Here is a 288358-nt window from a genome sequence, read left to right on the forward strand (position 1 = left end):
GAGGGGAGGGAGCAGCACAGCTGAGAAACTCAGGGCCGGTTGTTACTGGCCGGTGTGGGTTTCAGGTTCCTCCCTGCGGGTGTTTGTCTTAACGGGGTGTGAACACCACAACCGACATCAGGCGGACGCCTTCAACCTCATCTCGAGTTCAGCGTGTGCTACCCACTACTTGTTGGGTCCAGAACCCTCACCCAGTTTTCCTGGATTAAGACTGAGCTGTGCATTTTCAAAATGTGATGTAGCTTAAAGCCAAAGGTGGGAGGGAGGCAAGTGAATAGGATTTGCCAGAACTAAGCCTCCAACTCGTTGGTATCTGACCTTAATATTCTATATCCCGTCGCTGCATCTTATTTTCTTCTAAAAATACGTGAGGGAGGCCCTACCGTTTTCCAGGTGCTACCCCAGGAACCAGCGCACGAGTGAGGAGGATGTGGCCTCCGCCCCATTCTCTTATGGGAACATGTCCCTCTTCCTGTGTCACGGAAAAGCCACTCAGCTCTACCGGATGATGAAAAAAATAGTGTGTTTTAAGGAGCAAAGGAGAGCGACTTTAAAATGGTCTCTCCTCTTTATCAGAAATGCTTTCCTAAAAATTTTTAGCAGTCCCTCAGTGGGAAGTGTTTAAAAAATTATTCTTTCATTGCTCTTTATTCCCTTTTGTAATGATCCGTATCAAGGTTTGTGAGTACATGACGCCCTCCCTCCCCAAGCCGGGGCAGACGTCACGGCCTGGTCACAGACCCCTTCCCAAGCGACCCCTAGCACCGTCTCAGAAACACGTTCAGTGAGAGGGAGCAAGATAGCAAGGCAAACATAAGCAGGCACTGCAGAATTTGGTAAATTCTCCGACATTTCTCCTCATGTAATTTGTGTGTGTGTAAACCTGTCAATTCTGTGCGCTAGGTTTATAACCATAAAATTAAAAGCTGTTAAAAAGACAGCACCTGTGAGGCGATCTGTCCAAGTCCATTTTGGCTTCTTCATTCTTTGCTGACGACTGATACAGAGCAGGGTGTGTGATCCCGCTCCTGACTGAGGTTACATGGTCGGGGCTGCTGCACTCAGGGAACGAATGGTGTTTTCTGCTAAGAGAGACGCAGTGGGAAAGGTGGAGTTTTCTGTGTTTACAACCATTTCTGGACGGCAGCAGCAAACATGAGATGAACTGGTGAAAACCGAAACTCACAAGCTCCATCGTCATTTGACTGTGATAGATAAACTTGTGACTACTCAAGGTTTCGGCATCACGTAATCTGTACGACGGAGCAGAATATACAGAATTCCAGTAATGAGCCATCACGAAAGAAAAGAAAAATGGAGCCACCTCCGTCCACGACGACACGACTGATCTGCTGACGTTGCCACACCTGAAGCTGCACTTCTCCGGAGCTGTGATGATAAGTGGACTCATTCTAAACCAGTTTTTCCCTGGAGTTACACAAGGAAACGTGGAAACATCGTAAGCACTGAAAGGGACAGGTCCCCTCTCTTTCAGACGACCCCAGGTACCTGGTTGAGGACCCGAACGTGACAGATGCCTAACAAGCATTCATGGAGCTTACACTTTGGGTTTTCATGTCTTCAAAGCTGTCTGTGCTGCAGCAGCCAGTGTGTCTACACCCTTTTCCACCGCGAAGGCCCTGCCCTAACCTCAGGAGAAAATTACACTACGTTTAAATTTATTTAAAGTGGATTGATTGGATTACTTTCATTAGTTTAGACTTACACTAATTTCTACCTGAGGAGAGGTTCCAGTAGGAGGGCAGCAGCGCGTCCGTCTCCATTAAGAGGACACGTGCGGGACCTCATGCTCATTATTCACAGTCGCCAAGACATGGACGCAACTCAAGTCCCTCAACGATGAACGGATGACGTACGTGTACACTGAAATGTTATCAGCCATAGAAAGAAGTGAATCCTGCCATTTGCGACAACATGGATGGACCCTGAGGGCAGCATTATGCTACGTGACATGAGCCAGACAGAGAAAGACAAATATGGCAAGATGTATTTGGAATCTAAAATCACCAAATTCATAGAAACAGAGAGCAGGGAGCGGGATGGTGGCCAGAGGCTGGGGGATGGACACGTGGGCAGCGGGCGGTCGGAGCACCAACTTCCCGCTCCAAGATGAACAGGTTCTGGCGTCCGACGCACAGTGTGGTGACGACAGTGAGCCATACTGCGCGACGACGGGCTGGGAAGTTGCCAAGGGTGGAGATCGTAAATGTGATGACTACCCCAAAACGGTAAGAATGGCAGTGCCGACGGTGCCGCCCGGGCTTATTGGGGGATCATTTTGCAACATCTCTGCTTGTCAAGCTGTCACAGCGTCCACCTGAAACTTACATGTCACACGTCGAGTGCATCTCAATTAAGCTGGAAAAAACAAATGAAAAAAAAAAGTATGTGCAAGAGGATACCTAATTATGGCTGAATTTTTACCCAGCACTGTGAGCGGGGCGGTAGGGTTGGTGGGGGCGTGGAGACCTCATCAATTGCTACGTAGCTTCCTGACACAAAGTGACATAACCGGCTCATCCTTCTAACTACATACAGTACTTCAATACACAGTTAGTGGAAGAGATGAATATAAATATTTGCAAGTTTACGCTATCATATACAAATAAATAGTAAGCTTAGATTACATGCTGTTTTTTAAAAACTATTTTATTTACGTGTTTAAAAGAACACAGGTTTGTAGCTTTTCTTCCTTGGGTGTAGTCATATTTTCTGAAAGTTGGTGGGAACATTTTAATAAGATGCATAATACAACCTATCAGCAACTAATGAAGGAGAAATAATGATGAGTGCACTAAAATGGATTAGAACACCAATTAGAGTATGGCAGAAATGCTTGCTGATGGCATTTACACACCTGCTTGCTAATTTCTAAGCCTGGGTGTTATGTCCTTTAACCACACATGCTTGATCAGGACATCAAGGTCACATAATAACCCCAGGAAGGCCCGGCCTGCTTTATACTTTCTCTTCCCCCTGCGTCCACAAGACTGAAGGAAAGGTAATTCCATTCAGAGGGAGGGACAGAGTAGATACGTCGGTCCCCAAGGTCCCGTTCTGGGCACTGTCGTGAAGTTGGCTTCAGAGAACCGCCGAGCAGACTCAGGAGGAGGGGTGTTGGGGACCCAGAAACGTTGTTGGATGGAGGTGGGGGGAAGACGACTGTTTCCGGGTGTGATTTCTCCTGAGGCCCTGCAGCCTCTCTCTGTGCTCAACAGAAACTCCACCTCTCTAGCGCTTCCCTGTTGGGTGTCCCGCAGTGGGCGCCTGCCACCCTGTGTGCATGCACCTTCTTCCCCTACTCGCTGAGCCCTGGATACAGGGGAAGCAGCCACAGCAGGAAACACGGCGACGCTGGTGAGCGACCTCTTCTTATGCAGGGTGCCCCACGCACCTGCAGCGTCCACTTCACCTGTCATTGTCACTGGGCTACCCTGACCTACTCAAACAGAACCTGAATTTCCGTAAAACCCTTGGACGACTCCATGTGCCACCACTGGTGACGCGTGGCCCTGGAGCTCTCTGCCACTCTGCACTCTGCGTCAAAGCTGTGAACTCCTCGCAACACTTGTGGGTCAGGTAACAAACACCCTCTGACCCATCGCTGCCCTCATGGACCTGCTACCTGCTGTTAGAAGCCTCTGCCTCGCCCCACATTACCATTCACACTTGGTTCTTAAAGTGACTTTAGATTTAATTTCCAAACAATTTCCTGCCCCCAAGGAGCGCTGGCATACGCGAGGACTGAGAAACATTCCCACTGGGGACCTGAAATGATGTCACGTGTGGTGGTGTACAGGGTGACTTAGGAGTCTGAAAACAGAATAATTAGCCTGTGCAACAGCTGAATGTAGCTACAAGCAAAGCCTGTCACCAGCAAACATAATGAATAATATTGTGCTGATAAATTGTAATTAACAAGAAAATGGATGGAGAGAGAACCCGTAGAGTAAGAGAATCTTAAAAGATGTATCAGGTTTAAATAGAATCTGTCAGACTGAAGTCTCTAAGGATGTGTATTTGGGTGGCCAAAAACCTTTCAACAGCGATTGCTCTGAAGCCGGGATAAGGCCACTTGTGGGACAGAGAAGGGTGACGACGCTGGGGAAAGGGCCCAGGGCTGGCGAGCGGCTGGTGACAAAATCTCCACCACAAAGACCAACCAGCGGTGGTCACCAAATGGTCGCTGTGAAATAGTTAAGGCAGGCTTTGGTTCTATGTGGGTCCTTCGTGGGTGTGATTTATTTTATTATAAAAATATATAAACAACAAGGGAGTCTGGTCGGAGAGCCCAGTTCTACCCAAAAGCTGAAGTACCTTTGCTACATGTCAGGCTTGTTGCAAATGTGTCTAGAGCATTTGCTTCACTGGGAAAATATTAAAATCAGATTAAAAAGAGAAACGAATACCTTTATTAAAAAAACAAGACAGAACAAAATAAATACCGGGTCTGGTTTCGGGACTCATCATTCTGCATCCGTCTGTTATGGGCTCCTTTTTCTGGCTTTGGCATCAGTCATCGGTTGGTCCAGTGCTTGGACGTGGCAGCCCCGGGTCCCGACGCCAGCGAGACCTGGACGTGTGAGCACCAGCCATGTCCTCCTCCTCACGTGAGAAACGGGCGACCACAGCCCGATCCCAGAGCTTCATGCGTCTTGTGAAGTCTCTCGGGGCTGCGCCTGACCCGTCTGTGAGCACGCGTAAGACCCGATGCTCCCAGAAGTGGTGAAAAGGGCAGGGCTTTGGAAGTCTGAATTTAAGCAGAGTAACTGTTTTCTGCTGATTTCATAAATCACGTAAGTGTTCATTTAGGAAAAATAAATCTGGGAGGTTTTCTCTATTGTTCTCAACAAATCTGGAAAACAAATCACCCCTCAAATCCTCACCACCGTCTTAGAATAACACTCCACAGGGGAAGTGCAGAGTCAGATCCTTTACAAGTCATCAGCCTCGTGACAGGTAACTTGTCCTTGCGTCACACTCGTGTTCAAGATTAGGTCCTAAAGCCGAAACAATGGCTTTGATCCAAATGGCCTTCGAGTATTGGCAATGCTGAGCCTTCAAAACGTTGCACCCAGTCGAGGTGAAGGCACGTGGGGGTTTATGGTATTTTTCTCTATATTTTCATGCTTGGAAACTTCCATTCAAAGTACCTCCAAACTCAGCAAGCTACATACATTAATACGTACAGCTTTTTGTACGACAATTATACCGCAGTAGTTTAAAATGTACAGGGTGAAAACAGGAATACAGTCTTTTAAAAAATAGATAAAGCTGCCCTTAATATCTCTTCTGGAAGGAACTCTATTGTTGAAAGTTCAACAGACTCTCTTTCTAGATGTCCAAGACAGCCCGTTCTCCTCCTGGGTTCAAACAGATCACCTTTTTATGTGGTTAAGTACCAGATGAAAGAAAAGGCTTGTCAATTTGATAGGTAAAAAAAAAAAAAAAAAAATTGCATTTTCTCTTTTAATTTGTATCTCCCTGAATACTACAGAAGTTGGCCTTGTTGCTTTTTACAGGCTTTGGCCCTCTGAATGTCTTCTATTCATATCTTTGGCTCGTTTTTCAATAGAGTCATTCATCCTTTTATTACTAGTCTCTAAGGATTCTTTATATATTACAGATATTAACTTTATTGTGTAATACATGTGCCAAAGTTTTCCGGTTTTTGTCTAATTTTTATCACACACAATGTTAACCTTTATTCAGATATACTCATACATATCTATATATCTATAGAGACATATAGAAATATATTTTTTTCCTTTATGATTTTTTTCTTTGCCTTTCTATTTAGAGAGGCAAAAATACTATTTCCATGTATCTGTTACCTGTTTACATATATTTTCTCCTTATTCATTTATGATTAAATATTACACATAATATTTACCATAGCATATATTTTATGACTTTTGGTTTTATTTGGATGCATTTTGTGAAGCAGGGATCTAACTTGGTTTTTCCTCTTGAATAGTCAGGTGTATTTATCCTAAAAATAATGCATCTGTCTGAACGTACGTGAATTGTCTCCTTCATCTTCTAAAAATTACTGAAACAGTTTTCTTCCTGCACATGGAATGTCCTTGTTATAACCCTACAAAAGTTTAGAACAGGCAGCTTTCAGTCTTGATAGCTGGAAATGTTATTCGTTTTTCACAAACAAATGTGCTTTGAGAAAAACCAAAGAAAGATCCTTTACTAGCCCACCTTTGCCACAGGACAGATAGGAAGGAAGGAGCATCTCGACAGTTTGGCAAGCCGGTCTGTTGTCCCCCTCTTGTGCCCAAAACAAGCGTTTATGACACCACCACGAAGTCCAAATTACGGTGCACATAATCTTGAAATAATCTTGACATTCCCAGGTGAGGGGTAAACTCTGTCTTCACTTTGGAGATAAGGCTGAAAGATGTACATGAGCCTCAGAGGAGTTTGCATCTTGACCTCAAAGAACATTAGGTATGAGGGTGACAGGAGCCAGCCGTGAGGACAGGTGCTGACAGGTGACTGGGGACTGTGTGGTGCCCGATAGAGCACGCTGGAGAGGGGATAACAGTTAGAGAGAGACTGTGGAAAACGAAGGCTTTCTATCACCAGTCTTGCTGTGTCGTCTGTTTCTAGAAAGGTAGTCCTCCTTTGGAAGGTGGCACGTGAGTCCATCTAGAGAAGCACAAGGAATCTCTAGGTTGTGCATTTTATTTGACTCTTCTGAAGCAAACCCTAAATTACAGGTTGATGAAAACGACAAGATAAACAAGAGTTACCAACCCAAGAAACACCATAAATCACACCTGTGCTATGTGGGGAGCAACCCAAATACCAAGGAGAGAAAAATAGAACGAGAGTTATTGTTCTCAGAATAGGGTGAGTAAAGCTTAAAATATCAGTGAGTGTGTGTGTGTGTGTGTGTGTGAGAGAGATAACATGAGATGAATGTGACAAGTTCTCTTGACCTCAAGGGACACCATCACCTGGACTGGTAAACTGAATCTATCAGGAGCTCACATGCAGCTAAAAGGTTGGAACACCTTCAATGCAACAAACTTGCATTTTATTGGCTGAAACATGGAGCCGTGTGTTTCTTCTTCAGCAACAGAATGGCCGAGGGAAGATGCTTTCTTTTACAAACAGAGCCTTTCTTTTCAACTCCGTTTTTGCTCTTAAACCAATGAACGCTGAGGATGCTCCATTGCCAAACCTTCTCTTTCACATGAAAATGAAACACGTCAGGCCTGCACCCCTTACCTGGTTGGGATTATTTCCAAACAAGGCACTGTCTTTCCTCATTTATACCATCCTTCCCCGGAAACTCTTCTTTACTGTGTAATAGAAGCCAAGTTTCCTCGTGGCTGGAAGCCCAAAGCACAAGCCTATTTCGGGGCTCTATCCAGGTGAACTGCTTTGTGGATTAATACGTGTGGAGTCCTTAGGAAATAGCACCTCTGCAACCTTCTCCAATAGTAGGTGACGTGTTCTTTCCCCTTTTACCTTGGGCTGTGCATTTCCCTCAGTGATTTTATCTGCCTTGTTTGCTTGTTTTGTGGTGGTGGCTGTTCTGTTGTGTGTTTGCCGATTTAAAGATCAATCGTTATTTGGATGACTGTTCAAAATCAACATCTCTGCACCTGTGCCTTCCTCCACTTTACCGCGCTGCCTACTGGGTGTTTCCACGGCTTGTCACTTTTGCCTAAAACCCATGTACTGAACGAGTCTCACAACTGTATCTCCAGCCCTCAGGTGACAGGAGCTGGGAGGAAGCCAGCTCAGCAGCAGTCAGCTCCTGGTGACAGTCCCATGTGCTTCTTCAGGGCTGCTCGCAGATGGTCCCCTCCGGGTACCAGGCTGGGGCACGGCCAGCGCACTGCAGGGTCTGAAGGGGGTGCCACCCGGGACACGGGCTGCTGTCACATTTGTCACACAGCGACTTCCTGGCCCAGAGCCTCTATTGCAGGTCTGTGCCAGGCCCTGAGCAGGGGCTCCTCGGGGCGTGGGGTGGGCCGGGGAGCCTCCAGGACGCTCCTCTACACCGACGGGGATCCCGGCACTCTCCCCTCCTAGCCGCCCCAGAGCCCCGATTGCAGGGGCCAGGGCACCTCCAGCGCCCTCAGCCGTGAGACGACCCATGGTCTGCGCTGAGCCCTGAGCCTCTGCGGCGTGTGGGGGGTGGAGGGGGAGCAGGCGCCTCTCTGGTTCCCGACTCCTGACACTTCACAGACACCTCCTTCCGTCGGCTCATTGCTTTGATCAGGAGCAAGACCCCCAAGCTCCTTTGTGTAAATGGTGAAATGGCCTCTTTCCGGGGCAGGAAATGAAAAGGATGCACCTGCAGCTCCCTCCAGGCCCCCACTGCCACCCATCCTTGTGCCATCCTTGTGGCACCTGCACAAACACAGGGCAGGCCAGGCCCTCAAGTGGGGGCCCCACTGAACCCCATGGGAGGTGGGAGGGGCAGAGGACCTCTTGGGGCCACTGATGCCACCGGTGAGTCAGGGGCTGCTGCAGGCGGAACTGGGGCTGGGCCTTCAGAGTTAGGAGCAAGGACGCAGGGGAGGGAAAGGCGGAGAACGGAGAACGGAGTGCCCTCTGCCCCGCCCGAGGCCCGGCGGGGAGGGACACACAGGAAGGGAAGCCCGCTGCCCGGCACAGTGCTGGGGAGTGGCTGCAATTAGGGGCCAGGTGAAGGAGCAAAGCTCCTTAAGTAAACGCCCCTCCGGCCGCCCTGCAGCTGGCACTGTGACCGACACCCCTAGATGAGGGTGCTTCCCCTGGACGCGGCCAGTGTCTGTGGTCAGTGCACTGGGACACGCTCGGGTCTCCAGCATCCCAGTTGCTATTTCTACCGCTGAACAATCATTGCTGTCCACAAACTGAGATATAATTTGAATACACCTTTCAAGAAGAGAAATGAAGATTAATAAGATCATTTCAAAACAAAATCTGAGCCTGGGCCAGGATCAGACCCATGTGAACCCTACTTGGCCACAGTGGACCTGCCTGAGTGGGGGGCCCTTACTGGAGACAGAGAAGGCGGAGGTCACTGACTTCCAGTGACCCCAAAACACTGTACAGTGGTACCTCAGTTTTCAAACATAATCGGTTCCAGAAGACCATTCGAGTTCTGAAACATTCGAAAACCGAGGCATGGTGTCCCCACAGAAGGTAATGCCAAATGGATGAATCCATTCCAGACTTTTAAAATCAACCCCTAAAACTACAAACTTAGCATGAATTTTACTATCTAATGGTACCATAGATCCATAACATTTACAGCGTTCATAAACCGAAATGTTTGTCAATAGACACGTTCAAAAACCAAGGTACCACTATATTTCTCTTTTCTTTGAAAAGGACTTGGAATCTAATCTTTACCATCTGAGTCTAGTTTTTCAAGGATGCACTTTTTACAGACAATGTCATGACCCTGATCATTTTTTTTTAACAGATATGTCCTTCTTAGGTACAATAATAATCTAATTTCTAAAGCACCTTTTTCTATAGCAGCACGACATCGCCTACTTAAAACAATGGATATGAATGTAATCACAGACCCTATAAATTACTGTACCTTTGAAATCTATTTTCACTTCCCTAAATCTAACACTTTTATAATGAACACAGTAGATCTCTGACGTTCACAGGCTCATATGCGATGATTTAGACAATTAGCAGTGGCTGTAAAAGCCGAGGACATTTGTCATTGTCTGGAGACCTGCCGGTGAATTGCCCTCTGGGAGGCAGGCAGCCAGCCACTCAGGACTGAGTCGCGAGCTAAGGCAGGCTCCCCACCCAGCAGCCCCGCGGCACAGACACCTGACTACATTGTCACAGGCCCCAAACCACGCTGCCTAGAGCCGGCACAGGTGACTCCAAGCTGACACGTGCGGAGCAGGTGGGGGACCACACACAGGGACCCTCGGGCCGAGGGGGCGTCAGAGTCATCCAGAAGGCTTTGTCAAACACAAATTGCTGCTCCCCCCACCCACACATGTCTGCATTGCAAATTGAAAATGTGCATTTCCAACAAGTTCAGAGAACCGTGGATCTAAAGGATGGCATCCATTTCATCATTAGAAAAAGGATTTTCAAAGCTAAACTCCCTAACTAAACAGCAGCAGCTTCAAGGCAATCAGTGGGGGTCGGCGAGGTGAGAACACCGCATACAGTTGTCAGATGTAAAGCACGTCTGTGCAGGAGCCCATGCCACCTTCCCGGGACAGGCGAGCCTCCTGCCCGTGCCGGCCACTGCCTCCACCCTCCTGTGACCTCAGCGATCCGACGTGAGCCCCTGGCACACGGGCCTCCAGAATGTGCCCAGGGGGTCCCTGCCCTCGGCTTCAGGAAGCAAAGCATAATGGGGACCGCGGCCTCTCCTTCCTGCAAGCCCAGTCAGGCCTCCCTCGCCAGGAGGCAGGCGGGGTGATGGGAGACACAGGAAGGGTTCTGTCTGGTTCAGGAAGAGCAGGCAAGCACGGTCACACCTGGGCCGGCAACGGCGGCTTCTACTGCGGAGTCACGGCTGGTTGCTCCACATCACCCAGACTCGCTCGTGTGGGGCAAAGATCAGGAAGGAAGTGAGCGGGAGCCTGCACCATGACAGGAGTGCACCTGGTCCCCAGGTGCCCTGTGCACCTTGCACAGCAGCAGAGGGGACAGAGGCCAGGGAGCAAGGAGGTGGGAGCAGCCATCTCAGACTCAGGTAATGACGTGTCAGCCACGTTTGAAAGTTGTCCCATAATCAGCATAGGACACAACAATGAATGCACACGCCTTTATCTTCCCGTATGTTTTCACATCGAGATGCTTGCCCTGTCGAGTTGTTCTGTATCCAGAGGAGACTCTAGTCACGTCCTCCCAGCCCCCTCCTGTCCTGCTGGCTAAGCTCTTCACGTGTAACTACTCTCCCTTTTCTCCGTTTGACCTTACAGAAACACCGTGTACCTCACAAAAAGCTCCCTAATTTGAAGGTAATGATCTAAAAGTCTCCGTCACCTTCTCTCTCCTTTCCCTCTCATTTACCCCAATCATTAAGCCCCGACCGCAGGTAGTAGGCTAGAGATGAACCTGGTGTAATTCTTGTCCTCGGGACACAAATGATATCAGGGGAAACTACCGGTTTCCAGGAGGGGACATAAGAAGGGATCAGCTTTTATTTGGAGGGTAATCTAGGTGGAGAAACGCACGAGGAGGCCCTGAGATGGGGAGGAAGAGGGGCCGACGGGTGGCTGGGCCCAGGGGGCGGGCAGTGAGGCCACCACATTCCCGACCTTGGTGAAGACGGACTTTGTCTTCAGAACAGCAGAGAAGGTTTGAGGACACACCGTTACGTGTGGTATGAGATGACTGGATTTTTAGTGAGATCTCTTTGGCTGCAGTGTGGGGACTGGATTGGAGAGAAGGGACGTGGGGTGGCGGCTCCTATTTTAGCATTCATGCCAGACACCACGGTGGCCCGAACTAACATGGTAGAGAGTGTGGAAAACTGGGGCAGCGGCCACATACATCCAGAAGGTAAAATCACCAGGTAACTCGCTAGAGAAGGGAGACGAGGGCTGAGGAGCAGGGCGTTCGCCAGCGGGTGGATGGTGGTGTCACTGCCCGCAGTTCAGGGCCCGGGGAGGCCAAGAGCTCGTTTTCAGTGTGAGATACATATGAGCATTCGTGAGCCCACGTCCCTGGGATGCAGGTCTCTCGGTAAGTCTGGGGTTCACCAAACATGACTTCTGAATGCCGTGGGTCACGAACACCGCTGGGAGCCATTAGACAGTGGCTGCTTTAGGCTTTGCACTCAAAGGCCTGGGGTAGGACCCGAGAGATAACAATTCCCAGAGAAAGGCTTTCGCTAACTAGGAGCTGCCTTTTTTTTTCTTTTTTTTAATTGTCTGATTCCAATCCATGTGTATCCACGGAGCAAACCTGACCCTGTGGAAGACTTGGTCTACATCTTGAAGCAAAAAGAAATAAGCACAGCGGGTTTCCGTGTGGCTCTGCCTGGTGGCTGGGTGAGGAGTCCAGACGCGAAGGGCTCAGCCATGAGAAGCAGCGCAGCTGCCTCCTCCCTGGGGACGCCGTCCACGCCTGGCTTTACTCTCACTGCTCGGCGTCCTCGGCAAAGATGTCTACGGATTCAACCCCGGGACGAGAGTTCTGATTCCGGCAAGGAGCAGCCCTGTCACAAGGCACACACTGCCGGCTCGCCCCAGGTCACCGGCCCAGCCACTGTCCCCCACCTACGAAATGAGTTTCATCACACTTTGAAGCAAGAAGCAAAATTCTCAGGACACTAGCTCAGCATCCAAAAGACTCCATTTCATGCAAAGCTACTCGTTACCTCCCCACATCGGTACAGAGCCCTTGCTTGGCTCTGTGGTGGCCTGACACACAATGTGTCCCTCAGCTGAAGGAGGGAGCAGTCCCACCGGGAAAAGAGTCACTTCATACAAATGCTAAACTGCCATGATGAATAAAACATGTTTCTCTGGCGTGGAGATCATTTTCCTTCTATTTTAAGCCCTGATTGGAAGAACTCATCTGCCTTCTGTCTCGTTCCTCAGGCGACCTGCCCTGTTCTGAGATCCTTACTCCCATCATGGTCAGTTCTTTGCGGTGCTTAGAACTTAATCCTCAGCGACTTCAAGAGGAAAGGTGTACACGTGTCCATATCTCACATCCTTGCATTTTATAAACATGTAAATATGCATTTTATGCTGTAACTACCGGGGGTGCCAAAAACACGTATACACATGACTTGTGATGAATATCTTTTGTTATCAGTATATATTGAGTATTACAGTTTCAATACAGTTTTTTCCTTTCTTAAAATGTGTCTACACTTTTTGGTCCCCTCTGCATGTATATACATATGTACACATATATATATTTTAACAGTCAAATACGTTGCAGGTTTGTTTGTGCTAAGGGGAGACGCCCAAGGTCGCCCAGCTGGCAAGGGCACGTCTGAGCCTTGCAACCTTAGAGGGTGCGATCCCCAACCTGAGCGTTTGACCACAGAAATCATGACATTTCTGGAACATTCTTATCTTTGTGAGATTTCACAGCCTCTGGCATCAGTGGAAGATTCAAATTAAGTACCCAAATCTGAAAGGCCACCTCAGAATAAATGCAAATCCTGCGTTACAGTAACTTGCTCAGCAGCACCCACTGCAGGAAGATGCTCGTCTTGAGAAAGACGGGTGGTCCCTGACAGTCACTTCATTTTCCAGCTGTAAATTATTTAGGAAACAAATCACCTGTGCAGGTCTCGTAACTCCTACGGCCCATTTCTCATGATATCATATTTATACGAGGACGTTGAAACCGCCACCTTCTCCCTCATTGGAGCCAAAATAAAATACAGCAAAGCTGCTGAAAACTTCTATTAAATCACTGAAATTACGTTTCCAAAAATAATCAGGGAAAAGTTAAAATAGAGTCCCTTCGTGTGTGAGTGAAGCTGCTAGGAGTCCAACACAATGCTGAGCTGTAGGGGAGCCACGCCTGCGGCCGCGGCTGAAGACTCACAGCAGACGTCTACCTGCTCTCACGTGAAAACCCACTATGTGTGCACTGTCCCAACGTGCATCTCCCCTAACGTGCGTCTCTAACAAAAACAGAATTACACTCGAAATGAATGCATGAGCAGGGTTTGCATACGCTTTCTCTTCCAGCCAGGGGATGAAGTGTATAATTCACCAAAACTCTGGACATTAACAGCTTCTATATCTAGACTGAACTCCCTTCACTATAAGTGAAAATGTCACAAAAACATAGTCTAGTTTGAGACTTGTTCTCAGAAGGAGCTGGGAAAGGGAGAAAATAAATAGTTTTACTTAGATTTGTGCCTGGCCACGTGTGGACATGCCAAGGACGCTGGCCCTTTTCTTTTCTGTATAAAACACTGGCAGTATTCCCTCCAGGGCATCATGCCTTTCGTGACACACAGTGACCCAGCCTCCCCTGGGGCGTCACCTCCCCCTCTAAGCAACGCTGATCCTCGTCCCAGAGCAGCCTGCTGAGAGGTCCTGGACGGCCGTCCTTGCACCACCTGAGGGCACAGCTCCACGTCAACTCTTCTGAGGCCTTAGTCTAGCAGAGTCTTCCGGACACAATCCTTCCATTTTGGGGAGCTGACAGGTGAGGGGTGCTAGCAGTGAACCACTTCTCAGCACCCACAACTCGCAGGTCCTGCTAAGTGAACGCTGGCATCCTGTCTTGCAGTTCTTTCTAACAGAAATCTTATGCACCAAAGAAATGAAAGTTAATTCCAAGATTTGGGATTCTCTGAGAGTGGTGTGTGTGTATCTTTGTGGAAACGAATGTAGTTTTTCCTCGGTTCTGTCCTATTCTGACATTGCAGAGACAAAGGAGAGCCCAACGCTCAGACAACACCTGGGAGTCGAAACCAGTGGCAAATAGTATGGTCTAGATTTGAAATTATAAGGGTCCTCCCAGTGCACTTCCAAGGTCCACTGGTCAACTCGCTTTGCTCGTGACTGATTAAGCAGGGCGTCCCTTCTGAAACAACTCAGGCCTGACGCTGGCAGGTGGAGGTGAGCAAGGCAGGTGCCCAGGTGGGGCCAGGGGGTTGGGAGGCATAGTGGTGACCTGAGGTCAGATGCCCTGAGGTGAGGAGGGGTCTTCCTGAGTGAGACGGGGGAGGAGGTAGCCGTTCCGTCACAGGGCAGAGGGAGGTGTCACCCCTGGGGAGAGCCTGGCTCAGGATGTTGGGGCCTCGGGGGGCGAGGTTGGAGCAGTGCCGGGTGGGGGTGGGGGTGGGGCAGTGCTCGGGACAAGGTGCTGGGACTGGACAGGTGTTGGCAGGTGATGGTGGCAATTCTCTCTTGGTCACACACAGGGAACTGACCAGTGAGCCAGCACCATGAGGGGCCTGGGCACCGGCTTCTCATTGTCAGAGAAAATGCCACCAACTCCCTGCGACGGGGGCAAGATGCAGAGCGTGGGGAGCCCTGGTATTTGGTTCCTGCTGAAGCTGCACTGAAGCTGCACCACAGGTGACAGAGGGTCCTGAACTGACAGGGAGGGCGCAGTTTCCTGAGAGAAAAGTGCATCACAGACTCAGGGGCGGATTGAGGGCCCAGCGTGACCTCTGAGGGGTGAACGCAGGGGTAAATCGGACCCTCTGCTGGTGCTGGGGACAGCGACCCTTCTCCAGAAGGCGGAGGAGCGAGTTGCTGTGTCACACGGGACTCACACAGGACAAGGAGAAATGGGTGACAGCTACATGGGGCTCACGACGGTCACACGGTGACCCGTGACACACGCGTCCACGTTCTGTCTCACTTTCACAGCAGCCCATCATGGCTGTTAGAGCGTGGGTGGTACTGTTAGCATGTGAGTGTTACCGTTAGAACGTGTGCGTTATGAGAGCACTTTGCAAATGAACAGCATGAACTCGGAACTTCAATACACGGCTACTTGGGACCTTGGGCAAGTACATCAGAGGTTAAGGGTCCTGGCCTGATTCCACGCCACACCTGCAGCCTTTCCCGTCTGTCCCTGAAATGAAATGCAGGCCGTCTCCTGCACAAGTGGGCTGTCAGGTGCTGCGCCCTTCTGCGTCTCCCAGCACGTCACAGCACCCATCATCTTAGTCACACACATCAGCGCTGTCCTTCTCAGGAAAATCAGAGGGGTGTGCGTGGCTCTGAGACAATCCAGTGTTTTCTAAGGTAGTGAGATTTCCCGTTTATCCCAAGGACAGCAGTTCACAGACTGACGCGCCAGGTAAGTGACGGGTCCTCGCCTGTTCCTGGTGGCTGTCACTCATGGAACCTTGCTTCCTTCCCTGTTTGCTGACCCGTATGTGCCTGCTGCCCACTGTACCTGTCAACTTACACGCGCACCTCCTCTGAGGCAGGCATGGAGGGACCCCGGATGGGCACCGGTTCCGGCCCAGGTCTTGGCTGGGCTGCTACATTGGAAAGGTTCACCCTAAACACCTGGCTTCCGGTGTTTGGGGAAAGACTATGAGCAGGAATTTATGTTGTAAACTTATGCAAATATCAGCTTCTGCTTATATGTTTCCAGGAGACACTGGACTCCTCAGTCAGCACACCCTGGAGATAATTTCCCTGCCTGCACCAGGGACACCATCCTAGATGGAGTGTCACTTCTTGCTCCCACCTCAAGGACTGGGACCTCTGCTTTGACGGCGACCCTTGGCTCAGCTGTAGAAGTTCTTCTCCCATGCCAGCACCCACCCCGTCCTGTGAAATATCAAAAATGATCCTCGGTAAAGCTGTGACTTGCACGTGCCCTCCGGTGACAGAGTTCTGTGCAGACTCGGGTTCTTGCCCTCACTCAGCTGTCACTCTAAGCTCTTTATTTTCTTGCTAAAGTATGCGTGCATTTCTCTTCCATTTTGTTTATTATTTCCAGAGAAAAGGTTCCAACTGCCACATTACTAGAAACGGAACCCGAAAAGGTAAGGTTTTTATTATTTATTCAGTTATTTAACCTCTAAAGTCCGGTGACAGTCATTTGAGAGAAAAGCTACTACTGATGATGTGGATTATTTTATAACTTTAAATTTAAAGGGGAAATTTAACATGGTTTAACCTTCCCCCCGTTAATGTATTTTTTCTTTTTATTGAAGATCGATAATTTTCTTTCAGTATTTTAAGGGATAATGATTTATTGACAGGCCCACAGGGAGACTTACATCTGCCCTAGTTTTGATGCTAGAAAGGCTGTGTCACTTGCTGAGTGACAATCTCTCTGGATACAGCTCCGAGAGGTCAGTCACATCAGAAGGAAAGCGTGGGGGTTCTGACCACTTAATCAGGGACGAGAACCTCACGTGGGTGCAGAGATTAAGTCACACGGAGGCTTCTCTGGGACTGAAGTCTCGTTTGTAACCATGACATCTCTGAGTGTGTTGATTTTAATCAGTGCATCATTTCACAGCAGACACTCGCTACTTGAAATTCTGGTGTCATTTGGTCTCCAAAGACCTGATCAAAAGTTGGTGATGCTATCAGTTTAAAACGTGCCCAGAACCCTTGGACAGATTAGACTCTGCTGGTTAATTAAAATGGCGCGTGTGTGGTGCTCTGGGCTCTTACAGGTACTGCCAGGGGTCCAGCTGCTGGACGGCCTGCCTTCCGGGGCTCAGTGAGTGGGTCCGCTCGCTCAGCCTCGTGTGTAACCTTGCATTTCTCCAAGGAAATACTCTGGAGTGTAACCTGAGGGACGCCACAGTTTACTTTTACATCTACTTAGCTTTTATGAAATATAGGTCTTTAATAATGACATAGTCAGTCATCTGTTTTCAGTTCCGATAAAAGCAAGAATCAAACTTCCTCTTGTTTAGCTGAGTCCTAATAAAACCAGAAAGGGTGACGCTTCACAAAATGCATAAACATTTGCTTGTAAATTTTACACAGACACTGAACTTGGCTCGGTCAAGGTGCTTCATTGTCGGCGTTGCGGGGAAGCTCACATACTAAGCCGTCGTGACAAATGTGCTTTGGGAATAAATAACACGCTGCCCGGCTCATGTCTGCACATAGAGCGCTAGCATTCAGCCAGGTAGACGGGGCGAAATGCGTCACAGAGTGAGTAACCTGTGTGAATGACTCATACATGTAAAATGGCCCAGGAATGATCTAACAGGACATTATCCTTACTCCTATTAGCTCATCCAGTAGCTGGTTTAGGTCACTGCTTTTAGCTTTCTAGGTGGACTCGAGGGGGTCCTCGTGCTCTTGGAAATCACGGGCAAACGCTGAGTCGAATGCCTACATGTGCTTTTTCCTCTTGGGAAAAGGACCGTTGCTTCCAGAAGAGTCTCGAAGTGTACGAGATGAGTAAAAAAAGTTAAATGTCACCGTCTCAAACAAAGGTGGACCTATTATTTGGGATGAAGGTATTTCTCTAATGAACGTGCTGACTGATGTAGCCGAGTGTGGGGATTTCAAAAGAACAAGGTGTCATCAGGCCCAATCCCTGCCCTTCCTAACACAGGGAACCCCCCACGAGTGTGAACCCCTCAAGACCAGGAGGGCGTCCCCTATTCACTGGCCATCTCTCCCAGCACCGGGGGCGGCCGCTGGCTTATGAAAGGTGTCGGTCTTAGCTGAGTAGGTACAACTCCAATGAACATCGCTCAAAAACATAAAAGAAGAAGGAGGGATAGATAGACCTCTGGTTTTGTTTCAACAATTCAGTGATCTGTCATTATAAGTACTTACAAACTCAAAGTAGAGGCTTTAAACTTCAGTATCCTTCACAACACCAAGCAGGACAAATTTTAAAATTTATGTGCGACTTGTTTCATGTGCTCGGATTGTGGACAGGCCCTGAAGAGCGAACTCCAGAAATGCCGGCAGCTGTGTTGTAAGTGGCCTCTCAGAATTTGTGAGCATGCCCCTGGAGTGTGGTGAAAACCAAGCGGACTTCCGTCAGGTAAATCCCTGCTTGGAACACCCGGGAAGTTATTCTCAAGGTTTGAAATTCAAACTCAAATAATCCCCTGCACTATTTGCACTATTGATGGTTTCACAGGTTGGAGCCAAACTACAAGAATCACACGACCTACTTTCTTCATCAGAAACCTAGTGTGCGCTGGAGCCGACGGCATTAGTGAGCGAGACAGATGCCATCAAGCTTACACTCCACCCGGGGAAAACGGAGAGATCCAGGCCTTTGGATCAAATCCAAAGATGATGAAATAGAAGGAAACAAAGAACAAAAGACCCCACAGCAGGTGACATGAGATTCATCGCATCCACATGTAACGGGCAGAGACCTAGGAGGGCGCTGAGCAGTGTCGTCAGCCCACATTCGTTTGGCAGATGGGGAGCCCGGGACCAAAGAGGTGAGACGGCCTGTCGGGGGTAAAGCAGGTGAGGCCAGACGGCAGAAGCGAGGCTGGCACTCCTGTTTCCCGGCAGCCCTCAGAGAATGAGACCCCACTTGTCCCCCAGTATTGTCACTGGATGGCTGCTTGGTGAATCCACGAATCAGCCACCTTTCATTTCCCACGTGAGGAACGGGACAGGTGACGCTGTCTGCGAACCTCAGTGCGGCTGAGCAGTGGGACGTGGGTGTCGTGTGTACTGATGGGGGACTAGTAGCTGGAACGCCCGCAGCTCGAACTAAGGAACTCGGTTAGCAAAAATTAAACCGTGGGTCATGGCCCTCCTGGTGAAATGCTGACGGGATCGTTTTGGAGGCTCGTTCGGTGACGTCTCTCCGCATTAAGTATGTGCATCATTCGACTTCACAATCTCACGTCTAGAACACAAGCACCCACAGACACCCACAAATTGGCCAGGGACCTATAAAAATTACACTTATCATAGGAAGGAAATGGCTAGGATGGCCTTATTCAGTTTTTAGGATTACGGAGCAGTGACCATTTTAAAAGTTTCTGTGAAAATTTTAGTCCCAGTATCTCGGTTGGGTTTGATATATATAATAGGAGCATAATCAAATTCAGTTTCATTCTTCAGAAACACCTACCCCGACACAACAGCTGTACCCAGAACTTCAATACGTGACCTTAATCGATCGACTCTACCCTAAATGGACCCCCTCAACCTCCTGGGAGGCCCCACGATGTCACGGCTGAGCTGGCACTGGTGACGGGTGTCAGATATTTACATCCCCATCTAGGCCCTAACGATTGAGCACCCAAGAACGGCTTTGCTTCGGTTCCTTTTTGTAAAGCAGGGATAACACCGTCCACCCAACCACACCAGACAGTTCTGAGCGGTTATCCCGAAAGCAGGCGTGGTAAACGCCTCCGCCATTGCCATCTGTGTGCACGTGGGCATACTCCTCCAAGTATCACGTCCGTTGTCCAGGATGTGGTTAGAATACTGGCTCCATCTTCCTGAGTTGCCATGGAGCTCACGGGAAATGGTGATACAATAGCCCTGTGAGTTCCACATACTTGAAAGTTAATATAACCCAATAACTGTACTTCTCAGAAATCCTGAAAGTTCCTCACTGAAGTGTATGCCCAATATGATAATTATAACAAATTATTGCAGAGCTATTGAAGGAGGCAGTCTTTAGTAATAACTAATCTACTTAAAAGAAAAATATGCACGTGCCTACGATAGAGAAATTCTGCAATCGCAATAATATATATTGCAAAAAGTCAAAATCCCCTCCTGCCTTCCCCACGCAGAACCACGTAGTCTGTCTGGTGTATCTGTAACGCATATGCACCCACTGACTAGTACTGGGCTTTATATTTTTAAAAGGGACAAGAGTTCATGTTTTGCTCTGCAAGTTGTACCATCTATAGCCTCTCAAATTATATGACAGACATCCAAAATTTGACAATCTATACCATGTCAACTAGTGTATACTCTTGTGATTGTATAGCTTAAACAAGAAACAGGCTTAATTTCACTTAGATTGGGAGTCGGCAATATTGTTTCTGTAAAGGGCCAGCTAATTAATATTTTAAACGCTGGGGGCCACTACAGCTGTACCCCTTCAGCCCTGCTACTGAAGCTCAGAAGCCAAAGACAAGAAGTAAAGGAGCAGGAAAGGACATGTTCCAATAAAACTTTATTTACAAAATCAAGCTGTGGGTCAGTTTTCCCCGAAGGGCGGTGCTTGCTGGGCCATGCTTCAATCACTTTGTAACCCCCAGTGCTAGCCCCTGGTGCCCTAAGCCAAATGGCATTTACATTAGTTTTATAACCATTTGCAAATCCATGCAATGGAAGACTGCTACCACTTTTACAGGCACGTGATTGTCGGACGGTGAGTTCACATTGTCGTGGGGCCAGTGAAAGGCATGTTGACTACAACCGGTCCCCACGGATAGAATCCTACCAGAGAGAGGGTGACTTTACAAAGAGAAAATAGCACATTAGTTACTGCTCATTAAATGAGGAAACAAGAGATACTCGGGAATATGAGAAGCAAGTGGAGGCTGAGTGAAAAGAGAAACAGATGAGCTACGGCAGCAAAAAGAACCATTTCAGTGTGTTTTATTGATCATTAACCTTTTGCTTGAGGAGGCATTTGAAAATAACAGAGGAGCGTGCTGTTGGTTTGGCAGGAAGCCTCCAACAATGCGCGAGAGCGTTTGCTCAAAAATGCCAAAGGTCACCAGAGAATCACATATTGGCAGTTAAAATGCTTTTGATATTGTGTTATACACAAGTAAAAGGGCAATAAGCCTCTCCTCTTGTGATGTGGGCTCAGAGATCGAGTGTGATATTTATTCAGGTCAAAACCGAACAGACGAGGTTCAACATAATTGTAGGTTTCTCCTTTCTCGACACCATCAGATAAAACGGACTGACAAAATATCGATGTCACGGACATATTTCTTAGCCAGTATTTATTGAAGAATGCCAAGCTTTCTTAAATAGTCATTCATATTGATGGTGGTTCAACAATTTATCATATAGACTGTTTGTCAAAAATTGGAGGACCTACTTACCCACTTACAGACACAGACAATCTTAGATGTGCAAAGCAGTCCCCCATTTTACTCATTCTTTGAAAACAAATGTCTAAGATTTGGCAGAGTGGTATCTTACATTAGTTATTAGAAATATTAGGACAAATTTGAGCCTTTTTTCCCTAGAACAAAAGCCTACTAATAAACTTGGGAGGAATTTGAAATATCTGCAGTTTTGTAGGATTATATACTTTCTCTACATCACCAAATAAACATTGTTATGTTCAAAAAAATCTACTGCACTTAGAGATTTATGCGTTTAGCAAAGCATCTGAATGTCTCTGGTTGCTTTATATGGAAAATAATTCAGCATTGCCTTCTAAAATAAACTCAATTTGCAAAATGAAGCTTTGCAGGTGTATTAATTTGATGAACATAAAAATGAACTTTAGACCAAAAATATTAACTTGCTTTAAGGGTAGGATGGATTTCCTGGTTTTTGTCGACAATGATATAAATCTAATTGAAGAGACGACAACATTTATAATGTGTGATAGAAATAAAAAACACCAAGTACATAATGAAGGAGAAAATCTTCACAGGTTATCCAGAGGGGTTTTTTTTTTTTTTTTTTTTTTTTTGAATGATTTGGCCTGTGACTTTTACTTTGGGTGATCAAGGAAAAACGAAGCAAAAACAAAGGAAGAAGTCATCCTTTCTTCCTGGTCACCCCCGACCCCCACCCCATGGACTTCAAACTCTAATCATAGGTTAGTCGACTAGTCCTTCAACCCAAAATAATGGGGGGTCGGCTCTTTTCTGCAGGACCAGAGTGGAAGGAAGGGGGGGGTGTCTCAGGTCACAGCCAGTGGGAGACTGAGTAGCCCCTTGCTTCCTGCACCGGGGCCACAAGACTCTACTGGTCTCAGCCAGTCTGCCCAGGCTGCGCAGAAGAAAAATATTGCCCTATAGATGACCTTCTGACCTCACGAGGCTAAACCACACGTTAAACACCCCAGATTCAAACATGTGACGCATGAACACTCGTGACCCCCTAGCACCTGTGCACGAGGGTGTCCTTATGCTGAAATGTCAAAACTCTGCAGACTGTGCATCAGTCACCCGCTTCTACCTTTAACGTGACCCAGCACCCTGGGTGAGAGACGCAGATTCGAGTTTCGTCTCCTGTCTGCTCACTGGTCCATCTCCTCCGGTCTGGCCCACCCCCAGAGACCTCGCTGGGACAGTCACGCTGACCGCCCCGCCTCCATGAATGGACACACCTGGTCAGCAGGATTTTTAAAAAGGATTTAAATGATGCTACCCTTCTGCCTCAACATTAAATTGCTTCCTGATTTACTGTGTATCAAACCCAACGTCTCGTCACGACCATGACCTACAAGCCAACAGGACGTAGTCTGCTTCAGCTGACGACATCTTAGCTCGTCCAAGATCTCCTCTTGGCTCAGGGCGTGACTTGATGATTACTGAGTTGGGGAAGCCAGCACCCCAACTCCTCTAGGGTTAGAAACCTCGTCCTCGGGCTCCTGGCTGAGGTCTGCGACCTGCCCGGACGCCCCAGCCTGCAAGTCCCCTTTCCTCCCATCACCATTTTCTGCTTCCTTCACCTAGCGAGCGCTACTCAGCGCCGTTTTGGACACTTAACCGCTGCCCGGTCCTTCCTTTAGGCTGGAAGCCCCACGAGACCACACGTGTCGTTCAGTGTGCTAACTATGCTTCCTGGGTCAGTGGGGAGACGCACATGGAGGATGAACGTGCTGCAGGTCTAAGGGCAAATGACCACAGCACACCACTCTCTCACTCACAACGCGATGCTTTAGAATCAGAGCCTCATGTCCTGATGAGGCTTTTCTTGAAAATATCATGATTACAACAGGCAATTCAGAGAGACGAGTAGGGCAAGTTGTGCAATAACAAAGATGAAAAAAGCCCTTTGTTTATACTGAAGAAACACAACAAAGTTCAGGAACAGAATGATTTTGTTTATGTCACGGATTTCCTGTCCCCGAAGTCGACAGGAGCCTGACGGAAGCATTATTTATCAGCATGTCAAGTCATGGTTAATGACAACTGCTGATGGAGCTTCTGTCCACACCGGGAATTGCACCCAGGCTTTCAGGCCCCGTGTTAATCCTTACGACAACCTCCCTGTGTCGCTGTCACTATTACCCTCATTTTGTAAATTAGGGAATCTGGACCCTCTATCTCAACAGGCCACGGAAACAAGAATATTTCAGCAAATCATCTGCGAGGCTAGCAGAGGAAAAGGCACTGCCGCTGTCACTGCTGCGCTTGGACAGTGTGACGCTGCCTCTGGCTGGAGAGACGGGGGTGTTGGGTTAATTAAGAGGAAAGACACTGCATGGCTTTCCGTGTCACTCACTGCGCAATGCCAGGTACTGGAGACTTGAAGCAACAGGAAGGAGACGAGAACACCTAACAGACACGGGACAGAAAGATCCGGAACGCCCATTCATTCATTCACTCACTCATTCATTCATGTTATGAACCCTCTATGTCCTGGCTGCCCACAGTGACCAAGCAGGATGCTACATGCTGGAGACACAGAGGTGCCCACAAAGCACCCTGCCTACACATGGTCACTGTCACTCCATTAGATGAGACGAGTAAACGAACAGCAAAATTGTGCTGGATGACTCGCAGGATGGATGCAGTTTAGGGACTATTTTACAAGAGTTACATGCAGACCTAACTTCTGAGGAAATAAGGCAGAGCAAAATAAACTGCCGCCAATGGTTTTATGAGGCAGTAGAAATTTTAAAAGCACAATTCTATACATAAATAAGGACGGTACTTCTTGTCATACAGATACATAACACAACAAACTTTTCAGATGAAAATAGCAAAGTCCATATGACCGTGAAACGAGAAAATATGTTTCTCAAAGGTTGGCTGTTTACAAACCTATTCTGCTTTCCCAAATCGTATCATATGGTTCTTTATTTCAGACATGAAACTGTCAGATTAATTCAGGTTCTCACCAGACTTCATTCCCGATTGTGTCAAATCCAGTCCTACGTGCCACCGCCTGACAGATGGGTTCCACTTTCACACTCTCACAATAAAGAGACAATTCTACCCTTTTCAGGCAAACTGCCTAAATTGATGTCCCATAATCCTTAAGGATAAAATTAGTGTGTAGACTAGAGAGCTGTAAACTGTCCAGCATATCTATGCAATATATTTGACAGTCAATTGTCTTGCAAACCAAGTGATATTTATACACTTGGCAAGTTAAACTTAAAGCATCTTTTAAAATTAACCGCTGGAAATAGCAGCACCTGGTCATAAACACAAATACTTGACAAAAGCATTTCCATTCCTGAAATACTTTTGTTTTTATTTAAGACTCTTACAGTCCATCGTGTTTCTATTATTATTACCCTTCACTCAAACAGATGTCTCTCCTCTGACGTCCGTATAGCTTCAAGTGTTATATATTCCCATACTTAGACTGTATTTAAATGTCAGTATAATCTCTGTATTCCGTTTTCAGTGTTCTTTCCTTTTTTGCATGTGTCTGCTTTATGTTACTCCAGATTTTCAGAGATTAAATAAAGGTCCTTTAGGGAAAAGGAAGGGGAAGTAAACCAGAAGCGTGCACGCGGCTCAGGTCCTCCGAGCGTGTGCCCCTGAGGTGGGCCCCAGGGCCCCGTCCTGGCACCACTTCAGGACCCGCCTGCCCATTTCCGAGTGACGCCCACCTCTCCAGAAGGACCTCCTCCGCTGGCCCTCTCCCCAGAGACGCAAATGTGGCTCGTGTCTTACTGCCGGTTTCCAGCTCCGTCACTGTCCCATTTCATTTGGATCCAACAATGACTCAAGGTCAGAGAAGGCAAACTTGCTGCTACATCATCAAGCGTGTGTGTGTGTGTGAGAGAGAAAATCAGGGAGAAACACCTGCCTTTCCTACCTCAGCTTGATCCGGGGGGTGGCGGGTGGGGGGACAATGAGCCTCCTGCCTGGGTCATGTCTAGAGCCGAGGATGGGAAGCAGACTCACGTCCTCCCGAGGACACAATACCATGGTGACAGAACGCGAACCACAGGTCTGAGATGACGCCCGAGGACAACAGATTCCACGTTCTGAGTGGGGAGCTCGGCACCAGGCGAGAGTGCAAAACACAGTAGGCTGAGCAAGTTCTGTCACTCGGAGTCCTGACTCATGCTCGCCACACACGGAACTCAGGGTGACAAGTACAGGGCGCCTCTGGGGACGGCTTGGGGTCTTTCCATCACTGTCACGCTTTCCCCTGAACTGGGAAGAAAATGGTTTTCCTCTGTACCTCAGAGTAAGGAAGGGGCTTCAAGGAGACCACTTGCTCTGTCACCTGCATTTTGAGGACCCAGTGGGTTGGCATGTGTTTCTCCCATGGGACTGACTGTCTGAAGGACCAGCCATTCCCCCACCCGTCCTGACGTAGAATTAAATACACGACTTTGTTGCGGCACTGTGTGGACTTAATCTCCAGGCTCTCTCTTCCCTCCCAGGGACAATTTGTTCTCAATAGTTTTCCTCTATTAAGACAACAGCGGAGAATGTCCTCAGACTACATAGAAAGCATTTTGATGTACATCTCACGGTTCTAAAATCCTTCAGCCTGACAGGCAGTGTTTTAATCAGATTCATTCTTTCATAGGCCTTAATCACAATGTCTGATTTTACTTTACACATTTTTTTTGTTGTTGTTTTAAGAAAAAATGTTTTGTCCTGACTCAGTTTTTTTTACTCACTTTTTATTGTAGAACATGGGACACCAAATCTGACTTCCTTTTAATCAGCTTGTTAGAGAAGAAGTGTAGCTTCCTGGTCTCGGCCTGCGGCTGATTCCAGAAGGCCGGGGGTGGGGGTGGGGGCTCTGCCAGTCTCACACACAGAAAAGATCCAGAAACAACTCCCCCTTCTCTTAACCTTTCGTAGAGAAATCCTCAGTGGTCAGGCATCTACCCCGTCCATGAAGTGGCCTAGTACATTGTTTTGTCCTGAAACTCATGAAAAAAGAAAAGCCCACCTCAGGACAGGCCCTGTCCATGTCCTCCGTGATCTCAGCGGGGCCTGGGTAACCACTGACGTCCTAACACAGAGCTGGGGGACTGCGGATATTCCCAAACAACCTGCGACAACCTGGTGGCCCACACATCACACAGCCGTGCACAGGGTCGCTCTGGGCCCAGGAAATACGGGACTTTCAAGAAACAACCACAGAATCAGTAGAAGACGCTGCTGGAAAGGCCTTCGAAGCCAGTCTTGCCCACCTTTCTCAGCTGAAACGCCCCCACGGCGTTTTCTGCTTGTGGGAAAGTGACTAAGCTTTTAGGAAGTGACAAGTGATCGGAGTTTGTCCATGAAAAAGAAAATATCCAGATCAATATGTTTAAGGAACTTTTTAAAATCACTACGTCAAGGCCAAACTGTTTTCACGTTAGGTAGAGTCTAACTCAAACTGTCCGCCCACAAACACGAAGGAGCCAGGAGCCCTTCCAAGATTCCACGCATATTTCACTCATAAAAGTGGGACGGCACCTGAGAGCCAAAAGCATCCCTTTTCCAGACACAAAGGCTTCAAAGCAACTCAAACGCTGAGGTCTTAAAATGTTACTGGAGACAAGGTGGAGAAACCTTCACGTTTTTCGAAGCAAGTTTTTCCCTTAAAATGCCACTTAGTCCCCAGGAAGGAGAATTCAAAGGGAACGCTTAAGCCCTGGGGCCCCCAGTGAGTCACAGGTGACCATTGGGGACCTGCTCGAGGCCAGGGAAGGACAGCCCGGCTCCCCTCTCGCGGCTCCTCAGACCAACAAGCAGCGTTGTCTCCGCTCCCTGTGGCCGCTGCTGCGTGTCCACCTCGTCAGCAGAAGGACACTAAGCAGGAAGGAGACGCACCGGGGGTTCGGGTAAGGACTGAGCACTGACCTTCGTCCTGTGGGTTCTGCGGGGAGAAGCAGCGCGGGCTCCGAGCGGAAGCGTGGGGCTCCTTCCTCAGCGAGAGAAGCCAGGCTGGGCCTGTGACCGCGGCAGGCGTCACGTGGCCGGGCAGGTGGGCAAGGGGCGCAGTGAGCGGGGGCTCTGCGCAGGCTCCGGCAGGCAGGTGAGTGGGGTCCGGACGGAGGGCCCGGGGGTCCCGGGACAGACGCTAATGTCCACACAGCCTCCCCCACCGTCCTCCAAACCCCACGTAGGTGCCCCAGCGAGGCAGCACCGCTCAGCTCAGCTCAGCTCAGCTCAGCGGGCAGAACCCCCTCCCGCCACGTGTCCCTCACATCTGGAAACCCCCCCAGGCGCTGTCTTCCAGCAGCTTCCGTGGGCTCCTTAAGCCCACGTGCGCTGGCGGCTGGGGCTCGCCCCGCCCCCCAGGCTGCCCCTTCGCAGAGCCGGCTGTGACCACGCCCTGCAGGGGACGGAGCCCCGCTCTGCCCAGACTCAGGTGTGCGTCCTTCCACACACGCTCCTGGACAGTGTGAAGGAGTTTTCCATCGAGGTGAATGAATCCGTGAAACGAGTGCATGTTTCCTCTCTCCTGGCCTTGCAAACACACCTAGGGCTGCTCTCCCCTTGCTTTGTCTGGATTGCATCCTCACTGGCCTCTGCTGTTCTCGCTGCACGAGTGTGTCATTACTGTGACGGTCCCCTGAGCTACAGGCAGGCCCCTAGATTCCGTTCCTGCCTTCTGCGTTCCTGAGCTTCTCCTCCTGAAACGTGGGCCAACAGGACAGGATGGCGGCTTCCTGCAGGACGGGCCTTGTCAGGGCTGCTCAGACACAGACGTGCACTGAGGGGAGGACGCTCTTCTTCATGGTCACAGGAGCCAGACATCTCCTCGGGTCCCGACGGGACTCCCCGTCGCTTGTGGGTAGTGGCCCTGACCCCTGGAAGTAACCGGCTTCAGGTAACGACCCAGAATGGCTCTGCTCCCACCTGGGCCCCTCCTGGCCACGCTGCCGTGACTTCCTTTCACTCAACACATGCCTCCCAGCCAAGACTCTAGGCTCCCAGACGCACATCCAGAACCTTCTCTGCAGCCTGGACCAGTCCTAGTGGTGACTCTGGTTTCAGTTTAATTGCTGTCGTTCACGAGGTGCCTCCAGGAAGTCGTAGCAGGTCCTAGTGACTTAACAGTGAAGGTCTGAGGTGACTTCCTTCTGAGCAGCGCCCTCCGAGGCAGGTGTCTGGCCTTGATTGGCGGCCGCTGCCCGAGCCGTTTGCACCTGGGCCCTCTTTGCAGCGAAGAGGCCCGGCTCCCCATGCGCCCGGGCTGGGTGTCCGCGTCAGCTCAGCCCCACCACGACCTGAGCATGTGCCCCCATCTCGCCCGTCCCCTGCTGTCCCCTGTAGCTGAGTGCCCTGGGGAGGAGTCTTGCCTTACAGGGCTCGTCCCAAGACCATGTCTGAGTGCGGGAGGTAGACGAACTGCCTTTGAGGTAGACGCTGTTCCTGTTTGTTTGACAGGCAACCCTGAGGCGAGATCAGCATCCAGAACCCAATGACCGTAGGAAGTCTGCAGACCCTGCTATCTAGTATCGAGTCCCCAGAGCCACATTTTCTGTGACGAACGCTTTCTGTGATGAGGCCCCGTCACCCACGACCCTCCTGCATGGCAGGGCTTCCTTGGGGCCAACTTAGAGACTCGCATGTGTCCTTGCGGATTCACCTGCGTGTCCGAGGTCACAGGATTCAGTGGCATGGCTGGGGACCCGCTCAGATCTGTGCTGAGGACCAATGCCCTAACCATTGGTTTGTGCTACCTTCTCCCCAACGGGCGCAGCGTTCTCAGTACAGGTACCGACTGCTCATAGCTGTTTCTAATAAAGTGTTATAATACCGCATGTTCTCCTAGTCGTCACATCTTAGTATCTACAGCACAGGCTGGGGGGAATTAAGTGCGCAAAACAGGAAACGGTAAGAGGAATCAGTGAAAAATTCACTAATTCAATTCAATAAACAAGTACTGAGCACATAAAGATGAGACAGGCGTACTTATTCTGCCAGATTCATGGTCCCAGCGAGCATGTCGATGTGTGATGGGGACATTTAGCCTCGGAAGGGCCGCCACTGTTGTCTGGATGCTTTGGGAAGGCCAGAGGACAGCCAGACTGACGAGTCCTTCACCTCCTCACTGGCCAGTCTAGGAGCACATTTCACCGGAGCTCTGTGTCTGTCACACTCTCCTGTCTGATGACAAAATAAACCTGCTAATTTGCCATTATCATCTGTCTGTTTTAGTCTGAGTTTTCCCGGGGAACATCCAGTCATACAGGATCTGATTCTTTGTTTCCCACAGTATCAGGGACCCACGTAGAATCATCAGGTTCTAGGACAATTTCAAAGGGCAGAGTAAGGACTGAGAGTGAATCTGTCAAATAACAGAACGAACGTCCTTTCTTACAGATTTAAGTTTGTATCAGTGCATTTATTCCGTGTCCAAGTTCAAGAGAGAATTATCACCTACATGGAAACAGGTAATGTTACATTAGGGGTACAGGGTTATAAAAACGACTACAGGAAAACCTAACAATTTCAAGGAACCATATTCCAATCTGCTTACATATTTTCTTTGAAGAGAATGTTACAGTTGACTACTTGCTAATTTTGTAATTGCTGCTGTGGTTGATTTTACCTCCGATGTTTACTGAAGTGGATCCAAATTATAATGAATATCAGTACAATTTTCATTTTCAAAAAGGGTAAAATACTTCAGAAAATCATGAACCCAATTAAGACTAATTTTAAATTAAAAAAAAAAAAAGATGGCATTATAAGAATATGAAATGGAAGGGAGGTTTTAACTGGGAAAAAAACCGACTTGTAACACCCTAATCATTAGGCATTTCTTTATTTCATTGAATTATACCATTAGGATTTCATTGAAAATGGTAAACTTATTGAAACTCAACACAAACCATCTTCAAAAATTTAAATAAAATATGAGATTCAAATTAAACATACAGCCTAGAAAATATTTTCACAACAGACAAGTATTTTTCTAATTTTTACTTAAAAAGATTTCAGAAGCTGGGTTCATTGTAGCTTGGAGAGCTTTCCATGTGAGGAAAAGAGCATATGAGCATGTGTAACAGCCAAAGGAAGGCTCTCAGGTTTTCGTCTCCCCACCATGAGTGATGGGCAACAGCGGAGGCAGAACGCACACCACCAGTAACTGGCACTGGACGTGGACACTCAGCCTCTCGAAATCACCTGGACCTGAGCTTGAGAGGATCGAGGACCCACTCCTGCCTCAGGGGTCACCGCCAGGCTGCCTGGGCTGGCCCCCCGTTTTACTTCACTCAGCCTTCCTGAGCCTTGGCTTTCTCATCTGTAAAATTGGCTTCATCACAGTACCTAAGATTTCCGTGAAGATTAATGTAGCCAAGGAAAAGTGCTGCACTCCGAGTCTGGCACAGAGAGTGAAGCTATGTTATCTGTCACTTTCAACATTAAATCTGTATGACAAAATCATCTGATACCAGAATCACTTTTCCCTCTGTTCGAGGGAATCATCTCTCTTCCTGGAATCATCTGTCTTTCTTCTCAGTCAAATGAGATTGAAGAAGTAAACTAATTACACAAAGCCACCTTTCAACGTTGTCTTGTCTCCCAGTGTCACATATTTACCTCCCGATGGAGAGAATAACGGCTCCAAACACACACACCTTTCTTTGACTAACTCCCTGTGTCTCAAGGTCACTGGGGACACCCAGAACCTCATGCACAAAGGAGGGCAGAGCAGCGGCCAGTGTAGCTTCACTGAAGATTCTGGCAACTCTGTGAGAATGGTCCCATTCTGCAGGTAGGGAAAATGAGGCTTGGAGAATCTATGGACCGTCAGCAAGACCTATGTGGCCACTGACTGATGAAAGTGTCACTCAGACCCAGGCCGTATGAGTCAGCGCAGACCCGGTTCTGCCGTGTCACACAGCACTGGCTTCGTGGAGGACACAGGGACAGGCTTCAGGTTTAATCTGCTTCTGTGTCTCCCCAGGCCTTTGGCCTTCACCAGGTGCAGTGACACACCCAGTGCAACTGCACCTTAATTTGAAACCACAGCCCCCACGCACACGTGCGTACCGGGCACAACCCCACACAGGCTTCTCCCTCGTAACTCTCCTGCCCATAAATGCATCTTCAAAGTTTTCCTCATGTAAGAAAATGACTGAATAATTACTTTGGCTCTAATCGTGCTGACATCACAATGACAATGAAAACTCTCTAGTAATTAGAAACAAGCCTTTTTCTAGTAAACTTTTTCAAATATTTAGAATTACACCATGAGGGTTGTTCAAAAACAAGTCCCTAATACTGATACCAAAAGAAAGTCTATGATGGACTTGAGAAATTGATATTAATCTTAAGAAAATATTTCCCACAAATGTGGGAATGGCCTATCAACCAAATGAGGCAGAAGAAACCAGAGACCACCATTCTGCAGGGAATTTTCTGTTTCCCCTTTCCTTCCTCTCTCCCCACAGCTGAGATACATTTAATATTGAGGGATTGTCTCAAAATGATGATTTCACTCAGTAGGGTATAAAAATAATTTTTAAAATATCCTGTTAAAGAGGGACATACTAAAATGTTGACTGAAAATATAACTATTTTTGACCATATCACAGTTAATTATGCACAGGCATTTAACTGTTATAAATTTTATTAGAATAATAGAAAATCATACATACAGATAACCATAGGATACACACACAGAAATTTAAAGATAATTTTTATGCTTTTCAATATGAAACAAAGTACAAATCTCATGGAGATATATTGCTAGAAACACCATGAAGTGAGAGAGTAATTACCTTGAAAAAGAAAAGCATAGGAACATATAGGAATTACTAAATAATAAATAATAAAAAGGGACTACTCCGTTATGTGTAGCATAAAACACAGGTATTGGAGAATGGGCTTCCCCACTTTCTGACTGGAAGTAACAATGGCCATATGAAATCTACTGGTCACTCAGATATTTTGCTAGATATATACAGTATATACAGACCTTGCAGAGAAACTGTAAATATTTTTCTCCTTTGTGTATAACAACTTTATCTTAAATGCAATATCTAAATGTAAAGTAACGTTTTATGGTAATATCAGAATTTTGTGAATTTTTATTCTTTTTTGACATCTGAACTGGTGTTGGTTTCACATTCTGATATCTTTGCGAAGAAGTTCCCGCAAAATATGAAATAGGTAAGAAAGAGGTAAAAAATGGATTTTGCAGTGTCTAACACTCAATCTGCCGGTTTTCATGTACTCTTTACATATTGCTGTCAAGTCACATCTTCAACAATCCGTTGAAAAACCACGTATGGGAAAACTAAGTCTACATATCAGAATCAGCAGCATAACCGTGGTTCTATTACAAAATTAACTCGGGAATGAAAAAGCCTGCCAGACTCCCTCAGAGAGATGGTTGGATTTCGTTAAAAAACCACCTATGTCGTCTAAAACAGAGAGGGTCTCTTAATGGAATCAGAAATTAGAAATGAATCGTGTGAATTTTGTTCCTTATTTTCTCTACCATGAAAGCTTGTTCATAGATAAGTGTGATGGAAACCATTCCTTTTTAATCTTTTTTTTTATTTTGGGAAAGGATAAAATATGATCATTTCCAATTTATAATATCATTAAGTGAAAAAGAAAGCATTATCTAGGATGGAACGTGGGCTTTAAAAACGTGTCTGGACCTCACCCCGACCCCGGGCAGGGCACTCACACTGACGTCTGCACGGACCCAGCACTGGGGCAACCAGGCCCGCCCACCTGTCCTTCTTCATCTGTTACAGGTAAGTCACAGGCAGAGGCAGGGAGGATGGGATTACTGTCTGCACGTTTTGGAGAAGTAGGGAGAGCAAAGCGATCTGGGAAGAACCCCATTCGTTGAGTAGGACGCTGGAAACAAACAGCAGCCTGCCCACCTCTGAGGTGGCATTTCCCGACCCTTCTTGAATCACATGTTCCCTCTTCCAAACAGGGTTATTTTTAAGATGGGTTTTTCACCATTTCAAATAATACTGATTAAGTCTCCCAAACAAAGCTGTTATGATAGGAAAATAGGATTGGGATGAAATGGGCTTTTCTACACTAAATACACCACACCAAACACACGTGTGTGTACCCACAGGAGCACGTCAGTCCTTAGGCAGTGCTTAAATCATAGCTCGTGACATCGGTCCAAAGTCTAAAGTACGTAATATGGAAATATCTTTGGTTTATCAAGTATTAAGGCATTTCAGATTCCCCTAAAAGGATTCTAAACTGTTTTTTAAATTATATTCATATTTTACATACCAGAAAGTTAAAAATACAGAGTTGGAAAAAAAACATGCATTATCACTGCATTTCATGAAAGCACTTTTTTGTAACCGATTAACTTTCCAGTAAACAGTAAAAAAAGTGTTTGTATCACCACAGGGCATTTACAGTGAAGACCAGGACGATGGGTATATAACCCGACACCGGGAGGACATTCGAGATGGCCGACGTGGAGCCTCTTGCATCGGTATCTGTCAAAGATGACACACAGCCAGTTAATAAGGAATCAGGACCAAAGCAGCACTTCTCCAAAACCCACATCAGAGTGAGCACCTCAGCAGCCGGCCCTCAGTCCTCCTGTCAGTGGAGCCACGGGTACCTATGAAAACTGATGCATTTCAGCTTTCTCAAACAAGTCTAGGCTTTGTTCACTAGTATTATTTACTTTAACGGAAACTAAAAAACAACCTAATCATTCTGAAAACAATTATACTCCACGACAGACAACTCTGAGATAATTCCACAGTTTAATTAAAGAAAGCTCCATTGGATAAGAATTTAAAATATCTGTGTTTGTTTCTATTTTATACACTTTTAGATACACGATCGTGCATAATATAAAACATCATCTTTAAACAAAGGAATCAACGAAAGCCCCGCTTTCTCAGAGATGACTTCAGAGCCTGCCTGCGCTGGCCTGTGCAGCTCGGCGAGAGGGCAGATGTCACAGGCCAGGCCTGTTCTGGCCGCTGCAGCCCGAGAACGCTGACAGTGTCTGCCTGGGAGCTTCTCCGCTGACTGACCGCACCCTGCCACACCGAATGTCAACTCCCCCCCTGTGCTGTTCTGGGAGCCAGAGCACGTCTCGGCCCTTGTAAAGCCATCACCACCGGCGTCAGCACCGCAAGTTAACGCCTGGCTTTGCTCTATTTAAGTGCACACACTTTTAGAAGTGCCTGTATTCGGATACGGTTTTTACAGGTTTGCAGTTCTGAGCTACACACTTAGCATTTGCTTCGAATACTTTAGTCATGTGTTTGTTTTCGTGCAAGGGCTGCAGTCTTTATGGTTTCATGAAAAGATAAAATGCCTCCAAGTTTCCACGTCTCCCTTTCCCGTCACAAACAAAACGACGTCAGGCATTTTGCTTTCCAAGGTCAAAGGCCTGAAACCCGAATGCCGGTACCGTAGTCTAGGCCGAGCTCAATGAAAGCAGCAACGTGATCTACGTCGCTAAGAACTACAGGATGGGAAGACGGGATGGCTTCTGCCGTACAGGTGACCCCCAAACAATGCCGGCTTAGGGGCGCCCAGCCCGTGCATCAAAATCCAAGTATAACTTATCAGCCGTCCACTCCTACGGCTTCCCGAGCTCACATGGAAAGGGGGCTTCAATCCATGGTTGGCTGCATCCACAGATGCAAAATCCGGGATACAGAGGGCCAAATGGACATTTATTTAAAAAAAAAGTCTGCGTATGAGTAGACTCATGCAGTTCAAATGCGTATTGGTCAAGGGTCAACTGAACTTAAATGGAGGCCTGAAAACTCCAGATTTGAGATTTGCCGTGTTTCCCCGAAAATAAGAGCTGGCCGGACCATCAGCTCTAGTGCGTCCTTTGGGGCAAAAATTAATATAAGACTCGGTCTTATTTTAATATAACATTATTTAATATAATATTATTTAATATATTTTATATAATATTATTTTATATTAAAATAAGACCAGGTCTTATTTTAATATAATATTATTTAATATAATATTATTTAATATATTTTATATAATATTATTTTATATTAAAATAAGACCGGGTCTTATATTAATTTTTGCCCCAAAAGACGCACTAGAGCTGACGGTCCGGCCAGATCTTATTTTCGGGGAAACACGGTAAAAGATAAAATATCTTCTACCATTGTCACTGATAAAATGAGAATATAAGTCTTTCTCCCTTACTTCTAAAAGTTTAATTTGTGTAACAAAACAGGCTCATTTGGATTTTTAAAGGAAAAGGTGTAAACCTTCTTTGAAATCAGAAAATGAGAATTTTGTTTAAAGCTGTCTTTTGGACTGGCCAGTAATATTAAGGATTTTTCTGCTTTGTAAAGAATTGATAAGATTCATCTATAATTTCTAGAAGCCAAACGACTGGTATATTAAAAATCTTAAAAACAGTTTGTGGGTTCAACACTGCCCTTGAAAAATGCTTAAGGAATTCTGTTTCCATAGGCAATCCAAAGGCAAATTGTAGGCACAGAATGAGGGAAAAAAATAATAAAGTTCTGCTAAATATTTCTCGACGTCTTTTCTGTCTTCTGCTCTCATGTCTCCCCTTATTTTGCAGCACTGGTGAGGGACTCCTCCCGCATTCATCTCTTATTCCAAAACCTTCTCAGCACTCAGATAAGAAACATGGTGGGAAGAAAGGGGACAGACAGGCACCGAATGAGTCCCTCTTGGGGGTCAGGACACGACGCTGTAAGTACAGGAAGCAGGAAGAGTCCCCTCGCCCCACTTACTGGTTACTCTTGGAATTCTGATCTGTTCGCTGCTGGTGCCGTCCCCTCCGTCAGTCGCGGCCTTTACTTCGATGATGTAATCCTCCCTGACTGGCAGCAGCAGCTCCGCTGATGTCTTGTTTGTGTTCAGCACCTGCATGTTCCTCTGACTGCTGGTCCTGTAGAAAACCTAAAACGCATGGACACATCCTGTAGGTTGTGCGCTGCCCGCTTGGAGTTTTGCTCACAGCACTTACTCTTCGGACGTCACCTTACCGCTTCTTTCTACACCCACTGGAAGGCCAGCTGCCTTCACAGCTCTCCCACAGGCCTCAGACTCGGCCTCAATGAGCACACGGTACAGCCATCACTCCTCAAAGCCAAGGAGGCTGGGAAGGGCTGGCTGGGCTGTGCTTTAGGCTGCAGACGCGGGCAAGGACCCCGCATCTGACCTTGAACCCAGACCACGGAATCAGAGCCAATACTGAGTATGTGTGAGCATCAGAGGTAGCAAACGAAGTAACACCACAAACAATTCACAGTTTGTCCAAAATTCCCCCGTGAATAGAATTCTCTCATTTTGATTTCTGTTTAAGAAATCAGACATTTTGGGGAAATGCCCTGGTCACACAAAGCTTGCTACCTGCATGTGAAAAGCAGGTTGTAGAAAGAAACCATGTCATCGCAGAGGAAGGTCCCCGAAGCCAGCCTCCCTTGGAAAGCACACACCGTAGTGACAACTCACTTTGTACCCAGTCACTTCCGACTCGTTCTCCATGGCTCTGACTTGTTCCCAATTCAGTAGCACTTTTGTATCTGTAGCATTCCAGACCACGTTTCCGGGGGGCTGGCTGGGAGCTGGAAATGTAAAAGGAGAGATTCAAACCGATGTGAGCATGAGGGGCCTTTCCCACAGCACAGAGAAAGGCCACCCGGAGGCCACAGGCACGCAGAACCCCACGGGGACGCAGGGCCCAGGTGGACTCGGGGACACGACCAAGCCACATTTCCCTCCACAAGACATTTCAGTCCCAGTGCAGACAACTCACTGGATCATATTCATCACACACTTTAGGTTTGTTTGCAAAGGTCCCTGGAAACGTGCTGACGGTGGGGACACACCACTGCCCCCCCGTCACACCACGGCCGGGTTGCCAGGGACGGGCCAGCAGGGCAGGCTGGGACCGTTCTGACACAGGCTGAGGAACTGCCAGTCGAGGAGGTTACAGTGAAGTGTGGACCGTGTTTACGCCAGCTGGGCACGAAGGGCTGGGGGGTGGGGAGACTTAGAAGTAAGAACGTCCAGGAAGTCACGGCCGCAGACAGGAAAAACTGCAGCTGACTCTGTGCTGTCGTCTTCATTGAACACGTTTAAAGCAGTTTTTGAGAAAAATAAGGTAAAACACTGAAACGTTAATGAGAATCCCATTAGATAATTAACGACACTCTGCGGTTTAAAAATGCGGTTCCTAGTTTAGTTTCCATCATGAACAGGAGTCAGTGGCCTCGTGCTGGGGGCCGGGGGGGCTCAGAAGCAGCACTGACGGGACACGGAAATGACAGGACAAAACACGGCAATACCACCCACGTGGTACCGGCGTTGCAAGTGCCCCTGACAGTGCTGACATGTGTCATTCTTGGGGCTTCGCCACCGGCTGTGACGTCGTTACCTGAGTTGGTCACAGGGAAATGACATGAGTGACCGTGCTGGGCCACTCGTGTCACCACTGACCGAAGCCGTGAGATACGCCAATGGGACCGAGGACAGCAGCCGGGCGGTGTGCCCTACGCTGGTGTCTTTGGCTAGAATCTGCTCCTTGACCCCACTCTAAAATCTGGTGACCTGGTGTTTGCAGGGAGCTGAGGCCAGCTCACAGCCTTCAAGCTGCCATGCTGAGCTCAGGAGAATATCAAACGGCGCTGCCTAGGGCTGAGATACCCATGGGGAGGGCAGACTGGGGGTTCAAAGGTCTATTTGTAATTTAATGGGGACAGAATCTCAGTTTTGTAAAGAGTTCTGGACACTGGCTGCACAGTAACCAACCTTAACACCACTGAACCGCACATTTAAAAATGGGTGAGGGCCGGCCCGGTGGCTCAGGCGGTTAGAGCTCCGTGCTCCTAACTCCGAAGGCTGCCGGTTCGATTCCCACATGGGCCAGTGGGCTCTCAACCACAAGGTTGCCGGTTCAATTCCTCAAGTCCCGCAAGGGATGGTGGGCAGCGCCCCCTGCAACTAAGATTGAACACGGCACCTTGAGCTGAGCTGCCGCTGAGCTCCCGGATGGTTCAGTTGGTTGTAGCAGGTCCTCTCAACCACAAGGTTGCCGGTTCAACTCCCACAAAGGATGGTGGGCTGTGCCCCCTGCAACTAGCAACGGCAACTGGGCCTGGAGCTGAGCTGCGCCCTCCACAACTAAGACTGAAAGGACAACAACTTGAAGTTGAACGGCACCCTCCACAACTGGGATTGAAAGGACAACAACTTGACTTTGAAAAAAGGCCTGGAAGTACACACTGTTCCCCAATAAAGTCCTGTTCCCCTTCCCCAATAAAATCTGTAAAAAAAAAAAAATGGGTGAGATGGAAACTTTATGTATTTTTACCACAATTAGAAATTAAACAAAACACATGACGGGTAGGAGATGTCATGCTTCCCAAGGTATATGGTGGTGACAGCCTGTGACTTTACTTAACTCTTCAATGATTAATGTCAGATTTGTGAAGGATGTAAAACGAAATAGTAAACATTTATGTCTCTGAACAGAATCAACTTTCACAGGGACACGTTTCCTGATTTCTCAGCGTGAAGTCGGGCTCGTTGCACATAGCAGGTCCCCTTTCTCTATAATTCTCATCAAAGGTATTTTTCTAATTGGTGACTTTGTTTTTACTAATATCCAGTTTCCTACCATCCCATACGTGGTTCCTTGGGAGCAGAGACAACGTCCCGCGTGGTCTCTGACACAGGGAGCCCGTATCAGGGTCTGGAAACTGTAAGCAGAACAGGTACGATTGTCTGTAGGATCCCCAGGCAAGTGGACAGCTCTCGGGAAGAGCTGTGCCCCCACCAAGCACAGAGCGTAAGAGTCACACGTGTGGCTGGAGGGAGGACAGTTCCACGAGCGCCAAGGCCCTGCCTGAACCCTGCTCGCGTTCAGTGCCTTCCCGTGACCCTGCTTCCGCGTTTCCTAACCCAGGAAAGCCTTTGCTGGAGGAAGCCCACAGGCCGGCAGGGGCGGTGGTACATTCAGGCGTGTGCTCACAAATCGGGGTGCCGCCACGGTGTGCGGGCCGCGGTGCGTCGGGCACGCGTGCCGAGGTGACATGCGTCCCGGGGCCGTCCACAGCCCTTCAGTCCCGGGGAGGACATTGCCTTCCGCGTGCAGACAAGGCCGACTGGGGCCCACTGGGTCTTCCTTTCCCTTCGAAAGAACATCCGAGACAAAGCGGCTCAGAGGCCTGGACAGGCAGCGACACGGTGCGAGAGTGTCTCACAAGGCGGCTTATTTGTTCACGGCTGTCGTCCTTACCGCTGTCACTACTACTTAACTCACTATTCTCTTAATGTCTCCTTATCGCCTTGATACTGGTTTCCACACTCAGAAACTTAGGTTCCCTTTCCTTTTTAAGTTTATTAAAGCAAAAACAGTAAGTTGATTTTTAAGAAATAAACGTCAGGTACCTCTGAGAGGAGGCCCAGAGAAATGGCAAAACTTGAGAAGGACGAGGGCAGATAAAGCTTGGGCCAGCTCGCACGGAGGCACATCCAGAGTCACAGCTTGGAGCAGACGAGTGCACATTTTACTAAGTATTACTGAGGCTTCTGAAAACCCTAGAGCTTCCAAGTTAAGCTCTCGCGGCAGGAATCCGCGTCAGAACTCCCACCATATTCTGACTCGTGTTCTCTGAGTGTTTCCCACTTACATACCTTTACTTCCTGAGCACAGACACTTAATTGGGCGCCTTAAGTTTGGCGGCTGACGTTGTCTCAGCTCACATGCCGGGCCCGCCATCGTCCGGAAGAGCAAGACTGCCATTTATGAGTTTGCTCACGTGGACGCACACGCACCATCCCCGGCGAGGGCATGAACACGCAGGGCGCCTCGCTCCAGGTGCGGCCAGGCCAGGCCAGGCCGTGTTCCGCCAGCGGGCCGCTGCGATCGGTCCTGGGAGGAGCAGAAGGCCACGCCGGCTGTGAGAGCAGGGACCTGGAAGGAGGTACCCACTGCCCATCGTGTCTCCCTCTCAGAAGTCACCCTGAGCTGCTGCCCCTGGAGGGGACCCCGGGCAGGGCAGTGCACCATGGGAGAGCCCAAGCCAAGACGCAGGATGGACGGAGTCTTATCACCAGTGTGACTGTGTAGACGCCAACACGCACTGGGGACAGAGTGGTGACCATGCCCAGTCTCTGCCCCAAGGGCCTGTGCTCCGGCCACCGCAGGCGGCAGAGGACAGAGGAGCTACCGTCACAGGCTGTGGGCTCCAAGGGCTGTGTGCGGAACAAAGCAGGCGGGAGGGGGTGTCGGGGGGGGCTGCACCTTTAAACACGGCAGTGAGGTGGCGCCGAGGCTCCATGTGACGTGGCCCCTGGACGGGCATCCTGGGCAGAGAGCAGCCCGGGGAGAGCGTGAGGCAGGAGGGAGAGAAAGTGCAGGAAGGAGTCCCAGTGGGACGCAGAGGAGCAGTGGGAGGTCTGGCTGGACACCTAAGGACTAGGATGTATAGCAGGGTGATGACAAGTGACATAATGAGGGTGGTCCTGGCCCTAGGGAGGCAGGTTGGGGTGGGGTGGGGTGGGGCAGGCTGAGCAGCACAGTGGCTGCCTGGCGGGAGGCCGCCCAGGTGACGGCGTGTGATGTCACTGAGCGGTGAGCCCTCTAGACTCAGAGCCCCGTTAGCTGTGGGAGACCCATCGGGGGAGTCCAGGATTCGGGGCGTGGATACTGAAGTGCTGGGCTGAATTTACTGCAGGAGGGCCTGTCTGAAATGGGGCAGGTGGGTGACCAAAAACCGAGTTTTAGAAATGTCCCGCGTGAGGTCGTGCGAGAAGATTCTCGTACACCGAAAGTCAGAATCACCACTTGACTTTTCGTTACACAAAGCAGAATATTTGCCCTACAAATCCATTCCTGCAATCTCCAAGCATAAAATTGTCAACATGTTTCCTTTTAGAAGCCGACAGATTTTGTCACTGATGTGCCATCTGCAATTTTTCCTCATCAGCGTCTTCAGACAGAAGATGTTCTCAAGAGTTAGCTCTCTGGTTGCAAGTTACAGAAACTCCTTTTAGATTAAAGAGGCTAATTAGTGTTTCACTCAGAAAAGGTTTCAAAAAGCACAAGTATGTGGATGTCAGAACTGGGTGCCGCAGCACTCGACTTGGAGCGCTTCATTCTGCCACATCAGTCAGGACAACGTCAGCTCGGCCTCGTGAGCTGTGCACCCAATGCCACGGCGACCAGCATACGACGTGTGCACCTTTAGAGCCAGTGGGAAAGGACCACAGTGAGTGTTTGAATACACAATTTTCAGTCCAAAGGAAGTGCTTCACGCTGACCTGCTCTGGAGATTGGATTCACCCAGTGTGTCACCCATCAACATTTCATCAGTGGCCCCCAGTGTGGGCCTTGGGGCTGGGTCAACAAGACACAGAGGATTCTGTCCCCTGCAGGTGACAAACCGAGGGGAGGACACACAGCAAGCCAATCGAAGACGGTGCTTAAGAGCTTTACGCCCAGGGCGTGACAATAACTGTCTTCATAATCACAAAAGCCTCACCAGAATGTGCGAGCAGGATTTGCAGCCAAAACCACCTCGATGGCTACGATGCCTTCAGAGCTGCCGGTAACAGTATGAGAAATCGCCTCAGAAGATTCTGTTTCACCGGTATTTTGGCATGTTTTGAAAATTACCGACATAAAATTTAACAATCAACCTCAGACTGTTCCTCAGGTACAGCCTTAGGAGGACTGCAGTTTTCACTCTGGGGCATTTCCCCTCCACGTAGGGAGCTTTTCCTTACTGTCACTTACGGACCCACAGGTGGAGGCCCTCTGAATTGTGGGCACAGGACTGTACCGTTCTCTGAGACTTCACTCCACTGTCGGGGTCCCCGTCACGCGACAGCTCTGTGTGGAGGAGCCCTGGCTGTCTCTGAGCACCTCACCAGGTCCTAAGCGCAGAGTAAAATCCCAGCGAAGCTGACGTGAAACGAGACGCAGAAATGCTGACCGTGGTTAAGGCTGCGTCCTCCTCCTGCCTCTGTGACTCAGCAAAGTCACCTGACCTGTGCACCTGAGCGTCCTCCCCTCAGAAGTGCCATTAGGAATCATTACATGAAACGTACTTAGAACAGTGATGGGAAACTGCGCAGTGAGAACCAGCCATGCGAGTCGTGCTCGTCGTGTGAGTTCCGCTTTCCACTGGGTGTTTGCACACTACCTCCAAATTACAGGGGCTTTGCTTCTTCTCACAGCTTTGTTTCACTCATTGCACCTGACCATGACGTCCCTATTGATTCGTAACCAGCCCCTTCCTCCTGCCTGACCAACCCCCAGGCTCTTCACTGGGCCGTGACGTCACGCTGTCATTTGCGTCCTAATTTCCTAGCAGGTGTTCACGTTGGGACGACGTCGTCAGAGCACAGAGCCAGACAAACTTCTCTGCACATATTTTTGCAATCAGAATTTTTGATTGATGCTTTGACTATGTAAATGAAGATATATATTTAAATCTTACTAATTCGGAATTGATAATGGGAGCACCAAACATATTTAGTGAGGAGTTCTATACACAGAATATGTTCAGTTCATTGCCAAACCCACCTTCTCAGTGGTCGAACCCCAACTGCTGCGTGTCGGGGAGAAGAGACCGGGTCAGGCTTCCCGGAATTACTAGTGAAGGATACAACTGAATGATCACAGTAGCTGGCTGCTTGTACATGTATGCTGCGAAAGGGACGAAAGGCTTGGTTTCCAAACGTCTGCTCTGCAATCTAGGACCCTAGCAATTAGGTAGCCAAACTTTCCTTTCTACAGAAAATCACCGGTAAACATGTGAACTTCCCTGGGAGGATTCGCGCTGGTTGGTTGAAATCCAAAGCAGCACAATCCCGATTTACACGTATCTGAACTTATACGCAACACGAGCCATGATGTTCACGTTTACATTACCGGGGTCTGAGCCATCTTTGCCAACAAATGCATGTTGTCATACAAATTTGGGAATTATATGTGAAAACAAAGATGCACTAATGAAACCAGCAATCAAGCAAACCTTGATTGTCTCCTTCTCATAGAAAGCCAGGTAAGCAAACAATTTTCCTGAATTAATAAATTTTGAAAATAAATTAAGAACGTCTCTAGTCAGAGTTTTTAAAGTATCAGTACATTCACGTAGACCAACATTGTCTGACGGCAAACTTTTACTGTACATTGCCGTCTTCTGAATAATGTAGAAAGAAAAGAAAAATCACTTCTGATTCTTTGATGTTGGTAATATTTTAAGAGAAACGTGGACAGACGTGCCTAAGAGCTCACGTTGAGATTTTCCAAAGGGTCACCCGCGGGTTGGCGTGGGTGTCGCCCCGTGTGGAGACACACGTGTGGCTCTGCGTGTGCAGGCGTGGGGCGGGGCTCGCGGGCGCGCTGTCCCTTTCAGGCCACGCAGAAGGAACGCACACTGCTCCTCACACCGAGAACCCCGGTCATACGTACGGGTTTTCCTGGTGGTCGCCGTCACCGTGGCACTGAAGGGCCCGGCGCCGGCGCTGTTGTAAGCCCGGACGGCGCCGTGATAGGCCAGGTTGCTCCGCAGGCCGCGGAGAGTAGCCGACGTCCGGCTGGCGGCCACCGTCACTCTGCTGGCCGAGTCCTCCTCTCCACTGGTCCAGATCCGCACCTGTGGTCAGAAAGCATGAGTGGTGCCCGGGGCTCGCAAGGCACCTTCCCATTCTACGCGTGGCAAGAACGTGGGCTTGGGGATGGACTTACTTCACCAGTTATTCAGCAAATATTTAAGGACCTACTGTGTGCTAGGTTGCCGCCTTCAGCTCCGTGCCACAGAGCTTAGAGAACAGGGACTCGAGGGGACAGATGTCAACATGTACACAAGTAAGCCAGGTTAATTCAGAGTCAGGGCTGAATACTACGGGAGTCTAGTCGTCAACGTGGGAAGTGAAAGGAAAACCTGCATTTTAGACGAGTGAGCAGCTCCCCGACTGAGACCCTGATCACCCAGGCCCAGCTCCTCTCCGGAAGGCTGCAGCTCTCAGACTCCATGGGACGGTGGGGAGCCTGAGCTATTGGAAAAAGCCTGTCAAAGCCAGCTGGCCACGGGGCCGTCCCACGGTGATGGCTGATGCCACCTGCCCACCTGTGTCTGCAGAGCTGCAGGGAGCAGCAGGTAGGAGTGAAGTATCAGTACGCGTGAAAATGTCTCGTGTGGACTTCCTGTTTCGGAAACGTGCAGAACGACCTGGGACTGTGTGAAGGTGTACGTGTACATTGTACAAAAATCAGTTAATGGTAACATCTGATAAAACCAGAAAACGTGCGGGGAAACCCCACGCCCCGTAATTGTCTCCAGTGTGAGCTGGAGAGTTCTGCAAGGCTCTGCTGGGAAGCTCGTGTTGCTCTCGAAGTGAAAACAGGAATGAAACCAACAACAGCAACAAAACCACCCAACAAAAGTCTTGTGAAACGTTGAGCTCAGATAGGAGCACTGACTGTGCCCGCGGGGGCAGCACAAACATGGCCCCAGGCTGTTTCTCTTGTCTTTCTTGGGATTGCACCCTTTTGTCTTTCATTTTTCTATTCTTGATGCAAAACATAAAAACAGGAAGCCACTCTGATATGTAAATAAACAACTGCTTTACAGTGAGTGTGCTGATGCATCCCGTGGGGCCTGTGGCAAGCCAGCAACCACGTCCCTGTTAGTGAGGGAACCCCCACTCAGCCCTGGCTCGCTGCTGGGGATTGGCCAGCGTGCACAGGGCTGGTTTGTGTTTTTTAAAGAAAGCAGAAATCCTGCTTTGAATGTGAATGCCCCCAGTTTAGAGTGGGCTCCGTGTTTTAGACAATGCGTGGCCCAGACAACACGTGCTGACGGGCTGCACAGCGTAATTGGTTTCAGGCCTCTGAGAAAGTACACTAAGTTACTGTTTTCTTAAATGAGCAACTATAAATTCTTTCTTTAAAGAATTAGTATCACAATGTAAATCAGTGATGGTCCTAAACGAGCACACTAACAGTACAGCTGATGCATGTAAGTAGTACGTCCCTATGTGTGTACACGTACGTGTGTGTGAGTGTGTGTGTGAGAGTGTGTGTATGTTGTATGTGTGTGTTGTGTGTGTATTACATTCCACAAGGAGGATGTGAACCCAGATGATTGGGACTAAATTGAATGCAGAGTTTCTACAGCTTTAAAGCATCAAATTAATACTAAAACGGAATGACATTTTAGCCAACAACATGCACATATCTGACAGACCCCACTCACTGTTATAAAACCCCACAGGAGTTATTCACTAATTCAGGTAAGAAGAACAAACTGTTTTGGACGGCCACATGACTACCCATGGGCACTGGGAGCTCGTACACATTAGGGGTCACTGGCCGCACACACTGTAGCTGCTGTGAGGTTTGCACGGCTCCAGAATGATGAGACACAGGTCCCCGCCCTTGAAGCACCCTAGTTATTACAAGCGAGATGCCTAATCAATCACTATAATGGGATGCTACCTGAAGACTTGTGGCCAGAGAGGCAGCAGTGAGTGGGAGACACATCACAGAATTATTAGAATAACCCTCACTGAACGGCCGGGACAGCAGCGGCAGGGGCAGTGACGTGGCCCCGCCACGCTGGTCACTGTACGGTTCTGACCCACGGCCTTTCCATTTGTGGTAAATCACCTCAGCGGCAGCTGCTGCGAAATTGTTCCCAGGGAGGCGATTTAACGAAGAACACAGATAATTTTCCCTGGCACTGGAGTCGCTTTTCTACGTGAATTTACGGGGAGTGTGTGAAAGTACATGCTGGCAGCACGTGTGTGAAGTGCTTTCAGCGCCTTCAGGGACCAGAATGAGGTGTAATCGCAGGTGGCCATGCTGACAGGCAGGAGGAATAGTTACACGTGGAGAAAACGTGCACCAATGAATGTGATGTGACGTGAATGTCATCGTGTCATCTCACTCCACTTAAACATGGAAGAAATGTGCATGTAACGAAAACAAAGAAAGCGGTGACATTAATGTTTCCCATTTCTTTAAGTACTTAATCAATTATGCTCTATAAAATCTGGCTCAAAAATATCTGCGTGAGGTTAGACAATTTTTTTAAAAACAGAAGGAAAAGTGAAGGAGGAAGTAGAGACAAAGGCTTTGCTTCTCCTCTCAGCTGTCCTGAGAGGGCAGAACAAACGTCCCTAAGTGGGATTCCGGGGCACAAGCACCACATTGGGTAAGAACCAGGGAAAAAGGGGGCAGCTCCAGAGCGATGCTTGTGCAAACAGGTGAGTGCAGCACTGGGACGCGATGACGGCAGCACGCCTGAGAGAGAGAAGAGGGGCCAGTGTGACACAGCACAGGGACCCGCTGACAAGACCTCGGCGACCGGCTCAGGTGCAGGGACTTGAGGGGGTGGGACGTGTGAGGCCGGAGGAGGCGACAAAGGGGACAGACTGGGCGGGTCCAGTATTAAGAGAGTCCACACCCGAGAAACACAACACTGAAAAATAACTTCAGTGACAGAATTAAGCTGAAGACTAGACGGCGGACGGGAGAGTCAACAAATCCAGAACACGAAGGACGGAAGTGAGGAAAGCAATGGCAGACAATGAGGATAACGTGAAAGGTTCTAACCAGAGTTCCAGGAGGAGGGATTAAGGAAAAGGCAAAAATTAAGAGAAAATCTCTGGTAATTTTCTGGAACTGAACACCACGGGCATTTTCATGCTATAAATAAATACACACTGCGTTTAGTGGGGAAAACAAAACGAGTGTCCGCCGCCAAGGGGAGGGGTGCTGGGCTGCACGGGGGCGCTCCCACTTTCCCTGACTCCACACCGAGGCCAAGGTCACCCCTGAACAGAGGACACCTGCGCCTGTTTGCCCGAGAAACGGGTAACAGGCCTTTCCTGGCACGGCAGGCAGCAGGGGGCGACACCAAGCCGGAACCACACAGGTGAGGCCGGTCCGCCCACAGGCCACGCCTGCGCACATCACAGCTCAGTGATGTGCGTGAACCAATGCAGGTTAAAACGCCCCCATCCCGCCCGCCACAGATAGTCCCTGGGACATGGCAGGAAACGCACACCTGGTCACTGGAGGGTGTCCCCGACCACAGCTCCCCCAAACCCCTGGGTTCTCCGAAGAGCTCGGTGTCCTCTGTACACTAATGAGACACCTGAGCTGGGCCCCCGCACAGCCTCAGGACGGGGCTACGGGCGGGGGGGGGCACGGTGCACAAGGGTTACCACTCAGCCCCCTCCTGACAAGGGGCTGCAGGCTGGTCAGTGAGAGGCACCCATGGCCAACGCTGACAGACCCTCCGATGCGATGGAGCCGCCGTGAAACCCCACCTGGGGGTTCTGAGAGCTTCGGGTCTTGAGCTCAGGAGGTGTGGGAGGGGCCTGGAGAGCAGGGAACGTCTGGCCCCGCCCCTGTACCTGTGCACGCTTCCCTTCCTCTGCCTGTCCCTGAACTGTGCGCTTTATAATAAACAGGTGAGAGCAGGAGCAGTGCCTTCCTGGATTCTCTGAGCTGCTCCGGTAAGTTGTCAAACCTGAGGACGGGGTGGGAGGACCCGGGGGTTACAGCCCGTGGATGGGAAGTACAGGAGGCCTGGACTTGTGACTGGCACCTGGCGTGTGTGTGTGGGGGACAGGCTGAGCCCTGAACTTGGGGGGTCGGCCTCCAGCTCCACGTCCACAGCCTCGGAATTCACGTGAATTACAGAGGATTCCCAGCTGGTATCGCAAAGTTGGGCGGAGTGGAGAAAACCCCACACAGTCGGTGGCAGAAATGTTCTGTTCCTAGAGTAAAAACAGTTCCCTTCATTCACCGAGGGAGGTGCAGTCCTCCCCTTATCCACGTGGACACGTTCCGACACCCCCAGGGGGTGCCCGAGACCACGGATAGTACGGACAAGTCAGACACAGTAAGAGATTAACAAGTAAGGATAAAACAGGACAATTATAACAACGGACTGTAATGAAAGCTCTGCGAAGGTGCCAGTAACATAAGGGTGGTCTGCACACAGCACGGCGACAACCCAGCACATGACCTGATAAGCGAGAGGGGTGCTGAGTGCCTGACGTTTGGGGTGCGTCCAGCAGGAGAAGCTGGACAGAGGCACGTGTCAGGCCCGGAGGGGTCAGAGCGGGCTCCAGGCTGCATCACGTTATGCAGATGGCTCGCAATGTAAAACTTGTGAACTGTTTATTTCTAGACTTTTCCGTGTATATTTTTGGACCACAGTTGCACACGGGTAACTGGACCGTGGATGGGGGTGGGGGCGGGGACTGAGCTCACGCCCTGAGGCGTCATGCGTGTCGTGCATCCACCGCACACACGACTGCAGCGCCAGCGTCCTGATGACATACGGGGTTTTCTCTCCAGAACCATGAAGCAGTCCCCATGCCAGAGTGTGTGTCTGCGGGTGAGTAAACAGAAACCAGCTTGAGGGATGTCAGGAATTAAAACGCCATCTCTATTCTGCCCGTGATTTGGTTTTTCCACAAACTAATGGGCCCGTGCTGCGCAATCCTTAATATCAGTGCGTCTGAGACTCCACTTAATTTAAACTTAAAATGAAATGCAGTCTGGAAAAAAATCATGCTTGAAAATGGCACTTTTTAGCCATTATAGTAGAGGTATTAAGTCAGAAACGCTATTTTAATCAACTAAAATCATTTTGTTTATACTTAGATTTTCAGAGACACAAATATTTCAACTTATCTGCTTGACCGAATGCATTTAAATCAGTACCAGCAGAATCGCATGCTGTGGCGTGTAGAGGGACACATGCAGACCTGCGTTCCAGGCTTCTCCCTCTGTCCTGGGGGGCTGGCCGCCAGCACATGCCGGCCCCCTCGCCCTCGGCCTCTCACCGGAATCAGGAGGCGGGCGGGAGGGGCCTTTTCCCCTGGGTCCCCCCAGGCTGAGCCACACTTTGGAAGGGGCCGTCTTGCCTGATAAAAGACACAGCTCCATTCAGACAATCCTCGCTCACCCACTGCCCGCTCTCTCCAGTATAACAAATCCTGCCACCAAAGCTGAATGTCCTCATTGTATTCATCCTAATTCATTTCTGCCTGCTTTCCACTTATTTAAACGTGCCTGGATTTTCTCTCTCCCATTTTCCTCTGTACATGCGCCTCCTTCTAGAGTGAAGTGAATTCTTTGCCTGAGAGTAGGGATTAGACTCAATGTATATGTCTTTTTTCCAAGAGACTTTTCATATTCTCAAAAACTACTCAAATATTTGACATCTTTTTCCATTCTACTGAAAATGTCAGGATCTAAACACATTCTGTTCAGTGGTTTAGAACCGGAGGCTGGATGAAGACACTAGTACTTAGTTTGGTAATCGGCACACGTTTCTGGCTACATTCCCTGCCAAACACCTAAAACTCCACTAGGTGCCTGGGAATCTATGTTACTACACAAGCAGACTTGTGTTTCCATCACTTATCCAGGTCAATGTTCCAAGTGCTGTTCTTTCCATACACTAACTGCCTTTTCAGTGGGCTGTGGACACCCTGCCAGGCCCTTGGTGCCCGAGGCCCCCACACGTGAACTTCCCTGCCCTGCGTCCCCGTTGCCATGCCGCCGGCATCTCTTTTCCACACACCGGGCACAAGAAAAGATCCTGATCTGGTGCTACAGCTCAGGGACGGAAGGAGCCCATGGAAATCAGCACGTCAGTGACTCCACGCTCGGGTCAGAAGGGACACGAGCCTGGATGCCAACAACGACGAGTGCTGAGCCACATGACACAGGACCCACCGTCTCTGGGACAAGGGACAGGAGGAGCTGTGAGCAGATAGAAAGCCACCCTGGAGAAACCGCCACCCAGAGACGGAGCCACGAGCCTGGTAATTCAATCCAATGCTCAGCCATTCGTTTCCCAGCGTGGGGTTTAAATCATTGCTGAAACTATGAAAATGCATTTTGTATCCTGGAATAATTTAAATCAGCTCCTAGGACTTCCCCGCTACCACCTGTTTCTCTTAGCTCGTCTTCTTTCTCCTCACATCTCCCGAGCACCCAGGAATCAGTCACCACTGGTGTCCCTCCAGGGCTGTACTCGTGTGCCACTTGGATGTTGGGCTGGTACACAGACGTGCCAGGGCCAGTGCAGTGCCTTCCAACCCACAGCTAATCTCAGGAGGGGACCCGCTGGCTCAGCACCCCCACATCTATCTGCCTCCCGCTGGCTCAGCACCCCCACATCTATCTGCCTCCCGCTCAGGGCGGCATCCGCGGCCTGAGTCACAGCCCAGGCTCTGCTAAGCGTCCCTGGGCACCTCACCGATTCTCAGGTTTCCTTCCAGTGACATCTCCTCCGAAAACAGAGAGAAGTGGAGGCCCCGAGCTGTCCTGGGCCCTTGGACTATGACACTTCTGTCTCATTTAATTCTCCAGCCAGGCTGAGTTTTGATAGTTACCATTATTCGCATCTTTGTTTGGATGGAGCCTCACAATTTTCATAGCTCGCTCAAGACCACACAGCAATAAGATAACTGAACCAAAACCACATTTATTCAATCAACATGTATGTTTTTGCCCCAAGGCACTTAGCATCTGTGGGTCAGGCCGGTCCAGTCCTGAGAGCATATGCCCCATCCTGGTGGGTCCCAATGCAGGTCTAGCCAACGCTAACACAGTACACATAAGCTGGCACTGCCTGGACGGCTGCTTTTCCCTCTTGTTCCCTGGACCCGGCGTTCCTGACGTGGCTGACAGTGGTGAATTCTACTTCCTTACAGACCATCTTTATCTGCATGGCTCCCTGTCCGCTTAATTTATGTATTCTGAAGTCAGCGTCTCCCTGACCCATGCTGTCTCCCGCGGCTACTCCCATCCCTGTGGGGCGCACACGCCACAAAGCCGGCCCACTGTATCCTCCTGTTTATTTCTCTTAATTGTGTCACAAGCTACGGTGGGTCCAGGAATTAGGTGTTGTCCTACGGTCCGTAAAGGGCAGAGTCATAAATGGGGGGAGTCTGCCAAAGGAGTGCAACATGTGTTCATTTATTTTCTTTATATAAATTTGCTTTAACTCTGAATTCCATAACCCGCTCAGTTAATGGGAAATTCAACCGCAGTCACTCCTGGGGCTCCCTTCCCAGGGCCTTGCCACCAAAACCTGTTATTACAGTGATCTGATCCCACGGTACATGGTTTCCTTTTCTATGATTACTTTTTTTTTCCTATCCCAACTAAAGTGATTTTCATTCCGCTTGTTGAGTTACATTCAACAAGCACTGATAGTCACATGGGACAATGAGCTGGGAAAATTTCAACAGAAGTCAGACTTTTGCTAAGATGTCATTGTTACAAAAACTTTTGCACGAATGGAGACAAGGTCGCATGGCAACATCCACACGCGAGCTGATGAAAGAGTTACCTCATAGCCAAGCAAGTGCCCATTGGTCAACTTCCAGGGAATGGCGTTCCAGGAAAGTTGAATTTCTGAGGAAGACAGGCTCTGTGCAGAGACATGAGACGGAGCTACTGTGGGTTCTGTTTGGGAACAGAAAGGGGAAACCAATTACAATTTTGGTAGTTAATTAAAACATGGACTGAAGTTCTTATCTCAAAAAAGCATTTTAACATATTTGAAAAATTATAGAACATTCTGTAAACATACTAGAAAACATGAATCATGTCATGAAGATAGAGGCACTGATCAATTTCTATTTCTTAGGGACAGATGGCATCAGAGCCGCAGGCTTTTCCTTACTTGACAGTCTCCTCTCCCGCACGTCCATCTCATGTCTCATTTTGTTCCCTTCTTTCCCTTTGTTCTCTCCACACAACCATCCACTACTTCTTTCCGCTACTTCCCACAGCTCCTGCTTGAGAACACCTACGCCCACAAATGCTGCTGCTTCTTCATCACCATCACCACCATCACCATCATCATCACCATCATCACCAGTATTTTGTCAAACAAAGGTCACTCGTTCAACAAGCATTTAGTGAGTCACTTCTTTAGCCCAGGCTCCTCTTTGGAAGGTGCAGACAGACATGCACAGAGTGCATCACACAGTAAAAGATCCCCTTGGAAACAGACAACTCTGGGGGCTTCATGGGCTCCCCTCTCAGAGCACAGCTCAGAGTGAGACTCTTCCTCCTCCAGATTAAATGTCGCCCCAATACATTTAATCTATTTCTTAGTTAAACGGGCCATGGTACCAAGATAGATTTGTAGCCCAAACATGGACCTCTCAGATATTTTCTCCTGAGAATTCAGAAGTTGGTTTGGGAAGGCAAGGAGCCCACAGGGCTGATCGATCCAGTGCTGTGCTCCAGACGTCACAGTGTCTCCGACCAGGCTCCTCCTGCACTGGGTGTGCGGCTTTATTCTTCCTTCGATTCAATGGGAGGCCCAGCATATTCCCAGTAAATCCCTCCCTTTTTTCATAGAGAGTAGAGTCTCTTTCTGACATTGGGAACAGAAAGGCATGACCAACCCGTCAGTGGTAGCGAGTGTGGCAACAGGAGGAGGTGCAGGAGGGCAAAGGCCGTGGCTGAGAACCCACACCGCACTAGCCAGTGACATACCCTGGGTCTCCGTCGCCCGCCTGCTAATATCCTTCCTCAGGCATAGGAACCACTATCAAACTTGAGACTAGGGCACTTCCAGGAGAAGATCTCAGTCTGACCCCAGAAAAGAAAGCTGTGGAGGGTGTGCTGTTCCTGGTTCACGAGTGGAACTCAGGGTGGAGTCTTCATAAACGGGTCCTAACCAATAGGGGAGCCCTCTGGCCAGCCGCTGAGTCTCAGATCCCAGGGCACGTTCGCTCTTTCCGCCTGCACGGGGCATCTAAGCGCGACTTCAACCACTGCTCACTGGGAGAAATGAGTGTGAAGTCACAGGGATATTAGTCGCAGCTGACCTGTGAGCACAACACTCCCCGTACCTTCTTCTGCAGAGAAGACTGTTGTCACTGGGCTAAATGGCCCTTCACCTTTGTTGTTATAAACCCCCACTTTAACTTCATACAGTGAAAATGGCACGATGCTGTCATTCCTGAAGACGTATCTTGGGGTGTCAGGAGACGTGACCACTGTCTGGATCCAGTTGGTGACTCCAAGAGGGCGGAATGCAACGACATACCCGAAACCCTCGCCGTTCTGCAGCTCCTCAGGGACTGGCTGTGAAGGAGAGACGAGAAAACCCCCATACATGACGGCAGGCCAAGGGACAGGGAGCTGCTACCCCCCGTCTTTCGTGAAAGCCATCAGATAATAACCAACATCCTATGAAAAGCAAACGTTCAGTGGGACAGTCAGCTGCTTTTAGACAGACATACAGCACTCTTTCATAGCCATCCAGGCGACTGACTCAGGTCTTCTACAATTATTCAGATTTTGAGCATCATATAGAATAAGAGGATGTATAGTCCCAGTCTGAATTCTGAATAATAATAATAATTACGATGCTGCTGCTGATTATATCTCATCTCTTAAGCCCAGTAAAAATTGTCTAACCCCTAATGCCGAGCTTATGGAAAGAAACTGTACGTTGATGTGATAATTAACTAAAAGAAGTAAAACTAGAAAAAAAGAATTAAAACAACATATTAGACTCAAAGCTGCATTTGGATCATGTCAAAAATTCCGACTGACATTCCATCCTGATCCCTGGATTTTTATTTTTTCATTAATACCTTCAAAGAATACAGATAATCCCAGTGCCTTCTGACTTTAAATGTGCTAATTAAAACTTTTCCTAATTATGACATAAAGCCCTGACTAGAGGATAGCCAGGAAGCCAGCACCCACCGGTATCCGTGGGTGCGTGTTGCTAGTGTGTCGTGCAGCTAAGTTGCTCTGTGAGGGCAGAGCAAGAGTAAAAGCCAGGACCTCTCATCCCTATGTTTACCAGCCAGATGACTGGGCAAATTATTTAATAACTCTCTGCCTCAGTGTTTTCATCTATTATAAAATGTTGCAAGGATGCAATTTAAAAACTATGCAAAATGCTAGGAACAGGGATTAGCACAGAGTGAGCACTGAAACACATTAGCTGCTAGTACTTCCCGAGAACCAGCACCACCAGCGCCACCCGAGGGGAGGCTGCCCAGGCACTTACATCCCAGGTTATCACCAGCTCAGACCGGCTCCCACCTCCTCCACTGACTTCTGAAGGAGGCGCTTCTGGGACTGTGTAGGTTAGAGAGACAGAGATGAAACCCGATTTGTATTTGGTCATATGCCTCTGAAAGAAGTTTCGATGTTGCTCATTTTTAACATCTGAAATAACTTGATCACTGTCACATTTAAAACATACATGCATGCATGTATATACAATATATATACTGTACGTATATAACCAGTTGACCCTTGAACATAGGTTGGACCTGTGTGGATCCACTTGTACATGGAGTTTCTTTGGACAAATACCTGTACAGTTTCTGATCTGCAGTTTGGCATCCACGGATACAGAGGGCCAACTATATACACTGTCCTACACCCGGGTATACAGGGGACTCGAGTGTCCTCATATTCTGATGCTATCTGCCAGGTCCTGGAACCAATCCCCTGTGGATACTGAGATACACCTTACGTTTTTGGTGAATCAAAAGTTATACACGGACCATCAATTGCTCCATCTCCCATGTTGTTCAAGGGTCAACTGTACAGATCTTTGGGAAGATCATTAAATAATTTATATTTGCATGAAATTATCATAGATTCAAATAGTAGCAAAAAGGGCTCAGGATGAAGGTTAATAAAACAGGAAAAGCGCCTCAGCAGGGATGATGGGGAATAACGCAGCGTGAACATTTCACTTGGGACTGTTCCAGCAGAGACAGAATTCTCCAGTCAGCACTGGCTTTGCAGGAAAATGCCCAGGCTCAACTCCTCAGCCCTGTGATGAGACATCCTTCTTAACCCCACACCGGCGTCGGCTGTCTCACGTAAACGTACACGGAGAGTTCTGCTGAGGCATCCCCAGGACGCGGAGAAGACCTTTGCAGGCGGCTCTTTGTCCGTTCACAGCGCACCCCCCGTATGGAGAAAGTTCTCAGGAGAGTGGGTACCCCTCAACTACGCCATGTGAATAAATGAATGGCTCCTCTAGTCCTCATCAGACCTGCACTAGGATTACCTGCATCACGGAAATGACTGGAACACAGTCCTTGCCTCCTATCTCGGCTTAATCCCTAAAGTGACAGGCAGGCTGTGTTTAACACGTCATTTTAGTTAATATCAATTAAAATTACAGATTCAGGAAGGAAAGCCTCCAGAGCCTCTCAGATGCCTCAATAATGTGGTATTACGTACACTTTGTGACTTTCAGTTGTAATGTTAGGATATTTTGAGAATTAGAAAATAGTCTGATGGTTCACATTCACAGCGACCCCAGCTGGCAAATGTTAACAACGATTCTCTCTTAATTTTATACTTGAGGGGCCCCATGCACCTACTCATGAACTGCTTGGCTCACTCAGGGGGCTGGTGGCACACCGAGGTCCCCTGGCAGCCGACTCCCAAATGTCATGATCCCACCGTGTGTCGGTGCCATTATAAACAAAACCAGCACTCCCCCCGTCAACAGGGTGGCCGTGTCAGGGAGGAATAACCGTAAGTGACAAAACCATCTTCCCTGCACAGGCACTCATAATGCACGCCAACGACGGACTGGACTCTCGAAAATGTCACACTACGTTAGAATCACTTCCACGTGAGTCTCTGACAAACGCCACGTGGCCAGGTCTGCGTTCGACAGGTCAGACCATTGGGACACTGGGTTACTGAGGCTGGCCCCTGCGGGCCTGGAGACCGAGGAAGGGAACGGGAAATCCACGCCCCGGGGACCGTGCCGACCCGTTACTCAGGAAACGGAACACTAACCTGCCTCTTCGGTTCTTACTTTTTCTGAGGGTACACTGGGCTCTCCCCCGCCGATTTTGTTGTTGGCTATGACACGAAATTCGTACTCCACCCATGGGTTTAAGTCGACCACGGTAGCCGAGTGTGCTTTGCCATCAGTGACCTCAGGCACTGCCAAGGAGGAAGTCACTGGTGAGCGTCCGCAGGCCCCTGCACTGACCTCAACTCCACCGACGGGCGCTGCGGCATTTGTCTGCCCCCTTTACCTGTCGTGACAGTTTGCCAACCCACAGAGAAAGGCGTCCTCGCCTGGATGGAGTAGGATGTCACTGGGCTATGGTTGTCTGTACCTTCTTTCCAAGAGAGCTGGGCTGTTGTGTCTGTAATTTCATCCACCTTCACGTTTTCTGGTGGTCCTGGTGACCCTAAGGATGGCAAGAATGCAAACAGTGGGACGCTCTTCCATACATGTCATCCCTTCTACCAAAGGGAAGCACATGTCACATGACCACTTTAACACCTCCAACTGGTCCCAATTTCAAAAGCACTTGGGGCAAAGGCCATTAACCCAGCAATAAAACTACTACTGTCCCCACATTTCTGTTGTTAGATCTTAAATCTGGATGTGGGGCAGTAATTGCAAAATTGCAACACTCCCCGACTGCGGGGAACCGTGCTTTCTGGCCTCTGTGCAGCAGGATTCCTGCACTTTCCAAACTCAGCGTGCTTTACTCTGTGCATGGTGCCTGCCCTGGAACCGACTGGCACGGCTCTGTCCTTCCCAGTGTGTTATCTGGGGCTGCTTTATTGTATCACGCACTCTGGTCAGTCTTCAGTCTGGTATCAAATCAGTACATTGGACAGCAGCTCAGAGTGGCCGATTTCCTCAGGCTTTCTGGGTGGTTCTGGTTCTTCTGGAAGGAGTCACGCTTGCGTGCACAAACAGTTGCTATTCCCTTCCATATTAAACACAATCGCTGAGTTAATGACTTGCTGAAAACACATCACCTTGGCAGCAGTGTTGCAGTGCTTAGTATAGTGAGAGCGATTTGAAGGGCAGAGTTGAGATTTTTACTACTTTGAATTAGTACCCATCCTTCTTGTCACATTCTCAAGGGGGATTAAAACCATGGGAAACCCTCCCCTTCGTGCTCATATGCTATCTCATCATGGTTTTTCCTGCAGGAAGAAATGCTCAGGTAAGACCTGAAATTAAAAACCCATCGCGGCACCATGTTTACCTCTCACTATGAGGTCGGCGGCCGATGAAACGCTGTCCACCCCTGTGTGCACCATGCAAATGTATCGCCCACTGTGCTTCAGCTGGATGTTTCTGATCATCACGTCGCCTGATGAGCTCTGTTGGAGGAAACATAGTGAGCACACGTTCATTCTGAAAACACGAAGTACCTCGGAGGCTATGGCCACCGACACTGTCACTGAAGGTCACCGGTATTCAGAGGCGAGACCGAGGTGCGGGGAGACTGAGGACGGAGGGAAATAGCAGCGGGTTAACCCACACAGGAATGCGGACACAGGTTTCTGGAGCTAAACAAACAAGCTCCCCCTGGGCAGTTACGGCTTCAAACACAAATAAGGGCAGAGATTACAGTCTCAGTCTATTCACTTCCACCAGGGTGACACTTGTTCTTATATCCACTGCTCAGCGCACGTTCGCTCGTGTCCCAGTTCCAATCTGCCGGCAATTATCCCCGAAGAAGAAGAGGGAGACATCTGGGCATCAGGAAGTGCAACAGGACAAGGGGTACCATGGTGGACACACACTGGTACTCAGGAAGCACAAAGCCCTTTAACTCTTCCCCACAGAATGTAGGGAAGTCGATACGAACCCCTCGGTGAGGAAAAACCAAAACATTGTAAACCCTAAAATACCAGCTGTCTGTATAGACATCTGCTGGTGCCCCAGGCACCAATTAACAGAGAAAAAATGTATTTTTAAAAGTTCAAGTATTTGGTGATAGAGGAGAACTGACTCTGGTGGTGATGTACAGATGATGTGTTACAGAATTGCACACTTGAAACCTAATAATTGTACTAACCAATGTCACCCCAGTACATTGAATAAAACAAACAAACAAACAAAAAAACCAGAAGCTCAACTTCCAATGGTCCTCGTTTTAAAAGAATGTAACATCACGTTCATAAAATGACTAGCTGCAGGCCAACTTCAGGCATTCATAAATATATGGGTTGAAATAAAATGATTTGGCAACCAAAGCCCTTGGACAATGGTCATGCACTGAGAAATCTCCCAGCTGGTGTGGGAGACGGTGCCACAGCTTTCATCTCATTTATTAAAAGGAGAGTTTGACTCAAGGTTTCTAGTAGTCGTCAAAAGAGGGATTCTAGGGTCCCGCTTTCAGGTGATCTCCTCAGACGTCCGATGGGTAATTTCTAGCGATTCCTTCTCATTCTGAGGACCCTCCACGCGCTGTCTGCTCTCTGTTGGGCGGACTCTGTGGCCGTAGCCTGAATTTCTTGAGTCCTGGGAGAAGGCAGACGTGAGGAGACTGAGGACTGCAAGTAAATGATAACCCAGAAACTGGTAAGTTTGCAGAGTTTCCTTTTCATCACGTTGAACATTTTCCTTTCTCTTCCAGTCTCTCTTCTTCTCAGAGTTTCTTAGAAACGTATCCCCAGGATGAAACCTTACATGCCTGCCGACCTTTAGAAAGAAAGGCTTAGGTTTCATGAGCTCCATCCACTTGCAGGAAAGGGCTGTCATTTCTACAGAAATCTCTTCTTTTTGGTGAGGTCGGGACCGTTGCTAGTAAGTCCCATCAAGGCGCTGGGGTGCACCACGATTCTTCCCTACATTTATTTGCTTATTTTGAAAGCATCTGGGTTACAGATGGAACAGGACCCCGCTGTGGCCTGAGACACAGGACATGTCTTAGGCTCACTGGCTGGTTCTGCTTCGTGAAGGACGAAGGAGGAGCTTCCTTTTGGGCTTGTCATTTCCCTTCACTTTGGTATTAATCAGTGAAGAGACAAAAGAACTCAGGTAGTTCACATAAAAACCAAACCACCTTCCTAAAGAAACGTAGTGAGGCTCACCATCAGGGGAAATATAATTTTTAATTATCTTTTTACACTGTGCAGTGGAAAAAGGAAGCAATTAACAAAGATACGGTGACAGGTGGACAACTGATTTTTTTTTCAAGCACCAACATGAAATGGAGTGGATGATACATAAATGAAAAATAAAATTGAGCAAAAGTTCAGAGGAAATAAAATTTCCTCTATTTGCACCTCTCCTAATAGGATATGTCTGTATTGCTCTTCTTCCACTATCCTCCTCTCTCTCTCTCTCTCTCTCTCTCTCTGTCTCTCTTTCATCCTTCAGTGAAGCAGAACATTGAGTCAAGACCCATCTTCACAAAAGCTCCCTGAGAACTTGCCACATTAGAGTCACTCGAGGGCTGAGAGCGTCTAACACATGGTGTCTGCTCTAGGATGTAAACCCACGTCAGGTAACGGATATATACATGTGAACAAGTTATTTTTACAAATCCAGAAGGTTTATTCAACAAAGGTTAAATGAAATCGCATGGTACATGCCATGTGCAGGTGACTCCAGACCGAAAGGGACAGGGATGGCATGTCCTGTGGTGGACATGGAGCTGCCGGGACTGTGGACTGGGACAGCCCTCAGGAAACCGCCCACTACCCATGAAGGCAGGACACACACACAGCTATGACCCAGCAGTCCCCTTCACACGCGTGTCCCGTGGAGATGAGCACACGTGTTCATGGAAGACGTCTGCAAGGACCTCAGCGGCAGCACTGCCGTGACAACTGAGAAACAAAATGTCCCTGTGTCCATCACAGCCGGCAGGTACACGAGCAGCAGGGTGCTCCTTCCGGAAACAGTCTCCGGCCACGGAAGTGAATTGACTCTAAGGACGTATATCAACACGGCTGAGGCGGAACATAAAGACGCAGATCAGCAGAAAAGAGGACAGGGCGCCGATCTTCACTGTCAGGGAATCTCGGCTGCGGTTACCCTTGGAGGGCGGTTGGCATGGCAACGCGGCACCATGGGGACGCCCGCAATGTGGGTCACCTCCTGCTTTCTGTGCTGGTGACCGGGTTGCTCATTCTGCGCAGTCACTGCGCGATCCGCGTGCGTTTTGGTAGAACACAGTGGCTCTGTCATCCAGTTCTTACTACAAATGCACCTCTACATTCTCCATTCTCAGTAGGGTCAGAAACACAACGGGAATTCTAGCTCCAATTCTCTCACAAGAATGAAACGTCTAATAATAACTTTTTTAGAATATCCTATGGTTTCTAATCAAGATGCAATTGAGTATTCCCAGACACTAAAAAACAAGATAAAGAAGGAAAAGGAAACCCCCAGGGGACGTCTCCCTCACAGCACACCCATCCCTGCTGCATCCAGTTTCACTGTTAAGGGTTCGGATATAATTAATTACCAGCTGACTGTGCGCTCAGCCATACCTGAGGTCCCCGAGGGAGCCCTCTGCAGCGTGCTCGCGCTTTCTCCTGTGATGGTGGCTGCATTCCAAGAGGAATCGAGCGGATGGAACAAGCTGGAAGTGCCTACGTTTGTGAGGGGGCTGCAGCCGGGTGGGCGTGGACAAGTCACGGGGCCCACAGGGGGCAAAGGGAGCGGCATGGGTGTCACCGCTCAGCAGGGCTGTGGAAGCCATGGGACACAGGAAGCTGGACGAGGAAGTTGCTGCTGCCATGTTGGGCAGACCAAGCTGCCACGCCCTCCAGATCCCTCGGAACCGGCCATACGGCCTCTCTGGGGGCAGCTGACAAGTGGGACTCCATATGAAATGGGGTCTCACCCTCTGCCTTTTCCTTGGTTCCACCCAGCAGGTCCAAGTTAGGATGGACAGTGAGTTGGGCTATTTGTTCACCAAGGTTTTTCTTTGCACAGTTGTTTCCAGTGACTGTGCCGAGAACCCAAAACAGATAAAAGTCCCCAACTGGTCTGGGCACCCTTCCTTTCACATCAGCAGCCTGTGTGTGAGCCAGAGGGAGGGGACACTAGCCGATGACAAAGGCAGATACGTCCCAACGGTTTGCCTGATACTTCGAAGTGCAGGTTTTTCACCTCAAAGTCTTATTGAAGAAAATCAAGGAAGATGAGGTTTGATATTAAATATGACTGTCCTCATATCATTAGCCTATTTTTTCTGGGAAAGAGCACGATCTGAAAATTTTAAAGTCAGTATAAGGAAAACAGTTACACAAATCAGAGTTTTTACTGTAATGAAAAAAATACCTAATGTTTTTGATTTTTGATTCTAAAATTTTAAATTGCCCCAAATGTACCATTTATTCTTTACTTTCTTATTCATGTTCAGCTTAATTAAATGGTATACTAACAAATTATATCTTGCAAAGTAGAATGAATTTCTTTCTAAAATTGGAACACAAAATCTCAACCAGCATGAAAAACTACAACTCAACAAAAGGCAAGTAACCCAATTAAAAAATGTGTCAGTCACCTTGACCCCTGGGTCAGGGGTCACCACTCCATCCTAAGGGTCAGTAAACAGCTGAACAAACTGAAAAATCAACAATTCTTCTTAGATCTGGTGCAGAGGTGAGGTCACAAGAAGACCACTGCCTCCCCAATTGGGGACCAGCAGGTGACTGCAGAGGGTCCCCGGTGTGTGGGGCTGTGGAGCGCCTGCCCTCCCCACACCTTCCATCAGCAAAGGCCTGTTCACTGCAGTTCCTTTCACCTGATGCTCCACGTCTGCCTTTCAACAAATATTCACAAGGCGTACTGACAAGCACAGGTACCAGGTGTCACAGGATTCCATTTATACGAAATGTCCAGAAGGCGTTTACAGATAGAAAGCAGAACAGTGTTTCCTCCATCTGAGAGAGGGGAAGCGGAGTCGGGGAAGGTTACAATCCAGGGGTGTGAGGTCTCTTTTTGAAGAAATTACAATAGTCTGCAAATGATTTTGGTGATGTGTGCAAAATTCCGTGAATATACTAAAAACCATTCACTTGAATACTTCAAGTGGTCGAACGGTATGGTATGTGAGTTATTTCTCAACACAGCTGTTAAAAACAATGTTTTAGCCATAAGGAGTAAGAAATTATGCCACGGTCAGCAGACACCATTTTCCTCCTCATTTGCTTTGATGTAGTAATTGTTCATTTACTGGTTTTATGAGATTTACTCCTGTTTTTGAGGAGTCCTCGGTTTCTGGATGTACCCATTGGCTTAGCCCCACCTCCTTTTGCAAACCAAACCAAACCAAACCAAACCAGACCAGAATTGTCAACTGCTAGCTCTTTCCACAATCAGCATTGGCTCCAGCCTCCAGAGATGAGCTGTTTTATGCCCAAAAATCACTGATGCAGGTAACATCTGGTTCTGGGTATTTACAATTTGCTGGGTCTGGAGCACTTACACACAGCTGTGTTCGGATTCACAGGTGCCAGTGTATACCCGGTCACACACACACACACACCTCTTCAGTGGTCATTTACGGTTTCAATCGGTTACCAGTAGGACGGGTCCCACTGAGGCTCCTAGTGTGTCATGAGACCAACAACAAATCACAGACGGCTCTCCCCAGGGAAAACAAACAACTCGTAAGAACCAGAGTGATGCCATTCTATGAAAGTTGAAATTCACAGCAAAATCTCCCTGAAGTTTCTTTAAATATCTGAGTCTCTGCGAAGCTCTCCCAGTGGCAGCAGGCCCCCCAACACCCCCATGTCAGATTGCAGCCCTCTTGGAGCAGCGGTTCTAAGATCTGTTCACACCTCAGTCCCACGGCTGGGGTAGGGCGTCGAACCTGAAAAAAGTCATGTGAACACTTAGGGAAAGGAGATGTTTTGACAACGTGAAAATGAAAACTTTCATGCAAATGACATAATAAACAATGTTAACAGAAAAGTGACAGACTGCAAGAAGGTATTTCCAGTGACTTGAACTGCGCATAACCAGCAGCTTGAATACAGAAGGACCGACCGCAGATCCCTAAAAGGAAGGCTGTGAATTCCAACAGAAGGAGCGAGAGTGCAATTTGTGGTGCACGGAAGGGGAGGCCGCAGCATGAGACAGCAGTGGGCCAGTTCACACTGAATTTGTGTCTAAGTGAACGGCTTCCTGTTGTGGCCTCAGGAGGACACGTCTCCTGAACACGTGAAACAGATGAGACGAAAATCTGCTAAATGCCAACATCGATTTCATGTTTGTGTCTCTGGAAGGAATCAAGCAGGTCTTACACTCTGACACTGGTCTTGAAGCAGTTTGTCTTTTGTGTAGCTTTGGAAAGTCACTGTCAACACTGCCGGATTAAAAACAAAAATCTGTTTTGAACATTCTTCTATATAATAATCCAGGTAGCCGAGCTCCTGTGAATTTTTCTGGCTAGAAATAAAAACGTAATTTGTCACTCTTCTCTGCAGAAGTAATCTTGCATTTCACAAGAATCAGTATTAAGCCCCAAATTTTCTTGATTTGGAAGAGTCAGTTACAATTCTAAATCTGTCTTTAGTATCCAAATTCCTAACAAGCAAATGGAGACATTTCCAATTTCATTATTAATCTGAGAAATGAGAGGGTGGTGATAATGAGATGTCACTTCTCAGCAAAAATTGAAAAAAAAAAAATCACAGGAGAAAACGTGTGTGGGAAAGGATTTGGGAAACAGGCGTCCTGGTGTCCTGCTGATGGGGACGGATGATGCTGCACCTTCTGGGAGAACAACGTGAAAGCAGCGCCGTCACGGGTGCTGGACGAACTAACAGTAAGGCCGCCACCGCCACGAGCTGGTTCGCCCCTTCTTCCTCGGAGGAGGGGCTCTTCCCACCTCGCTTTTACAGGGGAGGAAATGGAGGGAGAGACACAAAGATCAACGGTTTGTGAGAGACTGGAACGGGTGGCAAAGCTGCAGTTCTGAGTTCCGATTCTGTCACGAGGAAACTGTATAACGCCAATCAGATGTGGCAATTCCTCACCCCCGGAGACGCCCTGGGAGCTGTGAGGAAGATGCTCTGACTGGGGGTCTTATGCTTCTTTCAAAATACTATTAGCTGTTCTTTTCCTCACTGGGTTTCTTACTCTAAACACTCTCAGAATGATTTAAACTGGATGTGACTGTTAATTACTTTAAAACCATGGAAAAATTAAAAGCCTTACAATACATAGCTGTTTTATTTCATCTAAGAACACTGAATTTTTTATTCTTTTCCTGTCTCTCCATCCATCCATCTCCTTCCTCCCTCCCTCCCTCCCTGCCTTCCTCACATGTTAAGAAAGTATTGTACTTTTCTGTATTTAGGCCTCGGTGGTTGTGCAAAGTATTGACGTGTATTTTATCTCTTGAGGGAGCTTTGTGTCCCATTATCCTTTTCTATCATTATTGATACATAAGGGGGTTGATATTGTTGGTAAATTTATCTTGTATCCAAGTAGTTGACTGAACTGACTAACTTTACAAATGTATCTAATGTTTGGCAATCTGATCCACTAGTGGTTGAAAACGGAGCTGGAAGAGCAGACTTGAGTGGAACCTTCTGCTGATCTGTTTCTAGGACCTTGATCTGCCCCAGGACACAGGCTGCAGCTTGTCTCTGGACCCTCGTCCTCTTGTGCGATGTGCCAATTTGCTTCAGACACTGGAGTAAGTTACCCTTTGTTTAACATCTGGCTCGGCGCCGAAACCCACGGCTGGTGTCCTCCATGCCTTTGATGTGACGTTCAAACGGACACGATAAATCTGATCTCAATGGCGGGAGCTTTTTGAGCTCACAGATTTTTTTCCCCCAAAAGGTATGTTTTGTTTTGTTTGTTTGTTTTTGTTTTTGAATGACTATTGAACACCCACCATAGTCCCAAAGACAAATGGCTGAATCAGTGAAGCGATGAGTTGGGCTTTCCATTTTCTAAGCTACGTTTTCTCCCTTCTAAACATGGCTCTTCCCGTGCAGCCTTCCAGCCTCCTCTCTCACATGTGCTGCTTCTGAAAATGGGGCGTATCTGTGAACAGGCTGGGATGACAGACCTGCAGACCTGGGGGAATGCTGCAAGGAACCCACATCCAGAGGAAGGGCTGTGATGAGACTCCTTCTCATGCGGCAGAAAAACACCTGACTCGATGGCCTGTGCTTCCGGGTGACGTCACTGTGGATTGTCACGGTTCTGTGCCGATGGGAGGCTGTCAAGTCACTCACGGAAAAGTCAATAAAGAAATTCCCAGGCCATGGACTGGCATGTTAGAGAAAGACCCGAACTCCAAGTGATAGGATTAATTTATGAAATTTCGTGGTTCAGGTACCTGACTCTTGTAAGATGATTTGTACCTTCTGTGGAACCTACGTAAAGCAGGAGTCGTTCAGCTACACGGAAATCTCGACGACTCTTAACGCCCAGCTCCTCCCACTTTCTGCAGCAGTCACCAAACTCTGTCCCAGTGTTTCTTTGAGGATGTCGGCTGCATTTTAAAATCCAACTACTCTGGGCATTGAGTCGTTCATCACAACGTCTTTAGCAGGAGCTAAGATGGACGGCGTTGCATTTGATGCAATATTACTGACCGTTTAAAATCGCGTCACACAGCAAAGGAAACCAGTGCTTCAAATCACATTCTTTGTCTAAGAATTACAGTCGGGACCAGAGGTGTCTCAGGGTAGCAGCCTCTTCAGACAGGATAAGGGGTCTTTACTAAAGTGACGTCCCACCCTTCGCTCCAAGGACAGGCAAGTGATACCCCAAGTTGGCGTCAGGCGCTGGCTGAGAAGACTGGAGCACGCCTTTGTCTATTGGGACAGAGGAACGGAAGACGTGAGAAAGGGCTTTCAATGCAGCAGCGAAGGGCATGCGAACTAACAGGCTGTAAGTGGTGGAGTTCTTCAAAGCCTTGGGTTAGTCAGAATAATTTGGAAAACTAGAACTTCTAAACAAATAAGCCAGATACAGAACATAGAAACGGTGGTGAAACTACGTAACTGGCTGGCATCTAAGTGTCTCCACATTTTCCCTTTTAAAGGAACCCTGGATTAGCTGCTGTAACCAGTGGTGCACACGGGTGGCCTGACACAACAGGACTCCCCTCTGCTGCGGCCCCAGCACGAGCACCCAGGTCTCCGTCCCTGGGCCTGGACTGGCCCCTGCGTTGCTCCTTCAGCTCTGGACACCCCGCCTTCCTGGCTGTGGACGCGTGGCTTCACCTTCTGCTGCGTCTGCATGTGGCTTCACCTGCTGCCCATGTGGTCTGCCCACCGCACGGCCCTCTGCCCTGAGTCGGCGTCTTCCGTGGGTGTCCTCCCATCCCTGTGTCTGTGTCCAAACTTCCCTCTTTGTATGAGGAAACTGGTCACGTCGGACGAGGCCCCCCCCCACACCAGGAGGCCTGTCACTGACTGGATCCACGCAGCCCTGCTCGCACCTGAGGTCACACTGTGTCGCGTCAGCACCACACTCAGAACCACGCGTCTGACACCAGGGGTGCGTGTCCCACCCAAGCCGTCCTCTGACACAGCTGGGTGGCCTGGAACTCAGTTCAGTTCTGCCCCTTCTCTTGGAAGCAGCACCACAACCTACAGTTTAAAGGCTCAGCCCCCCATGACACCCCGCTTCAGGCACCAGTCACAAGTCTCACATTGTCGCCTGTCCTGACAGACCGGCTATAAGTCGGGGTTCCTGTGACCCTTCCTGGGGTTCAACCATTTGCTAGGACAGCTCACAGAACTCAGGGAATAATTTATTCACATTTACCAGTTTACTATAAAGGACGTTTGAGGACACAGACAAGCAGCCAGATGAAGAGGTGCGTGGAGTGAGGCCTGGGGTTCCCGAGGGCAGGAGTGTCTGTCCCCGTGGAGCTGGGGTGTCACCCTCCCAGCACGTGGATGGTTCACCAAACCAGAAGCTCTCCACACCCCACGCTTTGGGGATTTTTACGGAGGCTTCATCAGGTACGCCTGGCCCGTCGTCATCTCCATCGCCAGCCCGTGTCCCCTCCCTGGAGGGTGGGTGACAGGGCTGAGAGCTCTGAGCTCCTAACCTGGCTCGGTCTTTCTGGTGGCCATCCTGGCACTGGTGAGCAGCCGCCAGCAGTCCCCTCGTTCGAACAGACACAGCTATCACCCGGGAAATCCCAAGGGTTGTAGGAGCTCTGTCCCAGGAACCGAGGCAGAGAACAGTGTGTTCCATTATCTCACAATTAGGCACTTGAACAAATCTTTTTTTTTGGGGGGAGGGGGCACAACTCACATGAAAGCATCATCCTTTCATTCGCACACGATCCTAATGTGTTCATATACCTGTGAAACACACGTGTGCGGTTAATAAGAAATCCTGCTCAAATATGTACAACTGAGTCGCCCATCACGTTGTTTGGCCCAAAGGATGAGACCCCGACCCACTATGCACCATGGGGATCCCAGGCAAACAGGGAAGCCACCCGAGTTGGGGCCAACAGGCCACCAAGGGCAAGTGGCCGGTGACTGAGGAGGCCCGCTGCTGGTGACCCACACTGCTCACTCCCAGAGTCCCCCTCCAAGAGTCGCTTTCTCCTTGAAGTCGGTCACTCTCAGTCACATAGAGCCTTCACCAAGGAGACAGATGGGGTAGGAGACAGCGTCTGTTTTGGGGACACACAGATCTAGGCCCGGGTCTCAGTTCCACCAGTGACCGTGGCAAGTTCATAAACACTTCAAGTCCTTAGTTTGTGCACCTATAAGACAGAAAACCTACCGCTGATTCAGGGCAGTTTCGAGGATTAACTGCTCTGAGCTCCCGGCTGGACACAGAGGAGGCACCCAGCAGATGGGACTCGTTCAGCTTCGTAATGAATGTGTCGTGTCGGAAATAAACTCTTGTGTTGGAAAGCGTGCCTTTCCACGGGCTACAGAGGACGGAGTCATCACAGATAATAACATTTCATAGACAGGCAACAAACATCAGTTTTAATGGAACGATCAGTCATAGGGTAAAGCAAACGCGCTCACTGCCTGGTAATTGTGGTGATAAACTCAGAGCACGACAGAACTGAGAACCCAGATTCCCTCACAAAATGCATTTCTGGAGCGTCACGCATGTGCCAGATGCTTGGTTAGGGACACTGTGTCACAGCCACATGTCGTGTAAAGGGCAGGAGGGAAGTGCACAACTTACCCCACCGACTTTCTCGAAGTGAGATCCATCTTTCTGGAAGTCCGTGAGGACCCCGTTGAAGTACCAGGTGAAGGTGATGTCTAACAGGGGGTCGTGCTGCGCCTGGCAGGGCAAAACGACGCTTTCGCCCACGGACACATCCATGTTGGACGGCGCCACAGTTATCCTCGTGGGGTCTGTGGGGAAGGAACAAAGTTTTAAGTATAACGTCAGCATTTTTACTTTGAGGAGCGCGTCTTCCAAGCAGATGAGATGGTGAGTGTAGCTCAGTGTGTACGTTTGTACACACACATCTGCACACACAGGCATCTCTATAATCAAGTCTGCGAGGTGACAGTCGGCCTTTTTATGCATTTTTTAACACATTTCCTCGGATCCACAATTCTTGATAAAAGAATCATGATATCCGAATTTATCGGGTACGTACGTTTAATATCGCGCCCCCTATAAAGCAGTTATAATGCTGCCACAGCCATCTCAGCTGACACACAGCAGTACAGAGGCAGAGACAGAAACCTGCAGGCTCCCCTAATGTTGAATGACTGGAGAATGTATTACTATCAAAATTTAAGCGGACTCAAGACTATACGAAAGGTTTAGAATCGATACAAAAGAGGACTCCTCGGTTAAAATGTCCATGAAGGTGTTTTCCTTCCCCTTTGCAAATGTCCGCAAGGACGTTTCTTTCTCCGTCGTCCCCACTGCCCTTGCATCTGTTTGCCCCCACTTTCCTACGGCTTCTCCCCACTTCTGTGCTCCATGTGGCAGCAACAGTGTTCAACAGAGTTGCTTAAACACGCTGCCTGCACTTCTCTGCCAAACCCCTCTTCGAGGTGTCCTACTCCGGCCGTGGCCCCAGGACCCCAACTTCAGCAGCGGCCGCCACGTGCGTCTGACGTCTTCTCCCTGCACTCTCTGTGCTTGGTTTCTCCCACATGCTGGTCATGTGTTTTCTGGTCCTTCTTATTCCCCTACATCCCTTCATGTCGACTGTGCCAAGCGCACTGCTGTTATTCTGTCGCCACTCACTGTCTTGGTGATTTTATCCAGTCCATCCTTTGTCAAGGACCCAGCTGTGTGCTAACACTCCCCAGTGTGCACGGCCCTCCTCCACGGGTCTCCCCAAATCCCGAGTCACGTACCCAACGACCTACGCACCACACTGGGCGTACCACAGACATGACTGCTCACCACTATCCCCGTCCGCGAACATAGTAGGAGTACATTCTTAACACGTTGGAATGCAGGCACGGCCCAGTGCTGATACGCTGGCCAACGGAATGGAAGGAGGATTTATCCATGAAATCGCGGTCAGATCTCCTCCCCGTGGGGCTGATGCTGTGCCCGTTTCTGCGGCAGCCCACATCCCACACTCTGCATGTTCTACTTGTTTGCAACCTTTGTGCTCTTTGCTCCTACTGCTGATTTCCTTGGACATTTGGCAGGAGGTAAGCTCACGAGAGCAGCGGGTCACTTGGTTACTGACATAACCCAAGCGTCCGTACAAACTGTGTCCTCAGACTTTTTTCTTGAATGAATCAATGAACAAAATACATCTACAACTCTAAGTGATTCTTACTGCTATCAAAGGTGATTCCAGGGACTTCAGCTTCTCCAGAAAGTATCAAAGATGTTGGAAAAGTCAGTGTACCCGAAAGACCTGACATCACAGAATGCACGAGACAAAGGCCAGGCCGCAGCACGAGCTGCCTGTGACCCCCCCGCCCGCCATGCCGGCGTGGGGACCGTGCGGAGCACACGGCCACGTGCCAAGAACACTCAGCGCAGACCTCTCGACTTTCTCCCGTTAACGATAACACAAGCGCATACACGACACCGTCACAGAGCCCGCCCTGCAGACTGTGGAAACATTTTTCCTTTCACAGTGAGTCCACACCACACAGCTCGTCCCCTCGGGAGGTGACCCGGGAGACGCGTACCCACCTGTCACTACCACGTGTGTGGTGTCGTTGGCTTTCCCAAATGGGTTCTCGGCGACACAGGTGTAAGTCCCAGCGTCTGCTTTCGTCACGTTGGCTATTTTGAGTCCTCCGTCCTTTAAAAATGAAATTCTAAACGAAACACAAATTACACAATCAATTTACTATCGTCATTTTTTCCCCAAGTAAATAGAAATTTTTAATGAAAGTGTGGACTTAAGCTCGTACTTTTAGGGTAAGATAAAGCATCCCTTAGCATTCTTGGAAGTAAACGTAAAAGAACATTTACACACAGGTATTTTACAAAACTGAGTGAGAACAGCTGCTCTTCCCGATATTTCTATGCAGCAAGACTTAACATTACACCTAATTTGGGGGGGCCTTTATCAAATAAAGGTGGAATATTCTCCAAAAATATACGGTGTGGCAGATTAATCTTGGGTTAGCAGTAGGAGTTTGGAGAAAATAAAAAGCAGCCAGGAGAGTATTTCCGTTAAATTTGAAACAGTGCGCAAGAAATAAGAAACCTTGTTGCCTGTCTTTATGAAGTCTGCAGGGTCACATTCCACGCAGGACAAATCCAGAGTTTGGGAGCTGGGCGTGGTCCCCCGTGAGCGGGTGCACGGGGTCGGGCAGCGGGGGCGCACGCGTTAGGGTTTCCGACAGGAACGGACTCGGGGCTTTAGCGTCTGCCTGACTCGTCAGGAGGCGCCTCGTCAGGAGGCGCCTCGTCAGGAGGCGCCTCGTCAGGAGGCGCCTCGTCAGGAGGCGCCTCGTCAGGAGGCGCCTCGTCAGGAGGCGCCTCGTCAGGAGGCGCCTCGTCAGGAGGCGCCTCGTCAGGAGGCGCCTCGTCAGGAGGCGCCTCGTCAGGAGGCGCCTCGTCAGGAGGCGCCTCGTCAGGAGGCGCCTCGTCAGGAGGCGCCTCGTCAGGAGGCGCCTCGTCAGGAGGCGCCTCGTCAGGAGGCGCCTCGTCAGGAGGCGCCTCGTCAGGAGGCGCCTCGTCAGGAGGCGCCTCGTCAGGAGGCGCCTCGTCAGGAGGCGCCTCGTCAGGAGGCGGGAAGGAGCGTTACCGGGTTTTACCGCGGTGGGGCCCTCCAGGGTCTCCGGGTTACTCGGAGCACGACGGTGCTGCCTGCATGGAAATACGCCCAGCACGTGGCTCCGAGAAACAATGAGCGAGTGCGTGAACGCAGGAAGCTCAGGGCCTGAGACCTGGTACTTGTCACTGCTCTCCAGACAGCTGCCATGACCGGCTGCTCGGAAGATTGGCGGACAGGCGGGCGCTGGAGGACCAATGAGAACGGGCTCACTGGCAGTGGTCCCGCCCACGAACCCTCACTGGCCATCCTGGCTGTCCATCACAACTCTCCCTTCCTTAAAGTTCCTAAAAACCTTTACTATCCATAGCGCGCGTCTGATGTTTGCAATGCCTTTCATCTCTTAGGGTTCACGTGTTTGCTACGTGAATGTCACATTTTCCCAAAGCAACGCTAAACTTCTTAGAAAGATTCACAACCCCAGAGTCAGCCTGACATGGCATGACACGTGCAAACCAGGCTCACTGATGGCTCCCAACACTGCGGCCGCACAGGATGCAGGAAAGGAGCTGAGGCCTCAGCTCGGCCTCTCTGTGCTGTCCTGTGTGTGGCCAGACTTTCCGTGCGTGTCAGAAATGTGATGGGTCTGAGTGTATGTATCAAAAATATCCAAGACACGTCTTACCTTTGTATGTGTGTGTACGTACACATATGTTCTTTCAAAGGTCTGCTACTCATCTTCACTTGCATCCTGGTTACATCTGCGTGAGAAAGTCGTGCTGGGACCAGTGTCTGTTCGGGGACCTGTGTGTGACCCTGGGTACAGCCGCCCACGTAAGTTCACTGCTCGTGTTGAAGTTTTAAGTATATCAGAGTATCTTTAATACAAAAGGGGTTGAGGACGGGGGCCCAGAAAGCGTCCCCGGGAACAGAGAGCACTGTGTTTGAATGATGTGAGGAGCCAAGTAAAGGGGGGAGAAGTGCCCAGGACGTCCCAAGGCGTCTGCAGGAAGGGCTGCCTGTGACTCCCATGGAAGCCTGACGCTCGCGGTGGGTGTGCAGTGCAGCTGCTCACTTTTCCCAGGAAACCCCTGCACCTTGCGCCTGGGAGGACAAAGCCTTTTGTAGTATTAATAGGAGGCAACAGCCACTGACAGGGACGCCACGAGAGGTGCCAGTGAAGGGACCCTAGGGAGGCGCCTGGAGAAACACAGGGGCAAACGTCACAAGATGTAGCTCCAACCACCAGCCGGCTCCCCTGCCCCTGCTTGGCCAAGCCTGGCTGAGACCCGCTGCTGCCCCCAAGGGGCAGAACGACTGTCCCCTAAGCCTGAGCCACATTCAGGTCAGGCCCTGCCCCCCTGTGACTTCCTGTCCCCTCCTCCTTTGCAGGTGTCCAGTCACACACCATCCTGTAATCACCTAATGCTGCTTCTTGTCTTCGGGCCTTTATAGAAACTGCTCCCTGGGTCTGGTTACTGTGTCCTCAGCCTTCAGACCGGGGTCACCTCCTGAGCCCGTGGGTTGGACTGAGTCTCCCACCGCGGAGCCTACATCGCCGGTGCTTTCGCCAGAGCATTTGGCGACCGGCCAACTGCATGTGTGTGTTCAGTCCAGTGCTGGTCTGCTCTAGGAGACCGTGAGCCCCTGGAAGCAGGGGGCGTGTCTGGGTCTATCACACTGAATTCCCGAGCCTGGTACAGTTCCTGCCACAGAGCAGACACCCCAGAACAGTACTTGCTGAATGAATAAGTGATGGTACGTCTTCGGACACAAGCTGCAGGAGAGCTGCGGGGAGTGAAGGCAGGCTTCAAGGCACTGAGGACTTAATGAATTAAAAGGAGATGGATTCAGGAAGTGTGCAGACTATTACACAGACGCCTGCACACATATTCATGCATTTACACACTCACGTATGTGTATATCTTCCATATATGAAATATGGACTTGCAGGTATTCATCTGCATATGTATATAAATACATATGGAACAAAGCAAGATGAGGCAGTAGGCACCTGGATGAAGAGATTTCAGAAATTACCGTCCCAGGATAAGAGGACTGAAAACACACCTGCACCACTGAGAAGAAGTCAGCGGAGGGGGAGAGGCTGAGGAGAAGGGAGGAGAGAAGCCTGGCAGAGGAGTCTCAGAGGCTGAGGGAGCGAGCGTGACCAAGGGCTGCGCGCCCGACCGGTGAGGACAGCTAATCCATCTACGTGACTTCTAGCCGTGTTCCCCAGGGGACAGTCCCCGGCCCCTAGCACTGATCACCACCTTTAACCATGATGATGAAAAACAACGTGCAGATTGGCTGGAGATTGTAACATGCAAAGAAAGAAAGAGGGGAGAGACCCCAAGGCCCTGGAGACACTGAAATGATGAGACGAGCTCTTCTGCTCCTGTTGGAGGCAGAAGTGGACGCTCCAGGAAGTGGGCGACCCCCCACTGCTATGCCTGGGAAGTGTGACACCCTGTGAAGATGTGTCTCGTGGACGGAGTGGATGTGAACCTACGCGTGCAGCTTCTGGTGTGGGGAGCGCAGAGCAGGCAGGCAAGGTCAGACCCCGCCCTGCTGCGAGCCCTGTGACAGCCACGCTTCTCTCCAAACGTGGAACCACTAGGATTGCCGGGAGAACCAGAATTCCCGCCATGTGTCAGGCTTAAAACCTGGCACCTACCAGCCCCGCCCCACGAGGACACAGAGACGAGTGCCAAACGCAAGGCTGACAACTTAGGGTCACGTGGGCTCTCAGGGAATGCCACGTCTGTGCATTGGGAACTGTGAGCTGACTGGGTGTTTTCTTCCTACGCGGGTTCTTCCAGCAAGTTCCTGGAGTTCCACAGGCAACCCAACAACATCAAATAAATGCTTTTCAGTAAGTGGATGGCATAATCGCTTCTCAACAGAAAAACCTTCCACGACCCCGCCTCCCTACAGGGGTCTGAAGGGAGCATTTCATACCACTTCACTACAAATGAAATTGCTCGCTCATCTTTCCGGGAACACGCTTTCTGCAGACGGGCGGTGCTCACAACATGGGTAGCCAGGCACAAAGGGTTAAATGGAGATTTATGTGACTGACGTTCAGAAATGGTGTGCTCTGAAAAACGTGCAGTTTAAATCGCGGTGGCACTTTAACTCCCCGATCAGGTTTAGATACACCGTTCTATGTACCCTTTTATTGGCCTTTCCTTTTGCAGTAAAAGAGATTAATTATTTCACTTAACTCCAAGCCATCTATGGTGACTGTGGGTGAGAGCTGCTCTAATGGTCCAGGCTGTAATTCAGTGATGGCTCTGCATTTACGACTGTGAGGAAACCCTGTTAGTTCAGAAAGTAGACGGTTGTCTTGGTAACACTGACCTGAAATTTATGATGACATTTGAGCACCTAGAAGAACTCAGGATGTTTTAAAATGGGAAAAGTGTGCAGTAGTGTGCACGTGAGGCAGAATTTCTGAATATACTGTTTTTCCCTGCCTGTGTCCTGAATATTACGGTAATTTATTCAACGTGAATGTAACAAACACGCTGCAAGTCTCCACCTCCTCGGGAAGCACGCCTCGTGGAGACGGGCGTCCATGAGACCACGACGGACATGTTCCTGAGGATACGCTCTAAGAGACAGATCTTACAGTTTGCTGCAAGACGCATAAATAAGTGAGTTCAGAAGATCAAGTGTACGGTGATACAAACACACGAGAAAAGACATGTCAGAGAGAAAGAGCCTGTAGTGGACGTCCTCGCCCATAAACCCCTCACCCCAGATGCTGGTGAAATTCTGTCAGTACTTCGGAAGCTGTATCACTTTGGGATTTCATCTTCCAAGTTCAACAGTGTTAGCTGAGTGATTTATTGGTTAGAAAAGCTCCAAGGCAAGGCGAGGCAGCGTGAAGATCGGCAGTTAATGATCCTGCCTTTGTGTGAGCAACAAACAGGTACCGGGGCAGGTAGCGTGGCTGTTTGGTCGGACACACACTCTCTGTGGGCCAGGTGCCCGAGGTCCCAGAGAAACCAGGCGTGGCCCCACGAGAAATACAGCAATTAACGTTTCTTCATAGTCATAAGAGAATCCACAATAAAGGAACATTTTTCCTTACTTTCATAAAAACTTTGCAAACGCATACTTATCACAACAAACATATTTGGAGCTAAATTATGACAGTGACTCAACAGGGTTTCTCCCCAAAATGGGATACGGAAGTCTAAAAGGACCCTAAAAGGAAACTCCAGTTTGAGTGATTATATCAAACTATTCCTCTAATTATTATGGTATTATTGACTACATACCTTATGTGATACCCTGCTACCCCTGGTGTCAGACGGGGGATAGATCTATTGGGGTGATAGATGGGAGGCGTTTGGGGTGGATGCAAAAGGGAAAGGGATTGAGAAGGACAAAGTAATAGTCACAAAACAGTCATGGGGGTGTGAAGCGAAGCACAGGGAACATAGTCAACAATGTGGTAATGACTACGTGTAGTGCCAGGTGGGGACTAGACCAGTCAGGGGAATTACTTCTTAAATTATGTAAATGGATGTCCAATCACTATGCAGCCTGTACACCTGAAATTAATGTGAGATAATATTGACTGTCAAAATAAATAAATAAAGTGTAAAAAACTCAATCAACAAAACATTCAACTAAAACACACACACACAAAGACTATTTATCTAAGGAGTTCCTGAGACCCAGACAATAATCCATTTGGACATTTAAATCCTTATTCAGCAGAGTATCTGCAAAAGTGGTAACTGCTCAGAGGAGTGAGGTAGTAAAACAAACCCAACAAACACGTCTCTGATGGCGCAACGCAGTCAAGGAAACAAACGTGCAAAGGAGCACTGATTAGGTTCGAAGGGGCCCCACCCTTCGGGCCGGGGTTTTCTGCCCGACACAGATTCATGAGTCAACCCGTGAAAGCCAGAACGTCCGTCCGCTCTGTTCCTCATATCACAGGCGACACGGCTTCAACACGCTGAGTGAGCAACAGTGGCTTCCCGACACTTCGTCCCGCACGGGCAACTCTGAAAATAGATAGACCACCTTTCCTTCAGCTAATCGTTCGTGGGTATTATTTCTCACATGTGTGTTTTTAATGAGCTTGGGATAGGAATTATTTCTAGGTTACGTTCAGTGTCAGGAGCCTGGGGTGCAGAGAAGATGCCACTGTGAAATGAGCCCAGGGGTTAGGAGGTCACTTGGTCCAGGATTACAGGTTATGTCGTGGTTTCAAGGTGGCTCATCAGGACCTGGTCTTCATGGGTGAGGCTCACACCTCTGCTTGTGGGGGGACAAGAAAATGCAGCTTAGCAGGGCTGAGGCTTCTCTCGGGACACAGTCTGAGACCCACTCCAGGGGGCGACACGTGACCCAAGATCCCACTCCCTGAGCTATGAGGCCATGACCGCGGTTTTTGTGCAAGAGAATTTTTAAGGAGCCAATCACCAGGTGTGCAGGCCTCATGAAAGAAAATCTCAAGGACACACAGTTTGAAAGGCTGACACAGAAGCATCTGAGACAGACACACCCTCTATTGTTGGAGGCATGGAGTTGCTAGCTGTTAACACACGATTCATCCTGAATTGTGTCCAATCTGCTGCTGCCGTGAGTGTATGTGTGATGCTTGCATGTGTGTGCACACGTGTGCATGTGTGTGTATCTGTGCATGTGTGTGTGTATACTTGTTCTGCAGAGAGTGTCCTCAGACTTTTGTAAATACCAAAGAAGTTTGTGTCCCAGGAAGGTCAGCGACGCAGCCATCGCCCCAACCCCCAGGTCTATTCCTTTTCAGCGAGGGCAGCAGCCCCACCTTCAATTTATTTATTCCCCCCGCAAGCCATCCATCCATCCACCCCGACTTCTGGTAAGAGCTTCAGGGAGGGGAAGAATGTCCTAAAATGTAGCACTTTTCATATTTTTAATAGGAAGCCTGAAGTAGACATCGATAAAAAATCAATTTCATACATTTCTAAAAAATAGTTGCAACAAATTAAATAAGAAAATTATAGGAGCAGGGAAGACATGAGAAGCTATCCAAAAAAGAATGAAAGCACTTCATTAAACGTTTGCTGAGTACTCACGACGCACTGCGGTTTTCGAGAATACAACCATGGCTGAGAAGCAGCCGTGCCCCCGCCCTGCCTCGCTCCCCACCAGAGAAGTGAATGGAAGGGCCAGGTGGGTGTGTGCCGGCCGTTCCTGCACCATGACCAGGCAGTGAGCACTCGTGTGATGTTTCACACCCGAGCTACCACTTCACCCAGCCCGACCTCTCCTCTCACCTCCTCGCTGGCCCCACGCTGGCCCCGGACTCTCGCCTGCCAGTTCTCAGACGCAGTGACCTCCTCCACTGCTGCCGCCTTTGCCTTTCCAGCCCCCTCTCCACACGAGGGCCCGAGTCACCTTTTAACCAGACCACGTCACACTGTGGCACTGAAACCTCCAACAATTTCTTACTCCATTTAAAGCAAACCCAACACTCCATCACTGTTTCCCAGGACCCCGTTTCTGGGGTCCACTCACCTCACATTCTGGCAACCCCCCACCCCCCCACTCTGCGCACAACCTTTCAGCCACACTGGCTTCCTCTCGATTCTCAGGCCAGGCCATCTCACCCGAAGTCTGGGCCTCTGTTCTCGTCAGGGCCTCTTCCTAGAAGGAGAGTCTTCCAGTTCCTGGCCTGACCCTCTGCTTCTTACTTTTAGTTCTCTGCCGTAAAGTTACATCCGTAACAAGGCCTGTCTTAAACGATGCTGTATGATTATTTGTTTTCCCTTCCTGGCTAAGAAAGTTATCATTTGAACTTATCCGTGCACTGTCTCTCCCTTCCACAGGGTGGGTGTGACAGCCCACATTTCCAAAAGGTGGCCACAGATTTCCCATTTCACAAGCTCTCCTAGAATTGTGCCACTCTCCACTAAGAGTGAGTCAAACTCCTGTCCCTTGGAATCTGGAGACCTTGGTGATTCACTGGTAACCAGCAGACACAGGACAGTGAGATTTGGTGTCTTCCAAGCCAAGGCCATCAGCTTCCATGTTGCAGCTGGAACAGTCACTCCTGACACCTGTCATGCAAGCATTTCAGCTCCTCCTGAGCCACCATGTTCAGAGGGAACCCCAGGAGGCCCATGACCACGTGAAAGGCCTTGGGACTGTCGACAAGCAAGCAGGGCAGAGCCAGCTCCCAGCTCTGGAGCTCCAGCCACACCTGCCTGCAGCCTGTGACACCATGAGCAGATATTGGCCGGGCCTTTCCCCACCTTTTGACCCGTGGAAACCGTGAGATAAAATCAAATCACTGTTTCACACCTTCACGTTTCAGGGAAGTTTGCTATGGAGCGAAGGTGGTGGGACAGCAGGTGGTGACTAAATGTTTGATGGATGAATGGATGCTGCAGTGAGCAGACACACATGGACAGAGGCTGGGGCTACAACGAGAGACAAGAGAAAGCTCGGCGACCACCTGGTGGGCTGGCGTTGTGCACAGCGTGACATGCTGTTACAGGACACAAGCAGAGAGCAGAACAACTGGGAAAGCAGAAGAAAGGCCGATGGGTCTTGCCTGTTGGCCTTGGGAAGGCTCGCTCAACCAGAAACAACAACCAGCAAGCTGAGTGATCTGGGTCGAGCAAACACACAGGGCAGCCCGAGGAAGCTGAGCACACGTGCGCGTGCAGTGAGGGCCCCACTTCTTCCTCCTCGTGGTTCCAAAGTCAGGCCGCGCCCTCTCGTGCCACATCTGACGGTGTAAAGACGGTCAGTGTTCTTACTTCCAGAGAAAGCTTCTGTTTTTTTCTTATCTTGAGAACATATTGGCAGAAAACATGCAAAGGCGGCATGTAAGGACAGCACAGGATTCTACACCACCACTCATCTTGTTCCTGGAATTTTTAGGGGAGGAGGGGCTGGGCTGGGGGCAGGTGCACATGGGATTTGGGGGCTGGGCGAGAACTGCTGTATCAGCACACGGATGCCGTGTACACGGGCGGGCACACTCGGCGGATAACATTTATGCTGAGGAAGGACGCAAATCAACACACCCAGTGTGAACAAGAGGCTGATCTGAAGTAGCTTCCCCCTACCAAAATCACAAACATTGCCCAAATGGTTTTTAAAGTCTCCTTAACTTTTGTGATCCATAAAAATCAAATTTGAAATATGGGTTTTAGAACTGCATGGTCATGTGCAAAATTTAGCGGAAAGGATTTCAGAAACCATTTGAAAGCAGCAGTGTCTTTAATACCATTCGGGTGGAACTTATGTATTTAAGAAGGTTTAAATAATGTAAAACTTGGTTGTTGTAAAGAAAGGTCTTTTCTCACTTCTCACCTCTTTTGTTTTTAAGCCAGTCTTGTTTCTCTGAAGTTTCTGAGCAACACAATGAGAAAAGTCCACATTAAAACCTATGTCACAGCAGCAGGTGCCAGCTTCTGAGACCCACGCAGAAGCCACTGGCTTATTCCATTTTCATCTTTGCAGCTCCGGCCCACCGATCAAGACAGGGGCACCGGGTAGGAGAGAAGAGGTGGGGACAGAGCGGGTAATTCACCCAAAGGAGACGCGTCCTGTCCTTCCCTAACTGTCAGGAGACCAGCGGTCTCGCCTACTTTCTGCTGAGAACGTGAGCCAAGCACACGCCACCGCACAGAACGACCGACCCCCATTTCATGAATGAGCAAAGCAAGACTCAGGCTAAGTGACTCGTCTAACGTCATAGCGAGGTGGCAGGTGGCAGAGCCGTGATGTGACCCATGTCTTTCTGACTCTGATGCTTTGCTCCTTCCATGGGCTAAAATTAAACCAAGAAGCAAGTAAGACGTACATTTCCTTCATCTGACCCAGTGAATAATATGCACAGCAATTAGCACAGTGCATGCAATTAGGCGTAACTAATTCATGTAAATAACGGCAGAAACTTCAGTGGCCTGTGGTTGGGAGGCGAGGTCTGGAGATGGGCGCTGAGGGTGGGGGCGGGGGGCAGGGAGGACATGCTGAGGGCGTGTGCCCGTGAGCGCAGCCCAAACACAGCGTCTGGGGTCGGGGACGGGCACGGGGCTGAGTCTCGTCTCCACTCTTCTCTGCGGCATGAGCTTGATCCTCTCAGGGCTGACGTCAGGGGCCCGAGCAGCCTTTCCTTCCTCTTCCTGGCTGGAAGCCTGAGAGGGGTGGAGGCAGGGCTGGGGCTCCGAGCCGGAAGGAGGTGCTCCCTACGCCGAGCCCGAGGCTGCTACCTCTGTCTTCCCTTCAGAACGCCCCCCCTGCAGTGTCCAGCGCCTAGGGAGGGCAGAGAGTGTCCACGCAGGAAGGAACTCAGGCCGGGCTTTCCGCTGTCCTGACCGCACGTGAGGCTCCATGGCCTCAGCTGGAATGAACACCCAGTGTCACCTCGTTGCCCCTCTTCTGCTCTGCCCGACTTCACAGACACTTCGCATCAGCTCCAATGTCACTTCCTCTGAGGGGCCTTTCCTCACGGAGTGGCTCTCCCACTGCCCAGGGCGGCCACAGGTCCTCTCCTCTGTGCCTCAGCCAGTGTACGTGGCCCTCCCTTGCAGACGACACCTCCTTCCCTGACAGACGATATCCCCTCCCCTGTAGATGACATCCCCCCCTCCCTTGGGGCGGGTGGCACTGTCCAGTCCCCTCAGGCCTGCCCCAGGTTACACGGGTTGTCTTGAAGGTAACGACTAACAGTGTCCCCTTTCTCTTTGAAAATGTCCCAGTTCATAGAACATCAGGGTCACCTACGACATAGACAGCCCTCCCCGTGTCAGATGCCACGCTCTCCACATTCTAACAGACTGCTTCTTACCCATCTGCATGTCCCCAGGGCCAGGCACAATCCCCAGTGCTGAGTGAAGGTGTGACACACCGGTGCACAGTGGGAGTCCATCCCCGAAGACAGGAAGCAGGACGCCCGTCTCTGCTCAGCTCATACCCAGGTCCTGGCAGGGGTGGCCTCATGCACACTCAGTGAAATCCTCCCTTTTCTGGAAAGTTCAGCCTTAGGGGAGCATTGGGAGCTGAGGGCACGGGAGTAAAAATGAGCTGCGATGCCAGCTGTGCCCTCAGAGTGCAGGGACCGCACGGACCACTGCAAGGGGCGGCTGGCAGGCCGAGCATGAGGGCCTGAGCGTCTGGCTCTTTGCATAAAGCGGGTGATGGGAGTCAGGCTGACAAGGGAGCAGCCTTTGAACAAACAAAGAAAAGCGGCTCCTCGGTGATGGAGAGACTGGGGCCAAGCCATGAAGGGACTGGGAGGGATGGACAGGAAACCCGCGCACACATGCTCTCTCCCCGAGTTCTCCCCCCACTCCGGGAGTGACAGAGCTCCTGGCTGCGTCTAACAAAGCACGAGGCGCCCGCTGGCACCAGCCTGGCCAAGAGTCCAGTGGCCTCACTCCCACAGGACTGCCAGCCCACTGGCTCAACTGGGTCCTGCTGTGACGTGCTGTGACGAATCACCGGGTTTCAGAAAGGACGAGGCAACCTGGTGGAGCATGTCCCCTGCTCTCAAACTCCATCGGACGCTATTCCTGGTGTCAGGATGAGCTGGACGTAAAACCGCACGTAACACTTGGCTTACACAGTTAAGGCATTTACGTCCAAGTGTCCCTTTTCGGTGGAGGGTTCCGTGCGCTTTAACGGCGGAATGCAGTCCTGTAACCACAGTCATGGCCAGATTTACGACCATTCCCACACCCCAACCTCATGACCCTAAACAGGCACCCTCTCCATTCGCTCCCGGCTCCGAGGAGCACTGACTGTCGTCTTCTGTCCCTGATGCTGTGCCTTTTTCAGGACTGTCACAGAAAGGAAACCTTACAGCATACAATGTTCACTACATGCAAAAATATGTTAAAAACGGATTAATACATTTTTAAAACATTGTATTATGGCTATCAATATTTGAGGAAAATTTTTAATATTTCTTTCTTTAAAAAGCGTTTAAATTTCTATAGTGTTAAATGCTGCATAGATCATAAAACAATTTTAACGTATTTAATTAGAAGCAATGGGCCATTCTTTGACTCTCTTCTGAATCGAGGCGAGTGCAATAAAGTATTTACCACGTGAAGCAACAGCATCCAAGTGAAAGATGCATTTTAAAAAATAATTGGCTAATGCATTTTAAATACCAGTAAATGATACAGAAAAGCTAAACATTCTCTACAATATGCCACCAGGCTGTTTTTCCTCGCATACCATGCCTGTTTGTATTCTCTGGGGTCTTTTGCCATCGTACTTTGCTTACAGGAGAAAAAGCTCCTATTTTAATTGAAGTCTTGAAACCTGTGGCTTTAACCAAATCAGTGCAGGGGCTTGGAGACTCCGGCCCCCAGGGAGGCAGCAGTGCACCACCCGGCGCTCAGAAGGCGGTGCTTGGTTCATTCAGAAAACTTGCTTCCTGGCGGGGGGAGGACATTAGGACTTTTTTTGGGTCAACACTGGGTGATACAAGTACAGACCAGAAAAAGAAAGACCAAACCAACAAAAACTTTGCTCTATATCAGCGCTGCTCTTTCCCAAGTCAGTGAGTCTGTGCAGCAGGTGGTTCAAGGCGACCTCCGACTGCAGTTGACTGAATAAATCCGTCACTAAACCACTGTGCACTGGAACTGTTAGCCATTTACACGAAGCTGTAAGCACAGGCATCTGCATCAACGTTGCAGGTCCCAACAGCTTGTGGGGGGTGCAGACCTCTGCCACTCAGGACACGTGTCCTGCTCGACGCCGTTTCCTGCTGCCGTCGGTCAGGCCCCCGCCCACGGGCTCAGGGCCCCGCTATCGCTCCCTGTAGCTCAGCCCTTTGTCCCAGGTTCCAGATCCACTGTCAATGTCTAGGGGTACCTAACAAATCCAGCTGGTTTGTCAACAAGCATTGCAAACTCAGCCAATGCCAAAATGAACGTAACCAATTTGCCGCCACTCTGCTCCTTCTGGAACGTTCCCCATGTCGCCGGACAGGTCTGCCACGCTGCCGCTGTGACGCCTAAGCTGGAAACGGAGGATTCATCTGGACTCATGTCTTTTCTTCAAATCTATATCCAATCAACTCCTCGGTCCTGCTGACCCAACCTCCCCCCTCCGTTCTCCCTGCCATTTCTTCAGTTCAGGCAGCAACCCTCTCCTGCCCGGGCAGGTGAAGCACCGCTAGACGCTTCTTGCCTCGGGTGTCCACCCACTGCAATGCATGCTCTGCTCTGCCACCACTGTTCCTTTTAAGACATAAACCCCGTCTAAGTCTGCTCCTCTGAATCCTGCGGCTTCCACAAGCCTCTGGAATAAGCTCGGCTCCACAAGCGGGCTCACGACGTCATTCACAGGCCGACGCTGCGAACCTTTAGAGCCGGGCAGCGGGATCCTCGCCGCCTCCCGCCCCGTTCGGCGCAGGGCCCCTGAGATGCAGGGGACATCAGCCATGCAAACACCTAGGCTGTCCTCGTCTCTGGGCCCTTCTCCAGCGAGCCCTACCTGTCCCCATCTGGCGTAGACCTTACACTCCAGAAAGCCTGCTCTGCTCCCTCACGTGGAGACGGGGCGTCCTCGGGTAACCAGGAACATACTGGACTTAATCGACTGTAACAGCCCCGTGTCACCTTCCGCAGCCCCTGAAGAGCTGAGAACAGTGTGACGCCATCTCCGACGCAGGTTAAGTCCCCAGCGCCTGTGGTCACAGTATGCTCAGGTGCCTGTGTGTGCGCTTACCCGTAGGAGCTGACGGGTCCGTCTGCACCGCGAGCCCTGGTACCCAGTCAGGGCAGCCTCCCTGAGGCCTCTGGGAAGGGGCCCCCATCACCCCAGCCTGAGACGCTCTCTACCTGACGGCAGGACACTGATGCCTGAGTTCTGTAACTCAGGTGTCTCACGGGCGTGGTCCCCATGACCCTACCTGACACAGAATCACAGAGTTGCCACTGCTGCGATGAGAGCTCACAGACCACACCTGTCACCTGTCACCTGTCACCGTGAGGGGTCCCCAGTTTGCTTAGAACTGGAGACCAAATCAAGAGGGGGCAATGTGGGGCCTCCGTGGCCTGGTGGCCGGGAGGCCCTCTGACTTCACCTGAACTTGGACAGCAGTCTGGTGTGCCACCTGCTCAGTGCCCACCCGCAGCAGCTGTTCACTGAGCATAAGGGGCTGGCCCAGCAGTGCTTTGGCCGTTCAGAGAAGAGCAAACGTGCACCACCAGCTCCGGTGTCTGGGCTCAACGCTGGAGCCCCCGCCCCACCCTAGTTCATGGGTTAAATCCTACCCTCTGCTGGTCAGTGCAGCCGGGCCTCTGGGAGGTGCCTAGGTCACTGGGAGGGGCCTGACGCGGGACGTGCATCTTGCTCTTTTTCTGCCCTGTGATGACAGGACCAGCAGCAGCTGGAGAAGCTCACCTGCTTCTGGAGAAACTTCCCCCTAAATGTGCTTCCTTTTCAGCTCTGTTTTTGTACCTGAAAGTTCCCTCCTTCATAGGGGACAAGTTAGAAACATTTATAGCACGAAGTGGAGGGTCAGCATGCTGGAAAGGGACGGATAAATAACTTTTACGGACGTGAGACACCGCTGGAGGAACAACTGCTTTCCCCTTTCTCCTTAAAACATAACCCCAACTTCTCACTGGGCACATCTCCACCCAGGAAAAAATGAATCCTTATTTCCCGGCCTCCCTAACTTTTGTCAGGGAGCTGGGACGTAAGGAAAATTACTATATAGGACCCGTGAGAGATTTCTTACAAGGGACAAAGTGTGCCCTGATTTCTGCCTTCCTCCTTCCTGTCACTGGGAGAGGACCCTGGGGTGACGTGGAAAAGTATCACTGGAGGTGGAGGCCCTCGCAGCCGTCTCGGTTGGTGACATGAGGATGCTGCAGCAGGAAGGTAAAAGGGGCCCGAGTCTCTGATGGCCGCGACAGCCTACGTGCCAAGGGACCAACCAGCCAGGGAGCCAGCCACCCACCCAACACACGGACAGACACTTCTCTCAGCCACTGTCACTGTCACCCTTTCATTTGTGACATAACCTTATTCTATCCAGTCAGTGAATGGACGGATATCAGACGTTCTGCTAAATGCCTACTGTATGGCAACCGTGTAAGGTAGGAATTCGTCAGTCTACTTTATGAAGCAGGAAACTAAGGTTCAGAGGTGGTACGTACTTGACATAATGACACCAGGTGGTAAGTGGCCGAGTCAGAAATCGCAGGTGAGGTGCTGGAACCAGACTCCGTTCCCCGCCTCCTCCCATCTCTCTAGAAGTGGGAGTGAATGTCTCCTCCTGTGCCATTAGCTGAATCTATTTAATTCCCTTTAATTAAGACTAAAAACTGCTGCCTACCCTGGGCCCTACTGAGGACAAGTGGGTGTATTATTGGGCAAACCACCAAAGTCCTTGGGACACTTTTCGCCACTATTTTAATTTGTGCATACAACCACAATTACTTCAAACTGTCTGGACCACAGAACCGTCAGCAGCTACACAGGAAGACTCCACGCCCAGCACAGCCACAGCGGACGGGTTTGTGCCACGGGCCTGTGCTGGTTGCCACTGCCTGACAAAATTACACTCCGCTCCAAATGCGCTTCCTCTCCAGAAATCTGTTTTGCGTGGCTGACCCCTGAGCCACCCGAAATGCCCTGCCTGCTGGCCCTCCCACAGCCCGCGAAGCCGCAGGCCCAGGCGGGGTCCCTCTCCTTCCTGAAATCTCTCCTGCTGCTTCTTCAGTCACTGGGCATCTCCTGCCATCACTTCTGCTCTCTTCTTCCCGTGTGGGTGCTCAGGCAATAACCTGAGGACACGGTAACCTCCCTATTTTACAGGCAACAAGTTGGCTGCCTTAATCCTACCTTCAGCTTCAACCGTCTTTTTCACGGAACGGAATCATGGGTTTCCAGTGCAGGGACTGGGCAACTTCGGGGCCACTGCTCTGAACATCCCATTCCTGGCACATAGTAGCAGCTCAATAAATAATATAACAGTTCAATAAATAATAGCAGCGGCTCAATAAATAATAGTAATGGCTCAATAAATAATAGCAACGGCTCAATAAATAATAGTAACGGCTCAATAAATAATAGCAATGGCTCAATAAATAGTAGTAGCGGCTCAATAAATAGTAATAGTTCAATAAATAATAGCAACGGCTCAATAAATAATAGTAACGGCTCAATAAATAATAGCAACGGCTCAATAAATAGTAGTAGCGGCTCAATAAATAGTAGTAACAGTTCAATAAATAATAGCAACGGCTCAACAAATAATAGTACGGCCACCATTTACGTCCCTCTCTGCAGGGTCTGACCTAGGGCTGCATGGACACACCAACCCTCAGCATGTGAGGTGAGGAGTAATGTCCTCCCACTAACAAATGACGACGTGACACAGACAGGCCGTCACTCAGTGAGCTGGTGACAGGCAGCATGAAGATGTGAGCCCAGGAAGCCCAGCTCCAGGCTGTGCTTTGCACAGGCCCCATCCTGCCTCCTCATTTTAAACGTCCTATAATAACCAGGAAACCCAGAGCGCCGTGGCTTAAACTAATGCCAGTGCTGCTGCTGCCTCAGTACCAGGCCCCAGAAACCGTGGTGGTTACTTGTCACCCGCTGTCGTGATGGCACCTTCTCTGTCCTGGATGGTGGGCTGAGGGGCCGGGCCGGGGCTCACTGCTTTATCACACCAGTTGGAGCCTTATCAGGGCCAGGGAGGAAAATCCTGTCCAACGTGAAGTACTCTGGGTGGGAAGAGCTGAACGACAGCTCTGTCTGGATTTCACACCTGACCACCACCATCCTGGGAGGGTGTGGAGCAGAACGCCCACCCCTGCTTCTCAAACAAACACCTGGCATTCCAGGGAGTGCGGCTGCGTTGTCCTTCACGGTGAAAACCTCCTTCGGTAAAAGTCAATGTTAAAGCTAAACAGAGGAAACCTTACTGAAGATGAAGTCTGGACGCCTTGAGGGACAGCCCTCGGCCCCGCCGGCTGGACCCAGGCTGGACCCCAGGCAGAACCCCAGGCTGGACCCCAGGCAGGACCCCAGGCAGGACCCCAGGCAGGACCCCAGGCAGGACAGAGTTCCTCCTGTCAGCAAAACCCCCCACCTTCGTCAGTCGCCACCTGCACGTCTTTAGCAGGTGGCTCTAGGTGACAGCCCAGCCAAGAAGCCGCTGCCACCCCGAGCTTCCCACAGCCCCTCGCACCTCCCTGGCCCCCTCTGTCCCTCGGGCTCCCTCGTCCAGAATGGCAACACCCCTGTTATCCCCCAGTAAAACGACGTTGCTAGTAAAATAATGGCTCTTTTTGCTATCTCAAGGTCAACAGGTGCCATGTGGAAAGTGAGCGGCCGTGTCTCTGGACCAAGAATACCTTCCGTCGTCCAGCAGCATGGTGTGGCCTTTCCTCCAGGAAGCGCGAGCCCGGGGGGACGCGTGGGGCTTGCACTCCAGGCCCAGCTCGCTGCCAGCCTGCACCCGCACCAGCTTCTTCATGGGGGTCTTCGAGAAATCAGGGGCGGAAGCTGGAACAGAAGGAAGAAGAGAGGGAATGAGATGTGTGCGTTGGCGTTCATTTTTCCGAGTCGCCGTCAATTCCAAAGGCTGACCTTGAAATGACTGTACACATCGTTTCTCGCCACACGAGACGTCAACACTTGACTTACTTGTTTGACTGGAAGCCACGTACAGGATTTCACTGCTCAGAAACATCCCCACTACTGAGTATTCCGGCAAGTTCTAATTCTTGAGACAATTACTTTCTATGGGAATTCTAAAAGTTTACTGTAAGTTTTAAAATAGCTCAATCCTGACTTTATTAGAGTTAAAATCTTTTATCAAAGAAGGTGCTCGTTCCAGGAACTTCCGTCCTCCCTCCTCCTTTCTTATTTCTGCCAGACTACGTTATGCTCTCAATTATGGTTGGATTTTCAGTCATTTGCAACTTACAGTGTTTCTCTGGACAACTGCCCTAAACATGATCTAACACAGTGTTTCTTCTGCATCTAAAGTGAAAGAAGAAAATAGTGCAGGATATCAGGTACATGAGCCTTGGTGGATTAAAGCTGCATTACTCCCAATGTCGGAAGCTTCCAGAGGGACTACAGAAGACAGAGGCAGCTCCTTGCAGATCAGCAATGACCCACTAGTTCGAATTGGTGTTAGTTGGTGTGTACTTTGTGGCCCGGCACAGAGAACACCAAAGCCATATATTCTCTTGGCAGGCGGCGAAGTCTGTGGCAGTGGACTGGGCCAGGGCGTCGGAGGTCAGTGCTTTCTCCCCACCTGCTGGTCCACTCCCTCCCCTGATCCTATTCAGGCCATAACTGCCGTTTTTCCCCAGAATGAACTGAACTATAGGCCCTGATTGCAAACCCTGAGTGATTCTGCTGTAATACTGTAGACGTTATTACACGAGGAATATAATATGGAAAGTGAACAGCTCTGCTTCTGACAAAAGTGAAGCGTTTAAGGAAAGCAGTGAGACACGCGCGGCGAGCCTTACCCACGACCTTGAGCCTGGCGCTGGAGGAGGCGAGACCGTGCTTGTTTTCTGCTATGCACTGGAACGTGCCGGAGTCAGCCACACTGAGGTTCGCTATCGTGAGGGCCCCGTTTTCAATCTGTATCCTCTCCTGGATGGACACAAAAGGTCTTCCGTGTATACACCATTTTAGAAAAAAAAGAATCCACCGACTAATATTTCCATCACACACAAACTGCCTTCATTTCCTCGGATTACAAGGCAATCTGACTTGAAATTTAAACTTTTCCTCACTTGAACATGTGAGGACGATTGAACACACGAGCCACACATTGCAAGTACTAATAAAGCAGTCAGCCCACACGTATATCAGTAAGATAAACAGCAAAGCAAGAGGTTAAATATTACAGCCATTTCATTTTCCCCTAACTTTAAAGTTGCAGACTTAAAAAAAATGTACCACGCTTCCAATCTCATCAACTGGAAAGGTCTCCACCATTTTAAAAATTATGCCAATTAAAGACAACCATTCTGTGCATTAAAAGAAAGTTCTGGAAAACAAACATTTACTAAGTGTTTTAGGTAGTACGAATAGTTATGTATAGAAATTTGAAGAAACATGACTAACTCAATGCACAAATTTTAAACAGAGCAAAAAGCACTTGTGGCTTGTGAAGGGCATGACTGAGAGAACAGCCACTCAGGTGACCAGGTAATGAAGTAAGAGACGTGTTCATTCTCCAGAGGCCGTCATACAGGAAAAAGGGAATTAGTGTGTATTTAACTGAAGTAAGGCCTTCTCTGATTTCAAAGCAAAACAAACAAAGAAAATAAGGTATATCCTTTTACAGAGTAAATCCAGGAAGCCCCCTTTTCCCAAGGGAATAATTCACTGCTGACATTGACGCCCCTCCCTTGATTTGATCATTTCCTGGCTCGGGGCGCTGGTTCACGTCAGCGATTGGGGTCCCAGGGCGGGGCTGCGGGGTGCGCTCACCTCCAGCACCAGGGCCTCCCCGTCCTTCAGCCAGCGGTAGGAGGCTTTGGGCTTCCCGTTGGCCCGGCACTCCCAGAACAGATTATCCCCCACCGCGATTTCCACGTCTTCTAGGAGCTGAACCCAGTGAGGCTTTGCTGCAAAGAAAACAAAATAAAAACTAAACACCGTCCCCACGTAAGTACACATGGTTAGGAGGCTGTGAGCAATGGATGGACGTGAGCACAGTGGTAAATGGTATTTAACTCCCTACGTGCATTTATGAAACGCGTCTAGAGTTCAGGATGGACATTGCCGTCTGCCATTTCCTAAGCCAAACTCATTCTGCTTTCTCTGCTTTCAAACCCGGTGCCTGCATCACACTCTTCCAAGGTCCATCAGGACACGGTAACGCAGGTACACTTTTCCAAGTGTGTTTGTGAATCATGAGGTCACACCAGATGACAACGTAATCCGTGAGTGACAACAGACGCCAGCCTGAATTACGCACTAAAAATTAACTTCCACAGAAGAGGGACCTCTGTGGCTGAGGGAAAACAACACACACAAAAAACTATTTCCTTCACGTTAGAAATAACTTGATTAAACACAGACCAGTGACCATCTTAGCAGCGTTGGTGGGAATTAGATGAAAGCAGGGAAAGATGGATGAGTTGGTTCAATCTGAAGCATATGATTTCTTACGAAAAAGAAGTAACTCCTGCAGCCTTCAATTACATATGCAAATCAGTTGTATCAAGTGGATTTATCATTTCCACATGTTTTAGAAGATACTATTTGGAAAATTCTTTTTACAGATGAAAGCCACACCCCACTTGCAGTGAAAGTCAATCCACACACACGCTGTGTTCAGCCAAGTCCCCGCTGGCGTTACAGACCCACAACTGGGAGCAGATTGGTGTTACCGGTTCCATGTTGCCTGACACACGTGGTGTGAGCTGGCAGGCTCACACCCACACCCTCCATATGGAGAAACACTCTGTCTATTTCTATTTAATCGCAACCATGGTAAGATTCACCTTTCCATTTCTAGCTCATAGAATTGCTTTTTTAAAAAAACGAAATTGAAATGAAAACACAGCTATGGAGCTTTTAGAGAAAATGAACTGGTCTAAGTTTTACCCTATTTTGTTTTTTATAGAAACTACTTTCCCACTCTGAAATATAGTTCAGTCCAAAAATCACTTCTTTCTATGTTACGTTAAAACACATTTTCTTTCAGAAATTATCAGCCTAGAGGGAACGAGACTGCAAACAGAGTCCACACATGAGCCCAAGACTAAGATTCAAGTTTCTGGTGGAAATTTCCATGGGCTTCCCATATCAGTATTCTGGTTCTCCCAATGAGAAGACAATCTGCTGGACCAAGCCAATCCTGAGATTACAACTGCTACTTTAATTGTAACATCCCACCTTTTTTCATCAGAGCAGATCCAAATAGTCTATCATACTGTGTTCTACATGAAATATTAGGGCGGATAGCCAGACAACTGCATGAACTTTAGAATCGTAGGAAACCGTGATGAAAACACCCCCTCTCATTAATTTCTAAGGCACATCTCCCATTTCACGATGCCCCACGGCCCTCGCCTACCTCCTTCACTGAGCACAGGGGACGACGCCGGCTACCTATTGCGCCTCCATTTCCCTCTCCTTTATTCCTAAAATAACCCCAATTTTCATTTTATTGGGGTTCTAACACCAAATTTCATTTCCTTGTCCACAAAAGCCAGGAGAATATGGCCTTATTCCCTAGTCCCAACAGTCTCTTCCATCGCCTACGCCGGTTTTCCTCACTAGTGATTGGTTTGGGAATAAGCATGCAGCCAGTGGGGTTTGAGAAGGGAAATGCGAGATGCTCAGAGAAAAGAAGGGTGAACAAGGATCGACGTGCTGGTCGCTGTTGGCAGCCACTTTGTGACCATAATGGAAACTAAGATCCCGAGAAGGGACAAAGACAGGTGAGAGCAGGAAAAAAAAAAATCATAGAAAAACCAAGCCGGGCTAAGTGGAAGGTACCTGAATGCCACCATAGCTTTGGATTTTTTGTCCTGTATTGTTCATTGTTTATGGAGGCCTGTGTTCCGTACAGCTAAAAACATTCCTACTGCAACATTAAGACAATTTGAATACCCTGTGTTTCCTTGTAATAGTCACAACTTACCCTGGTTCTGGCAGTGGCTGTTCAGAAAGGAGGAACTAACCTAGGGTGTGAGAAAAAGTGACTTGCTTTGGGATGGCCGTAGGGGTCTGCAGGCACCAATCCAGCTCCGTGTCACCCAGCAGCAGGGACCTTGACACCTAGCTAACTTCAGCTTCGTGTCATGCCTTCTAACCCAAGCATGCAACATGACGGGACAGTTACAAACATGCCATGAGACCACACTTCCACCTTGCTCCTGAGGGATCCTACAGTCTTCTAATAAACAAGCGTCAACCTTCCAATTATATGACAAGTGTCAATCTTCCAATGATACCACAAGTGTCAATCTTCCAATTATACGACAAGTGTCAATCTTCCAATTATATGACAAGTGTCAATCTTCAATTATACATGTGTCACTCCAATCAGAGGTAATAATACACTTGCCCACTGCTAGTGTTTTGAGGGGGTCACAATAAACTGTGTAATTTAATATGTGTCTTTGCGACCTTTTTACCCTTGGTGACATTTATGGGTGCTCTGCAAGTCAGCACTGCTGGCTACTTCAGTTTCCAGTTCCTAAAATAAATCGAGTCTAAAGCAATTTGCCTTTCAGAGAAGTGGCCAGTTCCCACTAGCTTTACAGTGTTTGTAATGGATAAAGTGCAAACGTGGACTCACTAACTTACATCTTCATATTTTATAACATCATATATTTATAGTTTCTAAACTATGCTTTCATCAAAAAACTAGTATGTTTTGATAAAGAGAATTTGAAAACAAATGCTGAGTGAAAAGACAATCCACTTTTCCTACAAACAATCTGCAAATAAAGGTAACATGTTATCCTTTGCTAACCTGCATTGAGCAGCACACCAGGTGAGTATGAGTGCAAGTCAGAGACGGCAGACAGAGGGCAGTGACATTCCTGGGGGCCGAGAACCGCCTGGGAGAACTGACATCCTGGGAGAATGGACCACCTGGGAGAACTGACCACCTGGGAGAACTGACATCCTGGGAGAATGGACCACCTGGGAGAACTGACCGCCTGGGAGAACTGACATCCTGGGAGAATGGACCACCTGGGAGAACCGACTGCCTGGGAGAATCGATATCCTGGGAGAACAGACCGCCTGGGAGAACCAACCGCCTGGGAGAACCTACATCCTGGGAGAACTGACCGCCTGGGAGAACCGACCGCCTGGGAGAACCCACGTCCTGGGAGAATCGACTGCCTGGGAGAACCGACATCCTAGGAGAACGGACCGCCTGGGAGAACCCACGTCCTGGGAGAACCGACCGCCTGGGAGAACCGACATCCTAGGAGAACCGACCGCCTGGGAGAACCAACCGCCTGGGAGAACCCACCTCCTGGGAGAACTGACCACCTGGGAGAACCGACCGCCTGGGAGAATCGATATCCTGGGAGAACAGACCGCCTGGGAGAACCGACCACCTGGGAGAATTGATATCCTGGGAGAACAGACCGCCTGGGAGAACCAACCGCCTGGGAGAACCCACCTCCTGGGAGAACCGACCACCTGGGAGAACCGACCACCTGGGAGAACCGACCGCCTGGGAGAATCAATATCCTGGGAGAACAGACCGCCTGGGAGAACCAACCGCCTGGGAGAACCCACGTCCTGGGAGAACCGACCACCTGGGAGAATCGATATCCTGGGAGAACAGACCCCCTGGGAGAACCAACTGCCTGGGAGAACCCACCTCCTGGGAGAACCGACCACCTGGGAGAACAGACTGCCTGGGAGAATCGATTTCCTGGGAGAACAGACCGCCTGGGAGAACCAACCGCCTGGGAGAACCCACGTCCTGGGAGAACCGACCACCTGGGAGAATCGATATCCTGGGAGAACAGACCGCCTGGGAGAACCAACCGCCTGGGAGAACCCACCTCCTGGGAGAACCGACCACCTGGGAGAACCGACCGCCTGGGAGAATCGATATCCTGGGAGAACCGACCGCCTGGGAGAACCGACCGCCTGGGAGAACAGACTGCCTGGGAGAACCGACCGCCTGGGAGAACAGACTGCCTGGGAGAATCGATATCCTGGGAGAACAGACCGCCTGGGAGAACCGACCGCCTGGGAGAACCCACATCCTGGGAGAACCGACCGCCTGGGAGAACTGACAGTCTGGGAGAACTCGCAACCTGGGCTCAGCGCTTTCTCTAAAGCAGACACATTTCCCAGGACAGTTTTGTTCTGCTCAGTAAAGATAATCACGGAAGATATAAAGCCACATTTTCCAGAAAGGGCAGACAGAAAGGAGAGGTCTCCTTGATGTGGTTACATGTGTCACAGGGTGTTTTTTGAAAAAAAGGGAAATCTCTCACTGTCATATGAACCGTTTAAAAACACAAAAACAATGCATGATGCCCCAGCTTCACTACAGAATTCCACTTCTCTCAGTTCCTTCTGTGGGAAACATTTATCCTCCTTGGACAAAATGCAGAACAGAGCAGTGGGCACAGATTCGGGTGGGAGCCCGCCCCCGAGCAGAGCAGCGCCCCCCCCTTCCCATTCCCCCCCCCCCCGCCAGCCCACCGGACGTCCCAGGCTCCCGGGCTCACCGTAGTACGTAAGGCGCCCTCGGGCCACGTTCTTGCCGCGGGAGTTCTCGGCAACACACTCATAGGAACCAGTGTCCTCCTGCTGGAAGTCGGGGATCTCAAGCACCGCATTGAACTTCCTCAATTTAATTTTACTGGGAAAAGGCAGCCCATCGCTTCTTCTCCAATTAATCTGAGGTATGGGACTAAGAAGAAAACGGTCACGTTGTTTGCTATTCGAAACGGACTCTCGAAGCCTTTTTGGCTCCACAGAGTAAAGCTTTGGTTTGGACTCAGCAAAAGGCACAAGGTTTTTTGTTTGTTTGTTTGTTTCAGGTGTACAAACAATAGAACAATTAGATATTTACACCCCTCCCAAAGTGATAACCCCCCCAATCTACTACCCCTTTGACATTGAATACAGCTGTTACAATTCCATTGACTATATTCCCTATGCTGTACTTTACGTCCTGTAACTATATATACGTATTTAATCATAGTTGACATTCAGTATCATTTTATATTAGTTACAGGTGTACAGTGCAGTGGTCATTTATATAATCTAAGAAGTGACCCCCCCGATAAGTCCAGTGCTCATCTGTGCAGAAAATATCGCCAGTTGTCAGTTACACAAACCTGATGTAAAGACTGACTTCAAGTTGACATTTTAATGAAATAAATGGTGTATTTTCTTGACTAAAATCATGATTTAGCGTAAAGGTCTCACACATACCCACTGTATTATAATATGACAGATGAACAAGGAAAAGAAAAATAACACCAATTTAGTTTACGAAATTAGACAGGCACAGTCATTTTCTGCAAATTGCCTTTAAAGTTTCAAACTAAATTATATATGTGCATTTCCCCTGGATTTTAGTTTTCCTCTGCTTTTGATATAAAAGAAAATTTCAGCAAGTAAGGAAGAGTCTGTCAGACACTATCTCCGTCTCTCCGACCACCTAATGAATAGCTCAGCGCGTCCGAATGAAAGGGATCCAACTTACTTTCCAAGGGCAAAACATTCCAGTGTCACAGTGGAACCTTTCGCTGCCGGAAGACTCTCTGGGAACTGAACTTCTATTTTCGGTTCGTATTCCCCCATCACACCTGGGAATCCACAATACACAGTTAACAGTGCCCCGTCTCCTTGGCATTGTCCCCTGTTCCCGAAATACGATGTTCCCTTCCTCCATTGTGAACCAGCTTCTCTGACTGACATTTCCCACTAAGCACCTGCACGGCGCCTTCCGAGGCCGTGCTGACTCGGGCCAACGTGCCATGTTCATAAACATTGAGGATTAGAGTCTGTGAGTCACAAATGACTGTTTCCAGCACGGTTCCAAGAAAACCACCATGCTTTTCACATTATATAAAACAGGAGGCTTTGTATTCTGTGTTCAGTCTGGATATTTCTAGTCAAACAGAAACAGACGATGTAGCAGGATTTGTGGAACATCCTTAAGAGCAGAAGTTACAGGAGGGACTTCACTTAAGGAGCCTGTGGCACAGACACCGGTCATCTCAGACTTACTCAGTGGCTCCCTGGGGACGATAAATGGTAGCTGAAAAATCGGGGGCGGTCACATGCCGTTATGACTGCTTGGAAGTGCTGGGACAGCCGAGGACATGGCACTCCTGCAGGTACAGCTCTGTGTCAGGTGTCAGGGGCCAGGTCCTTGGGCTAACGGGTCTGCCCCCAGGAAGGGTGCACAAAACGTTTTTCCCAGCTTTACTGAGGTACGAACGACAAGTAAAAATGGTATGTTAGGTTGTACAACGTGATTGTTTTTACAGTGTAAAATGTGATGACTTCACATGCGTCTATAGAAGGTGTGAGAGGATGATCTCAGTCAGGCTAGGATCACAGCACCTCACAGATAACATGTTCAGTTTGCTTTCTTTCTGGTGAGAACACTTAACACCCACTCTCAGCGAATCCAGTATACACACAGCACTGCTGGGGGTGCGGGGGGTGTAGAATAAATATGAAGACACGTTCGCCACAGGGCACGGACTCTCAGTTATAAGTGAGTTCTGGGGAACTAATGTCCACATGTTTTCTTCTTCTTCTTTCTGAGAGAGATGGTTTTTAGCCTGTAACGAATCCCTAGAGCGCTGAGAACCTCAGGCTGAGGGAAGTCAAGACAGCTGGCTTCCCGGGGACCCAGCGGGGCCCTGCCTGGTTTAACGTCGGCTGTCACCATCGTGAGACCCTTACTGATCCCCCCGAGGGTTCCTGCTCCTTGTTCCCCCCGAGGGTTCCTGCTCCTTGTTCTGCTCTGCTCCCTGCACATAACGAAGCATGTTGGGACCTCTGGTTCATGGGACCATTTTAGTCATAAATCGTTTTTATTCTGAAACAAATGAGATGATGACTCTTCAAGACATACTTCACACTGCCCGCTCCCCTTGTTTCTGCTTGTACCACAGCACGTTCACTCAGGACTGCACCTTGAAACATGTCCTACCATCGGGACGCAGCACCAAAGGAGTCGGTGAGCCCAGTTCTCTGGCGGCTGTCAGTGCGCTGGTCACCACACACGTGTAATTGCCCACGTCCGACGGCTCCACCTTGGCTATGTAGAGGTGGCCTGTCTCTTGGGAGACAAATCTCCGACGATCTTCTTCAACAAACGATGGGTATTCATTGAAGATCCAAGCGTATGAAAGTTCTAATAAAACATTGGGAGAGAAGGAAATTCCATTAAGGACAGGTTGCCACAGTGTATTAAAAACGTACAAAAGCACCTTACTGCAAAGTCAGGCTGAGTGTTTCTGTGGCTGGTCACAGAGAAACAGGCACGTGACGTGGTCCTGCGTGGTCCTGCATTATTGGGGGGCCCTGCTGACGAGCGTTGCCGTGGGGACGGCACTGCCACGTCCCGGGTTTGCTATTCCAGACGCCTCCGCACAGGCTCTCGGGCTCCAGTCTGACCCTCTAACTCTCTCTCCACACTACATGTCCCGTGATCTTTCAGAATGACGCTCTCGGCGCGTCACCTCCTCACATAAACCATCACCCAGTTCTCAGTGGTCTCAGGAATAATGTGCAAACACTGACCTTGAGTAAGAGACTGCGCCGTGAGAAGCCCACGCCGTCCCTGCACCACGGTCTTGGCACCGCCGTCTCCAGGGCCTGAGACGCCCGTTCCCCTGCCCCTCCCCCGCCACAACCGCCAAACGCTCGGCCCAGCACCAGGAACCACCTCCACCTCCTCTGAGGAGCCCCTTGCCCCTGTGACCTGGGAGGTGCCGCCAAGCAGAGCAGCACCACACCGGTCGGTCCCCTGTGCACGTCAGGACGAGTGACGTAGCCATCCCTGTCCGACCGTCGGTAAGCCAGTGACGCCCACTGTTACCCGCCTGCCCACAGCCAATCACAACGTGAAGCATCACGAGTACTCAGTCCCCAGAAGGTGTTCGCGGAGTTAGCTCAGGATAAGATCGGGCTGCTGAGTGCCTCCCGTGCAAAGAGAAGAGGAGCGTTTCCTGGAACCTCAGGGTCACGGTACAGCAGGTCCTCAGAGGAGTGACTGCTTGTCTGTGGGACGAGGGCTCTTAGCACAGCCTGCCCTGTTGCAGGGGGCCCTGTCTCCAGAGCCACGGTGACATTCCAGCACACGGGCTGTGGCCAGCTTGTCCGGTTCCGCCTTCCGTGGCCCCACCTTCCCGCACGGGTATCAGACCTGACTCCTAGTCTGCGGCCTCCGGGACCCCTTGCTGCCCCCTCCGCCTTCACCCTTCTCAGGCACTTCGCCCAGCAGTTTCTTTTGGAGTCTGATGCTCCGATGCCATCTTCGGGGCAGCTTCTCAGAGGACCTGCACAGACATGGTGTGGCTAAAACTGCGTATCAGAGTCTCTTCCGTATTTAAAATCGCCCTTCCCCTTTGGTCCTGGAGGAAACGTCCTTTTCCACTGACCACCTTTTGCAAAACTGTCCGTCTCTCCAATGTCCACCAAGATGACCCCTCCCCTCAGCCCCAGGACCTGCAAATACACACACTGATTCCCTACACACAGAGCGTCACAGCGTAAAGCAGGGCGGCCCATCGAGACTCCACCAGACACAGAGGACACGTGCCCCTTCATGGGACCCTTGCTCCCTGGGCCACGTTACTGCACAGAAGCCCCAAACTCTCATATGTGACTTGAAAACACAATGGCAAGACGCTGCTGTTTGCAGGGGCTGTAGCTCCTGCATTCTTCTGGGATCCAGTGTAACCGGGAGGAGAGGCCTGTCTCAGAGATGCAGCAACAGCGCCTCAGCCCCAGGCTTCATCCTGGAGCAGCATCCAGCACAAAGCTGCCTGGTGAGCCTCACAAACCCCGGGACACGCACAGCATGCGTCCTGCACAGACACCTCAGGTCTGTCACAGCACCTTGTCGCACCCCTCACAGTGAGTACATGTGATTTCAGCTAAAAGCAGTGACACAGCCTAAGTCGGGACACAGATGGACTAAGGAGAACAACACCTGGTCTCCCTGCATGGCTTCTCCCAGAGTCTCCTCAGAAGGTCCAGAGGACCAATCTTTGCCTCAGAACATGACTAACTCCATGGTTCTGAGCTGGGAAAAGCAGAAGGAACTGGGGGAGTAGGAAGAGGAACCACTCTGGGGACAGAAGAGGTCTCCCTGGAGAGACTGACACTTGGGCAGAGAGCTTCAAACACAAGTGTGGGAGGTCAGGGCCTGAAATCACAGGCAGGAGTCACAGCTCTGCAGGGAGAGGCCACACCCCGACTCCCACTACCTATGGACGCGTCACCTGACACGGCCAGAGGGCCTCTCCAGGTGTCACTAGACAAGGGGGTGAGTTGGGAGGAGGACCCCGGTGGGCAGGTGGGTGGGGTGTAAACTGAAGGTTGTTATTAGGGGAAGGCGGGGGGTGGGGGGGTCGGGGACGAGAATGTGGTGACGGGAGCAGAGGTCGTCACACAACGCTAAGAATTTGAAGATGCTTTGTTCTTGGTTTGAAGGTGGGAAAAAGGCTCGTGGGTCACGGGCTCCATGGGGCTCCGGGGGCTGAAAAAGGCAAAAACAAACAGACAACAAACCCAGACTCTCCCTGGGCCGCCCAAAGGCGCACAGGCCTGCCAGCATCTCGGGTTTTAGCCAGTGACACCGAGACTGGCCCTGCAGATCTGTAAGGATGGATGTGTGCTTTCAGCCACTGAAGTCATGTCCTCTTCACAGCAGCGGGGAAGTAATATGACTTCGCAGATGTAATTAAGTTAAGGCTATTGAGATGGATCTGGGAGAACAAAGTGTAATCACAAGGGTTCTTATTAAACAAACAAAAACAAAACAAACAAACAAAATCAAAGGAGAGAGGAGGGCCAGGGAGGATACGTGGCTTTGAAAGCAGAGCTCTAAGTCCCCTGGGGAGCAGACAGAAGCCACAAAAGCAGGGGTGGACTGTCCCCTGGGGCCGTGGAGGGAGTGGCCCTGTCCCCCTGGCACCTTGATTTCAGCCCAGTGGGACCTGTGCTGACTTCTCAGCTACAGAAATGTGAGATAATAAACCTGTGTGGTTTGAACTGCTGAGTTGGTGACAATTTGTCACAGCAGGAAGCAGATGCAAATGATGGTGACAATGAGCAATTGAGCCTTTTATCAGGTCCAGGCCCAGGGCAAAGGGCCATAGATGATATTTCCAAAGAAAAACAAATGGCCAGACAGAAAGGAGAGAAGAACTTCACCTAGAAAGCATGAGGAAGACTCAGGTCTGGTATCACAGGATTAGACGATCGATATGGGGGGGTGGGGGGGCGAGACAGGAACGACAACAAGGGCCTGAAGGCAAATGGATTCCTGATGGTTTTGTGGATTCAGGCCCCGAAGACGCACGGAGAAATCAACCCCGTGTTTCATACGCTGCACAGACGTCTGTAGTCCCCACCTCGTCTCTGTACATGTTCTCACCAAGACGGAACGACGCACTTAGGTCTCAGAGAAAGATCTGCGACGGCACCGACGGCCGCGTGACGGTGTCACCATGCACGCGGTCAGGCTGATTGACAACGTGGGAAGACAACAGGTTTGAAGCCTCCAGAATGAGGGAAGCCTGCCTGCTGCAATACTCTCAGGGTTTACTTCTCATCAAAACCTGCATTTGCAATAAATGTTAATTGTATACCGCAACATAAAATACACATCAAATCAGCATTCTTTGGAGATTTTCCACGTAGGTTTATGAGCGATGATAAACACCGAGCTGTAATAAAATGATAATTTTCTCTCCACAGACAAGCCCGACTCTGCAGCACCTCTGGTGTAAATCACAAACCCATTATGCCAAAGGCACTTGGCCACTGGGCTTCCTACTAACATGAATCTTAGGAACGGAAATAGTTTTTATTAGAGAACAAAGAGGTTTTACCAATCAAAGCCATAAATTAAGAAAATGAATTACGGAAACTCTGCTTTTTAAAGAGTAATGTGTGAGGAAAGCCATCACTTCTCAGCCACAATCCTTCCCGGGTCACCTAAGTGTAAGGCCTGTCGACAGGACATGAAATACGTCACCCCAGTGTTTACCTGGAAATGCATTAATATACACAGCACTGACGTGCAAGGGTATAATTCTAGCTCCATTATAAAATTCTATTAAGAGGGAGGTTTCAGGCTCAGTATACGAATGTTCTAGAAGAAATTGTAGTTGGGCAAAATTGAAAAGTGACTTTGGCCATTTGCTGGTTTCCAACTGGGAAACTTGACCTACTTTAATAGAAGACATGTGTAGGAGGCTGTCAGAGCTCGCTTGTCACTTCAGGCTGTTTCCACTGATTCACACGGCGGGGAGGAGAGTTTTGCCATGATGCTTACAGAGGACAGGGCCTGGTGAGGGTCTGGGGCACAGGGCGTACTCAGAAACCTACAGCACGTAGAGAGCTGAGGATAACCTGAGGTCCAAGGAAGCCGTGACCAAGGGTTGGGGTTCAGAAGTCCGCACCTCAAAGGCGAAGGCGAGGGGTCTTTCCAAAGCTGCTTTGTAAGTCGTTCATTTGGGGCAACACGGCTACTGCCAGCACGTGTCCTGGTTTAGCCTACATTCCGCCTCAGCCCTGGGATGCAGACCACGAAGGAGCCTGACTGTTGAGGGAACCGAGATACGAGATACGGGGGGCAAGACCCGGCGGGAAACAGGAAGCCTGCGTGTCCTTCCCCCGTCACACCTGAGGGCTGGTCTGAGGCCGGAGGCCACAGGGCACAGGTAGGGTCAAGCCCCGCCTGCCAGCTGCCTTGTCACTCGAACATCGGGACACATTTCCAGCCGCCCACACTGTAGGGGCAGAGCTGGGGCTGCACAGAGACCACACGGCCCAGAAAGCCTGAGACATTTATCTGACCTTTGAAGGAAAGCCTGGCTGAGCCTGTTCTCGGCTGGTGTCACCTACAGGTCTCACCGTGAGCTGGCGGCCCCGTCTGGCTTCACTTCCCCTCCTCTCTTCCCTGGGGCTGCCCCGTGGTCCTGGCCCGTGAAGCCTCCCAGGCTCAGGCGTCGCTCGACCGTCCCTGTGTCCCCGGCTTTAGTGGCCTTTAGGGAACACAGCTAGGCCAGCCCCACGGCGTGATGGACACTTCCGCCGTTTTTGACTCCCCCGTTTTCTTTCAGGGACTGGGGTGTTTTCAGTGGGCGCCCGGCTCTCCCATCACATCCTGACTTGACGAGGGGTCCCTGTGTCTGGTCTCTGTTGTTAAGCTTCGGTGGGGAGGCCGCCCCCCTAGCCGTGGCCCCCCTGCCTTCTGGCACCAGGGCTGCTGAGCCGTGTGGAGCCAAAGGCCCGTCCCACCATCATGCAGACGCCGAGGCCCCTCGAGGCCAGGCTGCCTTTCCTTATGTTCTCGTGTTCTTCCTTCTTCGCGCGAGGGACTCTTTTTCCTCCTTTTGAATAAACCTCCCTCCTCCCTCCTTAGTTCGAGGTGTTTGGCGGATCTGATCCCTCCTTGTCTCCTTGCTCCAAGAAAATCTGAAGACGAGGGCAAGCAAGCCAAGTCCAGTGACACTCAAGGACACGCAGCAGTGACCTGGGGTGACTGAGGACGAGCAGAGACAAGGCCAGACACGGACCGACAGGCTCCCTCCGTGGGTGCGGGCCCTGAAGCTGCAGGGCGGCTTAGAGAAGGAGGCCAGCCTTTCATAGGACAACCAAGGACGACAGTTCCTGAGCTTCCTGCTGAAGACGTGACAATGCCCTCGGGTAGACCTGTCCTGCAGTGACTGTGTCCCCAGCTCCTGGGGGACAGACGTGACCCTAAAGCAAGGACCCTCGGGAAGACCCCCACCAGCACAGTTGGGACTTCAGGTAGGAGACCTTGGGAGAAAAACGCATTTCTTCTCGGCGTCCTCATTTTCATCACAAAAATTTACCTTTTCGGAGGAGTTCAGAGCCCCGGAAATGTTAGAAGGTGGTTTTAGGATTCACTCAAAACTGCCCTGCTGCTGCCAATCAAGAGCTTCATGGCCAAGACCTACTCCTGTGGCTAAAAGAAAGTGCTTGTCGGGGGGGCACAGCATGGCCACAGTGCGTGGGGTGCAGACCTCCTGTCCACCCGGCCGTCCGGCGGGGCTGCACTGCCCTCATCACTTACAGGGAGTAATGGACACTTATGACTTCAGTGACAGCAAATCCCACGTTGTTTGTAATTGCAGTCCAGAAGGTAGAGGCTCTCACAGCCCCCGGAAGTGCTAATTGGACCCAATTATAATTAGATGGGCCTGCCTTGCTATTCAAATGATATGCAAAGTTTACACTGTCCTTGCAAAATGGAAATTTCCTTCAGTGCCAGCTAAAGGCAGGAAGCCCACTGCGTAATGGAACCAAGGGCTGGTGCTTTGGGTTGTAATTCCCACATCAACTCTCAGAAGCTCATTACAGGCGGGGTCTCATGGGGCTGTAAGTGACACAAAATGACCCCACGGATGGGGAACGTATACAATGCAATACGTGAGACAACAGACGGTCCGTGAATGAGGCCGCAGCGTTGCAGGACCTGCGTCCTTTCTGTCCCTCCGTGCGTCTCATTCTCTTTTACGGAAATTAAAACTCTTTCTTTAAGGAATACCATGGGGACTTGATGTTTCTCTTCTTCCATGTGGATGATTTTTTAAAGCAGAATAAAATGACCATTTTCACTGGTAACTAGAACTGAGGTTATCGGCAGATGAAGTTGTCCTGCCAAAGCAGCAGGGGCTTCTGATGGGACAGTAACTGAGTCCTCAGGAAGCCGAGACCAAAGTCCCCTCCCCTCACGGGTGGCACCTAGTACTGCACCTTCAGCCGCTCGTCAGCCGCTCGTCAGAATAGGACAGCGTCCAACACCAGGTAAAAACATTCTAAAACGGATTTTTGCCACCTCTGAGCTGTCTAACTTTTCTGAATGATAGATTTAAAAAAAGGGGTGTCTTTATTATAAATTACATATTAGTATAGCACAATGTCACCTGTTTTTCATTTTGTTTTTAAACAGTATTTAAATATTTGATTATGGCAGGACACGCAATTATGCCCAAAGGTCTGAAACAAACATGATAACAAAAAGCAACGCCCAAAGAAATCAATAATCGAAAGCAATCCGCATCCTTCAAATCCGCGGGGCTCTATAACTGCCACCTTCTTCGGGCGCTGAAGGGTACGCTCTGGGATTTCACAGCAGCGCGGGTTTAAGTGCAACACAGACAACGGTTTGCGGGCTTCGAGGAATCTGATAGAGCAGAGTCAGGACAGCAGCGTTCAGGTGAGCACGTTTCTTACGTGGACGACACACACGTGTTCACACCCTCACTTGTGTCTGTCTCCCCCGCCATCTTCGCGACCGTCTACCTGACCACACAGACGGGTCTGGGAAAAACTGTCACTCGACCACTCTGTGGAAATGTCTCTCAAAGCCTGACACCAACTGCTGTAGCCTTTTCCTGCCATGTTCCTCATTTAGCTTAAAAAATCCTGATGTTAGAAAGAAATATACATAAGAAATACAAGGCTACTGCTCAAATGCAGGCTTCCGTGAAAATGTTCATTTGTGTAGCGTGTGACCGTTTTAGAAGCCATCTTACTTTCTGGTCTTTGCTCATAAACATCGTGATGCGGACTGACTGGCGTCGCCGTCCAGTGGTCCACATGCCGTTCCCTCCCCTCTGCTGCTCTCTCGTCACCACAGCACAGCCACCAGTGAAGATTCAGGCTGAGGCAGGTGTCCGAGGCCCCAGGGCAGCGACTCTTTCACGCTGTGTACCGCCCAGGGATAAGGGACACGAGAGCTCAAGGCCAGCGGAAAACACTGCACTGCCCTTCCTGGCTGTGCCCTGTCGTAAGAGCCCCTTGTATGGTGGCCGTTTGTATCAGGTGAGAGTCTCCGAGTTCTACAAACAACTTCTGATCTAATGTTAATTTCTAGTAGCGGCTTTACCCTTGCTACGTGAGCGGATTTTCCTTACCCGATCTCTCTGTCAACATCACGCCGATCGAGTCACAAACAAGCCATTTGTAACTAACGATGTGTGGGGCTGTGGGCAGCGGTGGCAGCTGTGTGACGGCCAGCGAGCAGCACGCCGGCTCAGCGCGGCCAGGGCTGCACGTCAGCCTTGAGCTCCCGGGGCCGTGATCCCGTCCCGCGCCTGCAGAGTGGATGCTGTAAGGCCCTCCTACTCACTCGTACGGAGGCCACTCTTCTAACCCGATTCTCGCTCGGACACAAAATACTGACTGGACACTGGCTTCATCGTGAGCTGCAAAACTGGAGAACACGAGGCACGGAGGCAGAGAAGGTTAAAGAACTGCATCCTAATTGAGTGAAAATAGGTCACTGAGCTCACTTCCGCCCATGCAAAAAGGTGTCCAGGCTCACGCCACCACGAAGCTCACCTGGGAAAAGGACTGTGCTTTTAACCCAACTCAAATACTTAACAGTCTAAGGATAAGGTTCCACTGACAGCTGCCCCCAAAATGCCACACAGTTCATGTTTGCCACTTTACCACATCTTCCCTTTATCATTTTCAAACAAGAAAGAAGTATGATTAAAGTTATAAGAGCATTAGCTTTTTGTTGTTGTTGTTCCAAATGTATTTACCTGAAACAACACCCTGAACTGTAAAGCAGCCGGGTGCCCCCTTTCAAACAGTTCCCTACAAAGCACTTGTAGCAAAGGAGATAGGTTTCCTTGTGAGGAAGGAAAAATGCCAGCCTGAGAGAGCTCTCCAGCCAACCGGAGGAAAAGCTTTGCTTCCCAGGGAGCAAACATGCAGGAAGGAGGTGCCCCTGGGGTTCTGCTGGGATGAGGAGCCAAGACCAAACGCCCCTGCAATTCCACACCGCCCACAGAAGTGTCCACTGACCCGTGGTCAAACTCAGGGGTGCGGACCTTTCCTTCCTTCCACTTCTGACACCATGTCATCCATTTATCCTCCCTACAGACAACACTGCCTTTCATTTTCCAAATATTATACATTCATCCGAAACGCACGTTCCCGCTGGGTCAGCCCGCGGACCTGATCCTCTGCCTCCATCTTACTGGAGCCGATACAGAGATCCGTCTCCTTCTCTGTCCCTTACGTGCCGGCAGCTAACATTCAGCTACAGCTCTACTCAGTGGGACTCGGGCCTCTGCTCCATCCCAGTTTCTGTCTTTATTGATGCCGTATGTTGTGTAAGGCCCTGGGACTATGGAAACTCCTCACAATTGCTTTACACCACACTTTGCCTCAACAGTGTATCTTCTGGGAAGCTTATGAGCAGAGTTCTTCCTTTCATCCCTTCATTTAATTAATTCAGTGAGCTGACCGTTAGATGGTGTGCCGGGAAGGGATTGTCTAGCTTCCAGTTACAAATGTGTTAAAGAGCATTTAGCAAGCGGATTTTAGATCAGTGACCTCATAGTTGTTTTATTTCTGTCACTCACAGACACTTACACTTGGGCTCTGATAAAAGTGACGCATTGTATCACTTCTCTCTAGAGGAAGATTTTCAAATTCCACTTAGTTCTTGTTTTGGCGCCATTTGTGGAAACAAAGGAACAAAAGGAGGTAATGAGATGGGTGTTAGCAACAGGGTCTGACCCTCAACCCGGAGGCACCAGGTGACTTGTGATGGAGGCCGAACATGGGACCTCCTGTGTCAGTGTCCAAATCCCCTCCCAGCCTCTGACACAGGACATGAAAGGAAGCCTGAACTGCTTCGCAGGGAGAAACACGGACGGGAAGCAGACCGCAGACATTTACAGAGTACGTGGCACCCTGAGGACATCACGGTGGGACCAGGCATGCCCTCGGGCTGAGAACCCACTGGAAAGACGCTTTGGGGCCGTCACGGAAGGGAGAAGGCGTGGGTGTCGGGTTGTGGGCCCTGAGGCTGACACTTGGCTTGGCTCCTACTCTAGGTACGTACATTTGGTGAAGTCACTAAAACCTCTGGTCTCAACTGCTCTCCTGGGACAAATGGGACAGTCGCATGAGACTGCCTCGGCTGCAGACGCATTCTTCGGGGACACTGAGGTTGCCCTAAGGTTACAGAATCCACGTACCCGCTGCACGGAGAGACTGAACTTAGTCAGTGTGACATTAACGGACAGACAGGTCCGCCATTGAACGGTCAGCGACACTGTGACGGACAAGAATATCCATCCTGTCAAAAAGCGTCACTGAATTCATTGGGACTTTGGGCGCCATGCAGTTTTTCTCTCAAAAATACAAATGGCAATGAAAGCAGCTGAGCTGAGCACTTACAGTGAGAAGACTGAGCTGTTAGCAACAAAACACACTCCCTCCTCATTACCCCTCAGCTAAGTCCATGAGGAAAGTCGGCCGTCATCCTGTTTTAAACAGATAAGGAAACTAAGACAATCAGGGGAGTCCCCAAAATCAACAGTCGGACGGATCCGAGTCCCGCTACGGGGGCAAAGCCCGGACACGCGCAGGACGGTCTCCCCACGCAGGTCCCCACCTGTGAGGGACAGTAAATCCCAACAGTTCCAAGGAGCCCATGGATTCAAAAGGGCTGGACCACTGGTGTGCGCTCTCTCTGTACCTTAAAATATCGAAGCTCCTTTACAAAACAGTGTCTCAACAGAAGACGGCCCAGGGCAGTGGTCAGAACAAGAGTTGACGGGGATGGGAGGGGCAGCACCCATGTGACCAGGCTCCGGCCTCGGTCCGGGTGCCTAGAGCTCCGGGACCTGCAGGACATTTCTTTCGCTCTGTGCCTCCCTTTCCTCATTGGTGAGATGAAGACAATGACGGTGCTGCCTGGCAGGTTTGGTCGCAGAGCAAACAAGAAAACACAGTGCTGAGGGCACGTGTGACCAACAGTGGACATCCCATGAATGCCTGTGGCTGGACTCTGACTCTGCTACTTTTCCTTCTTATTTGCCTGTGCTCTGTGGGGGGGGGGGTCCTACACTGCAGAGAAATGTGCAAGAAGCAGGCTCAGGGGGGAAGCAGAGAGGCAGGGCTGCAGGGCACTCAGGACAGAATCACCTGCCCGAGTGGGGAGGGCAGACAGGCTTCCCGTGCTGTCCACAGGGACAGCCTGTAAGACCGTGATGTGCAGGAGACGGGCCAGCGGGCGGGGCTGTTCTGGGCCCTTCCAGGGAATCAGAGGAGTGCACTAAGGATCTGTAGTTACCACCACATATGCAGACCGGAAGGGGAGCCTGGCAAGAATTAACTTCCATGGGAACCCCTGGCAGAACTGGGCAGAGCGGAACAAAGTAATCCTACTGCAGAAGAAGGATGAGAGTATAACTCCAAAGAGCAGACAGAAGCCGGTTTCAGGCTTCTGAAAAACTCACCTGGTCTGCTCGGGCAGAAAACTAACAGGACCCAACATTGGCTCTGAGAAATACCAAAAATGCAGGTGCCACAAGCTTTCTTTTGGCTAGACTAACCAGATGAACAAAGTTTGTCCCCCACACAGGGGTTCGCAGTGGAGGAGGTGCCTGGAGAAGGCAGGATTTGGAGTTCTGTTTCTAACTCCCTTTGGAAATGTTTCCAAATGGGAATGATCACTTGGAAATGTCAGCTGACTGCCTCTAACCTTGAGTCATGGACACATGTTATCGTGTCCCCAGGATGCTGATATCGGCCTTTGCCTTTAAAATCAGTAGAGCTGGTCCTTAAAGGCTCCTTGCTGTGCCATTGTTCTGGGCACCACAGAGAAGTTAAATGGGAATGAGAAAAGGCCTCCATCCCACCACACTTCTGAACCTCACTCACACCAGTAGGACAAGAAACCATTTCTATCTAACATTCCAGCACCACGCCTGTGCACAGAAGGGGACCCTGGATATTAAAAACGGTCTCTCCTTGTCTTTAGCTGAAAAACTGTCATCCCGGGTGAAAGGGGCAGTGTGTAAAGGTGGGAAGAAGCCTGCAGCACTGAGCCATGGAGAGGATGGTCGGCTGCAGGGTCTCGTCACCAGACAGCAACCACCACGTGCCATGGTCCTCTCTGATCAAACACGTTTCACGGAGCTAAAATTACCCCTGTGCTTCTCACAGTGGGGGCACCTAACGGACCTTAAAAACAGATGCGTTAATATTGACAACTTCAAAAGGAACATGAATTTAAATAAGAATGTCTACACTGTAAATATTTCTGAGAAGCTAATGTATTAAAAGTTTACAGGGTACATAAAGCATCTTAGAAATATTGATTATATAATTCTTACGACCGATACACTCAAATTGAGTGAGTAGCTGTGAAATCACTGATTTTCGAATTTCAAGTATTTTAAATGTGACTCAAAAGATCACTGCAAGAAAAAAACTATATAGCACATGAATACTTGGAGGTTCTCATAGCTGTTTAAAAAAACCAAAGATTCATGGAAAATAGTTTTTATAATCTAGTCACGTATTCATTTTTATTAAAAACTTTCATTAAAAAAGCTGTAAAATTAACCTTCATAATTACATTCGTTTTAACAAGTCTTCCTGATAAGGGGCAGCTACAACTGACCTTGGATACACAACACGTCCCCGACTCTTCCTCCCAGGACGTCCCACAGGTGCCCAGGCAGGAGCATGGACGGGCCTCACCCAGGGAGCCGTCCCGTGGTCCCCACACGGGAGTGCGGGTGTTCTGAGCCTCCAGCCTCTCTCACACTCACTTAAGAGAAAAAGCCACCAGACTCTTACTCATCTCTTATGTTTTATCAAAGTCTTAATTGGATGACTGAAGCGAATGCCTGCTGTTTCCACACTGGGCATTAATACGACTTCTATTGGCGTTAGTCACACAGCCGATTAATTTTTTAGTTTGGACTTATTGTCGACACGCAGCTTCAACAGACTTTGTGTGTGAGTTCCTGACGGGAGAGATTAGGTGTTTCAGTATAGTTTTGATTATTAAAATTACTGACCCTTACCTACGATACTATATATTAGATATTTGCAGACAAAGTTTGTGGAGTTGCACTGGCTTTTATATTTAGGAAACAACTAAACTCAATTCAATCCCCCACCGCTGTCAGTGTAAATTGGGAGTTACTTTCACACAGGAGGCTTTCCTAGTTACATGAGAGAACAGGTTTCCTCCCTGTGGGCAGCATGTGCCTGACTCGTATAAATCTGTTCTGTACACACACCCACGACGGGTAAGAACAACTCGCCCAAGGGCCATGCCATCACCTTTGGGCTTTGTGCTTTGAGAAGTGTTACAGGTGTGGGCAGAGTATCAGTGACAGTGACAACCAGCCCCACTGGTAACGGCAGCAGCAAATCAGTGAGAGTTGACTCCGTGCCAGGCGTTTGGTCTGTGTGCTGACCCCTCTGCTAAGGGTCACACCACCACGAGGCAGGAGGTACGACTGTCTTCTGACGGGCGTGTGAGGCCCCTGGGTGTGAGGGCTCAGGTGCAGTAGGGAAGGGCGTCACCGCCAGGCAGGTGTGCCCTCCGACCAGTGGCCCACTGCTCTTCCCCTGCATCCAGCTCCACTGCACACACCAGCCGGCGATGAAAGGGAAACTGCAGGCCCAAGTCTACAGCCCGAGCCTAAGACTAGGAAGGAAGCCTCACTGTTCTGGGAGATACGGAGAGCACTCCGGACGTGATTCAGATTCCTGGGGACAAGCGTGACCACGGCCGTAGGAGGCCCTCCCTTCCTGGGGACGAGCGTGGCCACGGCCGTAGGAGGCCCTTCCTTCCGCTCTCTTCTGTAACTTGACCCTGCATCACACACCTTGCTCACCTCTCATCGTGATTAGATGGCGCAGGTGCACCTTCCAGGACCTGGACAACTCTCGAGAACAAGCCCGGCGGTGTCACTATGGAGCTGCCCCAGCCACGCCTTAGTCCCTGACAGAGAGGGTCCCAAACTGCGCGGTCTGGGGGGGCACGGGGCCCAGACGCCGCTGCTGTCTCCACAGAAGAAAAATGGTAAAAGCCATTTATCTCTCTGCCGAGAATCTGATCTGTTTGAAAAAAAAGGCTCTTTGTGTCAGAACAGCGGGTTCCAGTTTTCTGTGTCAATATTCTGTCTTCCATCAGGCCCCAGAAAGCATTGGGGGAAAAAGCAAACAGGTGACCACCCATTTGCGAGCGCCAGCACAGTCTGGAAGTGAGACAGCAGAGAGCACAGCCGTCCCAGAGGACAGGGGTCCTTCCTCAGAGCACCGCACGCCATCACTGGCACAGGCTCAGCAGCCAGCCCGTCCTCCCACGCGTCCCCCGGCTGCAGGGCCACCAAGCCTAACACTAAGCGGCACTCCCCGCGGGAACCCCACCATGACAAAGGTGGTGACGGACACAAGTGACAGCCAGAGGACGCCTTGGTCAGACAGATGGGTCACATGACTGGGCAGTGGGGACCGGCAGAAAGCTGGAATCCCAAGGCTGGTATCACACTGAGCGCCTTTTGTCTATGTTGGTTTTTCTGCCACAACCCCACACCCCACATTACAACAGGAACCCGTTCCATGCCGTGCATGCCCAGAGATGTGTCTTGCCACAGGGACTGCACACGTAACAGCCTGTGACACAGTGACGGTGTGGCAATGCCAGCGAGCGTGGCAGCCCGACCGTCCCTGCCCACCTGGAGACGTGTGCCGGAGCTGTCCCCGCTTCCTCCCCAGCACGACCCCACTGCACATGGGAGGACATGCAGGGCACTGAGCTGCCACAAAGACAGAGCGCGGCCAGGAGTAAGCGGCCAGTGCCTGCTGTGGGCTGGCAGACAGGGCTGGCACTGCTCACGTCCTTGATCTTGGACCTGGGTCTGCGGCCCGTCAGCTGTGTGACCTTGAGCAGCTTACTGACCATGAGCTCTATGCCCTCATCTGTGAAACAGAAAATAACGCCCACAACCTTATGGCACCACGGCAAAGATTAGGGAACTTACACGTCGCGGTGGCGCTTGGGGAACGCTCAATGAATGTGGCTGTTATTATGCTTTATTACTTATATGATTATTAATATTTTGCATCCTCCTACTTTGATTCTTAAGTAAGACACTGTGTTTTAATTTTGATGAGAATTCTCATGTGACTTTACTTGTGTAAGAAGTTGAGACAGACCATGGAATGACAGATGGTATAAGAAGGAGACATGGAAAAGGGGAGGAAGAGGAAGGAAGAGGGAGGGGAATGAAGCAAGGAGAGAGGGCAGGAAGGGCAGAGTGCAGACGGGGAGGGGTGAGAATTTAGCTCGGGATTAATCACAGAGCACGACTCCACCAGCCGGGCGGTGCTGAGGCCCAGGAGGCGCCTTCATGGAGCACTTGTCAGAGTGACGAGGGCCAGGCCAGTGCCCAGGGCTCCGCGTGCTCTCCTTCCACTGTCCCTCCGTCCCGCCCTCCCATTCACCCAGCACACATCTGTTCAGCAATTGCAAAGCCATTAGAACATCATGGAAGTACCTTCTATAAAAGTCACAATAACAAAAAGTGAACAGGTGAGATGTTAGGTAGAGGCCGTGCTGCAAAGACAAGAAGGCAGGACTCAGTGCAAGCACATGGGGACAAACGTGCCCGAGGGGGTGTCTGTCCCAGTGCCAGGGGCGCCAGTGGTGGGGCAGGCCCTGTGGTGAACGGACGCCGAACTATGTACTTGACACGACGCAGTGGTGACAGCTCGGGAGAGGTTAGCAAGTTGGGGCCACAGCCACGGGCGTGGGAGCCGTGCTGCGGGCCGGGCGGGCATCGGGCTGGGTTTTGCTGCGACTCTGACCTGGGCTTCAGCATTGATCCCCATTCAGCACACGGCCCCCCAGGCTGACACACGCCTTCCCTGCCAGTCGTGCGTCTGGGCTTCAGCATTGATCCCCGTTCAGCACACGGCCCCCCAGGCTGACACACGCCTTCCCTGCCAGTCGTGCGTCTCGGCTTTTCCTAAGTGACACTGTTTAGCTCCACTCCCTCCATTTTTCCCTCAGGCCCTGCTCGGAGACCTGCTGCACTGCGCCCACCACAGCAGCTCGTCCCGTGTCCCCTGTCCCAGCACAGACTTCGGGGCTGCACCAGCATCCCCACACTCTAGGCAGCTCTGGGTGGACGTCCGCACGAGAGTCCTTGCTGAGCTCCGTGCAAAAGCGAGACTGCTGCCCAAGCCGGAGCCCAGGGCCTGTGTCCCCAGGAAGGGTGGCCGACTGATCGGGGCGCCCGTCTTCTGGAACGCACCCCCCAGACACCCCATCATTGCTTCCGATTGCTGCTGTTCAAATTTGCACTCTGACAGCCCTCAGAAATCTTTGTTCACAACTGTAAACCTTTTGAATTTCCTTCTCTTAAATTCATTGCTCCTCCCGGTGGCACTATTTCCAAGAGTGTGGCTGTCGCTTTCTCAATTTGCAAGGAGTGTCATTAAGGTGGTGACACTTAACGTGACATGTGATTAACATGGAGGGGCAGACCCTGAAAGGATCAGGACATTCTAGGCCGAGGGGACAACTGAGAAATGTGACGTGTCCCCAGGTGACGGGGACACGATGGGAGGGGGTGGGTGCATGTGAGGACAGAAGTGAGGGTGGGACGGACAGTGCAATCTCTCCTGTTCCACCTGCAGAACCCCGATGTTGAACCTGACCGTTTGGCAGCCATCAATGAACAGACAATGGGGACAAGTGTCGCTGACACACCTCTGAGAGCGTGACAGTAATACAAGCAGAATTGGAATCGTGGTTTGAAGCACGTAGAACATCAAGAAAGTGCATTCTAGAAAAATCTCAATAAAAGAAGGAAAAGAGTAGACCTCAGGTGAGGAGACTGTGCAGCGGGATACGACACACCAGGCTGACAGCTCAGGGAATTTCTGCCTCCTCCTGGGAAAAGCCAACATAATCACAGAAACACACTTGTGTCATTGGACCCATCTGTGCAGATGTGCACCTCAAACTGGTACAGAAATGAGTCTACAGGGGTGAGGGGTTTAGGGTTAAATTTAAGGACAAAACGTTCTTCCCATTTATTAAGTCAAAACTCAAAGGGTAGTAAGTAGTAGCTACAAAATAGGGAGAAAGCCTGCCTCTGAGTCATGGAAACACGTAGTCTCAGAAAATATATGAACCTCCCAGATGTTCATTAAGCAAATGGCAGTAGAGCAATAGTGGGGTCTTGAACCAACATACCACAAGCCTTCTGGCCAGCAGAAGTGGACGCCTCACATTTTAAATCCCGCACAGAGCAAAGTGGCAAAGGGTCATCATTTGAGTGACATCACGGGCGTGCATTTTACTGGGACATGTGACACCCGATCTCAATCTGTGTGTCCGGCCAACAGTAAAAAGCTATATGAAGAAGCCACACGATGATAAAAGAGCAAAGAAGAGGAAACGCTGAGGAAGGAGTATTTATGTTTCTCTGGAGATAAACGAAACTGTTCCAGTGTTAATCGGGAAAATGCAGTGGCGCTAAGAAAGCTTGCAAAAAGCAGTTTTAGGCGTTTGCGATATATGTGACATCAGCCCCTCCCCCACACACCAGCGGGGCCCTGGTTCCATCTGCTGCTCCCCGGTGGCTCCGTGGCTGCGTGTTGTCAGCGGGGGTGGGACTTCACCCCCGAGGGACTGTGCTGGCATGAGGGACTGGGGTGTGTGGAAATGCTTCGAACTCGCAGAAAACTGCCTGCAAACACAGGGCTCTCGGGATGTCAAGTGAGTAAATATGTGGAGAAGGTTTCCTGTGCGATGGAAATGCAAGGTATGTTAACGGTGCTAAGATAAAGGGACAGTGTGTGAACTGAGCTAATGATCAAAACTGTCCTTAGCAGAGCAGCCTGAGGCGTCTGCGCCAGACACTGCTCACACACACACCTGCGGGGTTTACTCTCTCCTGAGAACTGGTTATGCTCTTGTGTGTCCTACCGGCCCTGAGAATCTCGGGCAACAGCATTGGGCTGCTGTGAGGGCTCGGGGGGTGAGACTTGCTACGACCACAGCTGAGGGCAACACACATGCTTCAGAGAGCTAATCAGATGGACCTGAATCATGACCTGTTCTCACCAGTGTGCTGGGCACTCGGGACGGCCTGTCAGACCCTCACACATACAGATGGACACACGCACGCACACGCATGCATACACATACACACACGTGCACACACATGTATACACTTACACACGTGTACACACACATACACACGTGCATACACACGTGCACACACATGCACACACATACCTGTGCATACACATGTACAGATATACATACACACAAGTATACACATATATACACATATACATATGCACGCATGCACCATACACATCTACACATACATACACATATGCGCACACACATGTACACACGTGCACACACATACCTGTGCACACACATCTACACACATACACGCACACTCGGAAGACTCTGAGACTGAACAGCACAGACTGGAGTCCGTCCCCCAGTGGGTGCATGTTTATGAAGGACCACAGCAGTGGCCGGCATTCAGAGGCTCACGTAAGCCCTTGATCAAAACCAAGAAGCAAACAGGGATCCAGCCCCATGCTGGCAGTCAGCCAGGCAGCCCTGGGCGGCCGTTCCGCCGCTCTGGGTGGGGGCACCTCACCCCTGCAGATGGACCAACACTCTTACTGCGCAGGGTTTTTTTCCAAGAGTGAAAAGTGAACGCAAACAGAAAAGTATTTGCCACGAGGTGTTCAGAACCATCACTTCTTTCCCCACTACTTTTGTCTAAACTTTAGAAACTGACTCAGCTCGACTGTTTCACTGTGTCTCAAACTGTGCTCTGAAACAGCTGCGCCTGGTCTGCTGTGCGTCAGTGGTGACAGGTGGCCGGCTACCTGTGAGTCACGGGCAGCTGCTTCACCTGTGGTCCCACCTGCTCACCTCTGCACAGAGCACGACAAGCCCCCATTTACTGCTCATCCCATGGCTTTATGTTCTTCATGCTGTGCCCCTCACCAGACTCTGAGCAGCACGGAGCTCTGAGCCATGTGGTGACTTTTCTATTTCTGTATCCAGCAGTGTGGGTATAAAATAAGTGCTTGTGAATTAAGTGACCTAGTTATACTGGTCACCTCAAAACATGGTGACTAGTCTGCTTCTGCCTGGCTGTGTCGGGTAAGTGAAAAGGTTAGAGGGCTTCTTCAGACACAGACTTATAACTGGATCTCCAGATAGAGAGAAGTAAATTTCTGAGTGATGCATCTAATTAAAAATTGTCAGTAAATTTTACACAGAGGGATGATCCTCTGAATGAACATCAGGCTTTCTTTTCTCCTTCAAAGATCCCATTACTTTTGCTTTTAGCTTTCCCGTTTGTTTTTCTTCAAACAGAAGGTGTTCCTAACAGCCTCCATGGAGCAGATGGCAACACTAGAGCTGAGAGCTGCTGTTAAATTGCTTTCTCAGGCCCGCGTACCATCCCAGCTGGGGTCACCCCAGAAGCCTGGTACCTCTCATTACTCTTCCAATTAGAATCTGCTCCCCGGTAATTAACACGTTTCCCTGCCTGCAAAACAACCACCCTTTGTCGCGCACAAGTGTGCAGAATTTCTATTTCAGAAAGACTTATTTTGGAAAGTTTTATAAGAAATTGCAATCGTGAAGTTTTATAAGAAATTGTGACAATCACTGGGCCATTTTAGGTTTAAAAGTATAACTGTGATCAATAATTCCCTGCAGCCATAGCAACAGAAGGGCCCCCCCATCTGGGAGTGAACTCTTAAGGAACCAGAGGACTATTTAGGCATGAAGGTCAGCATGCACACTATGCCAGGTGACTGCTGCACAGGGCGACATAGCAGCTGTGGGTGCCCAGCCGTACAAAGCCTGCTGGTGGTCACTGTGGCTCACACAGCTGTACGTGAACATTGTGGCTCCTGGGAACTGTTTCTAAGACTCCATCAATGACTGTGGTATTTTAAGGACTGATTTGCAACCAAAGGAAACGGTAATACAGTGTCTGTGTTTGCATAAGTTTGTGGATCAGTGTTTCGTATCAGTTATGAGATCAAAGCATAGGACTTCCGTGACTTGGATTTGCAAATGATAACACACGTGTGACTTTACAACGTCTATGAAAGTACATCACGCTTGTGCGAGAAAAGAAGCTCAGGTGGGATCAACTCGTGACCTGGTGACAGAAAAGTACCTTAACCGAAAGGGCAACTCAGTTCTTCAGGAAAATGTCCAAAAAAGGTGTAAGGTATCCTGGTTCCACTACTTCGTAAGATCCGATTTCATTTATCCATGAAGCTCAATCACGATACAGACGAATCTTTCTTTAAACAGAACTTTCTAACTGTTCACACGACAGACAGGCCCAGATGCCCTTCCTTTAAGGAATGAGTTGGCATGAGCAGGCACTCACGGCGACAGGACAGGAGGGCACTGTTTCCGGGGGCTTCTCAGCAGCCCGCCCTGACCCACGGGCCTCCATCCCTGCAGCTGCACCTGGAAACCACTCACGTTCTCATTCTTCTCTCCTTCACACCATTACCTGACACAAGCTGATTCTGGGGCCGAATTCAACTTTAAAGTGAGTAAGAACCATTTGAGAAAGTAGGAGTCACTTCTTTCTCCTAGTAAACTGAGTCGGAGGGATATAATTTAACTCTGACAGCAGAAGCTTTAGGTGACATACTGTAATGTGGTGTCACAAACTGATGGCAGGAGAGCTAAAGCCTTGTGACACCGCGGTCCTCTCACTGCTCATTCTCTCCCACCCCACAGCCCGCTCTCCACTGCTCGCTGAGCATCTGACCACAACGGCCAGCCTCCTACACGCTGCTCTTCCTCCAACAAGCAGGCTCTCCCATCAGCAAGACCTTCCTGTGACATCTAATCAGCAGGCTTTGCTTGGGAAGCAGTTAGGAACGAAGCCCACCTCTAAGGCTAAGGTCTGCAAGTGTGCAAAGGAGTCAGGTCTTCCGTGTTTCTTAGATGGGGGCGTGTGCTTCCCGGCACCTGAGCCCAGGGCTGGGGACACGGGCGAGGCCCTGGTCTTCTGGCTCTAGTTCCCATGTGGACATGTTATGGGATGGAACGCATGAATATTCACAATGAGATGTGAGGCTTCAAAGGGTCCCAGGCCCCCTGTTTCTCTCCCACTGTCACACTCCGAACCCTAAGTTCTGTGTTGTTCCTTGTCTTCCCAGTAGGCATGGGTGGGAAACTGTCACGGATAGATGAGGTCTCCAGGGATCCAGCTGGGTCTCTACTGAAACGTTTCCCCAAAACCTGCCCCCCCACTGAAACCTCATTGCGGCTCACAAAATACACCCGGAACTCTCCATTTGCTGCCTTGTCTTACATGGAGCTGCCACCCCTTCTTCTATCACAAAGCACCCAAGTGACCCCAAATGACTGACCTCCCGACAGCACGCTGTGCTGAACACGTTGGCAGGAAGCCACACCCCGTCCCAGCAGGAACCTGGCACCTGTTTGGAGTGTACGCTACGTGCTGGAATTGTTCTTGGCTCTGAGGACACAGGGCTGACAATGTAGCAAGTCCTAACCCACACGGAGGGTTATTTGCGGTGATGAAAGGGCAGCCATTTTCAAAATGCATAAGGCAAATAAGTAATGAAATGTAAGAAAATGGTAAATGCTATGAAGAAAATAAGCCTGACTGATGTGACAGCGAGTGACAGGGAGAGGAGGTGGCCTAGACTCAGCAGTCAGAAAACAGCCATCGCGGGTGAGCACTCACTGGCAAGAAGTCAGCTATGCAAAGACTTGTGGGGCAATCGCTACAGGCGATGGCACAGCCTGTGCAAGGTCCTCGGTGCTGAGAGCTCCAGGAGGACCAACAGGACAGCGAGACTGGGAGAATTGGGGACACGGGTGAGGCCCTGGTCTTCTGGCTCTAGTTCCCATGTGGACATGTTATGGGATGGAACACATGAATATTCACAATGAGATGTGAGGCTTCAAAGGGTCCCAGGCCCCCTGTTTCTCTCCCACTGTCACACTCCGAACCCTAAGTTCTGTGTTGTTCCTTGTCTTCCCAGTAGGCATGGGTGGGAAACTGTCACGGATAGATGAGGTCTCCAGGGATCCAGCTGGGTCTCTACTGAAACGTTTCCCCAAAACCTGCCCCCCCACTGAAACCTCATTGCGGCTCACAAAATACACCCGGAACTCTCCATTTGCTGCCTTGTCTTACATGGAGCTGCCACCCCTTCTTCTATCACAAAGCACCCAAGTGACCCCAAATGACTGACCTCCCGACAGCACGCTGTGCTGAACACGTTGGCAGGAAGCCACACCCTGTCCCAGCAGGAACCTGGCACCTGTTTGGAGTGTACGCTACGTGCTGGAATTGTTCTTGGCTCTGAGGACACAGGGGGCTTGCTGGAGTGAGAGGCAGCCAGAGACAGGCTGACACCAGGCCTTGGGGTCCTATGGGCAGCATCCGGACTGCAGACGTGACTATATCTGTGATAAGTAAGCATCTGCCCAGGGTTTTAAGCAAGGGGGTCTGCATCCTGTGCCCACGTGGCCCTGTCTCTGCACTTCCCCTTACCCGCCTCCCCCGCTGGTGCAATTTGCCCACCTTTAGGTTATTTCAGTAATGTGCCTCTTAGTCTTGCCTGTCTCCTGCACAGGGAGTCCTTTGTGGAGTTATAGTTGTTCAATTTGTTGTAAATTCCAGGGAAGATTTCAAAAGGCTCACCTCATGCCACCATTTTTATGATGTCATCTGCCAAAATCTCAATATTATAACATATCAATTTTCTCAAAATAATATGCAAGTACCAGGTAATTCCAATCAAGATCTTAAAATGTTTTGGAATGTGATACTCTGATCTGCATTTACAAGAATGAACATATGTGAAAGATAACAATGTTTCCCTTTTTGGCAAAATAAGTTATACAATAGGGGAATTTGCCCTACACATTATTAAAATATTATGGAATTAAAATAGGTGTAGCATTTAAAATATTATAATGAGCTGTAGAAACAAATACCTCCTTCCTCTGCGTGCAATGCTATTCATCCAGTTTTCTTCCTTAGAAATCTGTGATTTTGCCAAATGGAGAAGAAACAATGAGTGCACGCAAGTGTGTGCGCAAGGAAAATAAATAGCTCAAATATAACAGCTGCATGATTTCTCATTGCTAGTAATTATTTTGTTTCTGCCAGAGGAAGAAAGCAATAAAGAAAAGATATATAGGAGCATTTCAGCGGTGAACATGTGCTTATTAATTCTTTTCAGGCCTAAAATGACAACTCCACTTTGTTACACTGTATCTTGGAAACTATAGAAAAGAATAAATGAAAATACAAGTCTTGTTCGGAGCAGCATATTCTCAGACCTGAGGGTTTCGGGATGACAGATGCGTCCTCCATTCTCCCTGCGACCAAACACCAATCTCTGCCTTACACTTGAGCGGTAAGCTGGAATTTGTTCCATTTTCCTGTGTAATGCAGAGGATAAAGCTGGGGAACTTCAGAGAAACAGTAAACTGAGGGATACATTTATGGGCATACCTTGCTTCCTTGTGTTTTGCTTTAACATACTTTGCAGACACTGAGGTTTTTTTTTACAAGTTGAAGGTTTGTGGTGACCCTGTATTTGGCAAGTCTGTTGGTGCCATTTTTCCAATACCTTTTATTCACTTCATGTCTCTGTCACATCTTGGTAATTCCTGCAATATTTCAAACTGTTTCATTATTACTGTATGTGTTATGGTGACCTGTGGCCAGGGATCTTTGATGTCACTATTGTAACTGTTTTGGGGCTGCCATGCGTCACACCCATAGAAGACGGTGAACTTAATGGATAAATGCTGTGTGTGTTCTGACTGCTCCACCCACTGGCTGTTCCCCTGCCTCTCCCTCTCCCTGGGCCTCCGTGTTCCCAGAGATAAAACAATATTGAAATTTGGCCAACTAATAACCCTACAATGGCCTCTGAGTGTTTGAGTGAAAGGAAGAGTCACGTGTCTCTCACTTTAAATGAAAAGCTAGAATGGATAAAGCTTAGTGAGAAAGGCATGTCAAAGGCTGAGGCCAAAAGTTAGGCCTCTTGTGCCAAGTTGTGACTCCAAATGGAAAGTTCCGGAAGGAAATTAACAGGGTTGCTCCAGTGACACACAAAGGATAAGAAAGTGAAACAGCTTAATTGCTGATATAAAGAAAGTAAGTTTTAGGGTCTGGTTAGAAGATCAAACCAGCCACGCATTCCTTTAAGCCAAAGCCCAATCTAGAGCAAGGCCCAACCCTCTTCAATTCTGTGAAGGCTGAGAGGTGAGGAGGCTGCAGAAGAAAAGTGTGAAGCTCGCAGAGGTTGGTTCGTGAGGTTTAAGGAGAGAAGGTATGTCCATAAAATCAAAGTGAAGGTGAAGCAGTGAGTGCTGATGGAGAAGCCGCAGCACGTTATCCAGAAGGTCTAGTAAGATAATGAATGCGGGTGCTGCACTCAACACAGATTTTCAATGTGGATGAAACAGCCCCATATTGGAGGAAGGTGCCATCTGGGACCTTCACAGCTGGAGACGAGAATCAGGGCCTGGCTTCAGAGCTTCAAAGGACAGGCTGGCTCTCTGGTGAGGGGCTCACGCAGCTGGCGACTTTCCGTGGAAGCCACGGCTCAGTTACCGCTCTGAAAATCCAGGGCCCTTAGGAATTGTGGTAACTCTCCTCTGCCTGGGCTCTGTGAATGGAACCACCACCCCGGATGACAGCGCATCTGCTTACAACATGGTTTACTGAGCATGTCAAGCCACTGGTGAGACCTACTGACCAGGAAAAAAGGTTCCTTTAAACATGACTTCTCACTGACGATGCCCCTGGTCACCAAGTGCTCTGAGGGGACGGATGACGGCGTTACTGTAGTTCTCACGCCTGCTGACCATGTCCATCGTGCAGCCCGTGGACCAAGGAGGCATTTCAACTTTTGGTCCTCGCATTTAAGAAATACATTGCGTAAAGCTGTGGCTGCCATAGACAGTGATTCCTCTGGTGGAAGCGGGGCAAGTGAATTGAGAATCTTCTAGAAAGGATTCACCATTCTAGATGCCATCGTACATTTGTGATTCATGGGAATAGGTCAGACTGTCAACATTACAGGAGTTTGGAACAAATTTCAACCCTCACGGGTGACTTTGAGGGATACGACTTCAGTGGTGGAAGTCGCTGCAGACGTGGTGGAAACAGCAGGAGAACGAGAACTGGAAGGGCAGCCTGAAGGGGACTGAACTGCTGCCATCTTGTGATAAAACCTTAACAGATGAGGGTTTGCTTATGGATGAGCAAAGAGAGTGGTTTCTTGAGATGGAACCTACTCCTGCTGAAGATGCTGTGAAGACGTGAAATGACAACCTAGGACTTAGAACATCACATCAAGTTAGTTGATAACAAGCAGTGTCAGGGCTTGAGAGTCTGACTCCAATTTTGAAAGCTCCACTGTGGGTCAAATGCTGTCAACCGGCATCGTGTGCTGCAGAGAAATCATTTATGAAAGAAGGAGTCCGTCGATGTGGAAAGCCTCGTTGTCGCCTCATTTTAAGAAATGGCCGCGGCCACCCCGGCTTCCCAGCCACCCCCTGGTCAGTCACGGCCATCGGCATCGAGGCCGACCCCTCACCAGGGAGGAGACTGCGACTCGCTGATGGCTCAGGTGATGGCTCACAATGTTTAGCGATACAGTGTTTCTGATCAAGGTTTGTCCACTGTGTATTTAGACATACGCTATTGCACACTCAACAGACTACAGTATAGTGTGAACGTCACTTTTACACCCACTGGGAAACCAAAAGTTCATGTGACTCGCTTCACTGTGATATCGCGTCACTGCGGTGGCCTGGCCACGCCCGCAGACTGCCCAGCTGTGCCTGCACTCTGTGGGTGGTCAGCAAATCCTAACTTAGAAAACACAATGGTGTGGCTCAAACCCAGGCAGGCCCAGAGCTCTTAGCACAGGACCCAGACCGCCTACCGCAACTTCTTAAATAACAGCAAGTTTCGAATATGCTGGTGAGTAAATATCTGAGGGGAGAATATATCAGGACATTGCATCCGTTCAAAGGCATCTCCAGTGGGTAAGGTTTGACACCGTGCTGGCCTGTGAAGGAGCCATGTCCCCTCCTCCTTGCACAGAGGGCACATCAAAGGCCACATATGCACAGGTGAGGGCCCGCCATGGTGGCCAGTGGCAGCGGGCAGCGTGGTGCGTCTGCAGTTAACCTCCCTGTGACTGAGTATGTTCCGACTTAGCCAGAATGGCCCAGGCAATCACTGACTTCTGCAGTCAGCTGCTAAGACTGGGAGGAAAGATCTAAGATCATCAACAAAGCTGCACAAATTCTGATGCACAGAGGGAGGCGGCAAGCCTCAGGCTACTGTGCTTTCGAGGCAATTAACTTTCTCCTTGTCTGGCAACTCCGTGTTACACAAATCCCTGGATTGAAGACTGGAGCACTGCCGGCATGCTTCTGGAAGTCTGATCTAACTCGTGATTAGGAAGAAGACAACAGCTCTGCAGCACACTACTAAATGGTGTGCACTGAGGAAATCCTGCCGCTGGATTCTCTCCCCGGCACGGCGACGGCGCTGTTTTTAAAAGGCTTCACAGAAGTGACACAGCCAGGGCAGGGCACCCTCAGAGGTGGTGCCTGTCTGAGCTCCTTCAACCGCACGTGCAGGAAGTGTCCCTGTCACTGGGGGGACGTGGTTGAGGCCTGAGACGGGCGTGCAGTGGGAACCTCTGTGGATGCATCGCAGCCACGCAGGCTGCTGGAGTCGCCTCGGACACACACTCAGTTCCTGCAGAGCTCACACCAAACCTGTCACCACTGGGCTTCTGCGGGAACACCCTGTGTTTCCACGTGGGGCCTCGTGTGAAGCTTCCTTAGGGGATTCTGTTCCTGTCGTCAGGGCAACTACCTGCACCTCTGACTCCTCAAGACTTTTCAGACTTCCCCTCCCCTGTCTCCTCCCCATTAACCCAGGCTGGCCCCCAACTCCTGCGGGCCTGCTAGGACTCCCACAGGACTGTCTGCACAGGGACCAGCTGTTAGGCTTTTTCACTTCCGAGTGTACAGGCTCTCACGTCCTTTTGCCAACACCATGCACAGCTTAGAAGAGAAGGAAGCATGAGTGTTTAGTCTACCCTCCCCGTGCCTCCTGGAGACGCAGCACCGTGCTTCTGCTCTGGCTCACGGGGAGAAAGGCCAGTGACGTCTCATCCCAGCCTCTGGGTGTTTCCACTGGCCCAGTGTGTCTGCATCTTGTCCTAACAGTCCTGCCCCCCGGTCCCCCGCCACACTCTCGCTGTCTGCTGCAGAGAGCAAACCCCTCACCTCACCGCAGGGCTAAGGACCACAGGCCCCTGGCTCCCCCCAGAACTACGCCCATGAATCCAGGACTCGGAACAGCTCTGGAAAACCACGGCAGAACTTCCCTGATTACCAGCACTAGGTCAGAAAACACATGGGCTCCACGTTCCAGCCATGGGAAAACAAGATAAATCACATGTGTGTACCGGTAAGTGACTGGCAGTATTAACATTTTGGCGCCAAGAATTAACATTTCATGTTTACAGCGGATGTCAGGTGTGCAGCTTCTGCCTCCGAGCTGCCAGAAAGCATAAACGGAGAGAAAGGTCAGAGAGCCGCGCAGGACGCGAGTGGTGCTGAAGGTCATCACGATGGAGAGGTTGCCTCAAGCCTGCACATATCACCACCCCAGAGGTCCTTTCACATCTCAGTGGAAAGACAGCACGCCTCCTTGAGAGATCGGAGAATACAGTACGTTTTGGCAGCTGTGTTGAAAACACACTCTGGTTACGGTAAGCTTCGTCTGATCAGTGAACCTGGGTGATCAGTGGGCTGGTTTCCCCACCAGGAGACACGAGCCCTGCGATGACTGGAACAGACGCAATGGGATCCACACGTAACTAACCGGACTCACAGCGCGCCATGAGCATACGAACAAGTCAGAGCATCCCTCCCTGCTTTCCTCATGACGTCCTGAAGAATCCAGCCCTGACACAGCAGGGGCTCTGCAGCCAAGATGAGTGTGAACAAATTCCAGCCGCCGCCTCCTGTGCTCGCTGCTGGGGGGCGACCTGCCCCCTGTGCCCCCACCCTCCCGCCTCTTTCTTTAGAGTTTGTGACTACAGAATCCTATCTCCAAACATAAGCACGTGTAAGTACAGCACTTGTCATGGGAAGAGCTGAGGCCTCTCCTTGGCCACATGGAGGGGTCACGCTGAGCTGTCCCCAGCCCTTGGGTGCTCATGGGGACGATTTGGAAATCGCTGGCGGGCAGGAGGAAGGTGAGCCCTGAGGGGACAGCTGGCGTGGGGAGCCCAGGGGGAGCCTCCTCGGGGCTGTGAGAAGTCAGCGCCGTGTAGGAGAAGCTCTCTGAGCTCCAGCAGCAACGGACGCGCTCTTTGCTCCCCAGCATTTTGAAAAAGTGTCCTTTCAGGGCCTCACCCTTTTCATGATGCCAGTTCCTCCACGAGAACTCCGGAGGGCGCTGCTCTGGGTCACACAGAGAGGTTCTGGGAGGAAAGGGAAAGCACAGGAGAAGACGGGGCCATGTCGGGAGGCTGCCTCTGCCCTCTGCCTGCAATCACGCAGCACCGCTGGGCAGGCCGTCTCCAGGGGGCCCCGGCCTGGTCGAGGGGCCACTACACGGCAGTGTCCAGGGCACAGGCGCAGGTCAAAACCAAACAGGAATGAAGGACGCACCAGTGACGCTGCTTCCCCCCATACAAACGTCACTGAAGCACTGATTATGTCAGAGAACGACAGAAACCCTAAGCACTCCCAGTGGGAACAGAGTTCACAGGAGGACTCGGTGTCTTCCCGCCGCGTTTCTGCTCAGCCCCCCGGGGAGCGTGAGGCTTCTTCATGGGAACTGGGTTCAGGTCGCATCTGTCGCTCTCTCCCAGATTTGCCTCTTCCCAGTTAAATGCATCTTGGTCCCAAAGGTGACCGTGTGTGATCACATACCATAAAATGTCACATGTCTCCCTCCTGCCCCTGACTCTGCTGAGAGATGTAGCACGACTTTGGGGCATGAAGCATTTGCTAAGAAAAGTGACGACGAAAAGCAGACTAGAAGCAGAGGGTGCTCCGTTACTCTGAGAAAGTGGAAAATAAATCTGGAAAAGTGTCTCGAGGGCGGCCGATGGGAAGGGTGTCTGTCCTCCAACCCCCAAGGTCAACACCGTGTTCAGCCTGTGTCAGATGTCCTGCTCAGCCTGCGGGAAGGCAGCCGGGGTTCCCCTGCGAGAGGCAGTCACGGGGCTCCTGCAGGGGCACCTCCAGGCCCCACGGCCTCACCGCGCAGGGTCGTGTGCTGTTAAACAACAGATTGCCAAGTCCTCCCTCGAAATCACAGGTGCTCCAAGCAGGAGCGAAACCCACACACCTCAGAACCATGTTTTCCAAAATGGGTACAAACACTGCAGGCGAGATGACCCCCAGGTACGGGGATAAAATATCGAGAACGCTCCTTACAGACTGATGTAGGTAGTTTACATTTTTCCATCTAATAAACATATTAGGGCTGTAGTGTTTTTTTACCTCTATAAATAAATCAAACATTGCAAGCCATTTGCATGTGTTACCTTTTAAACCCTCATGACCACCCCACAACGATAAATTTTGAGATTAGTCCCCGTTTACAGGTGACAAATGGAGCTTCAGAGATGAGGCAACCTGCCCAAAGCCCATGTGGTCAGAACGGGAGCTTGAGCCCATCCTGCCTCCTGAGGGGGGGGGGGGGTGTGTGTGTGTGTGTGTGTGTGTGTGTGTGTGTGTGTGTGTGTGTGTGTGTGTGTGTGGTGGTGACGCCCGAAAGCGTTTTCACTGCATCCGTGTATCTGTGGAAGGGTTTGGAAAGCAACATCTAGGATGTGGAAACTGTGTAAATCAACAAAGTGAAGCCTGTATTTTTTGTGGCAGAATGTAGCTCCTTTAAAAACCCACAGGTCAGGTCTAAAGCCCAAATCCCCTGCTGCGCAGCTCTGGACAAACCCCCTAATGGCGCTGAGCCCTGCCCACCAGTGCAGAACCAGAGTGGTGCCCTTTGGCGCCTGGCTGAAGAACAGCGCCCTTTACTGCCACGACAGGGCCAAGGCCATGTTTCTCAGGTCCTGGGGACCACACGCCCCCGAGAACGGGGACTCCCACTTCCCACTTCCTGCACGCTGAGCTGGTGCCTTTCACCTGGGAGCGGCCTGGGCTGGGGCTCAACACATGCTGATCTAATCCACTCCCATCAAGTCCATCAGCAATGCCCGCTGTTCTTCCCTCTCCTTCCCACTCAGATTATTCAAGGAAAGGGCCAGGTTCACTCCAGTGAAATGGCATTCATTATGCGACACAGACCGGCTTCCACACGTCAACAGGTATTTGATGAGTAAATCAATGAATGAATAAAACGGGTGGATGGATGGATGGAAAGAAGGCAGGCAGGGAGGGAGGAGGCTTGGAGACGATTTCAAACTCACTTTCCACATCCCAGCACTTTGCAGAGACTCTGCATTACTCAGCCCCCTTTCCATCCACAGAGCAGGCGTGCAGCAGCTCAGACGAGTCCCTGCAACACACATTCCCTGCAGAGAGCCACACATCCCGCTGCTCTCCGTTTCACAGCAGCTGAGGTCACCTGCCAACAGACTCAGAGCACATCTGTCTGAATGCGGTAGGAATTCGTTGGGACTTCCGGAAATGTCAATAGTCACCCAGCACTGAGTGCATTCAGACCCGGGCTTACAATCCTGACAATTATTCGTTCACACAGACTTTGTGCTGGGACGTGCTAACTTATCAGTCCCCAGGGCCAGGCCGGTGACCTTGGGCGAGAGGCTTAGTCCTCAACAGCCTGCCACTCGCCTCTCTGCCGTCACACGTGGGACGGCATCCGTGTGTGCTGTGATGCAGCTTTCAGGTACACGGCTTGAGGGAAGGGGGGCCCTGCCTCTCTGACACACCTCTCCCAGTCACCCAGGACCCATGTGACAGGAGCCACAAAGCATCCTCAGCCCATGAAGACGTCATGTGTTCTCTACCTCAAAGTGGCATAAAAAGCGATTGTTCCAAGTCTGAGGAAATTACATCCAGGCACAGTGGAGCCGGGTGGGTTACGGAACGACGCCTGCCTGAGATAGGACGGTGTTAAGATTACAGATTGCGTTTCCTTTTCTTCAGGTGTCCCCTCTGGACTACCTGAGATGACTTGTTTCCTGGTCTTGTGGAAAGAAAAGAGAAGTAAAGATATCGATCCAGAGGACGTCACCCCATGCCATCTGGTCCTGCTGCTGCCAGCTCTCACCTGGGCACAGCAGGGGTTACAAGGGGTTTCAGTATAAATGCACTACTGTCCCCACTACCTGTGGTTTGGCACCGCAGTGCCCTGTTCACGCCCCAAAGGCCCTGGTGTGTAAGTGGGTGGCAGGGCCCAGGGCCGCCGATTCCAGGACATGCACAGAGCACAGGCGTGGGGCGGGGGTGTTGGATGGAGCCGGGGGGACCAGGGGGGAGCCTCGCTCTGAAACAAGGAGAGACTCCACCTGGTTCTTGACTCAGAGCAAACGCCACCAGCCACCTTCAGACAAAGCAGCTCTCTATCAACATACGTGTATGCAACCGTTTGGTTTGCCTATGATTTCCTAATATAATTGCCTAATTAATTATTGCCTAATTAACACTAATTAGTATTTATCACAAAGTGCCCAGGAACTAGTCTTGTCACCTTTTTTACAAAAGGACGATTTTTCTGGCGCATTTGCATTTCTCACGATTTTGCAGGGATATCAGCCGTGGTGGTAATCACGTGAATTCCTAGCTTTTCACACTGTTAGTAACTAGACTAATAATGAAGCCACAGATAAGCCACATCCAGGCCCTCACGTTTCGCTCGTCACTAGCCAGTTTTCCGCTAGTTTCCAGGAGGAGGCTAATTCCTCTGGACTTGAAGGGGTGTCACTGGTCCTGCACAGCAGATGGTGGATCAGAACTGGAAGGAATGTCACAGAGTGAGTGGGAGATGAGGCTCCTCTCAGGGGACAGCCACCTGTGTGCGTAGGAGTGACTGGGATTCTAGGAACAAGGCCCAATTGTCACTCACTGTGAAACCGTTTTCCCATCTATGGCAGCAAATAAATGGCAGCCACTCGGAGGCAAAGCCGTCACCGCCTCGCAAGGAGTCTTCTCAGACGGAGTCAGGGGGTTTCAGCAACAACGCAGTCCCCACACTTGGGACCCAGCTTAGGTCTTTCCACCTCTATCTCACTAGACAGCTTGTGGAGGACACTTCTGATTTTCATTACAAATAAACAAGAAAGTCAAAACCTTATTCCATCAAGAGAAGACGTCTCACACAGTCTTGCTATGGGCCAGTGACAGAACTGGAAGCCAGGGGGAAATAAAAGAGGTGAGAACGGCGACTTAATAAACAGCTGAGCAGTAACAGTCCTTACGGGTCATGTTGCCACAGGAAAAACCAAAACCAAAAGCAAAGCCCTTGGGGGTCAGTCCCAGCTGGACAGCCCTCGAGTCACCCCACCAGGTGCCTCCACAGGGCGGCGCCTCCGGGTCCTGAAACGTCCCCTCTGCTGGGGGTGGCACGGAGCCCGTGGGCAGGACCCGCGCTGCTGGGGCACCTCACACCGTCAATGATTAAGGCGCGTGGCGCACGCTACCTGCTGCTCCTTTGTGTCCTGATGTTTTCATCCCACTGTCATTCTCAGAGGGGCTCTGCAGAACCTAAACACCCAGGCTACGCCGTGCCACACAGTGTAATTTCCAAGTCGGAAAAGAGTCTGTTTTGGGTGAGTTTCCCCACGGATTCTTAGACACCAACCAATCACAGGTTACAGGCAGTGTTTGCCTTTCATATCGCACCTGGGATGTGAGAAGCCCTGGGCTAAAACCATGGCCCCGTGTACACTTGGGACACTGGGGACTCCGTGACAAGGTCAGCAGTGTCCCCATATCCCCAGGACACGGAAAGAAGGGAAGATAAGAGTTACATGAGTTTCCAGGAATTCTCAAAAGGCATTTGAACCTGGGCACTCCTATGAAAGGATCCTTACTCATCTCATGGACGTGATCATTTGTTCCACTGACGTGTACTGACCGCCTGCTACAAGCAGCCCCAGGCTGAGCACCTGGGTGCAGACCTGCCAGTGACCCGGCTCCGTCCTCAGGCTGCTCCCAGCCAGCACGGCGGGGTGAGGGCTGGGACTATCCCAGCATCTGACCGGACACCAGGCCCCGCCCGCAGTCCCGCGTGTGCTCGGTCACTCGCTGTCCTATCGCGGTCCAGGCTGTCGGGACAACGTGCCCGTCTGAGGACATTCCTCCTTCATCACCCACATTCCCACCTGACCGCCAGTCGGCCCGACCTACGCACGCAGACACGACAAGAGGAGCGTGTGGAGTCAGGAGGAGGGCACACACAGGGCGTCCTCAGTGGGTCTCCCACTCCGTGGTTGGGAAAGATCTTTCGGGCCTCGTTTCACCCAACAGCTCGTGAAGACATGGCCACGTGTGCGTCCAGCCAACCCTGCTGTGCCATCAGTGAGCACATCTAACCATGAAAGGCTTTAAAGATCGTTCAGGCAGAATCTTAAACTGGGTCCAACCTCGCCATGGAGAAGGCCACCCAGCTCTTATCTGATGTCGATTAAAAAGCAAATTTACATGATTTTGATACTTCCTTGCTAGGTGGAGTTGCAGCTGTGATTTATTGCGAGCTAACACACCTCCCCTTTTTCTCCTAAGAAAACCCTCTTTTCCTCTAGAAATGACACCGTTTCAGCCCAGTGCTTGCCAGGAGGTGGGGCTGCGTTGGGGACAATCTCGTGGGCAAAGTTGGTCCAAATAAACCAGTAGCTACTGAGCTGCGGGCACCCCGTCCATTCACAGCCAGCATTAGGGCCCAAGGAGCCGGGAGTGGCCAGCGGCCACACACATCCCTGCAAGGACTGGACAGCACAGAGGACCGACCCGGAGGGAGCAGCCAGGAGATACAGAGAGACACGGTCGTCGGTGGGAGTGGCTCAGCCCCAGGGCAGGGGTTCGGGTTCTCAGGGCGCAGACGCTACATCTGAGTTCAGGATAAAAGATTTTTCATCAGAGATCAAAACCTGGGAAATCAAGGGGGCAAAAAGAAGCCGGGATGGGAGAGAAAGACGTTGAATGCTTTGTGGTCCAACAACGCCCCCAGGCCTGGCAGGATGGTCTGGGTTCAGCGCCGCCCTCAGAACCAGCCAGGGCCGGGCAGGAAGGGCTGGCCCTCGATCCCCCCGCCTTGCTCGGTCACCAGGAGTAGGCAGCCCAGGTGGATCGTAAGGAAGCTGAGAGCCCAGGCCACCTGCTGCCCCCACCCCCAGCAAGCGGCCAGTCCTGCTGGGTGGCCCGTGTGACAACCGCACGGCGCTACTGAAAACCACTTGGTCACCCCAGCTGTGTGAGCTCAGTTACTTGTATTTCCAATCAGGACACTCCACGCTTCCCTTCCAAGTTCAAGTCCCCCTGGGACTTCAAGGTCCCAGCCAAATGCACGCCATGCAGTGGACTAGGGAGCTGGTTTAACCCACCGTGCGCGGATGGGGCCTGCTGCCCAGTCTCCCGCTGGCTCAGACACCTCTCGTGGGGCGACGCTGACAATGGGACCTGCTGGTTTGTGATCGAAGTTGACAAGCCACAGGGTAGGGGGACCTCGGGGTCACAGAACTGATAAGACCATCTGAACAAGCTTTCCTACGAGGGAAGAAGCCTGTGTGTTTCGCCCCTGCTCACAGAGACGCCCTCTAATCTGCTTACCGCTCGGTCATTCTCACCCTCGGGGTACAGAGTGTGTCTGTCCCTCCAGCATCACTGACTTACGTGCGATGACGCCTCTTTGGTCCCACCAGGGACCAAGCCGGCCAAGTACGCATGAGGACACTGACGCAGAGCTGCAGACCGTCCCTGGGGCCGTGGTGTGCCCTTAACCTCACTGCGGAGCTGGTGTGTCCGCTGCTGCATTTCTAGCAATAGTTCAGTTTATAGCAACCTACCACAAAATACCCAATTCCAACTCCCCGATAAAATGACTGAATATACACACATATTTTCATGTAGCTCTTACGCCAATATGAAGAGGGCCAACGTCCTGCACTAAAAAGCTTTGTACATGTGTAAGAGCATGAGTGTGAGAGAGAGACCACAGAGACCGCAGGGCACGCCGCGGTCTTAACTCAGGCCCAGCGGCACCCGTGAGGATGGCGCTCTGCTCGGACCCACTGGGGATGAAATGGACCCGGCCGGGGCCCTCCTGCGGGGGCTGGGATCACGTCACGTCAGGACGTCTCTGCAAGGACCACGCCTGAGTGCCTGGCAGTCCAGCGCAGCCCGCGGAAGGCTCTCAGGGTGCGGGGACACAGGGCTGCTGACAGGAGCAGCGACAGGGCCCGGGCGGCGGCCGCCCACCGTGGTCAGTGACACAGGAAGCGGAGCCGCGACCTCACCTGCGGACCTCACCTGAGGAGCTTACCTGCGGAGCGCGGCGGGGGGCCGCACAGCAGCACCACTCCTTGGCCTTCGCGCACGGACACTGCACTCCTGGCTCTGCTGGTGGGACCGTCAGGGTCTGATGCGAAAACAAAAGAAACAGCTTCAGAAAGAAGTGCCAAATTCTAGCGCTCACACACGGACAACCCTTACAGGATAACAGCTCAGATCCCGCCTCAGGAATCTCAGGGGAACACTTGCTTTGAGAAGGAAAAGGAGGATTTTGATTTCTTTATTACGGCTTCTAGCAATTCAGCAACACAATAAAAATACACACCCCAATCCTGCATTGTTATAATAGTGTCAGAGATCACTCGGGACTCCCAACAGGGCATATATTAGAATTAAGTAAGCAGGAAACAGGGCCCCAAGAAGAAATGAAGTCTCCTCAGCCAACAGTCTGCGCGCCCCAGACCCACGTGTCACAGTGCTTCATGGATTGCTGGCCCCGGTTTCTGCATGTGGCTGGATCCAGGACCAACTACCAAGCACAGGATGACAAGGTCACACAGCACAGCTCAAGAATCCCTCCTGCATTAAAATCAGCCAAAGAAGTTGGTCATGTCCCAACAACACCGTTTGGGAAACACTGTGCTGAGCCAGTTTAATGTTTCTTTGTGCAGAATGAGCCAGACAGCCAGAGAACTTCATATAATATATGCACCAGTAAGGGCTACTGAGATGAGATGGAAGTTCCAGGGTCCCAGGCGGATGGCACCAAAGAATTCTGCGTGGAACATTTCATGGGACATGCTGGGAAAGGCTGCTATCAAATTCTGAACACATACGTGCAATTGTACAAAATGAAACCAGTAGAATTCTGTTCACGCTGCAATTTAGGCTGGAGAGTATGAGTCGAAGTCTGCTGTCCTGCGTTGTCATTGGAAGAAATGAAATGTTTCAAAAATAACCACTGGTGATTAAAATAGCACTTGCCATGATGGCTTTGTTAGCCCCTTGAAAATATTTCCTTGGGGTATTATCCCAGCAGTTTGTACTTTTTGAGAGCTGCAAATAAAAAGGGATATGTGGGTTTATTTAACTGTCTTTCTCTGAGTTGGCCCTTCTTGGTAACTGCCAGTGACATTATTTTAAAATAAATAAAATGCATATTTATTTTATTTTAATTTTGCTGGAACTATTTGATGACACAAATTTGGCTGGTCTGTATGGTGCATATGTCCGGGTACGTGTCTGTGTTTGAAACCTGAGCAGCCCCAGTGTCCTAAGAATATGCTTTATTAGTCCTGACTACATGCAGACGTGAAGGAATCCTTGGATTCAACAGGCGATGTGATAGAAATCGTCTAGACTTTATCTCTTTTAATTTTTCCCAAAGCTTTTTTTTTCCCCCCACTTTCCAGAAAGGTATTTTTGTATTTTGCAAGACCTGTTTTTTGTTTTTTCCCATTCGCTGAAAATCTGTGTCTCAGTGCTATGGATGGCCTGTGACACAGACACCGCAGTAGTGGTGGGGGCGGCGACTCTGATTCCCAGCGCAGCTCTCTGGATTGTGACACAGCAAACGCGTCCACCCACCTGTGGGCCGGTCTCCCTACCTGGGGTCGCCCCTCCCGTTCATCCCATCAGCACGGCCCCCACAGGGTCGAGTTCGGTTTTCTCCATAAAACAATTACCCAGTTTTCAATCCCTGCTCAAAAAGCTAAGGCGTGTCTCATTGCCCAGACGATGCAGTCCACACTCCTGGTTCTAATACTGTCATTCACTCAACAACATGTCTGCACACGAGGCGTATGGACACGCTTATGTGTAGGAAGCACCTGCCTGCATTCCCGGTACTGGGACACAAGGGCATGGCCTGCCACTCAGAGTATTTCTGCGTCTAAAACTTTACTTCCGTCCCGCCCTTTCCTTTCAACTTAAGTCTATATATCTGAGGGTCTAGTTAAAAATTCATCCTTGTATCTGAGAGACGCATTGTCTGAACATTCTGGACTCTTACAATAACTGTTTTCAGTTGGTGTGTCCACGCCCACGGCGGTGGGCACGGCTGTCCTCCGTCTGGCTTCCATCCCCCAGACCTCGAGCTACACCTCTCGGGGACAGTGGCTCCCCGTGGCAGCACCGCCCCTTCCGGCCACAAAAGACCCACAGCCGTGCCTGCAGCCACTTGCCAGCAGGCCTTCTTCAGCTCCAGCCAAATCAGTTATATTTGTTCACAAAACTGATTACGCGCTTTACATTTTCTGTTGAAATTAAGTTAATAGAGAAATACAAGAAAGTTCACAAAATATGATATGAAAATAAAAGGAATTGCTGTTTCAATAAAAATAAAGGCTTTTGAAAAACTCAATAAAGGAAAATTACCCTCCCTGTCCCAAAAACCGAGGCCAAAATTCGATAGCCTGGAGGGAGCACGATGACCATAAAAGCTTGAAAACACAAAATAAAAACCTGTAGCTATTTCTACACCCAGGTTACACCAGAAATAGTTTTCTAATTATCACTTAAATTCAAAGAAAAACATCACTGGAAATCACACGTGATTCCTAATGGTGTGCTTTATAGAAGTTACATAGTGCACTGCCACCATCCATCCACAGAGAGCCTTAGGCACACATTAAATAACAAACAAACAAAAACAAAACAGCAAATGACACATAGTTACAAATGTGAAGCAAACATGGAATTTTTATGATACACATGCACTTTTTTTTTCAACAATTACCTATTTTAAAAGAGTGTTTTTCAATTAATAGTCCAACTACTAGTCCTGACAATATCAAATAAGAAAGCCCGTGATGTATTTAGTGTTTCTAAATAACAGTAAATGCTGGATTTTTAAATCAAACAAGAAAAATTAAGGATCTTTAATGTTCCTACTACTGGCAGTTTTGCTCTTCTAGTATATGAAATTTGGAGAAAACAAACAAACAAAAACTCTCTCCATTTGATTAAGGATGCTCATTCCACTTGGAATACTACAGTTCAAATCACAAGCAGTTAATTTAAACTAAAGAGTAAAATACATCTTTACTTTCTGATTTTTTTTTCTTTTTACATTTCATGTATACGTAAAAAGAACCCTACGTTTGTCATCAAAACCACATTAAAAAAAATGTGTGTGGCAATACTACAGACGGCTTTCCTTCTCTTTGACAGATCTGCCTGGTGCCGAAGGGATGAGATATTTTGGCACATCTGCGTGAACACCACATTCTAAAAGTCAATCTGACTTAAACAGGACTATAGAAAAAGCCAGTGTTCTTGTTCAAAACATCGCCACATAAAGAGAACGGTGTTTTCAAGACTCTTAAGAGAACGTTCTGCTTCAGAAACTAACCACGGTGTTGGGTGTGCCACAGAGGAGTTGTAATGACTACCTGTGATTAGATGCACTGGGCCCTTTTGCTTAGAGACATCTCCTCGCCAACTGGAAACCAGATCACAAAGAATGACAACATTCTGACTATGGGAACAAATCACCCACTTCACTGCAGTTATCTTAATTATGTTCTCCGACATTTCAAAAGCTTTTTAACAATCTAGATTAAAATGTCTCAGTGGCGTCTTCAGCAAAGAAACGAGTTAACAGCCTTTGGTTGCAGTTTCTGCTACTGAAACGGCTCTGGGATTTTGCACACTCCCCAGACTCTCTGACCCACTGGCTCTCTGACAAATGCAGAAATATAACCTGTGTGAAAAGCCGGCTGAGAAGGTTACATGAGAAAATAAATGCAGACTTCTTGAAATACCTCCGAAGTCTGATAGTTAAGTTTGTGAACTTGTTGCAATGATGTTGCTAACCTCATATATGTGTGTATATATATATATATATATATATATACACACACACACACACACACACACACATACATATCAGAGGGATTATTCATTATGAATTTGTACCAACTGGACAAACAGTTAACCAAGTTTACTATTTGGAAGTGCTGAAAAGGCTGCATGAGAAACTTAGACGACCTGAACTTTTTGTCAACAATTCATGGCTCTTGCACTTCAACAATGCACCAGTTCACACGGCACTGTCCCTGAGGGAGTTTTTAGTCAGTAAACAAATAACTGTATTGGAACAGCCTCCCTACTCACCTGATCTGGCCCCCAATGACTTCCTTCTTTACCCGAAGAGAAAGGAAATATTGAAAGGAAGACATTTTGATGACATTCAGGACATCAAGGGTAATACGATGACAGCTCTGATGGCCATTCCAGAGAAAAGATTCCAAGATTGCTTTGAAGGGTGGACGAGGCACTGGCATCAGTGCATAGCTTCCCAAGGGGAGGACTTAGAAGGTGACCATAGTGATAATTCAGCAATGAGGGATGTAGCACTTTTTTTAGGATGAGTTCACGAACTTAATTGTCTGCCGTCGTACACGTACTAGGTGCTCGTAGTAAGTACTGGCACGCTGCTTCGCCTCCCGGCCACGTCCCAGGCTGTGTCCCTGGAGCCCAGCTAGCATTTTCCTTCCTTGAGGATTTCAACGTCTCCCTTGTATCTGTGTCTGGCCTCTTGCTTTTTATGGGCTGGGGTCTCTCCCCAGAGCATCATCATTTCTATTGGTTTTCCCCTGTAATTAGCAGAGTGGGTACTAAGTAATAGGTGATGAATTGAACACATGAAATGAGTTTAAAAGCTCCCGCTCTTTGGTCTCTGAGGTTGGCTGAATGTGTCAGTCACCAGGCCATTTGTACATTTCACGGAACAGTTGCTTTAAGATGCATGTGACTTTTGGTGATGACTATACGGTGTTACATTATATACTTACTTCTATACATGACAGGAATAATGAAAAGTAAAAACACAGTAGCATAATGCAACGGCTCTCCTAACACGACAAGCAAAAATATCAACTGTGGCACGCCTACCCTTCCTTACAAAGAGTTCGCTTGTTAGTGATTCACTCAGCCGGGAGTCTCGTACACACTGGCGCTCAAACAGCACCCCTGCTCCACAGAAAAAGCTAATCGGATTTCTTTCCTTTGTTTCTCTCTTGTAATTATATGTAATTATGTGATTATATACTGAAAATTTTCACCAAAATAAGAGAGAGACGTCAATGATTACTTATGGATTGTCTAAAACAATGCTTAATTCAAGTTAAACGGATATTCTTTTACAGGATTGAAATGACTTACATGTGCATAAACCTCTAGAGAGTCCCATATTTTATCTCATGATTTAAAAAAACACACTGTAAGATGGGTAATATATATTATCATCCTCACATTTACATGCGCACACCAAGGCCACGAGAGCTCAGGCTGTGCCTGAGGTCACGCGAGTGACCGAGTGTCAGAGCCAGGCTGACAGGACACCCTGGGCCTCTCACTTGGAGAAAGGGCAGCAGCATCTCACCCAAAATACACCTGAAGCTCCTCCCTCCTTTGTGCTCTTAGAGCCGTCACCTCACGTAGAAAACTGACATGGATAATATGTGCCCAATTTGAAAGTCATGTTTAAGGTACGGTCAGGCTTTCAATCATTCGTGCAGTCATTCAACAACCTCATCAGGTGCCCAGGGACTGAGTGACAGAGGGCGCATTTGCCGACAGACTGGCCTTGGGGTGTATTTAGATGTGCAGGGGAGTGTGGCACTGCTGTGAGGGGATTGTGTACGGGGGGGGGGGGGTCACGCCTGCGTGTGTATCTGCATCCATGTGCATATGTAATTATCTATGTTCACACGTGTGGGGAGGGCATGTATAGCAAACGCTGGCATCAGAGCCTCAGAGCTGCACGGTCCCATAGAAGCCGCTGGCCACCTGTGACGAGTCTGGAACGGAATGTGCTGTAACTGGATTTCAAGCACTGGGTGTAAGGAACGCAAACCATCTCACTAACCCATTTTTAACTGAGTACACGTGGAGATCAAATTTAGGCTGCGCTGTGTAATGGAAACATACGGTCCAGATCCAAGCCGCCCATCTCTCCCTGCTTCTCTGACTGTGGCTCCAGGAAGATGCTGCACGACGTTCGGCGCTCACGCTGCCCTGGGTGCACACGGCTGCAGAGGACTTTGCGTCTGGAAGCCACACGCTCACACGGCCATGCAGAGATCATGGCGGGTGGGGTGGTCCCAACCGTCAGACAGACAGACGGCACGGAGGGCACGTCCACGTGCCACTGACGTCTTCCATACAAACATCCCCCACCCAGCTCTTATCACACGTGGATGCAGGACGAGTCCTTTGAGAGTCACTGTCCTTCCCATGTGACACTTCTGATTATCTCAGCCACCCATTCATCAGGTCGCCAGCAGTGTAAGGGGACACAGCTTGGCGGGGTGCCTGGGGGAGAGTCTGCCAGCAGGGAGGGAGGAAGCCAGCAGGGCTGACGCCGTGATGGGGCGGGAGTAGCACCCTCGGCCTGAAGGGAGGGGCTGCGTGGACAGGGCTGCTGTCCGAGCTGTGGCCTCCGGGGAGCCCTCCAGGACGCCATGGAGCAAGCTAGCCCAGAGCGAGCTGGGTTAGTAAACAGGCCTCCCCTTGGCCAAAGCCACCCAAAACGCCAGCCGGCCAGGGGACCCGGTGATGTCCACACGTGTTGTGCGGAATGCCCCCGGGGAACGCCAGGCGTGCAGGCTCAGAGGGAAGACAGGCAGCGCAAGAGGACTTTTCATTGTTCCGAACGACGACTCTCTCCAACTAGTGGACAAAAGGGATCGGCAAGGACACTGGGTGTCCCCAAACATGTCACCTCAACACCCGTGGAAGGCTGGCTGTCTTCCTCCCAGTGATGTCGTGAGATTACTCGCACCACTCATCCCATTTTCAAGTTCAAGATTTTCCATCACCTTCCTCTCGTGGGATGAGCGATCCAGTTTGCCGAAGTAACTGTCCCTTAGGTGTGTGTGTGTGTGTGTTGGGGGGGGTCCCCCACGTCCCGACCCCAATGGCAGGAGCAGGGATCCTGTGCCTCCAGGTTCAATGGCCGTATTTGAATTTTGCAGACCATCCCACAACGAAGAGTAAACCACCTCAACAGGTGATTCTTCCAGCTACGTGGGCGTCAGTCATTCTGGCAGAGCTGTGCAGACGCAGCCAGGCTTAGAAGGGGACGAGCCACGTGGCCCACTGTCCAGTGTCATTTTGTGGATGAGGCACTCAGCCGGGAACATCTGCTCTAAGATACTCCAGGCGGCGGCTTTGTCTTCCGTGCTGCGTGGAGCCAGACTCAGGGTTTCTAGGCAGCTACTCACACTCAGTGTGACTCGTGACCTTCTCTGCTCAGAGGACGTCTCCGTCACACACTCAAGAATTCCGGGCCCCGCACGGCAGTGGGTGAGTGCAGTGTCCAGGTGAGAAGAGGGCAAGTTCACCTTCCCTCCTTGCTGTGTGTGCGCGCTCTGAACACACGTGTGGTGCTGTGCCCACTGCCCTATCAGACACAGAAGTCCTCAGGCTTCACCCCCAACAGCACAGAATAACGACAGAAACACTAGAGCCTAGTTACGTCTCGTGATTGCTTACAGGATGGAGACACCTGGCATGGAAAGAGAACGGGACAGTGACGACGTGAATACGAACACTCTGCTCATCCTCGTCCTCCGTTTGTGGCAGGCGTTACTGTAGCTAACGGCATCAGAGAGCGAAGCACCTGGGGGAAGCTGACAACATGTAAAGCTTGGGGGGAGTAACAGGCTCCGAGCTCAGGGTGCTACCTGATAACCTGAGCAACTCCCACTTCTCAGCACACACCTGAGTTCTGCAGCCGTAAAACACAGAGCAATGACACACATCTCTGGGGTTGCCGTGAAGGTTACCTGAGATGTCCTCCCTGGCAGGACCGACACTAAGTATCAGCGAGTGTGCAGGTTATCAGACCACTGAAAACGTCTCTCAGCGCCATACGGACTTAACGGAACGGAGGCTTCACCACTGTCTTTCTGTATCTTTTGCAAAACATTCCTTGCTTTCTGTTACACAATATTGATCCCACATCCGCCTCTGCCTAGTTCCAGAAAGAAGTCAGCTCTTTCTGACAATTGTATGTTTCTAGATCCAAGATGAAAAGTGTGTAAGCCCACGTGATCCACGCTGGCTGTCGCTGTCCGTGTACTTTCCAGCTGTTAGAATTAACACCTCCCAGGTGTCTCTAATCCTTTTAAATGGTCTCCTGTTTTTATACGGGCTTGTCCCATTTTATATTAACTTCCTTCCATATGCCAATTAAAGTCTTTTCAGACACCGTTAAGGGTAAACCATAAATATCTAAGTAACATACAATAAAATTAATATAGATTGTTTGTGGCTTCTTATTGTGCCCACTCTGGGACAAGTCCACTGCCGCTAACAGTGCCACAGGAAAGAAAGTAAGAGAAAAGGACTGGAAATCAAGTAAATTATGTTTAGATGAGGTTCCGAGTCTTAAGTAAATCAGCCCATTGCTGTAAAGGGTTTAAATCTGAATTATTTATATACCTTTTAGAGCACTAATCTCTTTAGTCATCTTTGCTCAATTAGAAAGAAAACCAGCGATTACTTCTAATAGCGAGAAGAATAAAACCCACCTGGGTTCATGATACTCAGCAGGGGAGAGAGTGTCCAGGGAGATCCCCTCGGGGGTCTGCCTGTGCAGGTTGGGGAGCTTCAGGTCTCTGAAGTACGATACACACACATGATATAAAGATGAACATGTTAATAAAAGTTACTCTGTCCAGTTATCTGAGGGCCACGCACTTTGAAATTCTGCGTAAAGGGACAGGCTACCTGATAGGGAGAAACATCTCTGGCACCGTTCATTGGTCGTTCGAATGTAAATTGGGGCTGACCGAGGTCAGTTTCATTCTGTTACCAAAGGCCGCTTGGCACTAACTGGTCTTCCCCCAAATACCGAGGAGGCAGCTGCACGGTCCCTGGCACAGAAAGCCGGGACCCAGGGACCCAGGGACAAGCAGGGACCCAGGACCTAACAGTCCGAGGAACGGTACTGGAACGTGGTCATCGAGCAAGGGAAAGGACGGAAAATTCTGGCCTCACAGGTAATTGAATTAGAAATTTCTCAAAAGAGTGTGTTAACGCGCATGGCTTATTTTATAACACGTGTTGTGATCGTGTCACCACAGTCATGTAACAGTGACAAAATCAATCATGCTGAGTCTACCCCTCACCCCTCTTCTAAACAATGAAAACGGCCGTTTGCATGCAGGCTTATGAAAACGAAGTGACACAGGCTTGCATTGCAGGGAATGGAAGCTCCAAGCATCTGTTACTTTGGTGGGAAGGGAGTGTAGCGGCTTTGTAACTATTTGCAATATACTTTAAACATACAGTTTTTGATACACAGTTAGAAAAACGTCTTTGAACGTTCCAGTTATCAGAATATAGGGGGAAAATGACAAGAAAGATTGTCTCAGAAACACTAAGAAAAATCTCACACATTATTGGCAGCAATATGAATTGGTAAAACTTTGGAAAACATTTTGACAAATTCCTATAATCTCCATACAAAGAACTGCATCACAGCACTGTTTACAAAAGAAAAAGCCTACAAAGAAGCCTAGATGATTCTTCATAGAAAGGACCTGGGGTCATGTGGGCCCCTCCCCTCCGAATCACGTGGGCCCCCCAAGAGTGTCTGCAGCGGCAGGTCCCAGGTGGGGTGGGATGTGCATTTAAGTTCTCAGGTGAAGTGGTGCCATGGGCCTGGGGAACACCTGGGAACCGTCTGGTCTGTGCTGCGGGCGCTGCAGCTGGGGAAGCAGAGCCAGGGAACAACGTCCTCTGTGCTGAGCAGGGACGCAGGCTGGACAGGAGGTGGCAGACACTGCTGCACAGGACTTGTGGCCATAAACTCAGGGGCGGGCGGATGGGAGTGGCTGCCTGGCAACCAGTACCGCTGTGATGGGGACACACTTTTCACGCGAATCTGTAACCTTTTAATGCCCACAGAATTATTTCTAAATGGAGAACTTTCTACTGGAAAAAAAAAAGGAGGGAAACCATTTAAGACGGTTCAACTTTCATGACTTGACTGACAAAAGCCACCATACTCCCTGCCCAGGAGTGTCTACTTCACAGGCACTGCAGTCCCATAAAACCTGAAATACGGGGAACGCCAAAGCCAGCCCCGCGCTCAGCTCTGCGGGAACATATCAGCATTACGTGGCATTAATGAGCTCGGAGTGAGGGGGACAGACACGAAAGGCGACAAATTTCTTTCATAGCAGCCAAGTACTGTACGGAAACCGTGCCAGTGTCAGCACGGAGGCCAGGTGGAAACCCAGTAAGAGACACACTGCTCACTTATCCGTAGGTGGCACCAGTTGGAGAAAGGAAATGGGCCGAAATAATGAAACAGTCGGGTTCCTGAGCATTTCTTCAAATAGGAAGCCAGTGACGGGTGGGAAGTTTCCTTCTAGCGAATTCGCATTTCCAATTAAAAAACACAAACTTTCTCAATTTTCCTTGTTATGACTTAGGTTAGAATTTTTTGGCAGAGGAACATGTGTTCATTTCATCTAGCTGAGAGATTGAAATGTTCCTTTTATGTTGAAATGCAAATTACCAGGAGGATACTCAAAGGAAAAATAAAATCTATTTACCATAAAGTTTTTTGCATATATTCCACAAACTATAAAAATAGAGCAAATAAAATATTCTGAAGACCAATAAACAAAGCTTACAAAATTTCTTCCATAGATATGCTATGATCTATTAATGGTAGTGTTTATTTTATTGTTAAAATCTCATATTTAATAAAGTTCTAGTATAAGATTAATATTCTAGTAGTTAAGGTCTATTTTATGTTAATATTATTAAAACTGATATTTTGTAGACACTTATGATCAACAAGGTTTTTGGAGGGGAAAAACGAAGTCACCATTTAGTGTAAGAGTGGAAGAAACTGAAAAAGTATTTGATTGTTTCAAAAGCTGAAAGTACTCCAAATGGGTAACGATTTTCAAGAAGTGACTTCCCATTAAGACAAGTTTTTAAGATTCAGATTTGCACAGGTGTCACCGTGCATGTCCCCAGGCACGCCACCTGAGTGTGCACTTAAGTGGCCCTGGTTTGCCTTCATACTTGATCAACTCTGTGGGGAAACAAGTTACCTCCACTCCTTGCGACTCAGTATTCTCACCAGTAAAACAAATAACAGCGACGTCATTTACCTCAACCAGGTGACACAAGACACTCCTCCCAGGACCTCCCTCCACCAAAAAACCCACCACTCCAAATTAAATGTTGTGTGCAGCACAGGAGGAGATGTCATGGACCTGTTCCTACTACCCTCTTGAATTAATTAAGCCAATGAAAACAATGTTTACTTTGATTTCTTATGTGCGTGCCTTATGCACACGCACCATTAAACATGAGAAATCTTTTTTAAAAACTGAGAAATGCTTTACATTTGAAGAAAGCCTGAGAGAACAAAAGTTTCATTAAATGTTCAATGCCATGATTTGTTTAAGAAAATATTTTGCCCAGCTCAGAAGGACAGATAACGTATGACAGCAAACAAATCAGAGCTATCTAACCAATTAAAAAAGGAGAAGCAGGGATAGACGACACACTCTAGAGGCAGGCAGTCCTACTTGCTGATATTCAGGTCACATATTTCATTCTGAGCTTTCCAACAATTATCAAGAAAACAAACATTTGGTGGGTTAAATTCACAATGCTCAGAAAGTTTTTGTTTTTGTTTTTTTCAATTCCGCAGATGAAACGTAACCATTCCCGACTCGAAGATGAAGAAAAGGAGTCGTGTGGGTCCCCACACAGAGGCTTTGTGGTACAAAGATCAGCCTGTCACCGCCACCTGCCCAGGATCCGGGAAGGTGCCCCTCTCGACATCTCCTATGAGGGCTGACAAGCTTACTCTGGCTCCACCTTATAACTCAGCGTCTATGGCAAGATGACGGGGGCGTGCAAAGAGGCATTAGCTCATGGGAAAACGAGTGTGAACTAAAAGTGTCCCGGACACACAGGGACAAACGGTCACCCTCGCTGAATCCATCAGTAAAAGCGATTCTAGAGACTGAGAAGGAAGCGGCTGGCATGTGGTGAGGGCCGGGACACAGCCTCTGTCGGAATCACACACACTCCCTCCATTTCTACTCAGCAACGGGGCTTCAGCAAACGCGCCCGCCATCGGTCATGCGGGGGCTACACCTTCCAGGGCTCCCCGTGTGCTGGGGCTCACGGGCTGCCAAACCCAGCCTGCCAGCTGTTCACGCTCAGCCGCGAGCTAAGAATGATTTTTACATTCAGTTGAAAATAATCAAAAGAAGAACACTGTTTTCATGACATGTGAAAATTAATGAAACAAAATTTGCTGTGCCCACAGTTTTATCGGGACATAGCCACATCCATTCATCTGCACATTTTCTACCACAAAGTGTGAGCTGATGGGTTGTGACTGGGACCCAATGGCCTGCAGAGGAGCCGGACTCCAGAGTCCACCTGCTGTCGGATCCCACTGAGGCGCCTTCTGGCAGCGGCACAGCTGTGAGCACAGAGAAGCGATCGGGGTTCCCACTGGTTGGGGACAGGGGAGGTCTGACTGCAAAGGGGCTGCTGGAGAAAACGTCCCGTGTAATGCTGATGGTGCAACTGCCGACACCCACCCGCAGGTCTCGACAGCAAAGGTGTCACTGCAACTGAGCATAATTAAGAAAAAAAATAAAACAGGTCTGTTTGGTTCCGAGCCCCACAGACACACAGACTGAACAGAAGACTGCTTTCTCTTTCCAATCTGTGCTCTCCCAGCTGGAAGCTTACACACCACCTGTAAATTCAGTCTCCATTTACACATCTTTACGTCCGACAGCTACACTCCATTCAGCTAAAAGCAGCTAAACTCTTCCCCTTGTGGGAAGAAAAACCAAAGCCTTCCCTAGTTGACAGACCACCTGCGCTGGCCCCACTTGTCAGGTCCCAGAACCCTTCCCTCCCTGCCTGGTACCAGGTGTGTGGCCTCCCGGGGGCTCGCTCTCTTTTCTCCACGTGGCCTCTTCATACCCCGCATGTGTCCAGAGACAGAGCAATCTCACTGTCACTGTCACTCACGGTTCCTCACACGTGATCTGTGACCAAGTTCTGGTCTGTCGACCCCGACTGCAGCGGATCCTTTCCTCCTCGTTTCCAGGACTAAGCCGCTTATCCAGGCCACCATTCCCAATCCCTTCAGCAAACACTTGGACAACCTTCCAAGGGCAATGCTCACCCCCTTTGCTCTCGTCTGCACCCCACTGCCCACTGCCGTCTCAGCAAGCTTGTGAGACCTGCCGTCTCCTGAGGCTCATCTCTCCCGCTCACCTGTGAATTCTAGGTCCAGCCATCAGACTTCCTGGGACCCTGCATGCCCTCCACGTGCTGCTCTCCCTGCCATCACACCTTCCCTCACCTGGGCCCTCTGCTGAAACTCACCTCCTCTTCCCTTTTCACTTTCCTCTTCCACCCTCACTCATCCTTCGTTCTCAGTTAAAACCTGTCTTTGACCTTGAAGGTAGTTTGCCTGAATGTTTTTTTACTTACCTCCCATCACACATTTCATTAGATTTTATACATTCTGGCTTTTATATTTTTCCTGGAATACGTTAAAGCAAATCCAAAACAGATTACTTTAAATACTGGAGTATTATTTCTAACGGCTCTAACCTTTTTATTCTCCATTATTGTAAGACCTTTCCCTTTATCACACGCCGTGCTTGCAATCGTTTCTCTCAGTCTCAGTATATCTTTTCATCCTCTTCTCCTGGCCTTTCATGGAGCAAAGATTTGCTTTATATTGTTTTGTTTTTAATTTTGGTGGGGTCCAATTTATAAATTTTTCCTTATATGGATCATGCTTTTGGTGTCAACTCTAACAACTCTTTAGCTAGCCCTTGAGCTCAAAGATTTTTACCTGTTTTTTTCAGTTTTATGGTTTCACATCTTATTTTTGAAATTTTAATAGACATGCCCTACAAACCCTTGACAAAGTCAGCTTCCTATTCTACATAGCTGGGCTTACATGCTTTCCCCAGTTCTCTCTTTTCCTAGGGTCAAAACCTCTCAGAGGTGAAAGCATGGACTCCGGATGAAAAACACTAGGCTTCAGAATATGGCTCTATTCTTCCTGGCTGTGTGACCTCCGAGTTGTTAGAGGATGAAATGAGGTGACCATGTACATGATTTTATTGGCACTACGCAGGCCATAGAGATGCCAAAAAAATATTATTTATCATTATGACATCTCAAATGCACATATGCAAAAAAATCATAAGATGGGTATTTTTATTAAAATTCTCAGCCAGATGTGTTCTCTGCTGGCCCCAAAAAAACCTGGCTAGGGGACGCAGGCGGATGCGTTCTGGTTCCTTCTTTACTGAGCTACTCAACGGTGTACAAGCATTCAGGAGCGGGAACACAGAAGAGCGGTGCAGGGGCAGCAACGAGGAGACAGGCTCCACGACAGCCTGGCACTGAGGGGCACGTGGCAGCTGCCAGGCGGGCTGCCCGCAGCGCCTGCTCCCGCTCCACAGGTGCCCTTACAAAGCATTTACCAAGAACTCCTGGACCCAGAGGAGAACGTGTGGTAAGTACCTGCTCAAGAGAAAATCCAGTTTATATTTTAACTCTGTATTACACAACGGTTGAATTTGAAAACAAAAATCCACAGGGAAATAGAACGGTGGCTTCCAGCCAAGAGCGTATGTACCAGTTTTACTGTTTGTGCCACATGTGATCCTGTTGAAACTTATAAATAGACATTCCCTAAGAATCCTGGACAAGGCTCAGATGCCAATCAAACCCATCTGGGCTTCATGCTCCCCACAGTCCTCAGGAGAGAGCTGCACACAGTAGGCCCTCAGGAACTGCTGGCTATTGGGTTGCTGTAAAAGTAATTGCGGTTTAAAAGGTGAAAAATAATTGCAAAAACCGCAATTACTTTTACACCAACCTAATAGCTTCCAAACTTACTTCCCCCAGCACTGTACCACTCTGGGGATAGAAAGGGCATAAAACGACACACACAGAGTACGGAGTGGCGTGCAGACAGGCGGGGGGGGGTGAGTACGGAAGTAAATCAGGGACCTTAACACCAGCATCATGCTCACAAATCAGTTACGGGGTGTGCGGACTGGCAGGAAACACACATGTACACACACACACACGTGGACACACACGTGGACACACGTGCACACACACGCGCGCACATACCCACACGCACACACCCACCCACCCACACACACACACACGTGCACACACACACATGTGCACACACACATGTACACACACACTCGTGCACACACACACGTGCACACACACACACCCCACACACATGTACACACACACTCGTGCACACACACGTGCACACACACACCCCCCACACACACGTGCACACACACGTGCACACACACCCCCACACACCTGTACACACACGTGCACACACACACGTGCACACACATGTACACACACTCGTGCACACACATGTGCACACACACGTGCACACACACGCACGCACACACACGCACGCACACACACGTGCACACACACACGTGCACACACACACATGCACACATACTCGTGCACACACACATGTGCACACACACACACACACGCACACACACACCCAGTGGGGAAAGATTACAACAGGAGAACGAACTGGGCTGCAGCATCATTAACCAGCCACCCCTGAAAACTTCTCCTGCCTCCGAAAGGAAGAATCGAGAAAAAGGACAACGCGGTGACTATTTCCCAAGGCCTGGGCTTCCTCCGTGTCCCAGAAGCCACTGGTGCCCACAGGCACACATTCGTGCAGCATCCACCCCCCTTTTGGCAACAGGACCTGGATTTCCTCTCTGGCCGCCCCGCCAACCCTGGTGCATACGGACTGAAGGAGGGGGTACCGATCAGTGGTCCCCAGCATGCTGGTCAGTGGGGCCAGCATGAGCAGGTCACTTGTGCCAGGTGGGTAAGGCTTACACCTGGGTCGTGTCTGAGCCCTGAGGGAGCAGCAAGTCCCTTGCTCCTGCAATGCTGAGCCTGGGGTGCTGGCGTCCAGAGGAAAGCTCAGAACAGAGACACCTGGTCCTGAAGGCACCACTGAGCCCTGGGACAGCTGAGAGCACAGATGATTTACCAGACTCCTCAGCGGCAGGAGCCAGCGTCCCCTTTGCACCTCGGCCAGTTATGCCTTGAGTTGTAATCGCTTGTCACTGACAGAGGACAAACTACAACCAGAGGGGCTGAGCAGACACAGAAAGAGGGACAGAAAGATGGAGAAAACGAGTGAGCTTGGCGAGAGGCTAGGAGACTTAGGGGGAGCAGGGGACGTCAGGCGCAGTGACAGACTGAGCGAGAAGAAAAACGTTTGCTAAGCAGCATCACCGCTGGTCTCAGTGGGCACAGGATTCCTGCAGAGGGACTCAGGACGGAGTCCAGACAAAAGGATCCGGAACGGCTCAGGCTACCAAAACGTGCTGTCAGGAAAAGCACGGTTACAATATGCACAATGAACATATTCACAGTCAAGAAGGAAAGAAAAATGTGACCATGAAACTGAGATCGTTCCTGAAGCAGGACTGACACTTATTGTACAAGAGGAGACTTATCCTGGTTTGATGGTGGGAAAAACTAGACTATGTATAACTATGTCTTATCATCAGTGCCTATCCTAACGGGAGCTTGGGGTGAGGTGAGTTGTCGTGGAGGAGAATCCATCTAGAGATCATGGATTGAGTGGGACATTTTTAATAAAATGTTGTCCACTGGACAACCTGGAGCTAAATACAGATTTTTAGGAAACAGCTGCAGTGTATGCATGAAAAGAAATTTAATTATGTGAAAAGGTGGTTATCTTAAAAATTTTGACCTTGATATCAAGAAGTCATAATCAAGACACTAGGACTAAAAAAAGAAACGTGAAAGAAGTGAATACATATACTGACTTTACATCATTATGTATTAGAGTACATGAGCAGAAAGGAATCAAAGTTTAGTGGGAAAGTGAAGCACTGCTACACAGTCTTTACATACAAACAAGAAAAAATGATTAGTGTTCACTGCAGGAAATTTCTATCAATAACTTTTCCAAATCGAGTAATTGAAGGGATGAAATATTCTGTTTTATAAAACACTGTCCTTTGAGGTTCTGAAATTAATGTTCTGAACTATAATTTATACCAAACAGAGTTTTAAAAAATGTTCACTTGAGTAGCCTCTTCTTTGCTTTATCACAGAAGGATGAGGACAATTCACAAAAGAGAAAACAAAGCAAGTGCTATTAGTATGTCTTTTGTAAATCTAATTATTCTAAAACTAACAAGCAAGACACTTTATCAAATGTACAATTATGAAAAGATGAAATAATATGCTTGTAAGAGCTATTTTTAGTTTTAAGAATACAACTCAAAATCAAAAAAAAAAAAAAAAACATGGGACGGGGGGAAGAAAAGAGAGAGGAAACCCCCTCCCCCAAAGAGATCATTCCTTTGAAAATTATAGGATTTCAGGTGTGACTTTAAAGACATTTTCCAATATTTGCAAACTAGAATCACAGCTGTATAATATAGAGAGCATTAAACCAGGACTCAAACAAACGCTACTGTAGAATAAGGAATTACAGAATACTTTCAGCATGCTACAGCAGGAGAACACGACGTCCTAAAAACTACCTGGCACCCTGTTAAACACCACACACATAATAGAGCCGCGCCTGAAATGAAAGGGTCAGTCGAGTCCAGTTCTAGCCACTGCACAGTCCATTTGGCTTTAACTTTAAATACACCACCCAAGCAGCTGCCACGTCCCCAGGCAACGTTTCTTTCACAAACAACCCAGAATCCTTCTGCTATAGGCAAGAAAGTGCTGTTAGAGTTCTTCAGAAGAAACGACACAAAAAGTCCTAAAACCCTCAGTCAGGGAGCCCTCCTGTAGGAACCAAAGACGGAAAGTAGAACAAACAACGGGAAGATGATTTGTAAGCAAGACCATTTCTGAGTTTCAAGGAAAAGACCCTGCGCTGTCCCGGGAAGCAGGGCAAGGGCATAGGGCAGGAGAAGGGCAAACCCGAATGAGGAACGCCAGGTAATCGCAGGCCACCCGGGCATCCTGCGACCAGCCTCGGGGACTTTCCAAGGCTCCGGGTGCAGGGCTGCGACCAGCCAGGACTCCATGGGCCTTATCTTTTATAAAATTGCACCCGTTGGAAAGGATCAGAATCAGCTTCATAAAAAACTAAGCAGCGTTGTTTCCTTTGATCCTGACTATGGGACAGACAACACATTTGTATTCAGAGATACTTACAGGAAGTTCAAATAAAATGCTGCTGCTGCTATCTCAAGCAAAACTCCTTTGAGTCCAGAAGTTTTCCATGACTGGTCACTGACAGAAAAGGGAGGGGGACTGAAATCCAGCCAAGGCTTAATATCAAAGAAGATCTTATTTTTTAATGAAAGAAAACTAAACGTATATGTAATTAAGAAATCAAGCATCTCTCAGGAAGGTGCTGGGCCCCGAGGCAGTGTCACGTTGCCAGAATCTGCCTTAGCGGATTTTATACAACACCCAGCGGCTGGCCCACACTGGTGGCCGTGTCTCCATTCTAACACAAACGCCTCTGAGCTGGGTGCCCTGTGTGAGTTCTAAGATTAACTGATACATGTTTTAACACGTATCAGCTAAAACCAACCGACTAAGACGAACCCAGAGCTGTGAGAAAAGCAAAAAGCATACTACACAACCATGGATTTCCATGATTGCTACCACATTTCAACATAGAAACGGGGAGGTTTCTAGATTCGAGAGACAGAACCCATGGTTATCACAAACAAGGGTTGTTCCAATGAGCAGGGACATGTGGCAGAGTCGGAGGACTTTGAATGTCACTCTCGGGACGGTGAAGAGCAGAGTCCCACGGAGACAGAGTCCCCAGGCCTGTCACGAGCTGTGAGTTTCAGCACGTCCTCCCTCGAAGGGAAGCAGGGAGAGGATTCTAAAGAACACTGTACTCTGACAACTGGAAAATTCTCAATACAAAAGGCAACGAGAAATGATATTCCACCTAAAGTTCTCAGCATTTCAAACTCTAGGCGTTTCCTTCACAGGCAGACGAGCTTCGTTCTGTTTTCTTCACGTCTAAACTCAGACTCACACAACGGCGGAGCAGGTTAGTATGTAGGGGACAAATTCTTCCTACAAATAAAGAAACCAAGGCCCACAGAGGTGAGGAGGCTCCCGGCAGTGGCTGAGCCAGGAGCGTGGTCCTTGCAGAGCAGGGGCTGGGTACTGGGCATGCGTCACTCCTGGTCTGTCACTGTCATGGCAGATGGAGGACATTCCGTTACCCTCGCTTTATAGGGGAAGAGCCGGAGCACAGGGTCAGAACTGGGCTGAAGGCGCACGGCTGGCCGGTGGGGCTGGCAGTTTAGACCCAGGCAGTGCGGCTGCGGCCTCTGTGCTTTTAACACTACACTTCCCAGCAGGTTGTGTTTGGAGAACGATGACAAACAAACACTCTGAGACCAAAGGGGACAAGAGAAGAAAACGGTACTGACCGCCAGCAGAAACTTACTAAATGGGTTTCTAGTGGATTTGGATCTCACAGAAGGAAAATGCTCTCAGCTGCAAGAAAAACAGTGCATGAGGGAATAGTCAATATCTGGGAAAAGCCAACAAATGACATGAGGGGACAACAAGGTTTCAAGGTGACACACGTGCCAATGTCCCTCTTCCGCCAGAGACATTGCCACAACTAGCACTTACTTGCAGTAGAGACATTTTTTGAAGGCACATCCAAGGGCAGAGGACAGACGTGACGGTGTTGGCTGGTTTGCACAAGGAGGAACGGGACTTTTTAGCTCCCACGGAGGGAGGGCGAGACCCCCGGAGACTCAGGGGCCCGAGCCTGAGGTGCTGGGGGCGGGGCGCAGTGGGCAGGTGTGTGAGCAGGAAGCCGAGGTGGTGAGGAGGGAGAGAGATGCCAGATCCCATCCCAGCCACACGAGGCAGGGCCACTGCCATGCCACCGCCATGCCACCGCCATGCCACCGCCATGCCAGAGGACAGGAGGCTGGTTCTGTGAAGGCAGTTAACCACGGACAACCGTGGAGGTCTGAACGCAGCTTACCAGGCATATCCTGTGAAGGGTCTTGTGAGAAAGCCGCTGAGTAAGCAGACGTGTCCCCTGGCTGCTGGGAGCCCTGGGGCTCTCCTGCTGCCAGGCTCCCAGATGCCCCACTGGCATCTGCTGGGGAGACTGCCGTCCCCGCTCTGGGGAGCCTGACCGGCCCGAAGGGAAGGACTAGAAATTGTGGGGCTAAGTCCCCCAGTGAAGTGGCCGCAGCAGAGCTAGCTCATGGTGACAAGCCCCACCACATAAACCAGACTTATCTTAGGGTTCAGACCCCATGCTCGAGTCTGTATCCACACCCAAGGATTACCAGGCAGCTGCCAAGCATTTCTCATTGGAAAGACAGAAACCAAGCAGCACAAAATAGAAAGGCAGCTACATGGAAAAAACACTTTGTACCAGGAAAGAAAATGTAAAAGAAAAAAACCCACCCTTCATATCTTCCTGTGGGTATGAAAAGACATTACAACTGTTAAACTAGGATAAGATAGATAGAAAGGGGGAACTGAAGTACAAAAAGTGTCTTAAAATGTAAACGTGGACAGCGTATATGAAAAACTCAATAGAAGTGTTCAAAGACAGGACTGAAATAATTCACCAAGACAAAGAGACAAAAGTCAGAAGAAGAAAATGGGCTTAGAATGTGTGTGGCAGTGCAGGGGCGGTGAGGAGAGGACCGGACCTATTCAGAACCTTGGACAGCGGCTGAATGATGCATGAGCAATACAGCAGCGAGTAATGATGCATGAGAGTCAGAAAACCGAGAAAGCCAAGCAGAGGACATCCAAGTCGCTGCAAACGAAAGGACTCGTGTTCCGAAGCTGTGAGGACTCACAGAGTACGTGGGACATGTCGTATCTGTTACTATGAAACTTTAGGACACCAGAGACAGAAAGCTCCAAGCTCCATCGAGAGAAAAGACGGGCTCGCTACACAAGGAAGCAACAGTCGACGGCAGCCCCGGGTGTGGGGAAATGAGCAGACATCCCTTCTGATTTCTAACAGTTTCCCTACAAGGCCGGGACCCCAGTCACACATGCCTGTTTAATATAAAGCCGTCGGATATCTCCCACAATCACAGACACCCCCATCCTTTCTTAGGACGACTAAGAACACGGCACTTGGAGAGAACCAACGCCAGGACAGAGGAAGACATGGGCGGTGGCAGGGAGCCCCACAGAGACAGGAAAGCCGCCACACTGGGGCAGCCCACACACCTGCAGGACAGGTCTCTCCAAGAGGCAACGCTGACAGAGTGGCTCAGGCATCTCCGTATCTGAGAGAACTTCCTGAAAACCGGCCCCGATTCTGGCTGACATAAGTATAAGACCAGAGAACATTAAGAAATTAAAAAACAAAGTACTAATTTGGGGGGTAAGAAAAATTATGCTTGAAAGGAAACTCGTCGTAATTTACTGTGCTCCACAACTTGGCTCTGAATATCACTGACAATGTCATCATAAAACAGACATTGAATGTTGACCTAATTCAAATTATGACCCAATCAAATCCTGTCATAACACGCCCTGATATCTGCATATTCAAATATTAGTCAGGTGGCACTGGCTCCTCCCCAGCCGCCCAGTTCTACACAGAGGCAGGTGACACGCTTACTGTCCGTGGAGGTTTGGATGGGGGCTGGGCTGGGACCCGACGGCCGGTGATCATTTTGGGCTCTAACCAGTCAGAGTACAGTACGTGGAATATAGTGTGGCTTTCACCATCTTTAACTCTGGGCGTCGGCAAAAGTCATGACCTTGACAAAGCTATTCTTCCTAAACTCCTAACCGCAGCCCCTCACTGCAGCGGTGACAAGGTGGGGGTGTGAGCGCGTCACAGCATCACTCACCACACTTGGTCACCAACTCAGTGCTCACAACTAAGAACAACTACAAACTAGCAAGTTATTCAGAAAAACTGACGTAAATATCAGTTGTAAAGTTGAAATCAGTTCCCTCTCGGAAAGGAGAAATGAAGATGATATGGCAGAAGTCAGACATTTTTCTTTAAACACAACAGTAAAAACTATGGAGAAGTTTGCACATGATTACGTTATTCCTGACATAAAAGAAAAGGTAGAAAATAAAACAGTAGCAATAATATCTAATTCCAGGCATTAAAAGTTCAGCAGAAATATTGCACAACAGTGCTGTATTCTGAAGGAGGGCAACACAGCTTAAAATACTGCAAAGTCCTCTATTGTTGGAGAAACCGATTAACTTTAGACTTTGTTAAGTATCATACCAAAATTCCTAGGGCAACTGCTGCAAGAAAATAAACAGGGTGTATAACTTCCAAAGTTACTGAGGGGTAATGAAATTCTCGATCAATCCAGAGAGAAGAACACAACAAATCAGAAGACATTAACATACTAACATCTAAACTCTAGGGCAAAACGCTTTATTCGAGACAGACGCTCACGCCATGTTGACCAAAAACATACCCATTCTGAATTTGTGTATGTCAATAATTTATTAAATACCAAAAGCAAAAATGGTCAGATATACCCAGACGAACTGAAACATCGACCCTCCCTGTGAGGGAAGTTGACAGATTAATTAGACACAGCACCAGTAATAGCAAGTATGATTTGAGCAGCATGATTACACTGAGTGTAACCAAGTGAAGGAACGGCTATGGAGACGACTGCTCACGTCAGTAAGAAACGATGCCACGCAAACTCTGTACACTTGGAAATTTAAAGACACAATGACGACTCAGTGATCCAAGAGAAACTCGTAATGAAATGACAGCCTTTACAGGATGGAACTATAATAAGTACTATGCCACATGCCAAAACCCTGCATTATGGCTGAATCTGTGCTTTCCAGGAAATTTAAAGCCATGTATACTTATATTAGAACAGAAGAAAGGTAGAAAAGCAATGAGTTAACTTACAACTGAAGCAATTAGAAAAAAAAAAATACAAGAACTTGGTTAGAACAACCAGAATAGTACAATGAATGGACTAGAATATAAAGATACAATGTTACCGGGAGGAACGGTAACATTCTGACATGTTTGACTGAAAGATACTAGAATTATATTTAGAATGAAATAGGGAATGCACTTACAGACAAAGCAGCTATGAACAATAATAAAAGAAATTTCCTTGAAACAACTTTTTGCCTATACATTAGAAAACATAAACAAAATGGACAAACCTCCTAGAAAAAAACACAGCTTATCACAAAGAAATAGTATGATTAGCCCCAGAACTATTCACGAAATTCCATCAATAGTGAAAATATTTCCTCAATGAAAATTCCAGGCCCAGATGGCTCCCCCGCCCCAACTTCTACCTCTTATTCAAACAACAGATAATTCCAATATTCCTCAAATGTTCCTATAAAATATAAAAAATAAGGGATACTTTCCAGCTCATTTTTGGAGGTGAATATAACTCTGATACTAAAGCCTAAAAAGGATAGTCTGAGAAAATAAAAAAGAAAATCTCCTCTATGAATATGTATGCAAAAATGCTAAACAGAATATTAGCAAAATATTAGCAAACAGGTAACATCCAAGCATTAAAAAACTCATATAAACTCCAAGTTGAAACTAACCTAGGAATAGAAGACTAGCTAATGTTAAAAAAAATTTTTCATTATATTAAAAGATTAAAGGAGAAAAACAAATATTGCAATAAAAGTAGAAAAAGCATATAAAGGAATAAAGCACTCGTGATAAAAACTAACCTAGAGCAGAACTGCCTTAAATTGACAGAGTGTATAAAGTCCATGGTACACTTCATACCAAATGGTGAAACACAAACGGTATGAATTAATTCTCTTTAAGATCAGGAGTAAGGCAGGAACATCCATCGTCGGAATATCTATTCAACATTGTATGTTGGCTGAAGAAAGTGCAGTCGTATAAAAAGAGATGAAAGGTGCACAGGTTGATAAGGTACCGGAAACGCTCACTGTTGTCAGATAATACGTTTCTCCAACACGAAGGCCCGAAGAAGGCAGGGGTAAGGACTGCACATTGTGCTCTGGTTGGTCAAATGTGAATTCACCTATCAGCTAGGCAGGTCAAGTTGACTTTCCATGTTGTCATAAAACAAATGGGTACCTCGACCTCACATGATATACAAAATCAATTCCAGATCATTAAAGACTTAAAACAAAAAGCAGAACATTCAACTTGTATAGGTACATTTAGATGAATGTCTGTACCATTTCAAGATACGGGAGATAATTTTTAGAGAATTTAGAAGAGAACAGAAGCCAGAAAAAAAGACTGTTACTTTAAACAAATTTAAAATTAAGAATATCCATTCATCCTTTGACAGCATGAAGGAGAAAAAAAAACAGCCAGTAGAAAGAAGGTATTTGGAGGGTACATAACAGAGAGTGGGTTAACCAGAGTAAACAAACAACTTCTATAATTAAAAAAAAAAGTCTATCCTGCAATGAAAAAGTATCCAGATAACAGACACATAAATGGCCAACACATACATGAAAAGGAACTTCACTGTGACCAGAGAAATGCAAACTCAAACTGTAGTGAAATCCAATTTTATATTCACCATATTCGCACAAAATGAAACACAGAACAATGTGTTGACACGAGGCAGGTTGACAGAGTCACAAACGTAATGTTGGAAAAAGCTGTAGATGGACGCACGGTGCACGAGACATTACACGGAAGTTTAAGAAGCTATAGAGGTGAAACGACGCCACATGCCGTGGAGAAGCACACAGCAGGTAGTCAAGTAATTAAAGAACCCGTTTTAATTCAGAGAAGTGAATATCTATGGAGAGAAGGGAGAGGGAATATGAACAGTGTGAGTTACCAGGTGGTTAACTGGACTTCAAATGCCTTAAATCTTAAGCTAAGTGGTGGCTCCACACTCTTTACAGTTTTCCCCTACCATTTGTATGTCTAATATAATTTATGATCAAAAACATATTGTACCGCAAAAAGGATTAAAGTAAAAACACTGTAATAAAGACTTATAAGAAATTCAGGAATAAAAAAAATAAAAATAATAATTATTAACAAAGCAAAGATATTTTGGGGTCCTCCATAGATCTTGTGATGGTTCCACAATAAATCTATTAGAAGGGACCCGGGATGGAGCCTGCCTACAGAGGGCAGGCTTCTTAAACTATGATTGGCCTTTTCACTTTCGTTTTATTACAAACACTGTTTGCAAGCAACTTGAAAATTACAGTACAATTCTCTGCATTTTGACCAGTGTGCAAAGTGGTGCATTGACTATTCTTGCACGGATTCATTTACCCACGAAAGCGTGTTTCCAGTCCTCTCTCCCTGGTTGACAGAAAGTACTGCTGAGCATGTGAAGACGACACAGCCAAGAACGGAGAAGCCATAGTGGACAGTTACAGCAGTTTTCAGTGACAACACTCCACCGTGCACCTGCCTGCAGCAAGACCTTCCAGGTTCTTCTGAACTGCAGTCCCGAGCCTAAGTCAGCGTCTCCATCATCGCCCCTCTCAGCTAACGTGTCACACTCCTCAAGGCTGCCGAGGCAAAGTCATGCTCTCCGTAACTGGCAACTGGGAATCTCTGTTTGTTAAATATTCCACCTCCTTTGGTTTCCTTTCCAGAAACCCACCCCCCAAGCACGTGAATTCAAAAATACATTATTCACCTTTCTAGTCCCATGTGGCCTCAGGCAAAGGAAACCCCGTGTTGCTTCTTGTAACTTCCAGAAAATACTTAGGAAAACAACAAAAACATATGAAAAGCAAAACAAAATAACCTCACCGTGCACAGGCCCATGAAGCCATCTGACGCCAAGCCCAGGACTCAGTAAAACTTGGAAGGCTGATGAGGAGACTCGGGAACCCAGGCACGAATGACCCAGCGTGGGGTTTTTAACGAGAGTCCACAGCAAATGTGGCAAGACACTTTGTGCCTCCGTCACCTCGTGTACCCTGCTGGGTGTGGGGGAGGATCCCTGACTCCGAGACTCAAGGACAGGACCGACCAGAAAAGGAACGACTTGTGTTGGGGGGGTGGGCGTGCATGGTGCTCTCAGCTTCCTTGCCCATTTGTGGGGTGTGCCGAGAACGACAGGCCCAGTCACAGCTGCCCAGGCTCCTCCGCTGGGGACAGTCTGCAGAGAGCAACCTGGAGGTGAGGCCTCGTCTCACCTCGCTATGAAAGAGGTGGGTGCTCTGAGCTCAGTGTCTCTACTGGGGCGGGGGCAGCGTGCACCCCAGCATGTCACTGCTCTGGGGTTGGGGACAAGGGGAAACGAACATGCTGCTTGCGGCGCTGTGAGTCCTAAAGCCCCTTGTCACTGACCAGGTACAGCATGTCTCCTATGGCAGCCATGAAACAGCAGCAGGCCAGATTATTAGCTTGTAAGTTGGGTAAAATAAAACCCAGACTCACCAGCTTTGTCCCACTCTGCCTATGAAGTCCTGGCCAGAAGCTCGGGCACATGGACAGGCACCACATGATTTTGGAGGCTGCCCAGGAGGGGCTGGCTGAGGAGAAACCAGGAAGTTACTGTCGGTCTCCATATACAGGAGGGGGCCGAGAATGCTTACTACAAAATGATCGCTGCACAAAATGAGTGATGTGTTTGGTGAAGGAGTCCTGGACACCTCTGCAGACCAGAGAAGAGACTCTGACGTCTGCAGGTGGCAAAGAAGGCAGAGCCACCACCTGTCACAACAAATGAGCTTGGACAAAATTTGCTTTGGAACCTACTGAAAATGTACTTCAGCATAAAGATGGAAACCACACAAGAGGAAAGGGGAAACAACTGCCTCTAAGATGCAGAACATTTCAGAACAGAGAGTATCGTCAGAAGAATACGGACGGGGTGGCTTCTAGGAGTCAGGGCAGAAATGCCCAGCAAGGAGCAGGCTGAGATGAAAAGTGCTGCAAAAAGGGGACAAAATGAAATACACCCAAAATACAGAACATCAGGGCCTTTCAAAAATATTAATACCTCAAAAATTAAACTACATGATATAAAAGGGACATTTGCTGAACCATGTCCAAAATGTGTAAATAATAAAAGCTTTTTTTTTTTAAGTTCTAAGCAGTGAAACAAGAGATTAACATATGAATTTAGCTGTAGGCTAGAAACAGATACGTTTTCAACTAAAAGGATGAAGGAAAAATAATCCCATGTATAACCAAGTGAACCAACAGTAACAAAAGGAGGTGGTAGGTGGAGCCCCCAAGAAACAGAAATGGGTTGGATCATCCCAGACCTCAGTCACAACACTGGCTCCAGGGGACCACAGGGTGACACACCTGGGGCTCCAGGGGACCACAGGGCGACACAGCTTTGGGATCTGACATTTGTACCCACTGAAGGTGTCTTCACATTTAAGGTGCTATAATGACATACTTTAAAATGCAAGTGAATAAAACAGTTATATTTTTGAAATCTAACTTATGTAATTTATTAAACGTAAAAAATACTTACAAACTGAGAAATAAAAACAAATAAGAACGCAAGAATGGGCAGAGATCTTGCAGCTGCCATTGAAGCCACATAAAAATTGTACATCACAGGTTTAGGCAACATTCTATTTAAAAACAATATGCACATATACAATTGCTTATAAGGAGAATGATTTTTAATACAAATTTTTTATTTTTCAATTACAGTTGACATACAATATATTAATTTCTAAATATTAGTACACAATATTTATTATATTTATTTATTATAATATTTATTAGTGTAATATTTATATATATAAATATTAGTGTAATATATATAGTGTAATATATATATTAGTGTAATATATATCTATTAGTGTAATATTTAAATATTATAATATTTATTAGTGTATGGCACAGTGGCTGGACATTTATGTAAACTACGAACTGATCCCCTGGATAAATCCAGTACCCTCCTGACACAACACACACTTACACTGACTACATTCTCTATGCTGTACTTCACCCCCCACGACTAACCTGTGACTACCAATTCTACTGGTTATTCCCTTCCCTTTTTCACCCCCGCCCCCAACACCCTCCCATCTGGCCACCATCAAAATGTTCTCTGTATCTGTTTTTTTCTGTTCTGTTTCTTCATTTTGTTCTTTAGATTCTACAGTTGAGTGAAATCACATGGCATTTGTCTTTCGCTGTCTAACTTACTCCACTCAGCACAATGTCCTCTGGGTCCATCCATGTTGTTGCAGATGGCGAGATTTCATTCTTTTTTATAGCTGAACAATATTCCATTGTATGTGTGTACCACCCCCTGTTTATCCATTTTATCCATTCATCCATCGATGGACACCCAGGCTGCCTCCACATCTTGGCCATTGTAAACAATGCTACAATGAACATATGGATGAGCACATCCCCACAAAGAAGTGTTTTGGGTTTCTTTGGATAAATATCCGGAAGTGGGATTACTGGGTCCTTCTTTGTCTCTTGTTATATTTGTTTTAAAGTCTGTTTTGTCTGGTGTAAGTGTTGCTACCCTAGGTTTTCTTTCTTTCTCTTTCTTTCTTCCTTCTTTCATTCCTTCCTTCCTTTCTTCCTTCCTTCCTTTTCATTTCCATTTTCATGAAATATCTTTTTCCATCCCTTTACTTTCAGTACATGTGTGTCTTTCAATCTGAAGTGAGTCTCTTATAGGCAGCGTATATTAGGGTTTTGTTTTCTTATCCATTCAGTTCCCCTATCTTTTGATTGGAGTATTTAATTCTGGAGCTTTGTCCTGTTTATTCATTTGGGACATGTTTCTTTGTCTTCCCATTTTGGCTGCCTTTCTGTGTTTGGCTTCTATGTATTATGCACCGCTGCTGGGTCTCCTAGTCTTAGTAGAGTGGCCTTATGTAGTAGGTATTATGTGGGGCTCAGGGGCAGACTCCCTGGTCACCAGAGCAGGGTGCTCCAGGAGTGTCCCTTGTGTGGGTTGTGTGTGTCCAACTGTTATAGTTGAACCTTAATTGCTGTTTGCTCATCAATGGGAGGGACTGACCCTTGGGATAATTGGTTGTGAGGACTAGCAGTGACTACAGTGGAGGAGTTGTTGTAAAGGGGCTGACCCCACGGAGCAGGGTTCACTTTAGCAGGACTCTGGTGCCGGCCCAGTCTGCCCTTTGGGTGTGTCATTTGTGGAGGTGGCTGAGTGGTGCTCTGGTGTGGTCTGAAGCTGCCCACCAGGCATGTTGGTTCTGGGGCCTCTTGGGACGGGCTCTGGTGCAGACCAAGGTCAGCCACGGCCTGTGACCTGCCCGGGGCCCCTTGTTGTGATCTGCATGTGGTTGCCACTAGTTCCAGGCTTGGGGCTGCTCAGCAAAGGGTACAGGGCATGCCAAAGCCAGATGCTGATTGTTTGAGTTTTCTAAACCTTTGAGAGATTTTAGGAAAGTCTGCAGCATGAGCCAAGATAGGCTGTTTGTACAGAAAAGCCCCTGGAAGTGGCTCGTGTGTGCCAGAAACTTGGGTTGGGCAGGTTCTCAGGGAATCACAGCCAATGTAAAGTGTTAGCCAGATTGATGGAGACTCAGACATAGCGCCCACCTGTGTCTGCAGAGAGGGGGAGGGCTCAACAAAGAAACAACGGCCTCCGCCAGCTCCTCTGTCAGGGAGAAGCTGCCGCTCCAGCCCTCGTCCTTGAGCCAGACAATTCAGTTCCTCCCCGTATGTCCCTGGAGCCTTTCGAGTCACTGTCCCAGCGCTGGAGCTCAGAGTGAGGGAGTCCTTGCGTGGTCCCTTTAAGTGGATCACCTGGGAGTGCAGCTGACTTCTGTTCCACTCAGCCACAATCTCTGCTGGTTTTCACAACCAGGAGTTATGGGGCCCTCTCTTCCCAGCACTGGAACCCTGGGCTGGGGAGGGCCTGGGACCCCCACACTCCTCAGGGGGGGACCTCCACAGCTTAGATATCCCTCCCAATTGTTAATTGTCACACGTGGGTGTAGGACTAGTCTGTTCTGCATTTCTGTCCCTCCTACGAGTCTTGGGGTGGCTTCTTCTGCATGTCTGTAGTTGTAGGGCTTTGGTTCAGCAATATTTTAGGTGATTCTCTATGATGGTTGTTCTGTAGTTTAGTTGTAATTGATGTGGTCCTGGGAGGAGGTGAACACAGCGTTTATCTACTCCACCATCTTGATCAGAAGTCCCAAGGATAACACCATATGCACGTTTACTGTACACATACATAGTACCTAATATATATGTATCTATAATATACATGGTAAAATGGCATAACAATTTAAATCAATAAACGTGAAAACCACCAAGACTGCAAAGTACATAGTAAGGAAAACAAGGAATTAAATTCCTGTTTTAAATGGATGAAGTCTAAAAAGATAATTTAGATTTAAATTCCTGGCTACCCAAGAAATAAAGACAAAGTACTTTGGTAAACTTACAGGTAACCACGTGGATAACATAAATGTGAACTATCCCTTCTAAAATACCCAGAAAGACACAGGTTAAAAAAAAATACGGTCTATAGAGGGGAAAAAATAAAGAGAAAAACAAAGGAAAGAGTAAGTAAGTATGAAAAATGGAACACACAGAATACAGTGGCAGGGGCAAAGCAATCATTGCCATTAGGAAAACAGACAGCAAAAGAATGAGGCTGACATGTCGTCAGCTATTAATGGTTATGGTGGCAGTGCGGAGACCCTACCACGTTGTCAGAACACATTCACTCCAATTTCAGAATCACTGACGTGAAACGAAGGAAAAGAAATCTTCGATCCAACTCAGGCAATACATAAAATACATAATCCATAACCATATATGTCTCTGTATCTATACATGCAGGGGGTGCCAAAACATGTATACACACTTCAAGAAAGGGACAAACTGTTTTAACATTGCAATACTCAATATGTACCGATAACAAAAGATGAATACAAGTCACGTTTGACTTCTGCAATGACAAGAGGTGCTCAAAGTGAAACCATCAGTGTAATTTTAATACAGTTTTTTTCCATTACTTAAAATATATATACATTTTTTTGGCTACACACACACACACACACACACACACACACATATACACACACAAAATACACAAGTAAAACAAAGGAAGAGAAATTAGGAAGAAGAAACAAAAAGTAGAAAGTAGTCCGAGGGTATAGTGGGAAGATAAAAACTCAATTGAGTATCTGGTCCCGACTCCAAATTTGCTGGTAAAACAGTGATGTTCTCAGGTTGGGCCACATGCTCACCGAGGTCCAATTAGCACGGTACCCAGGTGGCTTCCAGAGCCGGGCCTCGGCAAGAGGTACGCTGAGGGTCACGGTGCACCAGCTAAAATAGCAAAGGGGGGGTCACAGCAGGACACATTCTTTTCTCCTCATTCTCACTGTCTTTGTTCCTTAATATTTTCAGATTTATCAGATGTGATTCTCTAAGTTAAATATTCTTCCACAGCAAGGACCTTGTCTGCCAATCTTTCCATCCTTTCAGTTCCAGTACAGTACAAAACAGAGTAGCTGCTCAATAAACATATTCTTACCTGGGGTATTTTTGTTCCCCTAAACAGAACTGTTACAATACAGTAAAATGGAAAACTCTCTCTCTCAGCTGTAACTTGTCTAATATACAGAGATCATAGTATACAGAGGTCATAAAAATCACATTGCGTCAACATATTTACTGAATAAATAAAATCTGTGTCTTGTTTTTATCCCAAGATGAGCACACAAATTCAGTTCCATATTGTTAAATGTTGCACTTACAAGACGTGCAAGCAAACTTACAGGCAAACTGGAGTTTCGCTTCCCTGCTGACAACGGTCCCAAGTGAATTTGTCGCGAAACACTGGTAACTTCCTGTGTCCCAGTTCCTTGTGGGGTTCATCACCACCAGGTTTCCTCCGCTCAGTTTATAACGATATTCCAGACTCAGGTTAATATCACTTCCATTCAGCTGCCATCTGTAAAAAATGTCACGTTTTCCTCTCTTAGTATATTTGTTAAAAAAAAAAAACCCAAAACCTACGATATAAAATCCTCTTTAAACATCATCTTGCTTATCAATAAATGAAAGGCAATGAATATATTACAATCGTTACATAACTGAAGATCAAATATGCCCCAGTTATTTATCAGAACCCAAAGACTGAAGAGCAGTAGACAGTACAATGGCGTAGCACCTACAAGGTAAAGGTTTTCCGAGCTTTTCTGAAGAGGTGAGAGTAATTAGGTTGTTCACTCGGGGAACTGAGGCTGCGTCCATACAGGCAGAGACACGTGGAAAGTTGAGGTAATTCTCTCACACACTGCAGGTCCATCTCACGCTGTCAGTTCAGGGGGAAAGTGCACATTTCTTTGATTTATCCAGACTGACTGAGCACATTTAATAAGTTAATTGGGTAAGTGCTCAGCTATCCATTTCAATTTGTCTGAGTAAATACCTGTCCCCAGGGCCTTCTCCACTGTTCTGTGCTGTCACAGTGCTATTTGCTCAGTGGGACACAGTGGTAAAGGCCCCAAATGCCACCCACGGGGTTGGGAACAGAAAAGGCACTAACACCAGAGCCGTATCAATGGGAAGCCAAAAGGATAAACAAGAAGCTGGTTTTTAGACAAAAGTTTTTCAAAAGGAAAAGTAGAATCTCTGAACCAGTGAGTGCACCTCCCACACCCAGGTAGATTTCATCTTTACAAATTCGTGTCCAACCACCTCCAGATCACACCCACTGTAGAAACTGAGCCGTCCACCTCTGAGAAGACTTGATTCTTCTAATAAAAGTACACTGCTACGTGTTCTATGATTGTTGTCCTACAACAATCATCTTCATTGCTTTTTATAATAATGTTGAGAAAACGGAAGATGTAATACCCTTTTATAGTTGGGGATTTTAAAACAACAGCTGAGTGAGTTGGCAAATGTCCTATAAGGATCAACTGGCTGGAACACAAGCAGTGCCCATGTATTCTAGCCCAGAGTTCTCTGTCATGGGCCATCGAAACGTGTTGCATTAATATATGAAATATTTATTTATTTTTTCCAGAAATATACATATACATGTATATATACATATATATACACATACATATTTTGTATTGATGAAGAACTTTTTCACATTTGTATACCAATTCTTCTCCTCCCAAATCTTCCCACGCATTGAATATTTTCTCTCCTTTTCTTTAAATTAGTTTCAGGTGCTCAGAACAATGTAAGTTAGACATTTATCATTTCTATCCCTCACACAATGATAACCCCACTCTCCCCATCTACTACCCCTCTGACGTCACACACAGCCATTACATGTCCACTGTTGCTACTCCCTATGCTGTACTCCACTTCTTGTAACTATATACACACACACACACACACACACACACACACACACACACAAACTGTAGTTGACATTCATTATTGTTCAGCTTCAGCTTCAGCTGTACAGTGCAGTGATCAGGCATCTACATCGTCTCCGAGGTGGTCTCCTTAATAAGACAAGTGTCCACTGGATACCCTACAAAATCTTTACAACATTATTGATTATATTCCTGGATATATTATGCACCATGAAAACATAGAAAGAGACAGAATGTGAACATTATCACATGTCAGTGAATGTGCAGAAACTTCAAAGGAATATTATACAGCTGTGAAAATTGTATGAATTTATATAAACATGAAAAAGTCACACAGATTATGATTAATAAGAATACAAATTAAATCATGCAGTTTCATGCCATTTACATAAATTTTTAAAACTCAGAAAGTCGTATTAGGACTGTTCTAAATATAATGTGTTAAAATGATAAACTCAACTTAAGGTGTTTTAACTCTCTCGTGGAGACAAACACTGGGAAATTTACTTCTTGGTTTTATTTCTTAAATGGGGCAGTGGTGACAGGAACATCCGCCATTACACTTGACGGGACGTCTGTATCGTTTTCTGTATCTGAAATAGTGCACAGTGACATTTTCATGATGAACACTTTAGGAAATGAATAAATTCTTAAGTTTAGTCCCTACTGCTCAAAGAAATCTTTTGTCATTTTGCTCCTTTTTGAAACCAAGACTTTCTTGCTTTTTCTTTCTTTATTCACACACAAGTCTCACCGGCCTAAAGCAGCGTTTCTCCTGAGACCACAGTGAAATTAAGGGCAACAACTGGGGGCTCTAGGTCTTTTCTCTTGAACTTAAAAAGAACAAAATTACAAAGAAATAGAGTTGTAACCTTTCTCTTTGTGGCAGATTCTGCTGTTGGGTTTTGTTTTGCTCTGTTTACAGTGTAACAGTCTTATGATCCTTCCCAGGGCAAGTCCATTTTCGCATGAGCACTTTCTTCTATTCTGATGTTAATTCTGCCTGTAGAGTTTGGCAGTAGAACCACAAGCACATATTAACCTTCTCTTATCTTATTCCTTCCCAAATACTAGAGCTACAGAAACTCAAAAGGAAAGGAGATAAAGGAAACCGGTCCACCCACATTCCATCCTAACACTCTGTCCTCCTGAAGTGCAGTGTGGTCCTCACCACCAGCACCACCGGCATCCGGGAGTCTGTTGGACATGCAGAACCTTGGCCCCTCGCCTGGATCTACTGAGTCAGAATCGGCACATTAACGAGAACTCCGAGTGTTTAGGAGGAAGGGCACTCAGGCTGGAGAAGTGGTCTGCACTGTGCCCAAGGGCAACCAAGGACTGACTGCCGAAGGGCGGGTCACGAGCAGGTAGGAACGCCCGCTGTCGGTCTGGCCTATTTCACGCTCAGTGACTATAATCAAAAAGCCCTTCCTCCGGCCCCCCTTTCTTGAGACAAACATGCATTGAGAACCTGCATGTCACACCGTTTTAGTTTCTGAGGACATGGAGAACCAGCGTCCCCGCCTTCACAAAGCTTCCTGTCTGTGGAGACGGTTCCCTGGTCCCTGGTTGCGGCCCCACCCCCATCTCATCCCCAGGTCCCAGCCACTCCTGGCCAGTGACAGCCCAGTGAACACAAATGGGATTCAGAACCAAGTGCCCCTGGTTTATGTGGGACTGACCCGTCACCGGCTGCGACCATGAGTGAATGACTTATCTCCCTGAGACCTAAGTTTGTCACACTGAAACGAAGAAAGGCCGTTGTTCCCACAGGATTACATTTAAGTAGACAATGTACGCCAAGCTCTTAGCGCACAGGAGCCGTCCAGCAAGCCAGTGGGCGGGCGCCTTTTAAAGTGGGAGGAGCCACTGTCACAAGCTGCCAGCCTGTCTGCCACTTCGTCTGTCTCTACTCCCATCCCCTTCAGCGCATGTTGGTGACATGTGACCTGCTCCATCCAGGGCTTTCGGCCACCTCCTCTCACGTGCAATGAGCTGTGTCTTCCACGTGTGGTTTGTCTGCACTCGTACCTGCCTGAGAATTCAGCAAAACATGGGAAGACACATGCTGGGCATGACCTTCAAAGAGTAAATCTGACAGCAGATCACAAGAGGGTGGGTAGAATTTTTAACCTGTAAATAGTGTGTCAGTTGCTGAGTGATTTAATGTTGCAGTGGCGAAAACTCCCCTAAACTCAAATCAGGAAAAATGTAGTTAATTTCAGTTTTGAATGGAGTATTCTCATGACAAAGGGTGCTCTGTTTCCGTGACCTACAAAGTTCGGTTTGTGGGGGGAAACAGATTTCAGCTCTACAGTTAGAATGTTTATGGCCTGACTAAGCATGCCTGATGCTCTGTTTGAAAACTGTGTTTTTGTGAGGGGCTGATGGATAATAAAGATACAGTGGTTTTGTGGACAATTGTAAAGCGAAATAAAATATTTTTCTTGCCTATTTAATAGCTGGAAAGACTTAAGAGCTCATAGAGTATGTGGGGAAAGACTTATTTCCATAATTATCTCAGACCTGAAAGCCATCACCCCGAAGTTCTGACTAAAGAACCAAAATGGAAAACATTTGATCCGTTCACATAAATGTTTCTTCCTTCCTTTAGCTCGTTCTTCATCCTACAAACACGCTCCCTACATTACTTCACCACTGAAATGGCAAAAACGACTCTGTGAAATACGTTTCTCCTACACCAAACGCAGGGGGGCATTTGGTTTAGAAAACTCTTCTGAGCTGTGGTACCCTTGAAATTCCTTGAATAATGTTAATTTTCTTTTAACAAAGCAATATAATTATTTCTCTCCTTCCTAATACAATTCATCATTAATGAAACTTATCCCCAGGTGATATAAAATTTCTCAGTATCTCACTACATATTGTTTTCTCTTTTGCTGAAAATGGGTGAATTTAAAAGCATTGTCTTTGTTTAAACTCTGAAATGGGTAAGAAATTTCTGTGCCTGGGCTTCCAAATGTTATTGGATCCTGAGAAAATAGTGTATTTAAGTTCCTAATGCAAAATATTCACATTTAGGCCTGATTTGTAAATATTTCTGATATTGCCATCTCATAAGCAATAATCAGGAAAACTGAACGCACACACACACATACTCATTTCACCAAGTCCATGTCCAATAAATCTACAAATTGGGCTAATTTTCTTTACAGTAAATTAGAATCCAACTGTTCAGAGCTCAGGAACACGGCACAGGAGTAACACGTGGCAGGAAAAGGGCATATTCAGGCCATAAATCGGGGAGCTTTTCCAGGTAGACCCCTTGGCTACTTTTGCACATTCTCAAGCCTTCGTACAAGTTACAAGGTGTCTACTTCGTAGAGGAATTCTGAGGTTCGTGAGGACTTCCGATGTTTGAAATATGCAAATTGTTTCAAACTTCATGATAGTCCCACTTGCTTACCCAAACTCCATTCCGAAAGGCTTAACGCAGTGATCTGGAGAGAAGGAGAGAACCTGTGACTCCTGGGCTGCAGACGCCGGCGTTGCCGTCATGGAACATTCTCATTTGCTCCAGCCGCAGGCGGCTCGTGGAGCGTCAGCTCTGTTGTACATGGGCCGGACTGAGAAGCGCCTCTGCGTAACCACCACGCAGAATCCTCTGGAATGACACTCTATGCTCATTGTCAGCCTCAGTGTTCAGACACTCCTCTACATGAATCAGGATTTGCTCTTAGAATCCACAGTGAGAAACAGCTTCTTTGCACCTTTCACAAAGGTGCTGATTCTCACTGCGCTGCTGTGGACGTTACATGTGAACATGTTGCTGGACCGATAAGCAGAGGTGAAGACTCAGGAGCACGAGTGGGGAGTTGGCTTACTCTGCTGGCCCAGCCGAGGCAGCAAGCATTCGATCAATCCACTTCTTCTACACCTGTCATGCTGTCCACACGACTGGACACTGGAAGCATGGCCTCCACGGCCGGCAGCAGGTGAAGGGAGGGAGGAAATCGGATGGAACCCGGTTACGACACATCGGGGGTCCATGGGAATTTCCCCTGAAAAGTCAAATTTCTTTCAAACATCGTGCACGCCCTTGGGCCAACCGTTCCTGACTCTTGAATATAAAATATAAGGTGCCTGATACAGGACACATTTCAACTGGTAACTATTACATCTAAATGACAAAGATTGGAATTGCTATTTCCAGGAAATAAACTCAAACACCAATGGTTGCGGGTCTGTGAGTCGCTGCCCTCCCCCACACAACACTAACATGTGTGAGAGTGTGTGTGCAAACACACATTTACACACTGATGAGTTAGTCCGTATAACACGCCGGATTCTCGGTTTGAGGAGGTGCTTTCGGAAGCATGGAGGCACGGCTGAATGACGTACTGAGTCACCGCTGACGGCCCAGCGGGAGCCACGGGCGCTGGCACGTGGCAGGTGCTCAGACGTGCCCGGATGACGTGATCTGATCGAGCCCTCTGAGCTCCCGTCACTACCTCCTCCTCACTGTCCCTACCTGGGGCCACACATACAGTCAACAAACCTCCAGGAAGGGAATTAATGCGTAATTACTGTCTTTACTAGTCACTATGGATTTACCGCACTACTTATTGTGAAATAGGGAAGCTCTCCCCCAAAACCAGACAAGGACGACTTGACAATGACGACCACGACCAGCGTAGCCTCGCTCGTCACCTGGGTCACTTCAGGCGCTAAGCCCTAGGTGCCCACTAGAACCTGAGAACAAGGTTACAGAACGTCACCCTTTGACACTGAAGCTAACAAAACTGAAAATAAATTGAGTGACTTCGGGTAGTTAGACAATCATCCCAGGATGTAACGGACCCCATAGCGGATTGTGTCAAGTTACTGTCCTGCAGGGTATCTGAGCTATTGCACAAAATGTGTCAGAAAATGGAAATAAAAACAGTGTTCTAGAGAAAGAGAGAAGTCTCACCTTAGATATCAACATAAAACAGAGCAAAAAGAACAAAATAATGCACTAAAATCTTTTTTTTGGGGGTGGGGTTTGGGAAATATGCAGACACTAGACACTTTCAATCAACGGGCAATGCTTTATTTGGGGCTTGACAGGAAAATTAGGAATTTAATCACAGAGGCAATTTGTGGTTTTAGATGTGGCTTCAAGTTAATAAGCAAATGCATTTGTGTTCAGATGCAATGTTTGTTAATATGTTTACTGAAGTGATGAGAATAATTGCAGCCCTCGAAAGAATGAATGTCTGAATTTGCACATTCAGTACTTTACCCAAAAATATCTAGTTAGGCTTAAGCAATAATGGCTGAAGATATAAATGAGTTAAGTTGTGAAGCTGTGCTTTTAAAAACTGAGTTTTTAGAATGTCCTTTATGACTTAGATTCCCATTTCTCACTCACCAATACATTTGAAACCTAGATATTAACAACACACCCCGAGACTGGAGCCACGCTGGGATTAGAGACAAGTGCTGAGTGCAGGAATTGCAGCCCCGTTCACATTGATCAGATTGTCTGAACACTGTTCCGAGGAGACCTGCAGACATGCTTGTCCTCCAGGAAAGCTCCCAGGTCTGCCTCCTCCTCCGACAGGCGCGCCTCACACGGCTGCTCAGGCCCCAGGACACTGTGGGGCCCACGTTACCTTTCCTCCTCAGCCCCTCACAAACAGGATAAAACAACAACAACAAAACGAAGGATTTCTTCTCCTGCCATCTTCAATCGCTAAGCTCTGACCTCTCCACTTCTCCTGGGTACTGACTGCTGACAGTACGGCTGTGCTTTCATGTTCTCCCGACACCTCAGAGTCCTGATGACACTAAAAGAGATGCTGCCCTTTTGTGCAGATGACGTCATGGAGAGGACGTAAGTCCGTCTGGAGATTCTGCGGCCATCTTTGTCACCTCATGCCCATCTATGTCATAATGGAGCCAACACAGAGGGAGCAGCTCAGACGGGAGCACATCCTGTAGAAGGTGCCGGACAGCTTGTGAACGTGGGACCCTGCGACGGGATCGAATCCCAAGCTCCCTGTTCGTTCTCCTCCCTGGGAAGGCCTGTGTTCTGTCCCTCTGCCAGCTGGGCACTGACCACCTGCTGGGCGTCTGGGACGTGGGATGAGGGACACACGCTGTGCTCACCTGTGAGGTGGCCCTGTACTGAGAAGCTTTACAACAAAGGCAGGTGTGGGTACAGTAGGTGGGGTGCTGGGGGCCGGGAGCGGGTGCTGAGGGTGCCCACGGGCTCGTGGACAGACGGACACGACGTCTGCCCGACTGGCCTCACAGTACAGGCAGGCTGCATCTGCAGTGGTTTTCAGTCGTCCAACCACGGGCACACTGTGTGGCTCCCTGTGGCTGTGGGGACACAGCTCACGATGCTGCATGGAGCTGGGCCTGGGAATCGGCGAGGATGAGACCTCCTCGGAGAAGCTAGGGGACAATGACACAATACCTGACATGGCGGCGGGGTGTATGAGGGGACAGGTTACATACAGTCATAGTCATGTTAAAATACGTCCTATTGCACAAAACAGAGTCCACTAGATGGTAGACTACGCAGCACTCTACACTGTCTCGCACGGACAGCACACACATCATCGACAGCATGCGTCCGTTATGCGCGGACGCAGCCAAACACAGGGCCCTGGAGGCCACGTGCAGTGTCACGTGGGGGGTGCAGACTGCAAGCAAACTCAGGCGCCCCCCGCATTTGCGCCCTGAGTCAGTGGTGAGCAGACTGTCTTTCCCTTTTCTCTTTGCGGTGAATGTGCTGAGTGGATGCTCAGGAAATCGCGATGTGTGGGAGGTGACTCCGTTTGGGGACCACAGGGCAGAGGGGAGAGTGCCCCTGGGGACCCGTACTTTGACTGCACTTCGTCCTGGCACGCGTGTATCCGAGTGTCCTCACGCTGTGCTTATTACAGCAGCTCACGTGTTCTGAGAGCTGCAAGAAGGATGCCTGGCCGCTTCCTTGTGAGGAGACAAAACGGAAGAGCACAGGCAGAAGCGACTGTGGGTCCGGGCAGTCTGGCACGGAACGTTCTAGAAGCACAGATGTGTCTTCCTGCATTCCCAACACAGCAGCTTCAGCCACCTGGGGCCACTGAGCAGAGGAAGAGGCTGCTGGGACCGAGACATTAGTTATGAATGTGACGGCCCTGTGTCCACACAGCTGCTGCGTGTGGCGCTGAGGTAAATGCTGAGAACAGTCCATGCAGGTCACAGACAGACTCCTCCTCTTGGCGTCACGTGTGGAGAGAAAAGCAGTCAACGCCGGAAGCAGAGATTCCAAAGAGAGAGCAAGGAATGTTAACCATCTCCTGGGAAGCTTTTGTGACTCTGGATGGAGCCCCGCTGCCGACAGTCGTCGGGGCTGAGACGCCACGCGACCCTGAGCTGGCGGTGCGGGCGCCTGCACGCTCTCCAGGCAGGTCGGCCTCTGTATGTTAGAGACACGCCTGCTCCCTGTGGGCCCTGCGCATTCTACCCATTTCAGCCCGAGTACGTGGTCCCTTAAAGGACAACTGACATCAGGAGAAGCTACCCGAGATGCTGCTTGGGGTCCTTCAAGAGCAAAGGGGGGGCATTTGTAAGCCGCAGGAGGTCCGAGGAAACCCTCCCACCCAGGTAAGCAAGTCATTGAAGCTTCCTCAGGTCGCCCCTTTCAGAGGGTCAGCAGTTAGGAGGAGACTGAACACTAATCAGCTTTTAAACAGAGCCTGTGGGGTTTCGGCGGGGAGATGCAGGAGGAGGACTAAAATCCCCAGTGAAACCCCACGACAGGCAGTTTCCCTGCAGCATGTCTGAACTTCTGGATTTCTAAGAGGGCCAGTTAAGACTTCTTTATTCCTAGGGGCACGAACAAAGACGAATGTCTCCTAAGATGAGTTTGCCTCAGTCCACAGAGCAGGTCTGGGCTTTCCAAGCACAGTGTTTTCTTAAGCTCTGAAACTTTATTTTGAATCTCGGGGAGCCTGTTTGGATTCCATTTACGTGTCATCTCACACGACCCCCTAACTTTCCCCCTCAGCGGATATCTAGGACCTATGTGTCTGTCTCCCGGCCTGCCTGCTTCTATTAATAAATACGTATAAAAACCTATCCTTTCTCTGACTTCATGGAGAAAAACCCACGTATCCTTTTTGATGCCCTCAATGTTATCACATATGTATCCTATTTATTGGTCACTGTTAAATGATAGTCAAATCACAAGGACAGGCAAGCATATGTCCTTCTGGAACACTGAAACAATAACATACACTGTTATCTGGGTGGCTGTTAAAGTCAAGAGCCGGGGGGCAAAAATTAGCCTGTAAAGAAGGTGACGTCATCTAAGTAGGTAACGTCCTAACCAGAACCCGGCAGTTTTACACCCATTTACTCCATCAGCGCGTCCTATGCAGAGGGCAGGGGACACGGGGTCGCCGCTTGTCATAGGGAAGCCTAACATTTTCATAGTAAAAAGAGGATCCTTGTGCTTTTTTACAGTCTCAATTTCTAGGGACTATAAACCTTCAATTTAAGTGAAATTTTATATTGGTTAGAAGTTTTAACTTAAGAAGATCTTTACAGCTGTCATTAAAATGTCAGCTCCCTCTGGCTACAAACCAAGTATTTTAAACAATACCTATCATGTTAAATCTCTTCGTCTATCAGACTTCAAACTGATTAATTAGTTTAAGTCACATCTCTGTCTCGGTTATGGATTTTGTTTAAATTTCAACATATCACATCCCAGGCCATGGAATAAAACATAAGAAGCGCTGTGCAAACGGCAGAACTTTTTCATAAACTTTGCTTTATACATGGGATCAGTATGTTTAAACACTCACTTTCTGGCATTACGATAAAGACCTGATACACGAAGAAATAATGACAGCCAGTGACTATGTCTGGATTTCTAAACTCAATCCTTGCTGTTTGCTAAAACATTATAAACATGATTAATCTATTCATTTAGAAATACACTCCTGTACGACTAAATCTTGTATCTTGACAATTTTTCAGCTGAACACATTTATTATGAAATTATTCAGAAGGTAAATGCCAGGAAATACAACTTAACTGAGAACAGGAAAGCAGCCCACCCATGAGTCACATTAATCGGTTTCTTTATCGTATTTACAGTCAAGTCTAAAAGGATAACCTTCCATTCTGGGGAGACACGAATGGATGCATTTAAAAACGAGTCAGCATCTCCTGTGAAAAAGCTGGGAGATGGTAACTCCAGAATAAGGTCTCGTTAAGTCGGTCTGTTCCCTTTTCCCCAAAAGAAGAAGAACATTCCAGATGCTGCACGTGCTTCAGTCTGACTAATTAAACTAGACCATGAAATATAGCTGCTGGTATTTTAATCATACGTCATGCTTTTCACATTTTGCTATGGAGAGGAAGAGGCAGAGGGAAACTTTATCCTCTCAGCCAATCCTGACCGGTCACCCGGAATCACGCTGCTGAAAGTACACTGTAGGGGCTCAATACACAGGTTGGTGAATATTGTTGCACGAAGACTGCGCTTGATGGCTTCCAGGTGCAAAAACGCAAAGATCTACCTTCTCACGCAGCGCTGATCTAACCCACCGGAACAGGGAAGGTGGGCTCCTACCGTTTACAGGGGTCAAAATAACATCAGGAGTTCAATAATTCTCGAAACATTTAGAATTCTATTAATTCAGACTGAGGTCAGCTTGCTCTGCAGGTTACACAAAAGGCTCTGCCAAACAAACTAATATTGTAAACCGTTTTCAGGACAAATGCTCACAGCACTGAAAGCACACGTGGTCAGGGAGCCTCCAGCACTTTCTAGCAGCCACTTCTAGGAAAGCAGCATACGCTCTTCATAAATAATTTGTTTCTCCATTAAAATGGGTCCCCCTTAGGGGACCTAAACACCCCTAAGAGTAAATACGTTAGTCTTGTGTTATTTAATAAAGTAAATACCCACCCATCCAGTAACCACCATCATCCCCAAATGTTCATATATATTTTTATCTTAAGGTAACAGTTCAGGTTTTTATTCTTCTTTTCCTTAGAACTTTCTGTGATGTTTGAAGGCTTTCAGAGAGCAGGTATTATTCATGTAATCTGAAAAGTACATACTTTCATGGGAAAGAAAATCTAATAATGAACATATTTTTCTTCAAGAATAAGTAAAACGACTTTAGTAAGAATGTATTTTATTCTTCTATACTTAATGAACCTTCAAACACAACCCAATAAAATGGCACAGCAAGGATAGATGCCGAAGTATTTTTTTTTTTTAATTATGATTTCCAAATACCTTTAGAACACATTTAATTTCATTGCCCACAGTGGATGTCTTCCCGTGGACGGCATTATGCACTAAACTTCACTATAAATCAATAAAGAGACAGTGCAGATGTAAGAGATTCGACCATATTTCCCTTCAGTGAAGAGGAAATCCCACTGCAAAGTGGATTAAATCTACGCGGCCAGGGCCCAGCCTGCTGGACAGTGTAGGTCTGTACGACCACAGGGCCACGCACTAGTTCTTCCTGACGGCATAAATTCATTGAGCACAGAACAAATTCACAACTGCCACATCACTGTTTTCTCCATTTGAGTTTTCAAACTTCCCACTGTACCTGTAATGAGGTGAAGGGTTGCCTCTTGCTTCGCAATTTAAAGTCACTTTTTTGTCCTGGGGACCAGTGGGAACAACGCTGTCACTGGGTTCTCTGATAAACACGGGGCCTTGTAAGTGCAGCTCCCCTGTGGGGGGGAAACATCCAAAAACAACGCGTAAGTGCAAGGTACATACAAGCTACGTTCCAGGACGGAAGAAACAGAAGCCAGCAACTCCCGTCTGCTCTTTAGAAACAAAGCTTTAACAAGACACGTGCCCATCTGACACCCCGCACAATCTTTACATCACTGGTTGTATTCCCCAAGCTGCCTTTCGGGTCCCGTGGCAATATCCGTACACGCTAATCCCCTCACCTTCTCCCCCACGCCCACCCCACTCCCATCTGGCAACCACCAGTTTTTCCTCTATATCTGAGACGGTTTCTGTTCAGTTTGCTCATTTACTCTGTTCTTCAGATTCCACATGTAAGTGAGATCATGTGGTGTTTGTCTTTCTCCGTCTGACTTATTTCACTTAACATAATGTTCTCTAGGTCCATCCATAGCATTGCGCTGTACACCTAAAGCTGAAGCTGAATAATACTGAATGTCAAGTATAATTAAATATATACGTCACAGGATGTGGAGTACAGCCTAAGGAATCTAGTTACTGGAATCATAACAGCTACATGTGATATCAGAGGGGCAGTACATTGGGGGCAGGGGATTCTCACTTTGTGAGGGGTGCACATGTCTCACTGGTACGTTGCTTTGTACACCTGAAACCAATACAAATAAATAAATAAAATAAAAAATAAACTAGGAAAAGCCATTCAACTTTCAAAAAATAAATAAACGGATAAATAAATGAATTTAAAAGAAAACACAAAGCAAATCTTTGCCGGCAGGCGCCCTTCAGGAGCCTCCGTGAGCCCTCGAGATGCCTGGACACACAGGTAGGAAGTCGAGAAGCCTCAAAGAAGCATTCCCGTGGCGATCAGATCCCTTCTGGTGTGAATGCAGCCTCACAGATTCCTTCTGAGGACACAAAGGCTACCTACACCGTCACTGGTGAGTAACCTGCGACAGGAAGCCTGTCCAGCCGTCGGCCCCTTGGCAAAACTTCCACGGACTCAAAACCAACTGCATCCCTCGCATTACCTCAGGCACCAAACCTGCCAGGCACGATGCTATTCTGCCATCTTGAACTAAAAACTCCCAATGTTTGGTGGGATTTGCATTTTATAACTAGCAAATTGAAGACAAGGATATGGCACTGAACACGTGTCTTTTCAAAAGTGTTTGTACATTCAAGAGAACTTGAACATCCTGAGCGCACACACACACACACACACACACACACACAATCTCTCTGCAGATGAATTCAAAAAGGAACGAGATGATGTCATCACCAAGCGCTGATGCTCGTGGGCTGTGAGTCCCTGGCGTTTCTGAAAACAAATTCACAGGAAACAAGACAAAGAAAAGGAAAAGCTCACACTCTCCTGGCTCAAGGTGCCACACTGGAGAAGAGTTCCTGTGAAGCAGAGGCTGAACCAACGACTCCCACAAACAGCCATGAATAGTGAGGCAGAGAAAGGAGGTCAAAGAGTACCTGAAAGGCCCCGAACCTGGGAATGGCTGTTTGGCCACTTCAAGTCATGATAACACTACTGAAAAGACTGACTGTAACAGCAAGAACAACAAACTCACAGGGCACGGCAGTGACGGGAAGGGTGGCGCTCCCCGTGTGGCCCCCACGAGCCTGGGCATTGCTGTTCTCCAGTCCTCACGATGCCCGTGGTCACTCCCAGTGCCCAGCAGGACCCAGGGGCACAGCCGGTCACACAGCACCAGGAAGATGCACTCTCGCCCATCTGACCCCAGGGGCCATGGAGTGTCACCCTCTGTCCTTGCACGTGAAGGTGTGGCCTGGTCCTTGCCCCTGGCTTCTGGGAGGTGACCAAGTTTGTACCTGACAGGAATGCCGTTGTGTAGGGCGGGCTGGCAACACCAGAAAGAGCACAGCACGCAGGGTGGGAGATTTGAGTTATGGGGTGTGAGTGAACGGGACACCGAGTCCAACCACGTGTGCAGTCAGTCAGTCAAGCCCACACAAGGAAGCCCAGGAAAACTCGGCGCTGAGGCTTGGTGAGCGCCCCTGGCTGGCAATACTCCTTGTGTCCTGTCACTCCCAGCCCCACAAGTATACCTTTCTTGCTAGATGGTCTAACAGCAACTCCACATGATAAAAGCCACGACGCTGTTGTTAGATGCCGCCTGCCTTGTATACACCCCGGAGTACGCGGTCCACGGCTCGTTTACGTGAAAAGAAAAACCACTTTCCCTCATGCCAGCTTTCACTGAACATGTGGAAATGTGGAAATCCAGAAGCTTCCCACCTATCACAATGCTCGGAAGGACTTCATTAATCAACTCCATCAAAACTTTTCTTTCGCAGAATTTTCTCAAAGGTTTTAATAGAGACGATTGCATCTGTGATTTCTATTCATTACCAAAGAGACCAAATCGAGCCTTTTCCGGGGCGTAGGCTTGATTCCCTTTGTGCGTTTTAGAAAGGATGTTTCATACCAAACTGTAGTACAAGGCCATTGTGTCTGTGAAAAATAATTACACGATAAAGAATTCCTATTATGAATCAGCTGTAATGGAGAAGCTATTAAGAGGAAAAACGAGCTGGTGGACGCGTTTTGCAATGATTCTGAGCTGTAACCTCGTAAAGGACACTCCTGCCCGCACATCGGTGAGGAGACGCCAGCACCGTGTTTGACACGCCTGAGGACAGCCAGCTCCACCGCAGCCCCTCGCCCACTGCGGCTCCCGAGCAAGGGCCCCGCGTTTACAGTTCTGGACCCCAGAGCTGGAGGGACTGGTCTGGGAGGTGACATGAGGGCGGAGTCTAAGGACCAAGGACGTGACAGGGGACCTTTCCCCAAACCATCGGGGACAGCGGGTGGGGGTGGGAGGAGTCTTAGAGTTGAAAAACGGAGTAATTGTTCAATTTATTTCTGGGCTTTCGAGTCTTGCCCAGACTTGAATAACGGAGTAATTGTTCAATTTACTTTTCATTGGACCTGCAATGAAAATTTATTTTTCATCATGATGTACCGTACACATGGTGGGCACGTGTTTACACACACACACACACACACACACACACACACACGACGGCTAATGACGCTACTTTGTAATAGCAGTAACGTTGGGTCCCACTGACATTTCTACTCTGTTCTACTCTAGTTCGTCCAACAGGCTTGATCCTTTTTCAAGTTTTTAAACACTAGAAATAAACGACTATATTTACGTCATCACCCATCATGAATTCCTACCCCGACTTGATAGCCCTCGTCCTAGATGCGTGCATTTCTGCCCCCCTGGGTTACTACTTTAGGAGGGTGTCTGTGATGATTGCAAGCTATTTCTTTAATTCCCTTCACGTAGGAATGAAGCCAATCTTGGCCGTGAAGGAAAAGAACCAGCTACTTTCAAAATGGAAAGAGCAGTGTGGTCCCAAGACATAGGATGACAAGAGGGCTGTCCCCAAGCTCTCTGAGATGCCACAGCCTCCGAGGTCTCGGGGAAGAGAGCAAATAACGCTGTGCATGTGCATGACGCTGTGCGATAAGGACACACTCTATTTTAATTAGAAAAATAGCTTCTGAGTTCTGTGTAAGACGGAGCGAAATCCCTCATCATAACACTTAACAGACACACGCACAGCTGCAAGTGTCAACGTGCGAAGGGAGGACAGACGCTGAGTGCCAGCTCCTGCCCCGACACTGCGGCTACGCAGTCCCCTGATTCTATGTGCTCGCTGAACACTCTGCATAGGAAATGGGGCTCGTGCTCACGTGACCGCTTTCCTCCACAGTGGTGTGGACGTCAACAGCCCTCAGAGCTGGTGGGCATGCCCCTCGCCTCCGGGTGCCACCATTCTGGAGAAGCCTTAGGTGGCTGTGACCGCCACCATCAGACAGGCAGTGTGAGGTGGGCTCTGACCCCGCCCTGACTTCCGCGGTGTCACAGCTCTTTGGTGGTCATCCCTTCAGTGCTCACTGAACCATTTCTGGGTATCTGATTCATCACGAGCTCCCTACCCCACTTTCCATCACCTTCACTTGCGTTTCTCCCGTATCTTCCTCATCTTTAGTCTTAAAGTTTCCGGGAGGTAATGATTGTATAACACTCGTCTCTGCCCTAAACACACCCACCATAGTGTGTGTATTAGAAAGTTTGGTAAATTACGTCAGAATGGGTCCCTGTGTGTTTATGCTTCAGCACAAATGGTTTTAGTTCACACAATGTTACAGCTCAACAAAAGAAAGAACTGGGCCATGTCGGGATAACCTGAAGCAAACAGCCTGTCTTCAGCTGGAATATGTGCGTCCACCACACAGGAAGTCCCGGAATGAACACGTGACCTCACGGGAGCTGATTCAATGACAGCAGCCAGGATGCTTCAGAAACACAGCGCTGGGTTCCACAAGCACCACCAGGCAGGTGGCTGGTCCTGAGTAGGCAACTGGCAGGACCTCGGTGCTGCCGCTGGGTCCCTTCTGAGGACTGAAAAAGCAGACGAGACACAGGAGGCCCTCACGGAACCTGTGCAGACAGCGCGTTCAGAAGCAACGGCCTCTCGTCGGTGACCTTTGTCACGCTGGTGCTGAAGCAAAGCCCTTGTGGAGACTGCAACGGGCTGTTTGAATGGAACAGCTACTCCAACCATTACAGAACAGAGCAGAACAAGTTGAGCTTCCGGTGCACTGTTTCATGACGCAGATCTCCGGGGAGGTCCACTGGGCCTAAAGTCCCTTCGAGAGCGGCAGCATTCACACGGGGTTTGCCGTCCCATACAATGGGCCCCCACACCCAAGGTCAGCACTCACACGAACCACAGGTTAACTCACGTGACCAACACACTTCTCACTTCAGTCTCCATCTTCCGAGGCTGGGATGCAACGCCAGGGTCCGACTCTGGCCCCTGGTTTCTCTCCCCCGCTCAGAGTCCGAGCTTCACTTGGCAGCCGTGTTTGTTTCTAGGCAGGACCCGAGCCTGCCCGTCTTCCCAGAGTGTCCAAGTCTGAGACCGTTTCATTGTGCAGAGTGTGTATGACGTGACACGTTAGTATGCCGGGCAATCTCACTCTATCGAGTAGCACCCAGCACTGCATAGCTGATCACACGTCCCACCACGTGACACTGTGTACACGTAAAGTGTCAGCTGACATCCGCAGGCAGCTACATGCAGAAGTGAACACGTCTGCTGTGTCACCAGCAGGAGCGAGGATCCCTGACACATCCCAAATTCAAATATGCAGCCGTTTGTGAGTTGAGTTTTGCTTTGAAAGTGACACGGCTGCAGACGTGGTCCCTGTGAGTGGACACGTTATGGCCAAGCTGGAACTGACGGACGTGGCGTGAGTGTGGTGTGGTGAGGCTTGAGAAGGACGGTCGTTCAGTGGCAGGTTGCCCTGGCAGTGGGGAAAGGCACCCTCTTGGAACGGCCCTGCAGGCCCTCTGCCCCCGTAGGGTCTGAATGATGGATGAAGCAGGAAGAACAGCTAAAAATTCCAAGGAAACAGAAGACAGAACGTATGTGGCAACTGGACATCTCAAAGCTGGTGAGAGCAGCACAGAAAAACAAGGCAAAACATCCTGCACAGCTGTCCACTGAGGACAGCCACCGAGTGTCCACTGAGGACAGCCACCGAGTGTCCACTGAGGACAGCCACTGAGTGGCAGCCATTTCTGTGTGACATGTGAGAGACGGTGATGGTGACGGACAGCAGTGAGGACATGATCTAGTTCCACACGGTGGGCATTTCTACACCATCAGACTCGTGTGGTGATTAGCGAGATGGCCCCATGTGGTGTGAGGACATTGCAGCCGTGGAAGGAGCCAGCCTCCTGGACACTCAGCAGAGGGATCAGCAAGAGGAACCCATGGCAGTGACCACCCCCTGGGCTCACTGCTACCGCAGGAGAGCCCTGACCGTGTTCAAGAGGAAACAGGACACAGACATGTGGGACTGGAACTTATGAGGGGTGATGAAAAACTACTGTGGATGTTTAAATAAACATTTATTACAGTAAAAGACACATTGCCATTAATCCCTCTCAGAATACTCCCCCTCACTTTGAACACACTTATCCCTTCATTCTTGCCACTTTCTGAAGCAGTTCTGGAAGTCCTCTTTCATGAGTGCTTTTAGTTGCACTATTGTGGCTGCCTCGATGTCCTGAATTATTTCGACTTTGGGGAAGAGCCAGAAGTCGCACAGATCCAGGTTGGTGAATAAGCTGGAGGACGACACACTGTAATCTTTTTATTTGATATAAAATGCCATATACCAGAAGCGATGTGTGACACAAAGCGTTGTCATGATGGAGGATGATTTACAGCACACTTTAAAACACAGCTTCTCTCAACCGTAGCTCACACCTGACTGACTACACTGAGAAAGTTGAAACTTGTCACACACTGTTGCTAAGGTTCGATGCACCGCTTCCCACATTGAAGATCCCTGCCTTTCCACTGGATGGCACTCGGCAGCAGCGTTCACCATATTTTGTGATCACAATGGAAAGGCCCCATGTCACACACTGTTTCTGGTTTATGGCGATTTTGTCAAATAAAAACATTACAGTGTGTCCTCATCCACCTTATTCACCGGATCTGGCACCTGTGACTCCTGGCGCTTCCCCAAAGTCAAAATGATTCAGGACATTGAGGCAGCCATGACAGCACAACTAAAGACACTCACAAAAGAGGACTTCCAGAACTGGTTCAGAAAGTGGCAAGAATGATGGGATAAGGGTGTTCAAAGTGAGGGAGAGTGTTTTGAGGGGGATTAAAGGCAGTGTGTCTCTTACAGCAATAATTTTGTTTATTTATTTAAACACCCTATTTCCTGATTGCACCTTGTACAGTTAAACGACAGCTCGGCACGGTCGGGGACATGCTCTCTTGAGCCCCGATGCCAATAAGCGATCTGCAGGCAGCGTTACCAGGTGGGTGGTGCTCAGAGAGGTGACTGCATCCTCCCTTAAATTCTCATTTATTCTGATAGAAACACTGGTCAGGATGCACCAAACTGATTTTTTAACCCACTATTCTCTAGTGACCTTCAGTTTGGGAAACTCTCGCCCTGCTTGGTGCTGGGTCTTCATTTCTCCCATGAGGCACTCCTCATGATGTGGACCCGGTGATCTGCTAGGACACAGAGTGACACACAGTCCTGAAGTTGTCCTTGACTCTTGCTTTTTTCCCACACCCCACATATATTCCATCCACAATTCCTCATGATCCTACCTTAAAAATATATCCTAACTGTGCCTGCGACCCTGCCGCCACCCCAAGCCACCATCGCCCCTGGCGTGGACACTGCGTTAGCTTCTCACGCGTGCTTGTGCTGGCGTCCTGTGCTCCACAATCAATCCACGCACAACTCAAGGACCTCCAAAACCAGGCCAGGCCACATCGCTTCTCTGCACAAGGCACACTACAGCTCCTGCGGCCGTCAGCCCCAAAGCTCTATGTACCTGCCCTGACCCCCAAGGCTCTTCATGTTCCGGTGTCCCAAGCCCCACACCTCCTCATGGCTCACGTCTGCTGCTTCTCCCGCATAACTCATCGGGTCCAGCATGCTAGCTTTCTGGCTGTTTCTAGAACATTGAGCATGTCATCATCTATTAGAAACGAGCGTGGATTATTGACTCTGCCTGGAGCTCCCTTCCTAAATACACACAAGGTCGGCTTGTTCACCTCCACGTCTTTGCGCAAACGCATCTTCCCATGAGGACTAACCTGGTGGCCTCCTGTAAAAAGGCAGCTCACACCACAGCCCGCACGGTCATCCTCCTCCGCCTTTTCCTTCCTGTCGCACTGTCTTCTCCTAACTTACTGTCGTCTTTCTACCCCAACACGATGTGATGGAAACCCCAGAGTCAAAGAACTCTGTCCATCTTCTTCCCAGGAAACCATGTGTGGGGCATAATAGATAATGAATAAACGTTAGTGTAAGAATAAACAAAGCCTAGAGATTCTGAGGAAAAGCAGAGCCAGGTTCCTCTCAAGGAAAAGTCCTGGCCAGAAATTACTGTTTGCCTCTTTGCTGCAGGGAGAAACAGGCAGAGACAAAGCAACAGAAGAAAATGGAGGAAAAATGCACAACGTAACAAATACCAAAGAACTTAAATTGCAGAAGATAGGAAACGCAAATTATCAAGGCTTGCTGCATTTGCTGAGTCTGCATCTTTGGCCAAACACTCCCACACACAATATGTCTCACTTGCTGTTTGTTATGAGATCATTCCCACATCATGAACAGATTTTTAAATTTAATACATAAAAAATGACCCAATATTGGTTAACAGAACATCACTCACAAGCCAGGCTTTTAGTCTAAAATTTATATATTCCAAAAGGAGCCCCAACATTCAGGATGTAAAGTGCTGTATGCTTAGAAAACTGGGAAGAGCCAAATTCCCGTCCATTTATAATTATAAAGATTACCAATTCTCTAAGTCACACCCTGCACACAGTGTATCATAGATCACTTAACCCAACCCCCTTACCAACCTTTACAGCTTTTTACCAACATATCTAGAGAATCAAGTAGACCTTCAAATTTTTTTGATAAATTCTTAGTATTTTCGAAAAATGGATACTGCTTTTTCTATAAATTCCTTCATAAATATGTAAAACATTTCTCAAAAAAGCTGAAAAACAATACGATTTGTACACGGTGTAAAATTACAGCTCAAACTGTTAAACCTTTGAAAAAGTCATCTCATTTTCTTTACATACACCTCCGCTTTCTGAGTGTAACTTCCTATTTCCAATTAACTTGGAATTTCAAAGTTGCTTCTATAAAAGCTGACATCATGAATATTATCACCCTGATAGATATCTTTCATCTTGCTCATACGGTAACAAGAGAACTCAAATTTCAAACTTTGTAAATGAAGAAAATAATACTAGAGAAAAGAAAAACACTTAGTTTTGATATTTGTATTGTTCTTTCTCCAAAGACCATTTGAAAAGGCAGAGATTTGAACACAATGACTGCTTTTTCCTTCAGTGCCAGAGAAGTAGCAGTCAAAGAAAATGTTTTAGGAACAAAAACTGAGGCATCAGACGGCAACCCTGTTTAAAAACCAACTAACAACAACTTGATTTTAAAAACTGGACGCTTTCATTTCATTTAAATATTTGAAGAGTGTTTAAAGTTTGAGTTTAGTAGATTTTGAAACCTCGACTCAAACTTTACTCCAATATATGCGTGTTTTCAAGTAACGTGTGTGTTTACCTGCCGTCGTTTTCGGCATCATTGCACACCAATTCCCTCTTAGAGAGGAAAACATCACATGATGTTTCTGTTAAGTGTTCTTAGGCATCACAAAGAAATTGTGCTCATGTAAACATTGGTCTTATTCTCAGGAGATGGGTGCTTAAATTTTTAGGGGTGATAAGTGATGACTTCTGCTTAAATGGCTTAAACAATCAACCAACCAATCCATGGAGAAATACACCACGCAGTAGACAGAAGAAATACAGTGACAGGCACGAGAGGTAAAAATCCAAATGGTGCAGATGTGGGTGTTCATGGTACTATTCTCTCAACGTTGTAGGTGCTAGAGAATTTTTATAATAAAGAGATGGAAAACAAACAAACAAAAAAACCGAAACCTAATTGTTGTGCACATACCATGTTTCCCTGAAAATAAGACCTACCTGGACGATCAGCTCTAATGCATCTTTTGGAGCAAAAATTAATAGAAGACCCGGTCTTATTTTACTATAATATAAGACCGGGTCTTACATAATATAATAATGATATAATATGATAATAACATAATATAATGACAATATAATATAATAGATACCAGGTCTTACATTAATTTCTTCTCTAAAAGATGCACTATAGCTGCCGGTCTGGCTAGGTCTTATTCTTGGGGAAACAGGTTAGCATTTTATTTAAAAAAACCCTTCTCTTACTTATCCACTCCTCCAGCAAACAAAACGAAACAAACAAAAAAGAAATACATCAAATAATTTTTAAGTTGCTTTTGAATGTTGGATATATAGAGAATTATTTCTTTTCGTTCTATTTTGTTCTAAACTGCAAATTTTCCAAATTAACAAATAAGAAGCCTATCCTTATTCTGGGACCCTTAAATAAGTTATTTGCCAAAACGGAAACAATATTTTCTTTAAGATTAGACATGAAAATACCAGCATTCTTTCGAATTTATATTCTCCCTTTACACTACAGATGATAAATTTCGGCTCCTTTCGGGGGGCAGGGGGGAAGAAAAGTGAGGAATGAACATTTTCAAGTTCTGATGCACTGCTGTAATCACAGTACAGGAGATTCGTAATGTGAGCTGTCGTTACATTTGCTACGAAAATAAAATGATGTGCCAAATGAGGAAGTGAAAATAGAATCCAATAATCAGAAGAGAAAAATAGAATTTTCTTTCTGGACAAAAAGATTTTTCTTTGCTACTGGAGGAATATTACTTCAACATTTAACAAATTACTTAATAGATGACTCAATTATAGTTCTAACCTCAACTTAGAAAATATAGCTGTTTTTTACCTCCTAGGCAGCCAATGAAAGAAAGCAGGATCAACTGTTTCCATGACAACTTCATCTTTAATTGCCAGCAGCAAGAGTAACTCTTGTCCAGTCTCCAAGGAACAGGATGCTTTGTCTTCAGGTAAATCCTTTAACCTGTAAAATATGTGCACAAAGCAGTCAGACTTGAAAAGACAGTTGCTTTAGAAAATAGATTTTCTTCTTTTCATAAAACTGTATGCCACTCAAAATCCTCAAATGAAATGAATCTTTTCTGATGCAAAAGAGATGTATGAAATGCAGATACTTAAAAAAAACAAAGCAAAAAACTTTATGTAATTGACAGGCAGATGGAAGTAGCTTCACAAAATCTGAAATGTTCTGCATACTAAAATATTAAGTGTTAATATATTAAATATTAAAATATGCTGCATAATAATTAGCAAATAAAATAAAGATCTGAAATTGTAACTTTTCTCATTTTCTCTAATGATAACATTTGAGTAAAACCAAGAGTTAAACGAGCAGATACACTGAAGCCCCCTTTTCACAGTCCCTGAATCCCTCTGAGGCGTATTAATTATAAATGGCATTGCCAGCATTCATCTGCAGCCTATTTTTCTCAGAGACAATTGCAGAAAACCCCCAACTACACATGACTGCATGAAACAGATCAAAACTGCTAGTGGTGGAAATTGTTTTGTCTGAGAATCTCGTAAATGAAACTATTTTCTTTTTTACCTTCTCGAATTTTCATAAACATGAACGTAACTATGTGAATACCCTGTGATGGCTTCAGCGCCATTTGAAACCAGTTATCGGGCCTGGTGAGGGACCACGTCGGCTGGACACACACCTGAGACCAGAGGCTGCTCTGGGCGGCTGAGACCCAGCCTGTCCCCCCGGGGGGGACCGACGGTGGGCAGTGGTCAGCAAGGAAGGTGCCCGGCTCTGACCGGACGGCCATGGCCTGGGCGGAGTCCCTGACTGCTCAGCTAAGGAGAGAACCCCTGGTCTTAAGACAGTGGTTCCTCAATATGGGGTGTGACATTGACATGTCCCAAATAACCGTCACTTGAAAAGGGACACCGTGACAACGCCTGAGTTCTGTCTGTCCAAGGACACACTAAGCAGCTCCCCCACAGCCCGGCTATGCTTGCTCCCTGGGGCCTGACACATGTTCCTGTGGGGGGCTGGCTCAGAGGTGTGGCCGCAGCTGCAATGCCAAGAGTCTGGCATCTCTGACCTGCCCATGAGGGATGGGTGGACACGTGACAGAATGGCAGGGGAGGGGCCGGTGCCACCTCAGGGGCTGGGACCCGTTGTCACCAGCCCGTCCTACCTACACAGTGCATGCGTCTCAGGCGGGGGTCTCTTAACATAAACACTGTGAAATGAACTCAGGTGCAAGCAAGCACTTTACAGGCAGACGAGGAGAGAAACAGGGCATGGGGAGAGAGAGGGAAGGAAGGCGGCCGAATGGGCCCGTGTGTGACCACAGCGTCACCCCACTGGGGAAACTCTGGCAGTGGGGCTCGTGCACAGCGTACGCCTCAGGGCCATCCAAGGGTGATCCTTGTCAAGGGGCACAGGAGCTACTGTCACCGCTTGGAGGCCACCCTCTGGGAGTGGTCACTGCCCAGCACCACTGCTTGTCACTGGGGCAGCAATGTGGCTCCAAGAGCCCAAAATACCTTCGGGTGAAGATAAGCACATGGCGGCACCTGGAAGGTGTGTGCAGCAAAGTGACCGAGGCACGAGGACACAGATTGGACAGTTTCTGCCCCAACGCGCGCGTGACACTGAGCCGGTCTGAGGTTCTCCCCACAGCACCAGGCCCAGCAGCGCGATGGCCCACGTGGCTGAGTGACTTCAGTAACCGGGGGAGCATGCTGACCCAGCCCGGCGTGGGGCATCGCAGCCTTTCCAGGGCTGACTTCTCCTCACCTGGACCGGAAGCTTCCAGACTCCTGCCCCCTTCCTGTAGTCGCTCAATCAGCGACACATCCTGTGCCCACAATTATTTTCAATCACAAGCCTGAATAACTGGAATCATTCTAGATTAAACTTGTAACTGACAAGCCACAACTGCCATACCCTCCTTCCAATCATGGCTGTGAGGCAACAGGAGTCCAGAAATCATGAGAAAGTGCTCTCTCCCTGTCCCTCACTCTCTCCCTCTCTCTCCCTCCCCCGCCACACACACACATACTAGAAAAGCAAGGATGTTTCTGGACTCCCAAATACAGCACCATGGCAGTTAGGCACAGAAGACACGGCAAGCATGACTGCAGTGACGTGACACACAACATGTCAGAGATTCCTGAAGAGTCAGGGAGCGATGACAAGGTGTGCCAACCCAGGGGAAGTGCAGGAAAAGTGTGAGGGCTGCGACCCTGACTGCTGTTTCCTCCTCTGGGAATTCAAGCCATCCAGTTTATACACTAAATGCAACTGGAAAAGAATTTGGCAATGACAAAATGAAAGATTCAACAAGAACAGGTCGTTGGAATTTTCAGGAAAAAAAGGACAAACTCCAGCAAAGGATCCTGTAGTGACATCATCAAAACCACGCTGTTTCCCCGAAAACAAGACCCAGTAGGTCCATCAGCTGTGATGCGTCTGTGGAGCAAAAATTAATGTACGACCTGGTAATATTATATTGTATTGTATTGTATTGTATTGTATTGTATTATATTATATTATATTATATTATATTATATTATATATGTCATATATGTTTTATATATATTATATTATATTATATTTGTTATATATGTTATATTATAAGACCTGGTCTTACATTATATTACAATAAGACCTAGTATTATATTACATTATAATATTATATAAGACCAGGTATGATATAATAATAATATAATATAACATATAACATAATACCAGGTATAATATAATATAATCCTGGGTCTTATATTAATTTTTGCTCCAAAAGATGCTTTAGAGTTGATGGTCCACCTAGGTCTTATTTTCGGGGAAACACAGCAGTAGGAAAAGCACCCCCAAAATACGGGAGGCTTTGCCCTATCTTATCCAGAGAACAAAATACATAAGCTACGTCCTGCTAGTGCAGTGGAAACCACAATGTCACAAACACCTGTCAGGAGGGTAAGAAGAGTGTTGGACAGATGCACGTGTGAGGACGGGAGGACACAGCTTTTCTGTCACCGGCTGTGCCATCGTCCCCAACACCCTGTGCTCAGCTACGGGCTTTCAAACAATGTTTCCTGCTGAGCTTCCAGAACAGTGACAATGTCTTTGGAAATCGAGTGAGTGAGAAGCATTTCTACCTGAATGACAAGGTAAGGCACAGCACAGGATCTGCTGCCATCTGAAAATTATTTTAGGAAAGTGCGTAAGAAGGCATTAAAAAGATGGTAACTTAACAAATGTTATCTTCCTAACAACGCACCCCAAAGTAACACGCACATCAGTTACATTTAAAAAGTAAAATGTGTCCTAAGAAGTTCTATTCTGAAGTCTTTGTGAAAATCCTGTGATTAGCAAATATTTCTTGAGTGCCTGTCAGGCGCTGGGATTGTAATTTGGGGGGGTCGGGGGGTGGTCAGGGCACTGAGATCCCTGCCCTCGTAAGTGTACAAGCGAGTGGGGATGACACCCGATTCAGGGGAGTACAGAGTGCTTGTGAACTGGCCAGTGTGGAAGGTACAGCGAGGGCGGGAGCTTGCAGGACAGTGGCCGTCACCAGGAAGGTCAGGGTGCCTGTGCGAGGTGGGGTCGCCCACGACCAGATGTGTGTGCTGCAGGGGGACGAAGGCAGAAGTGCCCAGGGGCAGACGAAGACCTGGTACCGTCTGAACTGCTCAACGGGCTGGTGACTGGCCAGTCGGGACCCTCTCCCATCACGGACACTCACTCCCAGGCTGCCCCAGTCCCCCACCTCCACTCCCGGGTCCACCGCCTAAAGGGTTACTGTCTGCCTGGTCTGGAGGCTTCCAGAACCCTGACTGATCAGAGCTCAGAGCCTCCTGCCAGGTAAATGGCTGGGCATCGCCTGTGGGTGAAGGCCAGTGACTTCCATCTCCGTGGCCGTTGCAAAAGCACAAGGATGCCCAGTGAGACAGATTGCAGACGGCCGAGGAGAGTGCTAGGAAATGGGGCTGCAGGCGCACAGTGGGGCCGGCCCCCCAGCGCTGGCTAAGAAGGGCTGTCAGCATAAAGCCCTTTGAAACGTCCCTGCAGTTTTTACCAGGAGTTGCCACAGTCAGATTCACAACGGGCATTACAGTCAGATGTATCATAATCTGTATCAGCCTTCAAACAATAAAAACACATCTTGCAATACACCAATTTCATTCTTGCCTTTCAAATCACAGAAACCACAGGCTAGAAAATATTAGGCAAACTATCTGATATAAGAGAAGAAATATAGATATTTTAATATTCTTATATATGCCCACACACAGGCATACACTGTAGAAAGTCTAAAAAAAATAAAAATAAAAACATAACCCCATTCAGGAATACCATATTAAAATTATGTTGCTCATTTTTCATCATTGCTAAGTAGGGCGCTGACTTTCTAAGTAACAAAGGCAATTAATACAATCATGACCTGACTTCTCAACAGGGCCAAGTGTTGTCACAGACAGAAGGGACACATAAAAGCTCGTCCCACTTCTGAAACTACCAACCTACAATAATTACAAAGGAAGCCACCGAAGCAAGACAAATACCAATCAAAATGTCATCTGCTCAAACAGAATCTTCTACTGTGCCCAGGAATGTTTACATCAGAGAAAATAGATACCCTCTAGAATTTTCTCTGCTACTAGACATTTGTGTCTGGGGGGCGAAGGCTTAATATATTCACAACACGTCTGTCACATCAGCCTTTAGCTCCAAAATTCAGTGCATACTTACAACCGGACTATCTGTTCTTAACGCCAGCTGAGCTAAAAAAACAAAGCACAGGACCTTGGGCCTGAAACCCAAAACGCTCTAACAGACCATGTGTGGCTTTTGGCTGTTGTCACGGACATTACACGATTGCTACTAAGAGTATAGGCTATGAAACATTGACACAAATTTATAATATTAAAGTATCTGGACAACTCCGCATGCAGTCCTGGCAAACACTCAGAGGTAAGCGTCTTCACGTGGCGGGACATGTAGGCGGGATCTTAGTTAGAAGCTTAGTGCAGTTTGGTTGGCTTCATCTCTGCCAGACAAACGGGACCCCAACGAGCATCCTCCTTTTCAGAGAGCCAAACATGACAGCATTTTGTGGAAAAGGACGGCTCAGCAGGTGTCTACCGCCACCAAAAGTCACCTCCACCTTCAATAACTGAGAAAAGAATCCCATTCGTGATCACACACTGTTTCTAACCTCCCTCCCACAAAAGCCCTTGAGCAGATCAGCCTTTTGGAATATTCAGCAAACTGTTCAATTCCGACTGGATGGAGCTTGATGCTTCCAGAACGTACTCTGCCTCCCAACCATGGTTTGCAGCCGTTAACACGATGGCCGCCCACTAACAAGGAGTCTGACAGCGTGTGGGACGGCACAGCCTGCGGCATTGGAAGTACGAGTATAATATCCATGTGTTCTCAGTCCGATCACCCGCCCGCATCCCGGAGAAGCAGTCCATCACTCTGCATGCTGAGCCTGCCTCCTTGGTGCTGGGAGGGCAGCACCGCAGCGTGACGCTCACCTGAGCACGGGGCCCACACCCGCCTGCCCGCAGTGCACACGTGCAGAGCTAAGGAGGGGCACACCGAGTCCCGCCATCATCACACCCGCAGCCCTGCGGCTACACATACGACCAAGGCTGCTGTCACGTCGCGCCGCTGGGGACATCTCAGCACTCACCTTCCTCCCTCTGCCCTACAACGGTCCCAACACCTGCCCTGACAGCTCCCTGGACTGTGGCTTCTCTGCAGCCACACTGCAATCGCAAGCAGCAGTGACTGGCAGCCCTCGGAAGTCACGGTCCCTTTGAGACCCAGCCAGGTCCTGCAGCCACCTCCGCCTCTACTCCAAGCGCACGCAGCCGACACAAGGGAACCTGCATTTTGTACACGACTTGTCGTTACACTGAGGAAGAGTCTTTTGCACAAGTACAATGTAAGTGTATGCACACACTACATACATACGTATGCATGTGTCTGCAGATTAGGTCTCGCCTCATCTGTCATGCAGAAATTAATGGTAACTATCAAAACGGAATGAAATAGAAGTTAAGCAATCTGAAAAGAAGACCAGTTCTGTTAAGAAAACAAATGTTCCTGTGACGGCTGCTGTGAACCGTTTAACCAAGCCGCTGCCCCCAAGGGCCTGTAGTTTTTCTCCTGGTCTCCCGTGATCAGGCGCACAGGCCATGCGGGTGGCTGTCGGGGACTCGGCCACGTGACGACACTGCCCGACACTCGAACATGCCTTGTGCTGACTTCAGGAAGCTTTAACTCTGTCCTCAACTCAGATTTTCACAGATGCTCTGTCTGGAAAAACCACACATCCGCTTTCCTTGTCCCAGCAGTTTCCTCCAAGTGCAAGCTGAAGGAAGAGACACAGTGACCGGGTCATGCCAACCATTTCCTGCCTCCAACGTCAGACAAAAGGTCAGCGCGCCCTCAGTGCACAGAAGTTTGCGTCGATCTTCTCGATTTCCTCTGAGCACCGCGTTTTACTGCGTCCCTCCCATGGTGGTGACCCCACATGGCGAGCGATGGTGACCCTGCAGCACATGTGGGCACAGGACTTGTTCTGGAGCACGTCCAAGTTTCAGTAAAGCTTCAGGATTTTGTGATGGAATCTTCGTCCATGAAAGAGTCTGGCACCATCCAAGGTTTTCCACCATTTATTTAATCAGAATCTAAAAACAGCTTGATGACATAATACACTCTAAATGTGTTTTCTGGAGACAATGTTCCTAATTCCAGGAAGCAGACGGAATGGGGATACGGGGACGGCCGACCACCCTGTGTGTTGCTGATGGGCCAGGCGGTGCATTCTGTTACCGCCCCCGTTTTTTAAAGAACCAGACACAGATAAGGAAAGACACTTGTCCAGGAGAAATGAAGGCAGAAGCTGTGTGCTCCCAACATTTTTTTCACATGATGGGTTTTCAAATGGGATACCTGAGCCATCAGGCTGCTGGGAACCATGAGGTACAACCTGATACGTTACAGATGTTTTCAAGCTTGTATTGGTATCACGGACAACTGAAACGCCTCTCGCCAGTGATAACACGTCCCATTCACTGAATGTGTAAGCAGCTACTCTGCTCTGTAAAGTGGGGGCTGGACTAGTTAGTGTGCGAACGTCCCTCCTGCCTGATGCCGGCAGCGTCTGCAGCGTCCCTGTCACAGGCACGAGATACAGAACTCCCTCTGGGACCAGTCAAGGTACCACAAGACGCACTGAGCCACAGACCTAGGTGCAAACCATGTGAAAGCATGTCCCTTCTGTGCAGGGACGGCGGCGTCCCAAGGAAGTGCGTGCCTGGGTCGTGTGAGGGGCAGGACAGCTAGAGGGAGACGTCCCTGGGGAGGACAGCCCCGCGCTGGGGCCCAGGCACAGACATGAAACGCTTCTCCTCGACGCTCCTTTACACGTTTTAAATTTGCTGCACTGTGCCTACGCTGACTCCTCCACATACTGACAAACATTTTTCTAAAAAGAAAAAACTCACAGTTCACTTCTGCCAGGCAAGCAGGTCAGAAACATGTAACGGCTGGGAGAGCGGAACAGACAGGAAAAGGGGATAGAAAGTGCTCAGGACATCTGGGGGCCCAGGCAGCATTCCCAGGAGCTCCGCCCTGCAGGTGGCAGGGCCACTCTGTCCCCACCTGGCAATCCTGGATGAGGGGAGGGATCCTGGTGAGAAAACCCACATTTCCTTAGTGCCTGCAGGTCGTCAGGCACAGACAGAATATTTTAAACAGAATCACCCCGGGCCTCAAGGCACTTACACTCTGGAGAAGCATCATGATCCAGAAACCTCTTAATGACAGATTCTGAAGCAGAGGGGACATCCTATGAACTTCCTTCCTTCGCCAGGACACAGCCACACAGAGGGTCCATGCCAAGGGAAGGCAGGTGCCAGGAACAAAACTTCAAAGAGCCTCTGCCAAGCCCTTGGCTCTGAGGCCAGGGCTCCCATCACAGGTGCCAGGGGCCGAGGGGAGGACGGCAGGTTTCCTACAGGGAACTGTGGTGAGTCCCACTGTCAGGGGACAGAGCAGGGGGTTCCGTTCAAGCAGGATCAGGGAGCCAATCTGGGGGGCAGTGCTGAAGCAGGACAGATGGCTGCCGTGGACAAGGGACGGCTCTCAGGCACGTGAGGGACGCAGGACACGTGGCATTTCCTGTGAGTCAGACACATGCAGGGTGCCCAGGGAATGGGCGTCCTATATCCAGGGCGAGAGGACCACCTGAGGGGTGGGGGGCAGCCAGAGGGAAGCCAGGGTGTCTCTGGACTTCAGATGGCGAAGAAGTCGCAGAGGAAGTCACCACGGGGGGAGGGGGTGTCACCACACTGAGAGAACCCCAAGTTTGGGGATCACAAATGAACCCATGAAAGAAAATCCTGCCACTGCACTCCTGGCGAGTCCCAGGAGATACGGCCCTAAGTGACTGGCCACCATGCAGTCAGCCAAGGGGCAGTGGGACCCGTTCTTGCTCCCCTTAAAGCAGTGCCCAGGTGTGGGGACATGGGGCCTGGGGTGAGGACGGGGCTGCAGCCCCTCCCCTGGAGCCGGTGGCCCGAGGACAGGGCTCGGCTTTGTCCCGTCTCGCGTGGGTCCCCCATGTAGTTACCTCACAGCAGACACGGCTTTGTCCCGTCTCACGTGGGTCCCCCGTGTAGTTACCTCACAGCAGACACGGCTTTGTCCCGTCTCACGTGGGTCCCCCGTGTAGTTACCTCACAGCAGACACGGCTTTGTCCCGTCTCGCGTGGGTCCCCCGTGTAGTTACCTCACAGCAGACACGGCTTTGTCCCGTCTCGCGTGGGTCCCCCGTGTAGTTACCTCACAGCAGACACGGCTTTGTCCCGTCTCGCGTGGGTCCCCCGTGTAGTTACCTCACAGCAGACACGGCTTTGTCCCGTCTCCGTGTGGGTCCCCCGTGTAGTTACCTCACAGCAGACACGGCTTTGTCCCGTCTCGCGTGGGTCCCCCGTGTAGTTACCTCACAGCAGACACGGCTTTGTCCCGTCTCGCGTGGGTCCCCCGTGTAGTTACCTCACAGCAGACACGGCTTTGTCCCGTCTCACGTGGGTCCCCCATGTAGTTACCTCACAGCAGACACGGCTTTGTCCTGTCTCGCGTGGGTCCCCCGTGTAGTTACCTCACAGCAGACACGGCGTTTGGGCCGATGCCCTGGCACCGGCAGCAGCGCAGTGGGCGGGGGCAGGGTTCTCCCCGGGGAGGGGCCACAGACAGGATGGAGGGGCAGGGGGGCCGCAGAGGTGCCTCAGGATCACGCTGGTGTCCCCAGCAGACACATGGATGACACATAGGGCCGGTGCTGAGAACACGGGCAGGTGTGGCTGGGGCTCCACGCCTGATGCCGTCTGAGGCGGCGTAAGGCGCGGAAACCTCACTTCTCCTTTCCTCCCCCTTGATCCAAACCGGCCTGGGGCTGCATGGCTCCTTAGCCTTCCGCCCCTGCTCTCTCAGGGCCACTCCCCTAATCACCAGGCCCGAGGCCAGCAGCAAACAGCCTCGGGAACAGGGCCGCAGGCCTGCTGGCCAGAGAACTGCTGGCGCTTCCACCAAACGAAGGAAACATTGGGACCTCAGCTGTGAGTCGGCTCCGACTCGCGAGGGTGGCAGGGCCCTAACAGCCACGCCCGCACAACCAGACAGGACAGCACCATGGCTGCCATCAGGGCCTGCTGCCGCGGCCACCGGCCCACAATCCCTCGACCGCCGTGACTACGGAGCTGTCCCCTACACGACCCACCCCTGGAGGCGGGCGTTCTGAGCAGGGCAGCCGTCCTGATGGCTGCCAACTGTGCAAATGCACCGAGTCACTGAGTCATCCACAAACACGAGTGACATTATGGTGTGTCCATCGTACCTGACTGCAGGTGTTTTAGAAACAAGGCGGGGGCAGGGAGAAGGAGAGAGAGACACACGTGGGCAGTGTGGTTCCTTGAAGCTTCGCATCTGTTCCAAGTGCAGCTTAGTTTAAAGGCCATGAGAAGCAGCACCTCCAGGCTGATGTGCTGAGACTCCAGGACACCGGTTCTCAAACAGGCCCTTCGCTCCCCAGTGGACATCTGTCCATCTCAGGAGGTTCTGGGTGTCACAACTGGTGACGGAAGGGTGATGGGCCACTGCTGTCTAGAGGCCAGGTGTGACAGAGGACATCCCACAATGCACAGGATGGTCCCCCAGGAAAGACTTATCCTCCAGAATGCCGACTGTGTTGAGGTGAGAAGCCCGACGTCAGAGCAGTTTGGCCTCAGGAGGCCCTGACACCAGCTTGCGTCCCTCCTGGCTACGCACTGCCCACAACCTAAGAGAGGAAAGGCCAACGTCACCCTTCCTGTGTCCTTCTCTCATACAAACACGCACCAGCGGGAAACCAGAATAAAATGCCACGTGGTCCTACTTCTTCGAAACTTCTCCTTATAGAAAAGTCCAGACGCACACGAAGCAAACAGTCCCACGTGACCCCCGCCCAGCGTCCACATGTCAGGGATCCGCCATCTTGTTTCGTCGACGGCTCCACTCACCTCACTCCAGCGTGATTCACGTTTGAGTCATTTTAGGTAGCATTTGCATACATCAAAGTAGGTGCACGAGGGGCGGCCGGATGGCTCCGTTGGTTAGAGTGTGAGCTCTCAACAACAAGGGATGGTGGGCTGTGCCCCCTGCAACTAAAGACTGAAAACGGCAACTGGACTTGGAGCTGAGCTGCACCCTCCACAACTAGATTGAAGGACAACAACCTGGAGCTGATGGGCCCTGGAGAAACACACCGTTCCCCAGTATTCCCCAATATATTTTTTTTTAAATAAAATAAAATAGGTGTACGATTTCAGTACAAACATGTGAAGAATTATTTTTATTGTGAAGTAAAGCAAGCTCTTTCTGCCTCAGCGTAAACATGAACGCAAAGGCAGGAGACAGGTGTTGGGCTCCAGTAATCACCGTAAGACCAATCTCCTCGGACGGCGGCCTCATTCCCACAGGAACTGCCCGAGTGGCTCTCACAGGCCACCACGATCGGCTTCCCTGACCTCCAGCTTCCAAGTCACTGTTTAGGACAGAATCAATCAAACTGCTCTGATTGCAGTAAAGACTGGCACTGGTGGTACCAGCCTGGAGAGCAGCGTACTGAGCACTGAGCCCTGAAATGACCAGGATTTCTTACCGTCAATGGTGTCAGAAATAGTTTAAAGGCCATGAGAAGCAGAATGAACTGTGGTCTAACAACATACATGTGTGTATCTGCACGAGGTCTGACAATTAAGTTTGTGAACCCATCCTAGAAAAAGTGCTGTATACCTCATTGCTGAATATCACTATGGTCACCTTCAAAGCACTCCCCTTGGGAAGCTATGCACTGATGCCTGAGCCTAGTCCACCCTTCAAAGCAATTCTGGAACTCTTTTTCTGGAATGGCCATCAGAGCTGTAGTCATATTACCCTTGATGTCCTGAAGGGCTTCAGAATGTCTTCCTTTCAATATTTCATTTATCTTCGGGTAAAGAAATAAGTCTTTGGGGGCCAGATCAGGTGACTAGGGAGGCTGTTCCAATACAGTTACTTGTTTCCTCGCTAAAAACTCCCTCACAGACAGTGCCGTGTGAGCTGGTGCATTGTCGTGATGCAAGAGCCATGAACTGTTGGCGAAAAGTTCAGGTCATCTAACTTTTTCACGCAGCCTTTTCAGTACTTCCAAAGAGTAAACTTGGTTAACTGTCCAGTTGGTACAAATTCATAATGAATAATCCCTCTGATATCAAAAAAGGTTAGCCACATCGCTGAAACAAGTTCGCAAACATAATTGTCAAACCTTGTATGTGGCATAAACATACATGTATGTGCACACACACACGCAAGGTTGTACAAGCTTGGGCGAGGGGCTTGTTCCTTAAAACTCTTTTGCCCTCAATATTCCCTCCGTAAATGGGGGTGGTGAGCATGGACGTAATTGGTTTATTGTAAGAAATGAGTAAGGCTGTGACCAGGTGCTGAGCCACCTCCGTGGTACTCAAGATGTGACAGTTAACTGCTGTTATTTCTAAGAAATTAAATATAATTGGGACCTTGACGGGAGATAAATCAAAGACGTAGCTAAAGTACTAAGTGAAACACGGGTCTCTAACTCATTTTAAAGGGACATTAATTGTTCCTGGGCTACTCACATCTTGTTTTTTAAAACACTTGTTCTGCTTAACTGTGATTTTAGAAGTTGCTTTATCACAAGGAATGGAGTGATTCTGACAGCTCTGGAAATGCTAATTGGGGCTAAGAATAGTTATCTGCTTGGAGGTCACACCCATTAGGGGCCACATGGAGGCGGATGAAACACCCACTATCGACACACAAGTGGGGATCTACACCCAGGCAAACTGTGACAGCAGCTCCAATCACGGCCAGTGTCAAGGTCAGCTGAGGAGACAGAGGGGAAGTACCTGCGTCTCCCCCACCAGAACCGCCTTTGTTTGTTTTCATACAGATTAAGCCTGTGAACCACGGTGGGGCTGGGCTCAAGCTGGCTGCCCAGGTGCAATGATCTGGAACGCACAGAGATAAAACCAGAAGGGGGTGGAGACGGAACAGCGGCATGCGTGTCCCCGACTCAGGCTTGGGGCCCGGCCGCCCCCACCCCACGCATTGTAAGCCCAGGGCCACCAGACACCCCGACTTTTCAGAAGACCCTGGACATACAGAGTTTTAGATGAGATCTCCCCCAGTTTTCAAATGTTAGCAAGCAACTAATGAAAAGACAACTTAAAAACATTTGTGTCGGCCAAACAAAGTATGCCTGCAATTTAGATGCAATCCATCTTGAAACCTCGGACAAGAATGCATTTTCCCACCGAAAACATCTGAAAAGCGTCACCGATCACTCACTTGCCCCTGGAGAAAGATACAACACTGCACATATTAAAAACACTTCTGCATTTTTTCTACTCAGGAAGACAGTTCTTTGATTCGTCTCCCTGGGGGCAGTGTGACGATGGGATAGGGGACACATCCCCCCCTTCCCGAAGGAGGAGATCGGTCAGAGTTCCAATTTACGCAGAGACAGTTCTCATTCATAGACGAATGAGCTCGTGTCTAAGAACCACAACTTTACAACAAAGTTCTGAGGGTCCCACGGGCTATGCCCAGGTTGGTACCCCGAGTGAGTGCTTACAGGTGACTCCCCTCCCTGACCCGTGTGACACAGACACTGACCACTGACACTGCCCGCGTGTGCCGTGTGGGACGTATCAGAAACATGCGTATCAGGAACTGGCAGATCCCAGGACCTTAATGAAGACTTTCAGGTGTCCCTGAGTCCACGAGTTTCCGTTCACACAGCGGTAATCCATGTGCTACCATCTCCCACGTGTGACTCCAGGGAGACCTGCCTTTGCCAATAAGCTCCCTCCATGTGTGGAGGGAAAGGCCAACTCCGAGAGTCTGTGCAGTGTCTCCAGCCCCCAGAACGCTCCTACGTGAACACCTTCAGGGCGACCTGCTTCTGGAACGGACTCTGGATTGGGCGTGTGCCCAGCTCAGACGCTGCTGACTTCCTGCTTCTCTAGACCCTCCAGAAACAGTGCACGATGTGGACACTGGGACACACGTTCGGCTTCGTAGGACCAAACCCTGTTCCCTTGCCCGGGCCTTCACATTTCAGAGTGACAAAAACAAGGGGTCGCTTTCCGGAACACACTCCAATATTCCTAATACGCTCTTCAAAGAACCCGGCAGATGCTGAGTGAGTGAGTGAAGGACTCAGGTGGCTGCCCACGCCCACCCCGCACAAAGGGACCCTGCTGCCCGGGTTTAGACAATACTTTCTCACTTGTCTTTTGTTTTCATGTTGGCAACTCATTTTTTTTTCTTTTAATCACCAGACGGGCCTAACCAGATTTGCCTGCAGGCCAGCAGTGTGCATTCTCCGAATGTACAGTGACAAGAGGAACACAGAATAACAACAACAAACCTCTTCAGAGACTTGTTGCAACGCCGCTGAGGCCTGCTGGGCCCACTGTGTGGCCGTGCGCCTGGCCGGCCGCCCAGAGGCCCCTCGTGGAGCTGCCCACGGCAGACCCTGGGGACAGTATGTGCTGAGTCAGTGGGGCAGTGGCCACCATGCTTGGCTCTGTACCAGACCGTCTGGGGAGCAGACTGAAAACGCTGGTCCCCGGTCTCACTGCCCCATAATTCCCAGGCATGGGGCCCAGAACTGTGGTTGTTTTTAAAACTTCCCAAAGTAATCGTGCTGCAGGTTGCGATGCACTCAGGAAGCACCACTGAGCTTCCAGATTCCAGCCCCGGCGTCAGTGACGAGACTGGACGGCGTCTGCTCTGCTGTGGCTGCTCTGTCACATGTGATTTGGGTTAATTTCCCTTGAGTGTCCCCCTTTTTCTAGCTCTGCGATTCCTTCTTACAAGGAAGTTCGACACAGGATGGAACGCTCAGGTTGTTCCCCAAATGAGCTGCTTCCAAAACCACTGAGAAGATTCCATGAAGTCCTCAGCTCGAAGCCCAGGGACAGAGAAGGAGGGACTTCCCTCAACACTAAAAGGTCTCCCCCGTTGGCGGTCAGAGCTCTGGGGTCCACAGGGAGCTGCGACCGAACAGGAGAGCACGTACCTGCAGGTCCCAGGGGATGCACCCGACAAGCTTCTGACACGTGGAAGCCCAACAGGCGGCCTCACAGGGGGCAGAGGTGGACGGACCCCTGAGGCATCGAGGGACCAAGACCTTCCACGCCTTGCTCAGTGTCACCTCTTCACACTTGCGAGGCTCTGGGGAGGCCGGGAAACGGGACAGGACTGCCGGGGAGGCAGACTGAGCGTTTGCCATTAAACACACACCCAGATGGGGAAGCAAGTGGGACCCCACGCGCCATCTCAACCCCCCGACGCCCGTGGACAGGAGGGCGTCAGATATAAACTCAGGGGTGAGGCTCAGTGAGAAGAAGTTTGTGCAGATTAATTAGTAATTGTTTGTGAAATACTTTGGTGGGTGTGATAACCTTATTTTGGTTCCATAATTGCTAATTTTACAGTTTGAAAGCTGAGTGATTAAGGTTTTATCACAAGCTAAGAAAGCTGAGAATGCTAAGCGTCCGTTAAAATCCTCTCCCCACATCTTCTTCCGGTGTCCAATTATTTGCAGGTCTGATGACGATTATTTAGCAAAACTGGTGCCTTAAAACCTATTTTCAAGGAACAACAGAAAACGTGGATTCTCATTTCCTGTAACGAAAGTCTCCTGACGAATGTTCATCATGGAGACACTATGCCAGTGGAGTGTGTGTATGAACAGAGAACACTTATCATCATCTGGGCATTTTGGAAACAAACGTTCCAGGATCTGAAGGCCGTATGGACAGACGCGCCCCTGACACAGGCTGTGTTTTTCTGTGACATGCATGTCCCCGAGGCAGGAATGGGAGAAAGAAATAAAAACAAAGCTGCTGCTCTAAAACTGACAGAGTCGGGACGCTGCCGCCATGCACCAGCCCGTCTCGGCCACACCCCCGGTGACACACAACGGGCACCAACCAGGCTTGTCTGACTGACGCGGCAGGTCCCAGCCCTTCATGAATGTTTTGAATGCCACCCTGGGTGCACTGAACATGCTTTACTGGATTCCTGCCATACGGAGGGGCGTCTAAGTGGTGTTTCGGTCATGTTTACAGTGAATGCCAGTGGGAGCTGGGACTTCTTTCTTCCCTCCTCTCTACCCAAATCACGTGATCATCTCTAAGTAACAAGAATGCCAGGAATAAACAGCAAAGCCAAGTACTCTCAGTGAATCGAGCAATATGAACTCAGCGACCATCAGCTATTGGGAATGTTTGTATCTACCGTGTTTCTCCGAAAATGAGACTGGGTCTTCTATTAATTTTTGTCCCAAAGGACGCATTAGGGCTTCTGTTCAGGGGATGTCCTCCTGAAAAATCATGCTAGGGCTTATTTTCCAGTTAGGTCCTATTTTCGGGGAAACACAGTATGTATCTGTGTGTGTGTATGTATACAGTATATACATGCAATGTTTACCCTTTTTATAAATATACACACAAAGGCAGTATATTTTTTATATGTTTGTAATCATAACATACAGATTATTCTCTATCCTAGTTTTCCATTTAAAATATTTTAAGCTTTTGGTGTTAATTTAGTAAGTAATACAAACCCATTGGATAAAATATAAAAAGTCAAAAAGGAAGACATGGAACATTACTAAAAATCTCAAAATCTAGATAAAACTGTTGGAAGACTTTAAAAAGAGAGTATCAAGTGTTGGCGAGTGAGTAAAACAGAAAAACTCTCCCTCTGCCCTGACTGCAGGGACACCCACTGTGCACAAGCATCCGTCAGCTGGTACAGTTCAGGCACAGAGGTTTCTGTCCTGGGGACACACAACAGACTCTCGGACACGAGACCACTCAGCACGCTCAGAACTGACGCTGGCAGCCTGTGTATCACAGCAAAGCCATAACTGACCGCTGTCGCCAACGAGTGACCAGGTAAAGGGACTGTGGCCGACTGAGTCAGCGGAAGCTCCAGTTTCACACACCCTCATCATCAAATCCCAAAACTACACCGGATGAGAAAGCACACTGCAGAACAACAGAAGACCTTGTATGTGAAATAATAAATAAATAAATAAATAAAAAACACCCCAATTTCACAGTTGTACAGAGCTATATGAATACATAGTTAAACTACAATGAAAGGCAAGAAAAGGCTAAATGTAAAAGTCCAATGATGCCAGTCTGTAGGGTAAGGAAAGAGAGGGAATAGAGAGAATCATAAATAACCTTCAAAGCCACCAGTAATGATCTATTTCTTAAGTTGTACATTGGGCTCCTGAGAGCCTATTTTATTATTCTTTGTAAATTATGTGCATGCGACATATTCTTTTATATGCGTGAAATGTTTCACTGTAAAAGCAAACATTACAGATTTTTTGCTAAACGCTATAAAGTTGGAGACGAATTTGATGGTGAAATGGTTTTGCCTTGCACGTCAGTTCTCACAGCTGGTTTGTGGCTTTCTGGAAAAGCATGGCTGGAGGGTGCTCGCACGGAACCCGAGTTCCCCGGGAAGGGATGGCACAGTCAGTGCCAGTGTCTGCCGTGGGTTCGGGTGGAAGCCAGTGTCTCGAGCACCACGTCTGGTGCGTGAGATGTCAGAATTCCGGATGGCCATGGAATACGTTCCAGCCCACGGCGGGGGGCGGAGGGGCTTAATGAAACACTGAAATGTACAGATTTCATTCCGGGAATATGAGCAGCCACCAAGCCTTGAAATGAAGACGTAGTCAAGGGAGCAATTTAGGAAAATTAACCTGGGAGCAACATGCAAACTATTAAGGAGATAAATCAGACCATTAGACTTGGGCACACCTAAGACAGTGAGTTTTCACAATCCACCTGTCTCCGCTCTGCCCAGGCCGGATACGGGGCCTGGAGACAGACGTATCTGAGACAGCCTTGACTGCCCTTCCAAGCCACACAGCTATTGGGTGACAAGGTGAATCAGAACAGTGATGGTAGCCGTTTGACATGACTCAGCAGTAACCAGGCCTACTGCAGCTAACAGTGTAGCCGTGTCACTCAAACATGCGTACATACCGTTTAAACAGTGTAACTGTCACTCCTACATACTGTTCAAACAGTGTAACCGGGTCACCTGTACATACTGTTTTAACAGTGTAACCATGTCACTCGTACATACTGTTTAAACAGTGTTCAAAAAATTCACTAATTTGATTTCTATTTGACTTTCTATTAGGTTAGTGCAAAAGTAATTGCGGTTTAAAATGTTAAAAATAATTGCAAAAACTGCAATTACTTTTGCACCAACCTAATACTTTTACAACGAAAAAAGGTATCCTATCACTTTATGTTGTTTTATAACATAAAAAGCACTGATTAAATGAACACATTTTCAGTTTTTCTTCTTTAAAGAGAAAGGATAACTGCTACCCACAGTGACCTAATAGTTAAAAACAGTGTGATAGTTCCAGACTTCTCAACAGCCAGAAAACTCCCGGGGAGTGTGGAAAAGCAGAGCACAGTAAGTAATCACAGGAAGAGGACACCTGGGTGTTGGGGACGACGTGGTGACCAGGGAAGTAAGGCTGAGAGCCAGCCAGCATGGCGTTTCCTGCTTGGGAACGATAATCTCCGTTTGTAACAGGCCTCCTGAGAACATTTCAAAAATGATGCACCGAGCTCAAGCGTTTTGGATTTAATGCTCCAGGCAGAGAGCTGGTTATAATACTTGTCATTGTTTTTCTACACAAAAGGGTATTAAAGTGAAAATACTCTGAGATCCAACATTGGGAAAGATAAAAACACGCATTTCTAGGAAATATGAATTAATTCAAAGAGGAAGCTAAAATATTTTCCAGGTACACGTAGATTTAGTTTACATCCAAGGAAAATTAAACTAAGAGCTCCAACACTGTTTTCTAATTTTCCCCTGAAGCTATTCTTCCTGTTCATATTTTATGTACAGATATTAATTTATATCTCTCTCCCCAAAAAACAAAACATCACAGCAATGGCACAAGCCAGAACTGAACCCAAAAGTGGACCGTGGTTAACTGGACAGACACCTCATGACCCACGTTTCCAATCAGGAGGTCACAGAAAGGAGGACGCCAGGCCGAGAAAATGACGCAGTCTGGGGAGTGTCACCACGCCCAGTGGAAAAGGCCGCGTACGAGGACGGCTCAAAGAACCTATAGGGAAATTATTACCTCTTTGCAAATGGTTTTTAATCACATTTGACCGACAAGTTCAAGTTCAACTTTCAATTGGCAGTGGTAGAGTTGGTAGCACATTGAAGATACATTAATCAAACTCCAGGAATGCAAGAGTCCGGAAGAACACAAGCCGATTTTTCTGTATTGATCCCACACCACAAAGCAGAAAAGAAACGGGGGGAACTAACACAGGAGGTCAGGCTGGCATCGACGGGGAGCAGCACTGCTAGAACTTCTTCTCCACAAATGATGAGATGATGATAAGAAGTCACCAGCTTTTCCGCTGGGCCACAGACGTGGCAAGTCCTCGCAGCGGCATCCGCCATGTGACCCATGCGGCCCCTGTGGCAGCGCCTGTGGGCCCCTGTCGCCGGGCTTTTCAAGGTGCCACAGAGCCTATGAGTTGAAGATGAGTGAAGGTTGTCAGGAATGTTTTCCAAGAACTTAAGATGACTGAACTGCTAGGAGCACAACTGTGTGTCACAAGGTAGCGGCAGATGAATGTTCAAGTCCTTTAGCTGTGGTTTAAAAAGTCACTGCCTCAGAGGTGGCATGTAACATTTTGGAAGGAAAAATGAATTGGTCAAGAAGGCATGAATTTGAGCAAATGATGAAAATTAATATTTTATTAAACATTGATCACAAATTATGCAGAAAATAACATGTTTGAATACTTTCAATTGCTGAGCAATAAAATGTTTTTAAAATAAAAAAAAAAAAAAAAAAGAAGTCACCACCTCACAATGTGACCGTGCAGAGCGGACAGTGAGAGAGCCCGGCCTGCCTGACTCTGAGAAACTCTGAAGTTTAAGGGGGTCTGTCCTTCTCTGATCCTATGGTCAAACTCTTCACTGAACATGTCACAATGTTTGCTTTGGATGGAGGGTTTACAATATGGTTTTATGAGCACCTGAATTTTACGACAGATGGAGAGGCACTACTATGTGACATCTTTTCTTAAATGAATCATCCATTCACCCCTAGATGGAAGTGCCGTCTCTGGTACATACAAAACTCCCCCACACTAGGTCTATTCCTGGTCCACCCGTCTGTCTGTTCTTACGCCAACCCATGCGGACTTGGTTATAGCATGTTTCTGGAAAGGATGGTGGTCAAAGGCATCCTGCTTTATTTCTTGATTTTCAACTTGGTGGTTGGCTGTTTACGCTGTGCAGGATCTGACAATTGGTGCCATGTAGACTTTATCTAAACACGTCCTATTTATATTGACCTACATGTTAAGAGAGGAGTGGCGTCTGGTCCCAATCAGATGGCTTTTCTGTACGTATTTACTACAGTCAGATGGTTTTTCCAAATCACCTTATTGACTCTGATGACATCATGAAATGCTCTTAGATTCCTGGAGTAAACCTTCCTCGCTCGGAGTTATTATTCTGTCCACACACTGCTGAATGCCAACTGTTAATATTTTAATTTTTCTGCATTTTAGTTATTTTCTCCTAAAATCACACATATATTGATCATTCCCTTGTTATGTATCATATCAGCTTCTAACACTAAAATTACATGGGCTTCATGATCTGCACTGCTGAGCTTTCGATGTTCTTCTAGAACACTGACTTGGGATGGACAACAGGAGACATTCATGGCCGTGGCCCAGGGACGTGCTCCCTTCCATCCTGGGAACATCGCAGAGCCCAGAACACACACCTCCAGGCAATAAGACCCTGCATCACCCCTCCAGGGGCACGTTACTTCACAGTTGCCCACATGGACTGGGCGCCCCACGGAATGTCACCGTCCAGTGCCAGCAGCCCTCCCTCAGCTCTGAAGCCAGATGAGCCTGGCACAATGCCCGGAGTGAGCCCACCGGCTGGAGACCATCCCTGCGCTCCTCGGGGTGTCACCTCCTCGTCTGAAACAAGACTAAGAGCAGCAGCTGCCTCCTGAGGACACAGTGCCTAGCACAGATGGGTGACTGCCTACTATGTTGCCGCTGTCACTGCTGGTGACCTCAGTGGACGCAGTGACTCTGCAGCCTCAGATGCCTTGTCCGCCGACAAATGCCTTATGGGTTTCAATCTGAAATAAAATTGACGGGCAGATGCTCCTGCATTCACAGTGGGGTTATGCCCCCACCAACCCATCACAAGCCAAAAACAGCAGAAGGTGAGAATGCATTTGATACACCTGAGCTAGGACCATCAGCGCTCGGCCCCGCCCACCCACAGGTGAGCACAACAGCCACATGAGCCCCCGATGGGCAAAGCATGTCACTGCTGCTGCCAGGTCAGGAGACAGGACCCGCGTCCATAGCTCGCCCAGGACCAGATCCACATTCAAGATACGAAGCATCTTCAGCTGAACGTGGATCGTGTCGGCACCATCGTAAGTGAGGGACCATCTGCATGTGACACCGACACGTGTGTACACACACGCACAGCATCGTAGACACGCTCTGCCCACGCCTCTCCGTGTCCAGCCCTAGTCCAACCCCACACGTCTCCTCTGGGCGGCGTGCAAACAGGCACGGAACAGGTCTGAGGCTTCTGCCCTTGACCTTCCCAAAAGCCAGGGTTCAAAGGCGACCCTGCGCTCCCAACGCCCCTGCTTAAAACTCCCCAGTGACTCTCGCCTGGGAAATGAAGTCCAGCCTGCTGACCGCGGGCCACCAGGGCCTCGTGTCCCATCCCCGCCTCGCCTCCAAGCCTGTCTTCTCCCTGCTCTCCAGCCACTACCGCCTCCGTCCTGTTCCTCCCGAGTCAGGTCTGCCCTCCCAGGGCGTCGGCACTCACTAGCGTGGGGCTGCAAACCTTCCCTCCCTGCTAAGCCCAGGACGTGCTCTCCACCTCCTCTCCCTGCGCTCTGCTCAGGACAGGGCCCCGCAGAGAGGGGCCCTCCTCCCCGCAGCGCCCCCGGTACATTGCCTCGGGGGTCCTCACATCCACGGCCCCTCCTGCGTTCATGATGTCACTTATTCTCATGTCTGTGTCTTCTCAACAAGCACGGCTGCTCCAGGAGCCAGGGGGGCTGGCACGAAATCCCTGCAATGCTCCTGGGGTTAGAACTCACTGGGTACTTTGTAACAGTGAATTCCTCACAGCCATTTTTTATAGTAAGAACTGCCTCTACAGAGGTCTGACAATTAAATTCACAAACTTGTTACAACAATGTTGCTAACTTTTTTCATATCGGAGGGATTATTCAATATGAATTTGTATCAGCTGGTCAGTTAACCAAGTTTACTATTTGGAGTGCTGAAAAGGCTGCGTGAAAAAGTTAGATGACCTGAACTTTTCCCCAACAATTCATGGCTCTTGCATCACGACAATACACCAGCTCACATGGCACTGTCTGTGAGGGAGATTTTAGCCAGTAAACAAATAACTGTATTGGAACACCCTCCCTACTCACCTGATCTGGCCCCCAATGACTTCTTTGTTTACCTAAACACAAAGGAAATATTGAAAGGAAGACATTTTGATGACATTCAGGGCATCAAGGGTAATACGATGACAGCTCTGATGGCCATTCCAGAAAGAGTTCCAAAATTGCTTTGAAGGGTGGACTAGGCGCTGGCATCAGTGCATAGCTTCCCAAGGGGAGAACTTCAAAGGGGACCGCAATGGTATTCAGCAGTGAGGTATGTGGCACTTTTTCTAAGATGAGTTCGCAAACTTGTCAGTCCTTGTACACCAATAGAGTCATGCTTCCTACAGAAATACATTTTATTTTTATTCCTACTGACCACATGTTCTATAAGAAAAGGCTGAACTGGATTGAGCACGGAAGTGCAGGTCCCCACAATTTTCAGGAAGCATCTCCGGAGCAATGAAGTCAGTCATTCTGTCCAGCAGCTGAGCCGACCCTGTGACCCTCGGGCATGTCCCCTGGGTCTCCAGCAGCCAAGTCACTTCTCATTCCCATCCCAGTAGAAAAACTGACTACACAAAACAGAAACCTGTGAACGTGTCTGCAGGTAATGGGCTCCAGCACAAACGACTACATAGTTGTGAAAATAAACACATCCAAGGAAAAGTGAATCAAGGCCTGCTTTTGTCGCCGCTGGTGCTATTTTCATAATTTCCCCAAACATACTGTTTTCCTCCCTTTTTAATGTTTCCACTTGTGTTGTTTTCCTCCTCTTTAAAATCTTTCTTTTGGTGTCTGCTTCATAAATTTAAAAAAGAAAGGGCACACACACCACTGTTAGTTCTTCTCCATCTGCCAAAGAATTAGACACCCTGGCCGCAGAATCCAGAAAACGATTTCTGCTGTAATCAGGGCTCAGGCATGGCCCACATCACACCCAGGTCATAAAGCCAAATGGAAACGAGGGACAGTGATGGGCCTATGAGAACAAGCCCTCGAAAACGAGTTCCAGGTGAGCCTGTGGCGGCTTCTGTACTGGAAATGCTGGCCACACTGGGCTCGCTGACCTCTGTGCTCGGCCACTCCCGCAGCTGCCAGGGCTCAGCCCAGAGGTCTGGACGCTTTAGTTCTGCATGGTCATGGGAACGCTCTCCCTCCTGGACTCAACTTTTCCAGACCCTGCCTTCAAAGCAGTTCTGACAAAAGAAAGAAAAAAGTATTTACCCTGAAAAGCTGATCCCTTGAATTTCGGTGCCATGAAAAGCATAAGCCCCCCCTTGAGGTTCTACGAGAAAGGCTAAGGGACCCTGAGGTGCACGGAGACACAGCAGCTGCAGAATTTCACATGACAAGATCATTTGTACAGAAAATCCTGAAGAATCTGCCACGGAACTGTTAGAACTCCCGCCTCAAATGGAATACTATTTGGCCAGGGAAAGGAGGGAAGTCCTGGCCCGTGCACACTGCGGAGACGCGTGGGCAGCACGGTGAGTGCAGGAGCAAAAGGTGACGTGCAGCAGGTGTCCCTCATGTGGGCCTGGCAGCGGCTGGCGTGGGAGAGACGGGCCGTGACTGCTGAGGGGCTCAGGGCTCTTCCAGGCGAAACGCCCGGGAGTGAGGGAGGGGCTCTGGCTGCACAGCCCTGTGGACATCCCAGAGCCACCGAACTGCACAGTCTGAAGTGGTGAATGAAATGGCGTGTGATTTATAGCTCAAGAACACAAGCTGCTTAGAACGCTTGGAAACGCTGAAATCTCCCGGCTAAACCTCCCGGTTTATGCTCACTGTGATGGCAGCAGCCATTCGTGTTCGCACTCAGTTACTGCCCTGCCCGTGCACGTCCCGTTCTTGTCCCGGCGACCTTTCTCCTTCCCCAGTGGCATGGTCGTTTCCCTCACCCCACTGGCACCAAGCAGAGACAGATGACAGTAAACTGGGTTAACCTCGCACCCACTGTGGGTGACGCCAGGAAATGTCGTAAGTTACGGCCCCCGCCAGGTGTCTCCTGAGGGTCCAGCTCAGCTCCACGCACCACAGTCACGGAGCAAAAGAGAAAGGAGACGCGCTGTCCCGGAGCCACGTGCTCAAGGTGACGCCAAGGGAACCGGCTTTCCTCAGAAGTGCTTTCTGTGCAGCACACACAAGGGCTTCCACTGAGATCTTCAGTCGTGACCCAGGGCAGCCCTCACTCTCCCCCACCACACACACGTACATACACACGCACACACACCACCACTGCCCGCTCACACACATGCACACACATGCACACACCACAAACATGCACACACACACACACACACACACACACACACACACTCTTCAAACGTACAGCCAGGTCATCTGTGGTCCCTTGACTTTGGGGGGATATCTCAATCCCTGGCTTTCCGCCCTCAATCTCCTTCGCTGTTTGGTGGCCTCATCTGGACCCTGGGGGAACTTCTGGGGGTTCTCAGTGTTCTCAGAAGGACTGTGTAGAGACCCACTCCCCAGGACACAGGGTCCCCGGGAATCTAGAACCTCGGCTTCCCAGGGCCACGCTGGGGAGGTGACCTTCCCTCAGTCGGCCATCCCGGTACCCAGAGCCGATGCCCTGGGCCCACCACACAAACTGACGCCCCTCCCAGGCTCCCACAAGATTCTAGCACCTGGGCTGTGTCGGCCACCAGCCCAGGGCGCCCCACGCCCCGGACCTGGGCCTCCCTCTCCTTCCTCATCACCGCGCTCCTCTCCTGCCCCACCGTCCCTTCTTCCCGCCAGGGCAGAGTCTCAGGTTTTCCATGGAGAGAGTGCAAAGGAACATAGTAGGAAAATCACACCAATCTGTATCTTCAGAAATTATCCTGTGTTACGTATGTGTGAAAACGTACACGTTCTCTCATCTGTTTCAGATAAACTTCCAATGTCCTCATCAATAAAACAAACAAGTAGGGCAACTAATCTCCATGGCCTCTTCCTTTCCATTTAAAAAAAGACTAAAAATTCAATATTATACCTAATGTGTACTTGAAATAGAACAAGAGAAACTCATTCCCAAAACCAGACCAGACTACACACCATTTCTTGAGTATAGACAAATACAATTCTTAATCTAGCCAGCAGCGAGGAGGAAGCATTGTCATAAATCGATAACAATTGAAATTGCATTAATCATTCATATGTAAACCACAGAAGAAGTTCTTTTTATGGCCAAGGTAAAAATCAGTGATCATACATTATTCTATTAAAAATGCCTTTAAATTATATATATTCTTTAGAAAAGTTAATTTCTCACGTTATCATTTTGAACTGACACTAAGGGAAAGACAAAGGAAAAAAACACATACCCTGACGCTTCCACATTCTGTTTTCCTATTTAGAAAAGTATGACTACTTTTTTAAACAAGTGCACGTTTTTAAAGCCACAAATTAAAATAAAGCCTTAACTCCTACTTCCCTCCTGGAACATACAGTGTTTATTTTCTGCGCTCAAACTGCCACTTTTCAGCTCATGCTCCTCCCTTCTCAGACACGTCACCATTGCTGTCGAACCGTAGGGAACACACCTCACCTTCCAAGGAGGCAGCCCTGATTGAGCCGGCAGAGCTTCTCCCTGGCCGAGAGCCCCACGGCCATGGCACCCCGAGTTTACAGTGTCCCCACTGCATTCAGGAAGGAGAACAGAACACGGACCTCCCCAGGACCGGGCGGGTGCTACAGCAGGTGCAGAGTCCCTCAGGGCCACCTAGGCAGGGCTGCTGCGGGTGAGTGTGCACTAGTATCCAACGAGTGCAGGCGCTTCCACATGCCACCAAACAAGGACACTTCACCACAAGTCACTAATCCAAGTGGCGTCAGCAGCTGCTTTCACAAGTTGTGATTTCTAACTGCTCAGACTTCCCCAGCGACTGCAACAAAGTGTGTGTGGCTTCACAGCATTTCTTTTTCTATGACACATTTTCAGGAGCGGGGGAGGGGAAACAAATTATCGTACATGTGTGTCACTGAAATGAGCTGAAACCCAAATAGCACAGCTCTCTCACTTAACCAAGGCATATTTCATTTTTACAACCGCACGGATCTTGAGTTATTCTAAATTATTCACAATCACGCCTTCCCGGCAGCGTGCATATGTTCTCACTCACCCAAAAGACTAGACGTTTCCATTCTTGGTAAGTAGCGCTTGCCACCGACCACCTTTCTTTAAAATAAAACAGGGTTGGATATTTCAAAAAATAATCATTGTAATACCGGCAAAAGTGACAGACTTGGGTCACATGTTCATTGTAGCCAAAAGTTTTCTCCTGAACCAATGATGAACGCTCCTGACAAAAATCTATGATTAGATGTTTTAATATTAATTATGTTTCCGATATATATGCAGAAACTTGAAGTGTGCCCGGCACAGGCAGGCATTCCATGCACTTTGTTTGAATGCACAACTGAATGTCTAACTTATGGAAGTTTCATTGGAAATTTTTGAAAAAAATATGAGACCTGACAATTAAGCTCACGAACTCATTCTGGAAAAACTGCTACCAAACCTCATTGCTGAATATCAATCACTACGGTCACCTTCAAAGTACAGTGACCGTAGTTTCGAACATAATCCATTCTGGAAGACAGTTTGAGTTCTGAAACGTTTGAAAACCAAGGCGCGGTTTCCCCACAGAAAGTAATGCAAAATGGATTAATCCATTCCAGATCTTTAAAATCAACTCCTAAAACTGCAAATTTAGCATGAATTTTACTATCTGATTATACCATAGATCCATAAAATTTACAATGTTCGTAAACCGAAATGTTTGCCAATGGAGATGTTTGAAACAGATGTACCATTGTACTCCCCTTGGGAAGCTATGCACCGACACCAGCGCCTAGTCCACCCCTCAAAGCAATTGTGGAACTGTTTTTCTAGAATGGCCATCACAGCTGTCGTTGTATTACCTTTGATGTCCTGAATGTCATCAAAATGTCTTCCTTTCAATATCTCCTTTATCTTCAGATAAAAAAGGAAGTTATTTGGGGCCAGATCAGGTGAGTAGGGAGGGTGTTCCAATACAGTTATTTCTTTACTGGCTAAAAACTCCCCCACAGACAGTGCCACGTGAGCTGGTGCATTGTGGTGATGCAAGAACTCCTTCGAGATCATTTTTAAACACACCTTTGTCATGCCAAGATTTTCAGTTAAGATTTTCCTAACTGTTTCTCTATCGATGTTTACTTGGTCTGCTATGCTTCTCACAGTCAGTCAACGATTGTGAGGCACAAGTGGATGAATTTCTGCAATGTTTTCGTCAGTTCTGCTCGTTACTGGCCGCCCTGACCTCTCTTCATCAGTGACACGTTCTCTCCCCTCAGCAAAACGTTTAATCCATTTGTACACTGCCGTTTTCTTCATGGCATTATCCCCATAAACTTGGACTACCATGTCCCTGATCTCACTCCACTCTTGTCAAGTTTAACAAGAAATTTAATGTTTGTTCGTGGCTCTAATTCAAGCTCAGACATTCTCGCAACAGCACACAAACACACGCAACAACAATAATGAACACCACTCAGCATGACACCGCCACACGTCAACATGAACACAGGTGTGAGACACTGACATACCAAGGTTATGAAACCTTACCGAGCTGTTTGTACAGTGCTGCCAATGTAAGTGCACGGTGGCAAGTTCATGAACTTAATCGTCAGACCTCATATTTATTTCACATGTTCCATATTTTCATTACAATAAATATCAGATGAATCCTTACCGATTTGCAAAGTAAATACCCAAAATATTAACTTCCTTGTAAGGTAAAGTTAATGTTATTTATTCAGTCCCTATTAAAGAAAGCTTAAATGATGGTATATTTAAAATTCAATGTGTTGTTCAGCAAGTTATCAACAGAGGGTGGATATTGAACTGCTTAACCAAACCCAGGTTATAAAATGGGGGGGGGGGGAAATGTTGAAACTGTGAAATTGCTACAGTAATGTTCACACAGATAAAATTAAATCCATCAACTTATTACCAGACACCCCAGTCTAAGGTTCTCCATTGTTGGAAATCAACGTAAGAAATTACACATAGCACAGCTTGAGGAGACTCTCAGCAGTGCAGCCTTCTGTGAGTTCTGCAGGGCACCTAGAGTTAGGGAGCAGGGCTGTTCGCCCAGGCAGTGTGACGGGAAAACCTCTCTTCTGTGTAAACCATTCTGCAAATTCATGCACAGGCACATAACCCTCAGAGCATTCCATCAAGGAATGAGGAACTATTAACAATTTGTAGTTGGCTAAAGTGGCATGTTCTAGAAAGACTAGGGTGACAGAAAGTGTCCCATGACTTAATACATTTTCCATGTACCTGGAAAGGACTTTGGAAAAGGGCCAAAATCACATGGTTTTAATCACAAGTTGCAAAATATTTTAAAGCTTTAACTAGCTTTAATTTAAAAATCCTATATCTGCCAATCACACCCCAACAAAACTGAAAAAAATAAATAAATGAAAAACCCTGTGAATTTGTTCCCTTCCTCAACAGGAGTCAAGAGTGAACTCATGTACCAATCAATATATGACACTTGTACCTAAACATATCAACAATCACAATAAATGCAAACTGACTATTCCCTGCAGTTAAGAGGCAGAGACTATCAGACTGAATAAAAAAGCAACTATATGTTCTTCACAGGAAATACTCTTTAATTATAGGAGACAGGTTGAACATAAATAGTTTAAAAATGAATCATCAAACTTTAAGTGCAAGAAAGCTAGTGTTACATACCAATATCAGACAAAGTAGATCTTAGGACAAACAATGTTATTAAAAATAAAAGGGCATTCCATAATGATAAAAGGGTTGCATCATTAGGAAGAGATAACAGCCCTGATTGAGGCACAGGTTTCAAAATACAGGAAGCACACACTAACCAATCCCAAGAAAGAAACAGAAAAACCCACAATAGGGTTGAAGGTTTTAAAGCACTCTTTTAGTTATGGGTAGGACAAGTAGACCCCTCCTTCACCCCCCAAATATGAGTAAAGACAGAAAATCTGAAAACCAGAATCAGCACACTGGACCTCAGCGGCTTTACAGGACACACCTAATAATAGTACGACAGACAGGTGTGGTCACCTATACCTGGGCACCCACAAAGGCAGGCCACATGCTGCCCTACAAACCGACTTGTCAAATCATCAAGGAATTGAAACAAATAGTAGCCTTTCTAACAACAAAAATATTAAATTAGAAATGATGAGCAAATCAGTAAATCCACAAATATTAGAAAAAATATATACACTTCTAAATAGCCCATGGATTAAAGAAGAAATAAAGTATAAAATAGAAAACAGTTTTAAACGAATAATAATGAAAGCTATATAAAATCATGCATTGCAGAAAAGGCAGTTCTGAGTCATTTATAGTTTTAACTCAATAGTGAAGAAGAATGGTTTAAAATTAATGATATGAGATCCCACTTTATGAAGGCAAAAGAGCAAAGGAAGCTCAAAATAAATGTAACAAAGAAAAAGTAAGAGCATAAATATATGAAAAATTTAAAGGGCAACAAGGAAAACCAACAAAGTAAAATATTGTTACATTAATAAAACTGATAAATCACTAGCAATAATGCACAGGAAAAAAAAGAGAAAAATAAAATCCAACCTCACAAATGAAAAAGGCGTCATCACAATGGATCCTACAGACAATTAAAATCATAAGGGAAGATATTGTAACAGCTCTATGACAATAAATTTGGTAAATTTTATAAAAAGGACAAATTCCTTCAAAAACACAAACTACAGGTGATGAAAGGTAACGTGGAATATCAAAGTAACCCCATATCTATTAATGAAATTAAACTTGCAATCAAAACCCTTTCCATAAAAAAAAAAGCTTCAGGCCACATGACTTCACGGGTGAATTCCAACATCAGGAAAATAAGTCTAATCCACACCACCTCTTTCAGAATATAGAAAAAGAAGAAACACCTCCTAACTCACTTTATGAGGCCAGTAAAATCGTGACACTAAGAAATCTGACAAATATTACAAGACAAATATTACAAGAAAAAAGCAGAGCAATATTTTCTCATGGAAAAAAAAACTCCTTAAAATCCGAAAAATGCAAAAAATCTTTAAAATATTAGCAAGTCAAACAAAGCAATATAAAAAGGGTAATACATCAGAATGTAAGGTTGGTTTAACATTTTAATCAGTGTAATATGCCACATTAACAATATGAAAGCAAAAAAAACATAATCATTGTCAGTAAAGAAAATGTACACGACAAAAGCCATCAGCTTCATGATAAAATTCGCAGCAATGGGACAGAAAGGTACCATCTGAATGTGATGACAGGACGGCCAGCAAACCTGCAGCTGCCATCACTGCTGATGGAGGGAAACGTGCCCCTTCTCATCAGGAAGAAGAGAGATGCCCTCGCACCCTGTACAGGGGACCCTGGACCGTGTAGTAAGGCCGCAGGGGACATAAAAGGCAGGATGGAAAAACGTGAAGCTCACTTTTCACAGACCATACGAGGTGTGATCACCAAACATGGCGAACGCTGCTGCTGAGTGCCACCCAAGAGAAAGGCAGGGATGTTCAATACTGGAAGTGGCACACCGAACCTTAGGAACACTGTGTGACAAGTTTCAGCTTGTTTGGTGCAGTCAGTCGGGTGTGAGCTACGGTTGAGAGAAGGTGTGTTTTAAAGTGTGTCGTAAGTCATCATCCATCATGAAAACGCTCCGTGTCACCATCACGTCTGGTATACAGCTATTTCTGTCAAATAAAAACATTATGGTGTGTCCTCATCCACCTTATTCACCAGATCTGGCAACGTGCGACTTCTGGCTTTTCCCCAAAGTCAAAATGATTCAGGACGAGTCAGCCACCACAGTGCAACTAAAAACACGAAAGAGGACTCCCAGAATTGCTTCAGAAAGTGGCAAGAATGATGGGATAAGTGTGTTTGAAGCAAGGGGGAGTATTTTGAGGGGGATTAATGGCAATGTGTCTTTTACTATAGTAATTTTTAAAATTTTAACATTCACCGTATTTTTTGATCACACCTCATATGACTGGATATAAGAAAACTGCATAAAACTTACAAAGGAAAAAAGAAAAACACTTGGACTGTAATGTGAACTAGCAGTGTTGCAGCATACAAGATCAATTTACTATAAATCAATTGTATTTCTAAATATAACAATGAAAACATGCAAAACAAAAAATCATACTTACAATAGCATCTGAAAACATCAAATACGCAGGAAGAAATCTAACACTTGCCACACCCGACATGGGAAAGCACAAACATTGCTGAGATAAATTAAAGATGACCTAAGGAGAAGAGATAAGCGATGTGTACTGACTGAAAGATTCAATGTTGTCCCAACAGGCCCTTTGGAAGAAATAGAGAAGATGATTCTGAAATTTACATGTGAACACAAAGGCCTAGAAAAGCCACAACAAATTTAAAGAACAACAAATTTAAAAGACTGTGCCGATGGATGTCAACCTACAATGCAGTGCTGGATTTGCACTGATGGATGAAGGCAAGAGAACAGAGTTCAGAAACAGACCCTCAATATTAGGTTGGTTTTTGTTTGTTTTTAAACCAAGGCATCAAGGCTGTTCGTGGTGGGGGAGGGGGTGTAATAAATGTTACTGCAAAAGTGGTTATCTTTTCAAGAATCCTCAGTCTGTATGTACTGCGTCCATAAACACATATTTGACACGGATCGTTGATCTAATGTCAGAAGCAAACTACAAATGAAGCTTCCAGAAGTACATGCCTGAGAATAATGTCACGACCATGCACGGGACACATGGACCTTAGCAATTTCAAAAAATGAGAAACTGGATTTCTTCAAAATTAACACTCTCTTATCATAAGTAGCATCATTAAGAGAATTAATAGGTTTAAGAAAATTAATCATTAAGAAAATTAACCGTCTAGGAAAAAATTAGCAGTACACTTGTATGTGAATATAGAGGTAAATGAAGAAAAGATGAAAAGCCCTATAAAAATGGGCAATAGACTTGAACAAACACTTCCCAGAAGACATAAAAGTGACAAATTAGCACATGAAAAGATGCTCAACAACATTAGTCATGCAAATTAGAACCGCAGTACAGTGCACTTTCTCATGCACTAGAAGGGCTAAAATAAGAGACTGACAGATGTCCTCAGGAAGGCTGCAACGGGAGCCCCCAAACATTGCCGGTGGGAATGAGATGGTGCAAAACGTGTGGGCGCTGCCTGTGTGACGACACAGGGAGGTAATGCCACTGAAGGACTGAGGACTTATTTGCCCACGAGGAGGGCCTGGCACTGCATGAGGGCCACATGGGGAGGCACCCACTGGGTCGAGGGCGCTGGGCGGGGCTGGCCGGTCTGGGGGACCAGGGGGGCTCCGGGGCACAGAGGTGGGGTGCCCCGCTGCCTGGTACCTGGTTTTGGGTTACTCAGGACAGGGTGTGTGAGGTGGATAGGGGATGTGGCTCAGCGTGTGGGGTCTGATCCCGGGGAGCTGTGAACAACTCTGGCCACTGGTTTGGCCCTGTGATTCCCAGAGGCCAGACAGACAGACAGACACAGAATCTAAGAAAACCCCATTAAAACCCTAATAGCCCAAGAGTGGAAAACAAACCTCATGTCCGTCTGTCAGCAGGAAAATGCACACTCAGCATGTGGTAGCCCCCCAGGGAACGCTGCTTGGCCTTTAGCACGACTTTCAGGCACACTCAACCTCACCCGAGTCTGAAGCATGGTGCTGAGCAGAACGGGCCACCCCCTGAGCACACACACGTGACGTCCCCAGTTGTGTGATGTCTGGGAAAGCTGGGGCTGCAGAGGTGGGTGCCGGGGTGCTGTGTCACCTGGGGTGCCCATCTGTGGTTGCCGGATGCCAGCAACCGTCACAATGCACCAAACGGAACACATAAGATCTGCGCATTTAGCGGCAGATTAATTAGACTTCAACTTTTTAATGGGAAAAATGTTAGAGAAGATTATACACTGGAAGCACTGAATTGTTCCATTTTTCCTGCTTACTTGTCACATTTGTCCTTTTCTTAGAGTCCAAGAAGACACGATTAATTGCAGCCTTGCAAGCATTGGTTCTCACCCCCAAATCGGTGACGTCTTTACCATGGTACCTCTCCTTCCTCAGCAGGTAACAGTGCCCACCTGTCACCTACATAAACGCGCTGCGTCATCGCTGCACAGGTGAATCACAGGTGATGAGAGTACCCACAGCAACACTGAGCTGAACAGAAACATCGTGAAAACCTACAGTAAACATGTCTCTAGGAGGAATTACAATGACACGTAACGTGCACCTTCCCCGTCCCTATTTTCTCCATCCATGTTGTCTTTCCTACAACTGGGGACCCCACAGGAGATGACACACAGGAACACGGCCCGTCCTCTGAAGGAACCCCAGTGCTGAGCTTACACTCCACTCTCCGCGAACGACGGCATCCGACCTCACTGTGCCCATCAAATGCATACAAGTAGCACCCCCAGTGGACAGCTGGGGAAACTGAGGCTCAGAGAAGCACTGAGGTGGGGGAGGGGAGAGGCGGAGAGCCTGTGAGTCAAACTGTTCTTTCCACCTTTTCCCTCCCAGGACCTCAGCAAGCTGGCCACCGGCCCCCTGACCGCCGGACAGTTCCTGCATCAGACATCACATTGGTGGCACACGGCGTCGGAGTCCAGAGGGAGCCAGAAGGCCCTTGCTGCCTGTCCCTTTTCCCCTGGTACAATTACTTCCTCTGGTAGGCGGCAAGTGGGAAGCCATGCTTCTGGCTTTGGTGACATTCTGAGTGCATCCAGGCACAGGGAGGTGCAAGATTGGGGGCTCGGGACAGGTGAGCAGCCACAACCACAGGTGAGGACGTGGCAGATGGAGGGAGCTCGAGGACTGGGGGAGGGGCAGGGGGTCAAATTAAGTTGTTAAGCCCAAACCGTGTTTACGTAAGAGTGAAAGAGAAGGTGGAGCATCTCATTCCTGTTATTTTAAATGGTAAAGAGTAACTGTATACGCGTCCATACTCTATGGATTTTCTGTGAAACTGTGGGCACTGAGTCCTCCCAGACTACAGGATGACTCATTTGCTGACATTTGTGGCTGAAATTGCATTAGCTTTCATAGCTTTGAAATCAGGTTTTAGACAAGTAAAACACTATAAATAACTGACCACACTTTCTAGTAATACACTGGGTTACATTTTATGTCGGTGTATGACCCAGGACCTCTTATGAGATAATACTGGCCTTTTGCAGGACATACCAAAGAAATTACATGCCAACTTGATTGTTGAATAGTAAGTATATTAGATATAAGTACATTTTAAGGTACACTATAAAATTAAAACTCTTCATTATGCAAAACCTTTATATCTATCACCTCGAAATACTAAATGGCTCTCTTAAGAACTAATGATTTTCCTGTTTTCAATAAACAAAAGTAAAAAATGTAACTTTCATGTCACATGAATACAGATTAAAAGGGGACCTATTCCTGGTCACTTAAGGGTTTTCTCAGCTGTCACTGAGCTACAGAACAACGGGGAGCTGCATTCTATTTCTGTCCGCCTTCCACAGAGAGGCGTGGGAAGCTCTCACTGGTACTTTCCTTGTTAAAATTACAACGTATCAAGTCGAACACAGACCCACTGGGATAATGATAAAATTACAGTCTTGGCATTCAGACTCCATTTCCTCAAAGACTGCGGAAGTCGTGACAAGCTGCTTGATGCCTTCAACTACAAAGAAAAGCACCATGCCCTTCTCTCGGCTGGCACAGGAAACCACAGCCGGTGATGTGGGGTGTGCAGCCGGCACTGACCATCTATGGACTCCAGAGCTGAGCAAACTATGGACCAAAATGTTTGCTCCTCTACACGGACGGAGGAGGTTTCCCACCAGTCATGCAATGCGTATTTCATCAAGAAAACACATCGAAGTCATTAATAAAACGGGCGCGTGGAGGGAGAGAGCCAGGACCTGCGCACACCGGGCCTGACTGCCGGAACCACTCCCACGTGATCTGCCGGCATCAAGCCCTCTCTGCAGCAAGTGTCTGGCGGGGTCCAGACCCCGTTCAGGCTGTGCGGTTCTGAGGGGGTCGCCTCACGTCCCCCGTCCGACCACCCCGATTAATGACAGTCCCTGCTCCGTGGGGTGTCTGCGGGACTCTGCGCCTCCAAACCCTCAAGGCACTGTGAGCGCTGCAGTGACCCCTGTGGACAGGCCACCTAATGGCTGCGCGATCGTACCTGGTGAACATGTGAGTAAAGCAACGACCCACAACACTGCCCAGGTCACACCAGGCGGTGCCAGGCGTCCCTCCCAAGGGCGGCTCCTCAGGGCGGGCGCACAGGCGCCCCCTGCTGGCCTTCTGCCGGCTTTACAGTGATGGTGACAGCTGCCCTCCGGGCCACCTCCTCCGCACCTCTGGAGGGACACGTCTCACTTCTGTCCCTCAGAGGTGCAAAGACGGGCACGTGGCCCGGCCCTTGTCACAAGGAATCCATTTCTGAATCTGGCATCCATTAGCAAATGATCTCTTTCTCCCCGGAGGAACCCAGCAGCATGGAAACCTTAAGAGTGGGGCATTGAACCAGGGGCGGGTGCTGAGACCCGGCAGGCAGATAAGAGGACACAATGGAAACGCAACTGAGTTCGAGATCAGGGCTCATTTGTTCACCGATGTCATCGCTTTCATTCCCGTTCAGGCACCGAGGAGGACGGCTCCCGCCTTGGAGAATGAGGTACGAGCAGAAGTGACTTCGGCGTCCTCTGGACAGAAGCTGGACAACTGCACAACCGCCCATGTCCCCTTTCCGTGTCACTGTGAGAGCGGAGGCCACATCACACTTGTGTCTGTCCCCCTGGACCCCTGAGTACAACGAGACCACACCTGTCACTCACGTCGGCACGAGCAAAAAATCAGCCATGGATACATGAGCAGCGAGAGGAGGAGAGGGAGATGCAGGCGTGGCTGGCCGGTGGCCACCGCTGAAGTCCCCACACCACTGCCCAGTCACCGCCGTCTTGCACTTTGCAGCATCTGGGGGTAATGAGGACGGAGGGTCCAGCCAGCTTGAGTTGGGTGTCTGACATTTGCAGCCAAAAGCAAGCGTACTTTCTAATGCAGGAAGGGGCGATATTCCTGTGCAAAAAATCAATGTGTACAATGTGTCACAGGTGCTAAGTCACCACAGGACACGTGTGAGCTCACTGGGGTGCGAGCGTTAAGTGTCAGGCGCAGACTCAGACTCGAGAAGCAGGCAGGCAGAGTGCAGGAGACCCCGGGGGAGGAAGGGCCCTCGCAGGTGACAGCAGAGGCCGCGCCTGTCCCCCGCCCTCCTAGTGCAGACTTTGGAAAACAGCTGGGGACATGTGAGCTGGGGAATACCAGGATCTTTAGCGACACGTGTCATGTAATACAGTTCCCATCTGGCTTTCAAATGAGAAGGGTCTGTGAGAGAAAACCCGATTTCTCATCAGCTGAGCTTACAAACCACTCACAGGGCCGTAACGTATAAGGATGCAACTCAAAGAAAGACTTAATGTGTAACGTTCAGACATCACCGAGAGACGCCCACGTGCCTGGAACTCACACCCGCGATGGAACACCCAGACAGGGTCCGTCGACAACCTGACTCTCAGGTAACCGGCAGCAGCTGCGGCTCCCAGTCACAGCGATTCTATCCAGATAGTCACACGATCACCTCAGCTACCGTTTCAAATGCAGGAAAATGGCTGGTGTTTCGTGAGCCACTGCCTTATTTCTCAAGCGCCATGTGTACAAGGCTGTGCAAGCACTGGCAGCGTCATCCTTCCTGCCGGTGGCCAGAGCCAAACCTCTGCAGAGTGAGGTGACCAATTATACGGTGAGGTGGCCCCGGGCTGTGCTGGCTTGTTTGTGATCTCGTGAGTGACTCTGTCATGTGACCCATGAATCCGCCCAAGTACTTCCCACAGAACAGGAAAAGGTGTGATGACACATACTGTGGGGACAGAGCCAGGAGTGCAATTTCCAGGCTCTCGGCCTCACATGGAAAGGTGCTGGCTCAGGTAGTAAGTGGCCATCAACTGTGATTGGATGGCCATCAGCTGTGGCTAGTTGGCTGTCAGCTGTAACCAGTGAGCCACTGGCCACTGATCTAACTGCTGTGGCTACGCTAGCTGAAAATGGGGGCTAGCAGGAAGATGGTGGCTGAGCCTGCAAGAGCGGATTGCAGTTAGGACGGCGGAGTGCGGGTTGCAGATAGTGTGGCTCCTGCTTCCTGTGTCTCCAACCCAGCCGCCAGCGAGGATATAGTGCTATGACTACCCTACCTATGGCTCTGTGGATGTTCCATTTTGGCCTCACCGTGTCCTGCATTCTTATGTGGGGAGCGGGAGCGGAGACCCCGCCTGACACCCTGCCTGACACATACCGAGAGGAGTCTCACACTGGAACTGAGAATTGGGAAAAAGACACATCACCCCAAAACACCGCTTGGCAAAAACGAAAAACACTGAGATGGATACAGTGTGTCCAGTGGTTCTTACTTTAAGAAATTAAAGGGGCACAGACACAGTCTAAGCCCCCTGCCTCCAGGCTGTGGGGCGTCCCTGTGGCTTACGTTCTGGGTCACCATTTTCCTGAAGGAAAATGAGGGTGAAGCCTCTTAACAGAAATTTCCTTCACAGCAAATGACTGTGGTTCCCATCTAACTGCAGTCACCTCTGGTGTTCTTGATAAACTTAGTTTTTAAAGAACTTAACCAAAAGTCTGGTTTACATGTCTCAGGAATCACAAATGCTCTCTAAGAAATGTCTTGTTCCATAATTTTTCAGAATAAAAATACATGCCATTTATGAAGTCAACAATTATTACCTAATTACTTCATAAAGCTAGCAGCTATTGAGTGGCTAGTATGTTTGAGGCACACATACTGCTTTAAAATACACTTAGCTTCTTACCTGTAAATAGATACGCAAACACACTTGATATTCCCATATATTGAGGGTTTTTTGTTTTTGTTTTGTTTTGTTTTTAGAAGCTGTCACACAAATTCTGACCAGCAAATGAGCTGAGTTTACAGCTTGGCACATTTGTTTTCACTTTAGAACGATTTACGACAAGGCCGCCCGATGCTTTGTGGCTAATTAATGACGTTCTGTGGTTTGACACACATAATCCATTAGCTTTGGAGTCGTACCTCCGTTCTACCGAAGCATCTCTGAAATTTCAACACGTGTCAGTGGCTGAAAGAATGGAAACACCATCTCTTCGTTCCATCGTGAGTCTGGTATGAAGAAGGCCACTCGGGAACGAACATGGAGAACGACAGGAGGACAGGAAGGCATTGACAGGTGACTCAAATTTCCAAGGAGCTGGCACAGGAGCCCGGACCCCCGAGGGTGTTGTGAAGCCCACGTCCTCTGAGGACGGCATGTCTCCTTAGTGCTGAGAAAACACCGCTCCTGTCTGCGCCGCGTGATGACAACACCCAGTGCCGGGCACCTATGCCAGACCCAGTGTCAATGTCAGGTCCACGCGACCATGGCGAGACGGCTTGCACGTGCGGACACTGACGCTCAGTTTCACGTTCCAAGACTATGCATGTGCGCAGTTAGGAGAGTGACGCGCTGCGTGGGTGGGCGACGCCGCGCGTGGGGGGGAGACGTCGCGCGTGGGGGGGAGACGTCGCGCGTGTGGGGAGGGGGATACGTCGCGCGTGGTGGGAGGGTGTGATCCCGCGCGTGGGGGGGTGGGGCAACACCGCGCCTGGAGGGGAGGGTGACACTGTGCCAACCTCACCCAGCCCTGCTCATGCGCGGGGTTCTCAGTGGAATGTGAGCTGCTGCACAGAGGACACCCACCTTGACAGTGAGCGGCATCTCACTTACAGACTCCTAAAATCCCTACAGAACAGAAATACCAAACACAGTCGTCTTCAGTATTGCGGGGGAGGCTCCCGGACCCCCCACGTACCACGATCCTGGGCAGCCTTACACAGAATGATGCAGTATCTGTGTCTTAGCCACGCACACCCTCCCGTGTTCCGTAAATCGCCTCTGGGTTACCCACAGCGCCTAGCCCACCCTAAATGCTACAGGAATGGTGGTTACACTACATCGTTTCCGGAGTCATGACAAGAAAAGCAGGACCACGTTCAGTGTAGACGCAGCAGCCATCGGGACCTGACGACACGGCACAGCTCAGGGACAACCTGACATCCTTCGCCCACTGCGTCCCATGGGAGGCCGGCTGCAGCCCAGGACGCAGAACCTGCGGGCACAGAGGGCCGACTGTACCCCTGCCCCCACCTCTCACCACAGGACGGTGGAGGGACCTGGAACAGAGTGACTCCAGTCCGCTCCCCAGAGCTGGAGGACACATAGCACTGGGCATGGAATGCACAGGGGACAAAAGACCGTGGGGACATGGAAGAGAAGAGCTGACAAGCCATCGGGCCTGTTTTATGCTCTGAGCTCTGTGCCCAGGGCAAGACGGGTGAGCTGAGACGCGGGGTGACCCCCACCAGGCTGTCGGTGGGCCTCCCGTCTGGTCAGGTCCCGGGTGCAGGTGGCGTGCCGGCTGCAGGGCTGTTTGCCGGTGTGCACTGCACTGCCCCAGGCCTCCTTGTGCACCGGGTACTGCAGTTACACATCCACAGCGCTGCCGTGGCCGAGAGAAGTGAGCGATGTGCACAGAATAGCCCACAATGCATGGCCAACGTGGAGGTCAGATACCTGCGCCTCACAAATCCATGGACGTGAGCGACCAGTGCGGGGGGCTTGGCACCCGCGTCCCTCCAGGCGGAAATGGGGCGCTTTGCTCATCAGGGGACACGACTGCTAAAGAGGCAAAGTTCCAGCATTTGCCACACAGCCTGCAGGACAGCAAAAGGCCTGGAATTCAGATCCCTCACCGCCTCCTACCTGCGCTGGGGGGAGGGGGCGCTTGACACACCGGGATTCTAGGGCACCGTCCCTGCAGTGCAGAGGTGACGGCCAGGTCTGTCCTCCATGCTGGGTGTACACAAGGTTCTCTAGGTTTGGTCTCGAATAAGAAACCCACCGATTACATCGGTGGTTTTCAGGGAGTGCTTATCATCATCGGTGGAATAAGCATTTCATCAGGGAGAGAAACCTCATCACATGATTTGATACACAGGGTGAAAATCTCTGCACCCTAAGCAAACACCCTGCAGGAGTACATTTCCTCAGGCAGACTCTGTCTTTTTGTGAGTAAGGAGTTACCCAGACTCCGTCCCACTAGCTACTGAGCTGTGGCTTTGGCAAACTAGGAAGGAGAGAAAACAGCCCCAAATCCCACAACTCCTTTCACTCAATTATTCATGACACTGATCAGCACATTTGTTTTTACGGAACAGAGTCAGGGCGGCAGCACAGGGGAGAGCTGCTTGCAGACTGGGGTATCCTTTTTCAGGCATTCGTACGACAATTTTAAAACCAACCAAATGCCATCATAACGCATGTAAAACAAGCTTAGGATGCTCAAAGCCATCCTTGCAGGTGACACTGTTCATCGTAATTCACTCACCAAGATCAATTTCTGATCACTGTCCTAATCACAGAAATCAGATAACTCTAGCGACACTAAAAATAAACCTGGCGATGAGGAGAAAGCAGGAGGGATAAGTCGTGTAGAGTTTCAGGAATTACTTCAGGTTTACAAATCAGGTTAGATTTCAGTAAATCACAAGACATCAGATTTAAAAGATTAGACTTTGTGCTCCCCATGCCAATTAAGGGTATCTTGGAAACTTCTAGAAGAATATTTAGAAACTGTGTAGGCAGTTCCCTTAGAGTGGACGGCTGCTGGTAACCATGGCAGCCAATTCTTCTCACTGCTGCCCACCTCGCTCCCCTCCCCCGTTAAGGCGTGGTCGCTGCTTCCCCCCAGCCCTGTGACAGGCTGACCCAGCAGAGGTGATGCTCTCCCAGTCCCGGCTTGGAGCCCAGGAGGCCCGAAGCTTCCACTTTCACCTCCTGCAGTGTGAGAGGAAGGGAAGCAAGCCTGGATTACTGAGCGAGGACAGGTGACAGAGGACAACCCCGCTGGCCCCACCGTGCCGGTCCCCTCAAAGGGCAGCAGACTTTGGAGTGACAGCACTTGGCGCCTCTGGCCCAGACAGCCACCCCAGCCGGCACCATGTGGACCAAAGACGGGCTGTCCCCGAAGTGCCTGGTTCCGATTCCCAACCCATCCATTTAGACCCGCAAACAATAGAACAAATGTGGTAAAGCACTAAATTTGGGGGCTGTATCACCCCACAGTAAATAACCTGTACCTTCGTGGTCGAATTCAACTGCAATTTCAGTGATTCGCACAGACATACCACCTTCCCCAGCATAGCAAGCAACTCGCATTAATTCCACAAAGAATCAACGGACAAATACTCCCCGAGTCACAGAAATAACATGTTTTAGTGATGTCAGCGGTTTAAGGTGAGCTCCAGGTGACTGCTGGCTCGTCAAACAGCACGGATGGCCTGAGGGAGGCGATGTGCCCGCACAGGTGGCAGCACGCAGACACGTCCCAGCTCACTGGGACGCCCAGGCGCAGAGGAGGCAGTGCAGCACAGGAAGCGCCAGCAGACGCGCTCAGCTCCAGGTGGACGTGTGTTCTAATCTATGAATCACTATGCCGAGGCCGCACAGTCAGGACCTGAGAACCGAGCCCCCTAGCTCCCTTTAAGGACTAAAGGGAGTGGCCGGCAGAGCTCTAAGCACAAATAACCCACCTTAAGAGGGGCCGAAAAAACGGAACTACACAGAGGGTCACGCAGTTCAAACACGGGAAGATCGGGAGCGGTTTGCAGGTCATGTGCGTGTTTGATCCAGCTGGCTCAGAATCTCTGAGAGCCTCCAGTCTGCCAGGCTCTGGTGTGGCCAAGAAGGACAATTCCCAGTCCTTGTACTACTCAGTCTGGAAAACGGACATTAAATAAGGATGATGAGAGGTACAGAGAAGTACGGCGAGAATCGTCATCGGCTCAGGAAGTGTCACTGAATCCGAAGCTTGTGTGTTGAGGAATGAGCCAGGCAGTGGGTGCCGGTGTGTGTGTGTGTGGGGGGGGGGGTGCCCAGTGGGCACATGTGCTGCAGCCAGGAGTCACTGCTTCTGCAACGGCCGGCTCGAGAAACAGAGCGCCGAGCACTGCTGGAGTCAGAGGACACGCAGCCGTTCCCCACGACAGGTCCCGAGAGGGCAGTGGGGTGGGATCACGAAGGACTGCTGAGCTGTGTGCACCAAGCTACACTCTACCTGGAGGTCAAATGAAACTAAGTTTTGTAAGGATTGAAGCAGGGTTTCATATGGAAGACGCTGGCTGCAGTGTGGGAATTGAATCAGTTGTCCAGAATGGGTAGCAGACGCAGGAGAAACCAGATCGGACGCTTCTGTACTAACAGAGAAAAATGATGACGGTGGTTTAGTTGGAGATGGAACTAAGCAGGACAGAACCAGCAGTTTCTGCAGATATTTCAGATGCAGGAAAGACAAGTTTGCTTGCTAATTTAACATGGGCTTCAAAAGAGGAAGAAGTCAAGAATTCCCAGGTTTAGGGTTTGAGCAATTCATCTGATGCTGGTGTTGCTTTCTCCTGGGGAGAGGCGAGCGTTGGCAGATGAGCAGCTCTGGCAGGACGCGGATGAGGTCAGCTTGCATCCTGAACACCGGGGTGGAAATGGGGTGCTGGTCAGCAGAAGCCGGGTTATGCTGCCCCCCCAACCAGCAACTGGGAACCCCCTGGCTGGTGACAACGAACTGTTTCATGTTCGCATCTGATGTCCACTGCAGGTCAACACGGGGTCCTTCTCGAGGCAGTGACTCGGGTCCCAGGCCCATGGAAACTCCATCTCAACATGGGCTTCCACCGCCGGAAGCAGATGGGGATGCAAGGGACCAGGGACTGGCTCCCATCGGGCAGAGCCAGTCACCTGACCAAGCCGCCATCATCCTGGCGTGGGAAGCGCCATGCTCCACAGGGAGGGCGGGGGAGTCTCCACAGCCTCTGACGGTCAGAAAGCAAAGGACGAGGTGAATCCACTTAGATCTTGGGACAAATGTAACCAGGGCTGGCGAGAGGCAGAGAGGCACTAGGTGGAGCCTCAGAAACGATGGGTGTGATTTGGGCAGAAGTGAAGAGAACGATTACGAGGGTTCCAGTATCATGTGGGGTGAGGGAAAGGGCCACTGGTCATTAGCTTCTGTGTTCCTGTTTACAATGAAGAGAAAAAGAGGGGACGGAAGGATTCCTCCATGGGAGAGAGAAGGAGAGGAGCCCAGCAAAGCCTCCAGGACCAGAAGAGTGGGCGGATGGCTGAGTCTGGTCAAGCTGAACAGGGAAGCCGGAAGACGTCCTGAAAAGTCAACGCAATTTCAGTCCCAGAGGTGAAATCCTAGAGGGAGAGGAGGGCCCGCCTGCGGTCAGGCAGTGGCGCCGGGCACAGTTACGTAAACGTCCCTCGGAAGCGAGGGCCGGGCAGGAGTGAGACATGCGCCACTTCCGGCATGGACCCCAGTCCCGCTTAGGTCAGTAACCTGAGGCACGCTGTGTGTCTCCCCGCCTCACTGGTAAGATGGATTCTAAGATGCTGGGCATTATAATGTGGGTGCAAAACACAGACGCTGTTCACAGAGAAAACTGCAGCTCAGCAGGTTTTCTCACAGAGAAAACCCCTCCCTTAGATGCACAACAGAGCACGGCCTCAGAGCCACCTCCAAGCTGATGACATCCCAGGAGCCACTGTGCCCAAAGCAAGACCTCCCACTGTCACGACTTACAACTCGCCAGGTGTCCCCTTAAACGCCCTGTCAGCTGCAGCAGGCACGGGCATGGCTCCTGGTTCCAGAACTTTCCGGGCCAGCCTCCACCCACTGGACAGGCTGTGCTTCCACTCCCAGCGCCCACACGCCCGGGCTGAGCTCCCTCCTAGAGTCAAGGAAGGTCCCAGCACTGTGCTGACAGCACCTCTGTTTCCCTTCCTCCCCCACGCTGGTCTCTGAGCACGTGCCATGTGCTCTTGTGCTATGAAAACAGTGCACGTGGTGAGGAATGAGGCACCGACACCAAACGACCAGACATCAACCGGCAGGGAGGTCTGGGTTCTCCTGGCGCTGCCCCAGGACCCGGCCTGACCGTGTGTTACAGGAAATCCTACAGCGGGAACCACTGTCCTACACCCCAGATGGAGAAACCGAGGCTCAGGAGGCTCGATGAAGTCACCCCAGGTCACAAACTGCTGAGTCACGCGTCCACCTGGCTGAAGGGGCATCCGAGTGACCACCAGGCAGGACGGCGGGGCCGTTCACTGGATTTCCAAACACGGGCCAGCCCCCAGGGGACTGACCGTTCTCTGCGGGCTCCCGTTCCGTTTCCCGCCTGAGTGTTACTGGGCCTGACATAGCTCCTTCACTTGGGCACCAATTAGAGTCCTAACTCATTCATGGGCAAAAAAAGTGACACTTTACATTTCCTGCTTCTAATTGGAAAGGCGACTAAAACCTGGAGGGCCCTCACAGTGCTGAGCGGGAGGAGGTGGGGCTGGCAGACGCGGCGCTAGCCCTCCCCTCATCGCTCACCCCTCCCACCTCTGCGCCCGCTGGGCCACGTGACTGTGCAGCTCCGCCCATTAAAAGGGCAGGGGCTAGTTCCCAGCCTGGCTTTGAGTCTGGCCATATTTTTTGTTATGGCCAAAAAATGCTGCAGAAGTGATGCGATTCCAGTTTCAAGCCAAGATCCTGTAGGTGTCCACTTGACGCTCTGCACCTCTGCAACATCCATGCAGATACTTCCTACCAGGGAGCTTCGCCTCCAGCCTGCACCCCAGAGTGGGAGGTGGAAAGCCCTGAGTCAGCCAGAGCCGCCCAACTGACTGGGTGAGAGATGGTGAGCCCAGCAGGGCTCCCCCAGCCCAGCTGTGAGAGTGACAGCTACAGAATTCCTTCTCTTAGAGTGCTGAGAATGTCTGCTGCTTTCTCTGCAGAATCAGTACAGAAAGAGCTATTGCACATAAGTCAACTGTGTTCTCGTGTGCAAATACCCTTTCTGCACCCCAAACCTGCAAGTGGGAGGTATGTCTCTGCCCACCGTCCTCGGGTACAGTCTACTGATAACATATCAGCATCAGAGACAGAAGACCTAGCAGAAGCCATGATATGCTAGTGATGGCTGGACTGCGGGGACAGTTGTGGTTGGGGTGAGTGTAGTTTGCATGCAGGTGACTCAAAGTGCATTTCGTGTGCAAGACAGTAAAAGAGGAAGTCCACACTAGACTGCATTCTTATCTGTCAACAGTCACTCACCCTACCCCTCCTTCAGTGGCCCTACTGTGACTTGTGGGCAATGACATGTGAAAAAACCTAATAGATGACCAGTCCTGGCCAAAGCTTTGAAAGCAATTGCACAGTTCAGCCAAGCCTCTTGGGGTTCCGCCCTCTTCCAAGAGCCTGTGCCTCTAAAGGCCTTTCTGAACTTAGGTTCCTTAGAAACCAAAGCTGAGATGAGGAAGGTGTGTTGAGGAATGTTCTTGAAAAAACAGCTGGAAGGAAGCATAAGAAAGCAGGCGTAGGCAAAGGTGTCCCTGAGGCCTCAGGCGGTCCTAAAGGGCTTTCTGGGGCTGGGATGGCCTTCAGAGTCACCTTGAATAGGGGACCAGGTTTTGTGCCCAGGTGTCTGCCATTCACGGGCCAACACCCAAGAATAGCACAACCGTGGCTAAGAAGCTCCCTACACAATGGAGAGTCCCAGCGTGGTGAACCTGCAAGCCACTGGCAGCAGACGTGGGTGGGAGTGTTGGCCCAAATGGCGGACCTGGATGGAGCCGACCTTCCGCCTGGGCCCTGGATGAGAAGCCCCTCCCGTGGGCACACAGCCCATCCCAGCAGGGGAGGGCGCCCGCTGGATTCCGCCCACCCTCAGCTTCAGGCAATGCGAGGGACTCATGCTTGTCCTAGAAGCCACTGAGATTTCCAGACCGTTTGTCACCCAAGAAAGGCTCACTGCCACACTTATAAAATGACAACAAGAGAGAAGGCCTCACAATTTTAAAGTATTTACTTACATGTTCAAAATGTTCTTCAATTGTGTGTGTTTGTGTGTGTGTGTGTGTGCGCTACTGCTGCATAAACTTCCCCAACACTTGAGAACTTAATTATTTGCTGACCGTTCTGCACTTGCCCTGAGCTCAGCTGGGCGGTGTGTTTGCTGGTTCCGCCTGGGGTCACTTAATGTCACATGTCACACAAACCTCAGATGGCTTCACCGGAACTGGATGGCCTCACTCACAAGACAAACTACCACATCTGGCTACCGGCTCTGCCGCCTGGTGGCCCCTTCCTTCAGAAGAGCCAAGACTGTGAAGGCACTGCAGTCTGAGCAGCAGCACAACCCCTCCCACCACGCCCCCACTCCCAGCCCCGGTTTAGCTGCTGAAATTCAGCCCAGACTTGGGGGCGGGGGACAGATCTGCTGTTTAAGAAAAGGCAGGTCACCAGGGAAGGTTCCCATCAGCCATCTCTGCAAGTGGCCCCATAGGGCCGACCCTGCTTTATCTTCTTCTAAAATTATTCTTCTCTGAAGGTCAAACCTGGGAAGTTTTACAGTCGCCTTCCCTGATCCCCAAAATAACTCTGCCAAAGAATATGTAATCTTTTCAATTAGAGACAATTGAAAACACCCACTAGGGGTCAGTACAGAAGAGTGATTCAAAAACAGGCCCTAAAGCAAGGAAGAAAGCTGAGAGGAGGAGGAGAGAGAGACAGGAAGAGGGAGGTGAGAGGAGGAAGAAACAGACTGAACGTCCCTCGGGCACGTTACCCCTAAATACAACCCACACGTCCTCCCACCATTGGTTCAGCCTGCTCTGCCTGAACTTAGAAAAAGTCTATTCCTTACCTGATGACTTTTATGATTTTGTGGTAATTCTCTTCCTTATTCTACTCTACGCCTTGGGTACTGTGTGTGGGTGTGTTTGGATGTGCCCGGGAGTTGAATGACAAAGAAATAATTAGATCATTAATAATCAGAGAGAAGAATTAAAAAATCAAGATGCAGGAAGAAACCTTATAAGGAATTTCTAGAAAAAATGACAAAATGTATTTCCAAGCAAATCATAGCACAAAAACATTTTTAATGAGAGACAATACGGCACCATTAGATTAAAAAGAGATAATGCCTCTATTCTAGAATTTCCCATTATATGGAAATATGCCGGTCACTTACAAGCATCTTCACAGAGCATGTGGTTTGCTTTGTGATATAACAAACCATATATTGAGACCCTTTGTTGTTTTTAAAAGCTACTATTGCTACCAAGTACTAGAGAACCAACTCCATAGGGTCAATGACTGTTTCATATTCGTGAAATAGCAGTCCAATAAATTAGTACTAATTAAAAACTTGTGTCTTTTTCCATTGTGTCTGAGAAAAAGCTTCCTTAATGGTATGAGAAGTGAGAAACCTATGAGGCCCAATTTTCACAATTGTACAGACGGTGCACGAGTCAAGCTTCACCAAGAATGGCAGAAAGGACCACCCGTCTCATACATACAGGTGTGAGCGCTTCTGCAGGCAGCGAACAGGCAGGTGTGGGGGAGGCGCGTGTCCACTGCTCACGCCCGCCTGGGTACAAAGCGCCGTCTGCGTTCCAGAGCCTTCGGGACAGTCACCCAATTGGTCACCATGGCTGGTGGTCAGCCACTCTCTGCTGCTTCACAGGCACAGGGCCGCCAACCCTGGCACGGGGCAGCCACAGGTGACATCACAGCTGTAGTGTTGGGTTGGTTTTAATTACCTGACAAGGGTCATTACCATCTCCTGCAGTGTTAGGTCATTTTAAAGAGTGGCTATCTCTACGTAAGAAGTGAAAATGGACTGTGATTCAGTCAGAAAGTGCAGGGACAGATTCACCTGGGGCTTTGCCCTGGGGGTGTAAAGCTCCTGCCCAAGTCTGATGACACTGATCAGCAAACACACTCATCTGTAGAACTTGTAAAACCGAGTGCAGACCATCCCACGACTCCCGTACCGATGGCCTCAGAGAGCCGCCCAAATGTCACACCCTGGTTTATAAGATGCCCACCCTCCCATTTCCATGGCAACTTTCCCACACAGGCATCTCCAAGGGAAGCAAACCACACTACTTACGGGCAAAAGACAAATATTTGCGTGGGGAAGACCAGTGGAAGTGCCATTTTTGAGACCGTGAAGACATTTGCTCAAACACTGCATCGGTGTACACCGACACGGGAACGGCAGCTTTCAGAGTGCCTGTTCTGTAAATTAAGATCCCAGACACAAGAATCTGGACCCGGGGAGGGCTGCAGAGACGTACACACACACTCATGCCATCACGTTAAGAAATGGTGACAAGTGACAAGGGCTGCTGCTGGGTCGACAGCTTCCTGGTTCTGGCCTGACAGTATAGTGGCACCCAGGGGGCTGGGTGACAGGCACAGAGAACATGTGTGTGACTTCCGGTATCACTATTTAAAAAGAAGAAGTTTAGAAATGTACGTGACCACGTCTGACCCCAAGGATCACTCAGCAAGGCCCCTAAGGGCCCGGAAGGGTCCGTCGTGTCCGCAGATCAGTGTATGTTCCCAGAGATCCTGGACCCGGAGCAGAGGCTGGGAAACGCGGTCCCGTCTGGGCTCTCGGAGGCAGGCTGGGGCTCACGGTGCCGTGAGGCCGTCTCGTCACACAGGGCTGCCCCCATTTGTGTGGCATCATTTACGGGTTGGAAGATGTACTTTGATTTGCCGGGTTTCGGTCATGGAGTGAGACCTCCCATACACCAACGTTTTACTCCAATAAAACAACAGATTTTGAGAATTCCGAATTACCTCCTTGCACTAAAATAAGCCAACTGCATCAGGGACTGGCCCTCCATCCTGACAACCTTAGCTTCCTTTAGGGCATGTGCTGGTCACAGAATTTTCTAAATCCAGACCTTTGACGATATTCATCTGCTGTCAATTAATGATTTGTCACCCAGAAACTGTGCAAAACAAAATTTTTTAAATCATACACCGAAATGATTTTAAGTCCAATAAAAAAGTGTTAAAGTAACTATAGTAGGATTTCATGTGAATAAGAGATCGGGCTAGCTTTCCTTCATTCCACAAAGATTTACCAAATCCTGAAGTGTGTGTCTGCACTCGCACCGCCAGGAAAGGCGGATCTTAAACAGCTGCACGATATCAGCTGAACTCTAATCCACTCTGCCTCTAAAGAAGAAAACGTGGACACATAGTGGACAGCAGACAGCACGCGGCCCAAACCTCATCCAGGAGGGGAGCGGAGGCTTCATGGGAGAACAGACGTGGGGTGACCACGACAGACGGTAGGACTGAAGGAAAGAGAAGGATTCTAGGCAGAAACGATGGTGAACGGAGGGGAGATGGGCTGAGGTGGGAAGGAGGGCGTGGGGTCGAGGCCTCGGACACAAGGACCCCGGAGCCGGGGGTCTCACACTGAGGTGTTGAGGAAGTGAAACGTGGCCCCTGTGGCTGGAAGGGCCCGCACGGGATGGATGAGGGGCAGGAGTCTCGTGCAGACAGGCTGTGTGGTGGCGTTTCTCCTCGGCAGTGGGTGTCCAATGGCACAAGGTGTCTGGCTCGTGGGCTAACAGCACCGTGTGTCAGGAAGACTGGAGACGAGGATGTGGGGAGGAAGATGCTTCCCCGCCCGCTGTGGGAAGGGGGCCAAGTGCTCGGACCGGGGCTGCGCCTGGAAGACCCCAGTGGCGGGGCCTGTGCTTCCCATCAGGTGGCCGGGTACAGGGACGAAGGGAAAGGCCGGTGCCGAAGCCACTTGTGCCACAGGCTCTGAAAACCACGATGAGAGCAAAGAAGAAATCACCTAACATGGACTTGACTGGGAGGAAAAATGCTGAGCCACTCTGAGCCAACGGGTTTGAAGTACCGGCACCCACAAGACCTGGGGTGTCCTGGGCCATGTGCAGAAGCACGCGCTGAAGGTCAGCAGCAGGCACCTCATGAACACGGACACTCCTGCCAGGGTCTCGGGTGCACGATGCAAACTCAACGCCCCCCAAAAGCACGTTCTCACAGGTTTTGCAAACTCCAGGTACTGTGGTGGGCAGGGCTGCCTCTCAGCAGAGAAAAGCAGGCGTGGTAACTGCTCAAGAGAGGCTGACAGAAGGATGTAGGAACAATGGGGGAAGAGAGCCAGGTCCCAGGAAGTGCCGCAGGGACACGCACAGAAAGGGCCGCACACAGGAGCCCTCACTTAGAGGGCCAGGGAAATGAGGGCTCTGTCTCTGTCCCGGGATATTTCAACTGAATGAGCCAGCGGGGGGAGCAGCGGCCAAACTGTGTGTGTGCACGTATGTGTGCTCACACGTATGCACACGCACGTGCACTTTTGGACGGAGAGGCTGGAGTGGGCTCTCAGGCAAAGGGACGGAATGGGCCCCGAGGCAGGAAAGAGGCCACCAGCCCGCAGACAGCAAGGGGAGCCCAGGAGGCCCTGCTGCCCAGGGCAGGGCATGAGCCCGTGTGGCGGGAGGGCCGAGGCCAAACCTGCCCGCTGGGTAGGCAAGGTTTCCCGGTTCTGAAAGCAACAGACGGCCTTTAGGCACTTTGAGGAGTGGAGCACTAATTCAACTCACATGAAAATACCGCCCTGAGGGCCGTGCAGAGTGATGGGGAGGAAAGCAGAGAGTGGGCAGGGGCCAGTCCCGTGGTCCTAGGAGGGAAGAGGTGACATGGAGAAGATCGGTGAGAGGACATGGAGAGCAGTGGGCCAGCCTGGGCAACATTTCAGAGTGAGAAGCACAGCCCACGGGAGGTCCGAGTCGCGCTGTTCCTAAGATCACAGGATCTGAGGAACTGTAGTCGCCCGACTCCTTCATCCGAGTCAGAAAGCATCTTTGCAGGCTCATGCCCCAGCAGGGTCATGGAAGGTGGTTTTGAACTATAGATCTCGTCTCCTCACAATGGGAAGGTAACCCAGGTCAAGTGACTGAGGACAAGAAGGGGGCCCGGTGTGTCCCCCTTTTAGAACACAGAAAATGTGCAATCTGAGCTACGCAGGCAGCTCCGAGCGCCCTGGGGTCGCTGTGACATATGTAACCTACTCCTTAAGGTGCCGGTATCCGCAGTGAGGAATACGCACGCTGGCCCAATTACTTATCCTACTTAATAAAACAGTCATTTTTTCTCACTTCTTGCCAGGCAGCTTCTTGCACAGTAAAGATTCTACAAATATTTACATTCCAAGTAGCAGTGCTGTTTGAGATGCTATAACGTTCTGCCAGCACTTCTCTTACAACCCCTTATTTCTTGTTTATCACATGTACATAAAACGGGAGAAATAAAAAGGACTATGGATTGAAACTTGGCATACAGTGGCAACCAGGGAGTGCATTTCTCCCGCAGCAAATTTTCAAAAGAAACGTTTCACGGAGTGTGGGAGAGAGATGGGGTGGGCGTGGGGTGGGGCTCAGAGGGGAGTGAGGACTGAAACCAAAACCCAGTGAGCACCCTTGATCCATTTCTGAAATTTGTATTCAAATTAGACCTGAAACGGAGAGCAGTTACCACTGAATTGGAAAGAAATCTGCTGTTTTAAACTATTCTGTGGCCCTCACACTCTAATCACTGGCAAAGATCTTTGCACACAGGGGGTTTTCCAACACACCGCGTATAAGGAAGGAAACAGTCCACCAGCATGGAGCGCCTCATCAGTACCTGTGAAAGCCACAGGAGCATCTCAGACATGATCACCTTCAAAGACACACAGAACTCCCTGAGACCTGAAGGCTTAGGGGTGGGCTGGCGGAGACGACTGAACCAGAGAGGGCAAGCAAACATGCACAGCATCAGCCAACCCTCCTGCCACCTGATCATCTCCCAATGCACAGAATTAGCATGCTAATAACTCAAGAAAAGCTGCTAGGAAAACATAGGGCCTCGCCACCACTGGCCACAGCGTAGTGACACACACATCTGGCAGTTTGAAAGGGGGCAATTACATCTCTATGCTATTTTAGCACAAGCCCTAGGAGTCAATGAGCACTTCAAGTTGGACCCTTAAATTATGCAGGAAAAACAAAGCTGGGAGAGGTGACCTGAACGTGGAAGAAGGAGTTAGGAACTTATAAAAGAGAAAGACACATATTTTGCTCGCAGAGCACAGAGGCTATTAGCCTGTAATAACCAGGCATATATGAAATGTGGCAGTGATAAAACTGAGCATAAATCAGCCACGCCAAGGCAGCAGCTTGCGGCCCACAACTAGCCTGCGCTGTGCTGGAACCACTCAGCCCTGGGGGCCTATTAAAGACTGTGGGGCCGTTTTCAGGAACACTCCAGCTATGTGGCTGGACCATGAAGGCTGTTCAAAGTTAGGCTTCTCCTGGAGAAACGAACTTGCAGCCTTCACGGGCTCAGGCTGACATCCGTGGTATCCAGGCAGCAAGGGGGAAGTGGGGCTGAATGTGACTGAGGCAGCACTGCTCGAATCCATTACCCTGCCAATCACTCAGCCTCTCGTGTCTGGGTCAGGCCATCTTCAGACAGGAGGGCGCACACATTCAACCTTGCCGTTCAGCGAAAAGCAAGTGCAGCAATGTGCTATTTCCCTGGTGGGTACGGGTCCATTCCGGTCCTCAGACCACACCTTGACTCTCACCTGACTTCCAGCCAGCATCATCCAAACACCAGCCATCCTTGAAGGCTCTATTTTTGTAATGTGCAAGCCAGCGCTTTCCATTAGGGAGGCTGAACCGCGTCAGACGTCTTTTATGAACAACGAGAAAAGAACCTGTCCCACTGCAACCGGTGACTGGCACATATTAGGCATTTTACAAACGCTGCCCAAAGGGTTATGAATTAACCTGCAACTTCCTCCATAGCCATTACCATGACCCACCAAGGGTTAAAAACCACAAACTCGGATGCCAGGTTATAGCAGCTAAAGCTGCTACTGTTACTAAACAGAGCTAGCAAAGCAAAAGCAACACATTTGACTTCGATATTGAGACATAATAGCTCTTTCAAAGGCAATTACTCCTCCTTTCAATCTCTGAAGTGGTCTGAATCCTTGTTCTGATTAATTCCTGTTTTTAATCTATTTACAGATCAGCATTCTTTTCCAGCCAGTGCGATATTCATCTCTGTGGGGGCAGATAGAAACCACAGCGCCTACAGCCTCCCTGTCTTTTTTTTTCATTCTTGCTTAATCATTTTAAATTATTTCTGGATTTACCCACTCGCCGGGGTTTCTGACCTCCCTCCTGCACATCAGATGCCTCCCGCCTGCCTTCCTGCGGCTCTGCTTCCCCACATCTGCTGTGAGATGACCAGACTGGCCACCCCATCCCCAGGGCTCTGAAGGGAGACAGGCTCTCCGCCAGAGCCGGCACCGTTTGTTATTAAATCATGGCTATGGGCGCATCTCCGCGGTGCAAATCGATAAGCAAATGCGATACCGGGAAGGACACGGGGCTGGCGCACACGCGGAGCTTCGCACACGCGAAGCCTAGAGGCTTCCGTTCGTTTCAAGCAAGCACAGCCGGTCCTGGCGGTGCTGTGGCCGGGGAGCCTGGCCGGCACCGACTGGGGTTCTGTGACCAGGGCGGTGAGCTCTGTGGGGCTCCGCAGAGAAGGGAGAAGCAGCCGAGACCCGGGTCCGAGCTCCAGCAACCCGGACCCCAGCCCGTCAGAGAAAACCTGGCGAATAAACGTGACATGGATGAAAGTGCAAACAAGACGCGGCTCAGAAAACTTGATCTCTAATGATGTCTTCCCTCCACCTGGCTTCCCCGGCGCCGGGAGGGGGCTCCCGCAGATAGCCGGCGCACGCCACCCCGACCAGGGACCAGCATTCTCCCTCTGCACCTCGAGGGTTCGCAACTATTATTTTTCTCCAACTTTCCCGGGGCAGCCGCCGCGCTGAGAGCCGCCGGAGGGACCCGCTGGCACCTTTCCATGCTGGAGCCGGGTACGAGTCTCCCACCCGAAACTGCCCGCGCGGGGACGGATGCACTGCCCGCCGAAGAAGCCCGTGCAGTAACCGCAAACTCTGGAGCCAGGGACGTGAAGCCGGTGCATCAAGTCACCGTGGCGGCCGAGAAGGGGCGCCCGACCTACCTGGTCCCGCAGCTCGCAGAGCCGCCCGGTGCGCGCCGTCCCCGCCAGCCAACGCGCGCCGGGTTGTGTGGCGGCGGCGGCCGCGCTGCTGCTGCCGGTGCCTCCGCGGTTCCGCGCGGCCCGGGGGAGGGACGACCGGCAGGAGGGGCGGGCACGCGGCGGCGCAGCCAACGGGGCCCCGCGCCCACGCCCGCGCCCCGCCGGACCCCGCCCCCAACGCCCGCGCCCCGCCCCGCGCGCCCCACGGGACCCCGCCCCCAGCGGCAGTGCCCCGCCGGACTCCTCCCACGTCCGCGCCCACGCCCAGCTGGCGCCCCGTTAGCCAAACTCCGGGCGCCCACCTGCGTTCTGCTCTGCGAGGCCGAGGCCTGCAGCGCGGGAAGGCGGCGGGCACCGCGTCGCCGCTGGGGGGTCTCGTGCGCGCACAGCTGGCCGGGGAGCGCGGGGTTAAAGGTAGGAATTGCACCCAGCTGTGTGCTCCCAGTGCACGGTCTGCAGTCTTAACTGGAAAGCGGGTAGTTAATTATTAAGGGTGCGCTGTGCGCCGGGGAATGCGCTGCGCTTTTGAAGTGAATTACTTCTTGGTTTCTCCACAGAGGAACCCTGAATCTATGACTGTGCCCTGACTGACTAAGGAGGAAATTAATTTGCCTCAGGCTTCAAGGAGTCAGATGCCAGAGTAATCACAATTGAACTCTTCCTACAAGGACAGCAGAGGTAGGTCCTCTCACCTTGGTGTCCTAAACATCTCGGGACACTGGCTGGTTGGAGAACCCCGACTTGAATGAAAGTCTGTGAAGGTCCTCAGCCCTTGCTTTGAACAGCCAGGTACTAAGAGTACCTGTGCAGAGCTTGTTTCTGCAGCTTTACTGGTAACACCCTACCTGCCCAGCATTAGCAGACTAGCTAATTTAAATGCCCTGGAGACATATGCTGGAATCTAAGGCAGCTGCTACAGAGACCCCACATGGACTGGTACTGGCTTGAGCTGATCTTCAGAAGGTATCATTAGGAGAAGGACGTTGGGTCAGGAAAAGTACAGCTTTTGTGCTTTATATACGTGTGCGTGCATATTTATGCATTCACAATTTCTCAAAAGATGTCCCAGGATACTAACAATAGTCCTAGTGAGTAAAAGTGAAGCTGAGGATGAATTGTATAATTCTTTGACATTGTCTTGGTCCACAAAACGTGACTGCCAACAATCGAATGCCAACAGGAGTCCCCAATTGGGGGCAGTGCAGTAAAAGAAACTTTACTCAGGTGAACAGTTTGCAAACCTGGGAGACACAGCCTCTGGAGAAAACCCAAGGTATCAGTCCCTGCAGCAAAGGGGGAGGCCTCTTGCTGCCCTGGTCATTAATTGCTCTGTTTCTATGCAAATGAGGAATCCAAATTTGCACAGTTTGATTGGTTGAAATTGCATTGTCTTCTCTGTTGGAATCACACATTCTCATTGGTTGTGGTACAGCTACTGTGATTGATCCTAAAGATGCAAATAAAAATATAGCTGCTCAGCCCATTGGTTGAACTAAGGTACTGGAACCCCTTTATAAGGGCCGGCTTGTTGGGCAGGAGTTTAGTCTGTGGCTTTTCCCTGCAGTGCAGCCTGTGTGAGAGGCCTGCCTGCATCGCAGCTACTCTCTGCTTTGGAATTTGCACCCAGGTAACCAGGAGTCATTTTTGGCAGGTACATTCCTTCTCGGGGACCAACGTTTTCAAAATGTATCTGGTTTATAGTAAAGGTCTGGCCATGTTTGTTTAATTCGACAAACTCTAGCTCCAGCCGGAGCCCTGTCTCCTCTCATTGCTCCTGTTGGCAGGACACAGCCCCTCACCCAGAGCGGGGGGACCTGAAAGGGCTTTGAGAGGAAATGGCTGTTGGGCCCAGCCCTTCTCCCGCTCACTCATACCCCCACTGCGTGCTCCTGTGTAGTCCCCTAGACAGGTGGAACCCAGGTCAGAAGCATGGCCGTGCTCTGTGGGCAGGGAGGGCCTGCTGTGAAGGCCTGAGCAGGGGGCCCCAGAGCTGTGCCAGCAGGGAAGCTCTCCCTCCCCCAGCACAGGGCAGAGCAGTATTGAATGTTCGCCACTTTGTCCTCTCGCTCACTTTATCAGGAAACTGTTCTTCCTTGTAAGAGTAATGGCTGGATCGAAAAAAGCTGGGGTGATTGAGGTTTTAGAAGGCGGAAGGCAAGGGCAGATCGAGCTCCCTACTGTAAATGAAAATAATGTGTTTTTCCCGTCAGAATTACATCGCAGTAAATGTGGGTTCCTTAAGGTCTCTCTACTTAGCAGAACTGGTACAGAAGGGGCCTCTATGGTGGCGTCCCTTGTTCTTGGTCACTGTAAATAATCCTTTTCTTGCAAGGGGAATGAACGTGTCACCAGCCCTCTGGGAGTGACAGGATGCTTTTGTGGGTAGAACTGGTGTGTTCTGGAAGGAACTGCGAAACCTACATGCAAACTGTGCTCGAGCCGTGCACCAGCAGGTGCAGGTACTGCCATGCACACACCTGTCACAGGAGTGTCTGCCCTTACTAGGCTCAGGGTGAGGTCCTAGCGTGCTTTCCTCCTGGGACCTACATCCGCACCTGCCTGATGGGAAGGAGACCAGCATTTTCATCAAGGAGGGCAGCTGGTCTTGGCAGCAAGGTGGCAGAGGCAGACAGGAGAGAAGGCTCTCTGCATTAGAGAGAAATTGAAACCTGAACCCTCACCGCCCCCTCCAAACAGTCGTTTCCAAACTCGGGATACATTATGTGTGCTGCTGAAAGCTGATTAGCGCTGGAAAGGAGTTGGATGGACTTTGGAGTCTATGGTTGCAGGCAAAGCGGGGGGGAGGGCATCAGAATTTGTAGGAACAATGATGAACATTTAGTGCAAGCCACAGTTCTATGCTCGAACAGGTAAGAGCTACATAATACATGTACATAGAGAGATAGGCATCATTTTATTTCCTCCCTTTTCTCAAAATGTAAAGCATAATGTGAGTCAACTGAGAACCTGATATTTACTAAAAGTTGATACACAAGAGCAGGTTTAAATAAAATTCCCTTCCAATTTCTGGGCCGGAAGCCCAGGAAATTAAAAAAAAAAAAATTAAACGCACATGTGGATCTGCTCAGTGTGAATGCCGGATGGAGTTTTTATTGAATTTGTCCTGAACTGATGGTAGCATTATAAGCAATTCTGCATAAGGTTCAGCAGCCATTTAGATGGCAACTGTATTTTTTTACCAGGGTATTTTACCTAAGAAGAATAACTTCCTTTTTATATGGCGCCTTTCATGTGAAAGCACTTTCAAGTGTGACATCACCTTCCCGTTATTAAGATGCCCTGTCTGTGTAGGAACATGGAAGCCATTTCATGCTACCGACACCACATAACATTATCTGTTTGCCTGTTTATTCTGTAGCTGCGGGAAATGAAGGAAAAGGTGTGGTAAACCCACGGACGGATATTCTTGGGTAAAAGTGTAAATGGGAGTGTGGCCCAGTTACTAAGTCCCACACACCGTTTCTGTAGGAAGGGGTGTGCAGTCTGTTAGTGTCCATTGGTGCAAAGTTGTGTTCCAGGCCCAGAGTTCTAGCTCACGTCTGGATGCGAGAGTGTGTTGTGCCGAGAGTGTGTTCCAGAATTCTCATCCTCATGCCGGGCTGGGTGGTTCTGATGGTTCTTTGACTCACACTGAAGAGTAACAGTAAGTTTTCAGTATCCAAATGGGAATGCACATTGAATGTCCTCATTGGAGCAAGTTCCTCCCTGTTCTGGTGAGAGCGTCACCCTGGAGGATTCTGGGAACACGGATGAGAGCTGGGTGCTGAGCCTGGCCTTGCCTCAGGGTGCGAATCTCATCGAGCTCAGTCGGGTCTCCACGTCTGTTTCTGCCTTGGGACGAGCTTCCTGTTCTATGCTGCTCTGCTGTCGTCCTCTCTGCTTCACAGGACGTACCCCTATGGGACATTTTTTCACCTGTGTGTCTTACTGCCAGAAAAGTGACCTCCTCTGTTTGGAAGCTCTCTCTTCCAAGATGACACAGCTATAAGTAGCCAGGCCTGGCCTGGAGTCCAGGGGTCGAATGCCAGACTCTCTGCTCTGCGTACATCCCAGTGAGCTTAAGTGGCTTTTGTCACCCACCTACTCCAGCATCTCTGAAACCATAATGTATATGCAGCTGGGGTCCGGGGAAAACACAGGTTCTGATTCGGCAGGTGTGGGCTGAGGCTTGATGTCTGCATTTGCACCGAGCTCCCTGGCGATGCCAGTGCTGCTGTTCCAACAGCGAACCCACACCCGTAAGCCAGCTGGGACACCCCAAACTTGAGGGACACAGTGAACGGAAGTTAAACACAGTGTTGAAATTACTTAAATTGTTAGGGGCTCATCGAATTAAACCTAGAATTATTCCCTCTAGGCTTACAGCGACTAGCCCAGCGTACATCTCAGTCACTTTTAATTTCCCATACAGAACGGGGAACTAAGGCACAGACAGGTGTGCACCTTTCTCCAGCTCACTGGTGATGGAGCTGCGACAGCGGCCCCCTGACCCCTGGCCTCTTCTCTGGATCAGAAGCTGCTGGCTCCTCTGGACCAGTTTTCTGAGGGTGGACTTCATGGAGAGTTGAGATGGCAACAGCCTGACGAGGGGAAGAGGTTTGGTAGAAAGGTGCGGCAGGTGCAGTGAGTGACTGCACTTTGTGAGGATGAGGGATGAGCTACCTGGGGAAGAAACGCGGCTGCTTAGTTCACAGCTCTTCAGGGGAAAACCGATTCCACGCGCGGGAACGGTGCGTGTGTGCACGGACGCCCCCCCATGGGTGTGACTCTACGCAAGTCGTGTGTGTTTCCAGTTTAGTAACTATTCGTGTTCTTTTCTCTTCCCGATGTTAATGGGCTAACACAGGGGAATTTGAAAGTGAAAACACAACAACTTATTGAACTGAGGATGGCGAATATTAGCTGAGAAAGTACCTTGGACGACGTGTAAAGGACGAAAGCTGTGATTGTTGTCGGCAGCTCTGGCTGCTGTAACCCATGACCACAGCCGGTGCCGTAAGCAGCACACCTGGGTTTCTCGTCCTTCTGGAGGCTGGGTGTCTGAGATCGGGCTGCCGCCTGGTTGGTCCTGGGCAGGAGCCTCTTCCTGGCTTGTAGACGCCCTCGTCCTACGTCCTACGTGCCTGATCCTCACGGGGCCCCTCTCAGGCATCATCCATCACACGGGGTTACTGACCCACTCAGCTCCACAGGCCCCACCTCCACTTCCCATCGCACCAGGGTTAGGGTTTCAACGTAGGAATTAAGGGGGTGGGGTGGGGAACACACATCCACTCTGTAACATTGATACAGAGCTAAGTAAAACAGTCTGCTAGACACCGTGTTCCCCCAAAATAAGACTGGGTCTTATACTGTATTTCCCCGAAAATAAGACCAGGTGTTATATTAATTTTTGCTCCAAAAGATGCATTAGGGCGTATTTTCAGGGGATGTCTTATTTTTTCATGTACAACAACCTGCATTTATTCAAATACAGTCATGTCATCTTCTTCTGGAACATCGTCATAACGTACTAAATGCGTCCGTCTGGCTGACGATCTTAACTGGAGCTTATTTTCGGGGTAGGTCTTATTTTCAGGGAAACGCGGTAAAAAACATTGCATACGAGACCAGGAGACACACGATGAAAAGGAGTTCACGTTGATTGAGTTGCTGTCGTCAGATCTAACGACCCTACTAGGAAGTATGACAAACAGTATTTGACAACACTTGCAGGCATACAGAGGCAGGTACTCAACAGGCCTTTTAAACTCTGGAAAGGTCAAAGCAAGCAATAGTTCACATTTCAGCCAGTTTACCCCATTCAGAGGCTTTTTCTTTGATAAGCTAACACTGTGTTAATATGAGAAGGCGCAGATATGGAGCAGCACACTCCAGTCAGTTCTGTCTTAACCGGGGAGCAGCTCTCCATGGCTACTAGACCTGTACACAGAAAAGACCTGTTTCCACCATTTGCTGGTAACTGAGCAGCTCCTGGGGAAGGAGTGATTTCCAAACCTTGTCCCAGCAAAGCCAGTACACGAAGAATCCTTTCCTTCCTCCAGTGGTTGGTGGAAAAGCAGCTGATTCTAAGGTTCCTGTGACCATATTCCCAGCCGTCACTCAGCCCTGCACACAGCACACATTACAATTTCATCCAATTAACATGAATCAAATGTAAGTTTTCCAAAATCATTTTTTACTACATGCGATTCATTTTGATCACCTACTTTCTATTTTTAGTTTCCTTTTTGTTAAAACGATTAAGGGAAAAGAGATTTTTCTCATTGAAACACACACTTTATTATGCTAAAATAACTTCTGAGAAACCAATAATGAGAATCCTTTGGTGGCCCCAAATCTGTGCTGCTCCTTAGAACCCCGGGGGGCGTGGACACCCAGGTGCCTGGCCTGCCCTCTCTGATTAGCGTGGGTCCCTGGGCCCCAGACCCGGGCGTCAGTGTTTGTCAACTGCCCATGTGAGCCATCCATGCAGCTACGTTTGAGGTACATTATGCGGTGACTTGTGTGCCCCCCTAAAGGTGCCTGTGAATCTGACCTTGTTTGGAAACAGGGTCTTTGCAGATGTAAACAGTTACATGCAGGTGAGGTCTCTCAGGATTGGGATGGGCTGTAATCCAGTGGCTGGCATCCTTTTACGTGGAGGGGAATGGGGCACAGACGTCCAGAGGAGAGAGTGCCCTTGAAGACAGACAGACAGACAGACAGACGCAGAGGGATGGCCGTGAGAGGTGGAAGCTGGGGGTGGCGTTGCACAGCTGCAAGCCAGGAGCCACCAGGGACGTCCAGGGGCCACCAGAAGTGAGAAGACCGGCATGCAGCAGATGCCTCCCTCTGAGCCCCTGAGAAGGAACTGGCTGCCCACAGGCTGATTTTGGATGTCTGGTCTCCTGAGCTGCGAGGGAATGAATTTATTGTTCTAAGCTGCTGACTCTAGTAATCTGTCACGGCAGCCTAGCCAACAAACACAGCATGTCTCAGCTGATCCAAGGGCGAGGCTGCTTGCAGGTGCGATTTCTCCTTTTTCTCTCTTTGGCCCAGTGGTTGAGTTGGTGGGCAAGTCCTAAATGAGCAGACGTTTGCAGTGACTGTGCCTGGGTGGGTGCCGTCCCCAGGCCCACCACTGCCGTGAAGCCAGGCAGAGAGACTCAGAGCTCGTGTCCTGAGGAGACATTCCTTTGGGTTGGTGCTGTTTGGGATTAGACTTTGACCTTGTACTTACAAGCACTCGTTGCTGACACACTTCCTTCATGGTCCACAAGGTCCTGGATGGGGCACGTCGTCCCAACAGTCTCTTAACCAAGTCCGGCAGCTGCGGGAGACGGTCAGTGTACTCAGAACGTGTAACGTTGGGAACAGTGAAAAAGAGGTGGCTTTTCCTTGACTCTTTTGGCTGAGATATGTGGCCAACTGCCTTTTCCCATAAAACCATCTCTTCCGTTGTTTCCTCGGTGATTATGAAATGATCCTACAGTACAATTTTAAAGACAATATGAAGAGAAACTTTAGGTGACTCTTGAACATCTTCAGACCATGATCACAAACGCCACAATGACCAGAAGCAAGCGTAACCATGGTTTGCAGGCGGTGCAAACAGCTTAGACATCAAAGCTGATACGTAAACAACTGTGAGACGACTTCTTAATCAACTGTAAGTGTGAATGTAGTTAATGAGGTGACATTCTGGCTACAGCACAAAAGTGTTTGAAACTGTGAGTGTTACGTCCCGACACCCCCGTGACAGGAATTGGAACCACAAAGGCAGGGGAGCCCAGGCCAGTTTCCAAGGGGGTGTCATTTGACAAGTAAACACAGGAGGGTCAGTGAGTCACCTGAGTGGGAACAGCGCAGGGGGAGACAGCCTGTGACTTCTGTCATTGGCATTGCTGGTTCTAAGTATTTTCGCTACTTCTCTTTTGACCACTAGGCAGGGTTCTTTGGGGCCGTTTGTGGCTTTTCCATCCTCAGGATACTTGGCAGGGAAAGCTCATAGGAGTAAAAGGAAGGGAGAGGACTGTGAAATTATTACTCACCTGATCTGGAGCAGAGCACCCCTCCCCGGGAGCGCCCAGTCCTGTGCACACAGCTGGTGGCCGCTGACGGAATCACAGGACCCTTGTTCAAAAGAGAAGGAAGTGGTCATGTGAGTAAGAATCACCGAAATCGTGAAACTTGCACTTCCTCGCTCCTACCGTGTGTTTTGTTCTCACGGAACAATGAAAATGCTGGGTGAGCTCCTGCAGTAGCGCCTGCTGGCTGAGATGACACACATGGGCCCTGCTGAGCTCCTTGCTCTGTGTTCTCAGGCTCGGAAGGGCCGGCAGGAAAAAGAGGTGCGGGCTGCCCGTGGCTCACTATCCTGCCGTCCGAATTCTCACACTAATTGAGGGAACTGATGACAGAGAAGGACGCACTAATGTTCCCAGGAATGATGCCGTGCCTCGGCTCTTTGTCTTCTCAAAGGAAAGAATGCAGTCGTGAGACAGTTTGTGCAGCACGGAAAGCAAGACATTTGTTAGTCAACGTGAGTGCACTCCGAGACCTGGACGGGCTTGGCCCGAGAAGGGGGAGCAGCCCCTCCGTACCGTGTGCGAGGGTTTCCATCTCTGTGGGTAGAATTGTCCCCCACCACCTCTCCAGCACCTCTCCTTCTCCCAGCCGGCGTGTCTCCTGCTCCCTTCTTGGTCCCCAGGTTGTCTGATCTCATCACATGGCCCTGAGAAGCAGGTGCACATTCTCATAAGCGGATGGTTTCTCTCTCTCTCTGGCAGTTTTCCTTTTTCTAAGGATCTATCCTGTTTTCTGTATCCTCCTGAGCAAGCAAGGTGTTTATGTCCCAAGTGACAGCAGCTGCCAGGGGCCTCCTACCTGGGGCGAGGCCTCTCCTTAGGCCCATTTCTACCTTTCCACCTACCCCGTCACTAGGGCTCCTGGGCCCAAAGTATTTCTCCGAGTGCAGTTGCTCTCTTTCTCCCTGGAAGCAAAATTCCGATTCCGGTGGGAAACGTGGCCTCTCGGGTCACCCAACATCTTGCGTTCTCAGGTAACCAGCTTTTGCGTGCGGTGTGGGGCTCGCTGAATTCTCCGGCTTGGTCTCCGGGACTTCGAGGACACGTCTGTGACAGGTGCCGCAGGAAGGTCCGGCCCGCAGGCCACATCCTGTCCTCTGCTCAGCACAGGCCCCCTGTCCCTGGGTGTCACTTACCAAACAAGTTCAGAGAGAAAATCATGAAGAGTTTTGAGACAGCTGTAGCTTAGCGTTAAAGCCAGAGCAGCACGACTGCCCAGGTCTCAGGCCGGGAAGCTGACCACGTGTGGCTAGGCCATGGTGAACCGGTGATGACTCCATCCGAATGTGACAGCCATTCCACTCACGTACGGTGCCCTGGATTTATAAGGAAGCTGGGGTAATACCTAAAGACATTCCATGTACTGGATTATGTGAGGTGTATTAAAAATTAATGCTTTCATTCTTTAGCTGTTCTGTCTAAATTTTGCCTCAGTCAAATTCATTCGTTCCTGGACGAAGTAGGTATGGGAGTGTGTGTGCACGGAGGGCCGTGTCCGTCCTGTGGGTTTGCTGTTGGAAATGCCCCACAGGCTGTATTCTGGATCCTGAGGCCACCTGAAGCTGTGATGTCACAGAGAACAGAGATGTCACAAGACAGAACAACGTGATGTCACAAGCACACCCCACCCCCGCCCGCACACCTCTGTATGCAGCTGGCTGTCACGCAGTCAGTGTTCTCATTTATCTTGGTGTCTTTTCCTTAGTTGGTTTCCTTTTAAACCACCTATTTAAAGGGGATGGCAGAGTTTGTAGGCAGACGGCTCTGTGACTCAGTGGTGACCCTTCGAAGCTAAATTTGCTTTTTGCCCTCTATTCATCTACTTTTCCCACTGTTCTTTGTTCCCTAACAAAGTTCCTGCATTTAACAGAAAGCAGCCTGAGGCCACTCACTTTTCTAGGTTCTGACACCTTCAGCAGCAGCTTTTGTTGAAAACACCCCAACTCTGCCCTCACGTGGCCCTGTACCTACCTCCCCAGAGGGCACGTGCCCCGTAAACCTCTTACCAAGGCTGCCAGGATCACAGCCAATCAGAAAGGAGAAGCCTCTGTACGTGTGCACAGCTCGCCAGCGATGTGGCTGCGACAAGCCCGTCCTGGCCTGAGACCCAGCGAAGCCACAGGAAAATCCAGGCAGCTTGTCTGTAAAACGCAGGCTAAGGGTGGTATTATGAGAACGCTGCTTCAGTTTAGAGATGCTTCTCCTACAGTCCGTGTATCATCTACACCCTGCCCCTGGTTAAATACAGATTTTTAAATATCAATGTCTGATTCAAGGACCTGTTTTCTGATAGCCTTTTTTCCTACGTGGATGACTGGTCCTGAGCCCCCAGTGGCTAAGATGTGTGCATTTTCTCTACATCTGTATGCTAACGGGACTCGTGGGAGGTAGGCAGTGATTTCTAAAATGGTTTCTGGCTTGTGCTAGAACGTGTCATCCTGAAAACCGGAAAGCATGGGGTTCCACTGTCCTCAATTTGAGAATGAAGTATTGGGCTTACAACCTAGCACAGTAAGGCGTGTGGGCTTCAATGAGTCGGGAAGCATTCTGGACATTAAGTCTGGGAGAGGGGGGGTCGTGCCTCCTCCCTTGTCTCTTGCGCTGCTGGCTGGATGGAACTGCGGCAGCCTCCAGCCTCCAGCTCCTGCGTCGGTTTTCCAGAGGTGGGGCGTTTGGAGAGCACTTCTGAGTCTGCTGAAAAGGGATCAGCTTGGCATTCGGAGCCCATGGGGTGGAAAGTGGAGAAAGGCTGGACAGGGCGTCTGGCCCTCTGGGAGTGCACTCCTGGCCCTGCTCAGCTTCCTGGCTTATCCCTGAGCCCGTCGCTGGCACCAGAGCAGGTGACGCTGTGATCGGCACCCTTGAGTCCTAGCCCAGCTGGGAACTAGAGTCCCCTCCCCCAAACCACATGTCCTGTGATGCATCTTGGAAGGAAGGTCCTGTCCCCAAATGAGGAGGATTGAGGCTGGACAGGAAGTAACGGTGGGCACCCATCAGATGCCGGGCCTACACCCACTGTCTTCTCTATGCCCAAGTCAGCCTGTTGTGGGGACCTCACTGCTCTTATCAGCCACCATGGGGGTGGCAGTGGGGATTCTGTGCCTAATTGGAGGCCATGAGTGTCAGTCACCATTCAGGGAGCACTGGTCCTTCCCAGGAGACTGCAGTCTGATGCATAAGATGTCAGGACACCTTCCTACCAGCTCTCAGTCCACAACCTAGTCTTGAAACAGAGCCTTGGTCCCAAAGACAGCTGTCTCTGGAAAGCCTGGGCGTCTGTTAGGGAAAAGGCTTAAGTTGGCTGGAGCATACTAGTTCTCTGAGATGTTTAATTATCTGTTCAACATAGGTGTAATCAGGTACTGAACACTGCAGAGCACAGATTGCAAGCTAATTGTCCCTACAAATGTGACGTCCCGTATCGGAAGCCCCTGAGCCCCTCACTGCAGGGTGACGGTCCAGTGAGCACGTCCGCAGCCTCAGGTCGTGCACCCCATTGACCTGTCCGAGGCCATTAAACATTAACTGCTAAGCAGCAACCCCCCAGTAGAAAACAGGATGCAAAGACACGCTGTCGGTTTGGAAGGATGCTTGGTGGCAAGCCGGTGCCTGTTTCCCGCCTGGACACGCGTTTGGGCTCCATCTGGTGTCGCCCAGACCTCGCTCCTCAGACTCCGGTGTGAGGACCAGTAGCATTCACCCTGGGAGCTTGTTCAAAACACAGCACCCTGGTTCCCGCCCCACAGGGCTTTGCACCACCTGAGTGCAGTGCCCTGCGGCTGTGGATTCGGGGCTGTGGGCATTGAGAACCCGGCCCTGGAGCTAGACTGCAGATCTGACCTTTCTGTGCCTCAGTTTCCTTCACTTTATCCTGGGTTAGTTGTGGTGCCGCCCCCCTACCCCCATGACCTCTGTGAGGGTCACGGGAATTAACACATACAAGTATTTACAAGCATTTGGGCAGAGCGGTTTCTCAATCGCTGTGCACTTTTGTAATATAACAACTGTTACTGTCACATCGTTCTTAGAATCAGTCATGGGAACAGCCCACGGTCAGCTTTTCACCCCAAACCTATGCAAAGATGGAGAAACGCCTTCTTTCCCTGACACTTTGAATCATTCATCATGAGTTGCTCTGCTCAGCCAGCAGAGGTCATTTTGTTCATTTGGTCTATTTTTGATAATGATTGGGTATTTATTGTTCCACTTTACATGCGACACACCTGAGAAAAGAGTTTGTACCGTCGTCATTTATGTCCGGGGACGTTGGGTGGCTTTTGCTGCCCATCCCTGCAGCCTCACGGGCCACAGGGTGATCTAAGCCCCCTTCGGCCACAGGGGTTCCCCTCTCCTAATGCACGTGCTACTCTCAGTCATACCGTTTTAACGACTAGCGTCCCTTAGCTGTGTGCACGCTGCACGAGCACAGAGCAGACCTTAGAGGGCGGCTTCCGAAATCCTCTCATGGGATTTCACAGCACAGATTCCAGCCCAAATGGGGTCCTTCCCACACCTTCCTCACCCTCCTGCCACAGCCCCAACCGTCCGTCAGACCCGGACCTAACCCACCAAGGGTTAACTGGGCCATTTAACCGCTGTCTCACGTTCACGAAACACCTCAAGGTGGCCTCTTCATAGGGTTGCTGAATTAGTTTAAGTTTTACACAGCTGTTGCTTTTGTGCGTTGATTTAATTGGCATTTGTTTGGAAAACATAAAACATTGAAAAAACACCGCAACTTTTACAACCTAGTCTTGGCATTGAAAACACATGTGATGCCTGGAAGCTTCCCACATGGCCAGGCTGTGGTGTCCGCTCCAGACGTCTTTCGGATGATGTCTCTCCACGGGACAGTTCAAGGGCCTGCCTTCCTCTAAACCCTCAGAGCAGGTTCTGAACTTGTCGCCGCACACTTGTTCCTTTCTGCCTTGAATTAGTCATGGTGGAAAAGCCCTAGATAATAAACGATTCAGCTCAGGGACCGTTTCTACCTCGTCTCCACAATGTTTATATTTTGTATGGTGAGCTTGTTCAACGCTTCCAGTGGGGACACAAGTCACCTGGCGGCCAGGACCCGTGTTTGTTGGTTTATGTGCTGGGATGGGATTCTGTGCACAGAGTAGGTACCAGTTCACAGCTGTTGAAATGTCATGCACTTCAGCCTGTGTCAGCATCAGAAACGTCTGTGTCATGTGTGGTGTGTGTCTCCACTGTGGGTGACAATCACGTCGTCCCCTTTTGCCTCCTGTGAACTCGTGAGCGCCGCCCCTTCCCACACGCCTGTAACGCTCAGACAGGCAGCGTGACCCCGTGGTCTTTGGCTCGTCTCATGTAGCATTCGCTCCCCCATGCGCACACTTCTGTCACGTTGCCTCTATGCGTTATGTCCCTGTCACATGTTCGTATTCTGTGAGCTTTCACAGGACAAGTCCAGTATGTTTTGTTTTCATTTCTGAGTCCCGTGCCTAGACCATGCATTTTGGTCCGTAATTATTTTTCACAGTAAGTAAACGGAACAGTGTAGTGAGTGGAATACCGTTCCTTCCGAGGCAGGGGGGGTTCTGGTGACCGTCAGCTGTCACCACCTCAGTGCTTCACAACAAACTGCCCCTGCACCCAGTGGTTTACAATGCCCGCCACTTTCTCATGCCCGTGACTTTGTGGCTGACTGACTCGGCTTTGCTCGGCTGGACACGCGTGCCCCCAAGTGTGGTTCTGGCTGCATGGCTCCTTGCCCCAGACTGGGGTCAGTCTGTGCCGTGCATGTTGACATGGGGGCTGAAGACACAGCAGTGACCCAGGGACAGTGTCCTCGTGGTGATGGCAGAAGGGAGGGGAGCAGCCGCACCCATAAGCACACAGCAAGCCTTTGCTAGCATCCCTGTGCTAACATCACGTTGGGGAAAAGTCGGATGGCTAAGCCTGAAGGCCAAGGTCGGGTGGGTCAGTCCCTCTGAGTCTGTGAGAAGAACTGAAAACCCTTGGGACAAAGCGCCGGGGGACAGGCAGCGGTGAGGAACCGTGGCCAGCATTTTGGTGTGCCAAGTCAGCTTATACAGAAGATGCGGGAAAGAAGAGCGGTCCTGGAGTTGGGCCGTTGGATTTAGCCGTAGCTGTTCTGGAATTACTGTGGCTGCCGTCCAGGGTCCCTGAGGTGCTTCTACGCTACATTGCGGTAGGGGAGCTCCTGACTATGTTTGCAGAGCTGTCTTTTTACTGCATTTAGAATATAAATTGTGCTATGTTCGTGGATGTGAACAGGCTGTTGTGCTCTGCTCACAACACACAAGCTCTCTTTCGTGAGAAGAGGGTGCTCGTTCCGACCCCCGTGTTCTGAACCCCGTGTTCTGACTCCCTTACCAACCACCAGTGACCCTGGCCCAGCGTTCGGAGGCAGCGCGGGCTGGTCAGTAGGCTTCTTCCTTATGATTAAGTCTGACTCCGTGGACGGCTAAGGTTTTTTTTTCTTTTTTTGAATTTGTAAATGAGCATGATTTTAATACAAGTTTATGCAGTAATTTGAAGGTTTAATGTTTTGCACCCTCTGCTGGGGGAGAAACAGAGAATTGCAGCAGACGCGGGGGAGGGGATGATGTGCGTGACAGCCTGAGGCCAGGGGAGCACCCGCATCCCGCAGTTATTTTGAGAATGTTTGTGTAACTCTCTTTGCATAAACAGTACACTATGGAAGTCAAATTCATGAACATTAACCTAAAATATCCGGGCTTACCGAGTTCTTGGGAGGTGGGAGCTGAACAATTCCCTTCAAGCTTTCCCAGTGGGGGCATTTTGGAATATATTTAGGTCAGATCCCAGTAATAAGTGCCCAAAATATCAAGAACAGGAAACACTAAATAGCTGAAGAACTGAGGCTGGATGGTGCTTTCCATGAAGAAAGCCACGAGCTGGTAACCTCCTGGTCTGCGTTCCACAGACTGGTTGTCAGCTTCCACAGTGCTCGAATTGTGTGTTTAAACAGTGAACCGCAGTGCTGCAGTGGGTTACTGTGGGTTACTAAGGACACTCCCGGCAGGATCCACGTGCACGTACTGTCATGTGACTGTCTCCACGTGATGGCAAAAACAGCCGGAAATTACCCCAAGTTAGGTTCAAGCATAACTTAAGTTCAATTTCTAGAATGCTTTCCGTAAGATTGTGGAAAGCAGCTTTCTCTAAACTACCCTCCAGCTGAGAATGGCAGGTGTTTTCAATGGAAGAATGTCAGATTCCAGCAAATCTTAGTTCTAACACCTTTCACGTGTACGAACATCTGAGTGACTGTCCTACTTTACGCTGAGTGACCGGCTCTGCTGGGGAACATGGTCAGACGTCCTGGGCTCCACACGTCCATAACCCACTGTTGGAAGCACATTGCAGCCGGCACGGCTGTGTCAGCAGCCTCAGATCAACACTGACCCGATAGCTTCTGATCCGAGGTTCTTTTTCAGGTCATCAGCTCTGTCTCCAAACATGTGACAGGCCCTGGTCTTCTTAATTAGAACGGCGGCACCTCTGTCCATCATCATCTTTGTGATTTCAGCTTTCCCCTCACCTTGTACCGAGCTCAGAAGCAGCCTTTCCCAGACCCTGTCTTTCGCTCTGTGAATCACGTCCACTGACACCCACGGAGCCAGTCTGACATCACTGATAAGTGAAACGTGTCCTCGGCTGTTACATCAAAAACAGACTGGCTCACCCCAGGGAAGGACCTTGGGGGCAAGATGGGGAACTCTGATCTCTCTCTCTCCCTCCTTCTCTCCTCTTTCTCTCTCTTCATAAAGCCACACACTTACAAAAATTATCCAAGTCATATATCAAACTATACTGTGTGAAAATAAAATCACATGTCATACTTTGTTGCTGGTCTGTGAGTGAAATAGTCACCCCACATGCGGGGTCTTCCTAAATCCAGCTGTGAACAGCGCCGTGGGCGGGAGTCCAGGCCGGGAAGCAGGAAGCTCCCTTAGCTGTCCGTCCCGCACGCACGCGGGGCTCTGAGACGTCCCACGACTGGCTTCCTTCAGCTCCCAGCTCGCTTCCCACCGCGTGCTGTCTGTCAGGCCCTGCGCCTTGATGGGCTTCTCAGAAAGCCGCCCTTGTCCACAGATTCAGGTGTTAGAACCTGCGAGAGTATCTGCCGTTCTCAGTTCTGCCTCTTTACAGCAGGTTATCTCTAGCTCGTATATAATAATTAGCCACAAAACTTCACTTTCAGTAACGTCAGCATAAAGGGATAGCTTTTGTAAGGCTAGGGCTAATCTAATTAATTATTTAATTCATTTCAATGAATCAGTTACTTAATTGTGTCAGATATTTGATCTTTCAACAGAAATTTGGATCGAGTTGATTAACTTGATGCTTCCACACCCAGGACCCATTACAGTTTTCTCTTGGGGGACGTAATTCTACCCAGTGACGCCCGTTGTACTAATGGTCCCAATCCGTTGCTTTTCACATTAGAGAAAGATCTCAGATTAGTCTGTCTCATCTTCATTCTCGCTGTCGTCATGCTTTTCCCTGAACACTTCCCCCCGTTAGGATGCTTTCAGTGGTGACTAATGGAAAACACAGCCAAATTAGCTCAAGATATTAAAACAAAAGGAATGCATTTATTCACTTTTGACGTAGCAGCACAGTGCTCAGAACGAAAGTTGGAGAGCGAGGCTTTGGGTCCTGGAAACGCCGACTCTGCTCCCCCCACTGTCTGCATGGCTCTGTCTTCCATATCAGCTTCTCCTTCTACTGGCCACGCTCTTTCCACATGGTGAGGACCACGCCTGCCGGAAACGCCGATCTCTGGTGCCGCGTCCTCAGCTCTGTGTCTCAGCCATTGCCAGGCTCTGGCTCTCCTAATTATAACGGCAGACACGGTTCTATACAGTTTTCTCTTTACTAAAGTGGATTTTATGCTTAAGTGTCATGTTTCGTATGCTAAATTTCATAACATGTAGAGCAGTTCTTTCTGAATTCTCATATAATTGAGAACCATATTCTGAAATGTGTCCTATTTCCTTATATAAAGCCATTTTTCTGTGTTGGAACATGAGTGCTTATTTGTTTAGGATCCTATACAAGGAGATATTTCAAAAGCCTTTAAACGGCCTGTACATGTAACACTGGTATTCCTCTGGGCTTTGTAAGCTTGAAGAGTTCAGCTCAATAACAACTGTATTCTGTTTGAATACAATTACTTATGATTGAATCTCATGAAATGCCAGTATCCAACTGTTTCTGACTGACCAAAGTGGCAATTTCATATGGTTCAAACTATTAAGCCATGAGTTAAATTTATGCCAAATTCTGCAAAATGGCTTCACACCATATGACATTCAGTGACCTTCTAGGTCTGGCTGTGAAGTGGTTGGTGTAGGAGAGAACCCCATCAGATGCAGTTTAACTCACTTGCTTTCACGGCTGTTAAAAACAATGGTACCACCTACCCAGGTTCAACTACAAGTGGAAAAGGATCATTACCAGGAAGGAGCAGAGAGGCCAGGCCAGTTCGTTCACTGCTGTCTCCTCAACACCTAATACAGAACCTGGAACAAAACAGGCAGTTAGCGCAATATTAAGTGAACAGTAAGAAATATATGTAAGTGTTTGAATGTACTTTGAGTAATTCTCTTGATGAAAAACATTATGTCCTAAGTATATGGAAAATTACATTAGTTAGGTACCTGCCATTTCACCCATGGCTTTGGTGATCAAGTTGTAAGATAATGCACCAGAAATGAAATGCTGTATGTGAGGAAAACTACAAAACGTTAAGGTTCGTGAAGGGCTGGTATATCTACTTCTCCATTTTAAAAGATGAAGAAACTGAGAATTAAAGGGAGTTAAATAACTCACTTGAAACAACACAGGGAGTTACCATGTTTCCCCGAAAATAAGACCTAGCCGGACCATCAGCTCTAATGTGTCTTTTGGAGCAAAAATTAATGTAAGACCCAGTATTATATTATATTACGTTATGTTATGTTATGTTACATTATGTTATATTATATTGTACTCTGTCTTATAGTAAAATAAGACCGGGTCTTATATTAATTTCTGCTCCAAAAGACGTGTTAGAGCTGATTATCTGGCTAGGTCTTATTTTTGGGGGAAACACGGTAGTTGGGAAGAGAGGAGTAAACCCAGGAGTCATGAATCCCACTGCAGTAGTCTTTCCATATTTTAATTAAAAGAGAAAAATTGAATGTGTTTTAGACTTTATTCAGTGTTATGGTTAGAAACCCTTTAAGTTGATTTCGGTGAACTACACGCAGTACACCAAGGCAGCGTGCTTTCCTTTGAAAAGGCTGTGTGATGTTTCTTAACGTTCATTTTGGAAAGAACCTCAGACTTTCATTACTTCTGTGCGCCAGACATCAGAGACGGCAGCTGTGCTGTCACCTTGAGTGATTTCATAGGTTGAACTTATTAGTTCAATTTTTGTGTCTAGATGTGCCCATGGATTAAAAGTATGTGTTACCTCTTTCACTTATTGAGTAAGTATTTATTGAGGACCTACTGTGGTAGCAGAGAGTGCCAGTGCTGGAGATACAGAGGTGAATGAGACGTCGTTCTCCATTTGGTAATGTACAACCTCGTGAAGGTGACAGATAAAAACATAATAATAATCAAAGACAGATAAGCATACTGACTGAGGATTATGAAAAGTCCTCTTAAAAGAATTAAGGGTTTGCTAAGGTAGAGAATAATGAAGAGTATAGAAGAAACATGGGGCAACCAATTTAGAGAGGTCAGGATTCTATGAGAGGTGACAGACCTGAGTGATGTGAAGGAGACATTCAGAAATTGAAGAAAAGCATATTCCACAGGGAAAAAAAAAACATAGAAAAGTGACAGTATGTGCAAAGGCCCTGAGATGGGAAATAAAAATCAAGAAAAAGTGAAAGGAGACCCTAGTGGCTGGACTGCAGTGGGCAGGAAGGGAGTTGCGGGGGGAGGGCTGACTTGTCAAGGTTTGGGCTTAGGCTTATTTCTACCAGGAAGGTCTTTCTTCCTGTCCCTTGGTTCTTCCTTATTATCTGACCTGGGTTTGAAAGGACAGCTGGCAGGGACAGTCCTCCCTGCTGTCCTAAGTGTCTTGCTGGCTGTGCAGGAGCTTCGAGCTTGTACAGTCCTTCTCAGGTATTTCTCAGGGTTATTTACGCAGCCGGTAACCTTGAGAGACGAGCTTACATCTTGTCTGGACAAAGAGCAAGCTTGCTTACCCTTTGCCGTGAAAATGATGGATTTCCGCAGGCTCAGTGTTCTCAGCTGTGACACAGACCCACTGCGTGTGGCCCCTAACACGTTGCCCCCCAAGGGGAGCTGATGAGGACACACTGGTGTGTGTGCCGCTGGCTGTGTGCTGAGGGACGCGCTGTCTGTCTCGGACCCGGGAGTCTGTGTCTGAGTCTCTGTGCCCAGTACCAGGCCACACTGGGGTGTAAGGAGTGTGAAGATCAAATCCCAGCCCGGACATTATGCTTAACTCGCAACACTTTGGGGTAAATAACAGAAAGATAGGATTTTTGCCTTTAAACAACTTTAAGCTAGAGATTTGCCTGAGTACAGACACATTAACTTTTAGTGTGATTTTTAATGCGGAAGAACATATGAGAATGTTATTAATATTTGGTTACCATCTGTGAAGAGGCACAAACATATCATTTGGTGACTTTCATAGGGATAATAAGATATTGTTTTTTAGAGGAAAAAAAGCTTTTCTGTTTTATATGAGTGGATTTTCATCTTGAATTTATCATGTGGAAATAAACATAAACACTTTAGTTTTGTTATATAGTACTGCGAAGTCTTTCTCTATTTTGCCAAAGTATCAGGGCCACAAATACATTATTCTAAGCTATTCTGACTTCTATAGTTTTTTATTTGTTTTTCATAATAACACATTAAATACATACCGTGTATCCCTGAAAATAAGACCTAGCCAGACCAACAGCTCTAATGTGTCTTTTGGAGCAAAAATTAATATAAGACCCGGTATTATATTATAAAGACTGGGTCTTATATTATAGTAAAATAAGACCAGGTCTTATATTAATTTTTGCTCCAAAAGACACATTAGAGCTGATGGTCCGGCTAGGGTCTTATTTTCGGGGAAACACGGTAGATATCTAAGGAATTGTTCATTAATGTGAAAGATTAGGGATTGCGATATTGTATTTCTTTTAAAAGTTGTCATTTTTAATAACCGTGTTCAACTCTCAAAAATTCTCTGGCTGCAACTGCAAGGGGCGAGTGTTTTATTTGGGTCACTGCCACAGGGCAAACTGTTGGAGGCGGTGTCTCCTCAAACCTGAGTCAGGTGGTTTCCAGGGGAGGCACAGAGGCAGTGCTGCGGTCGGTGAGCTTTGGTGGGAAGGTCTTTAGCTGCGCAGGAAGGAGACGTGGTCCCAGGTGGCGGGGCCCATGTCAGCCCTTCGTGTCCTGTTCTGGGGGCTACAGAAGAGTTTAGGAAGAGCCAGTTTGTCCATTCACATAAAATCCTGGTGACTGAGCAAGTTTCCCCCCAAACATTTGCTTCTGTGTAAGAAGACTCTTTTGAAGGTTGACTGAAGGACCAATGTAATTTTCCTTAAATATGTTCCTTAATATTACAGGTGCTATAGCCAGATTGTTAATCAACTTATTTGAAAAATAAAGGAAACGTCTAGATAAATGGAGTTCTTTGGTATTCTGCAAGATAACGTGGTGCATCTCCCCTGTGGAAGCTTAACATGAATGACCATTTCGCTGATTAACTGTGGAACAGGAATTTATCCTACCCGGGACTCGTGGTCTATAATCATTTCATTACTGGTTACAAATCACCGTCAGAGCAGTTACAGTGAGAATGTTTGCTCCCAATCTGGAGTGGAATGTCGGTGGCAGCGGTCCGACCATGTCCCTTTATCACACAGCCCTGAGCCTCAGGGTAATTCACCTTCCTCCTGCCGTGTTCCTGGTCCTGCCGCTCTTTCCCTCTTTCCTTGTTCCTCCCATGAGGGCACGCTGTGTCTCGTCCAAACCCCTGCTCTTCTGCACGTGTGGAGTCGGGCAGCCGCTTCTCGGTAAGACATAACTCTAAAGGGTCAGGCTTCCACTAACATAACGGGAGCTCTCTCTGCCAAGTGAGCCGATGATTTTGTAATTTGAGTTTTTGTTTTGAAGCACATTTTCCTTTTCTTCTCTGTGGATGAACTGCACTTGGAAAGCTGTAAACCGCCAATCCTGTCGGCTTCTCTGAATCCGTCATGGTAAGTGATACATAATCTGCGCACAGCTTCCCGATAACGGACTGTGATCGCTCTTTCCTCCCTTGGGTCTTGGTCAATATCAACTAGCAAATGACAAAATAATATCTGCATCTACATCTGTTGGAGGAGACAGACAATTTAATAACAATGTTAATTTCAACTGGAGTTACAATCAATTTGAAGGAAAACATGGGAGTCTGGTGGGACATGTGCTGTGTTGATTGACATTTCCATCGTCCTGCGTCACACTGTAGGCAGCTGGCGTCGTGTAAGGACGCAGGCCGTGGTCAGTCTCCCTAGGAGGCTCTAATCTTCACTCCACAGCCTGGGTCTGGGGCACAGATCTGAGCCTCACTTTCTCTTCTGTAAGTCGGGACCGTGATAGACCTAAGAGTTTTGTAGTGACACGCAATAATCGCTTGTCAAACCCTGATGCTCTATGATTATTGTCACCGATGAGAGCCAGAACCAGGTGTGTTCACTGGCCAAGCGCAGAGGCCTGTGTTTAGACAGCCATGCAGGCAGTAGTGTGTACACCACACACACACACACACACACACGTGCCTGAACCCTCAACACATATGTTGTCAGGCCTCAGCTGAGATTGCCACTATAGCATTTGGATTATTAACTCCGACAACTTTAGCACACTGTCTTAGTGTATCAAATACTTGCAACCTTTTCCTTTTCTTTTTGATCTTGTATCATGCAGTTCTGTTGTTTGACTTTGCTTCAAACAGACAATAATACCCAAGCCTTTGGCATTTTGTTATCACACATATGGTGGAAAGAGTTCATGCTCTTACTTTGTTACAATTTATGTTTCTTCTGCCTTCTTTCAAGTACTGCATTGTTATAAGACGTCTTCATGTGTTAAAGCCAGCCCACTAGTTCACAGTACTGTGTACCAGAACTACCTGGGAGCGTACTGCAAGGCAGGTGCTTGACCTGTAGGACAGACCCACTGCATCAGAAACCACGGAACAGAATTGTGGGGTCTGGGGACACTGTGATGATGCCGGTGTGCTAAACGACTTAGGACACACAGAAAGAGTCCGTCCTTTTAGGAGTTTCCTCCCGGATATAAAATCTATGGTACCAGGCAGTTATAGGAGGACCAGATCCAGCTACATACCATTTTGTAAGTTCACCGTAGAAAAGGCAATATCAGTGTAAATGGTCACAAAAGAATCATCTTTCCAATTAGACTTTAAGTTCTCTGAGATGAAATAAAGTGGAAGTTCTAAAAAGATGGCAGAGGAACCTTTTCACATATGCAGGAACATGGCATGTACTCACCAGTCATACACGACCAACAGAAAGGTGAGTTTGTGCACAAAGAATAGGTCGTGATGACTAACCTGAGCACACGTAGATATCATGGTAAGCCACCATGGAGATTTTGGTGACAAAACACAAGATGAATCAAGTAATGATCTGATTTCCTAGGTAACAGGGAGAGACAGGGCAGGTCTCAGAACTCAGAGCAGTGCCCAGGGCACTTCTCAGAGCAATGAGATTCTGGCTGCCTTTCCTGTGGAGCTTACGAATGCTAATGGAAAGATAACACATGGTGACCAGAGCTGGGTCCTTTTGGTTTCTAGATGACTCCATCAGTGGAGGCGTCTCTTCCTACTGTAATTGAAGATAGAGCCTATGATTTCCCCATTTCAGAAACATGAAGACTAAACCACCGAGAATTTAGTCATTTACCCAAGTTTGTGAGCTGTGGAGCAGGCTGAGGGCCCAGCCCTAGTCAGACCCGAGTGACTTGTTTTGGTTTGGGAGCCAAGACGCAGTCCACCCTCGTGACACGACTGAGCACGATTACTGCAAAATAGGGGGCGAGGCGTGGTTTCCTGAAAGGAAGGGACACAAGACCAAAGGGCTAAGACAAATTTTTTCTTCCCACAATTGAGCAATACATCCAATAGAAAAACATTTGGTTGAAAGTCTAATATAAGAATTAATTAGAAGTAATCAAAAAGTTTGAGTGGTCTGCGAGAGAAATTCATTTTGGTGGGAGGAAGTGTAGTCAATGTGATTGTTAGAATGAAGGGAGCAACAAACGCAGGAACTGAATCAGTCCACATTCCGCCCCCAGACTTTCAGGGAAGGTTCTGGAAGATACTCCGGTTTTCAAGCATGAAACAAATTTCATAGATACTCAGGTCTGTAGGACGATAGGATATTACTGGAAGATAAAGGAAAGTGAGGAATAATTCGAGCATATTAATTTGAAACATCTTAAATTTACTCGGTGTGTTGTTTAATCAACACACACACATGCACATACACACACGCCACACATTTTTGGTGGATGCATCAGAAGTGAGTGTTTCTTATATCAGAATCTAGACTGATGGCATCTTTGGGGTGAATTCCTTCTCCTCCACAAAAGCTAATCTTTATTCTTTGCACCAGACTGTTTTTTTAAAATACAGATTTCAAATCATAAAAAAACAAAACAAAGCAAAACAAAACACCTCACCTGAAAACAATGAGAGGATGAGAAGCAAAACAAAACACACATAAAATGGGCGTCAAACTGCACAGGGCAGCCTCACGAAGGCACAGGGATGGCGCCTCCCTCCCCTTCTGTGTCCCCGTCCCCTGCTCGTGCCGGAGCAGCGGCCGCCCTGCTGTTGGTGTGGCAGTAAACCTTTTATGTGGTGTACGTATGACAAGAGCAATCATTTTTACTTTCACTGCTAAGCAGTATTTTAGAATAGGATTTAAAGACTGGCCATAAAGAGCAGTGAACCCGCGTCTCTCCACCATCGCTCTGCAACTTCTCAGTGCAGAGTGTCTCACGAGGGCTTTGATTTTCTGCAAATATGTTCATGTGTTTGCCCATCACTATATGGATGGTCCCTTCTGAATATTCCGGGTGCGACGTAATGAGAGCACAGTGGCAATGAATACGGAGACTCAAAGCAGAGAATTTTTTCTGCTGTGTTTGAGGAATGTTCTCAGAAACCCATCGTCCTTTCTAATGTATTGGGCTACTGTACACACTGAGTGTGTTTTAAAAAGTGATACATCCACCTAGTAAAGCCTACTCTATGGGAAGGTAGCCGTGCGGTTCGTCCCACCGTGACCGATACTATCTGTTATGACACGACACGGATCCCGTTTCAAGCAGGTTCCTGCTCCCCCATTAAGGTTTGTCACCTGTCTGTAGGGGTCTTCCTTCATCTTCAAAGCATTGCGGGGATGAGACTGGCTACTCGGAAGAGATTAAAGACAGTGTTCAAGATGAGGTTGGATCTTCTTAAAGTAAAATAAAATCGGATTAGAATTACGTGCAAGCAATACTGCACTGCTTTTGTACCTAGATATAAACATATGCTTTCAATGAATTAGTGAATTTTGTATTTGGTCGTAGATGTTGAGATACAGACTTTCACAGTAAAAACTGTGTTATAATACTATGTCTCTTGTGGTTTTAAAAGAAATTAGTTTTGTTCACTATTTTTCTCTTCAATAATGCTGAATACTTAACTGTGTTTTCAGAAAAACTTTTCAAATTTAAACACGTTTCCATATGTACCTACAGAGAGTCATCAGAATAATGTGGACATTTACTTCATTTCTCCATTTACTTATTAAAGGTGTAATTTTATTCAAACTAAATGTATTTATTGATTCTAAATTTTTCTTGAGAAGATGACATCTTGTAATAGAAGCCTGATACATCATTGCACTTTATAAGTATTTCTAACTAACATTGCGGTTTGCTTTACCAGATAGAATATTATTTATTTCATGTAATTAGTAAGAGCTCCAATTTTGATTAGCTGTCAGTAATGTGAGCAAATTAATTTCTCCCATATTAATAATTTTTCCACATTGTAATCTTTACAATTGATTACATATTTATTATTTTCTAAGGGACAACTTTTATAGTAAGTCTTTGGAGAGATTAATTGTTCTCACTGATGATTTACACAACCCTGTGCTGATTCTCAGAAAGAAGGCAGAGGTGGACACCACGTCCTGTCGTTGAGATGGAATTTGCATGTCATTCTGTGTGTGTTAATTCTATAGTATTTACCCCTGAAATTTTATTTTTAACTATTTCAAGGTAACTTACTGAACTGAAACTGGTAACATATAGAAAGCTGAATGTCGCAGGCTTTGAGCATGCTTTAAATAGATAGAAACACGCTACACTTTGGAGACTGAAGTGGTCCGTTATTTCTCATTCTGCCCCAAATGTTTCACTGTGAGTATAGCTGCGGAAGTCATTTGGTTTTCAAATATTGATTCTAGATCAATCCCAGGCTTCAGTGAAAATACCAAGAGAGAGGACTGATTATAGTAAAATTTTTGTGTTTGCCAACCTTAAAACCATCACTGTGTCGAAGCACGTCGGTTACAGAAACTGCATGGAAAAGGGGAAAAAAAGAATTTCAAAAAGTTCAGGATATCCCACATAGCCGTTGGAGGTCGCTGAGGGGTCGTTATTCTGTGACTGCTGAGCCTCACTTTTGGGGGCAGTGATGAGACACAGGCTTCGGCCTCAGGCAGAATTAAGCTGGGTCCTGGTTCTGCCTCTCATCAGCCTGACTCCCATTTACTCAGTTTCCTGATTTGTAGAATGAAGACACTTGCGCACTTCACAGGGTTGTTGTAAGGACTAAGTGACACATATTCAAGGTCCTTAGCACCCAACTGCCTGCGTCAGGGACAGTTAGTGACACTGCTTTACTGAGCTGCAGGTGTTTTGTCCCTGGCCTGTAAGATCGTGGAGCCAATGGGAATCACCATTTTGGGCTCTTAAGATGTGATTGACTAGTTAGTTACCTGTGGACGCTGGGGGTCAGTGAATGGGGGAAGTGTATGTCAGGAAGGTTTCAGTTTTACAACAGTTCCAGATGCCACCTCCAGCTGGACTTGTGGGCATTGTCTGCAGCACAGAGCATAGGGGAGGGCCAGTGTGCTGTTATCTCCACCCCGGACTGTGACACGGGGACTCCCAGCCATCGGGGAGCAAAGGCCCCTGACTCCACTTCACTCAGACCTGTTTGTGCTCCGGGCGTGCCATGGAGACGGGGACCAGATCTGTTGTTTTCCTCCGAACCCCAAGTATCTGGCACAGAGACCAGAATGTAACAAACACTCAGTGCATGTTTCTCAAATAAATCTATCAGAGAGGACATTACAGCACAAGGCCACTGAGAAGTCCCCCTTTCGTTTCATTCTGGAAAGCATTCACAAATCTGTTTTTTATCCCGTTTTCAAGTGATTGCCTTCCTCATCGCAGACATGTGACCCTGTACTCCTTGGTATGAGTTACTATTCTTCGGGGAGCAAAAGGAGAGTGTTAGAAATACACTAGCCTACCTCACGTTGACATTGGAAGGCCAGAAAAGAGCAAGGTCAAGCGTGTCCACGTGACTGTTTAGCTGCCAATCCCCTAGACTCTGGCGTTACCTTTTCGGAGGGAGCGCATAGCCCAGCCTGGTGGCATGTCTGCCTTTGGATGAGTCGGCGTTCACAGGGGTAGCACACATGCTTGGCTGGACCTGGGGAGGGGGTAGGACAGTCCCCTACAGCCACGCGGAGAGCTGGAGGTCAGTGTTGTCAGTCAGAAAGAGCTGAGCGAGGCTGTGGAAGCAAACACCCAGGTCGGGGGCTGAGGCACCTTCATTGCTTACCTTCAGCACGTGTCCACTGCTGGGTGCTGCAGGCTCTGCTCTGCCCCGTCTCACTCCAGGACCGAGGTCCAGCACACGAGACCTGAGCCGTCGGTGGCTGTTTCAGGTTAACTTTCCATTAGTTGAAAGTAAGTAAACATGTGGCTGCTCCGTCACGCGCTCCGTAGCCCCTGCTCTGTGGCTCGTGGCTGACGTGGGACAATGCAGAGAACGTGGCCGTCCTCGCGGAAAGTTCTGGACGGTGTGATCTGCTGCTGATCCCTGTGGCAGAAGAGAACGGGGTGCAGAGGGTCTTTGCTGGCAGTTCAGTGCCCCGCACGAGACAACGTACCTCACTCTGCTCACAGCAATGGCCCCAGCAGCGTCGCGAGGGCAGGCGGTGCGGTCCGACTAGGACGATGGTCAGTTATGTGTGTCGAGCTGACTGGGCCCCAGGGTATCCGCAAACCTAGTGAAACGTGATTCCTGGGAGTGTGAGGGCTCTGGACGAGGCGAGCACTTGGCGGCTGAGGGAACTGCACGGCTCTCCTGACGTGGGTGATGGCACCTGACCCGTCCTGGCCACCGAGGGCCTGGCCACAGCAAGGCCGCGGGAGGTCACGTTTGCCCTCTGCCTGACGGCCTTAGTCGGGGCACGGAGCTTCCCTCGTCCTCCGCGCTCCTGTTCTCGGGCCTCGCGTCTCGGCCAGGGACCCTCACCACTGGCTCGCTGGCCCTCAGGTCCGCAGCTTGCAGGTGGCAGAGTGTGGGACTTCTCTGCTTCCAAAACCACGTGAGTCAACACCTTCTACTAAATCTTTTCCTCTGTGTCCATATTTATACGTCTATATACCTTATTGGTTCTATTGTTCTGGAGAATCCTGACTAAAAAACCTACTATGTGATTAGAAGTAGAAACCAACAAACATATGGCGAACCAGCACTGGTAGCAACCACACAAACCATGGAATGCTCAAGACATGTTTTTCTTCAGTGAAATATTTGTGACTTTCACTTTGCTCAGGAGAACAGTATTAGACATAAAAATCTTTGTATTTGTCTGGAATGGTTGCTCCATCCAGGAAATCCCCAAACTTTCTGTGTGTGTGTGAGTGTGTGAGTGTGTGTGTGTGTGTGTGTGTGTGTGTGTGTGTAAGCAATAATGAGAGAGAAGTGGCATTGTGGGGATGAGGGGACACGATGACAGGAACCTGGTGGGTTTTGTAACTTTTCTGTGATCCTCTTGAGGGCGGTATCCCCATGATTCAGTTCTGTGCTCAGACTGTGGGATTCGTGTGACAATACTGATTTGGGAAGGTAAAAGCAAACCGTGTGTGGTCTCAGGGAACCCAGAACAGTGCCGCTGAGGACACCACTGTCTTGTGACAGCAGCCAAAGTTACAGTTTGAGGACATCCTCCTTGTGCCAGGTGTGAGCTGAGTGTGCTCCATAATTGTTCAATCCTCATTAGGTCAGAATTTTCCAAATAAAGTCTTGTTCAGAGCTGGCTCACGGTCGCAGGCTCGGGAGGGTACCTGGCGGGACCACGTCCGTGTGACCCGTCCAGGTCCCGGGTCCTCAGAGGGCTGCTCGTCATCGCTGCCATATGTTTTCCCTTCTCGGCACTGCAAGGACGGATAGAAGTAACCAGAACCTTTTAGAGGGTCCGAGCTGCTGAAGACCTTTAATTTCTTTGCGGATGAGTCATCTTACTGGTGAAACGCGGGTTCCATGGGGTTAAGGCTGTTGGTGAGGGTCACGTAGGCAGGTGGCTGCCGACACTTACGGGGAGGGAAGGCGATGCGTTCCCCGCATGACGGACACAGTGAGTCACTCCCGTGGTGGAGAATATTCCACACTGTAGCCCTCGTGCGGGTCGTAGGGCATGGCTCTCATCGGACGTCTCTGCGCTCACGGGCAGAGCTATCGCTTGTGGCACAAACTTCCCGATTTGGAACTTTGAGATAGTTCTGTCCTCCTGACTGTGGGGGCTTTAGAATCAGTGCTGGCTGGTGCCGGCCCCTTTCTACTCCAAGCTCCACCGTACGCTCCGTGCGCAGCTTCCATTTATTCTCCGCGAGACTTCTGAGACGCCCGCTCAGCTTGTGTGGTAGGGTGTTGGGATTTGAGCAGTAACCCAGACGTGATCGAGTTTATGCTCTGCATTCGACCCAGTGCCGTCTCTGACACCTTTCCTTTTCTGTAAAGGCTGGATCTATTGTCGCACGACAGATCTTTTCACGTTTCCCGGTCACAGGACTTGCACTGGTGGCTGCTGGTGCTCGTGTTGTTGGAACCCTTGTTTCTGGACTGTTCTGATGCAGAGCCATCTACCAGGAACGCTCAGCTGAGGGAAACTGCAGCCCCTTTTCTATCAGATACCTGATCTCTGGGGGTAATTTCATACATTAACACAGGAAGAGCGTGGTTTTCCACATAAAGGGTTATGTTTTGTTCTTAGTGCTTCAGAGATGATGAAAAAGTACCCCATTGCTTTGCAGGAGATTCCCCTGGAAATCAGTAAATCTTAATCTGCTTTCTAAAATGTTGTCTCTTATTTTGACCCTTTCCATTGAAAACAGATTTCTACCTAGTTTCTGCTAGGAAAAACAAACCCACCTCCACACTGAAAGCTTTGTTTCCTGGGAAAACAGACAAAGGACGGGAAGCTGTCACGGGTGTGTCGTGTCAGGCATCCGCTTCCTGGTCCTGAAACCCTGCGTCGCTCACAGGAGAGCTCACCTGTGGTTGTGTTACAACAGTGTGCACCTGGCGCTGACTCGCCGTGGATGTTTGGCCACTGGGTGGAGAGGTGAGGCTGGTGGTTTCCTGCCTGAATCTCGCTTTTCCGGCCCATCCTGATGTCGGCTGTGAATGATGGCACCGGTGGCGCACCACTGCCAAGAAGGGCCTCCCTTGTCCGAAGGGCTGGTCCCAGCTCCCAGCAGCCACGTCACCGGGTGGGGGCACCCAGTGCGTCACTGATCTGATGGTACGAAAGGGCACCACCTTATCGTGAGGTGACCCACCTGTGCGGTGTGTGCAGTGACCGTTCCAGGCTGCCCGTCAGTCAGGCCTCGGCTCGGTGCCCCTGAGACCCCCTCCTCGCTTGCTGCTTTTCCTGCCCTACTCTGGGGCCTTCCCTGTTTTCTGACATGTCCCCCATATCAGGTATAGATGCTTTGAAAAGGTTTCCCTCTGGGATTGATCTTAGAAAGCAGTGAGTGACATGGCTGAGGGTGATATGATGGACAGACTTCTTCTTTCCCAGATTCCTGGGGACACAAAGGTAGGAGTGGAAACCTGCTCAGAGGCTGGAGAGTGGAGAAGGCCACGCCCACAGCAGGCCGGGCTTGCCAGCTGACCCTGCCGATTCATCAGCTGTTATAATTCGTGCCTAATTACGGTCTCCTCTTCTGTTACCTTGATTTCTCTCATTCTCTTTTCAGGTGTAAATAGGCATTCTTTAAAAAGGCAAGTCTTCCCTGCAGAAGAATTCTAAATAATGTGTGTAGACACTCTGTTCAGGAAAGAGAAATCATTTCTCCTCCCCTTGCGTGTGGGCTAGATGTGGCATGTCACTTCCAAAGCATAGGGTATGGACAGGACAATGAGAAGCACTTGACAAGGAAAACCTGGGACACACGACCTGAACAGTGTCCCCAGGTCACCCTCCCCACGATCTCGCATGTTCACATCATGTCCCGGACGTGACGTGATGAGTAGGGCCCCCACCTCTCTGGTGCTCCCCAAACCCAAGCCCCAGTCTAATCCTGAGGAAACATTAGACCAGCCGAATCAAGCGACATTCTACAACATACCTGATCAGTATTCTTAAAAGATGCCAAGGCCGTGGAAAACAGGAAAAGATGGCCAGACTGTCACAGATCAGGGAAGACAGGTGTGTCAGGACCCTGGGCTGCAGGCTCGTGCACACAGAGGATGTTAGTGCAAAGCACAAATCCAGGTGACAGGTGTGAGGCCAGTGTTAACCTGTGGCTTTGGCAAGTGGGCCGCAGTATATGCGGCAGCCCTGGGCAAACCCGGTGAAGGGGACGGGACCCTCTGTGGGTGGGACCTTCTGTCCTCTCTCTGCAATATTCTGTAAATCTAACATCAGTGCAACATAAAAGAAAGTTTTATTAAATAAATAAAGAGCCACCCCTGCCTCCCTGCAGACATCTTTATGTTGGAAAGTCAGTGATTCCAGAAAGAGGCAGAACCAACGAGACACAGCCCTCCCGGATAGAACTGGCTGCTCTTGATGTGGGTGCCCCCCACGAGGGGTTCCGGTTGGTTTGGGGAAAAAGCCATCTTTTATGATCTTCTCACTGTACACATTAAGTTTGGAGCTCTCACCATGCACCAGGCACTGGAGATACACAGACATGTGCTGCAGCTACGGGCTGACTGAGCCCAGATCTGCTGTTTGTGTCAAACAGTTTCACCATTTTCTGCCTCCGTTTATTTACCTGTGAAATGGGGATGATAGGAAGAGTGCTTACTTTATAGAAATGTGAAGATTAATAGAGACAGAGCATGAAGACAGTATACAGGAAGTTATCCTGAGTCTCAAAACCTTTGTATTTCAAAATCAGTGCATGTCAGTTTGTCTTTCTGCGGAGGTGAATATTTGGGGCCACGAGATAAAATGTTGCTCGGTTTTGCCAATACACAAATCAATAGGTGATGCGAACACATTTACTAGAATTTGAATCATGACGAAGAGCAATACGTTTTGGACTTGTAAATAACATGATTTGAAGTTCCAGTATAGTCCCTTGTAATAAGTTGGGGGATGTGAATTATGACCACGTGAAGGAGAAACCTGAGGCCGTGTGTGAAAACTGCAGTTAAATATATTTAAGTCGGTGGACGAATTGAGTTGTGAGATGATATACACAGGTGACAGCTGAGCTGAGGAGCCGAGACCCTTCTGGCCCCCAGTCCACACGCCGAGCTGTAGCCCAAGAGAGTGTTTCCCCAGACATGTGCCCCGCCTGCCACCCTGTACAGCCAGACTTTTGGGCCACTTATTTAGACATTAAAGTGGATTTACTGAGGCCAAAAGCCATTCTATTGTCCCTTCTGGACTGAATCAACTTTATTTAAATGGTAATTCACTCACGTATTTCTAATCCCCTTCAAATGCTTCCTTTGTTTATAACAAGCAAAGATACTGAGGATTTAGAAAACCAGTTTGCAGATAGCATTGAGCACGTTGGGGTAATTAAGCCTTGGCTGTGTACTGGGCATCCCTGAAGGAAACGGACGATTTCCACTTTCCAACTAAAGATTTATTATATTTGACACAGGATTTAAGCCTAATCCTATATGTGCAATTAACGACTAACTTTGGGAGATAATTAATAACTACTGTAAGAAAATGGAGTCTGTTATCGTAACTTCCCCAAAGCCATTTCTGTTGTGTTCCCCCAACCATTACCTTTTCATCTTACTTAAAAATTTTCCATTGGCAATAACTTCATTTTTTTCTCGCCATTTGGGTTTTTTATGTTTTACTTTATTATTTCCTTAGAATCTCTCTCTCATTTTAAAGGATACTTTGAACAGAACCCTTGGAGTTTAGTTTGACGGCTGTATCTGTTCATTTGGCTTACAACCTGTGCAGTTTTGTAAATGCTTGTTATTTCTTCTCTTTGAAAACTGTGTGTCGGGGTGGCTGGTTAGCTCAGTTGGTTAGAGAGTGGTGCTAATAACACCAAGGTTACTGGTTTGATCCCCACATGGGCCACCGTGAGCTGATCCCTCCTTAAAAAACAAACAAAAGAACTGTGTGTGTTGAAGGTTTGAAGTGCCTGCACTTGACATGGGACCCTGCGAAACCACAGTGCAGTGTCGGCCCCCATCTCCACCAGCGAAAGGTCAGGCTGCTGGACTGACAGTGTGGTCAGAAAAGACAGGGAGACACGGGCGATGGGACCCGGTCATGGAGTAATTTCATACACTTATAACCCTTTGAAGACGCGGGGCCTCGTGTTTTTATTTTGTTTGTTATCTAACACTCCAGTTAAAAATCATATTCTCTGGATGAAAAAGCAGGTAACTATGAAGGTAACAGACAAAGATTTGAATAACACTGTCATCCAACAGTGGACCGATGTTACAAGCATCATGCTGAGTTAAGAAGCCAGACCCACCAAATGGGATGTGAGTGAGTCCATTTATAAGAAGCCAAGGACAGGCAAATAGAGATTTATGACTTCATTTAAAAACAAACAAACCCCAAACTACCTGGTGTCCTTTCTGCATCAGAATACAGGAAGTGCATGTTGATTTCCATGGTTACACTTGGGTCTTTTGAATTAGAATGTTTTGGGAGTAGCCCCGAAATCTGTCCTTGGGACACTTTCCCCAGGTGACTCTTAAGTAATCTGAAGTTTGCAAATCACTGGCCTGCAGAACATTAAGGGAGGCTAGGTGACTTAGCTAAGGTCACACAGTAAGTGAGTTGCAATAAAAACCTGTTTCCTGACTCCCAGTGGCCCGTCCCATTGCAGGACCCACGGTGCTCAGTGTAGTTGTGGGGTCAATTAAATGGGTCACTGGAAGGCGTTGTGATGCTTACAGCGCAAGTGACTAAGCCAGGTCGACTTCCGCTTTGAATCCGGTGTAATCTCACCATCGTGCAGGTCCAGGCTTGTATGACACCACATTAGTGTCACAGAGAGACCTTGCATGGAGCTTCTCAGAGGCAGTGCTTAGCCAAGAAAAGGAGGGGAGGGGAGGGGAGAAAGATGGTGGTGGACAAAAGGAACAGAGGAGAGAAAACAGAAAGATTCAAGTCTCTAGCTTATGGCAAAAATAAGAAAAAATAATCTTTATGTTTTTTTTATTTTATATTTTTAATTTTATATTTTTATTTTCGAAATAAAATTTTAATTTCTAGTTAAGCAGCTCTATACATGTAATAATTCATGGGCGTAAGTCATTGAGACCATGTTTCCCCGGAAATAAGACCTAGCTGTACCATCAGCTCTAATGCGTCTTTTGGAGCAAAAATTCATATAAGACCCGATCTTATTTTACTATAATATAAGACCGAGTATAATATAATGTAATATAATATAATTAATACAATATAATATAATATAATACTCGGTCTTACATTAATTTTTGCTCCAATAGACACATTAGAGCTGATTGTCCAGCTAGGTCTTATTTTCGGGGAAACAAAGTACATTTACTAAATTTAAATTTCAATTAAATATAGTACCTTCAAGAGTGGTAGATTTATAATTTTAAAAAGTTTTGCAAACATTCCAAAGAGTTTTATTATCATTAAAATGTATGAGCCGCTGAAAACGTTGACACCACATGCCTTCCAGTCTTACAGGGGACAAGTGAGGGCAGCAGAGCTAAGGCTGCAGAGATGTGAGATGGTCACAACACTTAGATTCTTGATTCTGATAGAAAACGGTCACTTAATCATAACACGTTTCTTTCTGTGATCCTAGTTATTTGTCATTAGTCTAAGTTTAGCTTTTTTCCTGCTAATTGCCATATGGAATATTCATGTACATATAGAAACAATAGTTTTCATAGTCTTTTATTAAGATACTGTAATTTAGACACAAATTAAATACAAACCTTAGGTTATTTCGCAGAAGCAAACCGAGGTCTATGAAGAGGAAAAAGTTACAATTCATTGAATTCCCTTGAATCCGTTAAAAAACATGCTTTTCATCAATGGCCTTGAAATCACCATAACTCAAAACCACAGTTCAGATAGAACCTCTTGGAATCCTTAAATGATGAGTTTGTTAAAATAGGTGTCTGAGGGATAACACACTTTTTTTTTTTTTTGAGGGTAAAAGTCTGCAACACATGCATGAATGGAAGTATAAACTTGAGGATTATTTGGATCCCAATATCAATATTAACAAGGAGATCAAATCCTTAAATTCTAAAACTAGATAATGGAATGCTCTGGAATTTACAAAATACCTTCACAGCCATTATGTCAAATCATTGTAACCAAAACTGAGCTGTGGGGGAGAGGTTTGATAAACACGTGACCTCGGGAGGGATTGCGGCATGGGTTGTCATGATGGCGTGAGCAGTGTAGACTGTTCAGATACTTAGTGGTTATTAATAGTTTCCTCATTTAATAGCTGTGGGGATTAGGGGTTAAGGAAGAGGAATCTTGTGTGGAACACAAAGCCTGGAGGTTCGGGAGTTTGGTTGGAACCCATGCATTGCTGTCTGGTCAAGGTCACCTTCCACAGCATCACACTGAGTTTGGGTGACCGTGTGGTTACGTTGAGAGGACCCGTGTCTGATCATTTTACTCAGTGCTTTATGGAAAATTAAACTGCTAGTTTTGTTTTTTGTTTTTCGTTTTTTATTCTAATTCGCCCAGTTTTCCATCCTCACAATATTCTCACTTCTGAGTGACTCCTTTATTTGTCTTTGATTAATGTGTCACAGAGCGGTGCCTGAGATGGTAAGGTTGCCGATAAGAGCTTAGATGAGAATGACAGTCTCAAAGAACATGAAGACGGGATTTAGCAAACAGGCATTTCTCTTATTTCTGCCACAAATGCTTAGATGAACAGGGAAGACTGTGTTCACAGAACAACCTTTGTAATACTGTGTTATTCCCTTCATAGCACAAGGAAACCGTATATTAGCAGAGTTTATAAAAATAAGGGGCCCTACACATGCAGCCTGTTTCTATAAAATTCCATGTCTGTTAGACTCAATGACTAAATGCAGAGCCCTCTGACCGCTCTCGGGTCACGCTGGCACAGAAATATGGCTCCCATTAGCACACAGAAAACCCGCGTGACCGGTGTCTTACCACCCACTGTGGCTTAGAAACATTCAGCATTAGTGGAAATGATATAACTAATGGAGCTATTGGACCTTAGATCCAGACACAGCACCCTAAGCTGAGTCTAATTTTCATGCATAGGAGTGACTTATTAAGCTATAACTTTTGGAATCATGGAGGATGTGAATATGTGTACAGTGGAGTTGTAGCTCACTCAGGGACTGACTTAGAAAGTTGAGTTGCTCCTTAGAATCGCTGAGTTGCTCCTAATGGCTTGGTCCCGGCTGTGAAGGCTCATGAGCCATCACCTAGGTCTTTCGGGGTCTCTGCATCCATGCTGTGGATTTGGCGGGTTAAGGTTTACCTCGAGGAGAGACGCAAGGTGGTGGGTACCATGGCGAATGAAGGGGTGGCTCCCTCTTTCTTGGTGACATCTTCACATTTAGTTTGCTTGCATTAAATATGTGTATTCTGGGACTCAGTTGGACCCAGAATTATTTCCAAAGGTTCAAAACTCACTAACTGTAATGCTGAAATCTGTGGCTTGCAGCCTCAGTGAGCATGGCGTCCATGTTGACACACCTCCATGCTTTTCTGAATAATCTGTTCCCCAGTCGTTTTTGTAAAGCTTCAGCACCTTCATTGTAGCATCGCATGACTGAACATTCTGACATCCTAAACGTGGTCTTGAAATTTTTCTAAATTAGGACTAGCTTCCTTACCCTCTTTCTTGGTTGAAAGAAGGAAATTCACAAGGTATAGTAGAGACCATCACAACACTGGTGATGTGTACATAAAATCAGAGGAAACTGATTTCTTGAACATGTGCTCAGGAATTTTGGATAGATCATACCCAGATAAGAAGTCAAAATCAGAAGTTACTTATATACAGAGACAGATAGGTGTATATGCATCAGTAGGAAAAACCCACATTTCTTTCCTTTACTCTCACACCACAACACTTCTGATGCTAGCTGTTGGGTTTTCCACACCAAGCAGTTCTGACACTCACTGTCTATTGTTAGGACAGACTCCTCAGGTTAAGGACTCCATCCCACAAGACTGTCCCCCACTTCAGATGGCAATCATAAGTAGTGGGTCCCCAGGTCACCCACAACTTCTGTCTGACTTGGCTACAAACGGTAGGGTCCTATGGTCCTTTCCTCAGATTGGTAATTTGCTAGAGCAGCTGACAGAACCCAGGCAGACAGTGTACATATTAGTGCTGATTTACAGCGAAGGATATTTTTAAGGACACAGATGAACAGCCAGATGAAGAGATGCGTGGGGCGCAGTCTGAGGGGTCCCAACTGTGGTGGTGTCTGTCCCTGTGGAGTTGGGGTGCTGCCCTCCCAGCACGTGGATGTTTCCACCAACCTGGAAGCTTTCCAAACGCCCTAGATCAGGGATCATTTTGGTGGTTTGCTCACATAAGCATGATGATGACTAAATCTGCCTCCAGCCCCGTTCCCTCCCCAGGGAACAGGGGATTAAGCAGAAAGTTCCAAGTTTCTAATCACAGCTTGGCATTTCTGGTGACCAGCCCACATCCAGGAGCCACCCAGAGTCGCCTCATTAAAACAGAAGACACTCCTGTCACCAAGGGAATTCCAGGGGACTTAGGAGTTCTGTGTCAGGAACTGGGCTCATAGGTCAAATACTAGAACAGCAGATGCTCTTAGCACCTTTATTGCTTCGGAATCGGCAAAAGCATTAGGAACTCTGACCAGAAGCTGGGGACAGACACAAAAATACGCATTTCTTATTATGTGAGAATATCACAATGTATGTTTATGTACATTTTTTGTCATGAATCTTTTTGTATCCCTACCTTCCTGACTGGACTTTCATTAGCTCACCGTCTGTCCTCCATTGACTTGTGTGTACTCTTATTACTTATCAAGAAGCCACTGGAGTCTGTCTGAGAGCCTGGGCTTGTACCCCAAAGTGCTGTCCCAGTGAGGTGACTAGGACACGCACCGTAACCTTTGTGAACCCTCAGCCCCATCTCGTGAGATTATCGGGAGATGTCAAGTGCCCGGTGTAGGGCTGGTCCCATCTAAACAGTCATTAAATGTCAGCTATGAAAGAAAATGTGATCTGTGTACATATAATTATTTGTAATTTCCGTATGGAATGGGATGGTACTCAGCCATAACAAAAGAAGGAACCCTTATATTGGCAGCAACATGGACAGACCTTGGACATTGTGCCGAGTGAGATAAGTCAGAACAAGACGGGAGCTGTAGGATCTCACTTGTGTGTGGAATCTAGAAACATTCAACTCACAGAAACAGAGAATGGAGTGCTGGTCGCAGGGGAGAGGACATAGGCAGACACTGTCAAAGGGCACAGATCTCCAGTGACCGGATGAGTAAGTCCTGGGGCGTCACGTACAGCCCGGTGACGACAGATAACAAAACTGCGTTGTACCTTTGGAAGCTGCCGTGACGGCAGAGCTCGAATGTACTCCCGGTAACAACAGTGACCTGGTACTTACGTGAAGGGAAGCACATTCACTAACCTTATTGTGAGATTTCACGGGGACGTCCTGGCTGCAAACCGTCACGTCGCACCCCTGAACTTACACAATATGATATGTGAAGCTGGAAGAAAGGTGAGCTTGCAGTACTTTCCTTCTCGTCTTTTCTACTGTATCCTCGTGTACTTAGTCATCTGGTTTCCTCATCTAAAGTGTAAATGTCTACAGAGCAAGAACTTTGTGTCCCCTGACTTTGTTTTCAAAGCCCTGTGGTCTTCTACAGTGAGAAACTGTGTGGCTCTTAGGCAGGGGGTCGGCAAATCTCGGGTTTGTGTGTAAATTGCAATCTTGGTTTTGATCCTTGAGGGCAAGCCCTGTGTTTGTATGTGTAAATGCAGTCATAAGCACACCCAGACCACAGGTGTAACTGCATTTCTGGAACAGAAACTGTATGAAGAAGGAAGCTCCGGCCTTGGCACGTGGTACAGTGTATGCCAGTGCCGTGATTCTCACTGGTATCAGCTGCCAAAAAAAAGGAGAAAACTCAGGTTAGTTGTGTAAACTTTCAAAATTATTGCAGACGAAACTTACAAGAAGGTGAATAGACAGCATGTGGCCATGTAGTGGGCTTGGGGCTCTTGTTAAAATGGGGCTGAGTCACATCCTAGAACTGTAGCCTCCTAGAGACAGCACCTCTCCTCAAACCCCTCATCAAGCAGGTGAGGAAATGGAGATGTAGGAAGCAGAGGGAGTCCGTGACAGAGGACGTGGATCTCTAACACTGCTTCCTTGATGGCCCCTTTGATATTCTTTGGCCTTCCATTCCTCCAACAATCTCCTCTAGCCGACATAAAAGTAGTGATTTGGAAAAGCTTTCTAACTTCCCCTATGTGCTCTCTCCTACTTTTTAATTTTTCTGTTTCTTTTCCTCCTATCTGGGGCAGGAAATCTAGCTCATCATTTAATTTGAGCTTCAAAATACCTCTCTGTGGTATGTAGGGCAGGTATTCATTTTAGCCAGTTTTGAAAGGAGAACTAGCCCAGACAGGTTGCAGTCCAAGGTCATACAGCTGTGTCACTGTAATCGGCTCTTCCTGTCCCATCGGGTCGGTGCGACCTTCACGATGGCTTGGGCCCGCTGGCTGTGTAGTGGGCACATTTTCACTCGCGATGATACGTGTGTCTTCAGTCAGTTGACAAGTGTCAGCTTTGTTGTAAACATGGTAGTGCTTTATGTCATGAAACATTTCAACCTCCGAGCACACACCGCAGAAGAAGAGTGTCTGCGTGGACAGGAAACGCAGTAGCAGAACGGCCGTGTGCTGGTGGAGCTAAGGGAAGGGTCTGCGTGGTCTCGTCTCGGGCCTCCTGGAGTTCCTAGCCTAGTGCTGCGTGTCTGCTTAGGAAAGGCATGTTTTTGGTGGTAAGTCCAGTCAGTGTCAGAAGGGCCAATCACCCGCTTCAGGTCAGTCTAGATGACCCCATTCCCTGGTGCGAGTCACGCCTTGCAATGTCTGGTTGTACTATGACGTCATTTCAAGTAAAACAGATATGCCAGTGTTTGTTTCAGGTATTCCTGTGACCTGTCTGTATAAATTCTCATACACAAAACCCTGGGACAGTGTTGCTCACGGACTTACTAGACGTAAACATCACCGAGCACAAACACCTCCCGTTTCTCAGCAGGTCGCCGCCAACAACTCACCTCCCGTGGACACGCGGGAAAGCCCCTCAGCGCAGCAGCCCCTGCGGGTGATTGATGTGGAGGATTTCGTGCAGACAGATGCTCTTACCCTGAAGTTCACGCACAGCACGGGGCCTCAGCGATGAACTTTAAAGGGTCTGTGCCCCATGGACGACAGTGTGCAGCTGCTCCCGCACACGTCTGTGCACACACCCGGCCGGGACAGGAAGCTCAGTCCCCTGTTCCTGAGCTCTGCTGTACCCCACCCCGATGTCTAACGGGAGGAGGGGCAGTCACAGGGCAGCCGAGTGGCCCCTGCTGCTGCTGCTGTGGACTTGGGGAGCAGCTGCAGGGCGGGGGTGCTGCTGCTAACGTCATGGGCAGGGTGGCGTGTCGGGTGCCTTAGCCTTAACTTTCAAGTGCAGGGTACAGATAAAGAAGGCTGTGTCACCTGCTCCTGTTAGGGTCCACAGATGTCCCATTGCAGTCACCATGAGTGATGCCTGTGGAAAATGTGGGAAGGACACTGTACTGGGGATGAGTAAGGTGCAGGGAGAGCTGAGGATTTAGGGAAAATGGACAGGACACAGCCACATTCCCACCGAGGAGGGAATGGGGACAGTGTGTGCGGCACTGTGGAGTCGCGGATGAAATGGTAGCCTCCTCAGTGTTCCCGAGATGCTTTATCTCCAAAGTTGAGTCTCCTTTCTGCGCCCTTCGTAGACTTGAGGTTTAACGTCTGCCTCTGTCCATTTGCTGCTCCTCTTGCCTCACCATTGGGTTATTCCTTCATTTTCTTCAATTCTCTTGTGTTGCAAGATCCCCAAAACATTGGTTTTCGTCATCACCTATTATATAGATAATTTTCCTCTACATTAGCATCTGTATTGACAAGAAGATGGTAAGAGAAATACCAGCTTCTGTGCCCATGTCACTAGATAGTGCTTTTCTACAGCTATTTTAAGTCTGCACATCTCTTTTGAATTTTGCCATTGTTCCTATTAAGGACGTGATTTATGGTGACATTTGCAGATGTAGAGTGCCATCTCAGAATCCAGTGCGCTGAAAATGCCATGTGTCTGCCATAAACAAGACACGTGATGTTTGCTGTTTCGGTAAAAATGTCTTCATTTCTATTCTGGAAAGGTGGTAGTTGTCAGGTACTGGAATACCTCTTCTTGTTGGTGGATCCCATCTACAATTTATATTGACTTCCTGAAGGGGAAGAATGCAGGTTTCACTTGGGTGAGAATAAGTGTGAACAAGAATTATGGAAATGGCCACTCTGGAAGGTTGTCAGTTCTGGGAGGCCAGCTGGAGTGATTATGCTTTTTCTGCATCTGACACCTTTATCCCTAAAGAGGGGATTTCACAGTCCACAGGGTTTACTGAAAAAGAGTGTCGATGCTCTATTGGAGACACTAAAAGGAGGGGTCTGAGCCCAGCTATGAAGCTGGGGACTGTCCGTAAAGGAGCCATATTGGTTTCTGTATACACTTTCCGTGGCTGTTACTAGAGGTGCCAGTCATCTTAGCAGAATCACCACTGTCCTGGAAAGGTGGTATGTACTGCTGTTGTGTAAAAGATGGTAACAATGCGTGATTAGAAGTACGGATTGTTTTTGTGTTTTGGAGTTACTGCAGAATCACCACTGTCCTGGAAAGGTGGTATGTACTGCTGTTGTGTAAAAGATGATAACAATGCATGATTAGAGATACGGATTGTTTTTGTGTTTTGGAGTTACTGCATAAGAATTCAACTTTATGTAGGAGGCCATGGCAAGCTCAAGCTTAGTTAATATAGAAACAGTTTTCTCTTTGACAGGTTTAAAAATAAGTCAGCAGACTATAGAGATATGATAAAATACTTTGTTCAGATGAGCTGTTATGGATAATCACACAGCTTTTGTGGTTTTATTACACTCAACAAAAAGTTGATTTTAATTCACTACATGATTCTAAATTACTAATGAAGGGATTTAATTAGTATAAAGGTCTCAACCATTTGACTTTAAACTTCAGATTCTTCAAAGTTTTGATTGTATTCAAGTCCAAACAATAGAACCCTGTGTTAAAATCTGGACGGTTATGGAAGTTTTACTGTAAAGTAAGTAGACTTCTTCCTCGGCTTTGTTATCCAAACCCCAATGTTTCTCTGGGGTCCCCCTGACTGTACGCACATCCCAGAGAAATGCATGAGCAGGAGTTTGCAGTGTACAAAGAATACCAGTTCAATATTGAATTGGCCAATCTGAGATGGAAAGCTTACAAGCTCTGACAATTAAGTTCGCAAACTTGTTGTACCGATGTTGTTAATCTTTTTTGATATCAGAGGGATTATTCATTATGAATTTGTACCAACTGGACAGTTTACCAAGTTTACTATTTGGAAGTGCTGAAAAGGCTGTGTGAAAAGTTAGACGACCTGAACTTTTCGCCAACAATTCGTGACTCTTGCATCACGACAATGCACCAGCTCACACGGCACTGTCTGTGAGGGAGGTTTTAGCCAGTAAACAAATAACTGTATTGGAACACCCTCCCTACTCCCTACTTTCTGGCCCCCAGTGATTTCTTTCTTTACCCGAAGATCAAGGAAATATTGAAAGGAAGACATTTTGATGACACTCAGGACATCAAGGGTAATACGATGACAGCTCTGATGGCCATTCCAGTAAAAGAGTTCCAAAATTGCTTTGAAGGATGGACTAGGCGCTGGCGTCAGTACATAGCTTCCCAAGGGGAGGACTTCGAAGGTGACCGTAGTGATATTCAGCAGTGAGGTCTGTAGCACTTTTTCTAGGATGAGTTCGTGAACTTAATTGTCTGACCTCGTATTTGACCCCTTTTACCCTCATCTACCGCCTCCCTCCCCGCTTACCCTCTGGTAACCACTAAACTGTTGTCTCTGTCTATGAGTTTTTATCTCTTTATTTGTTTGTCTTGTTCCTTTGTTGCTTTCAGTTTTATATCCCACATATGAATTGGCATATGGTTCTCGACTTTTTCTGTCTACTTATTTCACTTAGCATAATAATCTCAAGATCCATCAATGTTGTGGCAAATGGCAGTATTTCATCTTTTCTTATGACCGAGTAATATTCCATGGTGTATATGTCCCACTTCTTTATCCAATCATCTATGGACGTGCACTTTGCTTGCCTCCATGCCTTGGGACCCATGCTGGACTGTAACGTCCATAAGGCCCGGAATGCTGCTGACATTCTCACAGACACAGCCTGGTCACCTAGGACGGTGCTCAGACACATTAGGTACTCAGCACATAGTTGATTAAATGAATGAATCACTTCTCATGACCTGTTTGGTCTTTTGGATGGGTCTCCATTACAAGGCACCACCATAACGAATACCAGAAATATTCTTAATTATTCTTAAAAGTTAGGATGGAAAATGTAGACTTTGTCAAGGATAAATAATCACCAGGGACTAGATGAGTCACCACTACATGATCTAATAGCTCAGTCTGTGTTGGGGCCTCAAATATAAGGACTTTGAAAACACCTATTCCGTTCATTAGAAAGAATATAAGAGAATTGTATTTATTTAAGTAAAAATGGTCTAACGTTTTAACATCAGTAAACTTGTAGGTCATCAAGACTTTTCTGAGCAGAAGCAGATACTTTGTGGAAGTGTTGTAAGCGTGCACATTTGAAATAAGTGGGTGCACGTGACTTCTCAGAGAATAGTGGGAAAGTTTCATCCAGATTAGCAAATGACTCCTGGTCTCTTAGGTTGGTGCAAAAGTAATTGTGGTTTTTGCAATTATTTTTCACCTTTTAAACTGCAATTACTTTCGCACCAATCTAATACATCGGAGTATTTTGTCCAAATTACAGATGCTATTGAAAAAATGAATTTCAAATTTTTTTAAAACTTAACAGCTGTGAAACTATTTTCTTCTGTTTTTAATTGTAATCCAGTTTATGTTGAAATAAAAATCTAAAAAATATAAACTTTAAAATAAATTGATAGAAGGATGTCATTCGAGATATAGTCCTTTTCACTGAAAACAGAATATGAACAATCAGCTACTCAGCTTTATCAGGCGTTGTAATTGCTAACTGAGAAAAGAATATTAAAGTGTTATTGACTGGGGAGAAATGTTCAATAGTATTTTCCCGTTTACCGATGGAGGAAAAAAGTGGTTTCTTTGAAGAGTGGGAGAGATTTAATTAAACGTAACATAAGAGAAAGATCACTTTCTATTAAAATTCAAAGGGTTAAGAAAGTAATACAAAGAAGTTCATGAGACCGTTTTTTCCGAGTCTCAGCTCATTTGCATCCTACAGAGCAGGTAGGCCTGCCCTCCCCGCCCCCCCAAGTGGATAACAAAGGCATGTGGGTAACATAAGGGAACATCTGTGTAGGGGGGAAGGACGCAGCTTACTTCAGAATCAGTTTGATACAAGGCTCTGGAAACCTCAGGTGACAAAGCCTAGAGGGCATTTCCCAGGTAAACCAATTACGGGTGCCGGTGGCCATCCATGGATGCAGCGCCCACTTCTCCCTTACGAACGGCTAACAAAATCAGAATTCAGTGAGACAGTCCGAGGACGCGTGAAAGGAGAGGCAGAAAGGGCAGGACTATTTGTTATTAATTGTGTCAGCATGAAATGCAGAAGGAACTCGGGAGAGAGAGGACCCAGCTGTGATTTTTATCCTTCTGCTGAGGGAACTGCTCTATTTTCAAAAATGAGTTCTTAAAAAAAGAAATCTACAGCCTGTACTTTGAAATCAGGTGCAGTTATCCTATTAGCAGGTGAAACGGTCCCCCGATGAGGGGAGGCTTAATTTCAACTTCTTGGGTCTAAGGTCATTGGATGACTACTTGTGCGTAACAGGACCGCACTTACTGGGTGGTCAGCTTCCCAGTCCTGGGAGAACAGCATCCGGTTCAAGGTCAGCAGGGACGTCTGTGGAAAATTTCTGGCTCAAGATTATTTCTGTGCTCTGAGTTTCCTGATGTGATGATTGGAATTAAGGTTGCTCCGTTGACAGAAGTATCCTTTCATAAAGATTTTTTATTGGCATAATTCTCTCAAATAAAATAAAGATTTCATACATTTGATTTGAGGAGCCAATGAGCCAATAAGGAGAGGCAGTGGAACGTGTATTTGCATATTACGTTGTTATTTATTCCTAAGTTGCTTGATGCCCCACTTTTCAACCAATTACAAACAAGAAAGAACCCATAAACTAAGTCGTATTAAAATATCAATGACTAATACTGTATTAAATGTCTTGTATTACTCTTTCCAAGACTGTATTTTCAAACAGAACATCTAGACCTGGGGTATTTTAACTTAAACGAAGCATCTCTGGATGGCCAAGATGTGTTCAGTGCACCTCTCAGGTCAGACACCATAGGACAGTCTGTGCCGTGCTTGTAATGGCGGCCCTGCTTGCATATTAAAATGAAAGTTCTGGATAACATGGACCAAGGGTGCCCCACCTTGCCTCTCCCACAGAAAGCCACTGTAAAAGCTGAACCACATGCGTGATCAGTTAGTTATCAGAGGACTCAAATGTCCACGTAAGTATATTCACAGTAGCCGAAGGTGGAAAGAGCCCACCTGCCATTGGTGGATGGATGAGTGGAAAGTGTGTGTGTGTCTATGCAATGGGATACCAGAAGGAAATTCTCACACACGCTCCGACATGCATCAGGCTTGAGGACTTTCTGATATGGTGTGATTCCACTGATGTGGTTATCTGCACTGATCAAATTCACGAGGGCCAAAAGACAGCTGGTGGTTGCCAAGGCTGAGGGTACAGGAGAGAGGGGTTATTATTTCATGGGGACAGAATTACAGTTTCTCAGGATGGAAGGTGTTCTGGAGATGGCTGGTGGGGATGGTTTTACCACAATGTGAATACTTAATACTGTGGAACTACATGATCAAATTTGGTTATGATGGTATTATAGACTGAACCCTCTCCCCCCAAGGAGCTGAAGTCCTGACCACCAGCATGTTGTAACAGGACTGGATTTGGAGGGGGGGCCTTCAGAGACGCCATGACGGTTAAGCGAGGCCATAGGGTTGGAGTCCACTAGCAGGACTGACAGAAAAGGAGAAACAAATTACCAACGTCAGGAAAAAGGACATCCCTACAGATGTAAAAGGGGTCATAAACACATACTACAGACGGTCTGTGAACATGCATTTGTCAACCTAGATAAAATGGACCCAATTCCTACAAACCACAAGCTACCAAAGTTGACCCAAGGGGAACTAGGTAATCTAAATGGACCTACGTGTGTTCGAGGAGGAGAGTTGTTACTAATATCCTTCGAAAAAGAAGTACCCAGGCCCAGAGAATTTCACTGGTGAGTCCCACCAGACATTTCCAGAATAAATAAGACGAATTCTACACGAACTCCTCCAGGAAATAAACGTGGAGAATATGTCCCATTTGTGTTCTGAGACTGGCATCACCCAAAGCCAGACAAGGACAACGTGAGGAGAGAAAACTACAGGTGACATTCCTTTTGAGCACAGGTGCAAACCCTCAGTGACCATTGGCAAAGAGACACAGCCATGTAAAAAAGGGACAATGCACCGTAGACAAGTGAGGTGTATCCTGGAATTTCAAGGCATTAAAACATTAGAACATCAACCAATAAAATTAATCATATTTTAACAATCAAAAGAAAAAAGGTCATGATCCTCTCAACTGATACTGAAAAAAAAAACATTTCACAAAATTCAACATTCATCCATAATAGAAACAGTTAACAAACTGGGAATATAAAAAATGTCTGTTGTATAAGGCCTAAACTTAAGGTCCGGTGTCCTGTCCAGCGTGTCACCTGGTGACCCTGGGGGGCCTCAAGTGGCCTCAGCACAAGTTTCCTTCCCTCCTCTGCTCCTGGGGACGAGTCTCCAGCTGAACAGTGCTCTGCGTCCAGGGGACCAGACACAGCCCTGCTGATCTCCATGAGCAAGGGCTCCAGTTCCCCGGCAGGGACCCCGCCCTCAGCGGTGGGGTGAGCGGGACGGCTGCTCCCACGCCG

The 288358-nt window shown here is 48.7% G+C and overlaps 1 protein-coding gene across 4 annotated transcripts; it reads right to left on the minus strand.

Moving 5' to 3' along the window:
- Positions 1-32143: 32143 nt before the first annotated feature.
- LOC117037310 (contactin-3) lies at positions 32144-241448 on the minus strand. 4 transcript variants are annotated; one of them, XM_033133242.1, is made up of 23 exons: positions 241343-241448; positions 186953-187087; positions 176348-176474; positions 164205-164380; positions 132460-132555; positions 97038-97241; positions 95574-95676; positions 94588-94772; positions 89855-89991; positions 88879-89008; positions 87748-87898; positions 70363-70490; positions 68419-68594; positions 57512-57629; positions 56621-56695; positions 56292-56441; positions 54526-54596; positions 53351-53585; positions 51832-51947; positions 43914-44097; positions 36941-37053; positions 36217-36385; positions 32144-33951 (listed from the first exon to the last, which is right to left on the minus strand). In XM_033133242.1, exons 2-23 carry the CDS (start codon positions 187005-187007, stop codon positions 33851-33853), a joined length of 3000 nt encoding a protein of 999 aa, XP_032989133.1. In that variant the 5' UTR covers positions 187008-187087; positions 241343-241448; the 3' UTR covers positions 32144-33850. The 4 variants fall into 4 exon arrangements, with proteins under 4 accessions (XP_032989133.1, XP_032989131.1, XP_032989134.1 ...); XM_033133240.1 differs by having other exon boundaries at positions 56537-56695; XM_033133243.1 differs by lacking the exon at positions 176348-176474 and having other exon boundaries at positions 56537-56695; positions 241343-241442.
- Positions 241449-288358: the final 46910 nt, after the last annotated feature.

Source organism: Rhinolophus ferrumequinum, chromosome 17 (assembly GCF_004115265.2).
Source record: "Rhinolophus ferrumequinum isolate MPI-CBG mRhiFer1 chromosome 17, mRhiFer1_v1.p, whole genome shotgun sequence".
In the NCBI taxonomy this organism is placed as follows: domain Eukaryota; kingdom Metazoa; phylum Chordata; class Mammalia; order Chiroptera; family Rhinolophidae; genus Rhinolophus; species Rhinolophus ferrumequinum.

Coding starts and splice junctions, on each gene's coding strand:
- LOC117037310 (XM_033133240.1), bottom strand. CDS start 187,007: ATGAAGTTGTCATGGAAACAGTTGATCCTGCTTTCTTTCATTGGCTGC. Junction 89,992..94,587: donor AGGGCGCCTTACGTACTACG/GTGAGCCCGGGA, acceptor TTTTCTTTGCAG/CAAAGCCTCACTGGGTTCAG. Junction 56,696..57,511: donor CGCCGACCTCATAGTGAGAG/GTAAACATGGTG, acceptor TGCCATCCTTAG/GGTCACCAGGACCACCAGAA.